Genomic DNA, 288,358 nt, shown 5'->3' on the forward strand with positions numbered 1-288,358 from the left:
ATGAGTTGCTCACATATTATGGTAGCCCTGTTTGTGCTAAATAGAGTGTAATTACACCTTTGCCATTAATATGTTTATAAGCAACTGAAAAAAGCACAAATGTCAGAGCATGTCAGAACACCTCCAGGTCCCAGAAAACACCTTAGACCCCAGAGGGTTAATTGTAGGTACTTTTCGGAATGCAATGGAAGGAGATTCAGGCATGACTTCCCTGACATGAGGATCACTTATCACAAATTCCCAATTACTTTTTATCATTTTTTAATTCTATTTGCCTCTGTGCTGTACTGTGTCACGAAATAAACCGAATTATCTGAATCTTGTGATTTACGTTTTTGTACTAATAACTCATCTCAACTAATGTTTCTTACTTTATTATATGCTTTGTTAATCACACTTTTGTTGTACCCTCTTTCCTGAAATCTTTGAGTCATATCTTGGGCCCTGATGTCAAAATCTTCTTCCTTGACGCATATTCTTTTCAACCTCTGAAACTGTCCAAAAGGAATATTATCGGTCATCCATAAAGGGGGAAAATGTCTCGGTTACTAATGTAACCCTCGTTCCCTGAAGGAGGGAACGGGAGACGTGACGTCGACGTGGCGACGTAATGGGATCACGTCAGGGAGCCCTATCAACTTCGAGTGTCTACAGAACAAACCAACGAACGTTGGCGTGCGTGAAAAGCGTCTCGCACCCCGCCCCGCAGCGAGATAGAGACGGCCATACAGCGATGGTCAGCAACCGTGGCGACGGGACGTCACGTCTCCCGTTCCCTCCTTCAGGGAACGAGGGTTACATTAGTAACCGAGTTGTTCCCTTTGAGTCGGTCACGTCCAACGTGACATCGACGTAGCGACGTAATGGGATCCCATGGAAAACGCAGCGGTTGCTGCCACATCCAGCGCCCTACGGAAGACTCTCAGACCCCCATCTGGCTGGGGCGGAAGACCTGGGTAGAGGGAGTTCACTGCTGTTCCGTGCCTTTCCGGCGGAGAGGAATGCTTCGTAAGCCATATCCTGCCCGAAGGGAGGTAATGTTGAGAATACACATATGGACTGGCCGGAGGGCAGTGCAACATATGGAATGTCACTGGGGTGGCTCCAGCCTGAGAAGGGGGAGGCAACACCAGGCAGTGACGGCAGAGCGGACTCTGCCAAGGGAAAGATACAGGCTCACCACAGGGAGCTGATCGTGGAAGAATACACATATGGGATCGCCGCAGGATCACCACATATGGAACCCAGCCTAGCACAAGTTACACAAGCATACGAGCACTAGGCCTGGTGTTAGACGCTCCGCAACGTCTGACTGCTGAAGGGGTGCGGAGGAACTCTACAGGGTTCGCCTGAGCGGGGAACTCGACTGGAGCAAAGAAGCGCACGTATCCGCTCCATGTGGAGAGGAGTGCCGCAGCAAGCCGACACTAGAGCGGGAACTTCGGTGTTACCAGCTGGATGAAGCGAGCACACAGGAAGAAACCGGCTCAACGCGTAAGCTATAAAACCTAGCGAACGTGTTAGGTGTCGCCCAGCCCGCAGCTCTACAGATGTCTGTCAGCGAGGCGCCGTGTGCCAGCGCCCACGAAGAAGCGACACCCCTAGTGGAGTGGGCTCTCAACCCGGGCAGGCAAGGCACGCCTTGGGCTTCGTAAGCTAAGGCGATGGCATCCACTATCCAGTGGGCCATTCTCTGCTTGGAGTCAGCCTTTCCCTTCTGCTGGCCTCCGTAACAGACGAAGAGCTGATCTGAGGTCCTGAGGCTTTGCGTTCTGTCCACGTCCACGGACGGGACAGAGAAAAGCCAGGGCTGGGTCTGCCTCCTCCGAAGGCATCGCTTGCAGGTTCACCACCTGGTCCCGGAAGGGAGTGGTGGGAACCTTGGGCACGTATCCGGGCCGGGGTCTCAGGATTACGTGAGAGTTAGCCGGGCCGAATTCCAGGCACGATTCGTCGACCGAAAATGCATGAAGGTCCCCTACCCTCTTGATAGAGGCCAATGCAACCAGGAGAACTGTTTTACAGGACAGAATTTTTAACTCTGCTGACTGCAAAGGCTCAAAGGGTGGTCTCTGAAGTGCCGAAAGGAACAGAGACAAATCCCAAGAGGGTATAGAGAGTGGGCGAGGAGGATTTAGTCTCCTGGCCCCCGTCAGGAACCTGACGATCAGGTCATGCTTTCCCAACGACTTACCTTCAACTGCATCGTGATGTGCGGCAATCGCGGCAACATACACTTTAAGGGTGGAGGGAGACAGCCTTCGCTCCAGCCCATCATGCAGGAAGGAAAGCACAGCTCTGATTGAACAAGTTCAGGGGTTCTCCTTGTGAGAAGAACACCAGTCAACGAACAGGTTCCACTTCAACGCATAGAGGTGCCTCGTAGAGGGAGCTCTAGCGGAAGTGATGGTGTCAACTACCGCCGGGGGTAGGTCACCTAGAACCTCCGCGTCTCGTCCAGGGACCAGACATAGAGTTTCCAGAGGTCTGGACGCGGGTGCCATAGGGTGCCCCGTCTCTGAGAGAGCAGGTCCTCTCTCAAAGGAATGGGCCAGGGAGGGAATGTCGCGAGGAGCACTAGTTCCGGGAACCAGGTCCGGTTGGGCCAATACGGCGCAACTAACAAGACCTGCTCCTCGTCCTCCCTGACCTTGCACAAGGTCTGTGCAAGAAGGCTCACTGGGGGAAACGCATACTTGCGTAGGCCCGGGGGCCAGCTGTATGCCAGAGCATCCGTGCCGAGGGTCCCCTCGGTCAGGGAATAGAACAACTGGCAGTGAGACGTGTCCGGGGCGGCAAACAGATCTACCTGTGCGGTCCTGAAGCGCCTGAAAATCAGCTGAAGCACCTGGGGATGGAGTTGCCATTCCCAGCTCGTCGGCTGCACGGTTGAGCAGGCCCGGAATATAAACAGCACGAAGCGACCTCAGATGCTTCTGACTTCAAAGGAGGAAATGGCGGGCGAGTTGTGACATGCGGCAGGAGCGTAGACCACCTTGGGGGTTGATGTACGTAACGGTCGCAGTGCTGTCCGTATGGACCAGTACATGCTTGCCTAGTAGCGGCGTTTTAAAGCGGCCCAGCGCAAGATGTACTGCTAACAACTCGAGGCAGTTGATGTGCCAATGCAGTTGAGGCCCCCCGTCCACAGACCTGAAGCTGCATGCCCGTTGTACGTGGCCCCCCAGCCGGTGGCAGAGGCATCCGTGGTTACCACAGAGTGCCTGGACACTTGTTCTAGGGGAACACCTGCCCGCAGGAACGAAGGGTACGACCACAAGCTGAGAGTTTGGCGACAGTGCAGAGTCACTTGGACCCGGCACGAGCCGCTCTGCCACGCCCACCTCGGGACTCGATCGTGGAGTCAGTGTTGGAGCGGCCTCATATGAAGCAATCCGAGCGGCGTGACCGCAGCTGCAGATGCCATATGCCCCAGGAGCCTCTGACACAGTTTCAGTGGTGCCGCTATGCTTGAGTTGAGAATGCGAACACCATGCTCGCACATGGGAGCAATGGCCGCCTCCGCGACATTCGTGAAGACACGGGGCGACAGGGTCAGCCCAAAGGGTAAGACTTTGTACTGATATGCCCGTCCCTCGAACGCAAAGCGAAGAAACGGTCTGTGTCGAGGGAGAATCGAGACATGAAAGTACGTGTCCTTCAGGTCGATCGCTGCAAACCAATCTGGGGAGGGATGCATTTAAAAATGCGTCTCTGCATAAGCATCTTGAACGGCAGCCTGTGAAGGGACCAGTTCAGGACACGCAGGTCCAAGATTGGCTGTAACCCACCGCCTTTCTTGTAGAAGCCGGTAGAAGCCGGTCTTCATGTCGGCTGGAGGGACCGGCTCAATTGCGTCCTTCGCCAGTAGGACTGCGATCTCTGCCCTGAGCACAGGGGCACTGTCCGCCAGAACACGGATGAACAGAATGCCCTGAACACAGGGGGACGCCGGGCGAACTGAATCACATAGCCGAGTCTGACAGTACGGATGAGCCAGCGAGACGGGCTGGGAAGCGTTAGCCAGGCTCCCAGACACCGCGCAAGCGGGACCAACGGCACCACAGACGTACCCGAGGTGGGGCAGCGTGGCGGAATGCAGGGACCCGACTCGGACGGCATAGCGGCCCGGAGTGGGGTCTGAATGTGTGGTGCAACACGTGCCTGCATCCATCGAGGGGCAGAGTGAGTGGGCGGAGGCGTCAGTGCGTCCGGAACACACCCACTGCTGCTCGCTGGCGATGAAGAGGGGCTTGAGGGTGACAAGGCATAGCGTCGTCGACCACCAAACGCGCCCTCTTGGGACCCATAGGTTTCAGAAATTGCTCTTTTGTTGAAAATCTGGGTACCACTGGATTCTGGCCCTCCACCGGGGGAAGGAGCGGTGCCTTCACTTCCTCCTGAAGAGCAACTTGATCCACCTCTGGGTCGCCCGTCTCAGGGTCGTTTGCACCTGCGCTTGCCTCCTGGTTTGGCAGTGGCCTGGACGGGCATGGTCGTCTTCCTGCGGCCTGCTCCACGCTGAGGCCTGGATGGTGGCTGCTGCTGCTGAGGCTTAGCGGGAGCGGAGGACGCCGCAGGAGGTCGAACTCGGCGACGAGCGGACGGAGGGTCTGCGGCCGGCGGACGGGTGGGAGCAGCAGCGGTCCGCCAGCGCAGGATGTGTTGGATGGCCTCCATCTGCTTCTGGGCAGCCGAGAACTGTTGGGCAAAGCTCTCAACCAAAGCTCTCTTCATCTCCAGAGGACTGAAGCTCCGCCTGCGATGCTGCGAAAAAAGATTAAACTTTTTTTTAAAAAAATAACTCTCTCAGTGCTGAAGCACCCAGGGATAGCCGCGGTGTAATCGGGGTACACACTCAAAGAGGAACGCCCACCGAGACCGACACATACACATACACAGACACACACAAAGTATGCTGTGAAAACAGCAGTTGTGAGCTGTAATGCTCGTGGCCACAACTGATCGCGCCGTCACACCAGCACTGGAACTGAGTATTTTCTCTCCTTTGAAGCAGTCTTCAACGTTGCAGCCGTCTTCAGAAACTCAGAGTCAAAACGAAAGCTCGGCTCCGATTCGAAAGACAATGAGTGCGTGCGCCCGCTTCCTGTTTATACCCGCACTGCGGGGCGGGGCTCGTGACGCTTTTAACGCACGCCAACGTTCATTGGCTTGTTCTGTAGACACTCGAAGTTGATAGGGCTCCCTGAAGTGATCCCATTACGTCGCCACGTCGAACGTGAGCGACTGAAAGGGAACTGTCTGCTCTTAATAAGGTTATTTCTGTCACTTTCTTCCCTATAAAAAGTGGCATACAATACCATAGCAAACACTTAAATTCTCCTTGAAACAAAGAAAAAAAGTACAAATCAACTTCTGTGTTGACATAAATCTGACATTTTTAAACCGTGCATCAAAAATTTGGCAACCAGCGTTCCATAGCTCTGAGTGAGCTCTAAGCAAACTAGGTGACAGTAAATGATGTTTTAGTTCTAGGTGACAAGACTGCAATGAACTCTGAAATACTCTGAGACATTCTGTTCCTGATAATCTGTGCAAAGGACTTTAAAAGCTGCCATCTGCCATCTCATTGTGTGAAAACTAAAATGAAGTCCCACCATTTAAGGATCCTCAATAGATGCAAATTATGGCACATTCTGGAAACTGAAACTCAGAAATAAACATCAAGGACCGTATGACTGATTGGCCCATTCTGAAGGCGAGAAGCCTGTTTGTACGCTGCATCACATTTAAACAAAGGCACAGCTTTGTTTTCATCACGATCCGTGCCTTGTATGTGCATATAACGATGTTACTTCTCCTGAACTACCTGGAATTATATGGTTCAAATAAATGCAGTCATTCTATGCCAGAAAGGGTTCTTGTTGCATTGGGATACTTCTAATCCTGTGCTCTGGGTCGCAGCCTCTGCTCAGTATTTAGTGAAATAATCAGCATGTTTCAGACTTCCACTGGACCCTGCCCCCGGACTGAAAAGGATGGAAACTTGCCCGTTTCCTCTGTGTCCCCTCATTATGCCTCAGTTCCAGATGTCATTATTCTACCTTACCTCCTGGAGTCTATGTTCTTAATCTCCCAGCGGACCGCAGTCCTGGCCAGGTTTGCGCAGGTGTCCTTCCTCGTGTGTGTTTTGTGTGTGTGTGTGTGTGTGTGTGTGTGTGTGTGTGTGTGTGTGTGTGTGTGTGTGTGTGTGTGTGTGTGTGTGTGTGTGTGTGTGTGTGTGTGTGTGTGTGTGTGTGTGTGTGTGTGCGACAGAGAAACTTTTGAAAAATAACATTCAAACCTGCACATCTGGCATTAACAAGAAAGCTCTTCTTGCACTGAATTTCATTGACTTCATAAAATAACATTTTATAAACTAAAGGTATCTAAAAACAGGTTTGTGCAACTATCTGAGGAGGTAGAATCAGAATGATGAGTGTGCGACAAACACACCTCTGGTTTGGGAGGATCCTGGGACTGTCACTGTTAGAGACACTCGCACATGATGATGAAATAATTGGTGAAAATTTGTAAGGAGTATCTCTTCAGCATGGACATCAGCGTGCTTCCTTGAGTTCACTGCTGCATCTCAATTTGCATACTATCCCTTCTAAATATATTCGAAATTCGAATTAGTGTCCCCAAATCATAGTAGGCTATGTCAAAATGAGTATTCCAAAGATACCCGGATGGTCTTTTCTGATTAGAATCCGAAGTGCAGATCCGTACACACTCTTAACATTAATGTGAGTCCGACGGTTATGTAGAGAGGTTTAGGTAAAGGGGTTTTGAGTCATTAATAATCAGTATATCTAACCATTGTGAATTTTTTTTTAAAGATACGTTTGGTCATTAACTTTTAAAGGCATCATTATGCAAATTGCAAACACAAGAGGAAAGTCACATAAAAGACCCACGACTGGCAGATCAACGTGATACTACATTTCTCTCCAAAACGGTATGAAATTAAATTGCATTGAATGTGGAGGATTTTAACTGTGACAAGATGATTGAAAGGGGAGAGTTTAAACGGGGACTGGATGCACAACTGAATGTGCGTTCACGCCATGTTGAAAATTACTGTAATTTCAAGGTTTTAACTTGTAAATAGTTGTCGTAGAGCTCGAAATTACAGCTTGTAAGATGGGGCATTTCTGAGAGCTCCTACTTGTACCACGTCACCACTGTACCACCTGAACACTGCAGATTTGATAGTGTCTCCACACATATGACGCGAACAAAACGTCATGTGTTGTCATCTCGAGCCTACAGTAATTACGACAGGCTGTGAATGGAGCATAAGTGACAGAGCTGTCTGTTAAAGATGCAATTATGATAAAAAGTAGTATGTCCCAAATCTTGCCTATTCCTGTGCTTTACACTCAAAAGTATGTAGTTTTTCTACACAAAAACAGTACATACTTATAGGGCAAAAGTAGGCGAATTGGGACGCAGCATGTGTCAAGTCAAACAACTATGTATAAATCACATATACACATATTCAAATCTAGCTTATAATGTTGCATGTGCATCAAAATATCAGTGCCAGTTGCTTTCTGCAGTTGCTTTTTATGGTCCATTAAACAAATATTAGCCTAATATTCATTCAAATTTAATTCAAGCCTGGAAATAGTTTTAATGTTTCAGTTTAAAAATTTAAGACATTCTGAAAATCCTTTTTCTATTCAACTGTTCATATAAATTGGTATACTGGTATAATTTGTATAAAAAAATAAAAAAAGCTACCATTTAAAATAGAGTAAAAGCAGCAATGTTATTGTTACAATTTAAATCTATTAGGATACAGTAACATTTAAAGGGGATCAAAACCTTTTATCAAAGATGTACATGAATTTGAACAATACCCCTTCTTGTCTTATGACAACTTTGATTAACTTTTTTGATCCACTTCAAATGTTGTCTACTGTATTTTAGAATGTAATTTATTCTGGTGTTTGTAAGCTGAATTTTCAGCATCATTATCCAGTCTTCAGTGTCACATGATCCTTCAGAAATCCTGCTATGCTGATTTGCTACTCAAGAAACATGTTGAAAACAGTTTGTGCTGATTATTATTATTTTGTGGAAACCATGATGCATTTTTCAGGATTCTTTGAAAGAACTGCATTTGAAATATTTGAAATATAAATCTTTTGTATTCCCTTTAATTTAATTCTCTTTATAAATCCCTGCATTGCTACCACTCGCTGCTCGAATCAAGTTCAAGACGCTGACACTTGCTTACAGATTCTACACCGGCTCAGCTCCCTCCTACTTTCACTCGCTCCTACGGGTCTACATCCCTACCAGAAGCCTACGATCGGCCAAGGAGCGACGGCTGGTAGTGCCAACGACAGCGAGACACAAAATTACTGTCCAGAACATTCTCATTCACGGTTCCATGCTGGTGGAACGATCTCCCCACCCTCGTCCGAAATGCAGAATCCCTGACAGCATTCAAAAGACAACTGAAAACTCATCTCTTCCGTGAGCACTTAACATAGAAAAAATAAAAAATAAAAATAAAACTTTTTCCTGAAATCTTCGCTTGTCTGGTTTATGCTACTCTGTGCAATGTTTGAACTTGGTATTCTGAGCACTTCTTGCGTTCTTTTTTTGCCTCTCCATGATGACTCGCTTGGTTTAATCCTCAAATGTAAGTCGCTTTGGATAAAAGCGTCTGCTAAATGACTAAATGTAAATGTAAATGTTTTGTAACATTATAAACTGTCAGTTATTGCTGAATAAAAGTATTAATTTCTTTCAAAAATCTCACTGACTCCAATATTTTTAATGGTTGTGCATATAGAAAAACTTGTAATACAAAAAAAATGCAATTAGAAAAATGCAAAACATAAGCATTTTTACTTGTGGGCTTATATTTTGGATTATTGCCTATACATGATTTATACCTTACTAACCTAACATTTTTGTAAGTGGTCTCTAGTGTTTTTTGTTTGTTTGAGTCTTTTCACCGTGCTGCCCCCCAAAAAAATAAAAACCTGCAATACAGTCAGGTAAATTTTTATATAAGACACCCAAACCCAAAAGTAGCAAACTAATTCAGTATGGTAAACGGGCTCAATGTCAAAAATGTCACGGCTAGCAGTAAAGTAGTCATCAAAGTCCCAATGTGAGGTAAACCAGAGTCCTTACCAGTGGCCACATTTGTGTACATGATATACGGGTTCATGACCTATAGGGAGCTGATTGACGCACACACACTGTGTAACAAGATCTATTGCTCCGAAGTATCTCTATTTACACTGAATACATACTGAGAAATATTTATTCTTGATCTGAGGGTTTAGCAGTGGCAAACACATAATACAGCATCACAATTGCTTGAAATCAAGCAAGGCATTTAAAAGTATCGCTGTAGTTCGACGAACAGATATTTTAATGGATGGATTGTCTCAGAGCAGTCGAGGAAATCCAAGGTCTTAGAGGAGTTCATCCTCAATTCAGCATGACGCATCCACAACTGTTCTGCCAGATATATTCTCCATTGTGGCCCTTTTGTGTTTAGTGTAACCTTTTATAAAAATCCTTCATTAAATACATGACAAAAGGGCCTTGGAGTGCACAGTGAGCTCATGAATACAGAACTGAATCAGCTACAGAAAACGCACTAACTGGACAAGTAATTCAGGGAACCTTTTTAAGTTGCAAACATTATTTTGTTGATTTCTGTTCACAATAATGTTGATCATTATATAAACTTAATACTGTGTGTATAATTTATACTTAGATTTCTGTGTTCATTTAATTTTTATAAAACTTAAGTTGTAGTGATTTATATTAAATTGTCTTGGTAACTTTGGAAATGGGTATGTGGATTTCTAGTTTGCACAGATAGACTGGCAGGGTTCCCACGCGTCCTGGAAAACCTGGAAAACCTGGAAAATGAAAGACCAATTTTCCAGTCCTGGAAAACACATGGAAAATGGGAAAAAAAGTAAAATGTCCTGGAAACTTTTGTGTTGTCCTGGAAAATAATTTTCCCTTCTTGTGGATGAACGCAAACGGGTTAAACATTTTACGCATGAATGTCTGTTTTCAGCTGCCTTCAAAGGGTAATATTGGGCTGAAGCGCTTGTCTGCTTTCATTTCTGCATGTAGCCAGCACAGCGCCCCACGTGACACAAACCTGCCAATATGTACGCATTTTGCGTAGCAAGTACGCAATTTGACATCTCAGTATGTAGGACTTGCCCCTGTAAACTACGGACATGTGACAACACGATGCAGCAGCGTGGTGAAGCACTTTCAGCTAATCATTGTAGAAAAGCGGAGAATAACGAGTCTACCGAACCTACAACGTAACATTCCCGTCCCTCTCCTCCTGCCCTCTGCCTGAATGTTCCCCATTCGCTGCAGTTGGGCTTAAAAAGGTAAACTGTGTGTGTGTGTGTGTAGGCCTGTCGCGATAGTCAATAAATCAATTAATCGCACGATAAAAAATGAGCTCGATAATCTTTCCGGTCGCAATAATTTCCATTTGCATGCTTGTGTGTTTTCCTCGTCTCTCTCTACCAAAGAGACTGGATGACAACTCTCGGTTTCTTAGCGTGAACTAGAGCTTAGATTCTCTGCCCGAGCCCGAACTTGACCCGACCCGCGGGCCGATATTTCCCGACACTATCCTCGGGCCGGGCCCTTGATCTAGAGACGTACGCACTCCCAACGCAATAGAGTGCGGGGCGGCACTAGATTTGATGGCCGAGTGCGGGCGCGGCCGGTAATGCACTCACTCTGTGTGTGCGGATTGCGGGAGAATAAAACGCAGGGATGCAAACAGCGCGCTTTTCGGCGCCTCACGCTTTTTTCACTTCAGTTTGGGTGACTTGGGTCTGAGACTGAGAGGGTCTTATTATAATTTCACAAAGTCATCTGAAGCCATTCCATAGCTTAATGTGAGGGACAGAAGTCTATTTACATCATTAAATTAAAGTTTACGGAAACTCGTAAGAAACTCGGAGAAAGTACAATAGAGAAAGATTGAGATGAATAACCATTTAAGCAATATCTGGTTAAATGTACAAAATATAAGGTACAATTGTAGAAAATAGCAATTCTCCAAAGCTTGGGATATATGATATATACCGGTATTTTACCCTAGTTTGTCAGAATATTTTACTTCAGATCCATTTTACTTCAGATCCATTTCATACACCAGTAGGCTAAATGGATTTTGCATTTAAACACATTTAGCTTTACAAAAGGTCTATCCATTTCAGCAATATAATTGACAAAAACGGTTACAAAGATTTGATAAATCAAAATAATTTAGAGTCAAAAACACATAACTCATCAGTTTATGCCATTATGTATACCAGATGCGTAATGTGCCTTGGTGCGGGCAGATGCAATTAATTTAGAATTCCGATAATAGTTAATATTTTCTAACGTTAGGGACTGATTGCGAATACAGCTTGACTGTGAGAGTTTGGACTTTTAAACTGATATCAGCAAGTAAAATAGCAGTGTATGAACTAAAGTAGAGAATAACTTCTGTTTTAGTAGTGTGGCATTGCAAGTAGAGGAAAGCAGGTGGCATTGTGAAAGACAACAATCTTTGCACAACTATAATACAGAAATAACGGTATAGGTACAATATCACATTTGTTTCAAAATATATCTCGATATGATAATATCGGTATATCGCCCAGCCTTAGTTGTGATAACTTGATTCGCACTGTAGCAGCTGAAAAAGTCTTGAAAATGTCCTGGAAAAGTCCTGGAAAATCATTTCAAGAAAAGAGTGGGAACCCTGACTGGATTGTGACATAAATTAAATAAAAAATGACTTAGCTGCTGTCATTGTACTCATTAAGTATAGGTTCATGATGAAAGTGTCAAAAGCTTCTATAAAGTGCTTGTGCAAGTAATACAAGTAATGACATGAAAGTAATACAAGTAATGACATGAGAGTACATTACATAACATATACGTCTTTCCTAATACAAAACAATAAAGTAGCATTACTGTTTGTTTCTAATGTTTATGAGTTATGAAAGAAAATGTAATAAATAAATCACAATAGCCCCACAATAGCCCAGCAATGAGTATGCATTGCTCCTCTACATTTCACACTAAACACACTCTAATTTAAATTTACTCTGATTTAGATTAAATGGGGGATTTAAACTGGGACCGGTTGTCTCCGTCACCAGACTATTTTAAGGACGTTTGTAATTCCTTGTGCCTGGAACAATTGATATATTCACCAACTATAGCCTAAATGGAAAGGATATGAGCAAATCATCCTTGATTGATGTTATTTTAACTAATATACCCCATGTTTTCTCTGCAATGGGAATTTTTTGTGATGATATTAGCGATCATTGTGCAATATCCTGTGTAAGAAATTTTAAGATGCTTAAGAGTCCACCCAGATTTATATTTAAACGTCAATTTAACAACAAAAAAATTGCACGATGTGTATAATAGTGATTTACAGTTCGTTTCATTTATACCTGATGTGGTTGATTCTTGGGAATATTTTAAATCTATCTTTCTGGAAATTTGTGATAAACATGCTACTTTACGTAGATTTCGGGTGAGGGGGAGAAATAATCCTTGGTTCAATGAATCCGTCTCTAATCTTAAGCAAAGAAATCTAACTTGGTCTAAAGCAAAGAAAACAATAGTGAGGAGGACTGGTCCCAATATAGGTTATTAGGTAATAAGTGTACAAAATCGATAAAAAGTCAGTATTATTTAAAACTGATACAATAATAACATGAACAATCCTTCTAAAATTTGGAAATTAATGTTAATGTAAAGATTAATTACAGACAAGGTTAATATTGTTAATATGTTTAATAGTCATTTTACTTCAGCTAGTTCGATAACAGACTCCAGTAATTCGTTGGTCATTTATGAACAGGGAACTGATGAGTCGACTAACTATAGAGAATCAGATTTATTTTCCTTAACCCCTGTATTGCCCACCCAAATTCATAAATACTCTTAAATTTAGACTGAAATCAGGTGGGATTGACAAAATTAAACCAATTTTTTAAAAAGTGTCTGCAGATATTATTGCCGAACCTATTGCATCGATTTTTAATCTGAGTTTATCCACTAATGTAATTCCGCCATCTTGGAAATCGGCTATGGTTATGCCATTACTAAAAGGAGGCGATCCTTCCGATTTGAATAATTATCGTCCCATTTCTAAACTACCGGTTTTAGAAAAAGTTTTTGAATCTATGATAAATGATCAAATGAAAGAATATCTACTTAGTCATAATATTTTAAACGCATTTCAGTCAGGATTTAGAGTGGGCTATAGTACGATAACAGTTACTAATGATTTAATCACTGCTCTCAATAAGAGACAGCACTGTGTGGCCTTATTTGTTGATTTGACAAAAGCATTTGACTTGGTGGATCGCCTTACTGTTACAGAGGCTTAAAAGTACAGGCCTCGGTTTTTCGGCCTTAAGTTGGTTTAAAAACTATTTATCGGATAGAACTCAATGTGTGGCTGTAGATAATTACATCTCATCCATGGTAACAGTCAAGACAGGGTGTCCCGCAAGGTTCTTTACTGGCACCACTTCTTTTTTTCTATTTTTAGTAATGAATTGGGGCAGGGAATACAATCTGCAAAGCTGTTAAAAATTGCTGTAAAAATACAGCCAATTTCCAACAGTAAAATACTTTTATTTCAATAAACAGTTTAATCCCATTTGTTCCTGGAAAAAACAGTCTTGAACTGTAAAAAATAGCACGGGGCATCTTCAACGAGGTCTATTTTTGAACAGAAAGCAGTCAAAGAACGCTCTTGGTTACTAACATAACCTCGGTTTTCTCTAGATGAGGGAACGAGTGTTGCGTAAGCTAGCTTACGCTACGGGGAAAACCCCTTTTCTCGAGAATACTTTTCTCGAGAATACCAAAAATTATCCTCAATTTTGCATTAATTTAAAACGCATTGCTGCACAGAGCAGACCTAGGCAATGCAGCTTGCGCGCCTATTGGTTGCTCTGCGGCAACTGCTGCAACCTATCGATTGACTGTACGTGACCTAAGCACCAATGAGGGCACGGGCACCCTTGCGCTTCACGTCCCGCCAGAATGGGCGTGGCTTATGCCTATATAAGCCGAGTCCAGATAGGATGCTCTTTGGTTCCCTTTCAAGGGAACTCGAGCTGCGTCAAACGCTGTGGGAACGCCCCTGCGTTGTGCGTCATGAAGCACGTATGGAATCAGCCCAATGGAGAGATGGAACGTCATAGGCGGGTGACGTCATCGACCAGGAAACTATAAAGCACCCCATAAACACAAGCGCAACAGCTTTCTGTGCCTTCAGTCGTGCTATATGTGAATCTGTCCCTGTGTGAATATTGTCTGTCTTTACATACTCTGCACCACACAAACAATTTATATATATATATATATATATATATATATATATATATATATTAAGAGAGATAGGGCGAACGAACAGCAGTTTGGGAAGTGTGTCCCTCCCTGCTCGCGTTATTTTACGAGTGGGGATACACACGTTCTTTGTGTTGTTTGTTTGGGAGTGCAGCATGCCCAGTCAGCTCTCGAGGGAGCTGATTGTGAGCATTGCGAGCGTCTGCCATTAAGGACGCTCCGCTCCCGCCGGACGTTCTTCGAGGAGAGCGGTTCGGTGCGCGCTCCCCGCGGTTCGGGTCCCGCTCTTGCCGAGGCAGAGCGACGACGCGTATCGTGGGGATCGCAGATGTATCTCTCAGCGGGGTTAGAGACGGGCTCTGCCTTATCTCTCCCTTCACCTGTGAGATCCAGTGCCTCAGTCCCGTGTTCGGAAGCACGCGCTGCGGTTTCTTCCGCTCGGGCTGAGGCACCAGTTATAAATGAGGGAGATGTGGAGGATTCGCCACCTTACACTCCCGAAAGTGATGAGCTAGTGGAGGTATTAACAAGAGCTGTAGAAAAACTCAGCATTGTATGGCCAGTGACTAGACAGGAGTCTGTTTCTAAATCAAAATTAGATGAGAGATTTTTACCGTCACGAGTGCAACCTTCACGACGGTGCTTGCCGTTTTTTCCCGATCTCCACACTGAGGTGTCGAAATCGTGGAAAAAAACGGTGTCATATAGAGTGTTTAGTCCCCAGACTTCAACATATTCTAATATTGTGGGGGCAAAATCATATGGTTATTCGGCTATGCCTCGCGTGGAAGAGACGCTTGCGAGTTTTCTCTCCCTCGAGGCTGCGTCATCTGTTAAGGCACCGGCATTACCCACCAAGCCTCTTAGAAATGTTTCGGTTTTTGTGGGTAAAGCGTATTCAGCGGCGGGTCAGGCTGCGTCATGTCTGCATACTATGTCTATTATGCAGGCATACCAGGCTGACCTGCTGAGGGACGTGAGTGAGAGTGAGGAGCTCAGTGCTGACGTGGTTCGCGAACTGCGTCAGGCTGCTGATTTATCCCTGCGCGCAACCAGAGAGTCAGCCAAGCTAGTGGGTCGATCTATGGCAGCTCTGGTGGCCGCAGAAAGACATCTATGGTTAAATCAGACAAATATAAAGAAAAAGAAAAAGCTTTCCTTTTAGACACTCCGCTCTCCCCCCTGGGTTTATTTGGTGATGCTGTAAATTCTGTCATCGATAAATTCCAGGAGAAGGAAAAGCAAACAACAGCTTTTAAGAAATTTCTCCCTTTAAAAATTCATGTCCCTGGGGCTGCTGAGCGGGAGCAGCCCTGGCCGTCTGCGAGCTCACCATATAGGGCGCTGAAGCAGAGTGTCGCGTCTCGTGCTCCCCCTGCTGGACAGTGGGCTCAGCCACGGCACTCTCAGCCGAAATCTCCCAGTAATAGAACTGATCTGAGGACAGTTATATTAGCTAAGAAGGCTTCGGCTAAGAAGAAGTCCTGGCACCACGGCGCGCAGGACACTGAGGGTGGTCCCCACTGAGGCGGAAAGGTGTTCACCTCTTTCTACGGTGCCCATTCTTCCTTTGTGCCCTCAGGGGCCCGTTCTGCCAACCCCGCCTTCATGCCGGGGCGCAGACGGTCCCAGCGAGCGATTTCCCGAGGAACGCTCACTCCCTCTGAGGAGGGTTTCAGAGCGGTTAGACCAGTTGTTCCCTGCCGGTGTGCCGTTACAGGGCGCTGCGTTTGCTGCTCAGGTTATACCAGAGGCCAGTCTCGAGAGACTGGTACCCTTAGTAGAATTTCTGGCAGAGTGGAAAAGCCTTCCAAAAATATCTCATTGGGTCCTGCAGACAATAGAAAGGGATTATGCTGTCCAATACAGGTGTCGTCCACCAAGATTCAGAGGGGTTCTGCCTACAGTGGTGGGCCCCGAGCAGGCTCTGGTTATGGAACAAGAGGTGAAAGCACTCCTTCAAAAGGAGGCTATAGAACGGGTTCCTCCTCCCAGTGTGGAGTCAGGCTATTACAGCCGATATTTCATCGTTCCAAAATAGGATGGGGGGTTGCGTCCAATTTTAGACCTGCGCCTATTGAATCGCTCGGTAGGGAAGCCAAAATTCAAGATGCTCTCTATCAAGCAGATCGTGTCACAAATCAGATCCGAGGACTGGTCTGTCACGATAGATCTAAGGGACGCGTACTTCCACATTTCCATCCTTCCACAACACAGGAAGTTCCTGAGATTCGCCTTCGTGGGGCGAGGTGTACCAGCACAGGGTTCTTCCGTTTGGCCTAGCTTTATCACCCCGCATTCAACGAAATGCATGGACGCAGCACTAGTGCCCCTGAGGCTTCAGGGTGTTCGTGTCCTCAATTACATCAACGATTGGTTGATTTTAGCTCAGACAGAACAGATGGCGGTTCGACATTGAGATGTCGTTCTCGTTCATATCAGGAAGTTGGGGTTGAGGCTGAACGCAAAGAAAAGTGTAATATCTCCTCAGAAGACCACTTTTCTGGGTGTCGTTTGGGTTTCGGTTTCGATGCAGGCGTGACTCGCTCCGACCCGCATCGTTTCGATTCTCTCAGCTGTGAAACAAGTAAAGCTAGGCCAGCTACTTACTGTAAAACAGTTTTAGAGACTGTCGGGTCTGATGGTTGCAGCGTCCGACGTTATACCTTGCGGCCTGTTGTACATGAGATTGCTACAGTGGTGGCTCAGGACCAAGGGATTCTACCCGAGGGGAAATCCGCTCCGCACGGTCAAAGTCACGCGGTGCTGCCTTCGTGCTCTGGTCATGTGGAAAGAAACTTGGTTCCTATTCAAAGGGCCTGTGTTGGGGGCTTTTTGTCGTCGCGTAACGCTAACGACGGATGCTTCCCTCACAGGGTGGGGGGCGGTCACGAGTGGTCGTCCAGCCCAAGGGCTGTCGCAGGACCATCATCTATCACGGCTTATAAATTGTCTAGAGATGTTGGCGGTGTTCCAGGCTCTGAAACACTTCCTAGCAGACCTGAGAGGTCATCATGTGTTAGTTCAGTCAGACAACACGTCGGTGGTCTCTTATATAAATCATCAGGGGGGCCTGCGGTTTCGCCGGCTTTACAAGTTGGCCCGTCAGATCCTCCTGTGGTCCCAAGGGAGGTTACTAATTCTGAGAGCAATGTATCTTCCTGGGTATTTGAATGTGGTAGCAGACTCCCTGTCGAGACAGGGGCCAAGGCCGTGGGATTGGAGACTCCATCCCGAGGTGGTGGAGCTCCTTTGGTTGAGTTTCGGTCGTGCCGAGGTGGGCCTATTCGCTTCCAAGGAGACCACGCATTGTCATCTGTGGTTTTCCATCAGCCATCCAGCCCCTCTGGGGTTGGACGCTATGGTGCAGCCGTGGCCGAGGTCACGTCTGTTCGCCTTTCCCCCGATTGCTCTGCTACCTGGAGTTCTGGAGAGGGTTCGCCGGGACGGGGTCAGCCTACTATTAGTAGCCCCGTTCTGGCCAGCCCGAGTATGGTCTGCGGACCTGATTTCTCTCCTGGACGGTTCTCCCTTGGAGCTCCCGGTCAGGAGGGATCTACTCTCTCAGGCGGGCGGCATGATATTTCACCCCCGCCCAGTATTGTGGGCTTGGCCTCTGAGGGGGCCCAGCTCATGAACTCTGGTCTCTCAACCGAGGTTGTTGAGACCATTCTTCACTCCAGAGCTCCTTCCACGAGGAAGCTTTATGCCTTGAAGTGGAAACTCTTCACTTCTTGGTGTGGAGAGCACCTGCAGGACCCAGTTAACTGCCCAGTGGGTGCAGTGCTGGAATTCCTGTAGGAGCGCTTCTCCACAGGGCTACCCCCCTCCACACTAAAGGTGTATGTGGCGGCACTGGCTGCTTACCACGTCCCTTACAGTGGAGTTTCTCTTGGGAGACACCCGCTTATAACTCGTTTCCTTCGTGGCACACTGAGGCTGAGGCCAGCAGTTCGTACGAGGGTGCCGGCCTGGGATCTGGCCATCTTATTAGAAGGTCTTTTCCTAGCTCCTCTTGAACCTATCGAAGAAGTTCCTGAGAAGTTTCTCACGTTTAAGACTATCTTTCTTCTTGCTATCTCCTCACTAAAGAGAATCGGAGATTTGCAGGCTCTGTCGGTTTCACCCTCGTGCCTGGAATTTTCGCCTGGCATGGTTAAGGCTTTTCTGCATCCTAGACCAGGTTACGTTCCCAAGGTCCCTACTAATGTTGTTAGACCTACAGTTCTGCAGGCCTTTTATCCTCCTCCATTTCTGTCGTCTGACCAGGAGAAACTTAATTTACTCTGCCCTGTTAGGGCGTTAGACACCTATGTCCACAGAACTGCCCTGTGGAGGAAGTCAGAACAACTATTTGTGTGCTTTGGGCCACCCAAGAAGGGGTGTCCCGCGTCTAAACAGAGAATGAGCAAGTGGGTGGTCGAGGCTATCTCACTTGCCTATGAGTCGGCTGGTCAGCCTTCACCTTTGGCTGTACGAGCCCACTCTACCAGGAGTATGGCGGCTTCTAAAGCCTTACTGTCAGGAGTTTCCCTCAGTGACGTTTGTGATGCGGCTGGATGGTCTTCACCGCATACTTTCATTAAGTTCTACGACCTAGACTTAAGTTCTACCCCTGGGGCACAGGTGCTCTCGTCTTCTGTGCGCTAGTTCTCACATGGCGGTCACTTGGTCCTATGGCGACGTGGGTATTAGCGTTCCCACAGCGTTTGACGCAGCTCGAGTTCCCTTGAAAGGGAACGTCTCGGTTACATATGTAACCCTAGTTCCCTGATAGGGAACGAGACGCTGCGTCATTCCACCATACTCCCGGCATTCCCGCTAGCGCCTCCTTCAGGCCTATCAGAAGCTGTTGCGCTTGTGTTTATGGGGTGCTTTATAGTTTCCTGGTCGATGACGTCACCCGCCTATGACGTTCCATCTCTCCATTGGGCTGATTCCATACGTGCTTCATGACGCACAACGCAGGGGCGTTCCCACAGCGTTTGACGCAGCGTCTCGTTCCCTATCAGGGAACTAGGGTTACATACGTAACCGAGACGTTTTTCACACTGAGTTACTCAGGTGAGTACCAGGAGATGGTGTTTGGTACTCACCCCATGTAACGTGGTCTTAATTAGTGGAGTCTTCCTCACTGTCCTCCTCAGTGTAGAAGCTGTCAATCATGATGTCACGTTCCCGTTTTTATAGCATATAACTAACTAAAGACCAAACTTATTTTAAAAAATCAACACTTAAATTTACATTAGCGTGAAAAAAACTAGCTAAAATGACAGAAAACATCTTTGTAAAAAATTAATTTGAAGTGTAATTTGTTTGTTTAGTTTCAATCGCGTTCATTAGACTTCATGGGGAGGATTTTGAACAACTCACTGTAGCTGTGTCAGCCGGTATGCAATTTGTCAGTCAAAAATAGTCGATCTCTGAATGCAACTTAACAGGGAGGAGAGTAAAGATGAAAAGCTCCTAAAGCTTAGTTACATATAAATTCACAGATAATTCGTTGTTTTGTCGTAAGTGAAAAACAATATTGACCTTGTATTTGAAAAAGGATCCTCGTATAAGAAACAATACTAAAATTCAGAGTCAGTTCATTCACATTCGGAGATCGACTATTTTTGACTGACAAAATGCCGGGCGGACACAGTTACAGTGAGTTGTTCAAAATCTTTCTTTTTAGTAAACTCTGTGTACACAAACAATGTTCTCAATGCTCGAGTTCATGTGTAGAGCCCCTGGTGATACTTCGAGCAAAGTTTCATGTTGTGCCAAGCCTTCTTAGTGTTTTAAAAATAGCGATTTTTGATGTTATCATATACGTGCCCCTAGCTCTCCCATTCAAAAGGCAATTTGACTGAAAACGAAAATACGGTCAAACTTTAAAATGGTGTTTCCATTCTAATTATGCTTTTAAATGAAAGTTTGCCTCAGGTAGATTAAAAAAAACACCCTAGGTTGCATTTTGGCGACAGTTAACCTTTAAGTACGCAAAGGCGCGTAGTAAGACAAGTGGTATTACGCATTCCTGATTTTTGTCGCGCATGCGTACCTGCATACCAGTTATGTGCACCCCTGACTATAGGAACAAGTGCTTATCACATAACACAGACAGGAGGGACCGAAGTCGGCCTGAAACTGTATAGCAACTGACTTATATAGCCTGTCAGTCAGGATTAGTCAGGATTAGACTGAAAATAGCTTAGCCTGCAGCGCAGGAACTTCCAGGTTGTAAAACCTTATAAATGTAGACGGAGAGGTCCAGCCTGCCGCCCTACAAATATCCTGGAGTGAAACCCCACTGGACCATGCCCATGAAGAGGCCACGCCTCTGGTCGAATGGGCTCTGATGCTTAAGGGGCATTGAAGGCCCTTAGACCTATAAAGCAGCGCGATAGCATCAACTATCCACCTGGAAAGAGTCTGTTTCGAGACGGCTAGCCCTTTGGTACGGTCATCGAACGAAACAAAGTGCTGTTCTGACTGCCTGAATGCAGCAGACCGCTCAACGTATATCCTCAACGCCCTGACCAGGCAGAGGAGATTAACGTCGCTTTCGCTGTCAGACCCGGGTAGGGCTGACAGGGAGATGACTTGTGCTCTGAACGGAGTGGAGAGCACTTTGGGGACATAGCCGTGTCTTGGTTTCAGGATGACTTTAGAGTCGTTAGGCCCAAACTCCATGCACGCCGCGCTCACAGAGAGCGCGTGTAGGTCACCCACTAGCTTGAAAGGTTCAAAGGGACCGCCCCTCATAGCAGCCAGGACCAGTGGAGAGGTCCCAGACCAGAACCATAGAGGGTCGAGGAGGGTTTAGTCTCCTAGCACCTCTAAGGAAACGGATGATAAGATCATTCCTTCCCAGTGACTGGCCATGCAAGGGTTTCAAAAACGCTGCGATGGCCGCAACATATACTTTGAGCGTGGAGGGGGACCTGCCCTCGTCCAGAAGCTCTTGTAGGAAGGAGAGCAACCAATAGACGCGCGAGCTGCATTGCCTAGGGTCTGCTCTGTGCAGCAATGCGTTTTAAATGCAAAATTAAGGATAATTTTTGGCTTCAGTATTCTCGAGAAAAGGGGTTTTCCCGTAGCGTAAGCTAGCTTACTTAACACGAGAGTACTCTCGTAACTGCCGTCATGTCTATCGGCTCGCTTTCGGGTTAAAATTTCCACGACTGCGCAACTGGATTATAGGTTGCCAGGTTGCGGTGACAAACGGGTTGAAATTGTAAATGGTCTGTGGATTGTGTGAATATAATGCATTTAATACAATCTGGCAACTGGTCCACATTAGACAAACATATTGGTCCGATTATTCATAAAGGAGTTTGGGCCATGCAAATTACGGGAGTTTCCCGGGAAAAATAACAAACCGGGAGGGGTCCGGGAGATAGGGCTAAAAAACAGGAGAAACCTGGGAAAAACAGGAGTGTTGACAGGTATGTGTTACTATGACAGCAAGTCCAGGATGAGCATTGAAGAACCAAACAATCCAATATCATGCCAAATCGCCAACAATCAAATTCAGCTAACTGAGTAAGTGACGTACGAAGAACGGGCCCCAGATCTTTTAAAAGCAGGTTTGGGATGTTTTGGCAGCTTTTTGCCTCTGTCAAGGATTTTTCATCCATTAGTTCTCAATATTTTCCTCCCTGGCCTGGTTTCTGATGTGACATGTTGGCTGTTTTTAGTTTTTTTGTTTGTTCACTTATTTCCTCAAATACTGTTAATGTATTGTTACTTCCTGTTTTAAATAAATGGCAAACAATGTGCTGTACCATAATCAATTTTTTCTTTATTTTTTCCATTGAGTAAAAAGTCTGTTTGGAATGTCTGTATACATTATGCTACATATAGGGATGTTAATACATATCGGACAATAGAGTAAATAGAAAACAGTATTTATATTCTAACTTTTTTATACTGTAGAATTACAGCTGGAACAATTGCTGCCATGCTTTGTGAAATTACAGCACAGCCGTAAAATTAAAAACTGTAGAATTACGGTAAATGGCTGGAACCACAGCTGCCAGTACTTTACTGTGAAATTACAGCATTGTTGAAGCCGTAAAATTACGGTAAATGGCTGGAACCACAGCTGCCAGTACTTTACTGTGAAATTACAGCATTGTTGAAACTGTAAATTTGCAGTAAAGGGCTGGAACCACAGCTGCCAGTATTTTACTGTAAATATACGGGTGAATTTTTTACAATGTATAATTTTATGCTGACGATACAATTATTTATTCCACTGCATCCTCTCTGTCTCAAGCTATTGAAATTCTTAAGGATTCTTTTTATACTTTTCAGCTTACTTTACTAAAACTGAAATTAGTTTTAAATGTAAATAAAAATAAAATGTGTTATTTTTACAACACAGCCGTTCTATGACCACTGTCCCGCCTATTCTGACTATTGATGACCTGCAAAGAGTACCAACTTACAAATATTTAGGAATATGGCTTGATGAGAAGTAGCCTTTGATGTTCATATTGATTACTTGGTGAAAAGACTTAAACCAAGATTGGATTTTCTTTTTCGTGAATTTTTTTTTTTTCCTTTGTAGCTATGAAGCGAATTATACAGAGTATTTTAGATTATGGTGAAGTTATTTATATGCATGCTTCTACATATTTACTGAAAAAGCTGGATGGTGTTTATCAGCTGCACTGCATTTTATAACAAATTTTTGTTAACATACTCATCAGAGCATGGAAAATCATCTTTCTCTTATTATGCTCCATGGCTATGGAATGAATTTCAAGCTACTATCTTACTAGAAACAATTCCTCCTTTGAATATATTTAAAAAATTATTTCAGTGTAAAATGAATGAATCATGTTGCTGTTTTGCTTTGGCTGTCTAAATTTCTCATGTGTGTTATATGTTTATGTGTAATTTTTAGGACGACCAACTTGGCCAGAACTCCCTGGAAGAAAAGATTTATTTTAATCTCAATGGGACCTTCCTGGAAAAATAAAGGATAATAATAATAATAAAAAACCTTTTACTATGATTTACTACATTTTTTCGGTGAAACATTTTTACACTTAAAAATATTGATTCAATTTGAATCAGTTTAACTTTAAACACGACTGACTCCAACCTGCCAATAAACAAACAGTGCACAGTTCTGAGCACATTTTATCATCCAAATTAATTATATTCGTTATCTTTAGGAATAAAGTCGTGTGTTTTATGCAAGGCAGCAGGCATTTCAATCAGCGAAAAGACAGATGTGACACTCATTTAGGTGACTCACTCACATTGCGTCCCAGTATTTGTTTTGCATTAAATAAAATTATTTAAAGCACAGTAATGATTTTATAGGTAAAATTCAACATACACACACCTGAATTACACAGAGGAAATGCTCTGCTGATAAGAGAATAGAAGAAGACAACTGTTCTGGAGACTGGAGAGAATTCAAACAGCCTGCTCACTCAACCGTTGAGTTGTCAATTTCTGAAGAATGTGTTAAACATATTAACAATATTGATTTGAATTAAGTAATTTTTGTGGTTCTTGAAACAGATCAGTTTAATCCTCCATTCTCAAATATTTTGATAAAAATGTCACAAATATATTAAGTGTATTATAAATTATTAATTGGTTAGTCAAATACTAAATTGTTTTAGTGAAAAATTTCAATATAACTGTAAATTTTAGACAAAATTAACTGTTGGATTTTTAGTCAATTATTTTGGTATGTTTAACTCAAACAATCAAGTAAATGATATTCAGAGATTTTATTAAGTTAATAAAGTTAATTACTACTGTGATGTTTACTAAGCCACTGAATTATTTTTTAGAGTGCACCTTGAATAGAGAAAACTAAAGCACCAGTATTAAATGCGATAGTGAAACATGTTGATATATTGAAAGAGGTAATTTTGGATAAGAAAAGCATGGTGCCTTTTGATTGATAAAACTCAGAGAAATACGTCCTTAAAACATGCAGTGCTCATAGAGGGATCCATTTGAAATATGGATTAGACATTACAGTAAAGAATTAAATGACAATTTAGTCTAAATAATACTACAGTTCACAAAGGACATAAACTAAAGGCTCTATTATTATATATATCGCAACTTTGTCAATATTTCCTAGGGTCATGTATGTGAATGCAAAGTTTCTAAACTTATTTTGGAAAGGCTGTACAAATTTGGTTGTAACTTTTGTAACCTTAGACTAAAATATGAAATGCATGAAATCTTTTAAAAAAAATTCAAGACTCAAAGTTTACTTGAAATTGAAGACTCCTCTTCTGAATCGTCCAAAGGAAACTCCCTAGTTTATTGCTATTTGTACTTCCGCCCTTTTTTTACTATATGTCTGGTTCTCAAGCCCTTGTGAGTGTAAATTGGGGATTTCAAACATCTTTTCAATGCTGCAACAATCTAGCAATTGAGACCCCCCCCCCCCCCAAAAAAACAAAAAAAACAACCAAAAACATCCATTGACAGATTGTTTTTACCGTGCATTATAAATAATATTAGATACTATTTACAGTTGTTATTTGCACCTCAGTGCAAAATAAAAGTCATGACCAAAAAAAAAAGCCTGTCAAATTGACCCCTAACACAATAGGAATAGATGGGAATTATTACATTTCTTACACATTTTTCCAATTTTTATTTATTTATTTTTTTGTCTCTTTTAAGCTATGAGAAGGTAGTGAAGTGAATGGATTCAATGATTAGGTAGCAAAGTTAAATAACCGTAGCAGAATGGGATTCATTGGATTTGTGATTTAAGAGGAAAGTGGAGCTCAAAGCAACTTCAGAAGATACTGTTCTATTCCTTCTTGCGTCAAATAACTGTTGGATATCAGGACTTCACTGGTTAACCCTGAAGACTCATTTATAGTTTGTACTTTCGGTTATGCAGTCAATTTAAAAAAGTACATTATAAAAGCTTGCAGATAATCACTTGTACAGCACAGAGACTGTAAAATAAAGTATTGCAACATTTGATGCAGCTAGATGATATACATTTCATTCAGACATTTCAAAAGCAGACACCTGGCATTCCTTTTAAATGCAAGAAATCCTTCTTTTAACGACTCAACGACAGCCTGTTATTTATTTTGGACATAGGCAAAGCACATAAATCAAAGCTGACTGCAGGAAAAATTAATTCCGACAGTTATTTTTTTTAAATAACTGTTAGTTGACTCATTATCTACTCCAAACTATTGAATGGTAGTCTGCCCATAAAAAAATAATTTCAAATTCAAAAGATAAATAGCAAATAGCAACTTTTTGCCAGCGGTTTCTTTTTTTTTTTGTACATTATGATATGGTTGTTTTTTTTTAATTCATTAATTAAACTATCCTTTCAGTCCTTTAGATAAGATGTGACAAAATAAATAAATAAATAATGATTTAGCTGCTGTCATTGTATAGGTTCATGTTGAAAGTTTCAAAAGCTTCAACAGCGCACTTGTGCTTTTGAGTGCAGATGAAAAGTGTTGTTTGCTAGTTTGTTTGTTTGTTCCAGGTTTACTGTTAAACTGCTCTTTTAGGTCAGTAAGTTTTTATGCTCACCAAGGCTGCATTTATTTGATCAAAAATACAGTAAATCACATATACTGTCAAATAGTAAATAGTAAAGGTTTAAAATAACTGCTTTCTATTTGAATATATATTAAAATATAATTTATTCATGTGACAGCAAAGCTGAATTTTCAGCATCATTACTCCAGACTTCATTGCGCTGGAGGCCTGCGCTGGATGACGCAGTGGCCACTGCTCTACACCACATCCTGCAACACATGGACAGCAGAGGAACATATGTCAGAATGCTGTTTCTAGATTATAGTTCGACTTTTAATACCATCCGCCCGGGGCGGCTGACAGAGAAGCTGACAGACCTCGGCGTCCCGACTCCCACCTGTAACTGGATCCTGGATTTCCTGATTGAAAGACCACAGGTGGTGAGGATGGGAAGGAGGGTGTCCGCAGAGCTCATCGTCAGCACAGGATCACCACAAGGCTGCTGCCTCAGTCCTAAACTATTCACCCTGTACACACACGATTGTGTCTCCACCCAGGACAATAACATCATTATTAAGTATGCGGATAATACCACCATTCTGGGACTCATTAAGGGGGGGGGGGACGAGTCGGGCTACAGGAGTTTGGTGAACTACATTAGTGCCTAAGGTGATGTGAATGAGCTATGCCTTAACGCAGACAAGACAAGAGAAGTAATTATGGACTTCAGGAAACCACCCCCCACCCCCCCGCAGCCCCTTATCATCTAGGGGACTGAGGTGGAAAGGGCTGACAGTTACAGATTCCTGGGACTACAAGTAACATCAGATCGGAACTGGACTGTGAACACTGCTGCCACAGTGAAAAAAGCCCAGCAGAGACTGTATTTCATCAGGCTGCTTAGAAAAGCTGGTCTGCACTGTCGCCCTCTCACCCAGGTCTACAAAGGACTGATAGAGAGCATCCTCACCACAGACATTACTGTATGGTATGGAAACACCACACAGACCGAGAGGAAGGCTCTGCCAAGAGTGATAAAGACTGCAGAGAGGATTATTAGAACAGAACTCTCTCCATGGACACAATCTACACACAGCGTTGTCAGAAAAGAGCAGAGAGAATTATCAGGGACACATTACATCCAACTCACTCCCTGCTCACACACAAAAATTGTACATATAATCTCAGGCACAGACGAGCGGACAGCATTATCACAAAAAGAACACGGTTTTATAAGAGCTTTTTCCCAGCTGCAGTGAGACTCTTGGCCAAAACAAAATGAACTACTGTCTCCAGGGCCTGTGAAATTTTGCTGTGCAATACACCTGTGCATCTTATTTATTTATTTAATCTAACGTAACTGTGCACTATAATATATTATATCATACCAGGTTGTCTCTGGGGGCCTGGGCAATATGCAATATGAAATATACTTATGCTATTTATAAATGCAAATTTACATTTTTAATGGGTTTGTGCAATTTATTTATAATGTATATGTTCTGTGTGTCTTTTTAAACTTGACTTGACTCTCTGAGTAACAACCGCACAAGAGATCCTATGTGTAAACACAAATGGCAAATAAAGTTCTTGAATCTTGAATCTTGCTGCTTAATTATTATAATTGTTTTACAACATGATACGTTTGTGATAAATACACTACCAGTCAAAAGTTTTGGATCGGTAAGATTTTTAATGTTTTTAAAAGAAGTCCCTTCTGCTCACCAAGGCTGCATTTATTTGATTAAAAATCAAACAAACAAACAAAAACAGTAATATTGTGAAATATTATGACAATTTAAAACAGCTGTTCTCTATGTGAATATATAGTAATGTGTCATTTATTCCTGTGATCAAAGCTGAATTCTCAGCATCATTACACCAGTCTTCAGTGTCACATGATCCTTCAGAAATCAATCTAATATGATGACTTGATGCTCAAGAAACATTTCTCATTATTATCAATGTTGAAAACAGTTATTTAATTTCAGGATTCTTTGATGAATAGAAAGTTCAAAAGAACAGCATTTATTTGGAATAGAAAGCTTTTGTAACATTAAACACTACCGTTCAAAAGTTTGGGGTCAGTAAGAATTTTTTTTTTTGGGAAAGAAATAAAAGAAATCAATACGTTTACTCATCAAGGATTAATTAAATTGATCAAAAGTTAAAGTAAAAACATAATTTAAGACAAAGTAAAGACATAAAAAGTTAAAATAACACATAATGTTACAAAAGATTCTATTTCAATGTAAATACTACAATACTACAATACAATGCTAAATACATGAAGTACGGCTAAACACAAACGCACAGTAGGCCCCAGACAGAACTGGAAACACTTCCCATTGTTTCTTCTTCTTCTTTTGGACCTTGAGATGTCTGATGTGTCCCTGGTAGCTTAGTCTAACAGCAGCATAACCCATAAGTGACTCCTGTTTACCTATGTCTCCTAGCTAAACCTAAATAGGTAAAACACTCCTTTCTTCCTCTTCTTTTCTGGTTTCATCCTATTGTTTTATTTTGGTTTTGCTCTATCTGTTACTCTCGTAGCACAACATGTGAGAAGAACCATCAGCATTTTTGAGTAATAGGTTATGACATGTAAGAGCCCAGTCATCAGTCGATGCTGGTTAAAGCACGTCAACTAAGATACTCAAAACTTTTTTGTTGTTGTTGTGTGTGCTCACCAACACTAAATTTTAGCTGCTCCACATAGCCATTCTCCCACACAGATAGCTCACCACCTCTGTAGAAACTTGCATTTACCTTTGCCATTTCTCTCTCGTGTTCCCACAAGTGTGCCAGTAGGCCTCAGACACCCGGCCCTGCCACCAGGACCACCTGAAGACCCGGCAGAGCAGTGTCATGGACATCCTTCAGCCTGAAGCAGGCAACGACCTGCCACGGCAGAGGAAGGAACAGTTAGGCAACAACGAAAGGCTGGAACTCCCGCAGGCCTCAAACAGGAGGTAAATGAACTAACGCTGCCAGCCACAGGACTCTACAGAGAACGAACCCTGCTTAACGGGAGAAGGCACAGGACAGATGCAGAGACCCTGACAGCGTGGAGCAACTGAAAGAGATCACCAGTTTTCAAGCGGCTCTGACAGCTGCTGAGCACCTGCCAACAGACGAGAGAGGAACTGGTTGAACTCAAAGAGAGAGACGCTGAAGCCATCGGCTTGCAGCCAGAGCTGAAGTCCCAACACTGACTCAGCGATGCTGCAACATTATAGACCAGCTCGATGTGGTCCAAATAGAACTGAAACAGTCCAACCAACTGCAAATGGACCCCACGAGAAAGATGTACCCTGCTGAATTTCGCATCAGCAGCGTAGGCTTCCCAAGCCCTGCACAAAAGGGGGGGGGGGGGGGGGGAGACAGACCCCTCTGCTTAACATGTCATCAGACAATTTCCTTAAAGCTTCTGCAGCCGTGGAAGGAAAAGGATTGATTCAGAAGAATCTTGAAACGACGCGTGTAGTGACACTCAAAGACCTCAACCGAATGGCCAGACATATCCCTGCATTTACACCAGAGCTTGCTAGACTCTATCTGATCTGGATCACATCCAGCCCAGAGTTGCGACGCTTTCTGGCTCGGCAGCCAGAAAATATCCAGTCTAACTACCAGCAGCTGGAACAAGCCATCACAACAGGATTCTCAGACTTAAGAGTCTGAATGTAGACTGGGCGCGGTCCCATACACCAACCAAGGTAACCCTGAAAGTCCCTGTGCTACTACTACAGACATCAAGCGAGCTATCTCGGAGCGTGCAACGAACCTGTGATGGAGGAAGACACCAGCTTCAAGAACCTTTTGACTCTGAACTTCAAAACCCAGAAGACACACGCAATGACCACAATGCACGACTCTGCTACAAAGTTCCTAGTCAGCATAGGACATAAAACTTTTAAAGTAGATGAAAATGTGTGCTCAAAAGGAAGCAAGAGTTTGCATTAGTAAAATTTGAATTTTACTGATTTAAAGAAAATCTTGAATGCAGGTGTAAGCCTCACGTGGCAACAGACTATGCACTGCTTTTTGAAACATACAGACATTGTGCCACCCACTGGTTGAAATATACACTGCTGCACATTAGTTTCCTTGACAATGACTTGTTACAGGAAATACAAACTCCAAATAGGGCATTCGTCACCCTAATGCCAGATAGTAAGCAAACCACCTAAGCTGGGAAAACTAGCATGACCTAGAGCCCCTTCGTAACTTCTGTTATCCTAAAAGTGCTTATTTGATCATTCCGATCCAAATGGGACATGATATGCGATACACATTTTGATCACTAGCTGCTGGCTTGTCTAAATGCAGATAAAACGATAGCTGGAATTGACATCTCTACTTAAAATAATAATAATTATTAAAAAAAAGGGTCTTAACTGGTATCGGTAATTTCAGCATTAAAGCGTAAGTCTGTTTGACAAGGGAATCTCCTCTCAGCGGCATGCAAACTGTACCGGTATTTATTAGTCTGCTTTGGTTGAAGGAATCCAAATTGCAGTATTGCTTAATCTGTTTCTGACGAAGGCATCTCAGTACAGTGTTATATACACGTAGACTTGGGTGATGCTCCCCTTTCTACAAAGTAAAGACCTTACAAATTATTGTTAGATTGATGTAATTCACCTAAATTTTGGCTGCATCTACAAGCAGAGAGCTACCTAGTGATCAAAACTGTTCACTCGCTGAAAAGTCAGTATTTATGCACGAGATGGACGTAACTATATAGGCTTAGACAAGCTTTGACTTACAGCAAATCTATTTCCTTACTCTGTAAACAAATAGAATAAGTTGCGTAAAGTAAAGAGAAGAGTTCCATGAGTAAAATTTGCAAATTCCAAACCACATTTGCATTTTACTGAATGTAACATCAAGTTCTTGAAAGACTTAAAGTATAGGCGCCCCCTTTTAACCCGTTTAAACATGCATAACTCATTTAAAATGTGCAGACATTCTTCATGGACAGTTGAATTGTTCTGACATGCACTGGTTCCCATGACAACGACTTGTCACAGGAAGTGCTAACTCGTGAAGTCATTTTGTAAACAAACCAGCCTATGTGGCTAAGCTAACTTAACCTAGCGTCCATCCAGCTTAGGCTAAGCTAAGCTAACCTAGCATCCATCCAGCTTAGGCTAAGCTACATAATAACTTCTACAGTTAGCGGTTAGCCTCATTTACTTGAAGCCTTAATTACAGCTTTTATGTATACAGCGCAAAGTATTCTAAAATACTTTCTTTAACCCCATTTAGGGTTTCTAATTTTTCTCTTTCCTTACTTTCAATTCTTCTCAGCTGAATTTCACCTTCACTAGTTTAGGCATAGTCCTTGCTGAGCGCTGTAGGCTAAATTTGCAGATGCCCTGTCAATTAAACCCAAGTTTAATTACATGTAAGCTGTGTAGCTAGAGAAGAATTCTTATAGTTATGAGAAATTTCATCAGCATGTTGACTAAACCTTTGGAGGGACACACACGGTGTGGTCTTAAACACGCAACAGCTGCGACCCACTATGGAGTGTTGGTCCAGGCAAATCTAAAGGTTAGTCACTAGTGCTATTGATTATTCTCAATTTCAGATCATTCCCCCTGTTTTGATCACTTACTTAAGTCCTTTTTATTTTTATTTTACTTCGATAATAATAGCAGTCAGCTATTCACTTGTCTATTCTGTCATGTATATGATTTATTTCCATTTCCTCTCTTGTTCACATGTGGTTCCATTTCCCATAGGGCCCAGAAAGGAACCAGAGACACCTTTATTTGTGATTTTGTTTATTTTCAACAAGTGCACTCATTTTTATGACCCTGCAACACAAGTAATTTCAACGATTACTAGGGCATAACTATAGTCCTGAGGATTGATAATAAGCATAATTTGAATAGGAAAGCTGTCCTTTTTCCTCCTATTCTTCACTTCGTCAAGCCGTAGTGAACCACCAGTTAAGTCCAGAGAAATATTTTAGTCATAAGAACCATCTTAAGTCATTTATTTCATCTCGGCTATGCCCTTTCCAGGAAATACTCTCGGAACCACACAAGTCTTAGCCTCCTAACATCCACAGCTAAGATGATAAGGATACAATACACACTTCACTAGCTAGCTACACATGAAATACCTAGCTTTATGCTACATATCTAGCGAACCCATTAAACCGTGGCTCTGAACTTTCTAGGGTCATGCATTAATCTCTCTCCACAAGTGTGCCAAAATGTTGCAGATCCTCTGCTTAACCTGACCTTAACCGGACAGGAGACCGGAAAGACTGACAAGCCATCGCGAAGAACACTGTTCCACCCATGGCTGCTGACATCCGACGGCACCAGAGCCAACGGAACTGCACCATGAGAGAAGAGGACAAACGACCCATGACCCAAGCCAGAGTTACAGCCACACCGGGGTGATCAAGATTCTCATCTCCTTACCCCACCTTATGGGTATAAAACAGAAGGTAAACAACCTCACATAATAGATCACAGCGTCCCACAAGGAGCGGACCTGTGCCCAAAGCCTTACAGACCAGCTAGAGACTGAGGTTCGAACCAGATTCAATGCAGCTGGACTGAGCATGCCCAGGACCAGCACAGAAATGTCACCATGGCAACAACCCAGGTACCAGCCAAGCCCCTTGGAGAAGCCATGGAGGACAGCACCCTCAACCTGCAAACACCACAGGAGGACCAACGGCTGTCAACGACAGCATCCTCTTTCATCCTCTTCCATACCCACAGGTGTCAATCTGAGGCTCCGCAAGGACAGCTGGACGCACATGCCTCAGAGTTACTGGATCCGCTGACACACGCAAAATTGCTCCCTGCACAGGACTCACCCGAGGAGTCCTGTAAGGTACAAGCTTCCGACTCCTTGCCCACCCCAGCTTAGGCAAGCTTGCGTCGGCACCACCATAAGGACAGAACAACACTTCAATCCTTCAGACCTCTCGTGACTGAGAGGCTAACAACCACCTTCTGACCTCCGGCCACCAGCACCAGGTCAGCTTGAAAACCTCTCTATGCTACATAGAGGCCTAACCACTTCCTGCAACCACAAGGAAACACCTGCCCCAAAACTAATGAACTTCAGAATGCCCCAACACCTGCTACCTCAACACCTGCTGCAGAGACCTGGACTTGGCTACTGTCCACATCACCAGCCGTGGAACGACCACCGCTCCAGAAGACACGAGCAACCAGAGGCCACCATGGCCTTCCAGCCTTCTATGACAAGTGTGTGTCTGATCTCTCTGCACTTCCAACTTCGCTCGTGGTTGTCCTTGAGGGGGGACAACAACGATCGAAAGGGGGGATCTGTAGGGTATGGACCAATCAGACACATACTAATTATTCATTATATACAAACGTTTATGAAACTCCTCACACAGCCCAAATAAACAAACACAAGGGCAGAAACAGTGTCATGTTACAGGGCATGATAAGGAGATTTTACGACCTCCGAGGAATGTGGCCACATGCTCAAGAGAGAGACTATGAAACAGAAACCCTCTTTAAAAAAGACTTTGCTGCATCAATCATAGACTAACTGATCTATAAATGAACATGCATAAAACTGTGAAAGAAACAGTGTAAATGGTTTACTGTCTCGTGTACTATTAGGTAAATATTATGGTATGTATCCTGGTATACAACCAATTAACGATCAATGTAACCTCACCTGTATCATGCCTCCTACCTAATTAATCCTCATTTAATGACTCACACTTTGATGTACATCACCTTCTTCTAGAATGCAGTGTGGATGTGTTATAGCTATCTGAGCATTAATGAAGGTATAATCATGCTAGGGACAAAGATCCGTAAATCAACTAAGAGCCACTTTCCCTCTCAGACATGTCACCTTTCTGATTGGTCGAGTTCAACCCTTAGGGGAGGATCTTTTCCAGGTCTTATTAGAGACAGTCCACATGTGACCTCCCGCTCTTAGTTCTTTCATCCAGCCGCAACACTGCTCTGGTGATCCTGGGGAACCCCCTCCCCCTCCACGGGGGCCCCAGGGCCCGGCAGGCCTCGATATAAACCATATATGGGCTCAGGCAGGAGAGAGAAGACTCTCTCACAAAGAACCAAGGACAATCTCAGGAGTTTTGGAACAAACACTCCAACCAACAACGACTCCAATCACCCACTCTTCCGACTTCCTCTTCTCCTGGGTGCTCGGCATGGCCTCAACAGGGCCCCAGGCCCTGACCAAACCAGTCGTGCGTTCCTGGAGAAAGAGAACTCTCAACCAACTTCCACTTGACACTGCCGGAACCATCAACGACTTAAATTTTCAACAACTTCAAGAATTGTTCCCACTACAAATGCAAGTATTCAATTCAATGAAATGTGAAAATGAAATTCTGATGGTTCTTCTCATAGACCCTCTTCCGGTTTCCAATTTCATCCTATCACTAACCTATTTATGTATTCATGTGTGTATGTTGTTTAGTTTATTTATATTCATATAAATATCTATATTTAGTTAATAAAACTTGTACATAATATGTATTTGGTTCTGTTTTGTTTGCAATACAAGTCACTTTACGATCACGGTTTTTGCTACTGGCTCAAAGTACTGTACAGGCGAAGAAATAATTATTCTTCTGTGGCCATGGAAGATACCCTTTTCTTAGAATAAATTAATAATCAAAAGAGTTTGTTGGAAGAACTGATTAATTGATTGTAATATTAATTCAGCCACATCAAGTTAATCCAATTAACTGACCCAAATATTTATAATTAATAATAACAAGATATTATTGATTATTAATATTTCCAAAAAGCTGAGTTCCTTACATAAAATAAATGCTGTTCTTTTGAACTTTCTATTCATCAAAGAATGCTGAAATAAAAATTTAAATAGCTGTTTTCAACATTGATAATAGTGATGAATGTTTTTTGAGCATCAAATCCGCATTTTAGAATAATTCCTGAAGGATCATGTGACAGTAATGATGTAAAGTAATGATGCTGAAAATTCAATTTTGCATCACAGGGATAAATTACATTTTAAAATATATTAAAACAGTTATTTTAAATTGTCATAATATTTCACAATATTACTGTTTTTTGTTGTTGTTGTTGTTTAACCAAATAAATGCAGCCTTGATGAGCAGAAGAGACTTCTCTTAAAAACATAAATAATCTTACAGATCCAAAACTTTTGACTGGTAACCTTTTATTAAAAAAGCCCCGGTGATGAAGAAACTCAATATGAAATATAGCTTCAAGCAGCCATTACCGGGGCCAAGCGCAAAGAAGACGACAAGACATGCCAACATGGCTGGGAGTTTCAGACCTACTGCAACGAGAAGCAATTAAAGTCATTTAAAGATGAATTTTGGCAAAATGGTTGAAAAATCATTTACATTAACTAAAAATATGATTTAATGGACTATCACTTTCGACCAATAGGTGGCGCAGTTACGAAATTTATGTGGTGTGGTCAGAGTGAGGTGACAATGACACATACACACTTTGTTGTCAAAATGTCAAATGTCAAGGCATTGCAAAGATAAAGCCTAAATTGTCATTTTGGCAGCATGCCTCAACTTTGATGCTGCAGTATACAAAAATGGTTTCGTCTATCGACACAAAATCCATAAATTTTAGATGCCACGATCTGGAAATGATACGATTCGATTTTGGTGAAAATTGGACAAACGGCCTAGGAGGAGTTCGAAAAAGTAGGAATTCAATGAAAATCAAGATGGTGGATAGGAAGTTCGTACTAGAGGGCTGCATTGGGATTGAGTCCCGCGGGACCCAACGCAATTCTCGCGGGAGTGGGCGTTTGAACTTTGCTGCGGGCGGGAATGGGCGGCTAAAAACAACCATGCGGGATCGGGAGGTAGCCTAGTGGAGAATGAGATGTCAATAAATGACGTGGAAAAGAACCTCAAACGAGGTATTTACAGCACAAAACGTAAGCAAGGCAAGTCTGACATTTGGAGAAGTTTCTTAATTGTTTGTGACAAAGATGGAAAGGAACTGGACTTTGTTCATTGTGACAAATGTACATAGGATATATATATTGACATTGACAATTGATGTATTATCACAGATTCCGACTTGTCAATTACAGCAATGTTTTTGAATGTTTTGTATACTGTATTTTCTTGTGGTAGGCTATATTTGTTTCCCTCGCGGGGTGTTGTTTTGCTTTGCGGCATCATATTTGCTGTGATAGGTCCACAACAGTGCGTTTTTACCTGTCATTTTCATTATTTAAATTATTGTAGAAAGATGTAGACAGTGGTACGCCTGCATTAACTTCACTGTTGTTGAGATTTTCCCAGAAAACGACGGCTCATTAATTTAAGAAAGAAGTTGAAGTGGGACCCTCAAAAGATCTGCAATCGTGTATTTGTATTTGTATGTATTTATTTAAATCTATTTATCTAAATGTATTAGAAGATGTAGAAGAATAGCTAGAAAAACAGCAAATAAATAAAAAATAAATAAATACATTTAAATAAAAAAATCAATTAAATAAAAATACATTTAGATAAATAGATTTAAATAAATACAAATACATGATTGTATTTGATCCTAAGATACGACTATCTTTTAATGATCAGTGCGTCAGATGCAGGCCAGGGAAACGAAACAAACAACCCCATGAAGCTCTTTAACAATAGCAATACATATACGTGTTTTTCTGCAGGACGGGAGAAGACACAAAATCAATGCATCTCTATTATTGTGCGGGAATAAATTCTAACCAGTTTTGCGGGTGTGGGCGGGAGTGGACATACATACTGCGGGAGCGGGCGGGAGTGTAACACATACGTTGCGGGAGCGGGCGGTAATGGTCAGAAATTCGGCGGGCGCGGACGGGAGCGGGATGAAGAAAACAGTCCCGCGTAGGTCTCTATTTCGTACACATACGCCAAACTTGGTATCTATGTTCTCGGCATGACCCAAGGAATCTATTAAGACCAGTGTCATTACAATATGCAGATTTATTCAAAAGTTATTAGCATTTTTGGAAATTTAATTATAACTTTTGACCAAAAGCCGCTGTTTGGAAATCTTTTGAGTACCTTTAATGGCACATACTGAGTTTCATAATGTTACACCAATGCATTTGTAAAGTATAGCTTTTTATATCACAATATTGCATTGAAGTCAATGGGAATTTGACGTTTTGTTGTATTATAGCACAACCAAGAGTCTGAATACCATCATTTTTTTAATGTGGCCTCAGAGTTTGAAAAATAAATTTTACCACTAGGTGCCACTGTTTCGAAACTTCTCAGGCTCCTTCATGGTATTGTACTGATGACCCATACCGAGTTTCGTAACAATTCGTTCATACGTTCAGAAAATACAGCGTTTTAGCACGTAATTCAAAATGGCCGACAGCCAAAATGGCCGATCTGGGAAAATGAGTTATCAGTCGACTCGATATGATCGACATGAATCTAACGAGACCACTTTTATGATTTTTGGACAAACCTATCAGAATTCATAAGCAAAAATAGCCATTTTCTGTATCTCCGGACCAGTAGGTGGCGCTGCGCCGAAACGCAGCATGTAGCCTCAGGTCATGCTTGTGATGACATGTACCAAGTTTGGTCTTAATACGATAAAGCGTTGCGGAGATACAGCCTTACGTCTGTTTTTGCAAGCTCTATGTAAAATCTGTTTGTGCGTTTATCAAAAACAGTTTGATGAATCACCTTGTATTAACTTTTGGTCCCCACTGCCTGAAGATGATCTGGTGCAATTTTGTTGAAAATCGGACAAACCGTCTTGGACGAATTCGAAAAAGTAGGAAAAAGAGGGATTGATTTTGAGACGCCAAATTTGCTCTGGTGACTTTTCAGACTGTCCTTTATCAGTGTGCCAAATTTCACAACTTTCCCGCAAGCGGTTCTATGGTTTGCCATAGACTCCAAGAGCGGAAGAATAAGAAGAAGAAGAACCGGAACAGATACAATAGGTGCCCGCACCTTCGGTGCTTGGCCCCTAATTATAAATAAGCTCAAAAACATTTATTATAAAACAACAACACTCTATGAACATTTGAGTATCTTGCATATACAAGATTTTGTTGGTTTTATATAATTGTTGGTTGCAGGGGGCTTTACTTAAAACCAAAATATAACGTCTACAGAGACATTTACCAGGTGTTAAAGGTCATTCATATGTGATGGACATCACCTTTGCTTGTCTATTGCATTTCTGAAATGACCTTAGAATGGACACACTAAATATGTGAAAAAAATTCCTCTGCAAAAGGCAGTGTTTAGGTGTAGATGGCACACAGAACATTTGAAAGCTGTAGCATATCAGACCTGATTTGACTTTAAAATTCATGAGTTATTGTCTATAGAGCCTTACTAGAATAAGTCGACTGCTCACAGGCACAGAATGGACAGGAATACTGAACAGAAAATCTATTATTCATAAATTCATACAAATCAATCTAAGTGAGTGACAGTTTTTGAGAAAATACATGTATGCGGCAATGACAGAACCAATATACAGCATGCAAAGTTTTTAACGCAACGAGAAAAGATTTATGAATATTTCTCCGTCTGGATATAAATTGGTATTTTTAAGATGCTACCATCAAAGCATTCAAGATGCTGATATTTGTTTATTTGTCAAGTTGCCCGAAGCATATGGACGGCTATAGGGTTAGGTTCAAAACAATTTTTTTTTTATTAATTACTTGTGTCATTCAAGGGAAACACTTGGTAACATTTTACTGTGTCCTTGTTATATGCTACATGTACTTATTGTAGTAATAACTATTATGCATAATTACATGCAACTAACCCTAAAACAAACTCTAACCCTACAGAAAGTATGTGTTAAAATTTAAATTTAGGCCTGATCTTTACACAAACTTTTGTGTGATTTCGAATGGATTAATCATATGAACTACTGTTATTGTATATTTTTTAACATCTTTGGTCCTAGTGGTATGGAAAAGAGCTGCCGAAGATCCTTCACAATTCTTCTTTTGTTGTAATGAAAAAAAATGAAGCTGTGAACAAAATTACAATGAGTAAATAATGACCCAATTTTAATTTCAGAGTAAACTATTCCTTAAGGAAGTATTATTACTATTCCAGAATATAAGTCTGTCTGAACAGTCAAAATGTAAATTCAAAAGTTTGGCGTCAATGAGATTTCTTTTAAGAAACGAATACTTTTATTCAATGATGAAATAAATTTCTTAAAAGTGACTGTAAAGACATCTATAATAACATTTCTATTTCAAAATAATGCTGTTTTGAACCTACTATTCATCAAAAAATAAAAACAAACACAAAACCAAGCGTAGCGTCAGTTCTGGCAGGTCACGGTAGTCCAGCTTGCATCAGCTGACTCTCAGCTGATCACGTCTACCTATCGGTCTTAGTCAGGTGACGTTACACTCGTGAAACTCGAAGTGCATTATGGGCGTAGCCACCATTTGTAAGGTATCAATGCTGGTGTGTTCTGTTGGGAGAATTGTGTTGTTCATGAAAAAAATTCAGTGATAAAATTGTGCTTCTTGTTGAGTGATAGGCTGCAAAAGTAAGTCTCAAAACGGAAAGGGTCACAAACTAAACAACGGGGAAAGGTTTTTTAGGTTTCCCACTTTGAAGAAAGGAAATGGACAGCATGTACTGTAGCGGACGTAACAAAGAGGCGTCGGATGGTCTGGGTTGGAGCTGTGCGACGCAAAAACATCACCTTTGCATTTGCAAACATATTTCCATTTATTTATGTTTGCTCCGGCATTTTCATAAAGGTAAGACATTTAAGTGATGTTGACAAATTTGAAGTATCTAACATTTTATCCATGAGTCGTTTTAGATGAATTCTCTGTGGCACAGATAACTCAAAACAACACATGGATGTAACAGCGATCATGTTAGAAACGGGTTAACATTACTCTTTTATTGTTTATAACACTTTAGGTCATGCCTTTTTTGTAGCATTGTATGTTTTAAAACAAACATGTTTTTGATATGTGTAACATGAACCGTGTCAACAAGGGGGGGGGGGGGGACAGCAAGTATTAAAGTGTCAAGTAATACTTTGACAAAAACCTGAGTGTGTTTGCTTAAAGTAAAACATCTAACATGCGAGGCAGCAGCTTGGGCTTATGTGGAACAATGAGAACAGATCCAAATGTCTTCTTTGGCAGGTGCATGTTGTAGCCCCACACAAGTTAGATGAAACCACACAATTGTGCAGTTTTGGTTATCACAGGCTACCATGTCGTCCTTGCTTTCTGGCCAACGGCAAATGCACCACAACTTCTCAATACTTCTCCTGGTCCTGCCCATCTTTGGTACTATTTTAGAGGTCTGTTGAGTTTCTTTCTGATTCCCTTCTGGAACAGAAATCTGTTTAAGTGGCATCTGAGTGAAGTAACCACTTACAAGTTCAGGTGACACACAAACTCAAAAAATGGCTATGCCTTTTTAAGAACATTATTCCAGAGCTGCAGGTCAGGTGCAACACAGTGCAGTCTTTTTAACTCCACAAACAAAAAAAACCCCACAGTACTCCGCATCAGCAACAAAAATTTGTGTCTGGACTTGCTTGTAGTATGGACTACCCTAGCTGAAGCTCACCACTCACAACTTCTAAACAGAAGTCTTTGTCTTCTAAACGCCGGCAACATGCAGGTATGTCTTCGCTGAGGAGCCGAGACTGAACTCAGGCGTCTGCCCAGCGATTCAGCGGAAGTGGCAGGGGGACGTAATGTCTCCGTTCCCTACTACGTTCCCTTTCGTAGTCACTCCGAGTTACGTCGGATGACGACGAATGGGGGTCCCCGTGTAATCACGCCACCTTCACAGCTGTCTTCCAGTGCCCTGCGAAAGTCTGATCCCCCTGTCATGATACTGGCACGGACGAAGGAGTCCTACTTAACACAGGAATACCAAGGTACACTGGGAAGCATATCTCAGAGGAAATATGCCGCAGCATGCCTACCCGTAGGGAGGACTTAAGAACACACATATGGCCGGAGGGCCTCATATGGAGGAACGCTGGAGTGACCAGCCCGAGGGGTGGCAACTTTCAACTCCAGGAGTGGCAAGGTGGCTTGCCAAGGGAAAGACACATGCTCAAGGAGGCTTACAGTGGAAATACACATGTGGGGGTTACTCAGGGAGGAACCATGCACACGGAGGCAACTAGCCGACGCACAGGCAATAGACACTGGCGCCAGCGTCAACAGTGCTGAAGGAACTCAGGGCTTCGGAGAGGAAGGCTCACCTGAGGAATAATCGCACGTATCCAGTCCGTGGAGTGGAATGGCGAGCAAGCGAAGACACCTGAGCGGGTCCAGTACTAGCTGACTGAAGTGAGTACATGAGAGGACACAGGCTCCACTCGGAGATTATAAAATCTGGCGAATGTGTTGGGTGTCGCCCAGCCTGCAGCTCTACAGATGTCTGCCAGCGAGGCGCAATGCGCTAGAGCCCAAGAGGAAGCCACACTCCGGGTGGAGTGGGCTGTCACACCAAGGGGGCACGGTCGGCCTTGCTGTTGGTAAGCCAAGACAAAGAGCTGGTCTGAGGTCCTGAAACACTGCGTCCTGTCTACGTAGGCACGGAGAGCGCGTACTGGACAGAGCAGTGCCAAGGCTGGGTCTGCCTCCTCCAGGGGCAGCGCTAGCAGGTGCACCACCTGGTCCCGGAAGGGAGTGGTGGGAACCTTGGGCACATATCCAGGACGGGGTCTCAGTATCACGTGAGAGTGACCGGGCCCGAATTCCAGGCACGCTTCGTCAACGGAGAATGCGTGCAGGTCCCCTACCCTCTTGATGGAGGCCAATGCAACCAGGAGCGCTGTCTTTATAGACAGGAATTTAAGCTCAACTGATTGCAGAGCTTCAAAGGGAGGCCTCTGTAAGGCATTTAACACCACAGAGAGGTCCCAAGAGGGAAAGAGAAGAGGGCGAGGAGGATTCAGTCTCCTCGCTCCTCTCAGGAACCTGACGATCAGGTCGTGCTTCCCCAGAGACTTACCTTCAACTGCTTCGTGATATGCGGCGATAGCAGCCACATACACCTTCAGGGTGGAGGGAGACAGCCTTCGCTCCAGCCTATCTTGCAGGAAGGAAAGCACGACAGTGATCGGGCATCTCCTGGGGTCTTCTCGGCGAGAAGAGCACCAGTTGACGAAGAGGTTCCACTTCGACGCATAGACATGTCTCGTGGACGATGCTCTAGCGGAAGTGATGGTAGCCCCCACCGCAGGTGGCAGGGTACTCAAACCTGGCTCGTCCTGTCCAGGAGCCACACGTGGAGCCTCCAAGATCGGGTCAAGGGTGCCAGAGGGTGCCCCGTCTCTGAGAAAGGAGATCCTTCCTCAGAGGAATTGGCCAAGGAGGTGCTGTCGCGAGGAGTATCAGTTCGGAGAACCAGGTCCGGGCGGGCCAGTACGGTGCGACCAGAATTACCTGCTCCTCGTCCTCCTTGATCTTCCACAGGGTCCGTGCGAGAAGGCTCACTGGGGGAAACGCATATTTGCGTAGGCCCCGCTGCCAGCTGTGTGCCAGTGCATCCGTGCCGAGGTTGCCCTCGGACAGGGAGTAATACAGGGCGCAATGGGATGAGTCGTGGGAGGCAAACAGGTCTATCTGTGCGTCCCCGAACTGGTCCCAGATCAGCTGGACCGACCGGGGATGGAGTCGCATTCGCCGGGAACGGGTCGAAACGGGTCGCCTGGCGTCTGTCCAGGAGCCAGCGGCAGCATGTCCGTTGCACATGGCGCCCCAGCCCGTGGAAGAGGCATCTGTGGAGACAACAACATGCCTGGAAACTCGTTCTAGGGGAAAACTGAGGTTCCTCCACGGGGTGAAGGTCTGACGGCAGGTCGGAGTTACTGGAACTCGGAGCATGCCATGATGCCATGCCCACCTCGGGACTCGATCGCGAAGCCACAGCTGAAGCGGTATCATATGAAGCAATCCGAGCGGCGTTGCCGCGGCTGCAGAAGCCATATGCCCCAGGAGCCTCTGAAACAATTTCAGTGGGACCGCACTCTTGCCATCGAACTGTCGAAGACAAGTCAGCAGTGAGTGTGCGCGCTCGCTCGTAATTGCGCGGACATAGCGACCGAGTCGATCTCCATACCGAGAAAAGAGATCCTCTGCACGGGGCAGCGTTTGCTCTTCTCCCAGTTGACCCGAAGGCCCAGACGGGCTAGGTGCCGGAGCACTAAGTCTCTGTGTTCGCAAACCTGATCTCGAGAGTGAGCCAATATTAGCCAGTCGTCGAGGTAATTCAGGATGCGAACCCCGTGTTCGCATAGGGGAACAAGGGCTGCCTCGACGACTTTCGTAAAGACGCGAGGAGACAGAGCCAACCCGAATGGGAGAACCGCGTACTGGTATGCCTGCCCCTCGAAAGCAAACCGGAGAAACGGTCTGTGTCGAGGTAAAATGGAGACATGAAAGTAGGCGTCCTTCAGGTCTATCGCTGCAAACCAATCCTGTGGCCGCACGCATTCGAAAATGCGTTTGGCCGTGAGCATCTTGAACGGCAGCCTGTGAAGGGAGTGGTTCAAGACTGCCAGATCCAGGATCGGCGGTAACCCACCGGTCTTCTTGGGGACAATGAAGTACGGGCTGTAAAACCCTGACTTCATCTCGGCTGGAGGGACAGTCTCGATTGCACCCTTCGCCAGTAGGGTAGCAACCTCCGCTCTCATGATAGGGGTATTGCCACCGACCATAGTGAAGCGAACTCCCCTGAAGCGGGGAGGAGACCGTGCGAACTGGATCGCATAGCCGAGCCTGATAGTTCGGGCGACCCAGCGGGACAGGCTGGGAGCTCTAACCAAGCTGCCAGAACTGAACCAGCGGGGTCATGCGAACCACAGACGTCCCCCGGAGGGGCAGCGAAGCGGAGTGACCGGCCCAGGCGAGGGTGGTATAGCGGCCCGGTGCGGGGGCGCGGTCATACTCTGCGTCCTGACAGAGGAGACCAGGGAAGGACCAGCGTTCCACGGGGGTCTGCGCTGCCAGGGGTCTGGCGACAGAGGGGGACAGTGGCGAAGCGGTCCGTGGACGGCACGCCGTGTCAACCGCCTCTGGGACAGAGGGGGATGGGGAAAGCACAGCAGAGTGTCGTCCGAGAACTCTGTATGCTCAGAGACGAAAGAGTCAGTTCTTTCTGAATAAGAATTCTTCCCCAGCCCTCCACCGGGGAAAGGAGTGGCCTGCTACCAACTCCTGGAAAGAACTGAGTTATATCTCTGAGCAGCCCATCTCAAAAGTGCCGCTTAACCGGCGTTTAGCGGGTGGCGGGGCTGGAGAGAGCCGTGGCATCCCCCCTACGGTCTTCCAGAGCCAGGCCCGGTGAACGGGTGGGGTTGGAACCGTGGGAGGGAGCCTTCGGCGGTGGGCAGACTGAGGGATCTGAGCGGACGGCGGGGCCGTCGGGCAGAAACCTCAATCTGCTCACGGGCGGTTGGGAACTGGTGGGCAGAAGCACTCAACCGCACCGCCGAAGAGGCCGACCTGGGAGATGGGGGTGTCGAGCAGACGGGTCCGCCCGACATCGTGCACATCAGACCAGTCAGTCTCAGACTGGTGAACATCACCTGACTCTGAGAGCGTACGGCCACTTTCGTCGCTCGGAGAGCAAGGTCAGTGGAGGCGCGCAGCTCACTGAAGAGTCTCGGGTCAGTCCCGCCCTCCTGCATGTCCATGAGCATCTGGGTCAGGTAGACCAGCAGAACGGTAATGGAATGCAGTGAGGCAGCTGCCTGTCCTGAGGCATTATAGGATTTCGCCACAGATAGTGTAGACGAAAAGAACAACAGGTTTTGGACGGGTGCTTAGGATTGCGGCGGGAAGCACTCTGAGGACATAGTAGCATGGCAACAGAGCGTTCAACCGGGGGAACCCCAGTGTACCCATGGGCAGCAGCCCCTGAGGGGAGGAAAGGCGGATGAGACCAACGAGAGGACCCGTGATTTCATCATGCACATCCTAATCTACATTTCTCCCCTCATCCCCCACTCTTGCAGAGATCACCCAAACTCACACAAGAATCTATATGGTTTTAATGTGAACAATGATCATACAGTTTTATAAATGTTTGGTATCATTTTAAATGTCTCAGTGTGACTGGTACAAATGTCTCATTCCCAAAGAAGTAAACCAAAAAGTAATACAGTTCTTAAGAGTTTAGAAATATCTTGCACACAGAAGGGTGTGAAGGGTTCAGGCAAGGTGTAACCTCTGAATGCAATTTCCATTGTTAGCACATGTTTCCATGTGAAAAGAAGTTTTTGTCTATATAATGAAATGCAGCAAAGGGCTCAGGGCCTTTCTGTACCTTAGATCAGCCCGTGAATGCTGAGAGTCGCCAAGACTCTCAGCATCATGTATTTCCTAATGTCGGGTTAACATTTCTCCTCTTTATTCCAGAGCATTTGATGTTTTGTATTGATTATCTTTGAACTGATTATGAAATTGTAATGATACATTTGCCTGACATAATAAATTGTTACATTTGATTATTCTAACTGAATTTGACATTATTTTCATTAGAGTTAAAAGGAATAGTCAAACATTCGCTCACATTTAATGATGCACGGATATCATTAAAACCTTTTTCATTTATGGAGTCAGATGAAATATGTATTGAATTTAATAAAAAATACTTTGCCGTGAGAAAAGACAACGCGCAGAGACCTTCATTGCTGGTCGGATGCCAAACTTTGGGCCGATCAAGCGCGAGTTTTCACTTGCTATGGTTTTGCAGTACTGGCCCAAGACAGACAGTTCACTGCCGTCCTTTTTTTTTATCATGTAGACTGCACAGTGAATCTGGTGCTGAGAATGGCTGTACTGGGTCTGTGAAAGTCAAGTCAAGTCAAGTCAAGTCACCTTTATTTATATAGCGCTTTTTACAATACAGATTGTATCAAAGCAGCTTCACAGTGATAACATGAAAATAATATAACAGAGTTTGTTTCTAAAAGAAAATTGCGTCAACGTCCACCTTAAGTAAGGCAGATCAATAATATTATTGAATATTAAATGTGCCCAACTAAGCAAGCCAAAAGACAAGGCAACAGTGGCAAGGAACCAAAACTCCATCAGGTGACAGAATGGAGAAAAAAACCTTGGGAGAAACCAGACTCAGTCGGAGGGCCAGTTCTCCTCTGGCCAACGAAGGAACAGTGCATGATTTATGATTCGGGCAGCATTACAAGTCAGATTGGATCGGAACATGCATCACAATAACCAGGCAAAGTTGACAGAATTGCAGCTTTTGGAGATACTTTCTGCAGTTGTGCAAGATATGATTCCCACTGCTCCTGTGTTGCAGTATTGAACCTATGTTCAATGAAAGCCTTAAAGCAGGTATGCTTGCAACCTCACCATCCAGGGGATTATTAAGACACTTTCTTTTTGCTTTTGCAGAAGTAAAGTCTATTCTGTGTCCTACCTCCGCTCTCACTTTTGTGATGTTACTTGGTATTATCCATTATGCAGGTTGGCCAGTAACTGTTGTTGTCTCTCTGCATCTGACTACTGCTTCCAACTTGAAGAGCAAAGCTGCAACATGTGAACATGTTTCGGCAATTCCCGCCATACATGTGCAGTGACCAGAAGATATAGCCCCTGATAAGTTGATGATGGCCCAGGGCTTGAGTGGTGAGTCATTCAGCCGTTGCGAGTCCAATACCTGTAGACAACAACTTTCTTTGGCTGCAAAGGTATAAAATACCAGAAGGTACTATAAGAATCTACACTATTAAATTCTACATACATTGATTTAGTTCAGTAATATGACAGACAATTTTTTTTCATGACGATGACTTATTTTATTGGAACAATGTTTCTGTTTTATTGTGTAAGGTATTGGTGTGTGTAATTAATACAATAAAGAAAAAAATGCATGAAAAGAGGGTAGTATTAAATTTTAGTACAACAATGGTACTAAAGTTTCACAGCATCCCTCCATCACCCCATCACCTCACTCTCGGTTGGTTTCTATCCCAGTAAAGGGGGGAGTACTCTGGGTTCGGGCCAAATTTCGAACTCGGAGCTCCGGTTATTAGTTTTGGCGACTGCAAACAACGAGATTTTTGTTCATTAGTCCAACATTGAGCAACGCAAGAAAACATGCAATCAACCTGAGGGAAGACGTTATCAAAAAAAAAAAATCACCATTGTAAGTTAGGCCTAATGTTAAATAGAGAATAACATTTTCCATTATAGTAACTTCGTAGGCTATTTGGCTGGACCTGGTTATTGAAACACAAAATAACCAATAAATTCTCTAGCACCAAAAGCAGGCCATATCTAAGTTCTCTTTATCTGGAAAGTATGCACTTTTCGTTTATTCATGGTTGCAACAACATTTAGGCCTAGATCAAAATTCTAAGTGCCATTGTTTAAATGCTTTTTTTTTTTTTTTTTTTGCTGTAATTTTAAAGATATTCAGTTATTTTGCTTTTAAATTTTATGCCATCTATGTACCTTCCTGAAAGAAAAGAAAAACACTTTTATGCTTATCGTTTTGAATAGAGGTTGATGATGCTGTACAGTATTATCCGTTGGTGTAGCTATATATATTGAAAATGGGTAAAATTCAACAATTTGAACATGGAGCCACATTAGGCCTATATCTATGGAATAGAAATATAAAGGGCCTTTAAAGGGGTGGTAAAACGCATTTTTTCGAAGGCTTGATTGTGTTTGTGGGGTGCACTGTAACATGTGTTCATGCTTCGTTTTAGTCATTTTAACCCCTCTGTAATCTGACTCCAAATCCCAGGTGAAAATTGACATTTTGGCCCATTTTACAAAACAGTAAATTACTCAGTATAAATATACATCCATCACATGTAATGTTTTGGATTGTTTCTTCATTTATGTTTGTCTTTCTTCAGATTTTTTTTTTTTAACAAAAACAAAAATTTGAGCCGGGAAAGTTTCTGAAATTTGGTTGATTTTGACATGAAATTACCCAAATGTGTTTGTCTGAGAACCTTTTATACATCTTTTGTACAACTGCAGATGCTGAAATGACATGCACTTTTGAATGTCCCTTATTCTGTCCCTTATTTCCCTATAAACTCTATACTCTATCAGTTGAACAATGCGTGCTGATCCAGACCACAAATAGGGTTATGTTAAGGGCGATGGCGGCGCACGCAAGTGCAGCGGCTTTGAGCTCTCTCGTTCGGTGCTTCTTAGTATGTTTAATAGGTGTTATGTGGCAATTGTATGGTGAACTTTGCCAAGCACAATGTGTATATAGTCGTATGAACCTGATCAGCATTGGTTTACGAAGTAGTGTTCCTATCACGGACTATTTTCAACAAGAAAACAACATACCGCTCGAAATATCGAGGACACCGGGATCTCCGTGGACTGTCACAGGCTCCTGCAGGCAGCGTCGTCGGCGGAAAAACAGGAAGCAGAAGCGAGGATGTCGAGCCGGCCTGCTATCGCGGCTAAAGAAGTATCCACACAAGCCCCCTCTTCCTAGTGTTTTCCTCACAAATGTAAGATCCATCGTGCATAAAATGGATGACCTGGAATTACGGATAGCAACTAACAACTTTGTCCGGGATTGCTGTGTGATGATCCTGTCCGAAACCTGGCTCCACCCTGCTATCCCCGATAATGCTGTACAGCTAGCAGGCCGCACCATACACCGACAGGACAGGAACAGCGATTCCGGTAAGAACAGAGGAGGCGGACTCTGCATCTACATTAACAATGACTGGTGTTCACAAAGCCATGTAACATATAAATATTGCTCTCCCCATCTTGAGGTATTAACTGTCATCTGCCGCCCCTTTTACTTACCTAGGGAGATAACTGTAGTAACCATCACGGCCGTTTACATCCCTCCAGATGCAAATGTAAATATAGCCCTCAGCTATCTTCATGGGTGTATAAGTAAACAGCTGCAGGCGCACCCAGATGGGGTACATATAGTAGCGGGAGATTTTAACCGGGCATGCTTAAAAACTGTCCTCCCTAAATTCACCCAATATGTGAAGTGTGCCACCAGGGAGAGCAGTACACTTGACCATGTTTATTGTAATATAAAGCATGCATACAGAGCAGTGCCCCAGCCACACGTTGGTCTGTCAGACCACCTCTCACTGCATCTCATACCTGCCTACATTCCTCACATCAGGAAAAATAAGCCCATCATCAGAGTGATTAACACCTGGTCAGAGGATGCCCTCTTCCAGCTCCAAGACTGCTTCTCAACCACGGAGTGGAGTCTATTTGAGAACCTGGAGGTGGAGGAGTATACAGAGACTGTCCTATCTTACATTACATTCTGTATTGAAAATGCAACCGTCCCTAAACAGATCAGGGTTTTCCCAAACCAGAAACCCTGGATGACAAGGGAAGTGCGGCTCCTTATTAGGGATCGCAACACAGCATTCAGATCAGGGGACAGGGCACAGTACAGCTCAGTTAGAGCTAATCTAAGGAAGGGCATTAGGGCTGCTAAGGTAACATACAAAAGGAAAATAGAGGGATACATCGTGGACAAGAACCCACGTCAAATGTGGCAGGGACTACAACACATCTCAAACTACAAGGGATACAATATCACATCTAACCCCCCTGATGTTACACTGGCAGAGGAATTAAATAGTTTCTTTGTCCGGTTTGAGGTGAATGGTCAATCAACTCCTCCCCCAGCCTTCACCAGCACCTCACTATTCCTTCAGGAACATCAGGTGAGAAGAGCACTAAGGGATGTAAACCTGAGGAAGGCGGCTGGCCCCGACGGAGTACCAGGGAAGGTACTTAGGGCCTGTGCAGACCAACTAACGGGGATTTACACCAAGATCTTCAACATCTCTCTGACCCGAGCCATAGTTCCATCTTGCTGGAAATCCGCCATCATCATCCCAGTTCCAAAAACATCAGCTTGGAAAAGCCTGAACGATTTTAGGCCCATTGCACTAACATCACTTGTAATGAAGTGCCTGGAAAGGCTGGTTGCCAAGCACATCAAGGCCTGCCTCCCTCCATCTTTAGACCCTCACCAGTTTGCCTATAGGGCAAACCGCTCCACGGAGGATGCTATCGCCATCACCCTCCACTCAACGTTGAGTCATCTCGAACACCCAGGCAGCTATGTAAGACTACTCTTCATAGATTTCAGCTCAGCCTTTAATACAATTATCCCGGACATTCTGATTAAAAAACTTTTGGGCCTACACCTCCCTCCCTCCACCTGCGCTTGGATAAAAGATTTCCTCTCAAACAGACCACAACAAGTGAGACTCGGCCATCATCTCTTCTCCCCCCTTACAATCAGCACTGGCTCCCCTCAAGGCTGCGTGTTGAGCCCACTCTTGTTCACTCTTTATACATCTGACTGCTCCCCCTCTTATCCCTCCAACCTTATCATAAAATTTGCAGACGACACCACGGTGGTCGGTCTCATCTCAGGTGGAGTTGAGACAGAGTACAGAGACGAGGTCCAACTACTGTCCACCTGGTGTTCATCAAACAATCTACTGTTGAACACAATAAAAACTAAAGAGATCATTATAGACTTCGGACGAAACAGCACAGCCCACGCCCCACTCCACCTGAATGGTGAATGCGTGGAAAGGGTCTCATCTTTTAAATTTCTGGGAGTGCACATTACCAAAGACCTCTCTTGGTCCATTAACACTAAAGCAATAACAAAAAAGGCCCAGCAGCGACTACACTTCCTGAGAATTCTCAGGAAAAACCATCTTGAACAGAAGGTGTTGGTGTCCTTTTACCGGGCAATCATTGAAAGTGTACTCACTTATTGCATCATAGCATGGTATGCGGGATGTTCGGTGGCAGACAGGAGGGCTTTGCAGAGGGTCATAGGGTCAGCCCAAAAGACCATAGGGTGCCCCCTTCCCTCCCTGGAAGAGCTGGCCAACTCCCGCTGCCTTAATCGGACTAGATCTATTCTCAAAGACACTGTCCACCCTGCACACCACCTGTTCAACTTGCTTCCCTCTGGCAGGCGCTATAGGTCAATGAGAGCACGCACTGCCAGATTAACAAAGAGTTTTTTTCCCTGGGTCATACGTTCACTGAACAAACAATAACCTTGTGAAATAAAGGAAATTCCTCCTTTCACTATCCTCCTGTAACGTCCACCCACATTACCTCTAGATATGATCTCATCTTGAACATTCTCTTTTTTAATGCTGAAACCTGCTGCTATGTCGAAATCTGCTGCTATATTATACATATGTGTGTGGGAGGGTGTGTGTTGTATGGGAGGGAGGGGAGTAAGGGATGGGGGGTGTTTGTTGCTTTCTTGTGTGTGTTTATATTTATCTATTTAAAGCACTGATCTGGAGTAGCTCTTGAAATTTCGTTGTGTTAATACACTGTACTTATGCAATGACAAATAAAGCTTGAATTGAATTGAATTGAATAAAGGACCACGATTGTCCCTTATTTTCCTTTCCAGAAGTTGGCAACCCTAATCATAAGCTGCCTGGTTTGGAGAGACCTCAGTCTGCATTGACACAGGACTCACTCTCCATTCATCTCTGAAAGTCTTTACGAAGCTAAGCTAAGTTCCTTTTTTAATGCTCATTGTTAAAAGCTATCAGGATATGGGCAACATGCTCCCTCGTGATTTGTAGAAGCACTCTCCCCTTTGATTAATTTTGATTTTTGTAAAGACAAGAACAGCTTACTAAAAAATATAAATTGTTTGTATCAATAACCGTTACGTTACAACACACAATACAGTGCCAGTTAGGAGATCGATCATTTGATTAGCTAAAGCCTGGTTCACACGGGACGATTTTAAAATTGTCGGCCGATTTTCCAAACCCCACACACGGCGATAAAAAAATCACGGGTCACAGTTTTGGTCGTACCGTGGTCATACGGAAAATCTTGCAAAACCCCTCGAGATCAAACGTGACTTCAGAGTAAACAATCATGGCGGATGATTGTAGTTTGTTTTTATCCGGAAAAAAAAACGTTATCAAAAGAAAAGGCGATGGTCAAAGGAGTGGAGACAAAGCGAGCATGGACGGATTTTGTTTCCCGGTGCTTCCTCTGCGCCTCGTCACCTAGCTTTCTGATTGGCTACACGCCACAGTCCACAGGCTGCATGCTCGTTTGTTCCTGGGGGAAACCACACACGAGGAGAAATCGGGCCAGTCCACAGGCTGCATGCTCGTTTGTTCCCGGGGGAAACCACACACGAGGAGAAATCGGGCCAAAATAATCCAACATGTTGGATATCCCCGATTTGAGATCGGAGCGGTCCCGACGTCCTTCCGAGCAGACGAGAGCGCTCTTAACACACCACACACGGCAGGAATATCTGAGCAGATTATTTTACGATAATCGGAGCATCCTTAAGATTGTCGGAAGGGTAAATCGGGGCTAAAATCTGCCTAATTATCCTGCCGTGTGAACCAGGCTTTAGCAAATCCAATTCCTCTCAGATATCACAACAATGAAACCAGGTTACAACTGGGGAAATAACAAATACAATTAGGATTATTATATTAAGTAGTCTAAACATAACTGGCGTGTGTGCATGTGATAAATCTTTCTGATATTATATTTGTTATATAGTCCATTAGCTACATGGACCTACAGTGTAATGTAATACAAGGTAGGGGTGGAAGCAGGGGCGGAGCCAGACGATGTAAACATTCGGGGCTTAGCCCAAATCTAGGGGGGTCCAGGGGGATACTCCCCCGGGGAGATTTTTTTCCCATTTACGTCAGCTAAATGCACTATTTTTCGGGCTGTTTGAGATAATAGAATGCCTAAAATACAACCCCGACAGGCTGATTATGTGTCCGACGCGAAGCAGCCTGAAGGGTTTATATTTGCTATAACAACCGCCTCGCTATACATTATCCCGCTTATTACATGCCTCCCTACCAAATAAATCAATAATTTGACACAAAATATTGATTTAAAAAGGAGTTTATTGATTTAAAAAACGGTTGTATTGCTTCCGCTAAAGAAAATAGTCCGTTCCGTCTCTGAACGCGTCCATGGCAACGCTCGGAGACGGAACGGACTATTTTCTACACCATAACAATTCCATTAATTATAGAAATACTAATACGTTTATTACATTGTTACAGGCGCATCTCAAAAATGTATTATAAATAGTGTGCTGCACCACCAGAACAAGACTGACAGATTAAATTCTCAGGAAACCTTTGCAGGCGTTTTGAGTTGATTAGCTGATTAGAGATCTTGTCAGGTCGTATAAAAAATTCTTTGTTCTAAAATTCTAATACATTTTGAGATTACTACTTCTGGAGTTTTGATTTCCATGAGCTGTAAGCCCTTATCATCAAGATTAAAACAATAAAAGGCTTGAAATATTTTACTTTTTATGTAATGAATTTAGAATATATTAAAGATTCACTTTTTTAATTAAAGTATGAGGGGAAAAAATAACGTATTAACGATATTGATGCATCTGTAACGTTACTTGTAATTGTTGTCATCAGGAGGAAATAAGTTATACTTTCTAATCTTCTTTAGCACTATATTTCTCAATTAGTCTCTCTTCTTATCCCACTAATGTGCCAAGATTAGATGTACCCTCCAAATCATCAGACAAATCATCCGCCCATCTCTATTAACAACTAATTTCTCTTAACACCTAACGATAACTCGCTAGCTAGCCAGCAGCAATACAATAACTTACGTTAACTCAAGTGTTAAGTTACAACAGCGGATTCACAAACCTGTAACACTTGTCCGCGATTCGTCTGACGCTGCTTCTGAATCTCTCTCCGGCCGGTGAGGTTTAGTTTTCTGTATAAAAAACTTTGTTATGTCCATACTAATTTATGTAAGCTCGCTACGACGCCAGTGAAACATACAAAAACCCCGCCAGCAGCCAGCCCCTGATGACAACAACGACGAATTTCTTCTTCGTTAGTTTTTATTGGCAGTTGGCCAACAAGCTGAGTGATGCGCGAATCGATGCATTACCGTCCGCATCCACGCACGGTAATGTTGTTTCATTTTTTGCCGCTCCAGTCAGAAAGACTGAGATAAAATGAAAACAAGTTGAAGTTATTTTAAAATACCTAAAAGATTCGGGGCTTTTGACAAAACATTCGGGGCTTAAGCCCAATTAGCCACCCCCCGCTCCGCCTCTGGGTGGAAGAACGGTAGGCTACATGTATTCCTATTGAACCGAATCGGTATGGGCGTCACGGTTCGGTGCACGAATTTACACGTAGAATGCACGGTATAAAAATAAATAAAACTTTAAATAGCGATAAAATTCGCTCAATTCGCGTTTGGTCTGAACAGACTGCGATGTCAAAATTGCAATGCTGAACTGTGTGTGTACGCGCGCGAGAGAGGGAGAGGGAGAGGCGCGGGCGCGATCGAACTGTGTGTGTGTGTGTGTGTGTGTGCGCGTGTGTGTGTGTGTGTGAGAGAGAGAGCAGGGGCGTCGTCAGCCGATTTTACTGGGGCTTCAGCCCCGAATGTTTTGAGTGTAGCCCCGAATGTATTTTGAAAAGTAGACTGATATGAAACCGGACAATAGCCTAACGTTATGTAAACCCCTGAAATCATAAGTTGCCTTATTTCATTGTGCTTTGGCTTTGCTGCTGTCTCTGACTGGTGATTGTTGAAATCTGTCTCACACAGACGCACCACGTGAGTGTTTTCACTTTTCAGCCTATCGTAGAATATCTCCAGGATTTTCGCGCAAATTTAAAAAAATAAATAAATAAGGCAGTCAGCACCGCCGCACAGTCCTCTGTCAGATGAGATGTTGTCAGGCTTTATTTAAGTAAAACTCAGAAAAACAAACTTTCCTGTCGTGTCAGTGTGTTCGCGGTGCGCAACTCTTCAATATCACGCGCAAATGCGGCGCGCCCTGTATCACGCAAAAGAAACTACGAGTATGTAACGTTGTGTTCTGTCGTCAATTAAGTATTGAAATAACCAAAAGGGAGATTAAAGCTGCGTCAAAACTCTATGTCGGGGTTTTTGTATTCCTTTGTAGGCTACATAAATGTTACACATTTTGGCGTAGCCCTACTAATTTTTCATTATTATTATTTTAACATTTTATCAATATTGGAAAGTCAAGTCATCAAAACTGACTTGGGTCATAAAAAATATATATATATTTTGTGACCAAAAATGTGAAAAATACATCTAGCCAGCCTAAATTATCGTTCATGGCATTCTTTTAACTATAGCAACCCAATTTGTCTAGATCTGTAATATTATTTCCTGTGTATAATGAGGTTGTCTTTGTTATAAATTATATTGTATTTTTTTATTGTGAGTGTGAAGGCTGCGCAGTCGTGTGATTTAGTCAGCTTGATTAACATTATTCCTACAATGTATTCCTATTTAACACAGATGTTCTTGGCTAATTATAGAAACTATAAGCAAAATGGATAAGTATAAATAGATTTATTCATAAAATGTATAAGTTTAAATATATATATATATATATATATATATATATATATATATATATTTATAAAATGTATAAGTATAAATATATATATTTATTTGTATGGTCCTCCTCGAATGTGTTCGAATATTTCACCAGTATCAGCCTTTTCACCGTTTGAATCAATCCGCTTGCATCATTAAGCCAGTAGGTGGCGACTAGTGACTGTCTTTATGAGTGAACAATTTAACTTTAATTGAACTGATTAGTGCCAAAAACATTGCTTAACTCAAGAAAGAAACAAGTTGCTGAAACCAATCTTTATTGCTAATATATAAATTGCTCATTTGCCCAGTAGCACCTCAATGCAGTACACGAAATCCACGGGGAGGAGTCGGATCAAGATCCAAGGGGTGGAGATGGGCAGGATTAGGGTTGGTTTTAGGGATTAGGGGTGGGTTTAGGGATTAGGGGGCGGAGATGGGTAGGTTTAGGTATATGTAAGGTGGGAGGAGTTGGATCTGGATCCGAGAAATCAAAATTTTCTCGGAGGAGCGCCCGAACCACCCTAGCTACCTCACATTTGAATGTGCATGTGTAATGTGAGCTGTTGTGGCTACAGTGCCAGGGCTGAAATTTTTTTTTTACCAATCTGCCCCCTGCAAATAGGCCTACAATATACATTATTCTCTGTATCGAATCATGTTATCTTATTATCCACCCCAGCCCCTGATGTTTCGGGCTCAGCCCCTGATGTTTTTAAAACCTAGAAACGCCCCTGAGAGAGAGAGAGAGAGAGAGAGAGAGAGGCGCGAGCGCGATCGAACAGTGGGGAAACAAAAACATACTCCGTAAACATATAATTCAAACTGCAAAGTGTTTACATATATTTGTGTAGGCCTACACTCGCAATAAAACACAACATTGTGCTTTTGTCACACTCTCTTGTCAAACTGTAACCTACAACTATCACCCAACCAAAATCGCACGCACGGACGAACACACACACACACACACACACACACACACACACACACACACACACACACACACACACACACACACACACACAAACACACACACACACACACACACAGTTGTACTTTTAAATTACACATTCTACATTGATTAAAAAAAGAAAATCAAATGTGTTTTTTAATGGTAGCCTAGTATTATTTTATACGGAAATCAATTATTTATAATTTAGATGAGAATAAAGTTAGGGTTAATTAAAATTAAGAAAAACAAATATATTGATCTGAAATATGGCAAATTAATTTTAAATTCATTCAAACATACCAAACATATCGCAAGGTCTTTGTCTTTTTATTAATTTAATTAATAAACTAATTAAATTATATAAAACTATTGTCAGTGCACTACAAATAAACTGGTTCTATGCCTTTATTAATAAAACTTATTTAAAAAATACAAGGCTTAAGACATTTATAAAAATGCCTTCTGAATTCTTGTTTTGCTTTTCACTCCATTGTAGCGAAATCGTACCGAACCGTGATGTCTGAACCGAGGTATGAACCGAACCGTGACTTCTGTGTACCGTTCCACCCCTAATACAAGGATAACCAGAGGTTTTCACATATTGACTTTTGCAGGCAAGAGTAGTTGAAGAAAGTAGCTGGAGCCTAACCATTAAGACTAAAAGTCCTTGGACACAATTATTGTACTTTGTTTTTTTCAGTGCTTGCAGTGGGAAAAGAAAGGTGCCGGTACTCTCTTGCATTGGCAAATCATGACATTTGAGATTTCTACAGTGAAAAAAAAAACTTATAACAAAACTTGTTATTTATTAACAACATAAATGTAGCCTATTAAAACAAGTCGTGCGTGTGTGCACGTGCGTGCGAAAACGGAACTCCTCCAAGTCTGCAAGTCCAAAAATACATTTAGATTATTACATTTTATTTAATTAAATGCATTTATGGTGAGATTATTATATTTTCATGTCAATCTGTGTTTTGACCACGAACCATGAGCTGTCACTTTAATTCACCGCGTGCAGCACAGCAAAAAATAGACTCGGAACGATCTCTGCACTGCTGTATACGCACAGCACCAGGAGTGCATTGACGGACCGCATGTGCGTGCTGTGTGAAAGCTCGAACCTGTTAACATGGGTGCGGAAAAAATACGCACTGCAAACGAAGTATATCAACGGGCGTGACACTGGTGCTTTTTCTGTCAGTGGTCGAGTACCGGCTACATGCGAGAAGTAGCAGTATGCAAGAAAAAGTGCAGATACGCTTCAGAGTAAAATGTAAAAGTGCCGGTACTGCGTACTGGTGAGTACCGTCCCACTTCGAGCACTGTTTTTTTTATATTTTCATTTTGCTTGTTATAATTTTACTTTTTAAAAGATGCACGGTTCCCTTTCGTTGTCACTCCGAGTTACGTCGGATGACGACGAATGGGATTTCGATTAGAAAGCCTATCAACTTCGAGTATTACAAAACGAGCCAATGGCAAAGAAATGCCATGGGTCTGCGGAATTTGCATGACCTAACTCCGCCCCACCTCGTGGGTATAAAAGGAGGACGCCGGCAACAGGTAGATATGTTTTCGCTTCGGAGCCAAGTGTATTCTTCACTCCCTAAGCTGTCTGATTGTCAGCTTCTTACGAGACGAGCAACTCTCCAGTGTTGGTGTGACGGCGATCTCCCGGCGAGTGCACACTTCCTGCCTATCTGAGCGTGGTTTGCCAGTGAGTGTGTTCTCCGCGGGCGCTTCAGCACTGAGTTTCTCTCACAAAAAGAGCTTACACGCGGCACGTCTTTTTAAAGATGCCTCGCCCGTGCACTTCTGGTTGCGGTCGGCTTGTGTCTGATTCTGATGGGCACGAGCGCTGTCTAGTGTGTTTGGGCATTAATCACGCTAGAGCAGCGCTCGTGGATGAGTCATGTTCTCTCTGTGGGAACATGACCATCACGACACTTAGATCGAGACTCAATGATTTCGCAAGAGTGAGAGTCCCCTCATCCACACCCCGATCTAGCGCCTCCTCGAGAGGCTCTACTTCGGCTGGTGGCCAGGGTGATCTGACGGTGACTGTGTGGAACAAAGCGCCGACTATTTGTCCGTGACCCACAGCACCTTCACCAGTGTTGCAACCCGCGAGCGTTCAGGGGATTCAAGCGGGACCGTCGTTTGATGTCCCGCGGGTTTTCTTTGGCGCTCCAGATGAAGACACGATGTCAATCGCAGCATCACAAGGCGGGTCTGATTCATCTGGAAGTGATGACTCGTCACAGCTGCCACCTTCTGGTGTGAATACGGCTGTGGCTCAGTCTGATCCAGAGATGACGGCCATGTTTTCCCGGGCGTCCGCGAGCATCGGTTTAGAGTGGACCCCTCCGCCCTGTCCCGAGCGCTCGCGGCTGGACGATTGGTTTTTGGGTGCAGCTGCGGCTTCCCGTCCTCAGCCTGCTCCAATACCATTCTTCCCGGAAGTCCTGGAAGACTCCCATGTCTTCCCGTGACCGCTCGCTGGTTTCATCCGCCTTTCCTCCCCTCGATGGGGCAGCTGCCCGTGGGTACACTGGGCTCCCCCCGGTTGAACGCTCTGTTACGATGCAGCTGTGTCCTCAGAGTGCTTCTTCTTGTGGCGAACCTAAGCACCCATCCAAAGCCTGTAGGTTTTCGTCTACCCTAGTGGCGAAGTCCTACAGAGCTGCGGGACAGGCGGCTGCCTCTTTGCATGCCATGGCCACTCTGCAGGTCTACCAGGCCCAGATGCTAAAGGACATGCACGAGGGTAGGACGGACCCAGGGCTCTTTGATGAGCTGCGCGCCACCACCGACCTCGCCCTCCGGGCGACGAAGGTGACCGCACGCTCCCTGGGTCTGGTGATGTCCTCAGCTGTGGTCCAGGAGAGACATCTATGGCTGAACCTGGCTGTCATGCGGGATGCTGAGCGGTCCCGTCTGCTCGACACCCCCATGTCCCAGGCCGGCCTATTCGGCGGTGCGTTGGAGGATTTTGCCCAACAGTTTTCCACCGCCCAGAAACAGACTGAGGCCATCAAACACATTCTGCCCCGACAGCCCGCTGCTGCCTCGACCCAGCCGACCGGGCAGAACCCTCAGTCTGTTCGCCGCCGAGGTTCGCCCTCCTTTGGCTCCCGCCCCTCCCGCCCGGCCCAAGCAGCAGCCTCCACCCGGGCCCGGTCGCGGAGGAAGCCGTAAAAAGGCGCCCCAGCCCTCTCCAGCCCCGCCCCCCGCTAAACACTGGGCCAAGCGGTGCTCCTGAGACGGGCTGCTCAGGGATGTTGAAATTCACTTCTCAGGAGATGGTAGCAGGACCACTCCTTCCCCCGGTGGAGGGCTGGGGGAGAATCTTTTGTTCTCCACTCGCCGCTGCTCACCCACGGGTGGGCAGCACCCTAATGTGGTTAAAGAAAGAAGTGACATTTCCATCCCTGAGCACACAGAGTTCTCGGACGACACGGTGCGCCGCCCCCGGGCCGTGTACCCTCGTCCTCCTCTGTCCCAGAGCCGGATGACAGTGTGCGCCATACCCGGACCGTGCCGCTCTCATCCTCCTCTGTCGCCAGCCCCCTGGCAGAGCAGACTCCCGTGGAACGTTCGTCCTTCCCTGGTCTCCTCTGTCAGGGCGCGGTCAATGACTGTGCCCCCACACCGGGCCGCTATGCCGTCCACGTCTGGGCCAGTCATTGCGCCTTGCTGCACCACCGGTGGGTGGTTCCCAACCTGTCCCGCTGGGTCGCGCGGACGCGATTCAGTTCGCGCGGTCTCCTCCCCGCTTCAGGGGAGTCCGCTCCACTATGGTCGGTGACAACGCCCCTATCATGAGAGCGGAGGTTGCCACCCTGCTGGCGAAGGGTGCGATCGAGACTGTCCCTCCAGCCGAAATGAGGTCCTGCTTCTACAGCCCGTACTTTATTGTCCCGAAGAAAACCGGTAAAACCGCTCCCTTCACAGGCTGCCGTTCAAGATGCTCACGGCCAAACGCATTTTCGAATGTGTGCGGCCCCAGGATTGGTTTGCAGCAATCGACCTGAAGGACGCCTACTTTCATGTCTCCATTCTTCCTCGACACAGACCGTTCCTACGGTTTGCTTTCGAGGGGCAGGCATATCAGTACGCGGTTCTCCCCTTCGTGCTAGCCCTGTCTCCTCGCGTCTTCACGAAGGTCGTCGAGGCTGCCCTTGTTCCCCTTCGGGAACACGGGGTCCGCATCCTGAACTATCTCGACGACTGGCTGATCCTAGCTCACTCTCGAGACCAGGTTTGCGAACACAGGGACCTTGTTCTCCAGCACCTAGCCCGTCTGGGCCTTTGGGTCAACTGGGAGAAGAGCAAACTTTGCCCCGTGCAGAGGATCTCTTTTCTCGGTATGGACATCGACTCGGTCGCCATGTCCGCGCAGCTTACGAGCGAGCGCGCGCAGTCACTGCTGACTTGCCTGAGACAGTTCGAGGGCAAGAGTGCGGTTCCACTGAAACTTTTTCAGAGGCTCCTGGGGCATATGGCATCTGCAGCCGCGGCGACGCCGCTCGAATTGCTTCATATGAGACCGATTCAGCTTTGGCTCCGCGACCGAGTCCCGAGGTGGGCATGGCAACGCGGCACCCTCCGAGTACCAGTTACTCCGACCTGCCGTCAGACCTTCACCCCGTGGTCGAACCTCAGTTTTCTCCAGGGTGTCCCCCTGGAACGAGCTTCACGGCATGTTGTTGTAACGACAGATGCCTACGCCACGGGCTGGGGTGCCATGTACAATGGACGTGCCGCTGCGGGGTCTTGGACAGGACCCCAGTGGCTATGGCACGTCAATTGCCTCGAGTTGCTGGCTGTACGTCTTGCTCTGCGCCGCTTCCAGGCCGTGCTCAAGAACCAACACCTACTAGTCCGTTCAGACAATACCGCCACCGTAGCGTACATCAACCATCAAGGTGGTCTGCGCTCCCGCCGTATGTCGCAACTCGCCCGCCACCTCCTCATTTGGAGTCAGAAGCATCTGAGGTCGCTTCATGCCATTTATATCCCCGGAGCCCTGAACTGTGCAGCCGACGAGCTCTCACGGCTTCAGCCCCTCCCGGGAGATTGGCGACTCCATCCCCAGTCGGTTCAGCTGATTTGGGACCAGTTCCGGGACGCTCAGATAGATCTGTTGCCTCAAACCGATTCAGCTTTGGCTCCGCGACCGAGTCCCGAGGTGGGCATGGCAACGCGGCACCCTCCGAGTACCAGTTACTCCGACCTGCCGTCAGACCTTCACCCCGTGGTCGAACCTCAGTTTTCTCCAGGGTGTCCCCCTGGAACGAGCTTCACGGCATGTTGTTGTAACGACAGATGCCTCCGCCACGGGCTGGGGTGCCATGTACAATGGACGTGCCGCTGCGGGGTCTTGGACAGGACCCCAGTGGCTATGGCACGTCAATTGCCTCGAGTTGCTGGCTGTACGTCTTGCTCTGCGCCGCTTCCAGGCCGTGCTCAAGAACCAACACCTACTAGTCCGTTCAGACAATACCGCCACCGTAGCGTACATCAACCATCAAGGTGGTCTGCGCTCCCGCCGTATGTCGCAACTCGCCCGCCACCTCCTCATTTGGAGTCAGAAGCATCTGAGGTCGCTTCATGCCATTTATATCCCCGGAGCCCTGAACTGTGCAGCCGACGAGCTCTCACGGCTTCAGCCCCTCCCGGGAGATTGGCGACTCCATCCCCAGTCGGTTCAGCTGATTTGGGACCAGTTCCGGGACGCTCAGATAGATCTGTTTGCCTCTCACGACTCGACGCATTGCGCCCTGTTCTATTCCCTGACCGAGGGCACGCTCGGCACGGATGCACTGGCGCACAGCTGGCCGAGGGGCCGCAAATATGCGTTTCCCCCAGTGAGCCTTCTTGCGCAGACCCTGCGCAAAGTCAGGGAGGACGAGGAGCAGGTCGCGCCGTACTGGCCCACCCGGACCTGGTTCTCCGAACTTGTACTCCTCGCGACAGCACCTCCTTGGCCCATTCCTCTGAGGAAGGACCTCCTTTCTCAGGGACGGGGCACCCTGTGGCACCCTCGTCCCGATCTTTGGAACCTCCACGTGTGGCTCCTGGATGGGACGAGGTAGGTTTGAGTATGCTACCACCACTGGTGGTGGCTACCATCACTTCCGCTAGAGCTTCGTCCACGAGACATCTCTATGCATTGAAGTGGAACCTCTTCGTCAACTGGTGCTCTTCTCACCGAGAAGACCCCCGGAGATGTTCGATCAGTGTCATGCTTTCCTTCCTACAAGATGGGTTGGAGCGAAGGCTGTCTCCTTCCACCCTAAAAGTCTATGTCGCCGCCATTGCCGCACAGCATGACTTTGTTGAAGGTAAGTCGTTGGGGAGGCACGACCTGATCGTCAGGTTCCTGAGAGGAGCGAGGAGACTAAATCCTCCTCGCCCTCCTCTCGTTCCCTCTTGGGACCTCTCAGTTGTTCTAACTGCCCTGCAGAGTGCTCCCTTTGAGCCTCTACAATCAGTTGAGCTTAAGGTCCTGTGAATGAAGACAGCGCTCCTGGTTGCACTGGCCTCCATCAAGAGGGCAGGGGACCTGCACGCATTCTCCGTTGACGAAGCGTGCCTGGAGTTCGGGCCGGCTTACTCTCACGTGATCCTGAGACCCCGGCCTGGATACGTGCCCAAGGTTCCTACCACTCCCTTCCGGGACCAGATGGTGAACCTGCAAGCGCTGCCCCTGGAGGAGGCAGACCCAGCCTTGACACTGCTCTGTCCAGTACGCGCTCTCCGCGCCTATGTAGATAGAACGCAGTGTTTCAGGACCTCAGACCAGCTCTTTGTCTGTTATGGTGGGAAGCTGAAGGGAAAGGCTCTCTCAAAGCAAAGGTTGTCTCACTGGATAGTGGACGCCATTGCTTTGGCATACCAGCAGCAAGGTCGACCGTGCCCCCTTAGTGTGACTGCCCACTCCACCCGGAGTGTGGCATCCTCTTGGGCTCGAGCGCATGGCGCCTCGCTAACAGACATCTGCAGAGCTGCAGGCTGGGCGACACCTAACACATTCGCCAGATTCTATAATCTCCGAGTGGAGCCAGTGTCCTCTCGTCTACTCGCTTCAACCAGCTAGTACCGGACCCGCTCAGGTGTCTTCACTTTCCCTTGGCAAGCCACCTTGCCACCCCTGGGGTTGAAATATTCCACCTGCGGCTGGACACCCCAGTGTTCTCCATATGTCTCCTTCGGGTCATATGTGTATTCTCTAAGTTCCCCCCTCTGGGTTGGCAGTAATTGCATATTTCCCCTAAACTTTGGGATATGCTCCCCAGTGTACCTTGGTATTCCTGTGCTAAATAGGAGTCCTTCGTCCGTGCCAGTCTCACGACAGGGATCTCAGATTTACGCAGGGCACTGGAAGACAGCTGAGAAGGTGGCGTGATTAGACTGGTAACCCCATTCGTTGTCATCCGACGTAACTCGGAGTGACAACGAAAGGGAACGTCTCGGTTACGTATGTAACCCTCGTCCCTGAGTAGGGAACGGAGACGTTACGTCTGCCTGCCACTTTCCGCTGTACCGCGGGGATCGCCTGAGCTCAGTCTTGGCTCCTCAGCGAAGAAACATATCTGCCTGTTGCCGGTGTCCTCCTTTTATACCCACGAGGTGGGGCGGAGTTACGTCATGCAAATTCCGCAGACCCCTGGCATTTCTTTGCCATTGGCTCGTTTTGTAATACTCAAAGTTGATAGGCTTTCTAAGCGAAACCCCATTCGTCGTCATCCGACGTAAAGTCTCCGTTCCCTACTCAGGGAACGAGGGTTACATACGTAACCGAGACGTTTAGTTATGTTTGAACACTGCACTGGGCTTATTCCTGTTGTGAATTAAAAACCTTTGTAGTGTGTAAGGGCATGATTAAACAATAATACTTTGTTTTTGTGTTTGTTTTGTTAAAGCAATTCACATATAGGGATTCCCACTGTCTGCCCCTGTCACCCTGCCAAGACCTCTTGCCACCCCTTTGCCCCCCCATGTAAAATTTTCTAGATCCGCCACTGGCTGTGGCACAGCTCTATGAAGAAATGGTAAACAGTCACTATTCAGTTGAGTCAATTCAGCGTACAGTAGATCCTCTCGGGTATTGGACACACTTGGTCTATCTAGTTTTTGGAAACACGGTGTTCTTTAAAGCTATACTGTATTACTGTATATATGTGATTTTTGTAAAGGATATCTAACCTGTATTTTATTGAAACACTGCTTGTTCTAAAGGCCATCTAGTGGCTATTGAAACATGGCTGTGTTTTAGGTTTATATCTGGTGTCATCATCACATGCTGTGCTAAGTTTATCAGGTTTTAGCAACATTGCTCAGTACTGTACGGTGGTTGCTTGCTAGTGGAAATGTTATTGAATATGTGCTTGTTACTTAGGGTTTTCGTATTATAGCGCATACTGTCTGAAGCAACATGCTGTGGCAATCAAGCGTTGTTTTAGGCTTTTCCGGTTGCATTGGAAAAAAGCTCGCTCTTTATTCTTTTTGATTATTGCAACATGCTGTGTTGAAGTTAGCACGTTTGTGGCTAAAGCCATCTAGATTATCGGTAACATACTTATGAAAAATACACAGTAGGTACATTTACCGCAGAGGTCTGTTTTTCAACACTAACAACATCATAGCTTGATGGTCCTGAGGAGTAAGGAATCATGGGAGTCGTCATCTTCACCTCCACAGCCAATGGAATCAGTACGAAAGGAGCAGAAATCATGTTAGGTAGCACACTGTATTAATAGCTTAGCTGCGCACTGCATCTGAGCTAGTGCTGCATGGTGTATGCTTCCCCTACCAACCTTTTAGCAACAGTTCCATGATTATACAACATGCTTGTTGTATCAGATTTTGCTGCCGCTATGGGTGTAAGCTTCCCCCAGTAGATCCCATACTACTGGTAAATTGGCTACAGCAACATGCTTTTTGCAATGTGTCCTTGCTTGCTCCAGTTGGGGTGAGGCTTCCCCCATTAAATTAGATCTATAGTGCTCAACATATGCCGCTAACATCAGGATGTTAATCCTGCGAATTAATCGCGATTAATCACATCCAAAATAAAACTTTGTGTTTACATAATATATGTGTGTGCACTGTGTATAATTATTCTGTATATATAAATACACACACATGCATGTATACATATAAAAAATAATATATATCAAAAATTATATTTATATATAATATAAATTATAAATAAATATATACAGTATATACATGCAAATATTTCTTAAATATATACATGCATGTGTGTGTATTTACATATATACAAAATAATTATACACAGTGCACACATATATATAATGTAAACACAAACTTTTAATTTGGATGCGATTAATCGCGATTAATCTTTTCCCAGCCCTAAAACCTACATATTTGTGCCTAAGTATCAGATTCACACTTGTTGCATTAAACCATCCAGCTGTATTAATGACATGTGTTGCTTAATTCTGTGTGAACTGGAAATTTCCACCAACATAACCTAGTATTGTGACGTATTTCCAATAAAAAGGATAATTGAAAAGGAAATCTCCATCTCTCATCTCTAGCTTACAGTCATCACTCAAAAGAAACTGGAACTGGACTCAGGATATACAACCACAAACAAGCAGCTGATTCATTTTGATATCTCAATTTACACTTCTTCATTTCAGACGGCATGTCATTCATGGCAATATGCATGTTTACTGCATAAGCATTTTGGGTATTGACAACATGCTTTTTGCTATAGCTGATGCGGGTATTGGCAACATACTCGTGTAGGTCAGCCAGGTAAGGGCAACATACTTGATGCTTAAGGCTTTCCGGTTTTGTTGGTAAGATGCTGTTGCTCAAGCTTTTCAGGTATTGGCAACATGCTTGTTGCCTTGGCTCACTCAGGTAACTGCAAAAGCATCCAGAATTGCGCTGTCAGTTGGATTTGGGGGATATTGGCATATGGTTTTGTTTTGGGGGGTTATTGCTGCTCTTATCCATGCTAGGCTGCATGGATGCGCAGGGAGTTCTTGCGCAGAACGGAACCACACAGGCAATCTAAACTGTATGCTAATTGTCAATCGTATTTGACGATAGTGGTCCTGACAAAAATATCAAGCAGTACAACTGTTTTTGAAGGATCAAGACACTGAAGACTGGAATATTGATACTGAAAAAAAAAAAAAAAAAATATATATATATATATATATATATATATATATATATATATATATATTCTATTGTATACAGGTGAAACTCGAAAAATTAGAATATTGGTAAAAGTTATAATTTTGATGATTATGGCTTATAGTTTATGAAACCCCCAAATTAAAAATCTCAGAAAATTAGAATATTACATGAGATCAATAAAAAAAAAGGAATTTAAATACAGAAATGTCTGCCCTCTGAAAAGTATAATCATGCATATGTATATAGTTATATATACTAAATATATTAGTTTCACCTTTTAATTTGAATTACTGAAATGCATGAACTGTTGCACGATATTCAAATTTTTCGAGTTTCACCTGTATATACAATTTTTATATATTAAAATTGTAATTGGGTGTATTTTTAATTTTTTTTAATTGTGACATTAGTTCACAATATTACCTTTTTATTATATTTTTGATCACATCAGTGCAGCCATTTGTTAACAAACAAGCATTCATTACTTCAATGAGCTCATTGTTTCTGCCTTTAATTATTACATTGTTAAAGTACAATATACAACTATACAAATAAATGTGAATTGAATTGAATTATTTCCCCAGAGCCTCAGTGCTCAGCTAGAAAAAAACAATTCTCAAGGGATATTCTCTGAGGGATATTTATATTTCTGATATGCCTTTGTGTGCAGACTGCAATTACTTACAAGAATAGATAACCTAACAGTTTGTAGTAGGCCACTTCAATTGGTAATGCACTATATCGGTGCTAATCAGTGATGTTAGTCTTTATTGTCTGGTACCATTCTTGTGTGAAAGAATTTGTGAGTGAATTTGCAGAAATTACACTGTAAAAAGAATCAAACCTACAACCAATTCAATCAAGGAGATAAATAAGTGAAATCATATAAAAATTAATTGACAAACTTGATCTAATTTGATTTCTAGACTAAAAGTTCGCAGAAATTTCATTACTGACAGTCTAACAAAATGGCACTCGTTCAATATTTGCTGTGAGAAAATTACACCTCATACCCTGACATTATCCACAACATGATAAACTGTGATGCACAGGTCTGATCAGCAATGGCAACATTCATCAATAATAAATATCCCACCAGGGCTGCAAGAAAAGACACAATTTGATGCATTCATTTTCACAGTGTGAGTCTCCCTTGACATCTAACGGTGATAATTTCACCTGTCATTCCCAGCCCAAAAAGTGCCAATGCAATTTACAGTATATTGTGCTTTTTTTTAAAGAAGAGAGCAAGATAATATACTTCGGTTTGTATGTTTTGGATTGCATGCACATTTTAGTAGACCTAGATATTATAAAAACCAAATTCAGTTTGGTCACTACACATAACTTACAGTCCAGCACTTAAAGTCAATTTTCCAGCTCACAAGTTAGCTCTTAAAAAACACCTCACCTGACAGCTTTCCTCAAACAAGCACTGGACCTGTTCAGAAAACTAATGAGATTAGGTTCAACTCAGTCTAGTTGCAGCAGGGACAGTGCTTTAGTAACAGGAAGAGCAGCACGACACAAATTAAGATAAACTGAAGAACATCCTCACTTGAGAATCATCAATAAATGTATTTAAAGGAACAGTCCACCCAAAAATAATTCTGTTTACTCACCTACTTCATTTACCATTATTCCACCATTATTCCTTTAATCACATGCATGGATCACAAGGTGAATAAAATCTATTTGTGCTTTTTTCAAATCAGTAACAATATGATAATATATATATCTGCAAGAGGATCTAGATTAGTTCTTTGTTTTTATTCTGCTTGATATTCCCTTTTCTACAAACAACCCCCCAACGGCACATTCCAAGCCCTTGCAATGAATGACCTAAAGCAAAACAAGCACACAAAAAAAAAAGAAAAAAATAAATAAAATACATTCTTGTACAGACAGGAGTGTTGTTTCAGTAAGGTCACATTGTTGCACAGGAAATAAGAGAAAAAAATCTGGAAGCTCAGTACGTAATTTTATCTTTTCCCCTTTATATTATTCCGTTCAGTCACTACTTTCCCGCATCTCTTAATCGACAAGCCACAGCCGTGATGAGGGCAGCACCTTTTCCGCTGCCATCTTCTGATTGGACAAGAGTGACCTCACAGTTGGGTGCCAGGTCTCTTAAGGTCTCCCGCATGATGGTGGCAAAGCTGATGAGATAAAAGAGGAGACAACAGAACATCTGAATGAGGAAATCTGAATATGGGCAAAATCTACTCTTTTGTGCATTTATTTTTTTTATTTTTTTTTCCATAGCATAGTACATTAAAAAAATCTGTACTTTTCGACTTTTAAAGTTTACAACTTTTTAAAACAATGTTTAAAAGCACAGTACATTCCTCCAGCGAGGTTTAGGCTGTTTTTGTAGTCATTTGATCGAAATCTTGACAGTATACAGTCATTGACATTTCCATCAAATTGTTAAACTACTGACATTGCACAAGGAAGAATACTGTATACACACACACACACACACACACACACACACACACATACACACACACACACAAATCAAAATTATTCAACCCCCATTGCAACCTGATGCAACTCATCAAGGACTTCATTAGGTGCGCCAAGTGTGCTTGAGCTAGAACGCATGAAATATGTGAACTGGCTAGGGTCTAATCTACATGTACACAGGGTTCTTTTTATGAACAGAGTTTTCCTCCGTCCACATGAAAACGCAAAAACACACTTTGAAGCGCTGTCAAGAGCATCCTAAACCAACAGATAGCGATATAACCCTAAACGAAAAGCCATGTTGCCCAATCAGAAGTTGTCATACTCAGTGACCTGAGTAGTATTGCATTCTTACGTCTCTGTTCCGCAATATAATGGGAGAACTGTGCATGTCTCTGCATACGTTATAAGCCCTATTAGCAGCAATATTTTGGCTACGTCCACCAGGGCATAGACTCGCCTCATGTAAACAAAGGAGATAGCATCGCATAATCTGATGTCAAACAAAGGAGATAACAGCACGCACTCCGACATCACAAGCCAAAATCTCCGGTTTCGAGGCTACACGACAACACTGCAACTGGAGTTTCTGAAAATCTTCACCCTTGCAGGAGTTTTCATACGTATTCATAAATGTTAGGTTTCAGTGATCTGATACTGCGTTTGCGTGTGGACAAACGGCCAAACCGCAAATTTTGAAAATACCCATGTTCGCGTGGACAGGGCCTAGGTTTGTTGAATGTCACGTTTGACTGCATGTTAGAAATATGACTAAGTCAAAAGAATGGTCCAAAAAGTTGAGAAGGTATCGTCGCCTTCAGTGGCGGTCTTAACAAAGAGGCATAGGTAGGCGGCTCCTTGGGGCCACCTACCAGCGGTTGTAGTAGGGGAGCCCCCGACCAACCTCAAAAAGAAAAAAGAAAAAAAGAAAAGAAAAAGCCCCTTATCATCATGAACGTGTAAGGCCGTCTAACTCGATCCAATGGTGGTATTCGAATTAGCGGTGAAGGTCTTTGCGTGTTACTGTCTTTTCTCGCGGCAAAGTATTTTTGGTTAAATGCAATACATTTTCTCATATGTATTTTCTCGTTATTTCATCTGACTCCATAAATGAAAAGACTTTAATGATATCTGTGCATCATTAAATGTGAGCGAATCTTTTACTATTCATTTAAACTCTTGAATGAAAATAATGTCAAAGTCAATTAGGATAATCAAATGTCACAATTTAATATGTCAGGTAAATGTATCATTATAATTTCATAATCAATTCAAGGATAATCAATGCAAAACACCAAATGCTCTAGAACAAAGAGGAAAAAGTTTACCGGACAAGAAATGCGTGAGGCTGATATAGAAAAAGGCCCTGAGCTCTCGCAGCGTTTCATTATATCCACCTTTTTCCTGGTTAGTGAATTTACCCATGATTCATATCGGGTTTGAACAGGAAGCCGGTTGTCCTTTTCCGGTCCAAAGCTTTATGAAGATTAGGCGCCGCTTGCTCAGAACGCCGCAGTGATGTGCTTGTTAGAAAATATGTGAAATAAGTAGGGCTGCTCCTGCCCGTGCATGACTGAAGTTGGGTTGGAAGTTATGTATTCTATAAGGGAGAGAATGCTAAACCATAATGAGCGTTTTCGTAATATTGCCTATTCTGCATCTCAACGCACGCATAAGCTTGCCACAAAAAAAACGGTAAAAGTAATGATTATGCATTAAACATTTGAATTGTTTATTAATAACTAGTGTTTTCTGTAAGTGTCGACTGCAAAAATAAATTTGATGATGCTGACTCGCCATCTTCGCAGTAGTGAACGGGCCTATAGAGAGAAATGCACACTTCATACGAATTAACCTAAGCAGAGAGCAGCCCATTTCTGCTCGTTTTTAATTATTTTGTTAAAAAGTACACATTTCAAGCTTTCTATAGATATACTTCTCAGGTATGTGAGGCAAGTCACTTATACGCAGAGTTTCGTTGATTAATAAGACGCGCTCCAGTTCACGCACTGGCGCCTCCGTGTCCAGTATATCTACTATATTTGCTTCTTATTTATTATTCCAGGCAATTTGTTGATAAAACATTGATAAAAATGAAGATACAATTTATACTAAACAAAATTCACTTTAAAGAAAGGCTTTCTACAAAACAAAACTTAATAAAATCATGTCTGAGCAATTCCAAATGTTTTCCGATATTGGGCATCTTATGATCATCTGACTCATCTCATGCGGTTCCCTTTTCATGTAATCAACATAGATGAAATAAATAAATAAAAACATTATATTGTGAAACTTAAATATAAAACGTATGTTTAGTTTTTTTAAAAACTTATATTTAAGCATCACACCACTCCGCTTTGCTCACGTGCTCTGGTGTGTAGGAGGGGTGCGATTTTCGAATAATAATTGAATAATATCCAGCGATCTTCGAATATTATTTTTGCTTGAAATGCCCATCCCTACTGGTAACGTACATCTTTTTCGTTGCATGCTTCAGTTTTAGCGCAGCTAACCAAAAACGTCTACTCTCTGGCATTGAATGTAGCTGATACGAACCGGACATAGGCATTCTCTCCTTTTTATCTTATGCTCAAAGCACCCAGTTTCTAAAACGTTTTTTATCTTCTTTGAATTGTTAAAACAACCAAAAACAGCACATGTAGAGCCTGAACTCATTCTCTCACTGCTAATACAGTACGAACCGGAAATAGGCAACCGGAGTCGTCGTCATGGCGGTGCGCATTGTTTAGAGCAGAATAAGGTGGATACCCAGACCTCATTTCAAATCTAAACATCATTCAGTCAGATTGTCAGAAGGTGTTAACTCAAAGACACACCCTCCAGTATTGGAGGGTGTGGAAGATATTTCTAAACTTCATAAGAACTTCATTACCTTTTGGTTTACTTCTTTGGGAATGAGACATTTGTACCAGTCACACAGAGACATTTCAAATAATACAAAACATGTATAAACCTTGATGATAATCATTCACATTTAACCAGTTACATTCTTGTGTGAGTTTGGATGATCTCTGCCAGGATGAAGAATGGGGGAGAGAAATGTAGATTAGGATGAGGGAGGTGAGACCTTCGTCGCAATAGTGCATGAGGGGGAGTTCAAATGTTAATTTCCTTTGTTTTCTCAGAGAGTGGCCCTCTCTTAAAGTCCTTCCAGTTTTTCCAGTCTTACAAACGCTTCAGAAGCATGGTGAATTTTATTGATATTCTTAAGAAATACGTTAAAACGTTGAAGTAGTAGTTAAAATGTCCAGTTCATGGTTATCTGTCCCTACACATACACCCCCTACTTTCACAATGAAATGGACTAGTCCGTAACGGTGCGCAAAAATGAAACAAAATTTTCCCAAGCGGCTCAAATAAAAGAAAAAAGCCGCTCATAAGTATTTGGCAACGCTGCCAATGATGACAAACTTTTTTACGGCTATTGTTGGGAATACAGACAGGAACAACAACGTCCAAACTGTTGAACATACCGCTGCTACAGCTAACTCTGAAGTGTTGCTAGGTGAGGATAACGTTAACCAAGACAATGAAGAGAACATCACGTTCTTGCCGCCCGCTCATTCATTCAGACACACACTCACTCAGACACACACACACACACACACACATGGTTTTGTTTGTAGAATGTTTGAAATGTCAATCTCAAGTGCAATGCCAATTGCAACCTCACTCACTCACTCACACATACAATTAGTCAATTATTCATCTTGGCCGTATTTGTATATGGCTGTTTGTGTTGTTTTGCTAAGTATATGACTGTTTGTGGGGGGTTACTTGTTTTGCTGGTTATATTGATATTGATTTGATTCAAAAAACAATAAACAGTGCTGGTTTTCCAGGCATTTTGGCAAAGACAGGTGTTATCTGAAACCTTATTCTCTGTTGGGCTCCATCGTGACTATTAGTTTGTGTAGTGCTACACTTTGTGTGTTCTCTGCTTTCCATCTTCATTTTGGAGTAAAGAAGTGTATGCAGGGTTTAAAGGAAATGGTTTTTTTTCTCCTATCCAACTTTTACTTCACCATAGATTAGCTTTACCTGCCTATGCACCATTCAGTCGGTACATTATTTTTTTTTGGTCACTTTTAAAAATCGGATGGGGGGGCCCCATACATACCTTCGCCTTGGGCCCCCAATTTGCTAAATCAGCCACTGGTCGCCTTTCAAAAACAAGGAACAGGATACAAAAAGATAGCAAAGACATTAGAGGTCCCTAGAGACACCATTGGAAGCATAGTTCACAAGCTCAAAGTTAAAGGAACAGTGGTTACACTACCTGGACGGGGAAGAAAAAGGAAGCTATCAATGGCTGCAACCAGATTTCTGAGAAGACCAGTTCAGAAAAATCCTTGAGTGACTGTATCACAAAGGATAGCCTTTGTGACTGTCCAAAGCCCCAGGTGCTGTAGTTCGACCATTAGTAGGAAGGCATGGCATGCCAAGATGGATTCCGGTGCAAAAAGATATTATTTATTAACAATCCAAGGGTAATCCGGGATTAAAGGGTAGTACAACTTAATAAAAATAATTTAAAAAAAAACATAGCGCCATACCCTTTGCAGATTAAATACAAAGGAAAAGGAACAGCCCCCCATCTACAGTAGGACTCACATACTGCTGTGCTCTAGTGACAGAGCAAACCACCAACCCTCCTTAATCAACGGAACACTCTGGTTAAATAAGCAATCTTCCCGCCAAACGGAAATGGGAAGAATCATTTGTGTAGGGTAGCCTTATTCTAATAATGCCCATTACATCAATGACATTAAAACAACCACTTCTTTTCCACAGCCCAAATACAATGAGTGCAGCTTTAAGCAAAGTAACTGTTACCAACATACATTAAACAGAACAAACATCACAATCCCCACATATGTTGCCCCCTGGTTATGCAAAATGGTATGACCGCTACTATTATAAGCGCGTTCCGGGATACGTGCACTACCAGAACGAGCAGGGCACAGCAGAATCAACAGGTAAGCACAAAACAATACCACAGAGCTGCATCTTTTAAATTACCAATAAACAGTCTGTAAAAACCACTAGACTCCTTGTGATTATTACACTTCAGCAAGTGCTAACAGTAAACAGTCAAAGAAATGGAACTTACATGATATTACTAAATTTATGTCTTATCAAGTTGCTAATGTCCATGGCTGAGTGTACCCGGGATGATGTAATGAACTGTAAACAAAGCGCTTAAATAATGTACTAGACATACTAATTATGACAACATTTAACACTCACTGAGGCGCACTGTAATGGCACTCTGGTGATGACGTCATCACAAAGGTTCGACCACACAGACTGCAAAAGACCTGCAGCAAGACTTATTGGCAACCGTCATTGAGTTTTCATCTTGCACAGTAAGGCGTGTACTAAACGCATGCGGTTTCCATGCCAGAACTCCAATACGTACACCACTACTCACCCAAAAGCACAAGAAAAGTGCTAAAAAATTATACAAATAAGCCACAGAAGTTTGGGAATTCTGTTCTGTAGAGCGATTAAACAAAACTGGAACTTTTCGGTCCTATGGATCAGCGGTATGTCTGGAGGAAGAAGAATGAAGCATATTCAGAACACTCTGTCTACAGTTAAGAATGATGTGGAAGGCAAAATGTATCTGGAAATCCTAGGAAAAACATCATGCTGTCAGTGAGGAAGCTGAAGCTTGGGCGTAATTTGGATCTTCCAAAAGGACAATGATCCCAAGCATACCTCAAATTCCACCAAGGCTTGGTTGCAGAAGATGTCCTGGAAGAGTCTACAGTGGCCATCAGTCACCTGACTTGAACCCCATATAAAACATCTGGTGGGATTTGAAGGCAGCGGTTGTAGCACGCAAACCCAAGAACATTACTGAACTGGAGGCTATTGCTCATGAGGGCTAAGATTCCTCAGAAAAGCTGCCAAAAGCTGGTGTCTGGTTATACATCTCATTTGCAGTAGGTCATAACAGCAAATGGGTGTTCTAATTACTAAAGATGCTTCCCATGAAGGGGTTGAATAATTTGAGACCGCAGTGTAGAAGTACTTAAAAGTTGCATTTTTAGTTGAATTTGGGGAAACACAATATTTTTTGTGTTGAGCTATCTCAATTACTTTTGTTTCATTTGTTCAGTGCAAACAGCTGAAAGTCTATAAATTGACAATAAATTACAAGTGTGTGTAAGACTGGAAAAACTGGAAGAACTGTAAGAGAGGGTTCTCTCTGAGAAAAAGTCAATTACCATTTGAACTAACTCTTGTGCACCATTCGAGACGCGAGTCTCACCCCAGAATCATTCTAATCTACATCTTTTACCTTGACCCCCCATTCTTCCCCACTTCTTTTCCCTCATGCTGAAATCATCTAAAATGTATCCAAAATATATATGGTTTTATTGTGAACAATTATCATACAGTTTTATACATGTTTGGTATCATTTGAAATGTCTCAGTGCGACTGGTACAAATGTCTCATTCCCAAAGAAGTAAACCAAAAGGTAACCTGAAAAAGTTCGTCGAGACAAACTTTAAGTTGGCTTGTGAAAGTTTGGACCAATAAGTTTGAAGAAGTTTAAATTAGTTTAAAGTTTAAATTAGTTTGAATTTTAAAGTAGTTTGAAGTTGAAATTAGTTTATATTTTAAAGTAGTTTGAAGTTTAAATTAGTTTAAAGTTTGAATTAGTTTAAAGTAGTTTAATGTATAGTAATATTGTACATGACGAGGGTCTAGAGGGTTTGAAACACTATCTCTCATCCAGACCTGAACATTTGATGCCTCCCAGTGACTTTATAGTGCAACTTACTGAGTGGACTTTAAAGAATATAACATCTTTCTCTTTCAAGACAATTTGTACAGACAGGAAAAGGGGACTGCAATGGGTGCTTGTTTTGCTCCCCATTATGCTAATCTGTTTTTAGGCTTGTGGGAGGAGCGCTATATATTCTCTCAAGATAACCCTTTTAAAGATAAAATCTTGTGGTGGAGTAGATATATTGATGATGTGATTCTGATGTTCTCAGGCTTAGAAATAGAACTTGTAGACTTTCATGTTTATGTAAACAGTCTAAATGAGAACCTTAAATGTATTCTGGACTACGACTTACACCCCATAAACTTTCTGGATCTATGGATCTCAAAGGATAATGAGGGATTCTTGCACACATCAATTTTCAGAAAGGCAACAAATCGTAATACCTTACTGCATGCAAATAGCTTTCATCCCCCATGGCTTATTGATAACATACCCTTTGGACAGATCCAGAGACTAAGGCGTATATGTGATTCAGATCAGCATATCCAAAATCAATCCATGGATATGCAGCGGCGTTTTCGTGAAAGAGGTTATCAAACACAAACTCTCATTCAAGCTCATAATAGAGCCCAATCACTTGAAAGGAAGAACCTGCTTCAGTCTAGACCCAAAAGATTGTCAACTCAGAAACCCTACTTTGTCACTCATTACAGTAAGGAGGCTGTCCAGATTAAACATTATAAAGAAAATCTGGAACATTATTGAATGTGACCCGACTCTATGGGAAATATTCACGGAACCCCCTGGGATCAGTTCTAGGAGGGCCCCCACTATTAAAGACAAGTTAGTAAGAAGTTACCTCCCTGCTCCTAAACGTGAAATTTGGCTTCGTCAACCTAAGGGAAATTTTCCTTGCGGCAATTGTAATTATTGTGAGAATATGGCTAAAACTGACACATTTATGGATGTTTCCAGTAATAAGACTTACACTGTTAACAGTTTTATAAATTGGAATACCACCCATGTTGTTTATCGATTAGAGTGTACTTGTCGCTGTTTTTATGTAGGCCTCACTAAAAGGAGACTAAGAGACAGGGTAGCTGAGTATAGGTATGCCATCCGGACTGGAAATATGAATTATCCAATGGCCAAACATTAAATAGACGCTAAACATGGAAGGGATTCGACCTTACGATTAGTGGGGATTGAGGCTATTCGCCTTGATGCCAGAGGTGAGGATATAATCAAACGCCTTAAACAAAGAGAGACATATTGGATCTATTCTTTGAGGGCCACTAGTCATCCAGGTTTTAATGAAGATTTTGACCTTTCCCCGTTTTTGTAATTGTTGTGTTTCAATGGTCATAGTGTATTGACTAGTCTTTGAATGCAATGCCTTTTTTTTCTTTTCTTTTTTTTTGTCAATGTTGTTTTAGAACCATCTTGACTATGAAATTAGAATGATGATGGGCAACTAGCCTATTCACATTTATTGGCTTTTGGTACATATTGTGTGGAGTACACTAGATGTTTGTAGTGGTGTTACTCCAATTTATCCGCTTGGAGATCTCTTATTTTGCCTTGTACTTGTATGATTTAACTTCTGGCATTAGACATGAGCCGAACTACTGCCTCTAGTGACCAAAAATTTGTGTTGCAAGTGCCAGACTGGCAGACCTGAAACCAATGCAACTATAAGTATTGCTTGATTTTGTCTGTTTGTTACCAACACCCTGATGAAGGCCAGAGGGCCGATACGCGTTGGTGTTTTTTAATGGTTTAGCCCTCAATTAAATAATAAAGGCTTTTTTTACTTTTGTAACCTACTGAGTGCCTGGACTTCAAATTTTTTATGAACATATAACCCTTCCAAGAGCACCAGAGGATACAAGGGACACCAGCAGCGCTCCAGCTTCCTTTTGTTTAGTTTAATGTATAGTTTGAAGTAATTTAAAGTTGCTAGGGTGTTTCTAGTGGGTTGCTAAGGTGTTCTGGGTGGTTGCTTGGGTGTTCTAGGGTATTTTGGGTGGTTGCTATGGTGTTGCTACGGTGTTCTTGGGTATTTTGGGTGGTTGCTAGGGTGTTCTGGGTGGTTGCTAGGCAGTTGCTAGGATGTTCTGGGTGGTTGCTATGGTGTTGCTAGGGTGTACTAGGTAATTTTGGGTTGTTGCTATGGTGTTGCTAGGGTGTTTTAAGGTATTTTGGGTGGTTGCTAGGGTGTTCTAGGTGGTTGCTAGGCAGTTGCTAGGATGTTCTGGGTGGTTGCTATGGTGTTGCTAGGGTATTCTAGGTTAGTTTGTGTGGTTGCTATGGTGTCGCTAGGGTGTTGTAAGGTATTTTGGGTGGTTGCTAGGGTGTTCTGAGTGGATGCTATGTTAGTTTGAGTTCATAAGTGTATGAATTCATGAGTTTATAAGTGTATGAGTTTATAAGTTTATGAATTCATGAGTTCATAAGTGTATGAATTCAGGAGTTTATAAGTGTACGAGTTTATGAGATTAGAGTTTGTTTAAATCAGTAAGGGTTCAGAGTTTATTCATTTATGAGTTTGAGTTTATTCATTTATGAGTTTGAGTTCATAAGTGTATGAATTCATGAGTTTATAAGTGTATGAGTTTATAAGTTTACGAATTCATGAGTTCATAAGTGTATGAATTCATGAGTTTATAAGTGTACGAGTTTATGAGTTTAGAGTTTATAAGATTAAATGAGTAAGAGTTCAGAGTTTATTAATTTATGAGTAATAAATCTAGAATAATCTAGAGTTTGAGTTCATAAGTGTATGAATTCATGAGTTTATAAGTTTACGAATTCATGAGTTCATAAGTGTATGAATTCATGAGTTTATAAGTGTACGAGTTTATGAGATTAGAGTTTGTTTAAATGAGTAAGAGTTCAGAGTTTATTCATTTATGAGTTTGAGTTTATTCATTTATGAGTTTGAGTTCATAAGTGTATGAATTCATGAGTTTATAAGTGTATGAGTTTATAAGTTTACGAATTCATGAGTTCATAAGTGTATGAATTCATGAGTTTATAATTGTATGAGTTTAGAGTTTATAAGTTTAGATGAGTAAGAGTTCAGAGTTAATTAATTTATCAGTTTGAGTTCATAAGTGTATGAATTCATGAGTTTATAAGTGTATGAGTTTATAAGTTTACGAATTCATGAGTTCATAAGTGTATGAATTCATGAGTTTATAAGTGTACGAGTTTGAGTTTAGAGTTTATAAGTTTAAATGAGTAAGAGTTCAGAGTTTATTAATTTATGAGTTTGAGTTCATAAGTGTATGAATTCATGAGTTTATAAGTGTATGAGTTTATGAGTTTATAAGTTTAAATGAGTCTAAGAGTTCAAGTTTAGAGTTTATTAATTTATTATGAGTTTAAGAGTAGATAGATAAGTGTCATAGATAGATGAGTTTATTAGTTTAAATGAGTCTCAACGGCTCATATAGTATATAGAATATAGAATATAGTATATAGAATATAGAATATAGTATATAGAACAGTTTGATATAGTCTAGGGCTTCAAGGAGTTTAGATTTGAATTTTTGGCAGTTGAGGAGTTTGAAAATCTGAACATTCCGCAATGTTAAGTCAATGGGAGTTTAAGCCAACTTAACCCTTTCGCACGTACGATCACACCGGTGTGATCAGTCTTGGCTGGTCCCTGGGGCGTACGATCACACCGGTGTGATTAGAACGGTCAGTGCATCACGTGATCAACTGCTAAATTCAAACGTGCTTTCGCGCGTTGACTGGCGCTGAGCCAGAGGCAAGCGCACTCAGTGCTGCCATATATCAAACTATTGAGTGTTTTCAACCACATAATGTTTATTTTAGGTTTCAGACACTTAAATACACATAATTACTAGCAAAATAATGATTTTGAGTTTGTAAAAAACACACTGATGTCTATGGAAGCGGCAATAATTCTTCTTCCTTTCCTTTATAATAAGAGAACACTTTTATTCATATCAGATACACGTTGTGTAAGTAGCTTTACTTTTTATCCTATTCTTCTCCCAGTTCACCGGCCACCTACTTTCATGTATTTCGTGAGAAGTGGAGGAATTGACGTGTTGTAAATCCAACAGATCCGATTCTCTGAACTGTGAAACAAACTAATATGGCGCCGCCCATTGCGCATACAGCTCAACTAACGCGATCGTTATAAAGGTGTTTAAACATCAAAACACATCCACTTGCACATATTTGACAATCGGAATATCAGTGTTTCATGCTATAGCTAATACATTTGTGTATATTTTTAATAAAAAAGGAAAAATTACATAAAAGCAGATCATCATTCATTCAGCACTGTGTTGTAGTTGCGCTGTGCCACGTGACAAGCAATGACGCGTCACCATGGAAACATTAAAGTGACAAGTTCTAAATAACGGTCGCCTTGAAAAACTCACGCTGGGGGGTCAGTTAGAATATTTTAAACTTACGTGTGAAAGGGTTAATAAAATTCTTAAGAGTTTAGAAATATCTTGCACACAGAAGGGTGTGTCTCACAGACAAATGGTCAGAAGGCGCTAACTCAATGCAAATGTACACTGTTAGCAAATGGTTCAACTTCTGTCCCTAGTAAGTCTGGGATAATGATTAAGCTGAATTTCCACTGTGAACTCATGTTTACATTTGAAATGAGGTCTGTCTATATAATGAAACGCAACTAGAGCTCAGGGCCTTTTCTGCACCTCACAGACATCCCAAGTCTCCCGGAAGTTCCGGGAGTCTCCCCAATATTGATAGCGGCTCCCTGATGCCCGCAAATTAGTTCAAATCTCCCGGAATCTAGAGCTCGCACATACTGTGCTCCAAACCGTGTAGAGCGCGCGCACGGCAGAGAGAGAGAGTGCGTGTGCGTTTGTGCCTCATGAAGCGCATGTAGCGCATGAAGTCGCCGAGACTGGATCCAAAACAAACACTGACTAGTAAAAACTGGCTTTGGTAAGTTAGCCAGTAACTCTAAGAGGAACTACAATATAGCACATTATTTAAAGGGATAGTTCTGCCTAAATTAAATCTGTTCCTTCACCTTTTGAAGCCAGGGGAGTCAGGTGTACTCGCACAGCTCTAACTAGCTGGCCTCCGTTACACTCACCCCCCCTAAACCTCACTCCCATCCGGTTCACAGCACCAATGCAACCAGTCCTACTCTACCCACTCTGGGCGAGATTTGAACCTGCGTCTCTAGCCTCAGTCGCTAGTGCACCTCTTCAGGCCAGGGGAGTGAGGTTTACTCACCCAGCTCTTACTAGTTCAAGACCTCACAAAAGGGTCAACGCCTGTGATTTATGGCTCAGCTTTAACACCTCTGCTACATTAACAAGCGTCATGAGGCACTGACAATTTTTCATTTCAGGCTACTGTGGTACAGTATAATTACATTTTTCTTGCCTTACATGAGTCAATTTTTTCCTCCCTTTACTTGTACGCCCCTCTCAAAAGCCCACATGCTACAAGTAGAATGTCAACCCATACCACTTATTTAACTAAGTAATCAGGGACAAATATTAGCGGCAAAAGAGATTCACTGTCTTGCTTTGCTCTTATCCCATCATCGTGCTGTGTGGCCACTCACTGTGGGTGGAGTTTGTAGAGCGTGCCGTCCACTCCTACTGTGATGTTGAGTTGCTCGAGGCCACGGTTCTGCCGTATCTTGTCCACCACAGCAGCCAGACCAGCTCCGCACAACTGGGCCGCCCGTCTGGACACCACGCTGCAAACTTCCTTCACAAGAATACTGTCGTCGCACGTACTGCTGGTCAAGCCCAAGTGCTGCAGGATGGAACGGACCTGCCTCAGTGCCAAACGATCGCTGTGAGAAAGAAACAGAATAATTATGTTGATTAAAAGGGACTCTTTTCTAAAAACACATTTTTCACATATTGTAAATTATTGCAGCACCTCTCTTCACAGTCTGTCTGTAACACTGTTTAGTTCTGGTCTCTATGAAATCCCTCCTGAAAAGCGAATTTTTTTCTGAATGTCGGCTGGACCAGTGTGTTGTGATAGGTCAACCGCTTTGAGCATGTTTCAGAAATGTCACACCCCTTACCATAACCACAAGTTTCTTTCAACACACTAGTAACGTAACTCAAACAGACCTCGCCCTTTTTTCAAATTTGTCTTGGAATTATTTAAATGAGGAATATTGTGACGTGAAAATTCTCAGAAGAAAACTCAAGACTGCAATCGATGCGTTTCAGGAAGTTTTAAAACAGGGCTTGTAGAGAATAACTCTCTTTGGAGTGAATTTGTGCTTTGTAACTTTGCAGACCTTTAACATGCTCAAAAAGCAATATTACACAGGTAAGAAAATTAAAAAATTAAAAATACGACCCAATAATCTATTAATTATCAATAGTCACAGAACAAATTGTATTGCATATCTCCTCCTACATGACAAGTAGCTTAATTAAATCAAGGTTAACAAACATTACGGTTGCATTTTTCCCCCCCAAATCCAAGGCACAGTGATGGAATACAAATACTACAGCGATAGATATGCAAGAATTGTCAAATCAAACCAAAATTTGCAGGCGGTCCTCACTTGGAATATTACCTTTATGATTAAGCATAAAAGATGCCTCAGGCTCATCAAATAATATTGGACATAATCAGCATGCTTACAACAGAGAAGCCCCTGGGGCTCAGAAATCAATGTTAAAAATTCATGCAGTCTGTTGCAGGACTGTTCTTACCTTTCAATCTGCGACAGGAACTTGGTCTCGAAGATTCCGCGAGTTTTCAGTCTCTCTGAAAGTTTGCCACGGAAAAGCAGACCTTTGGCAGTGAAGTCCAAGAGTACGTTTCTGACGATCTCTCCAAGATACATCCCACTGATCATCTTCTCATACCTGAAAGTGACAGAAAGAAACAGGGAAATTATTCCTTGTCCCTCAATAATGCATATTGCTGAAAATATTGGATTACTACAACTTTGCACAGGAAAGGCAATTTGTATAATTTAATACATTAACAGTCTTGTGGCTATACTTTTTAAATAGTGTCTATTTGTGTAACATACAATGAAACTACAGTGGCAGGGCAAAAAAGTAACTGACTAATCACGTGCACCTGAGACCCACGTAGCCAAGGGCGTGGTGAGCTGGTGCCTGCTTATGTCACTCAGACGTTTTTACACTATATATTGTAGAATTAAAACACTTTATACCCAAATGTCAAAAAATTTACTTGAATCAATGAACAGCATTAATAAAGCCCCAGTCTGACAGATCATTAACTAAAAAAAAGTTGTTTTAGGGTTTAGTTACCCTAGTGACTTAGTGTTACACCGTAACCAAAACATTTTAATAATAAAAAAGGGGCATTTAAGCTTGCTTCCCTATTCTAATTTAGTATAATGATATGGAGCTCAAATACAAACAAATATAAAAAATTACATATGACTAAAGCTGACATTTATTATGTGGGTCAGTACATACTAGGACAGATAATAAAAGTCAAATTAAATAATAATAATAATTTAGACCATAGGTTAACTTGAAGATGGGCTACAATGACTGAATAAAAAAATGAGGTAAATGTCCTTGAAAAAGTTAAAACATACAATTTAATGGATTAAAAACAATTAAAAGAAGAAGAAAAAACATATATACAGCAGTTGCAGGAAAAAGTATATGAACCTTTGGATTTAACATGTTTTTCTGCATGAACTGTTCATAATTGTTTTATATGATCTTCATCCAAGTCACAAGAACACAGTCTGCTTTAACAAATTTAATAATCGGGGGGGGGGTTAAACGCACAAACTGTGTAAAGATGGAAAATGCATGTGAATCACCAAGCTAAAAATGTTAACACTCTACTTCAAGCCTTTATGTATTATGCATTATGAATGTATTCAATGTATATATGTGGCATGAATAAATTACATTGTAAAATATATTCAAATAGAAAAAAGCCATTTTAAATTTCACAATATTGTTTTTACAGTATTTTTGGTCAAATAAATACAGTCTTGGTGAGCATAAGAGACTTCTTTCAGTAACATTGAAAAATAAAATCCAAAGTTTAGCTGTTCAGTACCAAAAACATCAGAGAAAACCAACATCAAACCTCATCCCAACTATAAAGTATAATGGAGCCATAATGGTTTGGGGCTACATTGCTTGCTGCCTCAGGGTCAGACAGCTAGCCATCACCAATGGAAAAATACTGAGTTTTTCAGGACATTTGGCAGGTGAATGTAAGGCCATCTGTCTGCCAAATGAATCCAAACAGACACTAAATGATGCAACAGGACAACAAACCAAAGCACATGAGTAAACCAACAACAGAATGGTATTGACAGAAGAAAATACGCCTTCTGGCGACCTGACTGAGATGCTTTGCGGTGATCTCAAGACAATATTTAGGCCACACATCTACGACTACAACTTTTATGACCAATTTATCAATCCATCCAACTTTTTCCAGAATCTTAAAGGGACAATTCACCTAAATTAATATAATTTACTCGTATTTATGTTTTTAAAAAGAAGTCTGAATTTTTTTCTTCCTTGGAACGCAAATAGTCATGTGTTTGTAAACACGGAAAAAAAGACCAAAATCATTTTCACTAAAAATCATGCCATTACTCTCATATTTCATTCCCTTTTGGTATGAATGTGCACAATTGTAAAAGTGATTTGAGGACAGTGGCAAGAATTCCTTCCTTATTGATTTTCTATCTACTGTAGCTATATGTAACATATATGTAAACTATTCCTATGATGGAGAATGCAAGTTTAGACTAGAGTCTGACTACTTCTGGGACACTGACATCTGCGATCCTCTTGAAGTTGATTTCAGCTGCGGGCAATTTAGAAGCTAAACGCTGTTTCATCATATTTAAAATAAACTCTAGCCAATGCACTAAGCTGACCTGAATCGAATGAACTAAGAGGTCCATTAGGTTTAAATCCTGCAAGCATATCCATAATGTATTTTGATTGAGTCATCTATAAATTATTAATAGCAATTTAAAAATCTATTTCATGTTGGATTGACTGGAAGCCAATGCAAAAACCTGAAGTCTGGGGTGATTAAAAAAGCAGAATTTCACATGAGCTGCACCATCCTGGGCCTCAAATCTGAAACCCCATTAGATGTGGACATTTCTCTGACTGGAAGTTGACAACATTGCATAAAGGGATCTAGTTTTGAACTCTCACCGCTGTTTCCCAGGGTAAGTGGACTGGTCATCCACAGCTCGATCAAACTCTGTGCAAACATCATCCAGCTCTCCACTGTCCCCGAACGCTCCCCACTCCATGTTCACACACATAAGGCCCTCATCTCCATCCACTAGCTCAATGTTTGACATCTCCTCCATGTAGCATGCATTAGTCCCTGTGCCTATAGGATGAAGAAAGAAACACACTTAAGTGTGCCGTACACAGATACACAATGGTGTGTTTGACTTGAAGCGGCGCTGTGCAGTTGAGAGAGAAATTGGATGTGTATCATTATATTGGATTTGTGCATTCGGTCTTAAAGTGACAGCAACCTATAAATACCTGTTGCTGTCTTAGTCATTAATGTTAATGAGACAGCAAAAAACAACTTTAACAAAGATTAATCTATATTTAATTCATACAGTGAGTACTATAGTGTTATTTTACATTTAGGCCTAATTATTACATATCTGTATCTGACTACACTACATTTAGACATTACTTTATTTATAACTTTATTATACAGTATTTATCTATGCATGTAATTAGTGTATTACTGACTGTTCACTTGCCTTTAATAATGTTTGAACTTTATTAGTAAGGCTAGTAGGTTTTGCTGTGGTATCGAAGCACTTAGTGTGCTGAAAGTAATACAATGGAAAGCAAAGCTACATTTTCAGTTAAATATACGAGTTAAATATACTTTTTGTCCCATTTAACCTTTAATAGAAAACCTGCTAAATAAAAAAACTTCTGAATATAAGCTGTTTTTCACTTCCAGCCATCGTTAACAATTATATAATCACGTATAAATTATTACATACACAATTAATAATAGTTATTAAGATTGACGCAGCTTGGAATTGGAAAAATGTTCTTGGAAAAAAAATATGAACAGAATATTGACTTGCTTAGTAATTAAGATAGCAAAAGCACACATTTGAATTAAAAGAAGTATGTTATGCTTTAAACAATAAAAAAAGAATATTTGGGCACTTTGCGATAGTCAAACCAGTAAGGGAATCCGACTTAAAGCATTTTCTAAAAATCACCTTGACGCCAGTTGTTCAAAGCTAATTGCAAAAAATCGCTCAAAAAAGTTTTGGTTCTGCAAAATGCATGATTTATATGCTACCTAGCTTTATTATTTCATTAGATTTCATTATCTAATGCGAATTTAAATTAAAACTTTGTTGTTCAAATAATTATTGAGCCAACTAGATAATCACTAAACCTTTTGAGACATTAAAGTAATCTAGAAAAAACAGGTTAATCAGGGGCACATAGGCCAAGAAATCACACCCACCGACAATGAGTCCAACTTCACATTGTGGGTCCTCGTACCCACACGTCATCATCGTCCCCACAGTGTCATTCACCACAGCAACCACATCTAAATCAAATTCCTTTGAGGAATAAAAGAGATACAGAGAGAGAGAGAGAGAGAGAGAGAGAGAGAGAGAGAGAGAGAGAGAGAGAGAGAGAGAGAGAGAGAGAGAGAGAGAGAGAGAGAAGAGAGAGAAGTATTACCAGCAAGGCAGAGCAAATCCACCATCACTGCCATTCAGGACACGACTCATCTGACTGAACATCTACTAATTACATCTTGCTATAAAAGGCAGGGTAATTGTGGCTAATAACTGCAGAAATTGCTCTCGCAGCAGTAGAGCACCAGCGGTGAGTGATAGTGCTGACCTCACTGCGATGGATGGCGTCTTTCAGCAGTGTGGCCACATCCTCTCCCTCGCAGCCTGAAGCCTTGAAGCCCTTTGTCCACTTTATCAGGATACCCTGTGAGGAAGAGATATTGGAATATAGTGGACACAGGACAACACTGTAGACAACATTTTTTTTGAAAGTTTATAAGTTTCCAACTTTTATCTGTTCATAATTTTTAAGAGTTTAAGCTCAATTTTTTGAGAGAGAGAGCGAGCGTTGTTCTAAAAAAAAAAACAGTACAACCAGACGTTAGCTAAATCTGATAAAACCTCATTTTTGAAATCTCTTCAACTTTCCATGAATAGGGTACAAATTGGTCTCCCATTATATTTTTTTAAATGTGAAAATAGGAATTAATCCCATGTTCTTTAGAGAGAGACCTATTACACTGTCTACAATTTAATATATAATTCACTTAAAATAAAGATTTTAGGCTGGCTAACATCAGAGGTCTTGAAGTCCTCTACTGCGTCAAATAACTACAGTCTCACAAAAGTCAAAATTTTATATAATATGTTGAATTTAAATAAAAATCACTGTAAAAAAAAAGGGGGGGGGGGGGGGGAGTTTTGGCGCCTATGCTCGGTGGATATGTATCGTCATCATTGTCCCACGTTCTTGTTTTGCTGGCATATGGGAGATTTCATGCACAGGGGAAGCGGTCCAAAAACCGCTCGCCCAAGTAGAAAACTTTGCTGTTGCTGCCAGATCTCGATTAATGGAAAGCGCACAGCATTTGATACAAAACTAAATAAAAAAAATAAAAAAATCATAAACTATTTTCATAGTATTTCCTTTTCTCCACAGGGAAATTGATTTATCTAAAACTTACAGTATAAACTGTTAAAGACAGACCTAGGCTACTGTTACTATCAAAATTTTGTTAATCGATAGTCTATGAGTTTGTTAAAGTCATTGCATTATTTCAACTTGTTTTTTAAAGAATACTTATATTTTAATGTACTATTCTTATATTTATAATAATTATATTTACTTATACTCGTCCTTCGGATGAGACGTTAAACCGAGGTCCTGACTCTCTGTGGTCATTAAAATTCCCAGGATGTCCTTTGGAAAAAGAGTAGGGGTGTAGCCCCGGCATCCTGGACAAATTTGCCCCTTTGCCTTTGTCCATCATGGCCTCCTAATCATCCTCGTATACTGATTGGCTGCATCACTCCTCCACCAGTAAGCTGATGTGTGGTCGGCGTTTTGGCACAATATGGCTGCCGTCGCATCATCTAGGTCAGAGGTCTTCAATCCTGCTCCTGGAGGGCCACTGTCCTGAAGAGTTTAGTTCCAACCCTAATCAAAACACACCTGAATCAGCTCATCAAGCTCTTCAGGATCGCTTGAATATACAAAGGCATGTGTGTTGAAGCTGGAACTAAACTCTGCAGGACAGTGGCCCTCCAGGAGCAGGATTGAAGACCTCTGATCTAGGTGGATGCTGCTCATTGGTGGTGGTTGAGGAGATTCCCCCTTCCATCTAAAGCGCTTTGAGTACCCAGAAAAGCGCTATATAAATGTAACGAAGAATTATTATTATTATTATATATTTTAGACTACTAATATTTATTATATTATACTTTTTTATTCTTAATTTAAAAAAAAACTTCCGACATACATTTAAATTGACACTTACCATGGTGTTTCTAATATGTCATCTCTGTTTCAAATCTGAGTCTTTTGTATGTCCTCAGCCGATAAGCCGTACAGTTTAAGGGTGAAGTTTGTAGTTTCTACGATACTAGTGGCACCCAGCAGAATTTAAAAATACAGCATATTTTGCAAATGGCCCTTTCGCAAAAGGTCCAACATATTAAAATGCCATGAGAGTACGAGAGTACCTAACACTCTGTATACTATAGAGCGAACAGGAGCGTCTCGCTTACAATAAACCTATCCAATGTATCTGCATCGGACACTTTTTTTGACATACCCGGTTAAAGAAGTCACCACTCGCCGCTGATACACACACACACACACACACACACACACACACACACACACACACACTTATATACGTAAGTTTATAAGTCTGCAATTTTTATCTGTTCATAATTTTTAAGAGTTTAAGATCCATTTTGTACCCTATTCGTGAAAATACACTTTTCAATGTTAAAATCACCAAAAATACTTAATTAAACTTAAACTTAATTTGGAAACAAAATCAGTCTATGGTTTGTCCTCATTTGGATAGCTAGATAGACAAGTATGTGTATGTGTCTACTTGCCTGGTCCAGTCGGGTCTGCTGGCAGGGAAACGAGAAGGTGAAACCAAGAGGCAGGGATGCGCCCTTCAAACCCATATACTCCAAGAAGTCAGCTATACAGTGCACAATGTGATCAAACAGCTGCAGAGAACCACACACACACACACACACACACACACACACACACACACAGACACAGGCACAGACACACACATACGTAGGTGAAGACAAAGGATCATTCATGTACAAAGTCCATTATCCATTATCCATATACTTGTCACAACAACTTTCATTCATGTCATGCCAATATGGAATTGGAAATCAAATGAGTACAAGAGAACAGGTTATGCTGCAAAGTGTCTGGATGTGACATTCTATCCTACAATACACCACTATGCAGCAGACAACAGGATAGTAGTACTCGAGTGCTGCCAGTAACCACTTTCAAATAAATTGCAAAAAGGTGAGTGTTTTTCAGGTTCTAAAAAAGGGATATCTTTATTAGGTGCATAGTACTTCTAGTGTGCTTGACTTGCAATCCAAGACATACAATATCATCATGTGTTAGTTTGTCAAGTGAGCTGCACTTTCATTTCAATTCAGCAGCTCAGTTGAGAAAAATACAAAAAGAAAACTTGCAAATGAAAGGAATCCACCATGTACCAAATTCACATCTTGAATGGGTTTTAATGATGTGGAATATGATTAGTGGGCGTACCTCCTCGCCGGTGCCCTGTGTAATGTCTTGAGGGATAGTGTAGATCTTATTATGCATCTCCACACTCCGTCGTTTTCCACTTCGAACACGAACCAAGAGCACCCTGAAGTTTGTGCCGCCCAGATCCAGTGCCAAAAAGTCACCACGCTCTGTAGGGCATGCACAAGAGATTCAGAGACCGAAATGACTCTCACACACACACATCATCTTGTTCAGACGTGCACTCACACACCAATCAGCTTTTTCAACTAGGCTCAGGAGTTTTGGAACGGTCTAATTATAGAGGTGATATGGAGTAGATATAGAGGGGTAATTGACTTGTGTCTTATCCCAGTCAGGGTCTTACATACAGTCCAGTTTATATATTATTATATATTATTTTATATGCCCTGCAGTGGTCAAAGCAGTTTTTGTCTTATATTCAGATTAGTCACAATTCTCCCTTGTCACTCCATCTCACTTGCATTTTAGCTGTATCAGCATATAAATAAACATCTCAGGAAAATGTTATGGGGTTTCAAATCAAACTATGACTTTCTGTTACAAAACAAGACATCGATTTCATATATGTCCACGTTACAGGGCACCAGGACTTAAATCACGTTTATCAGGAATTTTGGGAGACAACAAAAGTGAATAGGAAAATAAATTATATTTCAATATTCCTATGAAATAATAGATATTATTATGAAAATCTTGCCAATTACTACTCTCCTTATTATGCTTCTTTTTTCATTACATGTTGCGCCAAGTATACATAAATATGCAATAAATACAATAAAATGTGTATTATTTGTAATATTTGTGTTATATTAAATCTATTTTAAAGCTGAATTTTCATCATAATTACCCCAGCCTTCAGTGTAACATGATCCTTCAGAAATCATTCTACTATGCTGATTTAGTGTGCAAGAAACATTTATTATCATCAAGCAGAGTTATCAACTGCTGCTTAATATTTTTTTCAAAATACTTTGATGAATAGAAGTGTCAAAAGAGCAGCAATTATTTGAAATATATATTTCTTGTATTAAAAAAGAATGTCTTTACTCTCAATTCGATCAATTTAATGCATCCTTGCTTAATAAAAATATTAATTTCTCAATTTATTATCTAAAAAACAAATCTTACAAACCCCAAAAGGCTGACTTACTAATACATTCTCAAATTCATAGTTTTTACTCAAATTATAATGCTGATGAAACAATATAAAATCAGACAAATGCAACACATATGTATTTTTCAAGTAGTCTTTCAAAACCTACAGGGAGTGGTGAAGGAGACTGAAAGTGTTTCTGCTTCACTAATGTTAGCAATCATTTTGTTGATTTAAAGCAAACTATTTTAAAAAAGAGACTGATTTGAAGCAACACAGGTGAGAGGGTCCACTGGCAATCAGAAACTGTTTATGCAAACAAGAAGCAACGTGATACAGGTACTATCAATGGGAGAGAAGTTAGATCTTGAGGTCAAGTGTATGCAAGACAGGGGAGTAGTTTATGTTACCATGAACACTTTCTGTTCTATATGATTTATCTCTGCCCACATACTGTACACAGTCAGGGATAGAATTTTATGAAATTATGCATGGAAAACATTCTCAGAAATAGTTTCTGAGAATAGTTTACCCTCCAAATTCTCTTGGATTCTTTGTCAAGATGGAATGACATCTTATTTTGCATTCAATACATTCCCATTTGTGATCAAATCTTCAAAGGTGTTACTGTAATTTTTTCCACGAGCCGTCAAGCATACATTTTTGCAGCGGTTTTCTTAAACAGTTCATAGTGACAACATCGATCAATGGGGTTCAAAGAGGATAGAAAAAAACAACAATGATGAATCAAATCCACCAGAGCTTGTATGTAGTCGAATAAATGTCCAGATTAAGTAAAATAAGTAAAATGCAAAACAAATCGGTAAGTAAAATGCAAAACAAATCAATAAATAAGTAAAATGCAAAACAAATAAATAAATAAGTAAAATGCTAAACAAATCAATAAATAAGTAAAATGCTAAACAAATCAATAAGTAAAATGCAAAACAAATAAATAAGTAAAAAGCAAAACCGATCAATGAATAAGTAAAATACGAAGATAAAAAAATCAATAAATAAGTAAGATGCAAATAATTCTTTAAACTCCTAAATTCTGCTTATTAATAGTTAGAAAGGAAGAAGTTAAGTTTAGGTATTGGGTAGGATTACGGGATGTAGAATATGATCATGCAGAATTAATATGTGCTTTATAAGTACTAATATACCTAGTGAGATGCATGCTAATAAGCAACTAGTTAATAGTGAGAATTGGATCCTAAACTAAAGTGTTACGTAAAATGTAAAACAAATAAATAAATAATTAAACTGCAAACAAATAAATCAATCAAATGCAAAAAATATCAATAAATACATAAAATGTAAAACAATTAAATCAGTAAGTAAAATGCAAAACAAGTCACTCAATAAGCAAAATGCAAAACAAAAATCAATAAGTAAAATGCAAAATAAATAAAAAGGTAAATGCTAAATAAATAAATAAATAAACAACGTGCAAAAACCAATGGAATTTTGGTGTCAATAACATCAAACCATTTTGGAATCCTAGGCAACTTGCAGTACATTCTGGTCTGTTCTTCACACTTCAGAATACTTGGAATATACTGTACTGTAGTCATATGGAGCACAATAATTGTGCTTTCATTGTGTTTTATGTTCATTTTAGAGCTCGACAGATGTGCGTACTATGAATTTTTTATTGAATTGTTGAAATGTTGTTGTTTTTTTTACAATTTTGCTTTCACAAACAAATCTGGTTTTGGAACACAGGGGTGAATAAAAGATGATGACATTTTGACTTCATTTAGTTTGCAAAAATAATTAGAAAAAAATTGGTTTCTAACTCTAACCTGTTCCATCCGGTGTAGAGCGCACAAAGGTGGGCAGCATTTTAACAGTGGCTTCAAGGTGTGTATTTTTAGCCAGGCCTCGGTTCATCTCCCCTTCCATCCTTTTCTTCACCTCCAGGAGTTGATCCCGATTGAGGCGTAGGGTGTCCAGGATACGCTGCCGTTCTGCATGCTGCTTTGCCAACCGGTATGCCACGGCTGTAACCATGGCAGCCCCCTTGCCGCTGCCATCCTCTGAGCGCAAGAAACGCACGTCGCAGTCAGGCACCAATGATCGAACCATTTTATTCAGTCGACGGGCAAACCTACCGGAAAAACCACAGAGCAAAAGAGTGTGTTTGTGTATGAGAGAGAGAAAAGGGTTTAAAAGCAAAGAAGGAAGAAGAAAGGAAAGGGAAGGAAAGGTGAGAGGAAAATGTGAAAGATGCACAAGATGGGCAATAGAAGAAAATAACATTAGTTCACAATAAAATAGTCGGTTGCATGGTAGAGAGTACATTTAAAGGTTTGAAAACAACTTCTTTGAGTGGTGATGCAATGTTTGCAATTGTAGTTTGGTGATTCTTCAGTTAAATTATATATGAATTCAAAAAAAGGAATGTTAAAATATTTAACATGTCCTGGAATAAAGATCTGACCAGGGTCTTGATCAATCTTCAAGTGGATTTTGGAATAATGTGTGATGGTGTGGATTGAGATTTTTTATTTTTTTGGAGAAAAAAAGTTGGATAAGCCCTAGACTTTCAAACACAATGATCTTCATATTTAATAAGTAAGGGAGAATCCACGGCTAGCCATGCATTAAAGGATTTTAATGTACGACGTAGAGGCGAAGAACCACCCGACGCGAAGCGGGTGGTTTTCCCTATCCGATGCGGTGGGATCCTTGTGTTTTTTTTTGTCTCTGGGTTATGCGCCAGGGTTAGGTACTCTTTCCCATTCTCTTCTTGCCGGAGAACGAAAGACTCTTTTGATAGGTTACGGTTTCCTTCTCTTCCCCTCCGTGCAAAACACAGCTGTATGTCAAACCAAACTTTTCTTACAAGTCCTGTGGGTGTGAAAGGGGAAAGTGCAGGTGCATTTCTAATTTTCTCCAAGTCAGACTCAGTAATACGCGGATGATGGACGCTGGTGTCTTTTCCATTTTTCCTGTAGCGCTTTAAAACTGATTTAAAGATGGCATTGCTTGACTTGAAGTCTTTATCACTTATAATGTTGTATTTTGTAATGTGACGGTTTATACCTGCTCTGAGACACATCAATCTTGCAACACTGTATTCGCGTCCAGCGGTAGACTGAACAGAGGCATAAAACTCCAGCAATGTCTCATTTAAAAGAGAAGCAGAGTAGGTCTCGAAATCACAATTTTTCTGTCTTTGGCGCAAAAAGTCACTGAAAGTGTTAACTGCCCATTTAGTTGTCTTTTTCATATTGACCTCATCTTTGTCGTCTTCGATCTTATCTAGCTCTGTCGGTGTTCATTCTTTGTGCCGCTTTTTGTCATTCAACGTCTTCTCCAAGTCTTCTATTTCGTCTGCGCCTGGGCCCATTTCTCAAAATTGCCATATTCACCATACAAATTAATCGATATGCAAAAATCATCCATTTAGCCTACCTAATTAAACGTTTTCGATATGTGTCTCTCACTCTGTTTGCAAGTGTAAATGTGTTACTATGGTTACCAATGATTATAGTAGCAGATTAATTACGAAATTGTAATCAAACTGACTGGAACTACCTGTGCATTAAACGGTTTTACTGCACACCTTCCAGCCAATCAGAATCGAGTATTTAAACAGCCCGTGGTATAAATTTGATTAAATTAAATTTAAAATAGAAAAATTAAATGTATTATGTAAGGGTATGATAAAAAATTCTGATCAATTATAAAATGAAGAAATTCAAAAATAACATTCCGACACAAAAAAGCTTAAAGATAATATCAGTCATTTAAAACTAGATTGAGTCAGCCTAGGGGACAGAAAATTTCAGTAGCACCTCAATGCAGTACATGAGATCCACGGGGAGGAGTCGGATCAAGATCCAAGGGGTGGAGATGGGTAGGATTAGGGTTGGGTTTAGGGATTAGGGTTGGGTTTAGGGATTAGGGGTGTGTTTAGGGATCAGGGGGCGGAGTTGGCTAGGTTTAGGTGTATGTAAGGTGGGAGGGTTAGTGAGAACCATCTCGAAAATTTAGGAACATGATTTGAATTATTGAAAGACAATCCCTTGCCATTGCAGCTGCTGTATATAAAACTATGCATACATCCAGGTAAAACACTTTTTCTTACTATCAAGTAGTTACTCAATAACCACTTAAACTAGAAGCAAGACTGAAATGAAGATAGATCGCTAGAGGGATATTTAAATTGGACATGTCAGAAAAGAGTCAGAATTATGATATATGGCTCATAAATATGCATCAAATGAAACATTTTCCTCTTTTGCAGTTTACAAAATCTAACGCAGGGTTTTTCAAACTTTTAGGACACTCGTGCCCCCCGAGGGAAATTAGATAAATGATCATTGCAAATCCATTTGTTCTTCATGTCAAAAGTAGCGTAGGTGCTTTGGAGTATGTCAGAAACAGAACCAGGCATCAGTTTACTGTGTGTTGCGTCACAGCGCTCGTGTCCGGTGTAGACAGGGTATTAGTTAAAGTGAAACATTAAAAATATAAACAGCCTAATGAATTTAATTGAGGCTGAGCTTGTTTATCATTCACTTTAACCGCTTGATAATCTCTGGTATTATTGTTTTTTTCAAGCCACCCGTACAATTTTGTTTTTAGTTGTTTTTGCTCCAATTCAGTTGCGCCAAATCTGCAGTAACCATAGCCAACGATTAGCTGGGAGAATAGTCAAATTGCCCCCCTCAAGTGGATGACTAAAGATTTGCTAGTAAAATCTCACATTTACAGCTGTTTTACTCGAGTGTATGCTTCTTTATTAACAGATGCTCCACAGGTTGAAAACTAATATACAGATCTACTATACACTGGAAGTACAAGCCGCAGCATAATTAATGAAGTTGTTTTGTTTACACTCCAAGTGTAACTTTGATTGTGGATATATGTGTAGGATGTAGAAACTTCACTATTTCTTTATTTCAATCTCATTATTGTTCACTTTCCCTTTAAAGAAAGTTGTCTTGAGGCTAATTGAGCTATGTCATCTTTGCTCTACATCTACCTACACACACCGAAATAAACTACATATGACTGGCATGTGATGGCACTTGTACACAGCCAATCAACACAGATGAATCCTGAGAAAGAAGTACAGTCATCTCTGAAAGTGCCATCCACACCTTCAGAAAATGTTAGAGCATGATCCAGTTTTGTAAATGCATGTGTTAGCACCCTAGATGATGAAAGCTGGGAACCCAAGTTGGGTGTGCCAGGTTAAAATAGCACAACTGATTAACGTTGATGCTTGAAGATTGCTTTAATTTCATAAAGCATAAGTCATGTAAATGAGTGCTCTGTACAAGATCAAGGTAAAGTTCTTATCGAAAGTAGACCTAGGATAGTTCACCCAAAAAACAAAATTCTGTCATCATTTACTCATCCTCATGTCATTTTAAACCTTTATGACTTTCTTTTGCGGAACACAAAAGAATATATTTTAAAGAATGCTGACCAAACGGTTTTGGTCTGTAAATATATCTAAATAACAAATCGGATGTTATTTTTTACATGGCCATTGTAGCCTAAAAGTTTATGTGTAATAAATTCTATGTTGAATCAAATTCAATATTTATTTCTAAAGTTTTTGCAATGTCTGTTATGCTTTTCTCATTTAACACAATAATGACATTATATAAGTTCCTTTAAAATAAAATTATCAACAATAACTGAAAATTAATGAGTTATTATATTAATAAATGAAATTCCAAGAGCAATAAAGATTCATAATCACTTTTTCCAGGAACATTTCTATACGTATCATTGCACCACACCCACTAACAGATTTTCAGTAATTTTTCAGTCATACGCTTCATTTAAATAGTCGTTGAGGAATCAGAAAAAAATTGATGCATGCGTCCGCGTCTCAGCGGGTGGTTGTTAAAAGCCCCCAGATTTGCAACTCCCTGCTGCGCTTATGGCCTTGCCAAACTCTCTGACAACATTCAGGAAGAGTTCAGATTTATTGAAATGAGCTCTTGTGTAGTGACCAATGAGTTCATGAATGAACTGACGAACCGTTGTCCTGCTCTGCTCTGATCTAAAATTTTACCACAGCGATTATCCATGGCAAATTTGTAAACAATTTTTTTTCTAGGATTGTCAAACACTTAAATGAGAAATAAAGTATAAAAATCTATGTTTTTTAACAAATTCAATCTTATTTAAAGATCAGTCTAGATTAGTCTATTGCGGTCAGTCTATTTTCTTGTCAATCCATTACAACAGAGGTTTTTTGGTCTGTCAGCTTTTTCAGTCTTCAATCGGGTATGAGACAGTATGACAGCTCAATTCAGATCAGATTTTGTTCTCATTCAATCAGTCAATGCAGTTAAATCATTAATATTTCTGAATATTCATTTTCTTTTAAACCCCGACTGAGCCAGCCAAAGGCGACAGTGGCACAGAACCAAAACTACATCAGGTCACAGTAGTGGAGAAAAAAACAGGCTCGGTCAGGGGCCAGATTTCCGAAATAACAGTTGGTAAGTGTAAGAAACCCTCCCAAAAGAGAGTTGTTTCAAGTAATTGAACATAAGGCAGCAACATAACCAAATGGAGAAAAAAATGAAGGGGTTTGAATACTTTCTCAAGGCCCTGTGTATATATACATTCCTACATACAGAATCTCTCCAGATCCTTCAGATTCACAAGTTCATGTTGGTGCTTCTTCTCTTCTGTTCACCCCACTCATTTTCTATAGGGTTCAGTTTAGGGGACTGGGACGGCCATGGCAGAAGCTTCATTTTGTGCTCAGTTACCCATTTTTGTGTTGATTTAGATTTTTGTTTTGGATCGTTGTCCTGATGGAAGATCCAACCACAGCCCATTATAAGATATGTAACCGAGGCAGTCAGGTTTTGATTTTGTATCTGTTGATATTTGATAGAATCCATAATAACATGTATCTGAACAAGATGTCCAGGACCTCCAGCAAAAAAATAGGCCCACAATATATAAGATCCAGCAGTATATTTAACCGAAGACATGGGGTACTTTTAATCCCTGTTTGCACCAAACACATCTGGTGGGTTTGCTGGCTAAAAGCCCTTTGTTTGTTTTATCTGACCACAGAATCCGGTCCTTTTTGAAGTTCCAGTCGTGTCTGACAAGCGGAGAAGGAGCGAGAGAATTTTTCTTGAAATCCTCCCAAACAACATGTGGTGATGTAGGGCTTTTTTGATATATTTTAGGCTTTCTAACCCCCAAGACTCAAGCAATCTCTGCAATTCTCCATCTGTGATCCTTGGAGAGTCTTCGGCCACTCAATTTTTCCTCCTCACTGTGCATTAAGATAATATAGACACACGTCCTCTTCCTGGCAGATTCGTAACATCTTTAGTTGATTGGAACTTCTTAATCATTGTCCTGATGGTCACAATGGGGATATTCAATTCTTTAGCTATTTTCTTACAGCCACTATCTATTTTGTGATGCTCAACAATCTCTTGATGCACATCAGAACTATATTCTTTGGTTTTACTCATGTTGATGGATGAATAAGGGAATTTGGCCTTTGTGTTTCCTCATATTTAAACTCCTGTGAAACAAGAAGTCATAGCAAGACAATTTCATGTTCCTAGTCACCCTGGTGTGCTAAAGGGTGACTAAAAGGTAAATATTAATTGGAATATACTTCAGATATATTTTACTCGTAAAAAATTCTAGGGGTGCCAATAATTGTGTCCAACATGTTTTGGAGAAAAATATTTATTTCATAATGTGATTCCCCCCCACTTTCAATTCTTTTACTTCAATGATAGTTTTTTGCAAATGTTTTGAATGAAAGATCAAAAAGATAACCAATGCAGATTCATTTTTTTACAGCTATTTTTGATATTTACCAGGGGAGCCGTTAATTCTGACCGCAACTGTATGTATATATACATACATCTGCACAGTGACACTTCAAGTTAAACACACCTAATGTTTCGTTTCTGAATTAATTCACGTATTGAGCGAATCAATCGGGTGAACCAATGATTCAATGGCCCATTCAGAAAGCTTAACTTAATTCCTGAATGAATCAGCCGTGTGAACGAATCGAATGAATGACTCATTAACTTTCTCATTTAGACACGTACCGCCACTGGGAGTTTTAGTTTCTTATTTAGACTATCACTACATTAAAAAAAAACATTTCATATTTGAGGTATAGTTTGTCAAAAATGTGACAAACCCTGTTGTTTCAAGTTGGCTAGTGCAACGCACACAGACAGTGCAACTAACTGTCTTTCTCTGTCTCGCTCCTTCTCCTTTACTGTTAAACACGTTGCAAAAAATATTTTAATTACATCCTCAAGAGCTTTACTGAAACGCATTTACCAGGGGTACAACCTTACAATAATGAGCTTTTGAGTATTTTGTTGAGTTAGAATAATCTGAACAACTGAGAAGAAACAGAAAAAGGTGAAAATCTAACATCTACAATACATTTGCCATGGTATTCTTGTAAGTACAATGGCATGTAAATACAATGGTATATGAAAATGGTAATCATTTGGTAACACAACATGCGCACACAAGTACTGGACAATGGACTCACTGTGGGTGGTTTTTGTAGACCGATCCATCCACGCCAATGGTGGTGCGCAATTTCTCTAGGGCTTTGTTATCTCGGATCTGCCGTAGCACAGCCGCCAGCGTGGCAGCACAGAGATGGGCCGCACGCGTAGACACAATCTGACACACACGCTGCGTGGCCACACTGTCTTCAGGGGACGGGTCCAGTCCAAGTCCTCTCAACACCTGATCTGCACTCACCAGACCTTCGTTATTCCTGCAGAAGAGACAATGTTGATTCTGATTTATTTAAAGGTTTGAATGAATATTAACCTAAATATCCTTAGCAAACCAAATGCCTAGCATGTGAATGCAGCAAATCGAAACTACTGTGGGACAGTTCTGCACTTAAACGCTAAAGATGTAAAGAACAATAACAAAAAGCTTCTTCTTCCCGACAGCTATCATTCTAATTACATTGCAATCAAAATATAAATTAGAATAATAATACAAAACAAAATACAAATAAACAATAAACTAATTAATCCTTCCTAGCAGCAACTATTATTCTAAAAAAACAGAAACAGGGAATTAAAGACTGCTTTAATAAAATTAAAGATTATATTGAAGTGTACGATGCTTTGAGAATTAAAGATGCTTGTATAATGAACACTGTTGCAAGATTTTGAATTTTTCTTGGAACCTTTCTGGACACTGTTTAAAAGTTTCTGTTCAGTAACTGCAAGTTATTTTTTAAAGAAGGAAAGGACTTATTCAGCAAGAATGACTTAAATTGACCAAAATGAAAGTAAAAACTTTTACATCACAAATAAAATTCAAGTAAATGTTGTTCTTTTGAACTTTCTATTCATCAAAGAATCCTGAAAAAAATGTATAACTGTTTCCACAAAGTTTCTTGTAAAAGTTTCAAGAAACTGTTTCTTGAGCCCCAAATCAGCATATTAGAATGATTTCTAAAGGATCATGTGACGCATAATGCTGAAAAGTCAGCTTTGCCCTTCAGGAATAAATTTAAAATATTATTACATTTTATTTCTAAACTTTATTAATATTCCACAATATTATTGTTTTTGCTGTATTTCTGATAAATAAAAGCAGCTTTGGTGAGCATAAGAGACTTATTTTAAAAATTGAGACAAATTATACAGGAATAAAATGGATTCATAAGGTTTTGATCTAACTTGTGTTGCTGTCATTAAATCAAAAGAGTGACAAATCAAATGCTAAAGCATTGTATAATTCAACTTTTCAATCAAATTGTCATGCTGATCTTTTTTGTAGGGACAAAAAATTATTTTCACTTGTGGTCTGAGAATTTTGACCCAACAGTAGATCTTCACAGACACATGCTTCTTGGTAAGAAGAACTCAGAACTAAGTTTTTGTGAGATGTGATATTTAGCAACACATCAAGAATGTGCATCCCAGGTGTCATAATTACTTTAAGCTTTAGTTTAATTTAACTACATTATCATTATATACAATTAACAATTGTAGTTCTAAATTTCAATTAGCACATTGCCAACTTCAAACTCCAAAAAGTCTGATATCTGAAAAGGTTAATAAACATTTTTAATAAAACTACTTTTTGTTATGCAATGGAATGTAATTTATAAATAACTTATGTATTAATAACTTACCTTACAGTACAAATTTAACACTAATTTGTGCTCAGTCTGTGACTTGATGGTGGGTCTGGAAATAAGGTAATTTTGAGAAGCTAATTACTTGTGTGGGAGGTGCTATCCCAACTGAGTTCTGGAGCAGCATACAAACAACTGTCACCAATAATACTGTTTTTTAAAGTTAGTTCAATACTAAATGAAAATCCTACCCATACACCTAAAGCAAACTCTTCACACAAAGTAATACAAAATTATAATACATAAGTTATTTATAAATGACATTCCATTGCATAACAAAAAGTAGTTTAATTAAAAATGTTTAACACTTCAACACATTTACTCAGTGTGACATTATGTGAGACTGTAAAGAGCACTGCTATAAATATAAATATAAATTTACACCATGAATTATAGGCCTTGGCCTTTTTAGGCGCATTATTTGTGGAAAAATTCTGAAATTAATCGTGATTAAATATTTTATTTTTTAACCTAATATTGACAGCCTAGAATATAACAATGAAGAGTCAGCTGATGCCATTTGTAAGGAAAGTACAACCTTAAAAACAGGGGCTATATTCACAAAAAATCTTAAAGGGATAGTTCACCCAAAAATGAAAATTCTGTCAGTAATTACTCACCCTCATGTTGTTCCAACCCCGTAAGACCTTCGTTCATCTTCGGAACATGAATTAAGATATTTTTGATGAAATCTGAGAGCTGGATCACTCCTCCATACTAGTCCATAGGCTTCTTTAGGGATTGAACTTGCCGGCCTCGAAAACTTATTTAAGACATCGTTAAAATAGTCCAAGTGACTACAGTTGCTCAATCTTAAGTTTATCAAACGACGAGAACACTTTTTGTGCGCAAAAAAAACAAACATAACGACTTTATTTCAACTATTCATTTCCTTCTCTCTGGGCCTCGAGTCAGGTTACTAGTTTAACAGCGTATGATCTGTTGTTGTACGTCACACGCATCACACACATGACCAGCGTAGGCCAATAGTGAGCCTACGTGTGACGTAGCTCTACGCAATTACACTAGTTTAACTGACTAGAGGCCCAAAGAGAAGGAAATTAATAGTTGAAATTAAGTCGTTATTTATGTTTGTTTTTGCGCACAAAAAGTATTCTCGTCGCTTGATAAACTTAAGATTGAGCCACTTTAGTCACTTGGACTATTTTAACAATGTCTTTAATAGAAAAAATAGAAAAGAACCACCGCTCATCCGTCAAAAATGTCTTGTAGAGAGGTGCTGCTACATTAAATCATCAGGAATAGTAAAAATACAGCAGCCGCACACTCAAAAAACAATGTCTTTAATAACTTTTCGAGGCCGGCAAGTTTCAATCCCTCAAGAAGCCTATGGACTTTGTATGGAGGAGTGATCCAGCTCTCAGATTTAATCAAAAATATCTTAATTCGTGTTCCGAAGATGAACGAAGGTCTTACGGGGTTGGAACAACATGAGGGTGTGTAAATACTGACAGAGTTTTCATTTTTGGGTGAACTATCCCTTTAGGGATAAAAGTTCCTCCTGACGCAGACAATGGCATTACAATGATATTTCAATGAAATCGACCTTTTCAAAAGGTATCACCTGTATCGCGAAGGTGTTTTCTTAGTTTTAAACGTAGTCTTGTTTTCCTTTCTTTGTCTTATCTTTGGTGGTTCTGTATTATACATCACTATATGCATACAGTGTTTTTGAAAAGTTTTAGCAATTTAATTGATTAGGTGATAATGAATAAAATTAGCCGTGAGTGTAATACTTAATTATGTTAAACATGATGTATGCTACAGGCTACTCAACACTTGATAATGTTCTACACACACACACACACACATACTCACTCACTCACTCACTCACACACACACACACACACACACACACACAAACTGATGCATTTCATGTAACAATACATACAAAAAAGTCATCATCCAGAGAAACGAGGTCAACCCCGCCTTACTCAAGCTCCTGAAATTTGCAGACGACACCACTGTCATCGGTCTCATCCAAAACGATGATGAGTCTGCTTACAGACTGGAGGTTGAACAGCTGGCTGTCTGGTGCAGTTATAACAACCTTGAGCTGAACACGCTCAAAACAGTGGAGATGATCATGGACTTCAGGAGGAACGGCTGAATGGCAGCACTCCCCCCACTCACCATCATGAACAGCATTGTGGAAGCAGTGGAGTCATTCAGGTTCCTGGGCACTATCATCTCTCAGGACCTGAAGTGGGATAATCACATTGACCCCGTTGTGAAAAAAGCCCAGCAGAGACTGTACTTCCTTCGCCAGCTGAGGGAGTTCAACCTGCCACAGGAGCTGCTGATTCAGTTCTACTCAGCCGTCATTGAGTCTGTCTTATGCACATCCATCACTGTCTGGTTTGGTTCAGCTACCAAATCAGACATCAGGAGACTACAACGGACAGTCCGGACTGCGGAGAGGATTATTGGTGCCCCCCTGCCATCCCTCCAGGACCTGTACTCTTCCAGAGTGAGGAAGAGAGCAGGTAAAATCAACACAGACTCCACTCACCCTGGACACCACCTGTTTGAACTGTTACCGTCAAGACGGAGACTCCGATAACTGGCCACAAGAACGTCTAGGCACAGGAACAGTTTCTTCCCACAGGCCATTTCCCTCCTGAACAGTTAACACACCTCCCAAGGCATATGCCCTTAAGTGCAATACTCCCACTGTTTAGTGCAATATCCTACAACTCGGGTGATACTTATATGTAGATTTATTTATTTATAATATTCAAAACACAGTAAATATGTTCATAATCTGTAAATCTGAAAATGTCGACTATTCTGACTAAACCCAACTGTGATACTTTTATTCTCAAATATATTTATATTTCTACTTTTTATTCTTATAATTTGTAGTATTATGTTTCTTGTTGTATTTGTATTTGTATATGTCCACTGGAAGCCTCAGTACCAAAGCAAATTCCTTGTGTGTGCAAGCACACTTGGCAATAAAGCTCTTTCTGATTCTGATTCTGATTACTCATATATCAATTCAATTCAATTATTTTATTGCCATGTCAACAAGTTGATAGGAATTTGTCTTGGTACAACTCTCAGACATAAATAACCAAAAGGGCAGACATCATAAGTACACCAACAATGTACACCAACAATCCCCAGCAACAATAAGACATTAGACCAGAACCCTACAGACATTCAAAAAGACAATACCCCACTGCAAAGAAAGTGCACAGTGCATACAGTTAATAAGATGATGCTACCAGTCAGTGCAAATTCTGATATCTGATAGCCAGAGGGAAAGTGCTGTCTCTGAAACGTGATGTGGAAGTCTTAATGCTCCTATATCTTCTAACTGATGGGAGGAGATTAAAGAGATAGTGAGCAGGGTGAGAGTGGTCCGCTATGATGTTTTTAGCTTTTCTGATTATTCTAGTGGAGAAGAGTGAAGAAAGTGAAGGGAGGCTACAGCCTATGATTTTTGATGCTCTGCGTACTACTCTTTCCATCCTAGTTTTGTCCTGAGCGGTTGTATGACCAAACCAGACAAGCATGGAAAAAGTAAGGACGCTTTCAATAGTTGACCTATAAAAGTGAGTCATGGCAACTCGGCTGACTCCAAACTTTTTGAGCTGCTGCAGAAAGTGGATTCGCTGATGAGCTTTACTGATCTTAATATTAGTATTGAGCTCCCATGATAAGGATTCCTGTATTGTGGTACCAAGGAACTAGAAGGAAGTGACCCTCTCTACCTCCACCCCATTTATGGAGAGCATGGGGGGGGGACTAGGGGACCTTCTAAAATCCACTACAAGTTCCTTGGTTTTTGAGATGTTAAGTGTCAAGTTAAAGCCTTCGCACCATTTAACCAGCCCCTCCACTTCTCTACGGTAGTCAGACTCATCTCCACTAGTAATAAGACCAACTACAGAAATATCGTCAGCAAACTTAAACAACAAAACTGAACTGCTGTGTGACTGACAGAATTGTGTGTATAAAGAATACAAAAGTGGGGAAAGGACGCAGCCCTGTGGGGCGCCAGTGTTCAAAGACCTTGACTGTGAGACGTAATCACCCATTTTAACCACCTGCTTCCTATCGCATAAAAAGTTGAAAATCCATTTGCAAAGTGATGTTCTAACACCTAGCTCCTGTAAAGTGTTAATCAACTTCACAGGAACGATGGTGTTGAACACAGAGCTAAATTCCACAAAGAGGACACGTGCATATGTAGATTTAGACTCCAGATGTTGAAGAATAGAGTGCAAACAAAGTGAAACTGCGTCATCAACACTCCTATTTGCTCTATAAGCAAATTGGTGGGGGTCAAGTGAAATACTGGATAGGTGTTTACATATCAGACGCTCAAACACTTTCATAATGACAGAAGTTAAGGCCACAGGCCTATAATCATTAAGACACGAGATTCTATTTTTCTTTGGAACTGGGATGATCACAGCAGATTTAAAACAAGCAGGCACAATACCAATTTGAAGAGACCAGTTAAAGATAAAAGTGAGGACAGATGTTAATTGATCAGCACAGTGTCTTAAAGTAGCAGTCATTACGCCATCAGGCCCCGCCGCCTTCCTGATATTCTGCTGGCGGAGCACACACACACATACTCACTCACTCACTCACTCACACACACACACACACACACACACAAACTGATGCATTTCATGTAACAATACATAGATTTTATAATCAGTAATGCCCTGCAGCCTACGCCAAACACCTTTAATGTCATTTGCATGTAATTTATTTTCAAGCTTAGCTTTATAGGAAGCCTTGGATTTCAACACAGCTCGCCGAAATTCATACTTCAGTAATTTGTATTGAACCATATCACCACTCTTAAAAGCAGCCTGTTTTTTCTTACATAGCACTCTCACTTCATTATTAAACCAGGGCTTACTATTATTAAAGACATAAACAGCTCTTACAGGAATACAAACATCCTCACAGAATTGAATATAGGATGTGACAGTATCAGTAAAGATGTTAATATCCTGACCATCAGACCAAAAGTTACTCCATACCGTGGAGTCTAAGCAGTCCTGTATTGTGTCTATGGCTTGTGGGGACCATTTCCTAAAAAGTTTGACAGTTGGTTTTGCCACTTTATCTTCCTTATTCCAAAATATCGCCAGAGACTTAGTGTTGTGGTCGGACTCACCCAAAGGGGCCCTGGCCACAGCATGATATGCCTCAGGAATAGGAGAGTAGCATTGATCCAGTGTTTTATCCTTCCTAGTAGCGACCTGGATTTGGGGTTTGTATCTGGGGAGTGCTTTCCTCAAGGAGACATGGTTGAAATCTCCCAGCACAAACATAGCAGCGTCAGGATTATTGTTTTCTACCTCCGTGATATTATACACAAGTTGCTGCAGAGCCGCCGGAGCAGAGGCGTCCGGGGGAACATAAATAACCATCAGGACAACAGAAGAAAACTCACAAGGCAAGTAGAAGGGCTTACACATCACAGTAAGAGACTCCAACTCTGGAGAGCAGGTTTGTGACAAGTTTTTGCAGTCCGAACACCAGTTGCTATTGATGTAGCAGCCAACTCCACCTCCACGTAGTTTTTGTGAACACGCAGTGCGGTCTGCACGGTGAAGAGAAAAACCGGCTAGTTGTAACATGGAGTCCGGGAAACTTTCAACCAACCAAGTCTCAGACAGGCAGATAGCGGCGGCGTCCTTAAAGTCTCTCTGTGTGCGAATGAGCATAGAAAGTTCATCCGTTTTGTTCGACAGGGAGCGGACATTGGAAAGAATCAGGCTTGGTAGAGCTGGGCGGTAGATGCGACGCCTAAGCCGGACAAGAGCGCCACCCCTCACACCCCGCTTCCGAGTCTTCCAACATTGTTTAAGCCGCTCCTTATGTTGTTGGAAATCCGGCGGTAGATCGGGTAAAAAAACAGGCATGCTATCCCGAACATGAAGTAATGCATATCTGTCATACTGAACAATACCGAGGCTGGGTTCTAGGAACGTACAGAACAACACCAAACAAACAAACAAAACAGAGAGTAGTACCGAGTCGCCATTGAGCGGCGCCATCTTTCCACCCCTAAAGGACAGTATATATATATATTAAGAGTTCCTTAGTAAAACTTGCTCTTAAGAGTTTTGTGAATAGGTTTTAAGCTAAAACTCCTATGTAGAAACCCTTAGTGGTGAGATAAAATTCTTTGTGAATACAGTCCCAGGATTTAGCTCTTTTTTTTTTTTTTACTTTAACATGTTTTTAACAAGTTTTCATTTATTAACATTAACAACAATATTAGACATGAATGAACAATGAACAATACTACAGCATGTTCAAATTAAATGTTAATTTCAACATTTAGTAATACATTTTTTAAATCAAAAGTTGTTTTTGTTAACATTAGTTAATGTGCTATGAACTAACATGAACAAACAATGAAGAATTGTATTTTTATTGACCATCATCAGCAAAGATTAATAAATGCTGTAAAAAATATATTGCTCATTGTTAGATCACGTTAGCTAATGCATAAACTAATGTTAACAAAAGAGACCTTATTGTAAAGTGTAAACTTTTAAACTAACTTTATCAGATTCGGCTTACTTCTGCAGCCATTTTTGTAGAGCTAGAAACACACAAGCACAAAAAGGTACTGACTTTCTATTTTCGATGGCAGAGACAAAGGAGGTCTGGAAGTGTCCGGTGGTGAGCAGATCTGGAGTGGTGTGTCCCTGGAACAGCAGAGCGTCTTTGGCCATCTTCACCAGGATGAGTCTGACCAGCTCCCCCATGTACATTCCACTAATCATCTTCTCAAACCTGCATGAAAAAACACAAATCACGTACAGTCAGGCTGAAACATGTCATGATGCAGTGTGGCGGTATGCGACGATTATTGCCTAGAGGTTACTGATCCCATGCTGGGGGCAACCAGTGAACCCAATCACTATTATTCACATGAGTGAGACACTTAACCCCAGGATACTTCAGGGGGACCGTCCCTTAATCAGGGGTGTAGGAAATATTTTTTTTTATTTTTTTTTTATTTAACCTTTATTTATTCAGGTAAACCGTTTGAGAACCACTTCTCATTAACAAACATGACCTGGCCAAGAGGCTACAGGAATAAATAAGAACATACTGTACAGCTGTACATAGTCAAACACATAACACATAGAACAAGCAACTAAATTAAAAAAGATAGACAACAAAAGAGTGCTTAAATATGTGTGTATAAATATGGTTCATGATTGTCAGCAGGAACAAGAGTGAACTATGTAATTTTTGAGGTTTTGCTTAAAGGTGGAGATTGGGTTCAAAGATGTAAGTTTCAGGGTATTTTGTAGTATGTTCCAGTCATGTACTGATGCAAAGCGGAAGGCATTACGTCCAAAAGTAGTAGAAGTAGGGGGCGTACTAAATTTAATTAAATTACTTGATCTTTTGTGATAGGTGTTATGAGCGGCATGAAGTAGGGATGACAAATAGAGAGGTGCCTTGCCCAGAATTTTCTTAGCTTTGAAGAGAAACCAATGATGGAGCCGCCTGGTATAAAGGGAGGGCCAACCCACCAGTTTACACAGGTCACAGTGATGAGTGTGAAAGGGTGCATTAGTGGCAAAACGGATGGCTGAATGATAGATTGTGTCAAGTTTTCTTAAAGCTGTTTTTGGTGCCATTCTGTAGATAATATCGCCGTAATCCAAAATTGGCAGTACTGTCGTCTTAACGAGGGTGCATTTGGAAGCATGGGTAAAGGAGGCTTTATTACGGAAAAGAAAGGCTAGTCTAGCTTTGACTTTTGTTTGAAGGTTATTGATGTGTGTAATGAATGACAGGGATGAATCCAACCAGATACCTAGATATTTATATTCTTTGACATACTCCAGAGCCATATCGTTCATGCAGGTGATTGTAGGTGGAGTCTCTGTAACCCGTTTTCGGCTAAAAAGAATACATTTTGTCTTACTGGCGTTAATACGGAGGTGGAGACTGTCAAAGAATTGCTCTATATAGGTGAAGCTGACTTTAAGACTGGAAGCCGCAGAATTGTGAAAGGAACCAACTGAGTACAAAATGGTATCATCTGCGTAAAGATGAATCCGAGAGGTACCAACAGCTCGGGCTATATCATTGATGTAGATAGAAAAAAGGATTGGACCCAGGATGGAGCCTTGGGGCACACCTTTAGAGACAGTGAGTGGGTCTGACATTATGTTGTCAACCTTCAATTGCTGGACACGGTTGGTGAGATAATTAGCAAACCAATCACAGCTAGAGGAGGACAGACCAATACTGGAAAGCTTATGTAAGAGGATCCTGTGGTCGACAGAGTCAAAGGCCTTGGCGAGGTCTATAAAGGTGACAATACAGACCTGTTTGCTGTCTAATGCTGTAATTACATCGTCAATGACCTTTGTGGTGGCTGTTATGCACCCATGTCCCGTCCGAAAACCGGATTGCATGTCAAATAATATATGATTTTTATCCAGGAAATCATTTAACTGTTTTTGTACGAGGTTCTCCAGAACTTTGGCAAGGCATGGAAGGATGGAAATTGGGCGGTAACAATTTTAGTCAGATTCAGAACCCCCTTTAAAGAGGGGGAAAATTGTGGCTGATTTCCAATCAATAGGGAACTCAGAGAACTCTAGGGACATGTTAAATAGTCTAGTGATGGGAGCGGCAATAATACGGGATGCTGCTTTTAAGAACATGGGATCAAGACCATCAAGACCAGCAGATTTGTTTGTGTTCAACTTGGTGAGTTCATCCTGGACTTCAGAGGTGGAAAGAGGCATAAAGGAGAAGCCCTTGATGCAGTTGAGATGCAGTTGAGCATCTGCATCGGTTGTAACTGAAGTGTCCATTGATACAGGATTAGGGTTTGACATTGAAACTGTATGGGTTGCATTAATAAAGTGATGGTTTAGAAGTGAGGCCATCCGAGACTTCTCAGTAATAATAATGTCATTAAATAACATAGAAACTGGTAAATGAGGGGAAATAACTTTATTTTCCATTACCTTGACTGTTTACCAGAATGCTGAAAACTGTATTTGGGGGATTGAACATATACCAGTTCAGATCACCTTTTCTTTGAGGAAAAAAGAAAAGAAGGAGAGGGTATATTCACAGGGTACATTCTAGTGTTGATTATTCATTTTTATACAACGGGGCTACTGAATGCTGAATTGGTTCGGAAATGGTGTGCAATTATTTTCAGGGAAATGCAGGGCTAAAGTAGTTCCATGCAGGTCTTGACCACATTACAGATCTACTACTGTCAAAAACCTTGGTATAATCTTTGATTCCTCTCTTTCCTTCCTTCCACACATCTCCTCGCACTAAGTCTGCCTTCTTTCACCTTCGTAATATCGCGCACTTACGTCCATTTCTGAATATCAGCGATGCTGAGACCCTAGTTCACGCTTTCATCACTTCACGGCTTGACTACTGCAATTCTCTTTTCTATGGCTTACCCAATTCATCAGTAAATAAGATCCAGTATATTCAGAACTTCGCAGCTAGGATCCTCACATACACAAAGAAATCTCCCACATTACTCCAATTTTATGCAGACTTCATTGGCTACCTGTTCGCTTTCGTATTCAATACAAGATACTCCTTATCACATTTAAAGCACTCCATGGTCTTGTCATGGTCTGTTAATTCAACAGCCCGTCGTCAATTATTCCTTACTTAAAACTCTAGAGACATGGCCTTGAAAGTAATTAATGTAATGTAAACAGGGGTCACTTGCAACAAGAATTTAATTTAATGTTAAATAAATAATAAGTATTTTAAATAATATTTTTATAGTTTGAAATTAAAGTCACAATGAAATGTTTTTTATGGAATATTGCAATATTCATTATAAATTATGACATGTTTACTGGTGTGAGGGCGGGACAACCTGTCACTCACATGAGATGCACCAATAGCAAACCACAATGATCCAATCAATTCCTGATGACCAAAATCAATTCCTGCCTTACTTTTTTTCTTGATTGAGAAGCTGTTTCACTCGGATGTCACAAAAGGGAAGAAAGGACTATTGAAACTACGGTTTGATGCCGATATAAAAAAATGTAACTGGTTGAAAATTATTCCTGATCAATAAAGAAAAGGATTTGATTAATTTCAAATAATTATATCTGAACATGTTCTTGACAAGCAAAATGTGAGTGTTTTATCATGTTATGTGCTCAGGGGATATGGTGCACAGTCGTTGTTTTTACTTTCACTTTCTCCGCTATCCCCTCTCAGGGTGGTGCTATTGGCTGGTAATGCTGTCTGTTATCATATTAGCGTTGACACCTGAATGGGCGTCCCTCTGATAAAAGGCAGACATCAACCGGAAATGAAAGGAAGGAAAAGGGAGCCGAGTCTTTGGTCCTGTCACACTTTGTTATTGCCGTTTCTTGTTTGTTTTTTTTAGACTCGTTGGTTTGCTCCCTGTGTGTATGATTTTTGCTTTGAGCTAAATAGTTTTTTTTCCTCCTGGTGGTTTGTTTTTCTTTTGTAAATTTGTTTTTGACAACAGACCAGGGAGTAGTGAACAGGAAAGTATGTCTTCCAACTCACAACACCTAGGGAATCGCATTGTTAACACACTAGGCAAGGAGCGGGTGCCATCATTGTACTGTTTTTGCTTTACCTCAGTTAGATAGGACTAGGTTATGTAAGGGTTGAACAGAAATACTTTTTTGTTAAGTGTTTGGGGTTTTTTCTTGTTGTGTTAGGTAGTTTATTGGGAATGGGATGTAGTTGAAGTGTGTTTTTTTTTTCATTACTTTGTTTGATTTAGATCCCACTCAGATTCCTACTCCCTTTGATCGGCATTTTTATTTAAATTAATTTAGTTTAACCATATGCTTTATTGAGAGTAAATGGATCTCTTCCTTTTCTCTATTGTTACTATTCTTATGTAATTTTTGTAATAGCAAATTGAGAACTTCTACCAGGGTTAAAAGATCTTGGAATTTATTCATCTATTTTATGTTATGTGTTCCTTCATTCCCTCAGCCACTTTAGGGCATAACATTTCATTTTACACCTTTTTAAAGCATAATTTTGCTGTTTTTACTGTATTTTTTATCAAATAAATGCAGTCTTGGTGAGCATAAGTGACTTCTGTCAAAAACTTCTTAAAATAATCTTAACGACTGTTTATACAACGAAAATGTTTCGTTTATAAAAACAATTATGATTTTGCTATAAATAAACTGGAAAAATTACAGTAAGTAAATGATGACTTAATATTGTGCTTTACTGCACAGCACAAATGAAAACTACTTTTCAGTTGTTGTTTTTTTCATTGTTAAGAGTTCTTATTCATGGGAACACGAACATGTTTGCAGTACTCGATCTGGGTATAGTCTAAACATTCATGTCTCAGAGAGCAGTGGATGCGAGAGAACAATAAAAGTGACTTGCAACTCTAAAAAAACGACATACGTAACAATGAGAAATTCAAATTCTGCTGTTAAGCAGCTCTAAAAAGACAACAGTGCATGTGCAAATCTAATAAGGCAATCGATTGCCATACTCCACCACTGAGGCCATGTAGAGAGCTCAGCCACAAGCACTCTTGCATAATGGTATTTGATTAAAGTTCTGCATTTTCTGAGCTTTCAAAGTGCTGTTTCTTCACAGTGAAATGAAAGCGCACGTGGAGTCGCAGCGACTAGGGACAGGAACATTAGCTTTAAAACTCCCAAGACCCGTGACGTCTGTTTGGAAAATCAGGCTAACGTGCAGTGAATGATGTGACTCAGTTTCTAGCTGTTGCAGCAAGAACATATGGTCTACCTAAAAATGTTCACACTTGCCTTCTAAAAGCAAAAGCATACTCAAGAATGCATACCACCTGTGACTTGGTGTTGCCATGGTGACAACCTTGTAAACCGTTTCCGTAATTGCCTAGTTGTACAACCGGCTGACACAGCTGCCCTCTAGGGAAAAAGGCCTCAATGGCTTTTGGTGTCAACAAAAGAACTGTCGGGAGTGGCACTAACTGTCAGGTGCAGGACTGTCACTCACAGCTGTTTGCCGGGGTTTAGGGAGCCAGCATCAATCTCTCGGTCAAATTCAGTGCGGAGGTCATCCAGGGTGCCATCGTCGCCGAAAGCACCCCACTCCATGTTCACACACATGCGACCCTCGTCACCGTCCACCAGCTCCAAATGCCGCATCTCCTCCATGTAGCACGCGTTGGTGCCCGTCCCTGTAAAACACACGCACCTTGTTTACATTGAAGATTCCTGGAAATTTTGCATGATGTTACATATTGCATGCAAATGTCTTCTGCGTTTTAAAGAAGCAGAGTAATTTTTCCCTTCATAAAAAATGTTTTACACAAATAAATAAATAAATAATAATGTACACTACCATGAAATGAAGATTCCAGTCATATTAGTAGCCTAAAAAAAGCAGTTATGTCTTATTTTAAATGGAATTTTAAACTTCTAACAGGCAGTTTTTAAGTCCTATGGGTAAAATTTCTTGAAGAGAACTGACCCATGCTGACAAGAGGGGGTTTCATGACACTTAAAACAGGGTTCCCACCCTTCTTGACCAATGAATTTCCATGATTATCTAGTAGTTCATGATTAATGTAAGTACTTAAAAGGATTCCATAGGTAGGGCTGTAGTCAAGACCACCTTTGTCGAGTCCAAGACCAGGACTAGTCGAGTCCAAGACAAGACCAAGACCAAAGAGGTTCGAGTCCAAGACAAGAGCAAGTCCAAAAAGGTTAGAGTCCGAGTCAAGACCGAGTCCAGGAAAGGGAAAAAAAGTATTGTGCAAGACATTATCAAGACAATCATTTTGGGTTATTATTTGTTGATCTAAAAGCAAAAACAGTGTCACAACACCCAGGATTAGACATTCCCCTTGATATCATATAATCTTCTAATCTAAAGAAAACAGAATCATGACATATGGTGATACCTCATAATAGCAATGTTTCACTGTGGATCTGAAAGACGCATACTTTCACATCCAGATAGCCCCCCAGCACAGTCCGTTCTTGAGATACGCCTTCGAGGGGCAGGCTTATCAATACACAGTTCTGCGGTTCGGTCTGTCCCTAGCACCCCGTACATTTACGAAGTGCATGGACGCGGCGCTTTCTCCCCTGAGACTCCGGGGAGTGTGCGTGCTGAATTATATCTCGATGGCTGGTTCTGGCGCAATCGCGGCTCAAACCAGAGCAAATAAACGGCGCGCATATAAATGGCTTTTATGTGTGCTTACTGGGAACATAATAAAGACACCTGGACCCGGTCGAGACCAAAAGCCATATTTGGCAAGACCAGTGGCCGAGACCGAGACAAGTCCGAGTCCGAATACCAGCGAGTCCGAGACAAGTCCGAGACCATAGAAAAACGGTCTCGATTCCGGACTCGAGTCCAAGACCGGACTCGAGTACTACAGCCCTATCCATAGGCATTTACTGGTGACTTATTGAATTGAAAGTATTAGATTAATATATATATATATATATATATATATATATATATATATATATAAATATCTCCACAAAGAAAAAAAACCCTGTTTCAAATACCTTTTTCTTTCCTGAGATTTCCCCAAATATTTCTATCAATTTACATCAATTTATACCAATTTTTATATTTTCTCTTTTCACAGTGATTTATGACATATCACCGAAAATATTCTATATCGAAAACAATCGGATTGCTTTGATATCGCTACTTTATCCAACTATTTATCAAACATCCGCTACTAGCTTTAGCCCGCTAGCATCACTGGCGTGGTCTCCAACTATCACTTGTCTTATTTACACTCTTATCACTTAAGAAATTACAGTTTTTCTGTTTTAATGACGAATGTATCGGATGTGTGTCTAGCTTTGAATGCAGGTGAGGATACGTTCAAGCTGTCACGGTGCAGTTGGAGCTGGAAGCCGTGGAGAAGCAGATCCGTGACCTACTAGAGAAGCAGGCCGAGCTACGGGCTACAAAGCTACAAATCCTCACTAGACCCACTCATTGTTTTAATCATATACTAGATTTTAATTATCGCATGGAACCAATCCTACTCATATAGATATTCTACCGCAAAGTGATGATGTCAATGATCACTTATCAGTGAAAAAACCTTATAACTTGCATACTACATACTGCTGAAATTTGCCTTGTCGTGTCACGTTATGGGCAAGGAAGAACCATTCTCCCAAATTCTATTGATAGATTCACAAATAACCTGCCTGATCTGTCTCGGCTGCTCAGTGTACCCAAACACACAACTGAATTAGAGGAAATGACTAGCAGTATGTCCACCATTTTCTCTAGTACATTAGAAACTGTTGCACCGATCATCAGATAAAAAAGTTTAGAGAGAAAAGTAATGCACCATGGTACAACACACGCTATCAAGAGAGAAACTCGTAATCCGAGTTTCCGAGGTACTAGTAAACAAACTAATTTAGAGTAAACAAACTCTTTAGAATCGCGTGGAAAGATAGCACTTTCCATTATAAAAAGGCTCTAAAAGCACTAATAATAAATATCAAAACAATCCAAGATTTGTATTTAGTACAGTGGCTAGCTTAACAAATGAACAGACATTACCTTAACGAATTATTCCATTACAGTTTAGTAGTAATGGCTTTATGAATTTCTTCCCTGAGAAAATCAAAAGCATCAGAAATAGGCCTACAATTGTAAATGTACAACCTTTGACAGCGTTTTATGATTTAGCCTCAATTATCGCCCCTCAAGAACAATTGCAGTGCTTTACAACTATAAGACAGAAAGACCTAAATAAACTTATCATTGCATCTAAACAAACAACACATGTATTAGATTCAATACCCACTAAACTACTGAAAGAATTGTTATCTAAATTTAAACTTAATCTAGACAAATTTTTGTCTAGATTAAGGCCCCATCAGTGCTTAGCAGTGATCTTGGTGCTGCGTTTGACACTATAGATCATAAAATACTCTTAAATCGACAAAATTACACTGGTATTAAGGGACAGGCATTAAGGTGGTTTAGATCGTACCTATCAGACCGTTACCATTTTGACTTTTTAAACAGGGAAAAATCTAAGGTAATGTCAGTAAATGGAGTGCCGCAAGGATCTGTGTTAGGCCCTCTGCTATTTTCAATATTTGCTGCCACTTGGTAATATTTTAAGAAAACATGGAATTAGTTTCCACTATTATGCCGATGACACTCAGTTATATATTTCACCACGACCAGATTAAATATCTAAATTATCCAGCTATAGTTCTTTGTAGGGCACGAAAGTATGATCATATAACACCAATTTTATCCTCTCTACACTGGCTGCCTATATCCAGCCTCTTATAAACACTTCAGATGTGTACAATATGTATTGTGAAAGGTGCTATACAAAATTCAATTGAATTATTCAGTTCTTATCCGGAACAGAGGAAGCGTGTTTCAAATTTTTATGGACATATCATTTCATATACTCTACGGCTCCAAACATGAACCAGCAACGTGTAAGTGCACACATTTCATGCATGTCTTCTTCAAATAATATATATAAATGCAAATAAGGACACTGACACAGCGGTACATCTGAACATGAACGCGATAACACATTTGATTATTCTGATACATAGAAGACAATGATGTAGACCGAGAATTCAAAGAAGAATGGACAAATAAGTAACTATGTATTTTCTATGTCTATATTCTTTCTGTCTTTATACTAATGTGTGTCAATTGTTGTGATTGTAGTGCTCGTAAACGTAATAAAAATATCATTATAGACCATAGCTCTGTGTAGCTTGTTCAGAAAGTATAAAATGAACTCCATCAAAACTTCTTATTTTTTATTTGTGTACTGAGTTATAAGGTACAATGTACATCATTTATTTAAAAAACACATATTGGTGACGCACATGATAACTCTGATTTGCGATGTGCTAACAGCACCATCTTTAGAAGCACATTAGCCATTGACGGGTTTGGGTGTGCTTTCTCTCGCTCTTCTAACGAGCGTGCTGACTGAAGGGGATGTATCCCAAATCATTCACTGTACTCTGTGTATTTCTGCAGAAAAAATAAAGCATCCTGAGACCTCTTCCATCGACATTATCTTTATTGACGAAAACCACAAACACTGCAATACTGATTTGTTGATACTGTATTTCTAATAATAAATTACAAGAATTTATTTGATTTGTTCATGATAGTTGTTAGTAGTCTCAAGATTTTTCTGAGTTTGTAGTCATGGGGTTGTATTATTAAAATACATCAAGGTGCCCCAACAAACTGCTGTTTGTTTGTTTTTTCTTTGCACATATATTAATATTCTTTTGTCCATAAAATAAGCATGTTGTTGGTGTGTGTTTTATTGGTTGTTGTCTCCCCTCTTCCCGCCCTTTACACTCCCACTTTTCCACAGCTTTCCACACACCTATTTATTATTATTTTTTTTTTTATCTGAGCACTACCAGTGCTAAAACGGTGGCCATTTCTTTCTGCTAATATTCTAAAATGAATGCAAATGCAAACAAAGTAAGTCACGCACATCTTCTGCAATGCAATTCCTCTTTAAAATTCACTGCAGTCTGTGTGTTTTCTAAGCAACAGACCATCTCAACAGATTCCTACAAATCCTTAAATAATAAAAACACACGGTCAAAGGTGCAGGCAAGGGAATTTACTTTTACAAGGGAATTTACGAATTTACATTAGATCTTCATTAAGTTCAAATATATTAGCCTTTATCAATGGTACAATCAACAGTGCTAGTCTGGCTTTGTAGAAGATGACAAGGTAAGTCTTGTTTTATTAGCCCAGCTATCAGTAAACTTACTGTAGTCTCTCAACACTGTCTTTGAATTCAAAATAAACCCGGTGCCTTCAGATATACAAGACGTTCCCCATTTGCATGATAGTAACAGCTCTTGTTATCTTATTAATTTATATCCTAAACATTCTGAAGCTTGGAAAATGAATGACCATGACAATTTTGGACTTAAAAAAAAATGACTGGACAGATAGTCACTCCCCCAACCAAAATGTTAACACATTTGTATATTTCTAACAGATGCAACAGAATGCATTAACATTATGAACATCAGCTATGCTAATTATTTCCCATCTGCATTTCTGCTGTTATCTCGGGACGCAAGTCCCGAGGTAAATAGCGTTCGTCAGCTCCAGTTTGTATCCAGCCTCTCACGGAGACTTCAGATGCCCCAACACCTGTGATGAGATGACTTAACGCCTGTGAAGAGACAACTCAACGCCGGCGATATGTTATGCCCTAAATTAATACATGATTAACTGACTGTATTTTTCTATGTACATTTCCGAAATGCACTTTCTGTAAAGCTGCTCTGAGACAATGTGTATTGTGAAAAGCGCTATACAAATGAATTTGAATTGAATTGAATTGAATAAAAAACTTGCGCGCTCAATCGAGGCAGATACATTTTTCATCCGATAAGAAGAAATGCACATAAAATAATATGGAAAACCGTTTATATGGAATAAAATCCCTCGATTCACAACAACAAAATCAAGTGACTTTGCCTCAACAAAGGATGTGATTGGATAACTGGAGTGATTATCAAACCAATTTCATTACACAGCGTCTCAAATGTTGGTTTTATCATTCTGAAATGCTTTAGCCAAATTCTGTCATCAAAATGATTTTATATAACTCTGGCATCTGAATGGAAGAGAACATGACAGCATTAACTGTGTTCCCCTGTACGCTCTAAGACGCAAGTAATTTATGATGTAGGAAAAAAGAGCCACAGTGGCCAATTTCCTAAGAAGAGACGATTCTGTTTTCTTGAGAACATGGGATGGAAGCTCTGCTTTATTCACAAATGCTTTATGATATTCAAATTTTAAATTTGCAACTTTGAATGGAAACTAACGACTGGTACTGTGTTTTTATTAAGGCTGGACAGTAAGCCGGCACATTACTATAATATTAAAGGTTAAAATTAACCACTGATTTGTCTACAATTGCATACAATGCAGTTGTTATGATAATAATATTATAATAACTTAGTAAGTGTAGTGCATATTTCTTTTGAAAAATGATCCTCTGTAGAGTTAATTTTTTTCAGAGTTAACTATTGAGTTTATGGTCATTGAATGGCTATAAGACAACAAAAATATTTGTCAGCAGTTTTTCTTCCACCAGGGAACACCATTATCATGAAGGGGTGTACCTGGTCTGCAACAATGTTTAGGTAGGTGGCACATGTCAGATTTACCTCCACATGAATGGCTAGACCAAGGGTTTCCCAGCAGAATATTGCCGAGAGCATCAATCTCCCTCCAGCAGCTTGTCACCCCTCCATAATGTATCGTGGTGCCATCACGTCCCAAGGTAAACGGCACATATGTACACGGCAGTCTAAGTAATGTAAAAGAAAACGGGACTCATCGGACCAGGTGGCCATCTTCCACTGCTCCAAGGTCCAGTTCCGACATGTGCGTGCCTATTGTAGGTGCTTTCGAAGGTGGACAGTGGACATCATAGGCACACTGATTGGTCTGCAGCAGAGTGCGATGCAGTGTGTTGTGGTTATGGGAGGAATGTGTTGTGACTTTTGTGTGACTTGTGCCACAGTAGACCTTCTGTTGGCTCGGACCATAAGGGATAATATTTATTGCCTTCATGCATTGCTGAGCTTTGAGTGCCCAACACCCTGTCGCTGGTTTGTCCCTCCTTGGACCACTTTTGCTAAACTGCTGAACAGGGGCAACTAACAAAGCCTTGTTAAAAAAGAGATAATCTGACCCAGTCGCCTTGCCATAACAATTTCATTTTTTTTGTTGAAAATTAACAGAAATAAAATAAAATCCCACTGAGCAGCCCAGAAAAAAATCCCACTAAAACGCCTTGATCACTTATACCACCACTTCCACACTTTTCAGCTGTTCTCGCTCTTCGGCTGTATTTCCACATCACCAAGAATACATTTAGCCCACTGTAATTGTCATCTTATGTGAAAGACTGTTAAAATGATGTACAAATTAGCGAGTATAATAACTGAGGCTGTGCATGGCATACAAAGTTGTTGTGAAAGACTCAGGGAGCATCTGCTCCAGCCTCTATAATTACACATATTTGACACACTATTGGGGAAAAGGAATCAAAATAATTAGTTCGTTAAGTGAAAGTGTGAAGATTCTAATTGTCAAGATGCCGCAAAAAAAAATATTTTGTTAGGCCATAATAATAGGCCTGAAGAGGCTATAAAATGCCTGAATGTGTGCTTTAGTATTACCTCAACCAATAGCCTAAAAAAATTAAATGAAAGAACAAAATGTCCGTGTCTGAATAAAGCACCTTTCATTCACACCAAGCAGATAATTTGCCTGACAATAATTGCTGACACCCTGGCTGATATTTCCCACTGATATCAGCTAGAATATGAGTGCAAAAGTAAGACAGTCAGTGACTCACCGACAATGAGACCAATCTCACAGTGATGGTCGTCATAGCCACAGGTCATCATGGTGCCAACGGTATCATTGATCACAGCAACAATGTCAATATCAAAGTCCTGAAGAGAGAAAAAATAAAATGTTGTTTAGTATTTGAAACAAGCTGAAAATTTATAAAAGGTCAAATACAGCAATGAGTCACGTGAAGCTATGTGTTACTGCGATTTTAATGGGTTAAAGGGTGAATTTAATACGAAAATGGACTTGAAGGGTTGGCTGGTTTTCATGGCTCAGTTAACCCCTGCTGGTAGATTTTGTAACTACACCTTATGGAGGTAAAAGCAATTCTTAATAATAATAATGACATTTATAAATGTTGGTTTAAAAAAACCTGTATGCAGAAATATGTGCTCAAGAGCAATATTTACATTGTTGTTAGGTCTGCAATAGGGGTGTAACGGTTCACATTACTCACGGTTTAAGGGTCACGGTTTCAGTACGTTTCGGTATTTGCTATGTTCAGGGGGGAAAATGACTACTGTCAAATAAGAATAAAGAAAATTAAGAAGAAATAATCATACTACAAGGATTATAAATACAATGGAACAAAGATACAAATAAAATAAACTTGCTTTACAGGTTTTTCAGGTAGGTTCATATAGGTTCAGGTAGGTTTATATTTTGGACTCCATTTTAAGGGTTAAATTAAATGTTAGTATTTAAAAAGTATGTCTAATTAATTGAAATCATGAAATGTAAGCAATTTAACAACAATTTATTAAAAGTAAATTTTTTTTTTGCCTACCAACTTCTATGTTTTCTGTTTTAAGTTCCCTTGCAGTCAGTCACTCTCGGCGTTGCAGTCGGTCACTCTCGGCGTTACGTCGGAGACCGACGAATAGGAATCTCGCTAGACAGGCCAATCTACTTTGAGTGTAACTAAAATGAGCCAATGCACATTGGCATGCGATAATTGCATCAGTTGCACTGCATCGCGGCACGCGCATATAATAAGCAGAAGGTGCAAGGCATTCTTAAGCTTTTCGCTTCGGATCCGAGCGGTTGATGTCTTCTGCTCTCTACAAAACGGTGCTTCTAAGACAACGAGTCAGCTCTTCTGGTAGAAGTTCTCTCCTGATCGGTGTTGGTTTATCGGTGCTGCAGCGGGGCCGATTTTCCTCTTTGATTTTTCTGCCAGTTCAACTAAGCAAAAAGGCTGTTCAGGTTTTTCAGGTAGGTTCATATAGGTTCAGGTAGGTTTATATTTTGGACTCCATTTTAAGGGTTAAATTAAATGTTAGTATTTAAAAAGTATGTCTAATTAATTGATTAGACATACTAGGCTATGCTGTTCTGACTGCTGGTAAGAGGGCGAAAAAGGGTTGAAAGCACACGACAGGCTGCACTATTCCCTGTCTGTGTTGCTGCGGCTGTTACCCTGCGTGCTTCAGCACTGAGAGGGAGTAATTCTCTAAAAGAGCTTACATGGGTTTGAGCTTGCGTTTTTTAAAGATGACATTCAACCCAATTGTTTCTGAATGTGGTTGTTACCTGGTGCCGAGGGATGGTCACGATCAATGTGTCGTGTCTGGGCTTCAGACGCTCATGATAGCGTTCATGGAGAAGTCATGCACCCATTGCGGGAAGATGACCATTGCGGTCGAGACTCCAATACCTCCAAAGAGGTGGGGTGCCAGTGCCTCTGCCTCGATCTAATCCTTCCCAGGGAGTTACTTCAGGCAGTAACATGGGTGATTTGAGGATCACAGTGGGAGTGCTTCCTTCGGGGAACCAACCCCCAAGGAACGCTCACTCCTCGTGTGCTCCACAGCCAATAGAGCTGCCAAGGGAACGTGCTGGACCGTCTCAAGGCACTGTACCAGCCGTATCCTTTAGAGCTCTCCCCCAACGACCAAATGTCGATAGCTGCATCAGAGGGTGAGCATAGACCTCTTTGGAGATGACGATTCGGCTGCGTTGCCTACTTAGGAAACCGTAGCGTTGCCAGAGTCAGATCCAGAGATGATGGCTATGCTTTCCCAGGACGCTGAGAGGGTCGGGCTTGAGTGGAACACACCACCGTGTCCTGAGCCCTCGAGGCTGGAGTCTTGGTAGATCCTTCCCCCTTATCACCCTTGATGGTGAGGCAGCTAGGGGTTATACGTCGATTTCCCCAGTGGATCGGGCGGTTGCTATGCAACTGTGCCCTAACGCCACCTGGCGGGGAATCCTTGTCTCCCTTCCCGGGCCTGTAAGCACTCGTCCGATCTAACCGGCGAGGCTTATCAGGCCTGTGGGAAAGCTGCCTCTGCCATACAGGCTATGGCGTTGTTGTAGGTTCATCAGGCCAATGCACTGAAGGACCTGCACGAGGGTGGTCATGATCCAGAAGTTCTGCACAAACTTTGCACCGCGACGGACCTCGCGCTTCAAGCGACAAGGTTACGGTCCAAGAACAACATCTCTGGCTGTGTCTGGCCAACATGATGGAAACCGACAAAGTCAGGTTCCTTAATTCCCCGGTGTTCCAGGCCCGCCTCTTCCTCGGCTGAGAGCTCGACTGGGGCTTTGGGTAGGATGCTGGTAGGAGCTGGTATGAGCGGTATTATTCCGGAGCAATTTCCAAACATGTCTCTGTTCTATTGTCATTCTGCTCGTACGGCACTTTGCAACAGCAGAACCTTGTTTCTGCAGGGACTTTCAACCCGTTTCCTATAACAATGTATTACCTTTACATTTTGTCTTCGTTTCATGTTTCTTTGTTTGTCTTGGCCATATTCTTTTCTTGTCCAGCCTTGTTGTTTGCCGTTATCACGTCCTTGTCTAGTCCTTATTTGTTTCGTTAGTTTCTATTTGTTGTTGTTTTTTTTAGTTATAGTCTTTATTTTTGCTTTAGTTTTCCCTAGCCTTTGTTTTTTTGGATTCTCTCTTGATTTTGTTGCCATTTAGTTTATTTCTTTTTCTCTTTAATTTCCTGCAATGTTGCAGTCTTTTTTCGTATATTTGCAGTTCCAGTCATTTTTTCATAGAAATGATTTCATCTGATTTCTTCTTGTTTGCAAGTTAAAGTTATTTCTAGAAATTTATTTATTTATTTATTTATTTATTATAAATCCAGTTATATTTCTAGTTAATTTTATTTTTTCTAGTTATAGTTTTGCCATTTTTTTATCTCTTGTTGTCTTGTGTGTTGGTCCCTGTCCTGCTTCCTGTGTCCTGCCTGGTAGCTGATTCTCCTAACCTGGCAGCTAACTCTGATGCTTCGGCAGTTTCAGCGCCAAGTCTCTGGTTCCTTGAGCCACTGAATTATCTCCATTGTTGCCTTGGTGTCTGGTGCTGCCTCATCCCAGACCAGCCTGTTCTCCTGTTGTGTGTTCCTGCCTCTCCTATCTTGTGCTGTGCCTTTTGTAAATAAATATTAATTTTTATAGTTAGAAAGAAAATAACAATTTTTCCCGATATCCAAAAAACGTTTTCAGAAAAAGGTGAGGTAGATTTTTTTTTAATTGGTAGAGAACATTATCTGGTCCAACAGTTGTGATGTAATTCTTCCATTACAAAAAGCTGGTTGTACTGCTCTATATAACTAGAGCTTAAGTTAATTTTCTCCCCCTCCTTTGTTGAGCATGAAAAGTTTGGAAAGCAGGAAAGACAGTAAAGAGTGAATCATGCTGTTTGAGGTGTTGTATTTGAGGACCACTGAATTTGCCCTTTATTTTTAGTATCAGCTCCATATTTTATTTGATGGAGAACTTGTTGACATGCTTGAAACTAATCTTCTCCAGCTTTCCTTTTTAACTTAATTTATTTATTCTTGCTTGTGCCCTACTCATCTTGAGTTTTATAAGATTTTCAGTTGATGGATGTCTGAAGAAAAATCTGTCAGCTTTTTTCCTCTCTTTTATAACTTACTTACATTTATCATCAAACCATGGAAGTCATCTAGATTTTTTTTTAGAGATGTTCTTGGAACAGTATCATTTGCTACAGATATAAGCCTTTCTGTGAAATTCTGCATCGCATCTGGGCTATCCTTTTTTGTAAAATCTTTGCAAAAGTTTGCAAATCTCTCATAACAGAGAATTTGACACTAATACCAGTTTGCTTTTTTACCTGCCATCTTTGTACTATTGTTTCTTCCTCTTTTCCTTCCTACAATGATTGGAAAATGGTCACTTCCACAAAGGTCATAATGTACTTTCCATGATAGGTCCAAAAATAATTCAGGCTGACAAATTGTTAAGTAGATTGCGCAATATGTTCCTTGTCCCGGTCTCCCGGATGTAAATACGTATTTGATCCATTATTTAAAAGACATAAGGTTTGATTATCTACAAAATCTTCAATCATCTTTCCTTTTGTATTGCAATAATTACTGCCAGAAAGTACACAGAAGTTATGGCTATTAAAATCTCCCATGAGAATAAAGGAAGATGGCAGTTGAGTAACAAGCATGTGTGTCAAATTTAAATCAGGAGGAATGTAAGTGGAACAGACTGTAATGGTTTCCTGCCGTGTCAATCGAACTGCTGTCACCTGTAGATTGCTCTTAATGTGACTATTAAAGGAGAAAGCACAATCTAATGATAATTGTATCTCCTGTATACACACAACAAGATGACTAATTGCAATTAAATGCTGCAAGCCTCCAACTCCGTAAAATTAGCCCCGACACCACAACAGTTCCATTGGAGCATTTGTCCTAATTCTGCCTTTAGGACATGGGCTTCTACTATGGTGCTCATGGTCTTTCATTTCAACATCTTTAATTTGTCTTGTCTTTGAAGTTTCATCTTTTGATTGTGAAGAGCTTGCCTTTCTGTTATTGTTATTTGTCTTTTGATTCTCAGTTGTTGAACTCTGATTGCGATGAAAGTAATTTGAAAGAGTTTCGCTCTGAATTCCTGTATTCTTCGTTTTTGAGATAAGATTACTGTAGTTAACAGTTTGGGGTTTATCTGTATGCATCAGCTTTTTTGACAGCAGAGGCAAAAGTTTTATTCAAATTGAAAATAGGGGCAGCAGCCACCATTTTCTTTGCTTCGGGGTAACTAATCCTCTTTGTACATCTAACCTTCTGTATTTCCTTTTCTTTGATCCATATGGGACATTGTTTTGAGGCAGATGTTTTGAATGATCACCTGTGCAATTACAACATCTAAATGGTTTTTCACAACTCTCCTTATCGTGGCCTTCCGCAGCACAGTTAAAAGAGATGTATTTGTTGTTGCAGCCATTAGACCCGTGTCTGTACTGTTGACAATTGAAACGCAGCAAAGGGTTGGGTACAAATAGGTCAACTGGAACACTTAGATAACCAATTCAAATTCTTTCTAGCAGTATCGGCTTATTAAAAGGGATGATGTACATATTAGTTTTAATGATTCGTTCTTCTCTTTTGATTTTTATTCTTTTTACATTCATTACTCCTTGAGTCTTGAGTTCATGCATTACTTCTTCATCCACATCATCCACCTCTCTGGTACAGATTCCCTTTTCTGATACCCTTTTGAATAGCAAAAGGGGAAAGCTTGGTTATTGAAAGATCTGGAGAAGAAGCTTCAATGGTTACGTTTATGTGGCGAGGGGGGCGTGGTTCAGCGAAATCTGTAGTGGGAGAGCGAGGAAGGAGCCGATTGGTGTGTAAGTAGGTCAAGTGCAAAATTACGAACACCTGTCTCTGATTGCAGTAATTGGCGTGGGGAGACTGCATAAAAGCCGGCTGGTGTGAGAGAGGAGAGAGAGAAGGACTGGCAACTCGTCCACGGCACGCGAGCCGAGCGCTGACAAAGTGGAATGAGTGTTAGTTGATATAGAGGAAAGAGTGTTATTTTATATAGTGGAAAGAGTGTTCTCTCGACGTGAGTAGGGTTTATGTTAAAACACACACAGTGCATTTTTCTGTTCAGTTTTGACCAAATAAAAGTGTACGAGTCCCAGTCACGCCGACCCCTGTCTTCTTCCATCACATCTACACTGAACCTTCACTACAGTTTAAATGCAACCAAATAATTCTTTAGTAATCAAATTAACGGCTCAATCGGACTGAAAATCCTTCATCTAAACACCTTAAATTGAAAAGATTGGGCTCGATCTGAATGAAATTTCGATAGGATTGAAAGGGGTGGTTTTATTCCACTCAGCATCTGTGAAGTGGAGCAGGACAATGTCCCACCAGTCCTTGTTCTTTCGGATTCTGATCCACAGACGCATTTTTACTGCATGATAAAAGCAGCACGGCACAACGGTTCATATGTCATTGTCTCCAAATTATGGCTAGAAATGGATAAATATTAAGTCTGCTGTTTAAAACATATAAAGAACCAATGTTGGAGAATGGTTTTTATGCACAAACAGCAGGAAACTGCATATCTGTGCTGTGTGCGCATGTTAAAAAAACATCTGTGACATTTAAACGCGCACATCAACCCGATCACGGGTTTAGCGTACATGTAAAAACTACATTCAGATTCATCAATCAAACTGAATTCAGTCCGATTGAAAAAAGTTGTGCATGTAAACATAGCCAATGCAATGATGATACATTTTGCCAGTCATCATTGCTTAGCAAAGGAACACATTTATTTGTGCCTGACAAAAAAAAGTGAGAGTTAAATACAAATATTAATTAAGTTAGATAAACGACAAAGGGCAACGGTGTTTGTTTATAAACTGCAGCTCGGAAAATTTAACCACGTTGCGCGTTAAAATGCGTTCACATGCGCGTGCACGAAAAGAAATGCGTACTTTCCAGCAAAACATCTGTGGGGACCAGTACAATATATGGGCGTGATGGCAATCCTCATTATAGGCGCACATACTTTTAAAACAAGACAATGATTATCTAGTCTCTGAGGCAGTTTAGTTACAACTCTGCAATAAAGCAAAATGGAAAGCAATGTATTGACAATGACTATTGATTTGTAGGCTATATTGCATTTAAAATGTTGATTGGCTGGACATACTGGTCAATATGGATGCACATCCCTCAGTAAATAATAACCATCAAGTATCAAGTATTGCTTTTATCATTTAAAACACAGTGACATGCTATGGCAAGCCATTTTACCTTTTATTCATCACAGGATGCATTTTTGATATCAATAATTCAATTTGTACTATTTAAAATGTTAATTCTTTATACTAATATAAAATATGTCTATTTCTGATATCAGGAATTACATTTTCATTAGTACTAGTTAAAGGAGGGAGGGTTGTAGTGGGAGCACTGTGGTGTCAGGTGTGACTGTGTGGAAATGGCTAATGGTTTACATGGCTCATGGGTCAGGTAGGAGGGCCCCTTAACAGAATTTTGCTTAGGGCCCCACGGAGGTCATGATTGGCTCTGCCCTTAGCCAACGCCTCCTGGGGGTCTGAAAATGATTTGCTGTTCAATTATCTCAGAGTATTCCCAGGGTATGCTTTGCCCACGGGAGGTTGGAATGGCTCGATCCAATCAATCGGTAGGAGTAGGAGCCAAAGTAGGAAAAAAGTAGGAGCCAAAGTACCTTGTTGAAATAATGGAAGCAGCAGCAAACCACATTTCCCAGTGACCAGGATCTCTTCCTCCACCAACTCGGGAAGCAAGTTACTAACGGCAAACGAGTCGTCCTTTTTCTTGTTTCTTATAACAATATAGTGATGATAAGGATATATTAAACTCCGGGTCCCAACGGAGTGATGTGAAAAAAGGGTTCTGCCAAAGCATAGAGGAATGTATTAGTAATTAAAAATAACTGTAACCCTAGCAAGGGAGGCTTTATGGTTGTTCTCTCTTGCCCAAGGAGAAGACCCTAACACTACAGAGGGAAGGAGCATGCCTCTGTTCCTTCCACGGGCTACCATCATAAAGCTGGATCCCGTGCAGTAGTACAGACATTTGAAGCATCATAGAACTGTACAATAAAGACTATGGCCCTTTCCTAAATGGCACCCTAAACACTCGCCGTCTTCCTACGAGTCTGCACTTTCAGAACGTATTGCCGATTTGACTGTCAGGAAAAAGTCTCCTGCGAAGCTCGTTTAAGTGTGGACTAGGAGCACTGAGGAGCAACCTTCTGAAACCTTAAAATGACAAATGAGACACCCAACGCCCTTGTGGACTACACGATTCTGTATAAATTGAGAATCACTATTGTTTTGTTTCAAACTGAGATCATGATTCTCCCACGATTCTGAACAAACAACTAAACTAAATAACGTAATTTATTAGAGGTTCTGACAAAATTCTAATTGCTGCAGACTATTTAAAAATGTTTAATTAATCTTATTCATTTTAAAAACTTGGTTTGAATGAATGATTCAATGACTCAATGTGACCAATGCTGGCAAAATGAGTCAGAATGTGCAAGAGCTCATTACGAGCTACAGGCAAAACAAGTGAAATATGTAAATTTTAGTTGAATTTGAGGTTTTCACAAAAGTTCATTAAGCCCTCATCTAGCGATCTCAATACTCCAAATAGCAGTTAAACATCTAAATATCTATATTTGTACATTTTCTGAGAGGTGTACCTTCCTAAATCTCCTTTGTTTTAATAATCTATGAAAAAAATACAGCTTTTCTCTGCTTGCTTCTCGACGACTGGTGCTTCCCCTCAGCACAAGTTTGGTATCGTTGTAAAGTGCAGGATTCAACTTTGTGAATGTATTTGTAGCGAATTCTTGGCATGAGTCTGAAACAATAAAAATGTGATTATCAAATCCACGCTGATGTAAACAAAACCAGCTTGTTGCTAATCAGTCGCAATAATGCCTTTGGTGATTAATCAAAACATCATGCATCAACATCAAACATCAACATCAAAAGTATAATGGAAGAGTTCATCCTCTTAATAAGTAAACACGGCAGAAATTACATATTTTCAAGCTTTTAATCCAAAATTGTGTCGATATATGCCGTTTTGTAATGGATATATGGGTAATCGTGAGAGTGCTAAGTCGGTGCTTTGCCATCACCCAAACAGGATGATTGTGGACATTAATGTAGCAAATCTTGAACAATGGTTGGACATGGACACAAAATGAATCTGTCATGAACTTTGCAACTGTAGCGGTTTTGATCACTATTAACACATCCATGCAGGAAAAATCATGAATATTATGTCACAGAATTTAGGCTTTTTAATAAACTTTTTTTGCTAAATGTTGCTACATGGATTGCTACATGGGTAGCCCTTAACCAGTGACATGCTTTTCAAACTGACTGCTAAGCAGAAAAATCAGTTGGTTAATGATGTTAAATATTCTTTATCTAAATATTTTCAATAAAGTTAAATATAATTTCCCTTTAGATATGGGTTTTGACTTGGTGTGTGTCAAATTTGGTGTTATTACCAGTGATTTTAAGGTATGATTGCAGAGTGATTTTCTTTTGGAACCTTCAGAAATCTTTAATAGATTTTTCTCAAAATTGACCTTGCTGACTCTAGCGACTTCAAACAGGAGTAGCTCATTCATTGTTTGTCCAATTCCAAGAAATCGTACATAATTTTGAAGGTTTTTTAAAGGAGCATAACATTATATGATTCATGCACTTGCACAATAACAAGCACTTGTTTTTTGAAAATTTGCTCATTCTGACTCATTTAAAGTGCAATATTACTTTCAAAAGGTGATTTACTCTATTTTGTGTTAATATCCAAACTATAAAACTTATCCCAGTACTTCTGTGATCTTTTGAATTATTTTAAAACAGAAATAATCATACTGTGAGGTTGAAAAGACTGTTTGTGAAGCCATTTTACATTTACATTTATTCATTTAGCAGACACTTTTATCCAAAGCGACTTACAAATGAGAACAGTGAAACTAACAATAGGACAACAATATGCATGTGCTTTGACCCTTCCCAGTTTAATCTAACGCAGTACATTTACTTTTTTATTTTTTTATAAAGATAATAGATATAGAATAGAGGATAAAGTGTTAGTATTAATGGATCAAGTGTTGCATAAAAAGAAGCGTCTTCAGTCGTTTCTTGAAAATGGCCATGGACTCAGCAGCTCTGGTTGAGTTAGGCAGATTATTCCACCAGCAGGGAACAAAACAGAAAAAGGTCCAAGAAAGAGATTTTGTGCCTCTTTGAGATGGCACCACAAGACTGCGTTCACTTGCAGAGCGCAAGTTTCTGGATGGCACCAAGTAAATGAGTAATGAGTTTAGGTAAGAGGGAGCAGAGCCAGTGCTTGCTCTGTAGGCAGAAGTCAGTGACTTGAATTTGATGCGAGCGGCAACTGGCAACCAGTGCAGATTTTTGTGAGGAGAGGAGTGACGTGCACTCTTGTTTTATACTTATATATGACAACTGCTTTCTCTGGGTCAGCGTCAAAACAGATCTGAATGTTCCGGTGCGATTTTGTCAAAGGTTTAATAGACAAGCTATTCGCTGTCATGTAGGAATGAGATTCCGTGGGTGTTTGAATCGAGATCGCAATCTTTTAACGATTAATCGTGCAGCTCTAACGCGCACGCATTGGCCAATGTAAGTAAATGCATATGAAGTGTGCCATTTGGGACAGGGTCTATTAAACCAATGGCTTTAGCATGTAAAAGCAAGCATGACACACTGATTCATACACTTACCCCTCTCTTTTTGATGGCTTTTCTCAAAAGACCCACAACATCTCTCCCCTCCACTCCACTCGCCTTAAAACCTTTGGTCCATGACACCAGAAGACTCTGCACAGAAATAAGGGCAACCATGGAGAAATGGTATTCTTGCTGAAGAGTTCCTTATTTTAGTGCATTCTTCCTCCAAATTTTTTTCTCTCTCATCTCACCTCATCTAGTTTAGTCTGCTGGCAAGGAAATGAAAAGGTAAAGCCTAGAGGCAGCTTCTTCTCTTTGATGCCCAATTTTTCAAGGAAATTGGCCAAGCACTCAGCTATGTGATCGAAGAGCTGGAAAAGAAAAGAAAAAAGACAGATTTTAAAATTTAATTTTTAAATACATTGCTTAGCTAAGATTAAGAACCCATTACAGGCAAAAGTGGCCCACACCAAAACGTCCAAATATAGCCCAACATGTTCAATAGCAAACAAATTAGGTGCATCAAAAGTCTATGTAAAAGGAAAAAAGGGAATCTTAAGTTAGTCCAAAGGTGTCATTGTTTTCATCTCTTATGTATGACATTTTTGAAGGCTACCAAATCATAAGCACATTATAATTGTTTTGAAATTGAAAAGCTCTTTAAATTTAACTAAAGTGGAAACAAGCCTCAGAAAAGCTACCGAAAGTGAAAAGTTCCGATGTGGAAATCCAATGGGGACAGACAATCAATATGTCATGTAGTCTCCTGAGGTCATACATTCTATATTGAAATCACAACGCCATAATGCCATGGGGTGTATGTGAGGAACCAGGTGCAACTCATGATTTTCTGACAGCTGGGTTCCAACTATATATTCCACCCTCTGGTCATGCACTCTTATAAAGGACTCTTGTGGCCGAATTGCAATGATTGAAGTCCAAACAGTGAACACATCCACTGCCCAAACTAACACGTGTGTGAGGAAACATTGGTTTAGTTTTACACCAGACATGATTCAGTTCCCAGCCACCTAAGAGACACTTTTATGCTTTTTGATTCAGCACAACAGTTAGCTTATTTAGTTTTTAGCTATTATTTTTATGACAGTTTATATGATTATTATGATGAAAAGTTATTTGTAGTACCTCAAATTTCTTTTTTAGTTTTTTTTGTTTGCTTTATCAAGAATATAAAAATGACTCCATTTTGTCATGGAAAGAAGATATATTAGTAATGCATAACAGCATATTTATACAAATAAAACATAAGAAGATATAAAACAAACAGACATGTCTGTTTTATACATTTAGGTATAAAACCTAATTGAACCATATGAACTGTGTTTAAGTATTAATACTTTTTTTAACAGTGAACAAGTGTAGAAGAATGTGCATTCAAATTATTTTTTTATGATGCACATTCCTTTGGCCTTTACCTAAATTGGTAATTTCATGCAGAGAGACAGTAACACTTCAAGTGAGAACAAAAACTTTCAACACATATTACCTATTGCAAGATGAAATATGAGAAATGTTAAACCATTTAATAAATTCAGATGAATCAATTTCTACAGCTTCACAATCTGTTAACTTTGGAATTTGCAAATGAAGAAGCACCTGTTATACATGTTTCTACAATCAAATATTTGTCTAAAAGGCCATAGATATAAACACCAGATGTCGCCTTGGTTCTAAACATGCGTCAAAACCGCCGCCATCTTGGAACAGGGGTCTTGTCATAGGAAGTAGCTAGGTAACGCTGAATTCATGGATGATGCCGGACTTTTGTGCTGCGTATGGATGTTTACACAAATGAAATCTAAAAACCAGACAGCAAGGGATTACATTTCACAAGATTGTGAAATTTTGTAATTTTTTAAAAATTTCTCTGGATTCTATAATAAATACATGTCTGACCGTTGAAACTAACCAAAACAACTAGAAAATCGCATTCATGACGATTTATGGTGATTTTATTTCCATTAGACCTTTTCCTACATTGACGCTGATGAGGGGTTCCCCTGTTTCAAGATGGCGGCTCTATTGACGCATTCGTTCCAATGAACTGGCGTAGCCAAGGCGAAACATGTGTTTATATCTATGCTAAAAGACAAAGTTAAAGGGACAGTTTACCCGAAGATGAAAATTCGATCATTTAATCACCCTCAAGTTTCAAACCTGTATGAATTTCTTTCTTCAGCTGAACACAAAAAAGGATATATTTTGAAGAAAGATATATATTTTTCCTACTATGGAAGTCAATAGGGCTTATCAACTGTCTCTTATCTGAACATTCTTCAGAATATCCTTTTTGTGTTCAGCTGAAGAAAGAAATTCAAGAAAGATTTTTAAATAATCTATCCGTTTAATAATTTATAATTAAAATAATTTTTCAAACAGGTCCCGAGATAAAAACAGACGCCTTGTGCGTCATGGTTAATTTGTTAAATGTTCATGTGCAGAGTTAGAGTGAGACCCATTTACTTTGTTCTTAGGTGTTAAAAAGTTCTCATGCAAAACTTTCAGATGCATACTCTAAATTAGACTGTCTATTAGGCCTAGATATATGTGGTTGACCAGATTGTTATTTACATACAATTCGCATTTGGCAGATGCCTTTCCCTGAAGCGAATTACGTTGCATTCAAGGCACACATTTTACATTTTTATCAGTTCTTGCTTTCCCTGGGAATCAAATCCATGAACTCTGCTGTTTGAGAAACAGAAAGGTTTTGTAGAACCTTTACCAGACCACACATGTATATCATATCATATTGGTTACTTTGGAATAGGGATACTTCACCCAAAAATTTAAATTCTGTTATCATTGACACATCATTCCTGATGTTATTTTGAAATTTGACAGTTTGGGTTACCATTGACCTCCATTGTCTAGCCAAAAAAAAAAAAAAAACGTCCCGCAGAAGAAAAAAGTAAGTCATTCAGGTTTGGAACAAAATAAGGGTGATAAAATGACAAATTTTTCATATAGGTGATATACTTTATCCCTCTAAATATAATACATCTAATAATGAATCAAGATTTCTGCATCATGATTTCTGCATAAGAACTTTCACATTAGAACTTTCTGTATGAGAATTTTCAAAGACAGGTTTATAAATATGTGCTGAGGCTAGCAAAGCCTAAAATGAGATCCCGAGTAAGAAAAAACGCAAAAGAAAGATTAAAACAGGCTTGCGCACACACTCCTCACCTCTGTCCCAGTTCCCCTCATGATGTTCTCTGGAATGGCATAGATCTGATTCTCCATCTCCACCGTCTGCTTCCCATTACTGGACACTCTGACAAGCAGAACCCGGAAATTGGTTCCTCCCAAGTCCAAAGCAAGGAAGTCGCCCGTTTCTACAAACAAATTTAATGTAAATTTAACTCAAAAGAATAGATTTCGAGAATAAAGACAACATTACAAGAACAAAGGGGTCATAGTTCAAGAATAATCACATAAGAATTTTACAACATTAATATTTTACAAATAGTCTGCTAAATAGTGACAATGAAGTCAAAACATTAGAACAAACAGTATTTTGAGACTAAAATAAAATTTTTGAGAATAGAGGATAACGATTTTAAGGTGATGTTGTCACAGTCTATTTACACAAACAAGTACTGAGAAATATTAATTAACTACATGTTCTTACTATTGGGTTATGGTTTAGGGTTAGTTGCTAGTAATTATGCATAATTTACATATGCGTAATTATGCTGCCCAGGGAGCCCCACAAAATCCAGCAGTTATACTAAATAGCCCCTTGTTGTATGAATAATTCTAATATTTATATTAGTTTGTATGCCTGAGATTTAAATGAAAGTAACAAAAACATGCTATTTGGTTAAATATTTTTTCCAAATATCAGCTTCTCTTACCTCCCTAAAAATGTCTGATCTAAAGTTTTTATTAATTATTCAGTCAGAAACATCAGATGGACCCAATAAAATTGTAAGTCCCACCCCAGCTCGTTAACAGAACCAATCAGAGTTGAGACGGCAGGTGGAAGAGCAGGAGACTGACTGAAAAATGTCGGGGGAAAGAAAACATAAATCAGGGTACCAGAAACGGCATGGAAGAAGGAGATCGAGGCCGGAAGAGATGTTGTATCCCAGTCGATCAAGACGTTCTTAAAGACAGGTTGTATTGCTATGTCACTGGGAATAAGAAAACTATCGTCTACAGCCTGCAACTTTTCATTATCACCACAATCACCCGAATGATTACGTGGTCAATAACACTATTGTAAATAGATTTTAAAAATTGACACGAGTCACGACGCATTGCATTATGCACCTGACCTTTCGGCTATTTTATTACAATCAAGAAAACACGAACACACCACACTGCACTTTAATGAATACATTTATTAGCTTAATTTAATAATATATTACCAGTTCCATATTATCTTCATTAAAAAATAAGACCATAAAAGATTTTATTTATCATTTAAATATAAATGATAAATATATTTAAATATTGACTGCATTCTTGTAAATTTCTTAATGTTTACTTTTTGATTTATGAATTATAACAGACTGATGGGGAAAGAAAACAATTTGCTGTTACTTTTTGAAATTGGTTTTATTATTATTTAACAATTCTTGTTTTTTATTAGTTGTAATTTTTATATAAACATTTAACTTTTAAAATAAAGGTTTTACAACAATATCTTCTGTTATATGTAGGCCTCCATGCTCATCTATTGTACAGTATATGATATTGGTGGGGGGTGGGGGCCAACATCAATATTTTATCAGGGGGTCCCGAATCCTTTAGTTTCGACCCTTCTCACTAAAGCTAAGGTCAGTACCTGGATAAGAGACTTCCTTGGAAAACTAGATTGCTGTTGGTAGAGGTGTTAGTGAGGCCAACAGGGGGCGCTCACCCTGTTGTCTGTGTGGGTCCTAATGCCCCAGTATAGTGATGGGGACACTATACGGTCAAAAAAAGCAGGTAGATGCTGCACATTGGTGTTACTGTAGTTGAGCAGATTCCCTCCTTTCATATGTAAAGCACTTTGAGTGCCAAGAAATGTGCTATATAATGCAACGAATAATTAAAATTATTACTAGATTAAGCGTTATGACTTATTTCTCAATACTTAATTTTTTGGAAAGCACTAAAATGCCGTCACTACATATTACCTCCTTATAACTGGGTGGGCTACATTTCTGAGCACTGTGTGTGTTGGAGGAATTTCAGATTTTTGAAAGCTCACAGTTCTATTTATTAAGGATTTCACACGATAATGGCCTCTCCGGAAATAGTCCTTGCATGCTTTTCTATGCTTAACACACATTCAAGGTCTTTCAGAAAGCATTTGTTAAACTCTCAAGGTGAGGACAGACGTCTGTCAGTACAGCTGGACCTTCTGCCTCAACGTACAATGCCAGTATAACAACAGGCTGCGCCCAACCCTCACCCAACAAAACGACATGATAAGCATAGCCTAAGCAAACTAAATGTTTTGTGAGAAGGAAGTTGCTTAAATCTACAACCATGCAACAGGAAATGTATCTCTTCAAGAGAAAGCATAAAAGTTGTGCAAGCAGGAACATCTCAAACGCTGAATCATGGCATCAGAATAAAGTCTCTGAGTAAGCGGAGATGGCAAACCTCCATTTGGACACGAACCCACCTTGGTCTCATAGATCAGTATCGTTCCCTTGGTAACTCTTCCTAGCACTCTTTTGTGGCTCATACCCACATGACTACTTTTCTGTGTGCAGGCATTCTTTCCAGGAACCCGACAACAGTTATTCTTTTCACACTCTACTTGAGACATTGTCTCATCCCACGTGCAGTCAAACACTCTCAGATGCCAGTGACAGCATTGGGTTGGTGTCAGCAGTCACTGTGAAACTCAAACACATCAACAGTGACGGCTGATAATAACACACCTGGAGAGCTGTATCAATCATTTCTTCATCTTATCTCACAACAAAAATGAACCACTTCCAGGACAGAACAATATGTGATCCACAGGATACTTGCCACTAAAGACAACAATACCTCCGCCCATGACTTGACCCGCATGGAACCTGACGCCAACACATTCCCACAGGGTACAAATGCTTTTCATTCACAATATTCAATTCATTTTTTTACTCATTATAATTAGATTAAGAATTTGTAATAAAAGTTGTTGACATACAAATGCCTTAAAATGGATTTGGATACTCAAGCCACACTTACAAAACATACATGCTGTTACATTACATATCATGAATAAAATTTTAAGAAAAACATTTCACAAAAAGATCTTTGTTCAGTTTGAAATTATAACACAATCCAGTTTAGGAACTACACTGCAGTTCAAAAGTTCAGGGTTAATAAGGTTTTTCGAAAAGGATGCATTAAATTGATCAAAAGATTTTGTATTTCAAATAAATGCTGTTCTTTTGAACTTTCATCAAAGAAACATGAAAGCTGTTTCCACAAAACATATTAAGAAGTATACAGTATATTAAGATTTCAACATTGATGATAAGAAATGTTTCTTGAGCAGCAAATCAGCATATTGGAATGATTTCTGAAGGATCATGTGACACTGAAGTCTTGAGTAATAACTGTTGAAAATTCAATACATTTTTAAATATATTAAAACAGAAAACAGTTATTTTGCATTGTAATAACATTTTACAATATTACTATTTTACTGTATTACTGATTTTTAAAAATGCAACCTTGGTGAACATAAGAGAGCTCTTTCAATACTTCTATATCTTACCCAACTGAACAATATAAAAATATCTTACCCATCACCCCAAGGATTTGAAAGGTAGTGCCCACCTGTGGTTACTCTGCCAAGACACAATGTGAACTTGGGGAGAACAGACTTCATACATCTAAAAATGACCTTGAGGTCACTTAGTGAAAGGTCAAAAGATCAGTAAAGTAAGTTCTGAGGAAAGCTCTTGCATTATAGTTGTTCCTTGGTTTGATTTTTTTTACTTTTCAAATGCATTGAAATTCAATGGATTCAGCTAAATTGGGGCACTTTTTGGAAATTGGGCAAAAAGTGGCCTATTTTACCTAAATTCATTCTACTTTAGTAAGTGCGTTTGTGTTCAGATACCTTTTGTGATTGTAAAAAGCCAAACTTGAATGTCTTAGGCTATTTTGATGATGCTTTTTTCCATCTGTATAGGTCAAAATCTCATTAATCACCTGTGCCGTCCGGTGTGGAGCGGACAAAGGTGGGGAGCATCTTGACAGCTGCAGTTGGGTTAGTGTCTCTGCCCAGTCCTTTATCCATCTCCCTTCTGAACCGCCTGGAGACATCCATCAGGTTCTCATCAGACAGTCGCATGTGATACAGGTACTTATCCACCTGAGAAAACCAAATGAAGGGTGAAAATTCACTACATTTTCCCATTTTCTTTTTTGTATAGGTCTAATTTAATAAATAAATTTACTTTTACTGAACAACACCGATTTACTATTTGGTTTGATCATAATCATACCCTTTTTATTAGTAAAGTTTTTGACAAATATCACTAATTCATATTCTCATACAAATGTACAACATGGCATCGGTTATGATCATAATGGTAAACTATTATAGTACTATTATGATAACTTTGCAACATGACATATTAACTCTCCGCAAATTTTCTGCAAGCATGGAATAAGACAAACCAGGGTTCTCACAAAATGGGTAAGATTTTTATTTTAAATGATTTCATAAAGCACTCACAAAAAGGCATGAAATATTTTAGGTATGCATACTCACAGAACTGGAAATCATTATAGGTATGAGCGTATTTTCCAGGCCTGGATATCGCAACTTTAAAATTCACTTATTTATTTTTTTCACTGAATAACCAAATTACTAATATGTTTGCCAAATTTATATATGCAGTAGGCACATCCCTTCTGGACATAGCTGTAGGCACAAAATGTGAAAGACAGACTCGACTTCATAAAATCTGAGCTAAAATACAACAGCAAAAAATAGTACATTCAGCCTTACTGATTACATTTCGAACAAAGAGTACCTTTCTGTTCAAAATGTAATCACTAAGGCTGAATGTGCTGTTTTATGCTGTTGTATATTAGCTTTTAGCTTATGATTTTATAAAATCGAAAGTCTGTCTTTCACATTTTGTGCCTATGGTTCTGTTCAGAATGGAATTACTTATTAATTAATTATATATATATATATATATATAAAGGGTGCTCTAGGCCACTGTATGACACTGCTAATCACAAAGACCTGGTTTTCTTTGAAGGCCAACAGTAACTTGAGTCCATCTGTTTATTCTTACAGTCCTGATACCAGATGAAGAATCTTTTAAGAGAAAGGGAAGCTGGAATGTTCCGTACTAGATTTCACTCAAAGGTCAAATGTTGACTTCATAAGGGAAGCTCTCAAAAGCCATCATATTAGGATGAAGAAAGAGTCTCTTTAGGCAACATCCTTCCAGATTGTAAAAGAACTGCAGCTCTCTCTCCGAGGTCTGCAGCATTATGTTACAATGATTGGCAATGAAACTAGTTTTGTTCGCAATTCTAGCTCAATAATGGTTCGATTAGCTGTGATGAATTCACCCTGGTGTATAGCATGAAAAGAGCACTGTACTGAGGCGCAATTCATACAGATACCTACAAAAGCATATAGCATTCACAATCACAAATATTCCACCTCAGCAGGAGAAATGGCTTGGTAAATACTACGAACTTATGTAAGATGTGAAACTCATAAGGCTGTTTCTATAATATGACATTTGACACCACAAGGCGACAGAATCATTCACACAGCTGCCCACGGTAAGAAAAGTGCCAAGATCACATGGTTAACGAATCAACCGGTTGCCTAATACACAGGGTTCAACAGGGCTAAAGGTTCCCCACAAAAACTGTGCCTGATTCTAAAGGGCATGAATATCACAAATATATTTCTTATTGATTATTTCAAAGAACAACAAAATTACACAATTTATTTGAAAATGAATGAATAAAGAAGCTTGTTTGATTAAATATCATGTACATATAAAAGGCAAATGACTGCGGAGGCACTGATACAGTCACATGCAGTACAATCTGCATTATGGAGTCAAACTTTTGTAAGTCCAGGCTGCTCTCAAGGTCCTGTCCTGTACATACTGTATGTAACAGTACACAGTGCTATGATAAACGAGTTTATAATTATCGCGTTAAGACAGAGATAGACGCTATTATATTCTGGTTTAAACTTCAAGAGCATACACAGCATTGCAGTTGTTACGTTTGATTCATTTTTGTGAATCAACTCAAACTATCTGCTTAAAACAAATCAATTTAAAACTCTGATTCAATGATTGATGACATTTGAAGAGCAGATACATAAAAAAATATGAAATATACTTAAAAGTGCTTATTTAGTGAAAAGCATATCTTGATCATTAATTTAATAAAATGTAATGATATAAATAATTTGAATATAAAATTAATATCCATTTATCTTTAAAATAAAAAAAACTTTTTTAGGTTTTTTTATAGCCTTTTCAGTGCAAAAGAAATAAGTGACATACATCAGATATCAGAAGTGTGAGGTTTAAGCCGCATCGCCCAGATGTATTATTCAGTAGTTCACACTTTTTGTCAGAAAAAAGTCAAGTTAAAAAATAACCCAGGTTATTTCACCCTACTGTAAGTGTTTAAGAACACTGTTCAACAGGCCTACAATAATGTTGAAAGGGTAATTATTTCATGTCTTGCCCTGGGGTCATTTCTTTTGGGGCTGAACTGAGCACCTTTCCAATTACATGCCAATTTCAACACCACCAATTTCACCAGCTTTTGACTCCAATGCTCACAAGAACAGTTTAATGAGGTTCAGAATGTATTGTTAATACAGAAGAAAAGTGAACGCTTAAGAGGCCGGAAACTCTGTTCATTTGCACAAGATGTTTCAGAACTCTTGAACGCAAGACAAGTGTGTAATAACGTGAGGACATGAAAAAGGTCAGAGTGCGTGCATGCATTGAATGATTCAAAAGGAATCTGAATCCCAGTGAAATTTTTACTGCCTTCATGTACAGACAGCTCCACAAATACAACAAAGACAAGATGTTGCAACATAAATAAAGAGCTTAAACCACATTATACAAGTTCTTTTAAAGCTCAACGTTAGACAGGACTCTAATTCACATTACACCCACATTGGCCTCGGACTGCATTTCAAAACTTAAAAACAAGTGAGTTTCATTTCATTAAACCTTTTGTCAACTAAACTTTACTTTTCCTAGCTAATATTGAATGACTTTTACCAAACAGTCCCAAGAGTATTTTTTTTATGAAATTATAATTGTAATAGGATGATTCACGGTAATTTTAAACATTTCTTAATCTGGAACGCCCAAGCACTGATGTGTACATTTCTTGCTCCACCACAAGAAAATAGAAAGAATGTTACAATGATCATATCCCAGCCTTCATAAAGCCTTCTTTTTTTTTTTTGTCCGTACAATGATTGTTAATGGGTTGTAAGTGTTGTTCGAGCCCCACTTAATTTTATTGTATAGACAAAAGCAGTTAAAACATTCTTCAAATTTTTTTTGTGCTCTGCATAACTCACATCTCAGGATGTGAGATGTCAAGTATTATTTTTGATCTGTACGGACCAGGCACCATGGTTCGAAACGCACGTGATTCTCGGATTAATTGCAAACTTTAACCGTCGTAGAGCAAAAGTTTATCATTTTGCATGTAGTTTAAACATTCAAGCGATTTTAAACCGCGGTTTTCTGTTTTCTGCGTCTTAGAGAGTATCCTCGTAAACACAGTCGCTAATGGCTTACGTGAATGTGAACAATTGATAAAGGGAACGGATGTGTATCATTATATTGTATTGGATCCATGTATTCGGTCTTAAAGTGACAGCGGCTTAATATGTCTTCTGTTCATTAATCTTAATTAGCCTAAAAAACAAAATACAAAGAGAATATCACTTTGTAGCTTTAACAAAGATTCATTATATTTAATTTATACAGTGAAGACTATGCAGTGTTATTTTACATTTGATTGTTGAATTTCTGTACCTTACTGTTAGACTTACCTAAAAAACAAATCACTGTTCATTTCATTTGCATCTTTGTTCTATTGCATTTACCTATTATTGTAATTTGTTTATATTTTATATGCACTCCCCTGAAAAAAAAAAAAATCACACCAATCATTCTAAAATTATTAACTCTTTCCAAATAGAGCTATTCAAATCATCTGGTGAAATTGTTTTCATATCGCAATGTCAGTCCAATATCGTGCAGCCAGATGCAAATGCACACATGTTTGGATTGACACGAGGATGAGGAAATGACAGCCCCTCTGCCCCTCTAAAGCTGACTTGGTTTTCATTTTCATAGCAAATAAGTTAAAATACTATAAAAGATCAATTTAAAAAAAACTTGAATAAGGTTTTAAAAATTCCCTTTCGATAAAAACTCAAATGGATTCAGGGTTGTCTATTAAAAATTACTTCTAAAGTGTTTTGCGGAGTAATATAATTTCCTCTGAAAACTTAGAATCATGAAAGCCTAAAACACTTGAGATGTTAACAGTACAGGTTGCACATCAATGAAAACAACCATAGCACTCATGTTTATAATTAAGGCGAAAGTGGGGAGGGGAGGGTTAAAAAAAATTGCCGTATATGAGTGGTGCCGTGTCTGGAGAGCGTCTGTCATCAATTTCTGAGCTTTTCTCTGCATTATTCATAGGAATTACCTCTTTTAATACAATCAATGCGCCATATGACATCACATTACAGCAGATAATTCAAATGTCAAAAGACAGTTTCAGCACAGTTCGTTCACCTCTGCCTGTTCAGCTTTGTGTTGTTGTCCTTTAGACAGTCCTTAACAATACTCGCAATGCGGATCATAGTTCATAACTGGACCAGAGCAAGCATGTTTCAAGTTTTTATAGACATTTCATTCCTAGTGCTCCAAACATGAACCAGCACTGTGTATACGCACATAGGCATATTTCATCATGTCTTCTTCAATTTAAACATATGATATGTCCAAATATGGATACTGATCCCACGGTACATCTGATTATGAATGCTATGACACGATGAACTACTGATCTGATACACAGAAGACAATAATGTAGACCGAAAATTCAAAGAAGGATGGACAAAAAAGTAACTAAGCCTTCATTCTTTCTGTGTTAAACTAATGTGTGTTATTTGTTCAGAGATTACAGTGCTCATAAATGCAATGAAAATATTATAATTTTTCATATATACCAATAACTCTGGAAAGTTATAACGCTGATTTGATGATATTTCTAAGAATAATTTATCAAAACATTTGATTTATTCATCATGAAATCATGATATGTTAGTAGTCCTACTAATAAGATATTTGTGAGTTTGCGACATATTAAAATATGTTTAAGAGATAGCCTACTCTACTCTTGCATGAGGAACATAGTTTGTGTTTGATTCTGGAATGTTCTAATCGGCATTGTGTATATCATCTGATCCCAGGGACAGTTGAAAATAATAAATGCTTATATAATAATGCTAATAATAAAAAAACTTTTAACCACAGTATAGTAATTTCATGCAGTTTGTTGTTTTGTACAACGATCCCATTCATTTGGCCATTTGTTGATAACGTATAAGACAAGTCCATTTCCAACGTTGATAAGTAAAAGCTGACTTGGCAGACAACTATTCATTCAGTGCATTTTCATTCACACAGCACTAGTTAACCAAACAAAGGTGAGTCAGTTCAATAAGAATACAGTTGATAGTCTTGTTTAGAATCAAACAGTAGGCTATATAAAAAAGAGCTGTCACCTGTAATCTGCTAATGTGTGAACAAACACAAATTAAGCTTTGGCATATATCACAATTAATTTGAAGGCATAGGCTATTTAGAAGTGCATGAAATATATCTTGGTAAGAAAACATCTTGTCAATTTCGGAGTTGCTCTGACGAGTATGAGGACATCACATAAAATTAACTAAATCACAGTTCTTCTTTTTTTGTTTTAAGTGTGGCGATGTAAGTATACTTGTCAGAGGTCACTGCTTTTGTCATAATGGAATTTACTGAAGTCGCGCTCCCTGGAGGTGACACACGTGACTAGCAGGGCGCTCGAGTCTCAGGTTACCAGAGCAACACTCGCTCAGTTAAAGGTACGTCGTGGCAGGAAGCGCAACGAAAACTCGCCCAGCTAGTTTATCCAATATCATTTTTGCCTTTATTGTCATTGTTTTTTTAATATACCATTATTTCAAACTGGCAGGCATACGGTTATGTTATATACTAAAAATATAGCCTATATTATGGACACGAATATCATCTAATGTTATTATTGGTGTGGAGCAGCTCCCAACTCCCAAACTACATACTCTTCATACTTCAAAAATGCGGAAACTGAAGTTTTGCGACTGTCGCACGAAACTCATGCGGTAAGGGAAATAGGCTACACGATGTGGGGGGAATTTAGAATAGGAAATCAATAGCCCTAACGGATTATTCAATAAACTACAGGATCACAAACTCTGTTATAAGTAGGATCGTGATATTAACATTATCTTGAGTCAAGTGATGTAAAACTGACCTCGCTGTCACACACACGTGTAGTAGTAGGCTAGATGCGAAAGGATGTGCAATTAAAAACGTACAATAAATAAACCAACCAACTAACAAACGAACATTGTAGCCTAACTGACCGATAATGATCTTCACTCATCCATCGGCCTGATTAAGTCAATATACACTGTGAGATGTCGATAAGCCGGCTTTTAGAGCGAGCCAGCTACAGTATGCTACTTACTTTCTGGACGTGGTCATGATGAAGCTCAGTGAAGTAGTATGCCAGTAAATGAGAGGCGATCATCGTCTTCTGTCAGCTTGGGGTGTCTTAAACTTCTTAAGTGTGTTGAATGTGATCTGAACTGATTGTAAGTCACTTTGGGTGCGAGCTCATGTTCTTCAAATTTCTGAAACTCTTTCTTGGACTTGCGCTATCCGGTACAATGATGATGCAAAGTGATGTCACTATTAATTCCACCCACTTCACACTAGTAATTTGAGTAGTTTTACGTCACTGAGAATCATGCTGCTGATTGGCCGCAAAGAAGGCGTGTCAAACTTCACAGACTCCGCGACCCCCCCCATCCCCCCCACCCCCCCCCCCCACCCCCATTTTTTTGCAGTTTGATCAAGTCATGCAAAAATTGCAATTTACTTAAAGATCATTTGTCAGTGAAAGCTCAGGTTAAACCGTAATGGGATGATGTTTTTATGTATTTAAGAATAAAGGAGTCTAGGTTTCAGCACGAGTGCTCTTCATCTGAATTAGTTAGTTTTGTCTGTAGGCCTATATGACACAACCTAGAACTAGATGTGCAACTTGACACGTCTCCTTGTATGACATAATACAGCAATCGTTTCATTATGACTTCTTTATTAGCAACAGTGTCTTGACTTCAAACTTTGCAATTTGTCCCCCTACACATTTGGGAGTCTAAAAGATTTTTTCCATATAGCTCAGACGTGATATGAACTAGAGTTCAGAAGGTCAGAAATCACTGAAAATGTGTAAAAAAAAAAAGAAAGAAATTGTTTTATTAAAAACCACGTGACCATATTTTACAAAAAAAGCAGTCATGGTATTTTTTGGCAGATTCTAATTAGAATATTTCTAAAGGAAATAATAAATTCTAATTCTTTGACAACATTATCCTGTATAATATAATATGAGATAATATAATATAAGCAACAAGAGTGTTGTACAAAAGATAGTATTTCAAGTGATTAGTGTTGTCAGTACTACTCCTTTCACTAAAGCTCACTTTTGAAATACCTGCAACACCACTTTGCCTGCCAATTTGGGTTAGTACGATTATGAATTCACAGAATGTCTTTGGAGAGAGCTGGTCCTGTTATCAGATAAGCATGAATTGAGTTCCTGACATCCCACAGGCACATTACTGTAAGAGAGCAGCTGATCAGATTCCAAACCCACGTTTGTGCCTCAGTTGTTCTCAAAATCATAACTGTGAGGACAGTCTTTTGCATGAACAATTGTGAGCACATGCACCTTTTGAGCTGTTTTCCATTTTTGACCCGCATAGGCAATGCAATGCAAGTTTATTTATATAGCACATTTCATACACAATGGTAATTCAAAGTGCTTTACATAGAAGAAATTAAAATAATCAAAAGAAATCAGAATAATTAAAATATAAAATAAAATACAGTACAAACAGTCGGACGAACAGTGGTACAGAGCTCATTCAGTAAATGCACAGCTAAACAGATGTGCATATAATAAATGTTGTTTTTTGTTGTATTTTTATTTAGTAATTTCTTCTCGATGGTATTGTCACACTGCTAAAAATGTTGTGATGGAAACAAAACTGTTCATATATATAGGCTGTATATTTAGATAAATATATATATAGGCCTATATATATATAAGCTGTAAACTGGGGTAAAGGTATCTTTACTATGAAAGTCTTCTGTGGCGAATGTTTTCATAACACTTCTTCTTCTTGTTTACATATAAAAAATTAAACATATTAACAGCTAAAAACAGAAAATAAAAATCAATTTGAAGTCTTTCACAATTGTATTAGGCATTCAAAAAGTACATAAGCCCATTATAGTAGTGAATTATGGAGATAATTACTGATTACTGTCCAGCAGACTGAGTTAGAGACATTGTTTGCTTCTTTTTTTATTTCATTTTATTATGTTCAAAACCAAATGTGATAAGAAGTGTGATAAGAGTTCTTTGTTATGGGGAACAACAGCATATAATATACACTGAATCAAATTCTTTACAGAAAGGTTATGTCAGACAGATGAACGACCGATGTATGTTGTAAGATCGATGGACAACTTTATCCACTCTCAATCTGGTGATTCTGTGATGCATCAGGTTATCATTCATAGCCTAGGTGTGGTTTTATGCTTTTAACACATTGTTGTAAAGTGCTTTGAGCATCCAGAAAAGCGCTATATAAATGTAACAAATTATAACAAGGAAGTAATGAAGATGAACAGGATGTTTACATTGGATTATTTTCATACTTAACCAAGATGTTTAGTTATTTATAGAATTTTGCTAGGAATATTTTGTGGATTGTGATTAATTCACAGTTTTATACATCTTCTCTCTGAAAAAGGATAATGTTTTAAAAGGTATACGATTAAGTAATGCAAACAAATGACTCACCAGTATGATGCATTTCAACTTAACTGGTTCATAAAGGATGATTTCTTACAAAAGAAAGAAGGTGATAAACAGTATGTGTTCAGTACATTGCCACTCGCTCAGACAGAAGGCTAATGAGCGTATTTGTACTGTAAGTGTTTAATTATTCTCAGTGAATTATGTTTATGACCAGTAACACTTATGTTGCACAGTTTCACTGAGTCAAGAAGTGGGGATGGATCTGAAGTAGTATCTACTGAAAGGGACGAAATGCAATAACAACAGAAATATGAATGATGATGCAATGTTTATGCAAATGCAATCTGCTGCAGTGCATTCATGCTTGTATTTTGGTATGCTACAAAATGTGACCTGACAGACATGAACAGCTTTCAGAGGTTTCCTACATTGTTGTTGCTGTTGTTCAATGTAAATTGAAACACTGTTGTTGAAAGTTTGAAACAAAGGAGAAGCTAAAATGAGTACGACGGAATCGAATTCGTACGAATGACCTACCCCTGACCCCGCCCCTAAACCTAACTGCCACTGGGATTTAGACAAACCATACGAATTCGTGCGAGTGAGGTCGTACGAATTCATACGAATCAGTCACATTTTACTCTCTCGTACGAATTGGTCATGAGATAGCGTTGGAACTTCCCCACATGGCAATTATCAGGGCTTGGATTAAGAATTCAGAGGCCCCTGGGCACAATGGCCCTCATTTATCATTCTTGCGTAGAAACGGGCGTATATGTTGGCGTAAGATTATGCTTACACTCCTCTCACCGCCTGATTTATGAAGCTGTGCGTACCTTTGAAATCCAGGTGTACGCAATACCTGCCCTTGATAAATGCCGCGGCTGAAAACGATCGTCATTAGAATAACATGCCCCTATATATTCAAGTCTCCGCTTCCCCCACACCCTCATTTTACGCCATGGACACACGGAAGACGGCAAAAAAGAGAAACTTCTCCGACGTGGAGATCGATACCATCACCAGGGAAGTGGAAAGAAATAAAATTGTTTTATTTGGGAGCTTAAAGAGTGGGATTAAAGGCGCCCACAAAAACAAAATATGGACCCAAATTACGAGTTCTGTCAATAGTGTGGGGGTTGAGAAGCGCACTCCAGCAGAGGTAAGAATGTTTTATTGCTTAATATAGACCAATAGTGATCAAGTTATGCATGAGTTTTCTTGTTTATCGTAGGTAAAAAAAAGTGGTCGGATATAAAGATCGCCACAAAGTGGCGCGGATCCAAGCCTCCAGCTGACACCGAAAGAGGAGCGGGTGGCAGCCCTCATCGGAACTGTGTCTTTAGAAGGTATCACCGGTGGTGGAGATACCGACGACATTCATGGTAAGAAAACTTAAATTTCATAAACCAATAAAAAAAACACATAAGTCCATAGTTAACTCATTTTATTTAAATTTTGCTCTATTGTTTTGCAGATGATAGCACTGCAGGCCCCAGCACCCTCGAGACATCTCCCCCTCAGCCCATCCAGGAGCCTGAGCCTATCCTTGCGCCCCACCCAGAGCCTGAGCAGGTGTAAGCGGGGGAAGCCGAGGACCATCCACCAGCCTCCCGTGCGCTACGGCCAAGGGTCCTGACGGATGAGGTCCGGAAAAACAGACAGAAATTTGTAGACTACTGGTCGAAATTAACCATTCATTGGTGTCAATAAATACGACATTAAAGCAAATAAATGAAAACTTAAAAAAATAAACCAATGAAATCAAAGTCTGTGTTATTTTAACTTACAATTAAAACCGCCGAACAAGGTCCCGTCTGAGCTGAACAGCTCCTAAAGCTGGTGGTGCTTCCCACTGCTCCACTGGCACTTCTGGGTCTGGGGCCAGCACGTCAAATGGCACACGGTTTATCTCAGCCATGTTGTGCAAGACGGCACATGCCAAAATGATGTTGCACACCTTCTTTGGCGAATAGAGCAACGTGCCCCCCGCGTGTGCCAGGCAGAGCCATCTATCTTTTAGGAGCCCCACGCAGCGCTCCACAGTGGCTCGTGTTCGTGCGTGCGTGTGGTGGAAGTTGCGCTCCTGATGCGTCATGGGGTTTGGCACAGGGGTGATCAAAATGTCCAAAAGAGGATAACCCCTGTCACCTAAAGGGGAAAAGAGAGGTGAGGAAACGAATATATTTAGCAAAATAAATTTACTCTTAGTGCTCACCTAAAAGATAACCATGACCCCTCAATGCACCCTCCTGCAGCCGTCTGCGCATGCTGCTGTGCTCAAAAATGAAGGCATCGTGGGTGCCTTCAGGCCATCCTGCCACAACATTTAATAGGCGGAGTCTGGCATCACAAATAATTTGCATATTGACTGAATGATAATTTTTGCGGTTGATGTATGCGTAATCATTAACCGATGGCGGTTTCAGACGCACATGGGTACAGTCAATTGCACCTATGACATTTGGAATCCCAGTAATCTCATAAAACCCCCTTTTAATTATTGTTTGCTGGGCATTGTCGTATGGGAATTGGATGTAGTGTGGGATGAGAGTCCTGATGGCAGCCAGCACGGATGACAGCATGCGGCTCATGGTGGGTTGGGATATGCCAGACCTGTCAGCAATCTCCTGTTGAAAGGTTCCAGTGGCCAAGAACCCCAGTGTGGAGAGAACCTGGACTGGGACAGGTAAGGCCCTTGACCGCCGGGTCTCACGTTGAAGGTAGGGCTCCAGGTTATTGCACAGCTACAGGAGAAGATGCCTTGGAAGACGGAATCTGCTCATCAGCCATTCATCTGATTCATTCAGAAAATTTCGCCTATCCTGAAATACTCTTTCCCTTCTCAAGGGCGCATATGCGTCTTCTAAAAGCGCCAGGTCAGCCATCATTGATACGGTGTACGGTGGAAATCCAGTTTAAATAGCTGTTTGGATGAGCAGATGACCTCTCACAATGCATTATTTTACAGCACGTGTTTTGAAATAATTAGCATTTAATTTCATATCACGTCACATGTATTGGGGTGTACAATAGTGATGATGTGATGTGGAGTACCATTCATTCACATTAATAATTGCATGACAATTTGTAATATTCTTATTATTATTCTTATGATTTTTATTAATGACGCTTATTGTTATTTAGAAGAAGATTGTCGTTGTTATTATTATTTGTATTATTATTATTATTATTATTTAAAAGAAGAAGAATTTCTTTTTTATTATTTTGTCAGTCTGAATTATTTTTTGGTCATTGAAAGCCTTTCATTACTGAACCCAGTCCGTGCGCACCAACTAACCCTGAAACGTCAGGTAAAGCGCACAGGCTCGCAACTGAAGGAATACATATGCCTACAAATCAAATGCTTTGGTAAAGTCACACAAATTAAACATTGAAGTCCATGTTGCACAAAAATAAACACTGAAGTTTATAATTACTTTGTTTTTGTTGTTGTTTTTTTACAGTGGGTCATAATATATCATATCTTTTAGTTTTTTAAGTGCGTTTTGTGGAGTTAGGTTTTTCCGCGCATTTCCGCACTAACTCAAAACGTGCGTACACCAACTCCTGAGCTGTCGTAGGATTTGAGCGTGCCGTACGCCAAAGTCCATATTGATAAATCTCAAAGTCACCGTGGTTTTGGGTGTAGGCCAGGTGTACGCTGGAAATTTGGTGTACGCACTTTTGATAAATGAGGGCCATTGTCTAGCCATTGTTCAAAAGTATATTTTACATTACACTATGGTAATAGGAAAATTACACTACTTTTGTCCTAATTTCTTCACTTGCAAGATATAAACCCTTGAGCTTTTATTTTGGAGAAAACACCAGATCACCATGCTGATGAACCTGGGTCGAAAAGCTACCAAAAGCTTTCAAAAGCTACTTTTATGCACCTTAAGCCCTACAACCTAGACCACTGTAGCGATTTAGGGGTGGGCGTCCTTTTGCTAAAAGACAGGCACTTAGTGCAGAAATACGCTCCGTTATCGGAAATGTAAATAAATAAGTTTTTTTTTCTTCCCCTCGCTTGGGCCCAAGTGCGCATGGGCCCCTGGGCCCATGCCCATAATGCCCATAGGGTAATCCGGGCTTGATCCCAGTCGTACCATTCAATCAATTTGTTTTTAACAAATTATCAGGATATCAACATTACTGCCAGCAGAAACTGTACGTTCAATCACATCAGTCTTTTGGAAAGGATTCAGGGTGAAATTACTTTTCATGCAGATTCAATAGATATGACTCTGCACTGCCATCTAGCGGTGAAGACTGAAAAGCACTTAATCTACATCGGTGTAGGGTGGAGTTTGTCGCACAGGTGCTATTAGTTAGAATTAGATTTTTAATGAGTCATTTGACCAACTTCTAGACCAATAGATTCTACAGTATGATCAATTAAAATGCTTTTTTTTTCTCTCCAAACATATCATTTGCTTTACCTATGTTATTTTAGATTATAGGCCTGCTTAACAATTTTCTCATTTAGTATTTTAAAGACAATACTCGAATGTCAGGTGAAATGACCGGCAGGAAGTTCAGGGCCATAGTGGGTCTCATGAAAGTCCCAGAGCGCGAGCTTATGGGCGATATTTTGTTGTGCGAGAGCGCTGAACCTTCACTTCCCGTTCACGTGAATATTGGTAAATTTGTCCGTTTGGACGACGGCCAGTACCTCGATACGGAGGACCGAGATAAAGCTGTTAAGAGACGACAGCTTGCAAACGCAAAGGAGCGGCTGCGGGTGAGTGTTTGCAAAGTTCACGACAGCAAGCAGAATTTGTTTCCAGCATTTGTACATTGCTGCCCTCTTTTGGCGAGTGAAGCGCTGCAGGTTTACATTAGTGCATTAGTCCTGTAGTTACGGTGCTATTTTACTTGATGCCATTCTGTGATAAACTTAATTTGAAACATTTCTCGAATAAATCGGCAGACTTGCTAAAAGTAAAAGTTTTGCCCTTTTTGATAAATGTTTCCCTTTACAGCTTGACTGAAAAATAGCATATGTTCAAATATTCCTTCACAAGTCTCATTTCATCTTGCTCTTCACTGACTCTCTTTCCATGGTAATGGCTCCAAGTACACTAACTTTTGATAAAACTTTAGGGTGGCAAGCACAACTAAAATACTTGGAATATGTGTAAAAATGGCTGAATGGTTTTTACAATAAATATTGTAGTGTTTTTTTTTATTATTTGTGATGGATTGTCATCGTTTTAAGACTAGTATTGCTCCTATGGGGGAAATGGTGCAGTAAAATCATAGGAGCAAGTTTCCCGTTTTAATATTAAGTGAACTGTAACAAAAGAGAAAACAAACGAATTTTGTGTCAATCAAAGTTCATGTGCTAACCATGCAGATATCCTTTTGTTAACCTCGTTGTTGTTTTTTATGGCTTTACAGGAAGATTGCAGTTCCTTTTTTTTAAAAAATCTCTAATTGACTTGCACCTGAAATATTTGCTATTCAAAATATCAGGGCCAGTGATGGTGTAGCCTAATAAAGGCCTTCCTGCTTGATTGGCATTTCAGTAAATGCATTTCTATTTTAATAAATAGGCCTGCAGCTTTGACAGAAATAAGTGTTCAAATGGCAGGTCTTAAAGTTCCCCTGTGGTGAAAATCAAGCTTTTAATGTTGTTTGTCTATGTTTAAGACGAACCATGTACAAATGCATAAGTCAACTCCATTGCTGAGTGTATTCTCCTTAAAACTGCAGTGAACCAAAGACAGTCTGAAAAACACGTTTTGTAATCGCTGGTGTTTCTGACGTCACAAACTACCTTGTAACTTGTAAGCAATCGTGTGATCGTCAACGAGCTGTTGTGAGTGGGTGGAGGTGGGTTCAATTTGCATGTTCATAGAACCGCATATAATAAATGAGGCAAGGGTGTAGTTCCATTCCAGCTATTTTAAGGCATGAATTTTCCAAGATTTTTTTTTTTTTTTTTTTTTTTTTTTTTTTAAATATGTCATTTGGTGATCAAAGATTATTTTTAAGGGATAAACTTACAGGGGGACTTTAAGACTACTTAATGACCATGAACTTTTTAAGTTGTAATGCAAAATTGTTTCCTTTGTTAAGCCTGCTTTCTCTGAATGGAAGCTCTCAGGATTCCAAATATACAATTTTCAATTATGGAAATTTTCAAAAATGTATAGCCTAATTGGAGAGACCAGCTAGCTGACTTTCTCAGAGTTGATCTAATGCATTGTGACGCGTTCACTTTAATTAGTCCATGATGGCCGTTCACTATGATGCGTGGCTAAGGCATTTCTGTGTAATCAAGTCATTCTATTTTGTAAAAGCAGCATGTAGTAGAAATGTGAGTGAGTCAGTATGGGTTTGGGATGGGAGGGTGAGTAAATTATGGAATTTTCACTATTGGGTAACTTCCTTTAAAAACCAAAATACTGGTCTTGATCTTGATCTATTCTATTCATCAGGGCTGCGTTTCCCAAAAGCATTGTGAGACCAGTTTGTTCCTCAGTTCTATTTTCGTCTTATTTCTTTGGTTCAGTCAAAGATGTTGTGAAGTTTGGCCTGTTAATGGTCATCTGCTGCTCCACTCAGGTGAGGAGCCTGAACAGCATGTTCTCGTACCTTCGCCGTATTGTGCCAGTGATGCCGCGAGATCGAAAGCCCAGTAAAGTGGACATGCTGAAGGCTGCAACGGAGTACATCCGGCTCCTCTCAGCTGTCCTCAATCACACCTCTTCCACTGTGAGTCAAACCCCTCGCCATTCCCTTTTGTCCTAGAAGATATTACAAGAGCATTCATATACAGTATGAGTGCAAAGTACTTGATGCCGCTTGTGTGTGTGTGTGTCAGGGAAATGGGAATGCAAATGTTTTCCTGGACACTGGAATCAACTACTCGAGCATGGAGAGTGACTGTTCTGATCTCTGGAGCATGGAGGATGTGAGTTCACTGACAAATTTTTCCAGTTCTAGAAGTGTGTAAAATGTGTTAAGTATATGCTTTCAATAAGATGTCACACTAACATTCAAAAGTCTTAATGTTTTTGTTCCCCTCTCTCTCTTGGCCACCAAGGCTGTGTATGTTGGATCAAAAATACTGTAAATCTGTAATATTCAGTGTTGGGGAGTAGCTAACTACAAGTAGCAACGCTACTAAACTACATTTTCAGTAGCTTGGCGGTTGCTTAGTTTCTTTTAAAGCAGTGTAGCTTTTCCAGTGAGTAGAAAACTACTTTTTCCAGCAAGCTATGAATATGCAAAGGATGTACAGTTGAGAGTAGCCTACACCTGAATTGACTAAGGTTTACACTTTTGTGTGTAATTTATGCAAGCCAAAGATTAATAACGCTGTCTGTGCATTTACAGGTGAATCATAGCCTTTTTTAATTAATTGTCCTGCTTTATTGCAAACTATCAAATGTCTATTTCTGATTTTATGATGACCTTAATCTGTCCTGCCACAGTTTTATAACTAACTTTAAAAGATCACTGACGTTGTGTTTGGCGCCATTGCTTTGGCAAAGCATCTGTCAATCGAAAAGAAACTCCAAACGTTCTTCCTTAACAATTATTCAGTTGTTTGTAATGTACATTGTCACTATAAAAAGTAGTTTTACTTTTTCAAAAGAATAGCTTGACTGTATCTTAACTACTTTTGTAGCTTGTCAAACTACAGTTTCAGAGTATCCCCCAACACTGGTAATATTGTAAAATAAAATGTTATTATAGTTTTCTAGTTAAATGTATTGGAGAAGAAATTTTTATTTTAAATCTTTATTTTAAGCATCATTAATCCAGTATTCAGTCTCATGATCCTTCAGAAATCATTATAATTTGCTGCTCAAGAACATTTATTAAATCTCTCTGCATGCTATCACTATATGGTTCGCCTCGATCTCCTCCTCAGGCCCTGGAGTTGAATCCCTTTCTATCTGAGGGCGTGAGCTTGTCTGCCCCACTGGTCACCATGGCGACAGGAGCGGATGATGACATTGATCTCAACAACATGACAGTGCAGTGTGTCGTACCAATGTACATTGTTCAGGTCGGCTCAGAACAATCGGTGGTAACGAGTACACTCTCATCTTAGTGCCGCCTTTTGGTGCCTTGAATCACTCACATTGTTCTACATGTGACTTCAAGATCTTCACTTCATGCTATTTGTGCCCTTTATCACTAATATTACTAAAATATTTGAAATGTCAGCCAAGATGAGTTGGATGGTTGACTGATGCTGAGCTCTCATGAGACTTTATTTTGTTGGATTATTTATTTTCTCATAAATGTAAACTCCATTAATTATGGGAGGAAAATCTCTATAAAGTTTATTTTGAGTCTTTTCTGCTGCTTTATGGTTTACAAATATGAATAAATTGAAAATGCTAATTAATGCGTTAATCATTTTTACAATTTTTCAACATCAAGGTTAAAAGGCATATGTCAGGATGATAAAATAAGTCTTTGCATGTTGAATTTATATAAAACATTTCTGCAAAAAAGTGCTGTAAAATCAAGTCTACACACTTTAGTTTTAAGTTATTTTTTAACTGTTTTCCATTAAAAGTGCTGTTTCAGCTTTGTAATGAGCTGGGGATAAGGGTTTTTATGACTTAACATTTTGCATAATTACACATCTATACTTTTATTGCCCATTTTGTTTTTAAAGGGGGGGGGGGGGGGGGGGGGGAATCATGAATCCTCTAGGCTTTATGCAGAACGTCACATGAACAAATGGGAAAGGGGTCTCATTGCATCCACTTTTCGGAGAAAGTGTTAATTGCAGCACAAACTGATAGCGATCGGCTAACCTAGCTAGTTATTTTTGTTTTATTCGATTTAAAATCCCCCTGAGGTCAATTGTATCCCTTAACACTTTCATGCATGAATCATGCATGAATTTTTCTTCAATGTGTTTTTATTGCTCTTAGGCATGAAAAACAAGATTTGACTTTTTTTTTTTTTTTTTTTTTACATATTTTTCAAATAGATTTTCAGATGTCCACTTGAGTGGACAAAATGCGTTTATGGTTTAAACTTAAGAGATACTGTATTAAACATAATAAAGTAATAACACTGCAATATTGTGTGTTTTTAACAAACCAATAAAATTGTATACAATCATGTGAGAACTATAAAATATATACCAAAAATACAAAAGCGAAATATTGCAAAGGCAATTGAACTTCATACAAGTTGAACATTGCGTATCTTTGATATCAGAACATGAGGATGTAATTCCATCAGAAATCTCTACAGCCTGTCAAGGTACTACGGTGGAAACCATTCAGATGCTCCCTCCAGTGTATCAGAGTATGCCAATATACCCTTATTAGCTGATAATTCCGATTATGTTCAAGATGGACACATTTCTAACATAGCCCTCCTCTGAGAAAACCTAATATTCAGGTGTTTTCGATCTCCTCTGAAATGAGCAGTGTTGAGGGAGACGTATTACATGTAACATGCATAACGCAATCAGATTACTTTTTTGATGTTACTAGTAAAGTAATGCATTTCAATAAAAATACTGATTACACAATACACAATAAAAGTGCATTATGTAATCAGATTTTTTTAATGTTACGAGTAATGCATTATGTAATCAAATTACTTTTTGATGTTACAAGTAAAGAAACGCATTACAAGTACGTGCATTACAAAATCAGATTACTTTTTGATCTAAAAAGTAATGCATTTTACATTACATTTACATTAGTTACATTTATTTACAGTCAAAAAACAAGTTACTGCATATGAAGTATTTTCAAAAACAACATTCACAGTAAAAGTACTTTTTGAATTGTAGCTGAAATATAGCCATTGATGCATGAGGTCCACTATAGTGGACAGATGATTAATCAGAATTTTTTCCCAATCTAAAATCAAAACTTGGAAAATTGAACTGCGATATGACTCTCAGTATGAATATTGCTTGATGCTACAATATTTTTTTTGTCGACACACAACGGCTTGCAACCTGGTGGCAATGTATAGGATGATGCACCAGGATCCACTGTAGAGATTGGTGTGCAATTATGCCATCAAAACCAGTGCAAATTCAAGAAAATGATTTTTTAATAGCTATCCACTGTAGTGACCTCTATGCATGAAAGGGTTAACTCATCTTTGATCACAAAAATGACATATTTAAAAGTTTTTTTTCTTGAAAAGTTCTTCATGCCTTAAAAAGCTTAAATGTGGTTCTGTGAATATGCAAATTAGCTCTGCCTCCACTCACTCACACCAGCTCAGAGATCCACTTGTTAAGTGTTGACTGCATGCATTTGTGGATTTTGAAACATTTCTATCAAAGAAAGACATGCAGACAAATCCACACAAGTGGACTCCACCCATCGTCTACTTAAGCCAATCAGATAACGGCCACAATCCACTGACACATTGGATGTGAATACATTTATTTGTGAATTTAATTCATATTTGTGAATCTCAATATATTTATTTGGAATAATGTAACAATTCTAACCCCATATTAGTGAGAGGAAGAAAAAAATGTTAGAAATCAATATACATATGCAATGGACGGGGGGAGGAGAATACCCTGGAACTCAATGGCTACTGTTAACTGTCTGGTAACCAACATTCTTCAAAATGTCATCTTTTTTGTTGATCAGAAGAAAAAAAAACTCCTACAGGTTTGAAACAACATGAGAGTGAGTAAATGATGACAGAATTTTATTTTTTGGGTGAATTATCCCTTTAATATAAAAAAACACCAGCAGGTGGAGCCAGTGGCCGCGTCTTTAATCCACAGCTGCATCATTTAGCAGGGAAAGACATCCAGAATAAATCATATGTGATCCCGACAAATCCACGATATTCAATGCTCTGCGGTGGGAAAAAAAAACCTTCCTGCTCTTTTCGTTTTATATAGGCTACGTGTGCTAGTTTTTTTCCACTTGAGGCGAACAAACTCCAGGTTCTCGTAAAAAATACGAGCAGGATCTGTATGTAGACCGTGAGGAGGTCATGAATCTGGCAGGCGTGGTCGTGGGCTGGTCCAGCCTGCAATAAACGTCAAAAACAGAAGAGATGCGGATCTTTGGGAAAACACAGACCCAAAACAATATCATTCATAGGCCTACTGGAAAACTAGACTAATTCTCGATTGCTTGGTGCACGCGCCTATTTTGACTCATTGTATTGTAGATTCATAGGGTGACTGTGTGCGTAAAGGACAAAGAGGAGATGATGTTGTAAGGTAAGCATCTCTTGCCTCGTTTAATTTCTCTATATTAGTCAATGGTTGAGAATCCTGGGATTTAATAAATAGTGGTTTAATTTGTGTATGGAGGAATTTTGGACCCCACGCATCCATCACATTCATGGTGACCGTGATGCTGGACTGCCATGATATTGTATGATTGCACGAATATATTACAAGTTACATTATAACATCATAAGCAGGAACAGCATAAAGAACAGTATAGAGGTTAAACACTTGGCACTAAAGAAAATTAAACCAGAATGTGTTAAGACTATAGTTTAAAGACGGTTGTTTGTGATGCAATCTAAATATTAAGTAAACGATATTGTATTTTATTAATCAGAGGCCTTGGAGCTTTGTTTTCATTTAAGCGTTAGTGATTGTAAGTGGTTTCAGCTTTCAGGCGCCATAATATTTGGGAGTTAACTCGAAATCTGTTTTCTTAACTCGGTCATCTTTTTTCCTTTTTCTTTTTTTAAGTATTGGAGTAATTCAAGCACGCTTATGTCGTTTGTGCTGACTTTTGATATGAGATTTTGTGTTCTGTAACATGTCATGCTTCCTTCAAAATTGTTTAATTTTCCCAGTGGGCTCTTGTACCGATGCCCGGAGGCCGAGCCTCGCGCTGCTGGTGCTGATGATGCAGCGGGGCTCGTGTTGTTGCTAGGCAGCCGCGTACAGGCCCTGCCGCGCGAGCACCGGCTACTGCACAAAACAATCGACATAGCACGGTTCATAATGCTTTATAAATTAATGAATACATAAATGCCTTTTTGACAAGAAAGCAGCGTTTTTAGTATCATTCCTTTTAACATTTAAAATGGTGCTTTTGTCACCAGCTGATGCACTTCTACCCCTTCTCATAGCAGTTCAAACAGGGTGTTGTTTTGCTGTAGAAGCAGTGGGCGTGACACGTGAGTCTTTCCAATATGAGCCCTAGAGAGAAAGAGGGTGGCACAAGCCCTCTCTGCTCAATCTACAGCCATCCTAAAATCCTTATACGTTTGACAAATAGACAAGATGATGTGACCCTTTTTTATTAGGGTCGGCTGACTACTTTTCCTTTTAAACATCTTTTTTGTGCATCAAGAACGAATGGATATTATCATAATGTATTCATTGAATTTGCTGTTTCCATGAGGTTTAGCTGCAGGGGGGGAATGAATGATTTAAATTATGTGGGGTGGGGTGGGGTGGGTGTGTGTCTTGGCATAGATCTTAGATCTTAGACTATCCTTATTTTCCACTACAGATTTGAACTAAATTAAAGCTAATCTGGTAATGCTTTACAATAAGTTTTTATTAGTTAACATGAACTAATAATGAACTGCACTTTTACAGCATTAATTAATCTTTGTTAATGTTAATTTTGACATTTACTAATACATTATTAAAATCAAAAGTTTGATGTGTAACATTACTTAATGCACTGTGCAGTTACATGAACAACCAACGAACCGCTGTATTTATGTTAACTAATGTTAACAAAGATTAACAAACTCCGTAACAAATGTATTGCTCATGGTTAGTTCGTTATAGTTATTACATCAACTATTGTTAACAAATTCAACCTTGTAAAGTGTCACCGATAATCTTTAATTTACAGGTTAAAAAAAAATATATATATATATGTATTTTTTTTTTTTTTGGTCAGCCGAACTCATTTAACCTAAAATATTTACTTAAAGTACCCCCTACTGTTTTAGGTTAATTGAAATAATTCAACCAGCCATGTTCATGGTTCTCTAATTTCAGTTAATAGTCACATGACATGCAGGTAAACAAAATATTTAATCTTTGTTAGTTTTTTTTTAATTTAAATAATATAATCTTGCATCTTTATTATTTAGCTAATTAATTAGCTTCTCATCAAGTCTCAACCCCCTGCAGACCCCCAGGTTGGGATACCCATGGGCTAAAATTGTATATTTAAATATAAAAATAAATAAACGTAATGTAACATGCACTTTAATGTTGACTGTCTGTCTTTATCTCTCTTTTGTATTTTTTTGTGGTTACATTAAAGTAAATAAATGTGTATTATTAGTGTAATTTTAGATGTCCATGTTGCCACATTAAAAAATTAAATTCATCATGAACAATTTTGACAAATTTGTACACAATCTTGTTCAAACATGGGGAAAAAGGCCATTCACTGTGTGGAATTGGAAACGGAGTCAGAGAGTAGACAACTCCCATTTTAAAACTCCAAACATGGCTAATCACGCATAGAAATTGCTTTTCTTCTTTCCTGAAAATGTTCCAATTCATTGTTGGTTTTAAAAAGCATGCTTTTTTGTGCATGGGTCACCGATTTCTCAGTGCATTATACACCATGCGATTGATTCACACATTAACTACATTATAAGATTCTTTTCAAATCAATCCAGCATCACTTTAACCATTATACACTCTCTCTCTCTCTCTCTCTCTCTCTCTCTCTCTCTCTCTCTCTCTCTCTCTCTCTCTCTCTCTCTCTCTCTCTCTCTCTCTCTCTCTCTCTCTCTCTCTCTCTCTCTCTCTCTCTCTCTCTCTCTCTCACACACACTTCCTACAAGCATTATGATCACTCAGTGGGGAAGAAAACCCTCATCCGGTCAGGAAAGCTCTGTTTCAGACCGATCAATAAGTAACAGACACATGTACTTGTCTTTCATCCCTCCTCAGATTGACATCAAAATCCTGCTGTAGCAGAAGCCAAAGTTCTTCAAGTTTTTGAAATTGGCTGTTATAGCAGCGGGACCTGATTAATTTGGATCCACTCAAGTAGAAAACTGTGCTTGAAACTGATCCAGGGACAGGACGGCACCAGTTTGGATCCAAACAGGCCCCACTCATTATACAGTCTCCCCAGAGAGAGGGCCTCTCAGTAGGGGTCCCAGAGCACCTGAGCCCCTGACAGACTACCAAACACAAAGATGTTGTGACTGCTATGCATTAACTCAGAGACTTTAGAGAAGTCAGTGTTGTATTTTGGAAATGCAAAAAAAATCCAAATGACATTTATAATAGATGATTAAAACATAAGTTTATTATATTACTGTTCTTTTATTCAGCAAGGATACATTAATTTGAACAAAAGTGATATTTATAATTACAAAATATTTCTATTTAAAATAAACTCTATTCATTTGAACTTTCGATTCATTAAGAATAACAAAGCAGCACAACTCTCTGAAGGTCATGTGACACTGAAGACTGGAGTAATGATGCAGAAAAAATTACATATACTGGTTTTACCACACCCTTTACACACACACACACACGACATGATAGCATCATGCAGTAAGTTGCTGCAGATTTCTCGGCTGCACATCCATGATGGGAATCTCCCATTCCAGCACATCCCAAAGGTGCTTTATTGGATTGAGATCTGGTGACTGTGGAGGCCATTTGAGAATAGGGAACTCATTCAAGAAATCAGTTTGAGATGATTTGAGCTTTGTGACATTGAGTTGTTCTGCTGAAAGTAGCCATCAGAAGATGGGTTCAGTGTGGTCATAAAGAGATGGACATGATCAGCAACAATACTGAGGTAGACTGTCGCGTTTAAACGATGCTCAGTTGGTACTAAGAGGCCAAGAAAACATCCCATCACACCATTACACCACCAGCAGCCTGAACCCTTGGGTCCATGCTTTCATATTGTGAACGCCAAATTCTGACCCTACCATCTGAATGTTGAGAATCATCAGAACATGAGCGTTTTTCCAATCTTCTATTGTCCAATTGTGGTGAGCCTTTGTGAATTATAGCCTCAGTTTGTCACTGCTGTATCTTCTGCTGCTGTAGCTTTTCTGCTTCAAGGTTCGACATGTTGTGCGTTCAGAGATGCTCTTCTGCAAACATCAGTTGTAATCAGTCTGGCCATTCTCCTCTGGCATCAACAAGGCATCTGCTATAAAATTTTCTAAATTTGCTATGTGCTTTATAGTAATATTTAGTTGAGGTGATGTTTCCGGTCCACTGCCATTATTTTATTGTGCAGGCTGAAAGAGCATTTATTTACAGTATGTGAATAGGAGTACAATGTTGAGGAAGAAATAAAAGATATTCAGGATCTAGGTCTTAGATTATGTGCCATCAATCATCTGTCATCAATCATCTGTTATGCATCCTGGAACAGTGATTTTCTAAATGTAATTTCTTAAATAGACCTTCCTCGACTAAACAAGCAAACTAATCGATCACATTTACTAATGCACATAAAGAACTACATCTTGCTGTCAGCACTACTTCCGCTGTGTAGGTGTGTGTGTGTGTGTGTGTGTGTGTGTGTGTATGACAGTTAGTGCGGCCCCCACATGACTTTGGGTGTGGTGTGCAGAAATACTTATCTAGTATTTGCAGGACTGCCTGTGTGCTTTTGCATGCGTGTCTATTATTAATATACATGTGCACATCACTATTATGTCCTCATGCACATATATGTAAAATAACTCTTCCATGATGTCTATGATGGGGATCTTTCCTTACCATAACTCCAGATTATAACTGAATTATTCATACATTGTTTTTTTGTTTGTTTTTTGTTCAATCCCCCCATCTAGCAATCTCGCCTGGCCCTGCTTTGCCTATCCTTTCCCTTTTCTCTGTTTTCTGTCTATCCTTCTCTATTCCACACTGGGGAAAAGAAGATGAGTAGGTCTCCCACCCCTAAAGGGACTCCGGTCCAGCATAGTCCTGTAGACGGGGAATGTCTGGAAGGAGAACTGGTCCAGTCTCCCCAGCAGTCAACGCCATCCAGCGGCCTTAAGAAACGTGTTTCCAGTCTCCTGCAAAGCCCTGTGAGTAAATGAAGTGTGCACTAATGAGTGAAGCTCATATATTTGCATTTGAGACATGACACAGATTTGTGTTTATAGCCTTATGGGTTTAAAGAGCTGATTGTTTACTTTTTCAGCAGCTTTGATTCCAGAAGCATTTTTCCCATTGATTTTCTCCATAGGGATTCAAGAAAGAGTTTAAAACAACCACAGCTGAAATGAATCACAAAATTACATTTGATTCAGAGAGAAGTGTGTAAAATCTGAACAAAAATATTATATTAAAGCAGATTACTTCATTACATATATAGAAATAATGAATATTGTTAATATTTTAATATTTCTACCATTTCAATGACACTATAAAAATACAATAATGAGTGTATTAATAAAATATTATTATGACTATTATTATATTAATATTATTATTATTTAAAGAAACCTGCTCTGTTTTCCTCAAATTTAATATATTTCCATTGCAACATTTGAGTCAGTAAATAGTAAAACTGTTGACTTACATTAATTGATTATAAGTAAGTGCTACCGGTATCTTTGTTTTAAAGACTTTAAACATTATCACCATCATTTCTCTGTGGAAAAGAATGAATGGCATTTTTACTTCTAGAATCCTGCTTTTGCACTCTAACTGGAGTGATATGATAATGACAACGAGTGAGGTTGTAAAAGTGAACAGGCATTCAAAGTGGCTGCTATAAGCTGTCAAAATGCTCACTGAAACAGGATATCTCTCATTCGCAGAGGACCCACAGCGGTTTGCCTGCTTTTATTCGCCTGTTCTGTCCACCCTTTATTGTCCTGCCTCCCAATCCCTATGTCCTCTCTCCCCTTCCCCCTCATTAGGTTCCCAAAGATATGATTATCTCCACAGCTCAGATATAATCTGCCCTGAATCACCACTGACAGCTCCAGCTGGAGAGAGAGAGAGAGAGAGAGAGAGAGAGAGAGAGAGAGAGAGAGAGAGAGAGAGAGAGAGAGAGAGAGAGAGAGAGAGAGAGAGAGAGAGAGAGAGCACAAGGGAGGAGAAAGCATAGATAGTGCAGGGAGTTTTGTGTTGGTGCAAAACAGTAAAAAAAAAAACTCTCAGAATGGTGGGAACGTGTTGAATGAAGGTCAGAACTGAAGAGCTCAACGTTCCATATGAGGATGATTAATTCAGTCTCTGTTGTGGATTGTACTGGAACCTGTAACTCAAATATTCTTCCTGCTGTTTGTTTCCGTACGTTTATAAATGTATTGTTTTATTTGTGCTTTATGTCTGTTATACTGTGTTTGTGTGTGGCTTTATGTTTAAAGCAGAGACAGCAATGTTTAATGCTTAATTTAAAACTTTTAAAGAAATGTTCTGATTCTTGTATAATGATACAGTGCTTACAAGTTAAAACCATATTGGTATTCCTCAAACTTTTCTAGTTAGTTTATTATAAACTTTATTATAAACTCCTGACATTCAGTACTAAACATGTACAATTAATTTAGCCAAAACCGTTTAAAGCCTAAACAATTCAAACTTTGTTTTGAAGATTTTTTCATCTGTTTATTGTAAACTTCACACTTTTTAAGAACTTTAAACATTAAAAAGTATCAGTATTAGACTTCTATTGATTCAGCATATAATGTTCAGCATTCAAAAAGTAATGCTTAATAGTGATTGCTATAGTGAAGTTATAATATATATATATATATATATATATATATATATATATATATATATATATATATATATATATATAACTTCACTATAACAATCACTATTATATTATATATATACATATATATATACACTCTGTAGAAAAAAAAATGTTACATTATGTTTTCATTATCATGTAGAAAAAAGAAAAGGCTCTAATGCAGCATTTATTTTATGTAGAACCAAAACCTAAAAGCTAAACATGTGAAACTTTAAAACTGTTCTTTTGCTAGATTGCAAGCACTGATACTGGAAATATGGTTACAGTATACAGTAAGTTTTTTTACATTAATTATGGAATATACACTACCATACAAATGTCTGAGGTCAGGTTTTTTTTTTAAGAAATTAATACTCTTCGTTTCTTAAAGAAGAGAAGACTTTAACATTGTAAATGTAAATTGTAAATATTTCAAAGGAACGCTGTGCTTTTAAACATTCTATTCATCAAAGATTCCTGGAAAAAAATAAAAATGTTATCATTGTTTCCACAAACGTATTAAGCAGCACAGCAGTTTTCAACATTGATAATAACAAGAAATGTTTCTTGAGCTTCAAATCAGCATATTAGAATGATTTCTGAAGGATCATGTGACACTGAAGACTGGAGTAATGATGCTGAAAATATATTTAAAAATGCTCAAATATAAGCAGTTTAATAGAAATATTTTACTGTACTTTTGATCTTTTGAACAGTAGTGTACTTTTCCATGATATATATATATATATATATATATATATATATATATATATATATATTTAATTCATGTATCATTGCATTTCAGTGGACCATTTAAGTGAAATGCAAAAGAACAAAAAAAAGGTTACCAGTTACATTCTGCAATGAGAACACTTTTCCTGTAACATACTTATACATTTTCACCTAAAACGCTAAAAAAAAGAAGAAAAAAATCAAGGATATTGTTTATTTATCAACCACCAATGTGCACAATGTGCATTTTCCTTTATTTGTGTGTCCAAGTGCATTGTGTTGTTAAATGACTGAATCTTATTTGTGCGTGTTAGTCCTTTAGAGAGGAGCTGGATGCGTTGATTCAGGAGCAGATGAAGAAAGAAGGAAGTTCCTCCAATCTGTGGGCTCTCAGACAGATCGTAGACTTCATGACCACTCACGGATCTCCGGCCGCACTGCCCGTCGCTCAATCCAGTACGTACTCTTAACACATGCCATCATTTACATATACTCTTAAAAATAAAGGTTCTTTATTGGCTTTGATGGTTCCATGAAGAACCTTTAACATCTCTGGAAACTTTCAAATGCACAAAAGGTTCTTTAGTGGAAAAAGATTATTTAGATGCACTATTAATCGTTAAAAGATTGCAATCTCAATTCAAACACCCACACAATCTTATTCCTAAATGACAAAACTTCGGCTATGTCTGATAGATTTTTGACAAGTCTGATCACAGTGAACATTCATATCTGAGTTAGTACTGCTACTGAGAGAGTCGAGAGAGCAGTTGTCATGTATAGGTATAAAACAGCTTTCAACCACACAGTATGATTATTCTATTACAAATAATTCAAATTACCACAGAAGTACTGGGATAAAAGTTTATAGTTTGGATATAAACACTGATGTCTACGGTAGAGATCCAAATAATCACCTTTTAAAAGCAACTTGACGCTTAAAAAAAAAAAGACTATCAATTACATTATTACAAAAGTAGGTGGTGACAAATGTTTTGTCATTGAAAACATTCAAGGCTATTTGTTGATTCATCCAGTAAATAAACAATTGAAGTCTTTACGAGTGAGTCATTGAATCATTCATTGAAACTGATTTTAAAAAATAATTATTTAAATTATTTACATATTTTCACAGTCTGCAGCAATTAACATTTTGTCAGAACCTCTTGTAATATGACATTTTATTGTTTAGATTTCTATTCAGAATCGTGATCTCTATTTTAAACAAAAAAATGTGATTCTTAGTTTATCTAGAATCGTGCAGCTTTATATTATTAAAATGTAAGAAAAAAAATTACTTTTAAGAACTGTGCACTGAAAGTTTCTTTAAAAAATATATATATATATGTATAAAAGAAAAAAAGGTTCCAAAAATGGTTCTTCTATGACATTGCTGCAGAAAAACATTTTTGGAACCTTTTTTCAAGAACCTTTATTTTTACCTTTATTCTTTTAAGAAGCATGAGTCAAGAATGATTTACAAATGATTCACTTGTGTTTCATAAAAATATGATATTTATGATTTACGAATGATTCACTTGTGTTTCATAAGTATATGATACAATAATATTTCATTTTATCTTTTTAATGTATTGTTGTCATATATATATATATATATATATATAAATAGAAAACGGTATTAGTTTTATATATCGTTCAGAGTTTCAGTTTTATTCAGTGTTCATGCGCATATCACATAACATTATTCTTTTATTCAGATACTTTCAAATTAGAGGAGTTTTAGTTTCAAACTTAATTTATTTGTGAGAAAGTGAGAACATTTGTGTGAATTCAGTTGAATTCAGTCAAACTGAACTGTTCACAGTCTCATGATAAAAAGGCTGTGTCACCAATTAAACTGTAGTACTAAGTAGTGCTGCTCTTTTTACTTTCACTGACACCAGTTGTGCTGTTTCTTTTGTTCCTCATGCCTGTGCAGCCGTTACCATGGTGACCCCCATTAACGATGTGCAGGGATGGGAGCCGAGCTCCATGGTGAAGGGGGAGAGACTGATGCGCTGCAAACTGGCTAGTGTTCACCGACTGGTGGATCTGTACGGCTGGGCCCAGCTGGCCAACACGTGCCTCACAGTAAGAAAACACAACCCATAAACACTTCTGTCAGTATACCCAAGAATCCTGAGAAGTGCTCCCTGCGCAACTTTTAACTTAGAGCGTGATTGATTAAACAGGCTCTAATGAAGGTTGAAATGTGATTTATGTGATTAAATTAAAACGTGCCCTATACTGTTGGGATTCTTATGCTCACCAAGGCTGCATTTATATATATATAAAAAAAATTGTATTGCAATAAAAACTGTTTCTTATTTTAATGTTCAAATGTAATTTATTCATGTTGAATTTTCAGCAGACATTACTGTCACATGATCCCTCAGAAATCATTCTAACATGCTGATTTGCTGCTCAGGAAACACTTCTTATTATAACCAATGTTGAAAAAAAATTTATTTTGAGTAGAAAGTTCAAAAGTGCAGCATTTATTTAAAATACAATTATTTTGTAACATTAGAAATGTCTTTACTGTCACTTATGATCCATTTAATGTATCCCTTCTGTATAAAAGTTTACTTCTTTTTTTTAAATCTTAATGAACTTAACATTTTGAACAGTATTGTATGAGTCTGCTTATTAACTGTTATATAACTCATGCTTATGATATATTAAAAAAAAGTAAGTTCACGTATAGTGACTTTAAATAATTGCGCACAGCTGCCAGTCTATCACTTCTGGGGCACATTAAGCTGATTAAAAATACTGAATAATTTTTGCTGCATTTACATTAGCATACTTATTCATTTCTCCTTCGCTCAGTCTATATGGATTTGTTTTAAAAATAGGAAGTGGTTTTGTGATCAAGTCTGGTAACAAGGTTTCTAGTTTGATCTTCGCAAGAGTTGTGAAAATCAAGACTCTTAAAGGGATAGTTCACTCAAAATGTTTTAATTCTGTCATTGCTTTCCCTCATGTCATTTTAAACCCTTAGGACTTATTTTCTTTCATGGAACACAAAAAGAGATATTAAGAAGAATGTTGAAGGTATTTTAATTCCCAAAAAGTTATCCAAATGTGAATAAAACATAACATGGCTGCACCATAAATTTCGGACTTGTACGCTACAGTCTGACACGGACAGAAATATAAGTCACTATCTCTGAAAATCGTATGAAAAGCTGTACAGGTTTGGTAGGACATGAGGATGAGTAAATGTCAGATTTTTTTCATTTACGGGTGAACTATCCCTTTAACCTCAGGTTGCTCCAGGGAGATTGTTCCTGTAATTGTACTATAAGTTGCTCTGGATAAAAGTATCTCTTTCTCTCTGCAGATGCGTGTTAGTAAAGAACAGGAACATTTCCTCGTGTTGCCGAATGGTCTGGCCTGCGGGGAGGTGACTGCGTCCAGTCTGGTGAGAGACTGTCCACACACACACACACACACACACACACACACACACACACACACACACACACCAAACAAGTTCCTCTTGTGTCCTGCAAGATGTCTCCTGATGATACCGTTTCACTGTGCTAAAGCGTTCAAATGAAGGTCACTGGAAACATCACAGTTGGAGATTGTGTGTATTATTTGCTTATACAAACTAAAAGATTCAGTCTGTTCAGCATTTTTCTGGGGATATTTTGTACATTGTTGCAAAAAAGAAGGTATTAGAAATTGTTTCTCATGAAAAAATTCTCGTGTCCATGAATGTGCACAATTTGTATCATAAATTGTGACTTGGAATGGATAAAATAAGAAAAAAATGCAGTTCAAAGTTTTGGTCAACTAAAAGGATAATGTAGTAATTAATATATTTTATTTATTATATTTCATTATATTCATTTAAATTTATTTTTATATCTAAATATAAATCTATATTTAAAAATACATTTATATTTATACATAATAGAACAGTAGTAAATTATGCACACGTCCTGATTTTGCAGAGTCAGATGTATTCCTGGGTCAACATATTTTGTTGATCCCGGAACAACATTCCTGTTCCCGAAAATTGAATCCTAACAATATTCCTACCCCTAAACATAACCATACCCTTAAGTTATCAGAGAGAAATGATAGGTGAATGACACTGATGTTGTAAGACTAAACTTGACATAAACTGTGTCCCTCAAATATGATTGGTTGATTAGAATGTTGTTCCAGGATCAACAGAGATGTTTATCCAGGAACATGATAAAATCAGGTTCTGCACATTATGAATTATCTCATTTTAATGAGATATATAATGAGGTAATGAGGGTATCTCATTTTTAAGAAAGGCCTTTCATAATGCCAACCAGTATGTTGATTCATTAAATGATAGAAGTAATATGATCAGATTCAGGATGGTCCAAATGAATCACATTGAATCACCTGTTTTTTTTAAGGATTTTTTTTGAACGCTTGATCAAACCTTGTGCTCTCTGTGATGTCCAGGTGAAGGTGAACGTTCTGGGGGAGGTGGTGGAGAAAGGCAGCACTACTCTGGGAGTGGATCTGTCTGCGTTCAGTCTTCACTCTGCTATCTACTCTGCCCGACCGGACGTCCGGTGTCTGCTGCACCTCCACACTCCTGCCACAGCTGCGGTACGACACACACTGGCCTGAGAACAGTCCACAGTGCTGAAACAGGAACTTACAGTGGAGGAGAAGGGCATTGTTTTCTAGAGTTTCTTGAGCCACTCATAAAAAAGAATGTAATTTATGCAAATATATTTAATATTTGTACAACATATTAATCTAAAACTAAATACTAGTTTGTTTTTACCAATTGTTTCATATTTAAATGCCATAAATTAATTTGTTTGTTTGTTTGTTTGTTTGTTTATGTTGTTTTGTTAATTTTATCCATCTATTTGTCTATCTATCTATCTATCTATCTATCTATCTATCTATCTATCTATCTATCTATCTATCTATCTATCTATCTGTCTGTCTGTCTGTCTATCTATCTATCCATCATTCTATCTGTCTGTCTATCTATCTATCTATCTATCTATCTATCTATCTATCTATCTATCTATCTATCTATCCATCATTATATCTATCTGTCTGTCTATCTATCATTCTATATATCGTTCTATATATCTATCTATCTATCTATCTATCTATCTATCTATCTATCTATCTATCTATCTATCTATCTATCATTCTATCTATCTGTCTATCTATCTATCATTCTATCTGTCTATCTATCTATCTATCTATCTATCTATCTATCTATCTATCTATCATTCTATCTATCATTCTATCTATCATTCTATCTATCTGTCTGTCTATCTATCATTCTATCTATCTGTCTATCCATCTATCATTCTATCTATCGTTCTATCTATCTATCTATCTATCATTCTATCTATCATTCTATCTATCTGTCTGTCTATCTATCTATCTATCTCTGTCTATCTGTCTATCTATCTATCTATCTATCATTCTATCTATCGTTCTATCTATCATTCTATCTATCTATCTGTCTATCTATCTATCTCTGTCTGTCTGTCTGTCTGTCTGTCTGTCTATCTATCTATCTATCTATCATTCTATCTATCATTCTATCTATCTATCTATCTCTGTCTATCTATCTATCTATCATTCTATCTATCTATCTATCTGTCTATCTATCCATATCTGTCTGACATTTTTATATATTCTGAGGTCCTGCCTTCCACTAACCATGAAAATACTTATTCCATATTAAAATTAACTATTATCACTCTATTATTTTAGAAGCATTGTCTCAGTTGTCTCAAATTACCTACAAACCTGAGAGCTGACAGCTGTTGGAGATACTTCATACTGCATTCTCTCATTTATCTTAATGGGTGGATTTTATTATTCTAGCAACAATCATCCCCTATAACCGCTATTAATCTTTCATGTAGGTATCAGCCATGAAGTGTGGCCTGCTACCGCTATCCCATGAGGCTTTGCTGGTGGGTGAGGTAGCTTATTATGACTATAATGGAGTAATGGAGGACGAAGAGGACAGAGTGGAACTCCAGAAGAGCCTTGGCCCTACATGCAAGGTTAGATCCTCGATTACAGAGACTTCCCTCAGAGCATGATGTTGTGAGGCCCGTAAGGTCGAAAAGGGGTTGATGAAATGTTGTTATTGTACAGGTGTTGGTGTTGAGGAACCATGGAATCGTGGCCCTGGGAGAGTCAGTGGAGGAGGCATTTTACACAATCTATCACATCCAGACCGCCTGTCAAACACAGGTAGGCAACAACAACAAAAGTTACAGCCCTTCCCATGGTGGAAAACATGGAAGAGTGATAGTGGGACAGTATGAGTGAAGAGAGAGAGAATGCTATAGTGTTCAGAGACTGAGAGAACCAGTGAAAGGGTGTGTGCAAGAGAACACACAGAAAAGTCATATTTGTAGTATATATATGCATATTGCTATAAATTAAATATTTATATTATAATATACATATTTATTAGTAAATATACACTAAAAGTTAGGGGTTGGTAAGATTTTTTAAATGTTTTAAAAAGAAGCGTTATGTTTCAAGGCTGGATTTGTTTGATCAAAAGTACTGTAAAAACAGTGAAAATATTATTACAATTTAAAAGATGTTTTCTATTTTGATTATATTTTAAAACATAATTTATTCCTGTGATGGCACAGCTGAATTCTCAGCATCATTACTCCAGTTTTCAGTGCCAAAATTATCCTTCAGAAATCAGTTTAATGCTGATTTGGTGCTCAAAACACGTGCTGCTTAATATTTTTGTGGAAACCGTTGTACATTTTATTTTCCGTATTGTTTGATTAATAGAAAGATCAAAAGAACAGCATTTATTTGAAATAGAAATCTTTTGTAAAATTGCTGATGTCTTTTCTGCTCATTTTAATCAATTTCTTTTCTTTTTTTAAATCATAGTGACCACAAACTTTTTACTGTAGTGTAAATATTTATAGTAAATATACATTTTTATAGTTTTTGCTTTGCAATATATTTCATCACCAACATATAATGCTCTGTGAGAGATTTATGTGCAGTAAAAATGCCCATGTATTGCGCCATTCACAAGGAATGTGTATTTGCGGTTAAAAACGTGGGTCACTCGAGCAAGAGACATATTTTAACTTCTTTTAGTTTTTAGAATGCCACGTCATGCACCAATGAAAGCAATCTGCGCAGTATCAAATGATTTTGAAATCATTGCAGGAATGACTGGAAAGGTCATGGAAAAGTCTTTTAAATGTATTAGTCAAAACTGTGGGACCCATGACAGAAAGACAATAAAACGGATTGTGAAAACTGAAAGAAGTGCACGGGTTGAGAATAGTTGTATTGTTAGCTGGAGTGTAATGTTCAGAATGCTGTTTGTCCACACTGAGTCATGCTGCAGTGTTGCGCTGTCCTGGCAGGTGGCAGCACTGTGCAGCGCTGGAGGGGAACAAAACCTAATCATGCTGGACCGCAACATTCACAGGCCTGTCGTCACAGGCACTGTGGGTTGGGCTGGATCCACCTTCGGCCCCATGCACAAGAGCAGGCTGGGAGAACATGAGTTTGAAGCATTGATGAGGACGCTGGACAATCTGGTTAGTTGATTCCAATTTAAAGTGCTATTATGTTAAGGTTCCCAATTTTGTTTGGCTGGTCTCCTACAACAGGTTTACATGCATCCAAGGTCAAAAAAACCTTTTAATTTTCTCATAATATGCATTGCAGCATCACCCCTTTTCACACAGTATCTGAAACGGTTTAATAAAGGATTCAGTCTCACGAAACCCCTCCTTTCCGAGAGCATACTCTGCTCTGATTGGTCACTGTAGCGAGGGACTTTTGTGCGATTGCTAATGAGCAACACCTGTGAAGCACACCGGTCTCGCATCTCTCACATCCCTCGGCCGTCGCTCGCCACAGTCACATTTTTTGGGAGATACTTTGTAGACCTTTTATACTCACAAACAACTTTATTACACTACAACATGAAAGGTAATGTCTGAAAAATCATTATAGGGCACTTTATTTGCATGATTGTGTTTACATACAATATTGCCAAAGCATTAAAGGGTTAGTTCGCCCATTTAAGACATGAAGTTGTATGGAATCCTTACCAGCACTATAGTGCACTGCATACACACTGACCCACTCTGTAGTCACCTCCCTGGTCAGAGTTTTGGCCGCTGGAAGTTTTTCAAGAAAGTACTCCCGGTTACTTTCCGGGGCCTCAAACTGTGCGTTTTTACGAGAAAAAAATATTTGCGTTTCAAAGCTTGATTAATTTACCACACAAAAAACACGCCAGACAAATCGGCTCGGTCATTGGCTGTGCTGCGGCAACTTGCTCGAACCAATGACGGGGCGACTCTGAATGCGCGACCAATGAGCGCGCTTCGCGCCTGCGCGCGTCAGAGCCCGCCAAGATGGGCGTGGCCAAGAGCTATATATTGGGCGCCCCGTCATGAGAGTTCTTTAGATTTAATCTCCTTCAGCGAACACCTTCTTCGCTGGATCCTCCGGATTATTGAAGCTTCGCCGTCGAAAAGCATACCAGCGGGATTTGCCGCCTTCTAACGCGATCCTACTGAGCCATCCGGCGTACTGCTCACGCAAGTATTTACATCTGTTCGCTCTGCGACACTTGTAAAAGAGCAAATTTTCCAAGGCGTTGTTTCAAATGCCTTCCTGCGCGTCGTGCAGAGACCTTCTCCCGGACGGGGATCGTCACATCATCTGCGCTCGCTGCCTGGGCCGGGACCATGCAGAAGCTGCTTTGACCAAGGGCGGATGCCCCGAATGTGACGACCTGGGTCTCTCCGCACTGCGGGCTCGCCTCGCCGCTTTCGCTGTGAGCGAGCCCATCGCCGCCATCCCTCTGTTCGAGCCGCGCACTAAGAAAAAGCGCCGCTCACAGAGGCTTCCTGAACCTGAGCTCAGTGACGTCACGCCGAGCCAGTCTCCGCGTGCTTCACCGCCGCTCTTGCCTTCCCCACCGCCGGTTCAGTTCACCCAGCCGGACCCACACCCCTCTAGCAGAGCGGTGGGCCTTGTGACTTTCGGCGCGTCCGAGGACGACGGGGGAATGGATGACAGCTTGTCAATCGACGCTGCATCGGACGACTGGCCGGGCTCAACTCTCGACCCCGCCCCGTCGACGCTAGCTAGCGCGAGCGGGGGCTCCACCATGGATAGCGAGATTATCCGCGTTCTCTCTAAGGCCGTGGAAGACCTCGGGCTCGATTGGTCTTCTCCCGAAGAACCAACCCGGAGCCGACTGGATGAGTGGTTTCTGCAGGGGCGCCAGCAGGCCCCTCGGCAAAGGCCTTCTCCCTTCTTCCCGGAAGTTCACGACGAACTCACCAAGTCGTGGAAAGCCCCCCACTCTGCGCGCCTAAAGCCTTCTTTTTCTTCCTCGCTCTCCTCTGTGGACGGCGCGAAGGAAAGAGGCTACGAGGGAACACCGCCCCTCAAGGAGGCCGTGGCCAATCATCTCTGCCCGCCCTCCACCACCGGATGGAAAGCCAAAGCTTCCCACCCCTCGAAGCCCTGCCGCACTACTTCAGCTCTCGCCGGTCGCGCTTACGCCGCCGCCGGCCAAGCTGCATCAGCGCTTCACTCTATGGCGGTACTTCAAGTGTTCCAAGCCAAGCTTCTCCGCTCTATGGACGAGTCTGGCCCCGAACCCGAAGCCTTTAAGGACCTACGCAGCGCGACTGACATAGCCCTGCGAGCCACGAAGGCCACCGCCCAGTCTATCGGCCGTGCCATGGCTAATTTGACTGTTCTCGAGCGCCATCTGTGGTTGACTCTGACTGAGATGAAGGACGCGGATAAGGCGCCATTTCTCGACGCGCCTATCTCCACCAGCGGGCTGTTTGGACCGGCAGTTAAGGGTTTCGCCGAACGCTTCACTGAGGCCCAGAATGCTTCACAAGCTATGCGGCATTTCCTGCCCAAGCGCTCCAGCTCATCGCAGAGCAGACAGAGGCCGCCGCAGCCGCAGCGGGCAAGAACAGCCCCCACCGCCTCTCAGCCCGCGCCTCAGGCTGACGCTCGACGCCGCTCGCGCTCTCACAACCGCAAGCCGCCTTCTGAGCGACGGGGTCCTCGGCCCAAGATTGTGCTGAACCCCGAGCCTCGAAAGCCGTCCTAGCCACAAGAATGAAAAGAGAGAGTGCGTGTCTCGCAAAAGCCGGACCACTCTCTCTGCAAAAGCTCAAGCATTACCCAGTCCCCTTACAGGCGGCTGGATATGTTCATACAGCAGTCAATGGGCCAGTCACAGAGCTCGCTCACCTGCAAACAAACGCCGTTTTTACGGCGACGCACAGAAAACACAAAAAGAGTCTTTTTCTGCCTGTGTCACTAAGGGTTCACATGTCCACAAGGTGTGCATTCCCAGATACTGTCAAAACAGTGCCAAATTCATTCCCAGCTCAAGCTGCGCACCCCATGAATGTAGATCACGTGCCTACGGTCATGTACGCACCACTACACACAAGCACTGTTCACACAGTTATAAATTCATCCCCAGTAAAAGCGGGAAACATTATAAAAGTGACGCGTGTGCCTACCACTGTTTATGCACCCCCACTTATAAACACTGTCCTTACAGTGTCAAACACAACCCCAGCCCAGGCTGCGAGTTTTACAGACACAGCGCGCGCTGCTGTAATCACACACGCGCCCATTCACTCAGCTGCTCAGCGCGCGCCCGCGCCTCTGAGAGCTATGAGCTCAGGCGATTCGCTGGCCGGGTCCCTGCGTCACAGCGGCCCGCCCCTAGCCTGTATTCAGCCCATATCTGTACACGCAGCGGCATGGGAAAATATTCCAGATATGCCGAAATGGGTATTGAATATAGTAAAGCACGGATACTCGCTCCAGTTCGCTCGCAGACCACCACGTTTTACGACTGTGGTCGAGACGAAAGTGAGAAAAGAGTGCTCACATGTTCTACGCACCGAGGTGCGCAAACTAATAGAAAAGGGCGCTGTGGAAACTGTTCCCCCCTCTCTGAGCGAGGCAGGTTTTTACAGCCGCTATTTTCTCGTCCCGAAAAAGGATGGCGGTCTCCGCCCCATCCTAGATCTCAGACACCTGAACAAAGCACTAATGATTCGCTCGTTCAGAATGTTAACAACCAAGCATATCCTCGCACAAGTACGCCCAGGAGATTGGTTTCTCTCAGTGGATCTGAAAGATGCTTACTTTCACATTCCAATAGCGCCTCATCACAGGCCGTTTCTGAGATTCGCTTTCGAGGGACAGTCGTACCAGTACACAGTACTTCCGTTCGGCCTGTCCCTGGCTCCCCGTACATTCACGAAATGTATGGATGCAGCACTTTCCCCCCTAAGGCGAAGGGGAGTGCGAATACTGAATTATCTCGACGATTGGCTGATTCTAGCACAATCAGAGAGTCAGTTAATAACACACAGATCTTGGATTATCAGCCATTTAGAATGCCTGGGTCTAAGAATCAATTTTGCAAAAAGCATACTATCTCCCAGCCAGAGGATTTCTTTCCTGGGAATAGTTCTAGACTCGATGCAAATGACAGCGCGTCTCTCATCAGAGCGCGCGCTCACCATCCGGCGCCTTGCAACATCATTCAGGGCGGGCGCGCTCGCCCCCGTCAAGCGGTTTCAGAGGATGCTCGGTCTCATGGCCTCAGCATCGGCCGTACTCCAGCTAGGATTGTTGCATATGCGCCCTCTCCAACGCTGGCTCAAGAGCCGCGTCCCTACTCACGCGTGGCGTTCGGGCCACCTTTTAATCAGAGCGAACCACGGCTGTATAAAAGCCCTGACGCACTGGAAAGCCGCCGACTGGTACCAGTCAGGCGTGAGTCTGGGTGAGAACACAAGGAGAAAGATGATAACGACAGATGCCTCCAAAATAGGTTGGGGGGCCCTTTACGAGGGCAGGCCTGTCTCTGGCTTTTGGTCAAACCCGGAGAAGCGCCTACACATAAACTGTCTGGAAATGAAAGCGGTCGCTTTGGCTCTCAGAGCCCTGCTCCCACAGCTGAGAAACGAACACGTCTTGGTCCGAACGGACAACATGACGGTAGTATCGTACATAAATCGCCAGGGTGGACTCAGGTCGAGCTCCATGCATTCAATGGCCAGGAGACTCATTTTATGGTCCCAGCACAACTTGCGCTCGCTGAGAGCAGCGCATGTGCCAGGTGCCCTGAACCAGGGGGCGGACATGCTATCCAGAGACAAAATTCTCCCAGGAGAATGGGCTCTCAACCCGCTGACGATTCACTGGTTATGGAAAACCTTTGGCAAAGCGGAGATCGACCTCTTCGCCTCCAAGGAGAACGCGCACTGCCCTCTTTTCTTCACGAAAAGCATGGATGCGCTCGCCCAGAGCTGGCCGAGCCGTCCCTTATATGCCTTTCCCCCGATCGCGATGCTACCGCAGGTCATCAGTCGGGTCAGAGAGGAGAAAGACGCAGTGCTGCTGATAGCCCCACTCTGGAAGAACCAAACATGGTTTCCAGATCTGATGCAAATGCAATCTGCACCACGGCCGATTCCACTGAGGCCAGACCTCCTCAGTCAGGCCAACGGGATGATATTTCATCCCCGCCCCGATCTGTGGGCCCTTCATGCATGGCCCCTCAACGGGTTCCCAGGAACCTCACGAGCGGAGCACTAAAAACCATCGCTGAGGCGCGGGCGCCCTCCACGAGACGCTTATATGCCCAGAAATGGAAAGTGTTCAGTGTCTGGTGTAATGCCAAGGGCCTGAACCCTGAAACATGCGAGATTACGAACGTACTCGCTTTTCTACAAGGGCTTCTGGAGGCGGGCCGCGCCCCCTCCACGCTCAAAGTATATGTGGCGGCCATCACAGCATCACACGACCCTGTAATGGAACGTCCATTGGGAAGAAACGACCTAATTATTCGTTTCCTAAGGGGCGCTAGGAGGATGAACCCTTCACGCCCCCCCTCAGTGCCGATCTGGGACCTAGCTACTGTCCTAGACGCTCTTAAAGGGCCTCCGTTCGAACCACTCCGAACCGTGCACCTTAAACAGCTCTCGCTCAAGACTGCGCTCTTGCTGGCACTCGCCTCGGTCAAGAGAGTGGGCGACCTGCACGCGCTTTCGACAAGCGCTGCCTGCCTAGAATTCGGACCTAACGACTGCAGGGTCGTCCTTAGACCGAAACATGGGTATATTCCTAAAGTGCTCACCACTCCCTTCAGAGCACAGGTTATCTCCCTAACTGCGCTATCGTCCCCAGCAGACGAACACGACGCTAATCTACTCTGCCCCGTTAGGGCTCTCAGAGTGTATTTGGAGCGTTCTGCCCTATTCAGACAGACAGAACAACTGTTTGTATGCTTTGGCGGCCGTACGAAAGGTTCCGCCGTTTTCAAAGCAGAGAATCTCTCACTGGATAGTTGAAGCTATAGCGCTGGCTTATGAAGCTAAGGGACTTCAATGCCCCTGGGGAGTCAAAGCACACTCCACCAGGAGTGTGGCTTCTTCCTGGGCATGGTCGAGCGGGATACCGATCGAGGATATTTGTGCGGCGGCAGGCTGGGCCTCACCGTCCACATTTATCAGGTTCTACAACCTACAGGTCCCGACACTGCATTCCAATGTACTATCAGCATGATGCTAGTTGAACTACGAGTTCGTATCTAGATTATGTATGTGCTTGTGTCACACTGAGCGCCTTCTAGCCGCTCTGTATTCTTTCCCACATATAAAGCTCGCCTCTGCCGGCTAGTTGGATGATAACTTTGCTTTTTTAGCTCAGGCACCTGCCTCTGGCTATCATAAGGCGAAGTTCAGCACGCACGGCGTTTTGCATGGTGTTCCCATAGCGTAAGCTACTTACGCAATAGGAGAGACCTCTCGAAAGGGAACGACTCGGTTACTAACGTAACCTCGGTTCCCTGAGAGGAGGGAACGAGTATTGCGTAAGCTGCCGTGCTTGTGCTTGGTTAGTTCGCTTCAGTCGTTTTTAACCTAAAGAACTCTCATGACGGGGCGCCCAATATATAGCTCTTGGCCACGCCCATCTTGGCGGGCTCTGACGCGCGCGGGCGCGAAGCGCGCTCATTGGTCGCGCATTCAGAGTCGCCCTGTCATTGGTTCGAGCAAGTTGCCGCAGCACAGCCAATGACCGAGCTGCCTTCGTTCATTGCTGTCAGCTGTGCAGCTGCAATGCGTTTTACATAAAGACTTCAATATTCTCGAGAAAAGGAGTTTTCCCATAGCGTAAGCTACTTACGCAATACTCGTTCCCTCCTCTCAGGGAACCGAGGTTACGTTAGTAACCGAGTCGTTTTCCTGTTTCGGATATAGCTACGAGACAGCTTTGGCTGGTTGCCATCGGCTACTCTGCGGGAGCTAAAATATCCAGAATCAATGATTATCGTGTGTGCAGTGCTCACTTCAGCGAAGACGATTACATCCCCAACCAGGGAGGAAAAAGAAAAAAACAGATTTTAAAGAGTTTTGCTGTACCAGTACCACGGGTAAGCTCTATTTACTAATTTTATGATCCCATGGAACGTGCGCACTGTTGACGTTGACAGCAGCGCGGATTGATAGAAATGGAAAGAAAATAGTGCCTATTAAAACTGAGGTATGAAATTTGTTTGGCGTGTTTTTTGTGTGGTAAATTAATCAAGCTTTGAAACGCAAATAATTTTTTCACATAAAAACACACAGTTTTGAGACCACGGAAAGTAACCGGGAGTACTTTCTTGAAAAACTTCCAGCGGCCAGAACTCTGACCAGGGAGGTGACTACAGAGTGGGTCAGTGTGTATGCACTATAGTGCTGGTAAGGATTGCATACAACTTCATGTCTTAATTGGGCTAAGTAACCCTTTAACAAGAAACAAGTAATAAGAAAAAGAAAAATACAACATAGCAAGAAACAATAGAAAAGTATTTGAAAAAGGTGCTTAGTTATTAATAAAAATAAGATAAAGAAATAATAAATGTATATAATATAATTTACACATTTATGAAGACATTGTGAAGAAAAAAATACTGGGATTGCATGTACGTGGATGGTAAAGTCTAAATGTATCGAAAACAATGTAGACATTTCAGACCAGAGCAATTTACCCAATTCAAATTGTATTGCTAGTAGACTTGACTTTAGAACATTTGATCATCATTTTATAGGGTTACCGTACAGGATACGCCTACCGTTTCCCAGTGCTGTTGGAGCGCACCAGAACCAGGAGAGAGGTGGAGGTACCTGCCACCGTCACGTCATTTTCTTTTCATGATGATGGGGTTCAACCCCACCCTCGTCTCAATCCACACACCCAGAGACAACAGCAGAAGACTAGATGGCTGAACACCCCAAATATCTATCAGAAAGTCAACCAGGACCAGGCCAGCCCAGGACATCGGACTACGGTGAGAGAGATAGCTTGTGTAAACTTAATATAATTTGAGTATCCAAAATGTCTATTCTAATAATGCGATTTGAGCTTAATTATTAGCACTGACCGCCAAGTTGTGACTAATACTTTAGACAAATAATGCTAATAACTCATGCAACATATCTCAAATTGTGTGACCTAAGGTGACCAGATTTCTGATATTGAAAGTGGGGACATTTCCTAGTATAGTCAAAATATGTTGGAAATCTAACTTATCTATGAATTAAAAAAAATGGGGATTTAAAAAAAAAAAAAATTTACTAATACAATATTTTGTTTTTTAATTGTTGTCGGTTCCTGATACTATTATTAAAATAATTATTATTTTGAGGTTAGCAGGTCAAACAAAACATTACTGGTTTTAATAAAATTAATAAAAAATTATACTATGAAAAATTGCAAATGGTAACCATTTCAAATGTAGAAAATCAGTATTATATACTGTATATGTATATGTGTATATATATATATATATATATATATATATATATATATATATATGTCTTTACAAAAACACATACTATGTTCTCATATTTTTCTTTTTGCAATTATAGTATATACAAATAAAACTGTATTTTATTGTATGGATTTTCTAAATGTATTAATACATTAATAATAATTGTTCATCATAATACAAATTTTCACAAGCTGAATATACTGTAAACAGTAATTACAGCTTTTTAAACATTTCAAATATTATTTTGGTAACACTCTAGTTTATAGTCCAATTCTCACTATTAACTAGTTGCTTATTAGCATGCATATTATAGGATATTGGCTGTTTATTAGTACTTATAAAGCCCATATTAATGCCTTATTCTGCATGACCACATTCCTTAATCCAACCCAATACCTAAAGTCAACAACTACCTTACTAACTATTAATAAGCAGTAATTTTGAGTTTGAGGCAAACGCATTGTTAATAGTTAGTGAGAATTGGACCCTAGTGTGGCCGTTATTTTATGTTTGTGCTTTTGGATCTTTACTATCCCTAATTAGGCTTGTTATTTTGCATTATAGGCTCATTTTGAGCACAAAGTATGTGCTTTCTGAAACTGTAATTTATTTATCCATATAGGGGTGTACTATCACCCATTTGGTAGTTAAAATATGTGTGTGGGAACTACTGCATTGTGACTATACTTTTTCAGGAATGTTTAAAATTATGTTTAAAATAATCCTGCACCCTGTTCAGGGCCCTGTTATATAGTACATAGGCCTACTAACTATTTGTGTCGTAATTCTGTTTGTATGTTACTACCTTTGAAACCTTAAATGGTGTCTCTTTTGATAACTGATGATCATAGTGATCTGCTCTCGTCCATGTTAAGTTCTTCATTGCTAAAGTATCAGCATATGAAAGAGTAGCCTAATCAGTGTAGCTTGCAGTGTATTGTAGAAATCAGAGTAGCTTTTCTATTGAAAATGAATTGACAATTTGAATGACTAAGCCAGAGACTGTGTTGCAGTTCAGAAAATAGTCAGAGTGTGAGTCATAGAATATTATTGGTAGAATAATGGTGTATTCGTTACATCACTGTGATAGGACTACAGTTTGGCTGTCTCTTCTACCACCATGTTCCACCACCCACCTCCCTTTCTGCTTCTCTGCAATGCAGGGGAGATATGTTATTGTCATAAATCTCACTGCAGGGCTTGCACTGCCCTCTGCTGGTTCCTTTTGGACCTGCTACATATTTCCCTTGCGTCTTTCCCTTAAACTGTCTTCCTCGGTTAGCATTTTAACATAGGCTGGATGTCTCAGGAATGATTAACATACTTTTGTTCAAGCAGCTGAATTTTTTCAATTTCTACTGTATTGAATTTTTTTTTTTTTTTTTAGTGGCAGAAGGCAGAGGAAATCGCACAGGCCAGTGGACAGGCCATTAAAATTGAGAATCCAAACCAGTTTGTCCCTCTATTCACCAACCCAAAGGAGGTGCTTGAGACTAGAAATAAGGTACAGTAAAAAAAAAAATTGTCATTGGGTTTAAACGCCTGTATTGAAACTGCAGATTTTATTGATTTGATGTCAAAACTGAAATCAGGACAAATTGTGCATCTTTTCTAAGATCTTGTTCTCTTATGCTCACCAAGGCTGCATTTATTTTATTTAAAACAGTGAAAACAGTATTTTTTTTATATAATTTGAAATGTAAGTTTTCTATTTTAATACATGTTTAAATGTAATTCATGTGGTGATAGCTGAATTTTCAGCATCATTATTCCAGTCTTCAGTCTCACATGATCCTTCATGTTGAAAGCAGCTTAATATTTTGCAGAAATTGTGATACGTTTTTCAGGATTCTTTGGTGAATAGAAAGTAACAGCATTTGTTTGAAATACTTTTTTGTTTTTGTAATAATGTAACCATTCAAACTTTTGAACAGAAGTGTTATTCAAATTTAGCTGTAAGCTGCAATACTAGCATGTGGCTAGCTGGGCAGAAAGATAGTATAAATAGAAAAATGATGATGACGTAGATTTCTGAGTGAAGTGTGCTAGTATTTAGTATACAAGAAAAAATGCATATTTTATCATAATCAGTTACTATCATTAGATATTCTGCATGACCGTCAACTGCCAACAGAACTGAGATTTCAAATTATGGCAGAGAGTTACAGTCTCACCAACAGTGCGAGACAGAGTTTATAGTGGCAGAAGTTCTGCAAAATGTAGTTTCAGTTTTTTACCATCAGGACCAAGATGGCTGTGAAGGGAGGAGGGAATAGTCACAGGGAGAGGAGAATATTCGGCAGAGAAAGGATAGCGAGAGAAGAAATGGACAATGATTGGTCAGACAGAGTTCACTTAATAGAAAGTTCAAAAGAACAGCATTTATTTGAAATGGAACCGTCCAAACTTTTGAATATTTAACTTTAGTAATTATGGCAAAATAATTCAATTATAGCTATTATTGTAGTACATTACCATAAATAATATTTAAATTAATAGGAAGATGTTGTACCCCGAAATCATTGCATTAATTAAATGCTTAAAAGAAAGCCAAACATTGAAGTATCATTGAAGGATTATAACTAGATTTATGCAAGGAAAAGAGCAGCAAATACGTTATAAGAAGATAAATAACCTTTAATATTATACTAACTTATAATATACTAATAACTAATAATATACTAACCTAAATCATGATATTATTAAGAAAGTTTATGATAAAATAAACTAAGGATAGATGTTTAGTTGTCGGTAGTTGTTTTAGTTTAGGTGACATTCATTTTGGAGCCAAAATTAAAAAATGATGCAGAAGCAAGACTACAATAGCCTAAATATGCACACAAAGAGAATGTCAAGTACGTCCAAGCTGTCTTAATCCAGCTATGTCTACATAAACACAAAATACACTGGAAAGCTTAGGGTGATGGATTTTATTTTATTATTTGTATTTCAGATCAGGGAGCAGAATCGTCAGGACATGAAAACAGCTGGACCTCGGTCTCAAGTGTTAGCCAGTGTCACAGACAACAGTCCACCGGTAAGATCACTGAGTTTCATTCAGTTCATATATATATACTCAAAACAAGATAATATATACTCATACACTCTCTTTCTCTTGAAAATGTGAACATTCTTAAAGCGCCCCTATTATGTTATTTTAAAGGTTCCTAATCTCCTACAATTGGTTTACATGAATCCAAAGTCAAAAAAAAATTACATTTTTGTTTCATTTTTGTTGTTAATTGCTGCATCAACTCTTTTCTCACAGTATCTGAAACGGTTCAATAAATGATTAATTCTCTCTAAACCCCTCCTTTCCGAGAGCTTCCTTTGCTCTGATTGGTCAGATGGCCCAGTCTGTTATGATAGGTCTACCACTTGCAACGTGTCAGAAATGAGACTGCCATTACCAAATCTGAATTTTAGCTCGGGAGGCTTCCTCAGCACTTGATACGCAGTGATACGAACAGTAGCGATGACGTTGGTTTAACTGTATCAATTCCAGCCTGAGTCCTCATCCTTTGGAAGTGCATGTGATGTGGATTTGCTTTCACAGCACAGAGAACAGCGTCTTCTCTACATGTCGACACTAGACTCTTCCAGGCCTCAGCTACAACTACTGTGTGTGTTTTTTGTTTTTTTTTACTATCTAGGTTCGTGCATGAAGTAATGCTGCCTTCATTTGCTATCTGTTTTATTGTAAATATTTGTTTCCTTGTTGGAAATTGGAAATGAACCCTCTCTAGTCATATTTACAACTGAGACACTCTAAGATCATTTTTATACCCAAATATCCGACTTTAAACATGGTGGAGTGGAGAACAATTGTTGCTGACTGGTATTCTGTATTCAATTTTTCCACAAAAGCTACTGTACATCACATTGTTAAAAGTAGTGCATATTTACATAGTTTTTAATTTTTAATAACCATTTTTTAATTTTTTAATAACCATTTGAAGCATATTGTAAGTTTTGTACAGAGTGAAAGCACCAAAATTCCAAAATCATCAGGAGATAGTGCCAGTGCTGTGATTCAGTGAACGTTTATATGGTCCTCAATGAATGGGACGCCACATTTGATTCAAAATTCAATATCTTCAATACATTATGGCTTTAATAAGATTTTAAGAGAAATATGAAACTTGGTGTCCTCCATTATCCTTATTCTGTCTGACAACAAAGCACTTGAACATACCAAGCACGTAATCACGACTTCAGTGGGAAGAAGGAAATGTCCAATGGCATGTGAAGACAGCATTAGACTGATATTGCAGTCATTTATTTACACTGCATTCATTTCAGGCAGTTCAGAATCGGTTCTTTTTGGGGGAGACAATAACTCCAATTATAGTGTACATTGATCTTTGAAACTTTGTGCAAACACAGCTATATTAAACACTACATGAAAGTTAATATCTGAAAAAGCATAACAGGGCCACTTTAAAATGAGATTAATCTAATAAGGGAAAATGCGCAGGATTATTAACATTTGTTTTCAGAGAATTTATCTTAAAGTAGAAAAACTATTTGACATGAGAAAAATCTAATTCAATTATAAATCTAACAAATATAGTGGATGTTTAGACATTTGTTACTAGAAAACAAGAGAAAAACTTTTTATTATTTATACATTTTTAGTGTAGCACTGTAGTGCAACAATAGATAGATAGATATATAGATAGATAGTCAGCTACCTTAGGTAACATGAACAATGAATGAAGAGTACTTCTTCAGCATTTATTAATTAATATTAATATTAATTTCAACATTTACTAATACGTTATTAAAATCAAATGTTGTATTTGTTAACATTTGTTAATGCACTGTGAACTAACAAACAAAAAATGAACAGCTACATTTTTATTAAAAAAGATTAATAAATACTATAACAAATGTATTGCTCATTGTTAGTTAATACATTAACTAATGTCAACTAATGAACCTTATTGTAAAGTGTTACCAAATTGTTTAAGGCAGTTCTGTTTTATAAAATAAGATATTTTAATCCTACCCTGTAAATATCAGGAGTAATGACTAATGAATATTTTTATTGCTCAAAATCCGTTTCTAAAGACTTTTGCTTGAGTGTGTGCATGTGTTCATAATGTGAGCATGATTGTTCTGCTTCCAGTCTCCAGAGACTGTCGAGCCCCCAGCCATCCCTGAACCAGACACTCCAAATCCCTTCAATGAGCTGACGGATCAGGAGCTGGAGGAATACCGCAAGGAGGTGCAGCGCAAACAACACGGCCAGCAGGACGGTACGAGCTGACAGTGTCTTAACTAGACTTAGACTGTGTAGTTATATAACCCATTGATTTCTGACCCAAGTATTGATGTTTTATTGATTTTCTCACTGGATTAAGGAAGGGAATTCAATAAACACCTCCTGTCTTATACAGTACACATCCTTAGACAAATATTGACTTGATGTCACTGCTACTGAATACCAAAGTTTTGCTTTTTATTTTATTATCCACTTTTAAGAATGAACGTTTGGAGCAATAGATATTTTAATTCAGGAAATACATAATGCATGTATTTAATACTTTGAAGTGTGCCTTGAAAACAAAATTAATTAAAATTGTTGAATTTCAGTATCTTTCCAGAAACTGCTAACTTGAGGTTTTGTGTCCCGACATCATTTCTTCATGGTTCAGCACCTGAGCACTGATCTTTTTGCACTGTGTCCTGTCTGACAACCTTCCCACACACACTTAAATCCAAGAACGCCTTTACAGTAACTACCATTGTTGGGGAAGTTACTTGCCAGGCTAAAAACTACCCATGACTTAAAGTAGTTAAACTATTGTTTAGATGGATAAGCAGGTTTCATCACTAAGTAAAATCTACACTACTGTTCAAAAGTTTGGGGTCAGTAAACTTTTTTTGTTTGTTTATGTTTTCCAAAGAAGTCCCACCAAAGCTGAGTTTATTTGATCAAAAAACAGTAGAAACTGTAATATTGTGAAATATTATTACAATATAACATCAGCATCATTACTCCAGTCTTCAGTGTCACATGATCCTTTAGAAATCATTCTAATATGCTGATTTGGTGCTCAAGAAACGATTATCTATCCATCCATCCATCCACCCATCGTTCTATCTATTGTTTTATCTATCTATCGTTCTATCTATCTTTCCTAAATTCATTGATATAAAGAACAGCATTTATTTAAAATATGAATGTTATGTAACATTATAAATGTATTTTACTTTTCAATTTGATGCATCCTTGCTGAATAAAAATATTAATTTACTGTATTCCCAAACATTTGAAGGGTACTGCATATATATCTTTTTTTTTTCTTTTTTTTTTTCTAGCAGTATTTTTTCTGGTACAAAAAATGATAGGAATCTTAATCAAACACAATTTTATTAAACACATATTTACACTGGATAGAACTAATGAAATAAAATAAAATACAGGCATATATATATATATATATATATATATATATATATATATATATATATATATATATATATATATAATTTTGAATTGAAATGACATGCAAGGACTCAAATGGAAAAATGAACTTGTTACCAGAAAAGCTACATTATTTTGAAATCAGCTGAACTATTGTCACACTGCTACATTCTTTTTATTAATTTAGCAACAATGCTATTTTTAATAAATGACTCCTCAACACTGATTATTACTCACTGTACACCTCCTCCTTATCTCCCTCTATTTCTCCCCTCTACCCTGATGTTATGTAAAAGGTGTGGAGGAGGTGGTGAATGACACGGGGACTTCCCCGACTACCTCCCCCAAAAAGAGCCCAGTGTCAGGTGAGACCCGGTGGTGCTTCCCCTCACACCTGTGCATGTGAACATGACACTGCCGAAACACCTGCTATGTTCACACATGCTGGTCTGTGTGTTGCATCATCACAACCCCTGTTACCAAAAGCTAAAAAAAAAATTGGTCATTTTTTTTGGTAACACTTTACAATAAGGTACCATTAGTTAATGTTATTTAATGCATTAACTAGCATTAATGAGCAATGCATTTTTTACCGTATTTATTCATCTTTGTTTGTTAGTTAAAAAATGTAACTTTTCATTGTTAGTTCATGTAAGCTGAGGTCCATTAAATAATGTTAACAGAGACAACACTTTTATTTTTAATAATGTATTGGTAAATTTTGAAATTAACAAAATTAACTTAGATTAATAGATGTACTAATGTTAAACAATGGAACCTTATTGTAAAGTGTTAGTTTTTTCTCTACAGCTCCTTCTCAAAAAATGTGCATATTGTGATGAAGTTCATTATTTTCCATAATGTAATGATAAAAATTAAACTTTCATATATTTTAGATTAATTGCACACCAACTGAAATATTTCAGGTCTTTTATTGTTTTAATTCTGATGATTTTGGCATAAAGCTCATGAAAACCCAAAATTCCTATCTCAAAAAATTAGCATATCATGAAAATGGTCTCTAAACGAGCTATTAACCTAATCATCTGAATCAACTAATTAACTCTAAACTGTTTCATTACTCAAAACCGCAATCATGGGTAAGACTGCCGACCTGACTGCTGTCCAGAAGGCCATCATTGACACCCTCAAGCAAGAGGGTAAGACACAAAGAAATTTCTGAACAAATAGGCTGTTCCCAGAGTGTTGTATCAAGGCACCTCTGTGGGAAGTCTGTGGGAAGGAAAAAGTGTGGCAAAAAACGCTGCACAACGAGAAGAGGTGACCGGACCCTGAGGAAGATTGTGGAGAAGGACCGATTCCAGACCTTGGGGGACCTGCGGAATCAGTGGACTGAGTCTGGAGTAGAAACATCCAGAGCCACCGTGCACAGGCGTGTGCAGGAAATGGGCTACAGGTGCCGCATTCCCCAGGTCAAGCCACTTTTGTACCAGAAACAGCGGCAGAAGCGCCTGACCTGGGCTACAGAGAAGCAGCACTGGACTGTTGCTCAGTTGTCCAAAGTACTTTTTTCTGATGAAAAATAATTTTGCTTGTCATTCGGAAATCAAGGTGCCAGAGTCTGGAGGAAGACTGGGGAGAAGGAAATGCCAAAATGCCTGAAGTCCAGTGTCAAGTACCCACAGTCAGTGATGGTCTGGGGTGCCATGTCAGCTGCTGGTGTTGGTCCACTGTGTTTTATCAAGGGCAGGGTCAATGCAGCTAGCTATCAGGAGATTTTGGAGCACTTCATGCTTCCATCTGCTGAAAAGCTTTATGGAGATGAAGATTTCATTTTTCAGCACGACCTGGCACCTGCTCACAGTGCCAAAACCACTGCATGGTTTACTGACCATGGTATTACTGTGCTCAATTGGCCTGCCAACTCTCCTGACCTGAACCCCATAGAGAATCTGTGGGATATTGTGAAGAGAAAGTTGAGAGACGCAAGACCCAACACTCTGGATGAGCTTAAGGCCGCTATCAAAGCATCCTGGGCCTCCATAACACCTCAGGAGTGCCAAAGGCTGATTGCCTCCATGCCACGCCGCATTGAAGCAGTCATTTCTGCAAAAGGATTCCAGACCAAGTATTGACTATTGTGTGCATAACTGAACATAATTATTTGAAGGTTGACTTTTTTTGTATTAAAAACACTTATTTTATTGGTCGGATGAAATATGCTAATTTTTTTAGATAAGAATTTTGGGGTTTTCATGAGCTGTATGCCAAAATCATCAGTATTAAAACAATAAAAGACCTGAAATATTTCAGTTGGTGTGCAATGAATCTAAAATATATGAAAGTTTAATTTTTATCATTACATTATGGAAAATAATGAACTTTATCACAATATGCTAATTTTTTGAGAAGGACCTGTATATGCGCTCAAGTAATGCAGATTTATTTTAGAATCTGGTATCAATACATATAATGACCTTAAAGGTATAGTTTACCCAAAAAATTACTATTCTGTCATGTGTCTTGATTTGTTAACATTAGTTTAACGAACTAACAATAAACAATACTTATAGAGCATTTATTAATGTCAGCATTGACTATTTTTTAGATCAAATGTATCTGTTAAAATTAGCTAATGCAATGTGAACTAACATGCACATTTTCATTAACTAACATCTATCTATCTATAAATTACAGGAGTGTGCGTGCGCGCGTGTGTCTGTTATTCGCATATCTCTCGAACCGTTAGTTGGATGGATTTCAAACTTGACACAATTTTGCTACGGGCACGAGGAAGTGCAGTGCCAAGTTTGACGTTGTTTAGATTAGAAATGCAAAATGTATCGGTAAATATCGGTAAAAGAAGCACACATTGGCTTTTGGCGCTCTAGCCACACTGCACACTGAGCACAGCACAGGACCAGAGACAGAGAGGGTCGTTTTCTCAGAGTTCACTGTGTAGCCTGCTCCCTGATCCGTCGCGCTTATTCATTTGTGGATGTTAACTGAATCTGTAAGTCAGCTACATTGTTTACTTCTGAATATTATATTTTATTTTGGTGCACTTAAAGGGACTATGTGTAGCTTTCTAGGTATTTTATTTTTCTAAAATCAATATTTTTATTCATAAATATGTCCTCAATGGTGTACAAATACCTCTGCCAATTATCTAACTTATCCTCGTAAACGTCATAGCTTGTTGGTACATAACAGCTACCGTAGATGCAACACGCATTTGAAAAACCTAGGCGCTGGAGAGCACAATTTGTTTGAATGCAAAGTATATTTTCTCTACTAGATGGGAGAAATTCCTACACAATGTCCCTTTAACAAAGTCGCTACTGTGTAATAGTAGCCTATGCTATTCACCAACTAAACGTGTCCTATTTAATGCGTTCACAGTCTCTTTCGCGGCCATCATCTGTGTTACCCTTTTCACAAACTGTTTGCTCAAGCGTAGCGTTTTCTCGGAATTCACTGTAGCCTCCTCCCTGAATCGTGTAGTTTAATTTTCCATAGTGTAGGCATCTATATCATTATGTTAGTATCAGTATTTGCTTTCTACCATGCACAAATAAAAATGTCACTGGACTTTTGCTGTGTAATTGTAACAATGAGCACTCAAACACACCAAACCAACAATTACTAAAAACACACACAAAAACTGATTTTGCACGGGCACTTTGCACTAGTTAACAAAAGTTTATAAATGCTGTAATTGTTCATTGTTAGTTAATGCATTCATGTTAAAGTTGGCATGAAACAGAAGTTGCGATTGTCTTTTCTTCCCTATAGTGATGTATATTTGAGTGAAAAAGCAGGACCTTATTTTGTCCATTGGGTATTGATTAGATGATTGTGGTTTGCTACTGGTCGACATCGATATCAGAGAAGAGAAGAGTTTTGCAAGGGAGGGGAAGTTATTTTGATTGAAGATTATGAGATTATTTTTTTTTTTTTAAATAATGTGCACGGATAAATACTTTTTAATAAATTCAGCAATATTCCACACAAAAAAATAAGAATAGTTGATTTTGGATTTCGTTGTGACGAACAAATTACCTAACTGTAAAGTGTTACCCATTTACTGTTATATTACATGAATATTTTTTGGAGAATCTAAAAATGATACTGACAGAAGTTTCCTTTTTGGGTGAACGATGCCCTTAACTCTTAATGTACAGTAACATGGGATGTCTGTTTTCAAGTCTGTGTCAGTGTTTTCATTTCAATTGTCATAATTTTTTATTTTTATGTGTGACATTTTCAGCTCTGCACTGTAGCCTCCATCTGTCTTCACACCTTGTCTGTCTGTCTCTGTCCCTCTATTATAATTTGTAGGACAATCGTTTGGTACTGAGATCTTGTCTCACTAGTGAGTATATAGAAAGACATTGCACACAACTTGAACGAGCATGTTGGCCAAAAACTGTAGCTGCTTCTCTGCCATGGGTTAACCCCTAAACAACTGCTTAACTGCTTTGTTTTTGTTTTCTTGTCTTTATTATTTTTACTGTGCTATTTCTTTTTCCATTTTGATTTCAATTGCATTCACATGCAGATGGGAAAACCACAGACGCCGTGCAGAACGATAAAGGCGATGAGAAGAAACAGCAGGAGGAGCTAGAAAAACAAATGAAGGCTCTGTCCACCACTGACACTTCCGACAACACACCCTCGGCCCCGCTCAACAAGCCTGCAGGAAACACCCCAGAGGGGTCCCCTTCCAAATCTCCTTCAAAGAAAAAAAAGAAGTTCAAGGCCCCCTGTTTCCTAAAGAAAAGCAAGAAACAGAAAGAGAAAGCAGAATCTTGAACTCAGACACGCTCTCAAAGTGTTCTTCACTAATACTTACACGCAAACACATCTTCACATCCACTGTGTATCCATTTACTGATCTTTACATGCCATACGAGTTTCTGATTATGGTTTTGTGACTTGAAACATGTTTCCACTCTGTCCATGCCGATGCAAATTTTCACAATGCTTCACTAATGCACATTGAATATGATCCTTCCCCTTGCTTTAAAATGAATTGCACTTAGTACTTGCATAGAAAAAAAAAAGAATGTGGCATTGAGTATGCATTGATTGTTCATGTCTATCGATTCTGATTGTTGCTCATTATCATGTTTATATAATTACATGTGGCATTACTGTTGACTAAAATCTTTTTTAACCACTAACATCTTTCATCTCACTTTATGAATAGCAGGGATAAACTAATTGAAAATGTTTAATTCACTGGAAATCATGATCGCAGTGGCTTGCAAACAATTCATGTCAAAATGCCAAAATAAGCAAGATTATGGCTTGTTGCTGCAAAGAAAATTCAACACTAAATGCACGACTTTATTCCACTTGTTTTTTTAATTGTTATTATTTAGTATCTTTATTTTGTATGTATGTGCGCCGGAGATGACTTTGCAGTTGTAATTATTTTTATGATCAGCCACTGTTATTTAAATGCATTTGTGTGTATATTAGTCGGTTTATAAACTTAATTCCATGTCAATATTAGAATGTAAAATGCTAGGATCGGATGTACCATTCATTAAAGATCACATCCATGTGAAGTTGTTGTAGTCTGTCTTTGGGGTGGATCTCAAAACAATAGCCTACTTAATTGTGTCTGAGAAAATCAAAGGTGACATTTCTTCATCATTTACAAACCCATATGTTGTTCCAAACCTGTAGGCCTATGAGTTAAAGGGTTAGTTCACCTAGAAATTCAAATTCTTTCATCATTTGCTAATTGTTTTGTTCCAAACCTGTATGAGTTTCTGCTGAACACAAAATAATATATTTTAAAGAATGTTGGTAACCAGACAGTTGACGGTAGCCATTGACTTCCAATTTCCATATTATTATTTTTTCCTACTATGGAAGTTAAGGGCTACCATCAACTGTCTGGTTACCAACATTCTTCAAAATATTTTCTTTTTAGTTCAACAAAAACTCATACAGGTTTGGAACAACACAATGAGCATATGATGAAAGGATTTGAATTTCTAGGTGAACTAACCCTTTAACTTTAAAGAGGTTGCTTTCAAGTACAAATATGTTGCAACCAGTTCATATTTGATGTTAATGTATTTCCGAAGTATTTACCTGAAAATCAAATACATAATGATTTTATTTTCATTTGACATTGCAACTATTTTCACTAAGGGGCGTAATGTGTGATAGGAACTATTTTTACGGAACCGTGGATGCCTTCCGGATTGCTTTTTGTGGCGCACTGTTGATGGCGACCAGCACCAGACGATTCTGGAATCTGCAAGTTTGTGAAAGCGCTGTTTGAAAGAAAGGAGTTTGCTTCATATTAATCTAATAATGGTGAGAAGCAGGAGCCGAACACCACCACCAGCACCAGCACGACGAGGTTAGAATTCAGTTATTGCTTTAAATATATGGATGGTAACTTAACGTGTGACTGGCTACTTTTGTTAACGTCGCATCTGGCGCACATTAAATTACACCAAAAAAACCCCACAGATCAGATTATACTTGTGTTTATAATTATACCGATTATTCTTGCTCATCAAGCTCCTTCTACGAGTTAATTTTCTTCAGCACAGTGTAATACAGATAACTATTTTGCAAGTGGAAGTATTAAACTAGCATTATAACATTTCATTGGTTGCTTAACTGTATCTTTTTAGGTCACATTGATTTAACATCTTGTTATTACTTATAAAAGATTGATTTCACAAACAATGCAACAAATTCTTATAAAAAAATATTCATTTTTAAGATGTCAGTGGCATCTAAAAACAAATTGTTCACACTGTTATAGCATTACAATTATTTTGTATCAATTTTAATTCGTTTTAATGGGAAAAATTATGAAAAGAATAGTATTTAACACACTAAAACAGTAGATTATAAATATTTTTAATGGAAAAAATGAAAATAATCTTTAACATTATTGATCACATTAAAACAATAGATTAAAACATTTAAAATCTGGGGGGGGGGGGGGTAATATGAGAAAAATTTAAAATAATCTGGTTAGTGTGGTAATGAGATTGTTACATGCACATTGGATATTATTTTTATTATGGTAATTATTCAGTTTTGCTTTTTTAAACACTGGTTGACCTCATCCTAATGCTAAAAGGGTTAGTTCACCCAAAAATGAAAATTCTGTTAGAATTTACACACCCTCATGTTGTTCCAACCCCGTAAGACATTCGTTCATCTTCGGAACATGAATTAAGATATTTTTGATGAAATCTGAGAGCTGGATCACTCCTCCATACTAGTCCATAGGCTTCTTAAGGGATTGAAACTTGCCAGCCCCGAAAAGTCATTAAAGACATCGTTAAAATAGTCCAAGTGACTACAGTGGCTCAATCTTAAGTTTATCAAGCGACGAGAATACTTTTTGTGCAAAAAAAATAACCACTTTATTTCAACTATTCATTTCCTTCTCTGTGGGACTCGAGTCAGTTCACTAGTGTAATAGCGTAAACTTCTGATGTTGTTCGTCACATCCATCACCCACATGACCAGCGTCGGCCAATAGTGAGCCTACGTGTGACGTAGCTCTACGCAATCATACTAAGTTAACTGACTAGAGGCCAACAGAGAAGGAAATGAATAGTTGAAATAAAGTCGTTATTTATGTTTGTTTTTGCGCACAAAAAATATTCTCGTCGCTTGATAAACTTAAGATTGAGCCACAGTAGTCACTTATATAGGTTTGAACTATAATATTTGCGCAAAACTTCCACCAACTTCTGAATAGAAAAAAACCTGCAGATGCATGTGCTACGATACTGTTGTGGTCCGCTTTAAGCAGTCCCTCTAGAACATGTGTGGGTTACATTTGTGTTCGCAATGCCACTGTCTAATAACAGATGTAAAAAAACAACGATAGAAAAAAACAGTTTTGTAAAAATTATTTCACACTCCACATTTAGAGGGGCTACAAGGGGGTCCAAGCTTGTTGTCCCCCCCAAAGTGGGTGTGAATCTGTTCAGAGACATTCTATGACGTTGCGCCGGTTGTGAGTATTACAGTTAAGATTTTGAAGAACCAGATGAAGGGTACAATGGACTTTTCAGGGAGCTGGCAAATTTAAATATTCAAACATAAAGGTTATTAATTTTGTTCCAACCTTTTGTTGGTAACGGCTTTGTGGTTTCTCATTCCAGAGAGACGGCGTTCGCGCTCGTCTTCACGAGATCGTGAGAGGAGGCGCAGGGATCGCGAGAGGTCCCGGGACAGAGACAGACGAAGGTCGCGCTCACGCTCCCCCCAAAGGCGCAGATCCAGGTGAGCTTGTGGCATCAGACAGTCGCTGTACACACATTTGATTAGTGAAGAACATAACAGGCCTGTGAATCTGGTAAGATAAAAAGTGGAGCTCTGGGCTCAATGTTTAGTTTTTGATAACCCCTCCTCCAGCTGTGTGCCTGTCTTGTTTATGTAGGTCTCCACGGCGACACCGCTCCTCCTCTCTGTCTCCAGTGCGGCAGAAGGACAGACGGGACGATGACAGGAAGGAAGTTAAAGACAAGCCAGCAAAGGTCCATCAGATATCAGGTGGAGCACTTTATTTTATCCTACATTAAAATTACTGCAGTGAAGTTAGCACCACCCAGATTCCCTTGACAAAAAAACAATATGATTATTGACTTTTGAATTATTATAGAAAACAAGCTCTGTGACCAACAAAAGTTTATTCTTACATGTTTAGCCACTCATTAGCAACCACCTTTTTCAAGATGTAAAAGCTTTAAAGGGTTAGTCATTCTGTCATTAATTACTCGCCCTCGTGTCATTCCAAACCCATTAGACTTTCGTTCATCTTCGGAACACAAATGAAGATCTTTTTGATGAACTCCGCTAGCTTTCTGTCCCTTCATTGACAGGTACGCAAAAGCTCAAAAAGTTCATCAAGAGATTGTAAAACTAATCCATATGAATTCAATTTTCTGAAGAGACACAATCACTTTCTATGATGAACAGATTTAATTTAGGCTTTTATTCACATTCATCAACTCTCACATTTGTGGTAAGCGGAAGCTCAAGCATATTGAGCTTTTGTTTGTTTGCTGATCAATGTTTAAATGAGAATAAAAGCCTAAATTAAATTTTATGTAGTAGAATAAAAGTAAAATATCTTAAGCTTGTGTACATCACAGACCTTATTTCTGGTATTTAACCAAAAACCCATTAACTTCAGAATGATGGAACCGGAAGTGCTCAAATGCATACTCAGGGGAAATATTTCCCCCTCAGGTCAGCTACACATTCCCTGTATTGTGCTTGATTCATCAGTTCACGTTATTCCAAAGAAAAAGTAGTCTTACATAATCATTCATCAAATGTTATTACTTGCTTTGCCTCAGAAATAACTGAGCCACCTAAACCATGCAAAACATTTTTGATTTTGTTAATCAACAAATCTTTCCAATAGTTCAACCACAGTAATGTAGTTCCCAATTATGTAATAAAAGTCATGGCATTAATAGCGAATAACCAAGGCTGCAAAAAATTCGGTAAAAATTGTAATATTGTAAAATAATATTACAATTTAAAATAGTCATTTTCTATTTGAATATATTTTAAAATGTAATTTATTCCTGTGATGCAAAGCTGAATTTTCAGCATTATTATTCCAGTCTTCAATGTCACATGATCCTTCAGAAATCATTCTAATATGCTGATTTTCTGCTTAAGAAACATTTCTTCTCAACAATATTGAAGCCAGTTGTGCTGCTTAATATTTTTTTGTGGATACTGTGATGCATTATTCTTCAGTGAATAGAAAGTTCAAAAGAACAGCATTTATTTCAAATAGAAACCTTTTGTAACATAATAAATGCCTATCCTTGCTGAATAAAAGTAAAAAACGATCTGAATCCAGACTGAATGATAGTGTTCGTTCTTTAGGATACTCTCATGCTTGAGCATGACCTTCAGCCTACACTTCTCAGTCAGAAACCCTCCTCAAAAGGGTCAAAATACAGAAGTAAAATGGGTTGTGATCTTGAATATCTTTTCATTCTGATATCATGATGCTGAGAACAAACTGAATGTACCCATGCATGGCACTTATAAGTTGATGTCCTTTCTCATCTGATTGCTCGTGCAGCTGAGGACATGCAGGGAAAGACTGAAGAGGAAATAGAGATGATGAAACTGATGGGCTTTGGATCCTTTGACAGCACAAAGGTGAGGTCACTTGCTTTACTGCTAAATCATGTTAGAATCCATCCTACAAAAATTACCAAACGATATGTTCTTTGCACTTTGTAATAATATGTCAAGTATTTTGTATTGTTGTCAATCACATAAAGTTTAGTATGTTAGTATGCATTGGCCACTGTCTTGGCCTTTGGTCATCATGGGTAAAAGTACATACAGTTCCACAAAGCGGCTTGCAGCTTTTTTTTTAAATGGCTAAGCTAATCATCCAAATAACCACAAGATGGCACAGCTAGACAGAGTACATGCTAAAAATATTCCTGTTGGAAACCAAATTAACTTGAAGATAAAATCCTAAATATTTTGTGCTGTAATATTCTTCCCTATTTTTTATTAATGCAGTTATTTTTACATCATTTAAGAAATAATGTGTGGTGTATGATTGTCATTTTTAATCAACAGGGCAAAAAGAAGGAAGGAAATGTTGCTTCGTTTGCAATTAACGTGTCACAGAAGAGAAAATACAGGTGTGTGTATTTACAGTATTTGTTTTCTGAGATTAAATTGTTAATCTGCCTGAACCCCAGATCCTCCACCTGATGATATGAGTTCTGTGATTTGTAATTCCTGGCTTTATTTTGTAATTGTATCCTTTTTTTATTTGTATAAACGGCATTTGTGTTAAGAAAATTAACTTAAGTTAATATCCCAGCAACAGCACTGTATTTGGCCAATCACCTCTGCAGGTACTGCACAACTAAATGACAAACATTCTCATTGGTGGGCAGTGATGTAATGTTTTGGTGCAGGAAGGCGATCAATGATGTAATCATATTTCTCTTGCAGGCAATACATGAACAGGAAAGGTGGTTTCAACAGACCCTTGGATTTCATTGCTTGATGGAGTCGTCAGGAACCATGTTTTAACGACTTTGTCTTTTTGATGAAACGTATATATTTCTTTTTCTTCCCTAAGTTTATGTAAATATGTGTTCCAGCGGTTTTTCCATATGTTTTGTTTTTCAGTCGATAGCTGTGATGTAAGTGTAGTTTAGTTTGTTGTAGCTAATTTTAAAAAGGATTTTGATATTGTGGATACATTTCCTTGAATATCTTATTTAGCCAAAACATTGCAGTACTAAATAAATGGGAACTCTTGATGAATGTTGTTGTCCATTATTTTGTTATTCTGCAATTATAGCATAATTGTGTTTATTGAAAAATATTTGACAATCAAGTTGGCTGTCTCATATTTGAATGGTGTTTAATTAGTCTAAAAACAACCGGAGAAATAAAGAAATATAAATAATTCCATTGTTATATGTTTAAAACGTACGAATTATGTGAAGTCATTTTAACTATCAGCATGTACAAGGGAGGTGTGTCTGTTATGAGTTCCGGAACATTTTAAAGGCATCCAATCACAGGCGACAGTGCAGTGGCTGTCCAGCCAATCACAGCATAACAACAATACATGATTTGCATAATAATCCATTTTGGCTCAGGAGCAAATGACAAAATACTACGGCACAGGTTGTACCTTCGCTCCAAAATGGCGCTACAGTGATGCTTAGTTGGACCATTATCTTGCGGAATCGCATTACAGCAGTCATATATTCACGCTTTATAATGCACCTCAGCCATTGGCCCTCTCTAGACACGAGCAGTTAGATTGACTGCCAACGCATTCAATGAGATGGTCGCTTCCTGTATCGTCCATCCAATAGTATCGCTTGTTCTCCAGAGCTCCTGACAGGCATACACAGTACATGACAGCAGCTAGCAAACATCTCATCTGCTTGGCTGAACGACGTTATGGTTTCGCTAGCTGTGTGTTTTTGTCCTATTTTTGATTAATTTTCCTCAGTTGCACACAACCACAGCTTAGCATGTGCAACTAGAGCTGTTTAATAAGTAGCCAGATCGTCTGTCACGCTTGAAATATCGAAACCAGCGATTGCTTGGACTTTTCGAGGCTGTGTACTTTATTTTAAAGCTTTTCAACACATTTCTTTTTCAACGATCAATCGAGATTTTTTCCTTTTTTATTATACAACATAATATTACCTACCACCTCGCTGGACAGACATATCAAAATTGACTTCTTCTTTTTTTACAACAACAACAAGGATTTGGGGTTCGAACGCTGTTTTTTTTCCACCCAGCACCAAAGCTCAAAGATTATTAACAAAAAATATTATCACCAGCTGCGCAAATACACTTTTTCTTTTTTAGTCTATTTATACAATCTGGCAACCAGTACCCTCATCAGATCGAGCTGTCAATCCAGTATTTTTTCCAGACTCAACGATTGTCTCTAGTTAGCAGTGTTTGCTGTCAGTTTCAGAGCCTAAAAATTGACCAAGTGCTGAACAAAAGCTCTTATCTTTTTGACAGCTCATCTATAAAAGTCTTTAGACCTTCCTGAGTGTCACCACTTACATGCTTTCAGGAAGAGTTGCCAGATTTTGCAAACCTGGAAGGTTTTTTTGGTTGTTGTTGTTGTTCGTGTCGTGTTCTCACAATTTTAACATTTAATGTCCAATATATCGTTTAATATGAACAGGACTAGTTAATTTAGTTATTTTTTGGCAGCTGAGGGACATTTTTATTCGTTTTTTTATCATCCAGCTATTTGGAAACCAGTGTGTTTATTTGTGTTAGATTTTTCTTTCTCTTAATTTTTTTTCGCACATTTTATCAACAAGCCCCATATCTAAAAATTTTCCTCGCTGCCTTGTACAAAAATATTTTGTAAATTCGTCTGACTGGATTTTTTTTTACCCTAAACGCTGGAGGAAGAGAAACCGTGAAGGAACGAAAGGCTGCTGCTTGTTTTTTTTCCCCTCGTTTATTTCTGACCCGGATTGTCGGTTTATTTTCGTTGTTTATTGCTTAAAATGACGGCTATTGAGAAACTGCAGATGTTGATCGAAGCAGCTGAATATCTTGATCGAAGAGAAAGAGGTAAAGTGACGAAATACGATATATATACATATATATATATATATATATATATATATATATATATATATATATAATATATATATATATACATATATGTATGTATGTATATGTATGTATGTATACATGCATGCACGCACACACACACATATAATCATATTTTGGCATGCAAATTAATCCTGACACTGTTACTAAGGTGCTTGTTTGCTAAACAGAGAAAAATGGTGCTTCGACCTATTTATTAGAAATGAATGCATGATATGCAGACGTTTTTTTTTTTCGTTGTTGTGATATTTGGGGAAGATCAAAACATCGAGAAGTGTCCACTTCAGCTGTCTGAGACTGTGTGCTGGTCAGTCATCACCATATACTTGTCTTTCACAGGGGACACTAATGTGTTGTTACCACTCTCTAGGGATAAAACCCAAGCGTATGACATATTTATATATTTTTAATGGTGCTTGATGACATATTTGTGTGTATATGTGGAAGTGAAATGCATTTTTCAAGCACTGCTGTTGGTTTACAGTGGAGGGTTTCCTGTGCATCCCCCTTCCCCCTATCTGTTGTGGTTCGGCTGGCTACTGGGTTTACTCCAGTTCAGATGACATCATTGACCCAAAAGCAAGACATTTGTCTAGAAATGGTCCCATTGTGTTTTATATAATAACCGCTTTTCTCACAGGAACAAAAAGAAATTGTCAATATTTGTAATCAATCGCTTTGATTTTCAGGTAGTTAATGTGCTTTGTGGTCTAATGAGCTTCTAAATGTCTCTGTTTGAATTTGCAGAAGCAGAGCATGGCTATGCCTCCATGTTACCCTTCACCAGCAACAAAGAGAGGGATGGCTTGAAACGAAAAATCAAAAGCAAGAAAAATTGCAGCAGCAGGTACTTCCACCTAGTTTTTACGAAAACAAATATGATTTCATTAGCATCAAGACGGATCTATTAGTGTGCACTGTATGTACAGTGTGATTGGTTCTTGTGTTTTTCTCCCTCCGTATCCCTCATGAACATGATTCACACACATCACTCGTGAGCGATTTCTAAATTAGACATATCTGCGCCGTGTGAGTATGTGTGACACAAACACACCCACTGATTCATCTCCGTGCAGATGCAGTCAGAACACGCCGTCCCACGTTCAACATGGAGAGAGACGTACACTCACATGCTGCTCGATTCTCTCCCTGTGACTCTCACCACCCACGTCACACAGTCACAATTTACTCACTCACTACTCAACACCTCAGATTTCATCAGCATCATCCGATTAGGGGGCCTGGAACTGTCCGTCGCCTGTCAGTGGGTGAAGTCAGTTGCCTTAAATTGTTTTCAAAGTAGAGCTGATTTTACTTGTCTACCACCTATTATCAGGCAATGCTGTTTTTTATGTTTACATCAGTAGTGAACCATTCTTTAAACTCATGATTGTTATTTTTATGTTTGTTGGTATTGAATTTGGCAGTAATTGCTCATCAGCATGAGGTTAAACTAAAATTACATTTAAAAAGTCATCAAAAGATAGACCAATAGCAGACAAGGTCACAATGAATGCTTTAAAGTCAGCATGAAATGAAATTCACCCCATTTTCTAAATCTGATCAAACAGAACTGTTTAATCAAAATGTCATAACTGGAGCTTCTCTCTGGTGACCCTCTTAGTCCACTTAAACCCGACAGGCTTGCCTTCATCTTCCTCCACATTTGAGTGCAACGCCCACATCTCAAAGTCCAATCAACAGATAATCCGAAAAAAAGACCTGTCACTACTTCCATTTCATGGGAGAAACTTGTAAGGAGAGCATCATCAGTATTTCAGCTTTATGCCTACTTTAACTCTATTCTCATTATGATCTGAGCCGTGAATCTTAATCTCCACGTTCTAGAACATGTTCCGCTACACTATGTTCTAAACTGGTGCAACTTGATAAGGTGGCAAGCGATAAATCTTTCATATCAATGCAGGTTTTTGTTGTAACCAGCTGCAACCATGACAGGAGTTTTTGTTTGGTTTCTATCGAGTGCATTCGTTTTTGGTGGCCTTGTTTCTGGTAGTATTTTTTCCATAGGGATTTAAAAAAAAAAATTTGTTATAAGCCATGAACCAAACCAAACAACTACAAGCTGAATCATACCATTGCAAGGATTGAACTTGAAGCAAAAAATGTATCTGAAAATCAGACAAAAACTAAAAGACTGTGTACTTAACAGCTTTAATGAGTGAATGAACTACAATCCCATGAAGCATTGCAAATGAAACCATAGAATTAAAAACGATGGTGAAATGTAAATTTATCGATTAAAAGAAGTTGAAAATTTAAATAATATATAAAAACTATATATTTTTATTGTAAAATATTCACATATATATATTTATATATGGTGCTCAAGACACATTTATAAATGTTGAAAACAGTTGGCTGCTTAATGTTTTTGTGTAAACAGTGCTAAAAAATCTGAATTCTTTGGTGAATAAAGTTTTCTTTAAAGTTTTTAGTGTGATTCACTGATATGTGGAGATTTTCTTTGCAGAATCATGGGTAATGTAGTTTTTCACCAGGAATTCTGCTGTTAAACACAAATTATTTCAAAAAAGAAAGTAAATAATGCAGGTTGATGGCTTTAACAAAAGCACATACCATTGTTAAACAAGCTTGTTGGTTACAGTAGGTCTGCTTTTAAAGGTTTATATTTTGTTCAAAATCATTTCCACTATATGGAAAATTAACGGGATTTTTACTTACAGAACCTCACTGTTGCACTCTCTTTCAGTGGTGCTGCATTGATTAGCCCCGCCCACAGTGAAATGTCATTGATTCATATACACAACTGTATATTAAACATCAAATATGTTCTTATTGGCTAGGATGCAGTGTTCCTCTGAATCTGATTGGTCTGACAGCAGGGCTCTAGGGATAGATCAACTTTATTCTTACACTAAGGGGAGATCTTAAAACTGTAGCTGATTGACAGCACATGTTGCTGTCATACTCTGCATACTGATTCACAGACACAAGGTCCCTCTTAAGCAGTTCAGCAGAGGGTCATAAAACTGCTGCTTCTGAATCATGGAGATGAACCATTTTAGGAATATGGCCTTGGATAAAAATCTAGTTATTGTGTGACCCTGCTGAAAACAGTCCCCAACTCTAATCTGTGTCTGGATGTTTATGTGGTTTGTAACTGGATATTATAAGGCCTAACAAGGGTAGCACTGGGTTTGTAGCTATTTATTTACAGCCTTATGGTGCGTAGAGATGAAGTCGTTGTATAAATGTTGGTTTAGTTTATAAAGAAATCGTAGGAGCTGTCTTTTTAATGTAACAGGTCTCATTTAAAGAATGCTGCAGGTTTTATTATAAATAATTCATCGGTGCATATCTTCTTTTTTTTTTTTATTCACATGGCCTCGTAATCTTTAATCAAAAACGATAACTTTCCCTCCAAACAACAACTGTTCTCTTCATGACGTGCGTCTCTGCGGAGGGTGGGACTAAATATCCCAACTGACTTCCATTTTAGTTAATAAATCTAGTCCAATAAATTCCCAAGGATGAAATCAAGTTCCGGCCAACATTTTTTCTCATCCCAGATGCTGTTTCACTCGAATATACGTCACAACAGGGAAGAAAAGACTATTGCAACTTTCATTTCATGCTGACTTTAACCATGTATACAAAATATGGCCAGGTTTTGTGGCCTGTATTTTGATGTACTTGTCATCATTAAGAGGGATGACAAAAAGGATTATTGCTAATATTCACCACAACACTTTTTGTTTCTATTAGTATCAAAGCTGTAGTCCTGTTCCACTCTTTGTTTGGCACAGCAGTTTAAACAGAATATGGTACCAAGATGTGTTCTTCTCCATTAAATGCTATAGACAGGACAAGATTTGAAAGTGAAATTACATGTTGCAATATGTTATTTGCATATAGCTATGCGTGTTAAATTTTTACATTTTCTTTTAAAGTGCCGCGATTATGCTATATTAAAGGTTCTTAATTTTGTTTTGGAGGTCTCCTACAACAGGTTTACATGCATCAAGAGTCAAAAAAACACTTTCATTTTCTCATACATTGCACATCACATTTTTCAACGATTCTGATACAACTCGGCTGAAGATTCCGTCTCTCTAAATCCTTCCTTTCCGTTAGCCTACTCTGTTCTGATTGGCCAGATGGCCCAGTCTGTTGTGATTGGTCCACTGTTTACAGTGGAAGCTAATGGGCGTCCATTACATTACTTAAATTTGTAACATTAAAGTTTGCCAAACAAATCCTGCTCCATCCTTTATATTTAATAGTAATCTTCAAAATGGTAATAACGACAGTCAATCTGCATTAATAGACACAGTTTTAGGTAATAGTGGCCCAAAGCTGCTTAGCAGAAGTATTTCAGTAAGACAGTAATAACATGAGTTAGCCAGTTAGCTGGAAAATTACACAATATAAAAAATAAAACTACGTATTTTGAACACCCAGTATAAAATATATACATCAATAATTATTCATACTTACAGGTTGTGATTCTGAGGAGTAAGCTGGTCCAAATAAACTGGGTACTGACCGATCTTTCAAGAGCGAATCCTCCGTTGGAACTCCAAGATTTGAGAAGCAGTCGTCAGTATAATGACGTTTGAGGGCTGGTCAAGTTGTTCGCGGGCAGACAACGTACTACATAGACGGGCATAATGCAAACGTATTGTCTAAAGACGTAGAACCGTAACGCAGTGGGATTTGAATTACGGATGACTCGTTTTGGCGGTTCTTTCTTTTTGGAGACAATAACTTTATTTATCGTGCACTTTCAACTTAACAACTTTGCAGAACACTTACATTCATAAACAGCTATATTTTAAACTGCATGAAAGGGAATATTAGGGGCACTTTAAGAATAGCAGGTGGTGGAAAGCAAGTGGGTGCAAAATGATCGTAATCTGGCTGCTGTGAACTTAAGCATACATTAAAAAATTAGTATAGCAAGAAGTTTTAGTGCACCAAATGCATCAGAAATCATCTGCACAGCCTCAGAATATGCAAGTAACCTACATTCACTACACCAGAACTGGTGTTAATGCATCATGCATGAATCGCTTTTGCTCTAGAGCACAGCCGGTGTTTCTGCGCTGAATAAACTCCTCACATCTCTCCAACTGCAAGCCTGACTCATTAGATGGCTCTCCCATCCATTCACCGCTTGAAGGATGGAAAGCCATTCAGTCGCTTGAGCTTTGTGTGCATTCGATGACAGAGCTCCTGAAAAGCGTCTCTGGAATGCCATTTACGTTTGAGTGTGTGTTGTGTAAAACCTTTATTATGTAGGTCAGGTGGATCTCCTACATAGTGGATCTCCCTTGCAAACCTGCCTTCACCTCCAGCTTTCCGTGGTTGCGTTTCCTGATGTATCGTGGGGGAAGGGTGGCAGTGTGTGTCCCTGATCTGTGTACGTGTGAGAGTGGTGGGCTAGTGCCTCCTCTCCCCTCCCCCTCCCCTCTTCTCTTCTCCACGATCCAGGCAACCAAACCTGCTTGAACACCCCCATTATATATATGACAGAGCTCCTCCTACCTCTCGCTTACATTCAGATGGTATGTGGGCTAATGCACATAGCAGCAGCCCTGGGTTCTCCTCTTGTTCCTGTATTAATGTGTGCACTAGTTCCATATTTCAAGTCATTTTTGTATTCACTAGGCACTCTTTGCAGTGCAAATGTAGTGTTATGCCTTTAGGCCATCACATGGTGAACTGGATGTATATGCAGCTAATCGGACCAGATATGTTGTAAGAAACTGCTTGGCCTTTCATGTGTTGGAACAGGTGGTCTGGCAAGTACAGTAGCAACGAGGGGAGTCAACTTGGCGTTACACAGTGATACGGGCTGTCACTAGTATCTGTCGATCCCCCTCACCGACCCCCCAAAATCCACCTCCCAAGCGAGATGCCAGCCCAGCAGATCAGCTGATCTCTTTGCATGGGTGCGCTAAAGTTAGGAAGCTTGTTTATAAATTCAACCAACCAGTCTCATAACGTCCAGAAAGTGTAATTATGTACCGTAGTCAGGGTAGATGCAGTGTTATTTTCCGTATATCCTTCACAGCTTTGTCAATTTAAATATGGTGTCTACCCAGACAAAGGTCATAAACAATAAATGTGATAAGTGTTTTGAAATTGTCTTTAATTCCTGGCACACATTGTACAATATTGGGCTGTCCCAGTTGAAAGATGTCCAATCGTGGTGATTTCTGTGGTCGTGGCTCCTAAACGGTGGTTCTACGTCGTACAGAGAGAGAGGTTAAAAGACGACAGTTTACACTGTCTTGCAACCAAAGATCGTCTGCGATAATTCTCACAGTGTCAGAAATTGAACATGATCATCTCACAGTGTGTTTGCTGCCACGACCTACCTATGACTAGCCAATAAAAATGCAACATGAAATGGCGTATTGATCAACGCGACATGGCGTTAAAACTACTTGCCTCAAGCTCCATTTGCAAAATTGGCATGACAAGTTGGCCTCTTTTCCCTAGCCCTGACCGCATCCATATTCAGCACACAGCATGCGATTCATCTTGCTCTATTTGTTTATCACTAGCACATTCTGATGACATTTTATACTTCTGTACTAACTTGGATCATAGCCTACGATTCAATAGATGTCATCATCGTACAGTCTACATACACTGTACGACATGGATCTAATAAACTTGGGTACTACATGTAATTTGTAATGATCTGATAGGATTGCTGAAATTGCACAGTCTGTAGCAGGCATAAGGGGGTACAGTTATTGTGAGACTTTGACATGAGATGTCTTCTGTTCCTACATTGGAGGTATTTTTAGAGTGAGGGTTACTGTAGAAGGGGTCATAAGGTCAGTTTGAAGGATGGATGAATGAGAGAGAGATGATACGATCATTCTAAGCTCCCTTTTCGAGTCCAAGTACTTTTTGCAGGTTCTGGCGTTTGCAGTGAATGTAAGCTCTTGGAGAGGTTGCAAGGTCCACCTTCTACCAGTTCCAGTCCACTAATTTGATTTGGCAAAAGTGTTGAGTTGCTGATGTATAGAAATCCTGCCTTAAAATTTCCTGGGAAGGTTAGGTAACACTTTAGTTTAGGATCCAATTCTCACTATTGCAAGTTTTTTTTGGGGGGGGGGGGGGTTTGCAGGAATTTCTTACATATATCTATTTTTTTTTTTCACTACTGTTCTTAAACTTTGGGGTCGGTAGGATTTTTTTATATTGATTTTTTAAGAAATTGCAATTTTTATTCAGTAAGGGCACATTAAAAAAATGTATTCACCAAGGGCACATTAAAATTTATTAAAAGTGACTGACGAAATTTACAAGTTACAATGAAACAAGACTATTTCAAATAAAGGCTGTTCTTTTGATTTTTCTATTCATCAAATAATCCTGATGATGATAAGAAGTGTCACCTGAGCACCAGATTAGTATGGCTGCTGGCAATTCAGCTTTCATCACAGAAATAAGTAAAATTTTAAAATATATTCAAATAGAAAAGTCATTTTATATTGTAACAATATTTCACAATATAAATGTTAACAGCATTTTTGCTCAAATAATTGCAGCTTTGATGAGCATAAGTGACTACTTTCAGAAAATAAAATAAAAATCTTACCGATATCGAACTTTTGAACAAAAGTGTATTTTTCTCTTTTCCACTTCCCAACGAAGAAGGAAGCTTTTTAGCAAGACAACCGTAAATTGAAAAGCAAGAGATCTGCATCTATTTGAAGTAAAGCTTAATTGGTGTGTATTGTCATTCTTATGGTGCCATTGAGAATAATGGGAAATGTGTCATGTTTTCAACTATATGTAATATAGTATATGTATGTTTAGTCAACATTCACATTTTGAATGGAAAACAAGCTCCCAATGGCAGCTATGGTGTTGTGGTGGAAATCATTTGCACTAATCTCTTGAATTTGACCATTTTGTCATGACTTTTAAGGCAGCAAAAGCAAGATATTGGACTTGTCTATTGAGCTCTTGTTTTTTCCTCATCTTTCTCTTCTCTGCTTTGCCTCTTTCACTTCTCTGTTGATGTAGACATGGCCTCTGTGAAGCGAGCCTTCATTCACATGGTGTGTGAGGACTCTACCCCCCACTGCCGTCTTGTGTCTCAGGCTTGTGTTTCTAGTTACTGTTGCTAAGTGGGGCCAAGAGCCTCTATGTATTTTGCAAACGTAGCAGGAGAGAGAGACACACACACAGAGGACAGAGTACATTTGCGATCAGCTATTAGCATTTTGGCAACTCCTGCATCCACTAAACAAGCCCAGGGTCCCTTAAAATCTTGGAGTTTGTTCCTATATAGCCTTTACACCATGTACACACACACACACACACACACACACACACACACACACACACACACAGACACCAGTTCACCTTTGTACTGAACATTCAAATCAGCAGTGAGCACAGAACACTCACTGTGTGCCTTTCAAACCTAAGAACATGGAGGTGATGTTGGAGCCGTAGCCTGTCGATTAGTTCAGAGTCCCCAAATATGAGGGGAGTTATTTTATTTTTATTTAAAAAAAAACATTTATATATTTTATGAAAATATGTCATATCATGGAGACAACACAATCCCATGCAATAATTGGCTTCTAAATTGTCCTTTTGTTAAATGACATTGACAATTTGTAAATTGTTTAAAAAAAAGAATGTGCAATTTTTTTTTCTTTGATAGTTGACAGTGTATATAATATTTATATTATTATATACTTAAATATTTGATTAAATGTTTTAATTTAAAAAAAATTTTAAAACTAATTTCAAATTTTCTTTAATTTTCTGTTTCAAATCCTCTCTCTCACTGCCTTGTTAAAGTAAAGTCTGAATATAAACATATTATAACAATTTTCTATAGAAAACTGCTGATATGATTCTAGGGTGTTGTGGGTGGTTGCCAGGGCATTACTTCATGGTTGCTGGGGTGTTTTGTGTAGTTGCTAGGTGGTTCACATTGAATGATCCTTCCCTCAAGTCTCTATATCATTCCAGTCTGTTGGATTCTTTCACTCATTTTATAGTCCACCAAGCAAAAATTGTGAGTCTGATCATTTAGAAACCTTTACAAACTGCATGATTTGAGGTATCATTCATGTCCGTAGCACAAACAATGTGGGGCAAGTTTCTTTCTAAAGTTTAATACTAGTGTTAGGGGTTTCAAGTATTCAAAAAAGTCAATTTAGCTCATAAGTTTGATTCCCAGTGAATGCGCCATGAACTGATAAAATGCAATGCAATGCAATGCAAGTCGCTTTAGTTAAAAACGTCTGCCAAATGCACAAGTGTAAATGTTAATAAAAAAGACCAAGCACAGTGATTCCTAACATCTCCCTCTTTCTGTCTCTGCAGGTCTACACACAATGAGATGGAGAAGAACAGGTATGTCCATATAACCTTCATGTTATTGTCACAGTTGTTAGTTCTTATCTGTAAACTTGCAGGATTATACCTCATTACATCCTTACTGATTAGATTAAGATTAAACCTCTGTAATTGAAAGCTAAATGACCAGGAAATGTGACCGAATGGCTCATTTCAGTCTTTTTGGAGCCGTTTCTTTTCACGTGTGTCCACTAGCACCCATATATTGCTCAGAGATTTTCATTAAGGTCAGTCAATCAGCTGATATATCCATTCAGCTTTGACCCTAGAGATAAACCCTCAATAAATGGGTGATCTAAATTTTTGAACGCGAAAGATCTCGCTAATGAACCAGGCTTAACATCTCCAGCGTGATGTGGTTTGGGTAACACATGCGCACCGAGCTCTGAGCTCAGCTTGCCAAACGCCTTGAATAATACATGCCGTCAGGCTTAGCAATGAGCAAAACCAGGGTGTCTGGACTTTGACTTTACACTCCTAACAATGCACACAGCTTAAGTCACACTCCCCTCCTATTCATGCCTAGGAAAGTGTGTCTCTTTCTGCATACATCAGATCAGACCAAAGCTCTGAGGTCACAGTGCTGCAGACAACTGATCCGCTATTCATTTCTGAAGAGCGGCTTTCATCTACTGTTTAGAAATCCATAGAAGGAAAACGAGGCTCCCCACGTCTCTGCTTTTGTTTCACACTGGCTCAAAATGGAGTATGGGCTGATATTCATAAAGCAATTCAAGTGGGAGTGCATTTGTGATGCAGATTTATATAAATGGTCAGCATGTCTGATGTGAAAGCAGCACAGCTGTGTTGTGATAATTCATGTGTCCATGAACCTCTCGGATTAAAAAAATATATAACAAGGGTAGGACTTCAGCCGAGCAGTTAGTGCATGTTATTTTTCGACATTAAGCCCTGGCACTTGTGCGGAAAATACACGTTCTGGCTTTCTGGATTTCATTCCTACTTCTCTCTTACTTTTATTTTATTTTATAATGATTTTCTCCCATCTAAGTACTAACCAGGCCCAACCCTGCAAGATCGGACGAGATCAGGGTGGTTCGGCCGTAAGCTATTATGATTTTCTTTTCTTTTTTTTCTTTATTTCATGTATGTGTGAATTTATTACTATGAATTAATTTGTCATTACATCAAATCCAGTTTGTGATGCTGTAAATAAGCCGAATTAAATTACTTGGATGTTTAGATATGTTGTCTACAAGAGTAACTAGAAGTAAAACTTATAAATGAAGACCACAATGTAAACTGTAAAAATAAAAAAAATAAGAACCTGTGGTTTCCAAAAATTAACCATAAAAAATACAGTTGCAACATTTTAAGTTTTACAGATGTATCTTACATTTACAGTAAAAAACTTGTTCATTGACTAATATAATATTAATTGATAAACCTATTGACGTTCTAATATCTGTTTTGTACCTTTGTAATACACTAACAACCACCAAAAACAGGTGGAGATGAGAAAGTCAAATGATGAATCAAACCTCATCACAAGCAGCTTTCCTACAAGCTGAGAAGCTAAATAATAATATAGAGAAGGTGCAAAGTGTTATTCACACGAACACTAAACACCATCATGGTAAAATGACATTTAAAAAATGAAATAAACATCTATTCAACAACATTAGATGTAACATAAAACCCTAAGAAGAAACAGTTATTTCAATTAAAATACATCAAATGGGAAGTGAAACATTCAATTTAATGGTATTTTACCGTAATGTAAATAAATGTATGGTAAGATCTATTTCAGTTATTTACCGTATATAGTACGGAATCTTTCACCCTAGCATTTTTACAGTTTTTTACCATTAAAATCACTATAATTTTTTACAGTGTATGAATATTTCTGGACAGCTTATGTTGTAACATAGTCAGTTCGACACCCAAGTCAGTACTGTGATTGGTTAGCAGATATACATTACTGTTCAAAATTAATACATTGTGACAGTAAAGACATAATGTTACAAAAGATTTTTGTTTCAAATAAATGCTGTTCTTTTGGTCTTCATCAAAAAATCCTGGGGAAAAAACGTATCATGGTTTCCTCAAGCATAATAAAAGTATTTCTGAAGGATCATGTAATGGCTCCTGAAAATTCAGCTTTTTAATCTCAGGAAAAAAATACATTTTTGAATATATTCAAATACAAAAGTTTCACAGTACAACTGTTTTTACTGTATTATTGATCAAAATATTGGTGAGCATAAAAGAACGCATAAAAAAATCTTACTGACCCCAATTTTTGGACCACTATTGTACCAGATCCATTTCATGGGTTAGTGATATACAATATATGATTTCCCTGACTATGAACTTTAATCCTTCTTAATTGAAAATCAAATTTTTTTTATGTTTCTTATTGTCTACCAATCTCTAAATGTCTGTGAAAAATTGAGCAAAAGTGAAGTTTTATTTGCATCTGGCTCATAGTTTAGCATAGTGGCATTTTAATTTAAAAAAAAGCTGTTGTGAAAGTTAAAATCTCACCTGAAATGCCCCCTGTCTTATAAAATGTCACACACCTGTATCATGTTAAATTGTTACAGTTGTCCCAGTGACCTCAATATCACACATGGCATGCATTTTCACCCTGCACCAGTTATGGGCTAAATGTCATACACACTCACCCTACAGGCAGAGCGAAAGACTGTTTTTTATTGTTTAACAGTGCAGGGTTGCCTAAGAGAATATTCAAACAACTGCTGTTAACATTGTTCTTTGGAGCCAATGTCAACAGGAGCCACAATAGAAGACACACACCATCTCAAACATAAGCACAGGTTAAATTTGCCTGCGAGGCAGTGTGTTTGTTCTCAAGATGGACATTGCATATTTGTCTTGAGAGAGAGTCTGTAACCTGAGCTCCAGGCCACCACACATGCATTGGCATGTACCGTTCTCTAGTGGGGTTAATGCTATTACTGAGAGGTCAGAAGTCAAAGGCCGGGAGAGGATGGTGATTTATGCTAAAAGTCATATGGCTCGAATAGTTAGAGGCTGACCTGTTTAAAGGATCATGGTAGAACAGATATATGGTGTCCCACAGAACTGGGGTGGTCTTTTTTGTATAGGGAGACAGTATGCTGTGACTGTGGACTAGGAATATCCGGTTCCATATACAATAACGTTTAAAAGAGTGGGGTCACTAAGATTCTAAAAAAATGTGTATGCTCACCAATGCAGAATTTATTTGATCAAAAAAGCAGCAAAACATCAATATAGCTGAATTTCCAGCATCAGTGTCACATGACCCTTCAGAAGTAGACTGATTTAGTGCTCAAGAAACATTTATAATTGTTACCAATGTTGAAAACAGTTTTAGAAAACACTTAATATTTTTGTGAAATTTTCCAGGATTCTTTGATTAACAGAAAGTTCAAAGTTTAATGCTTCCTTGCTAAATAAAAGTATTGATTTCTTAAAAAATATATATATCTATATCTTATATATAAAAAATATATCTATATATCTTAATGACCCTAAAATTTGAAACAGTAGTATACGAAGAGAGAAAACGGTTGAGAAAGAGAAACAAATCTACACGCATTGTGAGTGACCCTGTGACAGCAACACCCATTGTGTGTAAATGGCGGAGGGCACACGAAGTCTGTATTAGCTTAACAAACACCAGGCCACATAGGTTATGTCACCACTTTGGTGGCAAATTCTGAAGTTACGTAATAGTATTCCCGACCTTCGGACAAATTAACCTCGCACTGTATGAAAGCGATGAGCAGTGGTGCAAACATTACCCTTTGTCTGGGTGTGTTCTCCAGCGCATGTTTATGTGTTGCTGGAGAGGCAGGTGTACACACAGCCTGTCTTTTGGCATTATGATATTGCTCTTATTTACCCTGAGTTAGCACATTCGTTTTAATAAATTTGCATTAAACTGGCCTTGAACTGCAGCAGAAGCATTTAAGAGAAACACAATTGGCCACAATTTCATAATGTTTTTAACAGATTTTTTTTTTTTATTCAAATAATTTTTTTTATTTAGTTTTGACATTTATTTTATTTTTGTAAATTATAAAAAGTAAGTTATTTAGTTATTATTCATTATAATTAATAGTACATTATTTTAGGAAATATTATAAATATGAATAAATATCGTTTTTTGCAGCAACAGTTGCGATATCACGCTTTTTTCACTTTCACATATTATCATGTATGTTATTGTTTATTTCTGTATGGCTGGAATTATAATTTTTTTGTAGGTTATGAATCTTGTTGTATTTTAGTTTTTTTTTCACAGTAATTTGTTTGTGACCACACAATTTGCGTGATCTTTTCAACATTTGCATATGGCAAAATGACACCTTTCATTTTACATCCTCATTTTCTATATTTAAATGATTACATGCTTAACTACAGTAGCTTAGAAAGAGCTGCCCACAGCCAACACGTACACACTTATCTGTTGGCAGAACACGCATTGCTAACATGCAGACGTTCATATGCAGCCGCTGAGCAGCAGCAGTAAAATAGTTGGGTTGTGACCCACGCCTCCATACAAATACAGCAGGAAAGCAAAGCAGTCTGCAGTTTCTGGCAGGTTGCATAACAGGTCATGTGGCCGCCGGCACCTATCATCACCACACCCCAGCAACTGTGAATCCCTTTGGCACGCACAAAAGAGGAAGTTAGAGAAACGTTGGGAGGAATGAACTTAATGATTCTTATTTAAATAACAGGTTTATTTGTTAGATTCGTACCATTAAATGTGAATGACAGAATAATAATGTATTGATGTTATATATTAATTGGCTTATTTACTGGCATCTTAGGCATTTCACATTATTAAAGAGGACCTATTATGACCTTTTTCAGTCTTAACTGGGGTTTTTTCTTCTTGAATAGGTTTTCGTGCTTCTATGTTCAAAAAACACATACATTTTCACATATTTTACAGCGTTGCAGCACATCTCTTCCTAGTCTGTCAGTAACGCTCTATGAAGCCCCTCCTTCAGAATAGCACAATTTGCTCTGATTGGTCGGCTGAACAAGTGTGTTTTGATTGGTCAAGCGTTGCAGAAATGTCACGTTCCTCACCGCGAGTTTGAACACGCTATAAGCGCAACTCAACCAGGCCTCGCAACCACCACCCCACCACCCTTTTCTTTGTCCACATGCCCTGGGCAGGAATTATTTAAATTAAGAATATTGTGACGTGAACATTCCTGGAAGAAAACTCATGACTGCAATGCAAATCGAGACGTTTCAGGGAGTTCAGAAATAGTGCTTTCTGATACAGAGAATAACTCCCTTTGTAGTGAACCTTGTGCTTTGCAGACCTTTTTGATACTTAAACAGCAACATTACACACTAAAGAAAGTTGAAAATGTAAGAATTTTACATTTTCCATTATGTGATAAACAAACTGAAAGGTGTTAACTTTGCAGATCGCAGTCGAATTCTTCCTATTTTTATGATTCATGTTGCTACTGCTTATTGAAATTATTGTAGTTGCACTGCTTTTATGACTAACTCTCTTTCTCTCTTTTCCTCACGTCAACCACCCAGGAGGGCACATTTAAGACTGTGTTTGGAACGCTTGAAATCCCTTGTGCCCTTAGGACCAGACTCAAACAGGCACACAACCCTCAGCCTACTTATGAGGGCTAAGGAACACATCAAGGTATGTGCCAACATCCCCTTGGCAGTTCATATTGTTTGGTGGAATGAAAGCAAAAGACAATTCTCAGAAGACCAAAATGCAATGATCTGATATTAAAGCAGCAAGTCAAAAGAGGCCGTTACTGAGATTTTACCACAGTTAAGTGGTGTTGTTGTTAGGCACGACCCTGAAGTGCTTAAAGCGTCCTGTGAGCTTAAACCCCCAAAGCTTAACAGGGTTTTCCTGGGTCAAAAAGGGTCTTTGGTGGTGGCGGAGGAACACAGTCAACCACACACACAGTGCGAAGTAGCCTTCCCTACCCATGTGAACTGTGAGCACAGTACTGGCAATAAATCCAAAATAAATGCAAAGAAACAGTTTGTAATATTAACTTAACCTATTTATTCATGAAATAATAAATACTCACTATGACAGATCATCAAACAAAGTGCTTAGAACTCATTTATATTTAAAAATCTGTACATTTATATGAAAAAAAATCACTAAGTGACTGATTTGAAAAGTTAGTAATAAAATGACCCACATAATAACACATTACATAGAAAAAGTGGCAGATGTGCGGTATTTGACATACAGTATCATTTTGTCCCATCCATTGCTATGGTTATCGCTGTCAATTAGATACAATTGTGCATTTAAATACGGTTGTCAATGCAGAAACTTTGCAATGCTCATTGTTAATGTTAATGCGTTTACTAATGTTACCCTTACTGTAAAGTGTTACCAAAAATTCTTACACACAAAGTAGGTTAGTTCATTACTTTATGTTTCTTAGAAGTCTGATGCAGAGCCATTCAAAACTTTTGAGTCGCTAAGGTTTTTAATTGTTTTTTGAAGAAAGTCTATTATGCAATCTTTTGTAATATAAATGTCTTTAATGTCACTTTTGATCACTTTAATTGCTTCAACTTCTGAACAAAATTATTATCTTACTGAGCTCAAACGTTTGAATGGTAGTGTAAATACAGAATTGAACTGATGCGCAGTCACACGTGTATGTAAATCAGCTATTTTATAATGGCAGTATTATCTGTTTTACAATAAGACTTGAGCACATCTGTCTTTGCAGAGGTTAGAAGATGGCGAGCGGAAGGCCCAGCACGCTATAGACCAGCTGCAAAGAGAACAAAGGCACCTGCGCAGACGCCTGGAGCAGCTGGGTGTGGAGCGCACACGCATGGACAGCATGGGCTCCACCATCTCTTCCGACAAATCCGACTCCGACCAAGGTATATACTCACAGTTATGGTCAACAAGAGTCTTTAAGTCTTAAGCCTTGTTCACACTGTCAGTCCAAATCCAATTTTTTTCATATCCGATTGCAATCCGATTATATTTAGCGAGTGTGAACGGCAAAAAAATCACATGAAATCCAATTTCAAGCTACATTCATATGTGGTTTGAAATCCAACTCTAATCTAATTTCTTGAACTCTGTATCAGTCTGACCGCTCTGATCGGGTTTCACATAGCTAGCCTGCATTTCACTTTCTCACGCATATAAATTGTCAATGTGTCAGATGTCGTTGCAGAACAGGGTTCTGTTGCAGGGTTGTGTTGCATTATTGTTGATGTGCAGGTCGCACAGAAAATTATAATATAATGGAGAAATCTCGTGGTCCAGTGATGAGGTGTTTTCACTTCTTTTACTGTGTGACAGAGACGGTAGCGCAAAGTAAAGCTGTGCATGCCAGCCTCCTACATTTCTTCATTAGATGCAGCAGTCCAGCGCTGCAGCTTCACATCGTCATATTGTTAGGCAACATTTCAAACCAGTCAAACACATCCATACCAACTTAACCAGTGGTTAAAGTGGGATTTGGCAGGTGGGGGAACCCACAAATTTTGTGTAAGTGCAACAGGGAAAATTACTCACCATGGGACAACAAATTGGGTATCGTGGTATAGCAATACTTTTTGGGACAAGAGAGTCACTGTGGCATCAAGTATAACAATACTTATTTACTTAATATTTTAATGGTTTTATTTTGGTTAATCTACTCTATGATGATGATAAAATTGCTGTATGGAACACAACCTTCTTTTTCACAATGTAAATTTAAACATAAAAAAAAGGAAGTCCAAAATTGACTAAAATTTAAGATATCGAAATGGCTGAAGACAACTATAACAGAAATAAATCAATCACAATTATGGAAATTTGACATTAGACTACTTCACCTTCGACTTTTAACTCCACTGCAACATCCACTAGCTCTGGCTACAAGAACAGCAACGGCCACATTACCACCCCCTCACAGACACGGGCATTGAAATGTGAGGTAGTAAAGGGGGGTTCGGGCAGAGAAAATTTGGATTTCTCTGACATACATATGTGCAATTTAGGACTATTGAAGGCCAAAACATTTATTAAGAAATAGCTTTAAAACCTGTCATTAGATTATTTGTCAATAGCTGCTCTCTCTTCCTCTTCGTCTCTCTTTTTCTCTCAGTCTCCTTATCCTATCCTATTTCTTTCCCTCCTAAAACTGAACTTTGACTGATAGTCTTTTCATTTTCGTCTGTGTCAGTGAAGAAAGTAAACATAGGCTCAACTGATGAGTTTTATGAATAATTTTCTTAGATAAGTTAATTTACTCAAGGCTACCAGATCAGCATTGCCAATAGGAACGTTCTACAAGCTTTGGAATTTGAAAAGTGATTTTAAATAATACAAATTATAGGCTACGTTTAACGCAGTTAGTGGAATTGGCAGACGTTCCCTTAGACATGCGTTGTGGAAACGCGTCAAAGCATTCTCAGGTATAAATAAGCAGCATTAATGCACGGTGATTTTGAACGAATATTTAATGTCGATAATGGTTACATAATGTTAAAACTAATCCTGCTATTGATATCTTTGTAAGACTGCCGACCCTATAGAACAGTGGCAAGGGAAAACAATGTCCAGCGAAATATCGAACATTAAACTAACTTTACCGCGCTCAACCACCATGAGTGCATTTCACGCATTTATAATCACTCGCGTTCAGCGGGGAGGAAGGGAGGTTGGTCGGCCAGTCGGTCCATCTCGGGACCAGCGAGATTCGTTGAGATTAATGAATCTATTTATTCTAATTCTAATTATCTAATTATTCTCTAATCTAATTATTATCTAATCTAATTATTTATCTGAGGTGCCGGAAAGCAGTTCCGGACCGTTCCGGCCCACTTTAACCCCTGAACTTAACGTAATTGCCATAGAAAACATAAACCAACACAGATATTCTGTAAAACGAAAGAGCATCACGGGACACACAAATTGGATCTGAACAGTTGCAATGCACAATGTGGATAATTTAGATCAGAATCCAATTGGATACACAAATCATCAGAATTGGGCTGACTGTGAACATAGTCTTAGAGTCATCAAACATCTGAGAGCTTTCTGTCCCTCCATTGACAGCTACTCAACTACCTCTTTGACGCTTCAAAATGTTCATAAAGAGATTTTAAAACTAATCCATGAATTGACCGGTTTAGTACAAATTTTCTGAAGAGACACGATCGCTTTATATGATGAACAGATTTATTTATTTTTTCCATTTTTGATTGAACTAAGCCTTTAAAACCCAGAAATAAGACTGTAATTTAAGGCATTTTAATATTTTTTCCTCATAATTTCATTCTTTGTAGTGGTCAACCAGTATGGGATTTTCAGTGGCCAGAGCCAATAATCTCAAAATGGCAAAATACTAAATGATCTGGTTGCTATATCTGCATTTTTTATGACAGATGTGGGCGCACCTTATGTTACCTGTGCATGATGAAAAAAGTTGCAATTGTAAACCATTACAGTATGTCACATGTTTCACCTGCCATATTCTGAAATATAAGGCAAGGTGAGTTTATTTCATAGTCAATGGTAATTCGAAGTACTTTACATAAATATTTTAAGAAACTCTCATTACTAATGCAATAAATGTCCAATAAACGTTGGCGTAAAGCACTTAATGACAATTTCCGATTTTCTGTGACCTAATCTAAAGTAAAATGTTTTAAAAGGAAATAATAAAAGAGAAGAAAAAATAAATAAATTAGATGATACAGAGCAATCAGTAGGACGCAGCACAGTGCATTCAGTTTGTATTTAAATGCAAATCTAAGTTAAATGTGAAATATTAGGTTTAATAACAAAGCAAACAGATGAGAAAATTGCCTACAGACTACACAGAAAGTCAAACAAATGTGGATGGATGGTGAATGTAAAGCTATAGAACAAACAAGGGAACTGTTTGCTTTTGCAACATGTCGAAACTTGTTCTGATCATTTAATACACATTAAAAAGAAGCTGAGAAGTAGAAATTGTATTCCTTTAATCATTTAATCATTCTTGCCTTTATGCATGTCACATTGTTATACATGCATTATTTACCTTGAACACAACAGGGTCAAATAGGTAAGATCCATTCGAGGCTTCTAAGAACGCTTTTAAAAAAATACCCAGAAGCTCTTTCTATTTAAAAGGTTTTTTAGTGGTAATGCTTCTACCTAGAACCTGTTGTCATCTACAGATTTTACACTCCCATACACAGTCACACACAAGATTGAAGTTCGATGATCACATAGAAAGCTCACATGGTTTTTCACAGAATTCAGAAAAATAATAATCTTGGGGAGTTTATTTTGTATATGCTGTGGGCTGTCCTACAAACAGATGGCGCATAGATCGACTGTGGCACGCAGCACCACGATGAATGCTTTAACACCTAAATTGGAGTGTTGCCATGGAGATAATGGGCCAGATTGACTAAACGTAGCACACTTCAAAATGCACATGAAAATGCTATAACCTTAATAACGATCGATTGAAAACAAGTCTTGAACGAAATTACAGCTCAGAACATGCAGTTTTTACGTAATTATAATTTATGCATGCATTTTTGCATGTGAATAGAAAACTAGAGCGCTCCCTTTATGTTAGTGTGCACTATTGACTGCTTCATTGATTATAGCGTGATCAATCTTGTTTGTCTTGTCAAACCACTTGCTTGAAGTGTAGACACTATCAGACATCTGTGTTAACATCATCCATCAAATCTTTGTGGTTTCTGTTATTGTCTGAGGAAAATGTCTTACCTTTACATTTAGCCTAAAGCTGCATAACAACAATTGTGATAATCCATTAAGCTATTGATCATTTGAATAAAAAGACACATTTTAATTTCTATATTTTACTGAAAAAACAAATAAATTACTAAATTATTAATAATAATAAAGAAAACAACAGGTAATTGCTTCTATTAAGTGTGTATAATATAATAAATGTTGATAAAAAAAATTCTATATTTATAATATAATATATAAAACTTTAATATGAAATGATCTTGTGCTTGGATTGAAACACCTTTGTAAGTGATTTTTATTTTCACAAAAATGCATTTTTTCCCAATATTGTGTAGTGGAATTCACCATCTGTGCATTCACTGTTCATTCAGTATACTGTATATATTACATGCTAGTTACATCAGTTTTATTAGGGCTTTCGATTAAAATATCTAATCACAATTAATCTCATAATTTGTCGTAGTTTTTTTTAGAATTTCATAATTTTTCGATTTCACTCTATAAATATAAATAATATAAATTGTATTATAATATATAATGATAATAAAAAAATGTCAAATAAAATGATCTTTTGTTTGGATTTCAACACCTTTGGAAATGCCCTTTTCCCCACTATTGTATAGTAAAGTCACTTATAGCACATCCCGGTGCATGGTGCATAGACCCGACTTATTGTTAAATTGTGTAGATTTTCATTATTGATTGTTATCGATTTTGTTGTTGTTGTTGCTGCCATTTGGGAGACACTTTTGCAATTATTTTGAATTCTACATTTATTTTGAAGTTTTACATAATGAAGATCACTTACAAATTACCCATTCATGATTCTTCACATGAAACCAAACAAAAAATGTACTCTCCATGCCTGCAGTCCCCCTAGTCCACTCCAGACCACTGATACTTTCAAAAAAAATTGCAATCGAAACAAATGACTTGATTATTATTTTGATCAAATAAATCTTTAAATGCAGTTTTATTAGGGCTGTTGATTACAATATCTAACCACAATTTTTTGGTTTCACTCTGTGATGCACTACAGACATAGGAAGGATAAAGAAGGAATATCTCCCAAAGAATCCTAAGAATTGTTTTCCTGTGTTTGCTTTGCAGAAGAGGTGGACGTTGACGTGGAAGGAACAGACTATCTGCTGGGAGACCTGGAGTGGAGCACCAGCAGCGTAAGCGACTCGGACGAGCGGGGGAGCTTGCGCAGCAGCTGCAGTGATGAAGGCTATTCCAGTGCCAGTCTCCGTCGCCTCGCGAACCCTCAGGAGAAGAGCCCAGAGCTGGGCTGCAGTCTATAAGAGCACAGATCACCCCGGTTCCTCAGCCACTCATCTCCAACCACTTCAACCTGAACCTCCAATCACCTTCAGCCAGGTCCTCCTCTAATGCTTGAACGGTGTTGTCTCCTTTGTGACCGAAACAACGAAAAGGTCTTTCCCTTGCTCTGACAAATCCAGTCTAGGTGTGCGTGTGCGAGTCAAGAGGAGGAAACACAGAGAAAGTATTGGAATTTGGATTTGCCGCCCAACAAACAGACCTCATGTATGCAGCACTAACTGGGAGAAAAGGCCGACCCTTCTTCACCAAGCCGCACCAATCAGATCTTCCCACCCATTTGCCTTTGCTCCCACCCCACCATCCTAGAGAGAGGCACAGGATTTGGGACATTGCCATTCCCGAAAGACCCTCAAAAGACCCTTAAAGACCTCATAGCCAGATGAAGAATGTGTACCATACCACACCCACTGCCTAGTCACTGTCGCACTCTGGGACAACGCACCCAGGTTGTCTTACGTTCTTTCAATCAAAAAACTGAACCGTCCAGACACAGGGCTGGGTCATCTGACCAGTTAGCTAACCAAGCAGAGCATGGTATTTTGCACTTAGATGACAATGTCCGAAGGAGTGGCCTTTTTACACTCGTCTGAAACCAGCTTTGCCTCGTCCCACGTAATAGCCAAGGACCGGATTTGGGAAAGCTGCGAGATCAGAGCAAAAAGGGTTACTTCTACCGTACAGGCAAAGATCGCTTCGTGTCAAGAGATGTGCTGTCATGTCGTTTTGTTTTCTAAAACGTCTCTCCGAAGGGACTGCAGCTACTTTAGTGATGAATCAGGCGTAGTGTGTTAGCTAGTCTTAAACAAAAAATATCTACCTGCACTGTCTAATAACCCGACACTCCCGTCACTGCACGGGCAGAGATCACTGACGTGTTGTTGTTGTTTCCTCTTTTTGTTTTTACCCAGCAAGCACTCATAATACTCATGCTGTGCGAAATCATCAGGGCGGTAGCAATACACCCCTCAACTGGACTTACCGATGGATTCCTGACATCCCAAATGAGAGAATCTCTATTCGTTGTGGTTTTTTAAGCATATGCTATACTTTAAAAGTCCCCCCTGACCTGCCATCTTGAATTTTATTACTACAACCAAGGGGCGAAACGACTGAAGCGTTTGCAGCATGAGATTCTTCGAAGGGTTTGTGGGTTGGGTTTATGAAACTGGGGTGGGAAGGGGGTTGACGTCTGGATCTCAGGTATCTCTTCCTCTCTCTCTAAGGACAGTGGCGTGTTTTTTTTGTGTGTGATGCATCTTCTTCATGTTTGTCCGTTTTCTTTTCTCTCGACTGTTTAGCCCAAGAAGTGCAAGGGCAACTCTAGAAGCACATTCCATGGTTGAGCAGAGCTTCGCGTTATTGCATGGACTGCAGACACTTATACAAAGGTCTGAGGCTTCAGATTACCTACTGTATGAGCGATGGACCCTTTCTGCTCCTGCACCATCAGGCTTGTGTGTGTGTGTGTGTGTGTGTGTGTGTGTGTGTGTGTGTGTGTGTGTGTGTGTGTGTGTGTTCGATGACTGCAGCACTGCATTGCAGTTTCACTCCTGCTACCCAGCTATTACCATTTCAGCTAAAAGTAGTCATGTGTATATAGTTCAGATAAAAAGAGAGATATCTACCCTATATGTACGTATATGGATAAAGTATTTATATTTGATCTACATGATATGTTAAAACATAAGACTATAAATATATATATGAGAGAATATATTTAAGTAGTGATTGCCTTAGTTGCTTCGGTTCTCCTTATCGTTAGTTTCAATGTGTAGTTGATTTGCACTATATATAGATACGTATAAATATATACCTATTTTACACATCCTAAATTCTAACTCTGTCCTCCCAGAGCCAAAAAAAAACCTTTTTTTTCCTGCACAAAAATGAAAATGTTTTGATTTAAAAAAAAAAAACATAAAAAGTTATATAAACTACATTAAAAAAATATATATATATGATTGGGACGTATTTGTTAGTTTGTTGGTGGCATTGCAATTGTGGAAAGTGGGTAATCATTAGCCTGTTATTATTGTGCCTGATCGGACTTGGGAGAAGCGTTTTCTTATAACACTAGTGAGTAAAGTGGGTTCTGTAGGGAGCCTAGTGAAGGATCTGTATGTTTTGAATGTACTGAAGTCTACTGTTGCATCACAAAGTGAGATCTTGAATTTTAAAAATATATCATTTTTTAGACAGATGCACCAAAAACAGAATTTAAACAAATCGTATCATTAAAAATCTTAAATGAAATCCCCCCAAAAAAAGGAATAAAAATAAAAAGTATAAAACTTGTGTGAGTTGTAGCCATGAGAGCATTAGAGCACCGTGTATTTTGGAAGGGGGGAAGGTGGTGTTTACTGTATATATACATGTTTGCTAGTTTGTGACGTCACTGTCCACAGACAGAGAGAAAGGGTTTGATTTAGATTTTTTTTTCTCCTTGAGAGGGCAAGGGGTTTTGGGCTTATGCCTTTTGTATTGATATGCTTGTTTTTATTTGTTACAAGTGTTTAAAAAAGTGCAAACAAAAAGTGAACTTCTCAAGATTGTGTCTTGTTAAAATTTGGTGTCTTGAAGTTTCTCACGACCCACTCCCAACAAAGTAGGCTCTGCTTTCTGTGTAGTTCAATCTTTTTTCCCCGACTTTCTGAGTCGTACTCCTCTCATACGCCGTCTTCTGTGAACACCAGTGGCGGGACATAGCTAATGTGTTGCACTTATGAATGTTACATGAAAGACTATATGGTGCTGTACACTCACACAGGTGTGAATTCCCGCTTTAACACAAACCCTTGCTTTGTCCCGGTGCTGCGCTTGTCACAGTCAATGATGTCACCGTGGGGGGTAGATGTACTACTTTTGATTTGTATATATTGGTTATGTACCGTACGTAGAGTACGAAACGGCTAAAGCCTTAAGACATACAAATGTATGAAAACAATAGATGTTATCAGAAACTGATTGCTGGAATGAACCCATCGCCAGTCATTCCCACATATCGTGACTGCGTCTCAGGTGTTTCGCACCTTTCCAAATATACATAGACACAAACATGTGTGCACACACACATCCTTGAACATATACTGCCTCTTGTAAGCTAAACGAAAGAGGTTTTATGTCTGTTTTACATCCAATCAAAAATGGCCATTTCTATGCTGTTACTTTTTAAGAATTGGGCTACTTTGATGTTGACTGCTTAATATGTGGTTAAAAGGAATGAACTTCAAATAAAATTAAAACTGAAAATGTAGAAAGCTTGTTTCTGTACACTATCTTAAAAATGTATCTTTTGTGGTTTTGATTGATTCGGTGGCAATAATGGTCTTGGAGGTCTGTAATACTTTGAGAAAATTATCCTTTAGCATTCCTATTCATTTCAATGAATGTCAATTAATTGAATTAAACACACCCCTCCCTTCATTGCTCCGCCCCCAAATGCACGAACACGCAATGCAAGAGCGGATGTCTATTTATCATAGCTGAAGCGAAGCAAAATAAAGAATGGTGCACATATATACAAGCAAGAATTGGTTGTTAGTCTCCAGCAGCACATCAGCTCCAGACAAACATGCTCCAAACCAGTTATACAAACCCGCAACGGATTCTAAAGATTTCATTGGTCGTGTCAGTCACAGTTCTGATTGCCTACAAAATGCTGAAACAAATAGTAATATTACTGCTTGTTGAAGTTGTATCTATCCATGATTTTTATTTACTGAATCCATGAATTTTGAAGCAAGACACACCAACAAATCCTGATTTTCTACTTGCATTTGCTAGTCGACGGTGGCAGGTTATTAAAAAAAAAAATAAGTCACTGCCTTCAATTTTTAAGTACAATCAACTTGGATGTTTAAGTCATTTCAACTTAAATTACATTAAATTGACAAAAAAAATTGTTGAATCTTGAATTTTGAAATAAAATATGACTTTCAGCAATGTAAAAACGGATTGCCATAAGTTATTGATCTTATCATTTTAGTACAATGTGTGGGGTGTGTGTTTTGGGGGGGGGGGGGGGTCATTCTAAGATGTTGGAAAAAAATTAGTACACTATCAGTGCACTATCATATAAATGACATCAAAGCAAACATGCATGGACTAAAAGGCACAAATCTATTGTGATATTTATGGGGTCTTTAAGGATTTGACAAGTGGGCCAAAGGCCCATTCACACACCACAGACAATAAAAATAACTGACGATAAAGATAGTTCTAAAAAATTGTTCTAAATATAAAAGAATAGCGGTCCACACCACAACCATTACACAGAGAACAGATATAGTTGGAATCACTTTCAGAACGATTTTCTCCAGCTAAATCAGAATCCATTCCGCTTTAAAGAGCTCGAGCATTCAAAGAAAGGAAACCTGCAGTGCGTGCTTCTCATGAACAGCGCATTATCGTTTGTTGGTGTGGACGCTAATATAGTTATGGTTATCTTTATAGTTATTGTGCTTGGTGTGTAAATGGCCTTTAAGACTTTTGTAAGAATTAAATGTGCCAGTTATGTGAATAAGTGGCTATTTTGCTCTCTGGCCACAAAGATCTTCTAATATGCTGTGGAGTCCCTGAATATGGCCAGATAATATCTCAGCTGCCATTCAATAACTACATCAGAGAGGGGAACGGAGGATGGAAGCATGGTGGGGGAAGGGTAGGTGTCGTTTTTAGACAGCAGTGGAAGCGATAGACCAGACTAAGAAGAAAGAGAGATGAGTGCTATCAGGGTTTGGACAGGCTAGTTGGATTATGGCTGCAAAGCTATAATGCTTAAAGGTCACCATAATGGACCCGTTTCCCTCCCCTTCTTAAGCACTCTTAGTGTTTTCTGAGCAAAGTAAAAATAGCACTATTGTGTTTTAAAGAAATAGTGCGCGCAGAGAGAGAAGGCGTCTGGAAAAGCTTGGTTTTCCTCATCTTTAGTGAAAAGCTGTTCATTTAGCCACAGTGTTGAACTGTCACTAAAGATGATGTGACGAATGTCCATCTGTCATTTTGTCCTTTAATGAAAAGGAAAATTCTTAATGGATATTGTTTTCTAGTAAAATTATGTGTCTATAATTTTCTTCAAATTTGTAAATTTACTAGTGCTGTCAAATTGATTCATCTTGATTAATCACATCTAACATAAAAGTTTTTGTTTATACTGTATATAGTGTGTGTGTGTGTGTCTTTGTGTGTGTGTGTGTGTGTGTGTGTGTGTGTGTGTGTGTGTGTGTGTGTGTGTGTGTGTGTGTGTGTGTGTCTTTGTGTGTGTCTTTGTGTGTGTGTGTGTGTGTGTGTGTGTGTGTGTGTGTGTGTGTGTGTGTGTGTGTGTGTGTGTAATGCGCACACACACATATGTAATATATATGTATATGAGTATAATAATATACACACATATATAAACAAAAACTTTTATGTTAGATGCAATCAATCGTGATTAATCGATTTGACAGCACTAAAATTTACCAAAGTAAAATTGCATTAGATAAAATTCATTTTGAGGGTATGTTTGTGACATATAGTGTATAAAACTGTATTTTTATTTTAAAATTGTGTACTTTTTCAACTGTTTATACAGTATATTTCTGTATTTAGTCGAGGTTTAAGCTTAAAACGTGACATGCTTTGGATAAACGCATCTGCTAAATTATTAAATATAAGACAGAAATGTTTGCTTAGTTATCTTGTTTTATGCATGGTTTACTGGAAAACAAGTCAAGGATATTGATTTCGGTTTTAATTTAGTTAATTATTTGTAGTGCACTTACTGTAGTCTAGAATAGAAAGTGCAACGGTAGTACAGAGGATTAGCAGCAATTTGTGGCTCAATATTTTTGACAGGAACTTTGCATTAAGTGCTGCTGTGTCTGGGTGGGTTTGCGTGTGTGTGTGTGGGGGTCAGAGTCTGTTTGACCTCTCGCTAGACCCTCAGCTGTCAGATTAAACAAATCCGGCAGCTTATCCAGAAGCCAACCGCAGCGACCTTCGCTTCACACACACTGCAGCTCATCGCTGTCCTGGTTAACACATGCCCGAATGTGACTTTTTCTGAGGGATTCAACTCCCACTGTTTCTCAGTAGATCTCAGTAGTAGGCCTACACTATTATTTTTGAATATTATATTATATATTGTTTAACATTTTTATTTTATTTATTATTTTAGTAGTCTAAATGAAAAACATAGCCATCTTTTTGTGCATTAGAATTCAACTAATGTGCTGAAACGTGTGTGCATATGTTTTTTTTTAAATGGTTTAGGTCCTAAACCATTTTAAAAAAAACATATGCACACACGTTTCAGCACATTAGTTGAATTCTAATGCACAAAAAGATGGCTATGTTTTTCATTTAGACTACTGAAATAAACTTTAGGATATGCTAATGCATCCAAATATATAAATAGTATATCTATAATAATTTAGAGTATAGACATATGTCTATCTACCTATCTATACTGTATATATATATATATATATATATATATATATATATATATATATATATATATATATTTAATGTATATACACACACTCACGGTTAAACATTTGGAATAATTATATTTTTTTATGTTTTTTTAACTTTTCTGGTCACCGAGGTTGAATTTATTTGGCGAATAATATAGTAAAAACTGTAATATTGTGAAATTACTGCAAAAGAAAAATGTTATTTTAAATGTTAAAAAAATGCTTCACAATATTACTGTTTTACTGTATTATCAACTAAATTCAGCCTGGGTGAGCAGAAGAGCATTTATAAATGTATAGCGTTACTTTATAAATGTGCTATTGTGAAAAATGTTTAGTAAAAGCAGAAATTAATCTTAACCTACATTAAAAAATAATCAACGCTTTAAACTTAATATTCAATAGTAGTTCATGATTGCAGATGAATGTGCTCAGGTGCGACGTTACATCATTTAAATGTGAGGTCGCATCACCTGAGCTCTTTGATGTTCAAAGAGGCGAGTAACAGTATCACCGTCACTATCAGCCAAAGTGACAGATGATGGTGAACTGTTGTACGGTCAGTGAGAGTGGGCAGTGCTCCTCCTTCCTCCACACAGGCCCGTGAGCTGACAGATGGAGAGCAGAGAGCTGGATGTGGGCTGTGATCTCATGGGAGCAGAACGTAGGGAGAGCGAGAGAGAGAGTCCATAGGACTGGCAACAAGAGAGAGAGAGATCACATGATAACAGTCCACGGAGCGCAGCGAGAAGATAAGTGAACACACTGCTTTACTGCTGCTCAAGCACACACACACACACGCACACACATTTGACCAATTAGCTGTAGGCTACTGAATGTGTGAAACCCACGAAAGCAACACATGTCAAGTTTCCAAACATCAGATAGATAGATAGATAGATAGATAGATAGATAGATAGATAGATAGATAGATAGATAGATAGATAGATAGATAGATAGATAGATAGATAGATTTTTATAAATCAACCACTAGAGGGCGTTATATACTCATGAAATCAGACGGTTCTGCTGATCTCTGCTCAACATCAATGCAAATGCTCCTCGTGTCATTTTCCGAGACAAATGTCAAAAACACATATATTGTATTCTGTTAAACTTATAACTGTGACATTACGATGCAAAATAAAATAAAAAACGAACTAACTTTAAGCTAGTTGCCAATGCAAAATTTCTCATTTTCATTTGGTTTAACTTTGTGTACTAAAATTAGTAAAACTAAAGCTGAAATAAAAATATAAAAGCTATATAGACATATTAAAAAGAGAAAATAACTAATAAGTAACAACAAATTTACTAAAACTTTAACTAAAATAAAATGAAAACAGACGATACTAAAACACCACCAACAATAGTCACCTGAATTTAATGTAGGCCTAAGGCAGAAGGGCTTTAAAGTGTTAGACGACAATCACCTTCTTTATTTTCTTCAAAGTCTGTTCTACAATAATCTATTTAGAAACGCTGGTTGTAGCCTATTTCTCCTCTATATTAATCTTTAATAGGATTTACACAGGGAATTCCCTCCCTGGACACAAAGTCTCTGTTTTAGTCTCGACTTCTGATAACACAGTGATCTAGTCGACTCTTTAACTAAAACATTTTAGGATGAGCTATGTTTGTCTCTGTGCTTATTCACAGTGGGATGGGGTTTCACATAATAGATACCAAACAACAGGCAGTTCAAGACATACAGAAAAATTCCATTCCATCAGATCAGATCATATTTTGTGACAAATAAATAATGCGTAAATAAACTCTTGGAAAACAAATATATGGTATCATAATGTCACAGAGGTACTTTAAACACAATGCGATGTGTGTATTTGACATTTGTCTCTGAAAATCTCGCGGTGTCTGGAGCTCATTCGCGATCTGTAGATCTATCTATCTATCTATCTGGTCAATTTGCTTACATACTATTTTCAACCTAACAAAATCAAAAAACGAATGAGACAGTAATTTGCTTAACAGTCACTCACACATTCTCGCAAAACATCTTATCAACGCGGCCATGCAATTTTTATCAATGAAATAGCTTTACCTCTGAAGAGCTAGGCTATTATCTTTCTCAGCAAGTAGTTCAAAGCAAATAAACTCGCCGCTTCACTATTAACACTCATCCTTCCTATCCATCGTATTTTGTAACACATCTTTCCCTCGCGGGTCAGAATGACCCGAAGCTGTTTTTTTGTTTTTTGTCCAGAAAGCTTATTTTATTTCATTTTGATGATATTTTTCTATTTTTCTAATGCATTTTTTTTTTATCAATAAATAATAAATAAATAGTAATTTAAGCACATTCCTCACATTCTTTCATCCTTTCAATTCAGCTCAAAATTTCTTACATTGTGTGTTTTTTCCGACCTTTTGTGGGAAAAATAATAATATAACATGATATTTCATGACTCTTGCCACTAGATGGCCTTATAGCTCTATTAGTATGGGGTTAGAATTCGGTCACAATTCTGCCCGCGCAAGATCCTTAAACAATAAAAGAGCCTTACAATATGCCATAATTCCAGCCTATCAGAGATGAGGCTGCTAAATTCTGATTGGCTGGCTTGAAAACCAATCACAAGACTCCCTGCATCACCGACTGTGGAAGAGGAAAATGCATGGTAGAAGATGTTTATGTTTCATTTGTTTTATGGATTGAACACGTCAATTTAAGTTCAAGTAACCAAGAACATTCACAAAAAAAGAAAGACATGTGTGTAATAATTCAAACATATATAACTGTAAGTGAAAATCTTGGGTGTGTGACCCACAAGACTTCTACTTTATAATTACTCGCATAATTAGTTTTTTTTTTCTTTTTTGCAGTGAGGGGAACAAGCCTGCATCCCAATGTGCACACTATACATCCTAAAATAGTATATAAGAAAATACAGTATATATTTTTTAGTATGATTTTAGTTGTTTTTACCTACATCTCTGCTGTGAATGTTTTTGTTTAAATAATTCCAAGGATATGAAATAGATTGATTATTATTTTAACGTTATTACATTGCATTTCTACGTTTATTTGATGGCTTTTTTTATTCTGATGTGAGTGATGTACCGTTTTTACACACTTATTTCATTAAAAGGGGAAAAGTCTGTCCATCTTCATTTCTGAAAATGTGTAACATTTGAGACCCGCTCGGTCACATGTTCATATTTCACTAATGTTAATTACATAACTTGCAGTTCAGAAAGAAGTTAGAACTACCACTTGAGGTGTAGCAAACACTGGGACATGCCATTATGTACAGTAATAGTACGATTTGATTTTGATTAAAAATAAGCTAAAAAAAAATTAGCTTAAAAATAAGTAATAACTGTGGTCGTCGAGTGGTAGATTTTGAACTTAAATTGAAGTGTTCAAGCCATTAAACAAATTAAACAAAAACATCTTCAACCATGTATTTTTCCTCTTCCACAGTCAGTGATGCTGGGAGTCTTGTGATTGGTTGTCAAGCTAGCCATTCAGAATTCAGCAGCCTCATCTCTGATTGGCTGGAATTATGACATATTGTAGCTGGGTTGTGTTGAGCAAGCGAGCCCTCTGTGCTTAGAGAGCGCTTATGGCTGGTATGAAAGGAGCAAGAAAGTGAAATTTTGCACATGCGAAAGAGAACGTCTGCGCACATCCAAATACTTATTTTAAATGCAAAATTGATTTTCGTTTGCTCAAAATATTTTCTTATCTGCGAGACTAACATTTCTCCGCAAAACTCAGTTCACGCGCGTGCGAAATGCCCTTTTGCGTGTTCAAAATGTGATCTTGTGCGGACAGAATTGTGACCGAAATCTAATCCCATAAATTTTGAGCAGATGAGCTGTTCCGCTGGGTCCTAAAGTCAGTAGTCATTATACACATGTAGACACTATAATATATTTTTTTGGTAAAATTTTAGCATTTTAGGTTTTTCTATGTGTACTGAGGAATTCCTCGCATTCCATTCATTCCAAGGGTGTCAAATCTACCCGCGAGGGAAGGATTTGTTACTTTTTTAAATTTCAACAACAAAACTCTTAGAATCCATTGAAAAAAATGTGTAGCCTATTTGTGGTTCAAATGCGACAAAAGGCCAAGGGTTTTGGACCTCTCTGATGAAAACTCAAAGGTACAATATGTAATATTTTTGTAAAAAAATCACTTGCACAGTGTGATATATATCCTGCAGCTGTGTACTTACAATGTCCCAAAAGTTCTCAAAGATGTTTAATTTCAGAGAAATTCCAATTTTAAATGATGGCCTGTCCCTGGTCATTGTCGCCTGTCAATGACATCTGCGATATCCCTGATTTCTTCTTGTACTGCCATAGTAACCATGGCGAAAGACGTGGACAACTGCGTTAGCTACGGCTAGAGGTACGCTCACGCTGTTGTTTTTTCGTTCAAACATCATGGATCATGGCAAGCAGACTTTGGGACAAAAGGAGAAATAAAACGAGGATCAATATCGGCGTGACGTTTTCGAGAGCTCCATGTCCCTGACTAACTTCGACTTGACAGAGACGCCGCTCTTGCTTTAGTAGACAGGTGTAGGCTACATAAAACGAATCAATGTTATAGCTCAACATGATGAAATGTTAGAATTGGCATGAAGACAAGTTCCATAATTCTGCTTAGGGTCATCAGCCTATGTCTTTGTTATTGTGTTATTGTAAGAGGTTAGCGACCCCTAGCGGTGAAAAAAAACTACATATTGTAGCTTCAATTTATAAAAAGAAATGTTAAATGACAAATTTAAAATGACCCGATAATGGAGAAACGCGGCACAGACTGAGGTCATGCACACTCACTCTTTCCCTCAGGCCCGTAAATGCACTTTTCTGTGAATATAAAATCGAACTGGAGATCGCTAAACTTAGCCTAAGCTTACCAGGTTTTTTAGAAAGCCAGCACTGTGCCAGGTTGAGTAGAATAAGTAGCCTAAAACACTTATGTTTCAGTATTGCGCAAGTGTGAAGCTCTGATTGGGGGATTGTATCTATTGATATCAGGCAACCCCAGTTACATTTCTCTGCTGGTCAGATTAAACCTTGTAGCCTATGGCCTGAGTTAAATTGCGGTAAACGACCTCACCTTAATTTTTTATTTGCTACGCTATTTAACAGTTTCCCATTTCATCTGAATATCAACATTTGTGAGATTTAGTAAGTTTTGGGTTTATTTTGTGTCTCTGGAAAATAGTTAGGCTATCTATGACATTTTAGCCTATTATGTTGAATATCAAAGTTTTTGTGTTAAAGCTTAGGCTTAACTAAAATAATTATGGGTCGATGCCCAAGTGGCATGTTGTTGTTGTTGTTATTTTTTAATTTCATAATTATTGTAATTAATGGGGTTATTATTCAGCATTTCCATGAATTAGATGTACATTTCAGACATCTTCACTTTCATTAAAACATATAGTTGAGTGAAATACATTTGCATTCATAGTGTTGGTATTATGACATTTCTTCAATCAAAAGAGTGAGGTAAGATGGCCTCTGAATAATTTTACATTATGTTCTATATAAACTGTTGGGGATTGCCCCACTGAATGCCGGTTCTTTAATGTTCTTAACCGCTTCATTACTCTGATCAGGGAGTAGGAGTCATCATATCTTTTCCACCTTTTATTTATGTGCAGGCAGGGGAATGTACCAAGCTTCCTCTGACTTGATAACTTCTTCAGGTTGGAGCTTAGTACCATAGCCTGCCTTATTGAGCTTATTAATCTCACCAGACCACAGCTTTCTCTGGGTCTCTCTGAAGTTTCCTCTCAGTGCTCCTCAGACTAGACATAACTGATTGAGTCGTGCTTTTGAGTTTTGGGGCACCAGGTCAGCGGAGCAGTGGGATGGCATAACGTTGAACTTCTTCAACTTTAATCCTCTGCGTTCAGCATTCAAGAAGTTTAATTGCCTTGATCGAACCACCAGTTTCTAATTTCGATAAGGCCAGACATCAAGTTGCCATAACTTCTCAAAATTACGACAGAGCAAGTCATTGGGACAAGCAGTTGACACGAAAAGACACTGCTGCACTGAGTTGTGGCTTGGTGTGCCCTCCTTGGCTCCTTGTAGGGCCCACCCCAGAGCTGTGTGCACTGCAACCGACCACCTTTAGGTCCTTGGCGGACTGGCCTATCCGCTGTGAGAAGATTGACATTGTCTGATCCAATCAGTACCAGTGGACACCACCTTATGGAATGACTGTAACGGAAGCTCTCTGAGGTGAACGTACCGTTTCCGTTAAGTCTCTGCACTGGATATGATTGCTCTACCAGGTCCAGACCCGAAGAAGTGAAGGCCCCAAGTATCTGGAAGTGCCTCTTTGGTTCACTTTTTGGATAGATTTCCAGGTTAACTTCCTTGGACCCGGAAAGGTGAGTGATGTCGGATCTTACTGTGAGAGACAACAAGAATCAAATCTCCCTATAAACAGGGGGTTTAAATCTTAATGCTTTGAAAACTCAATAAACGAATACTTGCAAATATAGCTCTCTTGTGTTGTCGAGAAGCGTGTGTGTGTGTCCTGTGAGCTGTGCGCGTTCTCTCGGAGTCTCGGTCCTTCGGAGCTGCGCGCGTTCACGTGAAAGGTAGTCTGTTGCAGGTAAGTTTGCCAGATAATTCAGGCTAAGTTCATTTCACTTGTCGGTGGAAATGAACAAAGGAGAATCCGAAAATGGAAAATAAAACTTAAAGAAAGAAACAAACAAAAGAAAACGAAGACGAAGAGAAGGCTTGAAGCCTTGAAGAGAGTTGAAGAGAGTTTTGAAGAGAGTAGTTGAAGAAGTTTTTTTAGAGAGTGAAAAAACCGCTGGTCAATGACTTTAAAGGGCGTCCAAATTCCCTCCCTCAAGGATGAACTGACCAATCGACTTGGATTTCTGTGAGCGCGAAAATTTGTTCTTTTGTCTTGTCAGACGCTCCTTTGCATACTTTATGACAGTGACAGAAACGTGTTCAATGTTACTCCATAGATGATAAAACATAGTAAAATACATTTTATCACAATCTACTATATAGATTTAGCTGAGGCAAACCGAAAGGATTACAATGATAGTGTGTGTGTGTGTGTGTGTGTGTGTGTGTGTGTGTGTGTGTGTGTGTGTGTGTGTGTGTGTGTGTGTGTGTGTGTGTGTGTGTGTGTGTGTGTGTGTGTGTGTGTGTGTGTGTGTGTGTGTGTGTGTGTGTGTGTGTGTGTGTGTGTGTGCGAAGAGATCTCTCACTCTCTTCGGAGAGCCGATTAAGATCTCTTTGAAGCTCGGACCTAGGTTTGGGGGAATGTGTGGACTGTTCTGGTATTGCTCTGATGGCCCATACAAAGTGTTGAAAAGACCATCTTCCCCAGACTTTCTGGCGCTTAAGCTGGTCGGTTATCACACAAACAACAATTTGACAAGCTTTTCTGAGACTCAGAATGGTTCAGTCATGTGAGACTGTCCAGATACGCTACAGTACATACAGTAGCCTGTTTGCCGACATGTGACACCGTGTCATGTGAGTGTATAGGCGGAGGGCTTGATGAACTAGAAGGTGTCAGAGAAGACTGTTGTGATGATGTAATAGCCTGCTCTGGTTCATTGTCCTCATTTCCCTCTTCTTCCTTCAAGAATGATTTGATGTGTTCCATCATCTCGTTTTGGCGGTGCTTACGTTTCTTAAGCCGATCTAGTTTCCTGAGTAGATCGTCCATTTCGAATGTCTCCTCTTTCTCCCTCTCATTCGTGGATTCCATGAGTTTCGACAATGAGTCCATACGCAATATGTCCACTTGACTCGGACTGGACGTGACTCGATGTCCACCTTGGCTGGAGGCTGCATCTCCTTGACTAGTAGTATACACTGCGGCTGCTGCTCCTCTCTGCTCTGACTCCCTCTGAACAGGACTCGAGAAAAGGGCAGGTCGGTGATGTAGGTCAAGGATGTAATCCTCAAGACGCTTGGGGGTCTGACGTCGACGTGACTGCCTTGTTTGAGTTCATATTCTGTCATATTCTAACATTTCATCATGTTGAGCTATATACCATTGATTTGTTTTATGTACATTTGCTCACCTGTCTAATAAAGCAAGAGCAGCGTCTCTGTCAAGTCGAAGTTAGTCGCAGACATGGCATCTCGAAAAACGGCAAGGCAATATTGATCCTCGTTTTATTTCTCCTTTTGTCCCAAATTCAAAATAAGTGTGGTCCACTTCTGTGGACCTGCTGCGGAATTGATACAGAAGCAGTAGTAGATACTTGTATCACGTATGTGATGATGCATCGTCGTAACAATGGATCAAAAACGGCCCTATATCTATCTATCTATCTATCTATCTATCTATCTATCATCTATCTATCTATCTATCTATCTATCTATCTATCTATCTATCTATCTATCTATCATCTATCTATCTATCTATCATCTATCTATCTATCTGTCTATCTATCTATCTATCTGTCTGTCTGTCTTTTTGTCCATTTGTGTGTGTGTGTGTGTGTGTGTGTGTGTGTGTGTGTGTGTGTGTGTGTGTGTGTGCGCGCGCATGGGTGGGTGGGTGGATGCGTGCGTGTGTGTGTGTGTGTGTGTGTGTGTGTGTGTGTGTGTGTGTGTGTGTGTGTGTGTGTGTGTGTGTGGGTCAATACGTTCCACTTTGGGCCAATTTCTGATTCACTGCAGTGGTCTAGAGCCTGTCATCCTTAAACAGAGAAAATGCTCATTCTCAGGTCTTTTTCGTGTCTCTTTCACTCACTAAAATTGAAACATCAGCCTCAGAAACTGCTGAGAGAAGACAGCGAGACCTGCGGCATGTCTAAAGGGGTTTGCTGGTGTGATCACGCTAAACCCGTCCTGAGGTGTGGCTCCTGCCTTTGGTCTCAACCCGCCACTGTGTGGTGCAACAGTCCTGCATTCGAAACAAAGACCCAAACCCCCCACACACACACCGCTCCCCGACAGCCAATACTGATGACTCATCAGAAAAAAAAGTGTGATGAGATGCAGCTTCCTAAAGAATACTGACTTTAACAGGACTCCTATGCATTTTGTTAGCATGTCTTCTGTAACCTATTTTAGATGCTCTATATTTTTTAGATGAATGCAAACTGCCGGCTGATTTTGAGTCTGCACAGGATTCTGTATCGTGGAGGGTCATTGGGGTAAGACCTCCATGTCTCATTCAGTATTCAGACACTGCAGAGGCACAGACTGCCACCCGCATTACAACACACACACAGAGTCAGACACTCCCTCTCACTGCAACATCCTTCAATCCCATTCCCATGCAGCACCTGCTTACACACATGACATGAAATACAGTTATTTCTTGATTTTTTTTTTTTTTTGCATTGCCATATTAAGTTTTCAAAAATTATTTTTAATGGCCCTAAAACGTAGCTACTTAATTTTCTTTATCTCTCTCTCTCTCTCTCTCTCTCTCTCTATATATATATATATATATATATATATATATATATATATATATATATAAATCAGTTTGACTGCACCACATTAATGTTTCCGCATTACTTCTGTACTGAATTTAGCAAAGAATATTATAAAGATCCTTATTATGACATAAAATAAAGTAACAATTTCAGCAACACTGCAAATGAACTCAAGGCAATATTTCGGTTCCTCTGAACCTTCTGGAAATCCAGAAATTAGTGCCTCGAATTCCCTATTGTGGATCTTACATTTCAAGTGCTTGAAAGCTTAATTTATGAACGACTGACTGCCTTTATTGCAGGAACTTTCAGGCTCAGTTTTGGATTTTTAAAAGGTATTCAGTGATTCTCCAGAGGTCATCCGAGGATGTACACCCATGTGTAGTTTTTTAATTTGTACATCTTTTGACCTTTATTTATCCTCAGTTCTCTGCATGATGACAATCTCCATCGCGTGAAAAGGGATGAGTGGCCACAAATGCAAAGGCAGGGAATGAATGAGCTCTCTCCTGGGACTCTGTCTTTTTGCTCAGGGTTGCAGGTTTCCCCCTCCACCACCGCCCCTGCGTCAGATGATGCTCGCGGTCTGTGCCTATAAAAGATGCCGGTGTGACACCCCGACCGGCACTCTCCATCTCTCTTTCTCGGTCCTCCCACATCCACACGCTTCACTCACTCGGTCTGTGATCTTGAGCATTTCAGCATGAGTTATTCCGGCGACATGTACACGAGCAGCTCATACAGGAAGATTTTTGGAGATGCGCCACGGCGCGTCCCCGTGGGCAGCAGCCCGTCCCGGGTGACGGTGAGCTACCGCTCCGTTCCCCAGCAGCAGCACCATCGCTCCTACGGCTCTCCATCCCCCATGATCAAATCCTCAAGTTACCGGACCAAACTCGGATCTGGACGCGGTGTTGGCTACCAGACCGACACCGTGGACCTGACGCAGACCACCGCCGTCACCAACGAGCTGAAGATCATCCGCACCAACGAGAAGGAGCAGCTGCAGGGCCTGAACGACCGCTTCGTGACGTTCATCGAGAAGGTGCACAACCTCGAGCAGCACAACAAAGTTCTGGAGGCGGAGGTCGCGCTTCTGCGCCAGCGCCACAACGAGCCGTCGCGCCTGCACGACCTCTACGAGCAGGAGATCCGCGAGCTGCGCGGCCGTGTCGAGGAGATGACGCACGAGAAGAGCCAGATGCACCTGGATTGCGTGCAGATGAACGAGGCGCTGGAGCGCGTCAAGGAGAAGCTGGATGAGGAGACCCGGCTGCGGGAGGAGGCCGAGAACAGCCTGAAGGGATACCGCAAGGACGTGGATGACGCCACGCTGTCCCGCCTGGAGCTGGAGAAGAAAGTTGAGTCCCTGCTGGATGAGATCGCGTTCCTCAGGAAAGTGCACGAGGAGGAACTGCAGGAGTTACAGGCGTCAATTCAGGCCACTCAGGTATGAAAAACTTATGAAAAATATATATTTTTGTATCTGTTTGCTGGTTTTAGAGGGGTTTGAGCAGTTTTTAGAGATCATGGGAGATAATCTTTTAACTGCTAAGATCAGCTTGGCCATGCTGGAGACCAGCCTGTGATGGGTTGTTTTTTGGTGGCTAATGAGAAATGTGAGCTACTTTTGTGAGCTACATAACATTTAATAGTTGCAAATGCATTTGGTTAACTTCCAGTCAAATAAAACAAGTTGTGGTTAAGCCAAATTTCTCATATGCTCTGGGTTTGTAAATTGCTACATAATATACCTAAAATGCTTTATCAGGAAACAAACATGTCCATCAATATTTAAATAAATTATATTTGATTTGCATACAACCAATTTAGCATGAGTGAATTAACCTGACTACATAGCTTTACATCAATTAAAGTCATTTTAAAGGTCTTATCAGGTAGAGATATCTTTACAAGATATAAACTAAATTGAGAAGATCAGATTAAGCAGATAAAGCCTAGAAATACCATGTATCCATTAATGCTTTGAAATACTATGTTTATTAATAACTCATTGTGTGGGCATGCGTATCATGACTGTGCAGTGTCATTGAGTGCAGTGTGTGTCTGGAGAATTTACAGCACTGCAGCTCAGACTGAGAATCTGACGCTGCACTGCACCAGGACCTCAGTCAAAATGTGCATTAATAATTCTCCTTCTCTCATGCAACTTTACATTTACAAACAGAATGTTTACTCAGGCAAAGACAAGGAGAAGCCCTGGAGAGAGAGAAATGTATTTGAAAGTTGAGAGAAGGTTGTTGTTGATGGGATGTTTAAATTTCCTAACCTCCTGGCAATGAGGAGATGGTGCAGTAGCGCAGGATTTTAGGTGTGGCTGCAGAGTGGGTGCAGCGGGACCCCTGCAGCGCGGCGTCCTTGAGAGGGACTGCATCACTTTAGAAATACTGCTTCTCAAAGTATTTCGACACTACAGAAGATTACATTTCCTTCAGTGTTTTATTTAATAACCCGAGTATCAGCAATTGAATGTAACTGATGTAAGCTGATGCTCATCATGCATGGATTGCATGTCCCTGTGTTGGTGATGCATTGGATGAAATGCATCCTCATGAAAGCGTTCAGGCAGTGTCATCTTTCCTTGAGCATTAAAACCCCTGAGTCTGTGCTCCACCCCGCAGCCTCAAAGGGCCTCAACCTTTATTAACACAAATTACACTCAAACACTGATTAAACATGCCGTGGCAATGTAAACATGCCAATATGCATTTCAACTGCATTTCTGATAACTTCAATACTGGATGCACAGTGGTTTATTGATTACATTCACTGTAAAACTGTTTATTTATTCACTGACAAATTTAATTTTTGCTCATATTTGTAACAAAAAATATATTTCAAATTATCTATAGCTATTTATACTCCTTTTGGCTCAAGCTAAATGCCTGTTTAGGGGAATGAATTATTTATTAGAAATCAATTATGAATCAGCAACTAAATTACACTTCCTCCAATCAATTTTACAGACTAAATGCTATTTATGGCTATCTTTAACTACTATTCAAATGTTTATGCTCACCAAGGCTGCATTTATTTAATCAAAAATACAATAAAATTAGTAATGTGAAATAGCATTACAATTTAAAATAGCTGTTTTCAATTATGATATTTTCAAAAATGTAATCCTGTGATGGCAAAGCTGAATTTTCAGCATCATAACTCCAGTCCTCATCACATGATCCTTCAGAAATCATTCTAATATGCTGACTTGCTGCTCAAGAAACATTTCCTATTATTAACAATGTTAAAAACAGTTGTGCTGCTTAATGTGGAAACCTGACTTTTTTTCAGGATGCTGTGATGAATGAAAAGTTCAAAAGAACACGATTTATTATGTTTTATAATTTATTTTTAACTTTTCAATGGGTTAATATTAGATTATAGTTGTATTAAACTTATTAACAATTATTTCTTGACTGTTTTCCATGCCTAGGTGTCTGTTGAGATGGACGTCAGTAAGCCTGACCTTGCTGTGGCCCTGAAGGACATCCGTGCCCAGTACGAGACTCTGTCTTCCCGGAACCAGCAGCAAGCAGAGGAATGGTACCGCTCCAAGTTCGTCACCGTGACAGAGGCGGCGGCGCGAAACAACGATGCTCTGAAGCAGACCAAAGATGAGCTGTCCGAGTACCGTCGACAGCTGCAGTCCCGCACCCTGGAGATCGAGTCCCTGAAAGCCCATAATGAGTCCTTAGAGAGACAGCTGGCTGAGATGGAGGACAGCCACAACAACGAGATCGGCGAGATGCAGGTCAGTGCATTTCAGTCAATGCTTTTTACATTCGAAATAATACATATACAATACAGTAGAGCCACTATAGTACAACTGCTCCTATTTCATTTCCTTTAGAAACTATTATAAATTCTACTATGAACATAAGACTTTGAGTGAGTTTACATTTAAATGTACTCATTTAGCAGACAACTTTATCCAAAGCAGCACACAAAATCATTTTGTAAAGAAAAAAGCTAAAATCACTCATGAACAAAACCTGATGATCAAGTAATCCAGCGTGATTTTAGAATGATCCAAAGAGCATCCAAAGAACAACTGTCTACAAAGGAAGGAGTCATATGATGAACGCCACAATTTTGCTTATTTGGTTAGTGACTTATTTGAAGAGTTTCTAGGTTTAAATTTTAAAAAGGTTTTCAGTGTGCTTCCAAACGTTTTGGAGCCCACTGTATTTAAAGGCATTTTCTAATGTATATTTTGCTAGTTGTGGGAATCTTTAAGCACCTCTGGAAATCATGATCCGATTCTAAAATGATTCTTGATTTATACATTTTTTCTTATTAATGAATGAGTTTACCGACATTAAATATCAAATTTATTTGTGCATTTTATTAAATTACAAGTAAATTACAAATTAATAATAAATCAAATAAGACTAAATATAGCAACAAATACAAGCAAATATAATGTAATGAAGGGAGACAGAGAAGCCCATTACAAACAATAATCAGTATCTGAGAGTTTTCCAGTCAAGTTGCAGTGATGGATTTTTGTCTTTTTTATTACTGCTGATGACATCATACATCCTAGTGGCAGGTCTAGGTTGTATTCATTTGAACATATCAGATGTTTTGTCCAATCCTCAAGATAAGATCGATTTTAATTTTTCCAGAAGAAATGCATACCCAGCTAACAAAAATAAATTCTAAGAACATTTTTCTAACATCCCCATTAAGTTATGAAAACATTAATACTGAATGTTCCCTGAACACTCAAAATGTCCAAAAATGTTCTTGGTTATATGAATGTTATCATTTTAATTTTGCAAACATTAAAGGAATGTTACTTTTAATGTTCTCTGAACATTCTGAAACAGTCAAACGTCCAACTAAAATATTTCTGAAAAAATTGTTCCATGAGCCATGTATAAACAACATTTTGAGAACATTATTAAAGACCAGATTACTTTGATCGAACATAGTTTTAACGTTACTGGAAGAATGTTTGTTCATAACTTTCAGAGAACCTTGCCAGAACGTTAGTTGCGTAAGATTTCGTGTCAGAAAAGTTTTTGGAGACATAAATGTCTTGTTTGTGGTGACAGGACACCATTCAGGAGCTGGAATCTGCTCTTCGGAGCACAAAAGGTGAGATGTCCCGCCACCTGCGGGAATACCAGGACCTGCTGAATGTCAAGATGGCACTGGACATTGAGATCGCAGCCTACAGGTGAGACTCAGAACTATTTTAATTTGATATCATTAGTTGATACCTTTATGAATGTTCCATCCTTTTCCATATATGGTCGTTCCCAACAGGAAACTGCTGGAAGGTGAGGAATGCCGTCTGAGCTCTGTGAGCGGAGCCATGTTGCAGTCCGCCTACTCCTATCCATCGAGCCGCACTTATGCCCTGAGCTCCTACAGGAGGAGTGTAGCCAAACCTGAGGCAGAGGAAGAGGAAGAGGAGGTGGAGGAGGAGGAGGAGGAGAACGAAGAAGAAGCAGAGGAGGAGGAGGGAGCAGAGGAAGGAGAGGAGGCAGAGGAAGGAGACGAACAGAAAGATGGAGGCGATGAGGAGGAGGAAGAGGAGGATAAGAAGGAAAAGGAGGATGAGAAGAAGGAAAAGGAAGACAAGAAGATTCCAAAGGAGAACGAGAAGGAGAAAGAGAAAGAAAAGGAGAAAGAGAAGGAAAAGGAGAAGAAGAGCGATAGCAAGAGTGAAAAGGGGGACAGTAACAAAGGCGAAAAGGCCGCTGCTGTTAAGAGCAATTAAAGCTGCGTATCATCACTGCTTCCTCCACATCCGTCTGGACACATCCCTCCATTTCCCTCTGCCACACACAAACACACCTCATCTTCTCATCTTCACTTTCATTTCACTAGTTATGGCTGATTTCACCTGCTGATGCATCAGGATATCTGCGCCAAAGCATCGAGTCGGTAACAAAAGCATTCAAACGGATGTTTTCTGTATAGCACTCAAGAGATTCAGCAAGGGCAAGGTCTATGCAGAGAGTATATGGAGTAGTTCACCCAAAAATCACTTATCATTTCTTAGTTTCCATTTTTCATACAACAGAAGTGGATGCTGAGTAAACTTTCAAGCTTTCCAAAAAGCACCGTAAAAATGTCATAAAGATTGTCCATGCGATTCTGTATTCCAAGTCTTCAAAAGTCATATGGTTTATGTGACAGAAATCCTAAAACTTTGAAATCGTGAGGTCGTGTTAGGATAGGTCATGTAATAACAGTAGTTTTTATTTAACACAAGTGCAAATGAGTTTTGTGACCTCATATGGACCACTATTAGGCACCATTCACTCAGCATATGTTTTTGCATCATATTGTTTTATGTAAACATGCACTAGATGGACGTGTTGGACCTCATGCATGACGCAGTGCTCAAGTTAAAAGAAGTTTAAGTTTGACAAAACACCTCTTTATTTCTTTTCCCCCTGCATCATGCGTTTTTAAATGCAAAAACACATTCTGTGTGAATGGCCCCATTCTGTGTACCTTTTTTGGTAGTATAAATCACTATGCACTTCTTTTGTATGGAAAAGAGGAACTGTTAGGCCCTGTCCCAAAAGGAGCGCTTCATATGCACTTTCTGTCTTGTGGACTTACAATGGCTGCTGCATGAGACCGTAGGGTGTCCCATTTGTCATTGGTTTCAGAAGGGTGTTCGCAAGTCTTTTTGAGATACTTTGTGGTTGAAATGCGCTTTCGATGCGCACTGAGGCGAGCTCCACAGCAGACTTCTTCCCGCCAGTCAAAGTTGCATTACTTCACGAAAGGGTGGACTTTTAGGAAGACCACAAGTGTTTAAGGTGCCTTTTGGGACAGGGCCTTAGTCTAAGCTACAACAAAATTAAATTTAGTCTAAGCCAGGGGTGTCTAAACTCTGTCCTGGAGAGTTTAGCTCCAACTTACTTCAACTTACCTGCCTGGAAGTTTCTAGTGTGCCTAGTAAGACCTTGGTTAGCTGGTTCAGATGTGTTTAATTTGGGTTAGAGCTGAACTCTGCAGGACAATGGCCCTCCAGGAGCAGGATTGGACACCCCTGGTCTAAGCTATTCTTTGTTGTCGCACTAAAGACAACAATACGGAAAGATTAAATGATGAAAAAATGTTCATTTTCGTGTCAAGACGGCAACTTAAGTGAAGGCCAGACAGCAAAGACCCCATTCACACCTGGTGTTCACGTGCCATTAGTAGTGCAGGACAGCACAAAGGAAGATGATGCCATGCAAGGCAAAATGAACTGGTTCCAACCTCTCGGTGCTATTTGATTTAAAAAATAAGTGAGTTTGGACTTTGTAAGAGGTAATTATTCACAGAGCAACAGCATATCCATTATATAGAGCTTCACTCGAGTCCTGAATGTATGTCACGAGCAAAGCACAGGAACAGGCCACATCTCCTATTTTTTCCAGCAATATTAGGGCATCTATACCCACATGAACGAAATTGTCCAAGCTCATTTCATTAAGTTCACTCGTAGGTTAAAGAATGTTCATTCACATTCTCATGCAAAGCATGCATCATTTTTTTAACTTTAATGTATGCATTCAGCCATCCGTTCATGGTTTCCTCAATTGCAATGGTCACAGCACGGCAAATGTGGCGGCATGGAGTTCATCAAGTTAGGTGGGATTAAAGATCAAATATTTATGGATTTCTTGGGGAGGGTTTCAAGGTTTAGATTTTGGAGACAAGAGTGCAACTGTTGTGTGGGAAAATCCTTCTGCAATTTAGATTCTGACGCTTTAGACGACGACTGCTGCTAAATATCCCTCTATTCCTTATTGTGTTCAAAAATAACCTCCTCTTGATTGCTTCATTCGTGATGGAGCAGATCTCACTGTTTCTGAAGTAAATCTTCCTCCGTCTTATTTTCTCTTTCTCCATGTCTTTCTTCCACTTTCTCTTTCTAATCTTTGGCATGTCTTCCTTCTGAAACTAGATGAGGTTCCTGTCTTTAGCTCTTTCCTTTAGTGTTTATGCTCACAAATAGGTGAACTTCATGAACAAATGTCCAGGTCTCCCCTGAAATCAAAAGTGAAAATGAAGACTACTTTGAGGACGATTAAGATTCGTTGCGCCCCCTCCCAACAGGGAATGTTCTCAGAACTTTGGCTAAAACTCTGGCAAGGAAAGAATGAGCAAATATTCTTTCAGTAACATTAGTAGAAGGTTCGGTTAGCACGAAAACATTATTTATACATTGTTCATAAAACTTTTTTCTGAAACGGTTTAGCTAGACGGTCTTCTAATGTTTTTGAAATGTTTCAGAACTTTCAGAGAACATTCAAAAGTATCGTTCCCATAATGTTTGCACGTTTTGAAAGTAAAGAGAACTTTAAGAAATAACGTTTTCATAACCTAATAGAAACGTTAGAAAAATGTTTTTAGAACATATATTTGTTAGCTGGGTTCTCATTACCATAATGCGTCTGTATGTTTTACTTATTATTCAGATTTTTACAGTGTTACAGTAAAAATACTTCTCTATTACAATAAAAATGTTGTAATACAATTATTTTATTTCAATTAATTAATGGAGCCTTTTTCATGTTTCCAGGGTTCTCAGATACAGAAGTCGGATAGTTGGGTAAACTTCTAGGGTAGGTGACAATAATTATAATTTTTGTATTTCCATTTGCTACAATAGCAAAAGAAACAATCTGTGATAGAGTTTCCACAACTTTCCAAAAGGTGGAAAAAATAAAGAGAGACTGATTAGGTAAGAAAGATGTCCAATTTGCTGTCACTCCCTCAGCCGTTGAATTATAATATGTTTTTGTATATTTGTTGTGGGGTTGATTTGTTTTTGCGTACAAGAGCTTTCAGGAATCAGTGTAAACGTGACGGTTCCGGCTCTCTTTGCACCCTGCAGAAGACAAGCTGGCCATAGAGAGGGCAGAGGGGTCACAGACAGTCACACAGTCATAGAGAAGAGCTATTAACCGTCACATTAGTACTCCGGATAAACAGCCACTACAAGCACCCATTCAGACAGCTATATCAACCACCTCCAATGACCCTTCACAATGCAGGCCACCTTGATAAATAATTAGGACGCCGATTCTGTGACATTATGGTGTCTCGTTTTATCAATTTAGATTTATTTAAAGCTGTGAAGAAAGCATCGGGATTGTTTCTAAAATGCGATCTGATCTTCATCTGTCACAATAAATAACCTTATGAAACAAACAGCACTCAATCATTTTTGCTAAATCTTTATTTAACAAATGATTACAAATTCAACATCATGGATGGAAAAATAACTAATGAATCCAGTATTTTGGCTTCTTCCTTTCACATTTGAAAAATCTTTTGGTTAATGCATCTTAAATGGGTGTTTTGTACATAAACCTTTGTGCAAATAAAGAGTTAATGTCTGCCCATTGAATACTGTTGTAGTAATAGTGTTTTCCTGGTAGTATTTAGCAAAATTGGGTATTTGATTCAATGTGTCCCTTTGACAAAGACTGACTGGAGATGCACCCTCATTATCCTTGATTTTAACTATTTCCATCAATGGTCTTGATTTTTTATACAGTTTGATCAATAAATATATGGCGAGTAAAAAAAAGACAACTACAGTGTTGCCCAGATACGGCCCACCTCTGGTAGGCGTGGAATCTCCACGTGTGGTCGGATCTGGGCCGACACTATGTTGCTGTCTGGGATGTGTTGTTTGTTAAAGAAGCCTGCGCCCGATGAGAATGATAACACTTCCGGAAAAATACCACTCCAAAGAGTCCTTAAATGTTAAATTGTATAAATAAATCTGGATTATATTATAATCCAAAAGAGTAGAAGAGGAAAGAGCCAAGAGCAAAATTTCCAATAAATGTAATAAAACAGTTGTCGCAATTATTCATGAAATGAATAAATCAAGAGGAGTTTCAATTTGCATGGCTTGATTCACTTGGAGCTTGACAATATGAGGGGGTGGGATAGATTTGCTTGATGTGTGTAAAAATGTACGTAAATGCCTTAATCATGAATCTAAACTGCTTAAAAGAGTCCTCACGTTTTGTGCATCTCGACAACACTGTTTCAGAGATGGTTCAGGAGTGCTGACACTTTAACTGTATGGCTGCTAACTGATACAGTGATGTTCCCCTAAAGCCAAATAAAGCCATTTATCAACCAAACGTACCATGTGACCTCTTTGTCTCATGTTATATCAAGCAAACACAACACACACACTACAGTTGTTTTATTTAAGGACTTCATTTACTGATACATAAACATACTGTTAAAACTAAAGGTTCCAAGAGGATTTTTTTTTCACAGTGATGCAATAGAAGAACCATTTTGGGTTCCACAAAGAACCTTGCAGAGAACCATTCTTTTCTTCTTAATGCAAAGAAAATGTTCATTATTTAAATAACCTTTTTCTAAAATAAAGAACATTTTGTGTAATGGGAAGGTTCCGTGGATGTTAAAAGGTTCTTCATGGAACCATCAATGCCAAAAAAGAAACTTTATTTATAAGAGTGTTAATCATTCAGTATGGCTATACCATGATTTACTAATAATACATGCTTTGGTAAAAACATAATCAGAGTTTCATGGAGGGCAGTTAGCATGACTGAAAAAGGCTTTAGTCTGACCGAAATGCATAGTTTTATTACTGCATGTCATCTGAGGGAGACTAGACAGAGCGTATAAATTATGCATAACAAATAACCATTCTGCTGACGGCACATTTCCTGTTCTCCGATAGACGAATCCAGAACAACTCCAAAATGTAATACTCTCAGCTCTTTGGGAATCAATCACATTTAAATCTAAACCATTGGGTAATTCTCATTCTTTACTGTATGAGATTTACCTCTGAGAAAGACTTGAATGGTTTTTGTACTTCACATACAGTATATGTGTACAAACAGCATATACTATAACATATTTTTTGCTTTATATTGATCAAAAGTGACAATGAAGACATTTGTAATATTTTTTAAAGATTTCTTCCAACTAAATGCTGTTCTTTTGAACTTTCCATTCATCAAATCCTGAAAAAAATGCCATTAAAATTGTAAGCAGCACAATGCTTTCTACATTAATAATAATAAGAAATGTTTCTTGAGCAGCAATCATCATATTAGTTTTTTTCTGTATTTTGTATCAAATAAATGCAGCCTTGGTGAGTAAAATAGACTTTGTTCTAAAACATTACAAAATCTTACTGACCCCAACAATTTTTAATGGAAGTGTAAATAGGAATATAAATTCATTATCATTATTTTGTGATAATTATTGACAGACTGCACATTATTTGTGTCTCGCTATATGGCTATTTTCCACACACACACAAAAAACCCAAAATAAATATTGATTTGTTTAAAAGATTACTTAATTCATGAAACAACTAAAACTAGCTTTGGAAATCATTTGTCTGGCATAACTCATAAATACAGTTCAGTAGTCTACAAACATATTTTACCACAGAAAGATGTAGGCCTATTTTATAATTTTAAGCCAATCACAGACTCAAATGTAAAGTCCTGAAATATTTAATCAGCTAAATGATAAAAAGACAGCAGATTATTCTCAGAAGTGATTAAGTGCCAGCCCAGAAATCTCAAAAAAATGAACAGAGAATATTAATGGTTAATGATTACACTGTCAGCTATAGAGCAGAATTATAATATAGATATTTATTCATAGCTGATGTAATGCCAGCACAAACTAACTATAATACAAGGGAACAACATGAGACCTTTTTTTAATAATTAAAAAATACACTTTTATATGGGCCTTTTTTTAACTTAAAAAAAAAATTAGACATTTATTTTATTTAATTAACCCCTTCTTTCAAATGGATCATATTTTAATACATAAAAATGCCCTATTTCTGTCAGTGCAATGGTACTGTTCAGGAGTGCAATGATTCTGGACATAATTAAATGTTTAGAGTTAAAACAATATTTTGACTACTAGTTTAAAAAAAAACTCGAAGAAGGGCTAAAAGCCTGCAGTACTGAATTATATTTGTGGGATTGGCAACTTTTTCATTAATATTATTGTCTCTCGTCCTCAGCCCCCTCCCTCCATTACTCTCTCTATTGCTATATATAGGTTTCTGCATTGCAGATGTACCATAAAGCAAAGCCTGCAATCGTGTGTGAGATCTTGTTTTAATTCCCAGGTTAAAGCTGTTCGATCTCTGTCACTCTCCCTCACACACACACACACACACACACACACACTCGTTAACTGCATAACGGATACAGCATGACAAAGCAGAACATTGAGGTGTTAAACACGCAGAAACATGGTGCTTGGTCGTTACAAATCTGACAAAGCAACAATCACCTTGCTGCAGTTGTCTAGGACATTTGAAACCAACGCTTTTGCATTTAACATGAATTTTTTTAGGTTTGTGAATCTACAACAGCTTCCTTTAGACTATTTTGACACCTGGCTAAAGGGTTAATGTAGACTAATTAAATTAGGCATAAATCAGTGCTTATGCACCAGCCAGTTTACTAGAACATGAGTTTGACCCAAGTAGACTATAGCCTAAACATAGGCTATTCAGTGTTGAACAGAAAACCCAGGCAAACACTATATTTGGAGAAATTACAGTTAAAGGCGCCACTGCATTTCTGAGAAGAAAGAAAAACTCACGCTGGGGGTTTAAATTAGATAGAATATTTTAAGCTAACGTGCGAAAGGGTTAAACTTAACTGACACAAAAACGTGCATATTATTATGACAGACACTATCAATTCAAACTTACCTGCAGCAAATAACAATTCTTATTCCGATACGCCTGTGAACTGCACACACGAGTGACTGTCATCAAAAACGTTGTTTATTGTTTTATGAATGCTTATAAGACGAATACGGTAAAGAGAATTATCATTTTAGAATTTAAACAAATATATCCTCCCACACGCAAACAGCATACTTAAGCTCAGGAAGAAAATAGGCTATTCGTGAAAATGTGGTATTTACCGCCACCTAACGTACGACATTAACTACCCAATGACAGAAAAAAATATGTTGGGGGGAAAAATGAAAAATAAATGCTGGGCTCTTTGATTCGATGATCTGTGACATCAAATTACTCTTATAAAATGAGGTTTAAAATTAATACGTTTAACTATATGATCCTCGTATGCAGAAGATTTATAACAGCCATCTGGAACTTTTACTGGGGGGATAAATATTTAATACAATTTTACAAAAATAAATATTAAATACATTTGATTTTTCAGGAAATAAATAACATAAATAGATGCTTTACATCTATTACGATACTGATCACCACACAATATTATAAGTGCAGTTAGCAACTCTTTAGTAGATTGATAAAAACCCTTTAACCATATTCGATAATTATTAAAATTTCATAAGATGTACGCAAGTTGGTCAAGAACTTAAGCACTCTTACGTTAAACTAATTGCATTTTGTAAATAACATGCAATTGGCTGTCCAAAAACTTTACACTCAGTTTGCACCTAAGTATATTATTTCTGCAATAAATCCTATTTTTAAACTATGCTAAAGTGTACTTTCTCAAGGTTGCGTCATTCATTTTATGTAAATAACACATTATTTCTGTATTAACTCTGATTAAAAATAATTGGTATCACTATGTCAAAAAAACATGGCAGATAAAATAAAAACAAACATTTTGGTTTTGTATAAAATGTTTTTATCACTTCCATTTTTCCAGTATAAAACAGCTCCATATCTCTGGCCAATTCAACGAACAATTCGACAGTCACAGCAGGAAAGATCACACTTCCTGTTCGTCACTTTAAAATACCTGACATTTGGGTTGGGGTGGAGGGGGGGCTTATATGCCATTCAAATTTTGGCGATATAACATTAACACAAAACTCTAACAAATCACTTGTGGTTAGCTAGTATAACATTAATATTAACTTAAAAAAGAAAAGAAAAATAGAACTGATGAACACAAGCCGATCTGGTCACACATCCCAAATGCAAGTCCTCGAGTCCATGTCAGCACAGCGACCCAAAAGGGAACTACGCAGTCTTCTGCTGGCCCTTCTTACCGATCAGAGACTTATGGATGTGTGGAATCACACCTGCGAGAAGACACCAAACACGCAAGAGATTCGCATCCTCATCTGTCAACACATCAGTATGTATGCAACATACACAACATGATTAAACTCCAACTTACCACCACCAGCAATAGTTGCCTTGATGAGAGAATCCAACTCCTCATCTCCACGAATGGCCAGCTGTAGATGGCGAGGAGTGATACGCTTCACCTTCAGATCTTTTGAAGCATTTCCTGCCAACTCCAAAACCTACAACAAGAATTAAACCTGATTAAAGGAGAACTCCGGCGCAGAATGAAACTGGGGTGTAATAACACATTGGTACCGAGTCGACTGTTCTCCTGGATTTGTTTTCATGATAATCGAGTGTAAAGAGTTTTAGCTCTAAAAACTGTTTAGCTTATAACGCTAGTATATGGGGCATATAATAAGTAAAAAGAGATTGCTAGTTAGTACCACTAACAAGGCTCAAAATAGCCCCACACTAACACGGTAGCTTAATGAGGGTCTCTACATACAAACCAAAGCACTGACAACTTTGTAAGTGTACAGTTTAATAATAATATACTTTATAAAGACAGTAGCATCGCGTATACAGGCAGGAGCCATCTTTGGGAAACAGCCTAGACCAGTCGAACCACTAACGCCGTGCTAAGTGAGCTGAACTGTGAGATTCCAAGTCACAGTTCAGCCCGTAGCACGGCGTTCGTGGTTCGACTGGTCGAGGCTGTTTCCCAAAGATGGCTCCGCGATGGTACTGTCTTTATACATATGCACATATTTGATTTGCAACATGGAGGTCAATGGCAGAGTCTTACTTCAGCTGTGAGATACTCAAGGATGGCTGCGCTGTACACGGCTGCTGTTGCTCCCACACGACCGTGGCTTGTAGTGCGGGTCTTCAAGTGCCTGTGGATACGACCCACTGGGAACTACAAATTTCAGATATGCATTCCTTAGAAAGTTGTATCTGACTTTTATTTGACTCGTAATATTGTGACCCAACAAATTCCACATCTACGCCCATTTCACTGAAGGCTATTTAACAAATGGATCATTTATTTTGGGAAGAGAAAACCAGCATCTCCAGCAGAGCAAATACAAAAAGAGAGGCTTACCTGAAGCCCAGCCCTTTGCGAGCGAGACACTGCTTTTGCCTTGGCCTTGCCACTGTCTTTACCTGCCTTTCCTCCTGCCTACAAAACAATATATAGACTCAGATCCAGCGCATACAAACATCTTCAAGTTTGCACAAACTAAACTAGCAGCATAATCAATAATAGTATGAAAACACAATTATTGGAGGGTTAGGTTAATTGTACTCCATTATATGAGCTGTGCAAATTAAATATTATGTTAAGAGGTTATTGTATATTGTATTGTAAGGTATGCATTATCAATGCATTACTCGTTCAAATGATTAATTACCGGTATAATATAACAAGAAGGGCTATTAAAAAAACGCAGGTTTGGGGAAAATACTCCACTTTTCTTGGCAATTTGCACCGTTTCCCCTCCAGAGGGTATGAGTAAAACATATCCATTGGGAATTGGATCCTACTCTTCCTTCACATGAATTAAAGTTAACCTAAAAACTTAAAGCAATGCCATCTGCCACTTCACTGAATGCCAATGAGTCCTATTTTAACAGCCTGTTAAAGCAGGTAAATCTCCCGCTCATATGACTGCCACCCTAAACTGACAAAATAGGTTGCCGGTATTTATGACATAAACCTGCACATACAAAAAATGCATTTACACAATTCCTAGGAGTTGGCGGTCTTTGGAGAACTAAACAATAAATGAAGAGTTTATAAACTGATTAGCGCGAGCTCTCCACAGCCGCTGACGGATTAGCTTAGCTTTAACTGTTAATGTTAACGTTACTGCTTGGAGAAATTCCACAACAGCTGCGACGTAGATCAACAAAACATTTAAAACACATAAGATAGTTATGTTCAAGAAGCTGATCATTTGCATTGGGACAAGAAACGTCGTGATAAATTAAATAAAAATTACAAAAAGACTATTAGCACGCGCTACTCTCGCGGGCTAAGAGCGCTGAATCCAACCTGCGTTAGCTTGGAGCTAGCCGTATAATATTTAAACAGACGACAAATTAGCTATATAACGAGCGGATGGACATTTCGAGTTAAAGAAAATGGTTATACGGACCAAGATAGAAGAATTACATACCATTTCAGCGAAGTATTATTTGGGATCCAATGAGGTTTGGCTAAAATCTATTTCGCCTCTTGACTGAGGAACAATAAACTCCGTTCAGCAGAGAACGCTCGAGGCATACCGAGAAGTGGAAGTAGCCAATCAGAATATCCGTTGTTCGTTCGAATTTCGGGAAGGCCAATGAGATTTCAGCATGTATTTGCTTCTACCATCCCCCATCGATGAATGATGTTCATAGAGGGTAATACGTAGGCGGGACTTTAATAGTGACAACTGCATGAAATTTATTCGATTAACAGAAAACATTAAACCTCTATATTTAGAAGTCGTAAATGATCATCGGGCATTACAAATACTTATGATTTCATGTTAATAACAAGGCTTAAGATAAATTCTAAAACCAAATAGAAATTATAATCAAACTTTATTATACTGCACAAACAAACTATTTTTAATAACTTTTTTCTTTCTTATTAATCTCATATTCAATTTAAATCGTAACTGTCACATAAAGCGAAATCAAGTATTAAAACATTTTCTGTTGACAATAATCAATTTTTTGTCCTTTTTATAAATATCAATATAGTAAAATGTCAAAATGAGACTTTGACTTTGATGAATAAAGAAAGGGAGTTCTAAAACTCTATATTTGATTTAACATTTTTATACATATTGTTGTACTTATGGATTATTACTTTCACGTATATACACTAAGTCAGGGGTTTTGAAACTTGTTGATGTCAAGGAGGACCCTCATGACCCCCTTTCCGAGACACCCTTACTCGTGAGAAAATATGAACGTGATTAGTATATTTGTATGCATAAAAACAGACGATAAAAACGTAAAAAATGCGAGAAGGGGCACAGAAGTCTGGTAAGCATGAAATGATAAAAAAAGACGTTGTACGGTAAATAATTAATTGTGTTCATTCTGTCATTGTATTAAGGCCAAAACAAATGAAAAAAATATCAGTAAAACATTTACTTTGCTTCAGGTTGGCAGTGCGGTAGTCTTTTTTTCTGACTGTAAACCTCAGGGTATTTCCAGTTTTTTTTTATCCGTCTCTGAATTAAATGCAATTGTCTTATTATTTATAAATTACATTATTTTAAAATATATCAACGAGATATATGTAATGTTAAACTTTTTGTGATAACTTTATTTAGAAGTTCTTATTTGTATATTTAAAGGGCTAGAACATTGTGAATACCGCTGTAGTGAGCGACTGTATGATGATTCTGTATGTACAGTGCGAATGTTATCTACAATAAAGTGCTTATTTTTTGTACGTTATCGACACCACTGTACGCCAATCGCCCATAGTACTGTCAAAACAATAAGGTGGGACTTACTTTTTGACAGGCAGTCCAAGTGAGCCAAAGAGAATGGGGATGTGGTATTTACTCGCATAACGGACAGGTCGCGGTCCAATTGGAGAAGCGAATTTATGACTGACATGTTATATGTCCAATCACAAGATGTTCCTGAGACAGTGACGTTCCAGAGCTATCGGCCAGTCACACAACGTTCTACTGCCTCTGAACGGGTCAGAAGGCGGGACCTGACGACATACGGGTGGGAAAAAATAACGCAGCTCTGGGTGATGGTGAAGATGGCGGATGGGGATAGTGGGAGTGAGCGCGGTGGAAGCAGCGGCGGCGGCGGCGGTGGTAGCGGAGGAGGAGGTGGTGGTGTTAGTGGAGGTGGTGGAGGAGGAGGGGGTGGAGGCAGCGGATTCCAGCCTTTCCAGAGGGATCAAGAGACCCAGGAGCTGGCGTCCAAACGCCTTGACATCCAAAATAAGCGCTTCTACCTGGACGTGAAGCAGAACTCGAAGGGCAGGTTCATCAAGATCGCCGAGGTCGGCGCTGGTGGTTCCAAAAGTCGCTTGACACTTTCCATGTCAGTCGCGGCGGAGTTTCGGGACTACCTGGGGGATTTCATTGAGCACTACGCCCAGCTCGGACCCAGCACCCCGGAGCAGATCGCCCAGTCCTCCAGCGGCGAGGACGGCGGGCCTAGGCGGGCCTTGAAGAGCGAGTTCCTAGTGAGAGAGAATCGCAAATACTACCTCGATTTGAAGGAGAACCAGCGAGGGAGGTTCCTCCGGATCCGTCAGACCGTCAACCGCGGGCCTGGTGGTTTTGGCGGCGGAGGAGGTGTGCCCGGGGGTGGCATGCAATCCGGGCAAACCATTGCCCTTCCTGCTCAGGGTCTCATCGAGTTTCGCGACGCCCTGGCCAAGCTGATCGACGATTACGGCGGGGATGATGAGGAGCTGCTCGGCGGCAGCGGCGGCGCCGGGGGTTACGGGGAGCTTCCCGAGGGCACGTCAATCACGGTAGACTCCAAGAGGTTCTTCTTTGATGTGGGCTCCAACAAGTACGGGGTGTTTCTGCGGGTGAGCGAGGTGAAGCCCAGTTACAGAAACTCTATCACAATACCCTTCAAAGCGTGGAGCAAGTTCGGCGGAGCTTTCAGCCGCTACGCCGAGGAGATGAAGGAGATCCAGGAGCGACACCGAGATAAAGTGTACGAGCGGAGAGGGGGAGAGGAGTCGGAGGGCGACGACATCGATGACGACTGACAGTGACCCGGACGGGTGTTCCCTTGCTGGGGCAACAACCTCACACTGAGCGAGAACCGCGCGCTGGAGTGGAAAGAATTACCGTGCATGAAACGAAGAACATAAAGCTCTATGGCGAATAAAGATGTTTGACTGAGAAACACACTGTCATGTATATGTAAGAGAATCCTGTTTAAAGCAGTATAGACGATGTTTGGCTAGATAAATGGATATTTCAGCTGGCTGCTCTATAGGTCTTGTCATTTTGAAAGTTCTCCCTTTTACAATAAGATCACCACCCTCACCCTCACCCAGAGACTGAGTTAACAATAGAGTCAACCGGGACGTTTAGTGTTAGTGTATCCAAATATGATAAATATCTCTACTATAGGTGTTTTTGGTGTTGTACCATATGATGGAGAGCAAACCAGCATCATCTGAATGACGTGGTGTGAATCTTAGTTAGCTCATTCGAAAAGTGTTCTCTGCAAGTGTATGTGTGTGTGTGTGTGTGTGTGTGTGTGTATGTATGTATATATATATATATATATATATATATATATATATATATATATATATATAATAAGACTCAGATCAAACAGTGTAAAATTTGGAGACCTTTAAAGAGTTCAATTTGTGGGCACACAATACAGTTCAAGCAACAATGTACAAACAGTTCAAATGGTGCTATAAAACCATGCTCCGCCAACCTGCTCTGACTATTGAGGTTCATGCGGGCTGGTGAGTTTTATTTTGTTTTCCTCCTGTTTCTTGTCAGGGTAGAGCAAATCACTCTGATTGTATGTACTCAATTCGGAAGTGCATTAGTGCTGATGCCACTACATTACTAATGATACTGAGCTTGATTTGGCACTTTTAAAGGGAATGAGTTTTTGAATTAAATATGGAGAGCTTCGGTGACAAAACTGGAAAGGAAATCAAACGTAGAACAACACCCATCTGGGTTTAAATAGATTTATTTTTAAAAAAAATATACAATATACAGAAATATATATATATATACAGAAATATATTTATACATAGACATATAGAATCAATAATAAATGCTTCCTGAAAAAGCTATTTAAACAAATAAAACTCGGATGCAATTATAAATAGGGGGATATTTCTTACTGGTTTTCCATACATTTCATATAGTCCTTATGGTTGGAAGAGCATATAAAAAAATTTGTTTACAAACTAGACTTGATGATGTTCTCTGTTTAGTTTGTATTCCTTTTCTCAACAACCCAAATGACAAAACAACACTCTTTTTTTTCTTCTTAACGTTCTCTTCCTCGTACTAAGTTGTTTTTAGGTGTTACATTTCTGAGTCTTACTGCAACTTGTCAGCTTCTCCTCTAGAACTGTCAAAATATGTGTGCCTGTTTGCGACTTCCCTCTTTTATCCTTTTTTTCTTTCTTACTGCTGTGTGGGTGTTATACATTTTTAGTTTTAACGAGAGAGAAAGGAGTGATGTTCAATTTTCAGGCCTTCTTTAACCACATAAATTACCCATACACACCACCTGGGAGCCATAGTGATTTTTTTATTATTACTAATTTCAATATCCATATAAGTTTTGACCTCATTCTTGTCTGTACTGTGTTATGTGATAAAGGCAGCTGTTCAGTCAAGTGTGTACTGCTGTAATTCTCCACAAACTTCCTTTGAACAATAAAAATTATCTTTGCTGAGAACATGAGTGTTTGTGTTTCCTCTGATTTAATGTTTCATTCTTTCACAATCCTTGCAGACTGAATTTTACTAACAAGATTTTCTGCACCACAAACATCACCAACTGGAATTGCAAAAATAATGATTATTTTTTAAGCTATCCCAGTTTACTTCAGCTTATAATAAAAACAAAATAAAATGCAGTAGATCATAATCATCCATCCAGGTGTCTGCAAACTCCCAAAACAATCATATTTATACTTTACAAAATGTAAGTCTTTTGTAATGGTTAGTCTGTAGCCTGTATTGCTTATATTCATGCATTTTAGCTGTCTTTCTATTTCACATTATAATTTCTAGTGATGAATGCATTGATGAGAATGTGCCCTAAAAAGCTGACTTCATGCATACTGAGGTCTGATTTTAATAGGACTGCTCTTTCACAGAGCCTTGCTCTTATGTGTGTGAAACAGAATCTTGCAAACTCTCCGTTTGTTCCACTTCACAGATTCAGTTTGGCCTCAAGGACATTGCAAGCAATTTTTGCAGAAAGGTTTTTGCTTAGGATGGTGCAGTTGAAGACAACCCTGAAACCGCCTCTCATGGTGTTGACTAGGGCAAGAATCACTAATACTATTTCTCATACATAGAGATTTAAACATCCTGCATTGTTTGTCTTCTGAATGTTACTTTAAATCATGTTGAGGACAGCTGTGCTATGACAATAAAATGGGCAACTTTTTTGACTTAAAGGGATAGTTAAAAAATGTGTATTCTGACGTTACTCACCCTCATGTCATTCAAAACACGTAAGACTTTCGTTCATCTTCGCAACACATATGAAGATATTTTTGATTAAATCTGAGAGCTTTCTGTCCTTTCATTGACAGTCACGCAACTAAAACTTTGATGCTTCAAAAAGTTCATAAAGAGATCATAAAACAAATCCATGAATTGAGCGATTTAGTTCAAATATTCCGAAGAGACTCGATCGCTTTATAACATGAACAGATTTAATTTAAGCTTTTATCCACATGCACTACACAAAATTGATCAGCGAACATAAACAGAAGCTCAACCGAACCTGCATGACGCTCGAGAACAAACCTCATTGGTTCTTGTGGATACTCAAACGTGAAGCGTCAAAGTGGTAGTTTGGTAGCTGTCAACGGAGGGGCGGAAATAGCTCAAAGTCCACCCAAAAATAAAGATTGTGTCATCATTTACTCTCCTTAATGTAGTTCCAAACCTGTATGATTTTCTTTCTTCTGCAAATCATAAAATACAATATTTTGAAGATTGTTGGTAACGGTCGGTTCCCATTGACTTCCATTGTATTTTTTGTCCATATAATGGAAGTCAACTGAACTTATCTTTTAAGTTTCACAGTCATATGGGTTTGGAACAACATGAGGGCGAGTAAACCTCTTAGCAATGCCCTAGCAACCACTTGTTTTCTTTTCTATTTGCAATACATTTACATATGTGTTCTTGACACTTTCAGAAGTGTTCATATCATAAATGTTGAGGTTACCAGATCATATAGCGCCATGAAGAAAATCAAAGAGCAAGTTACAGAGATGCATGCCTCTGTGGATTTGGAAAGCAAGTCGAATGTTGCAACAAGCTTTGCCAGAAAATTACTTGCTTTGGAATTTATTAGCAGTGTTTTAATGAAATGTGGTCATTTTGGCTACAAAAAAGTATACATTCTTGTCTATGACAGAAAAGGAGTTGTATTTTAACCATACATTTAAAATAGTAAATAGCCCAGTCATGTGCACAAGGCTGGTTTGTTCAGAATTGCATATAATATCAGTACATTTATGAAGAATTTCATTAGAATATCATCAAAAAGTTGATTTCAGTAATTCCATTCAAAAAGTGAAATTTGTATATTATACATTATACATTCATTACACACAGACTGATATATTTCAAGTGTTCATTCCTTTTAATTGTGATGATTAAAACTGACAACTAATGAAAATCCCAAATTCAGTATCTCCGAAAATTAGAATATTACTTAAGACCAATACAAAAAAAGGATTTTTAGAAATGTTGGCCAACTGATAAGTATGAACATGAAAAGTATGAGCATGTACAGCACTCAATACTTAGTTGGGGCTCCTTTTGCCTGAATTACTGCAGCAATGCGGCGTGGCATGGAGTCGATCAGTCTGTGGCACTGCTCAAGTGTTATGAGAGCCCAGGTTGCTCTGATAGTGGCCTTCAGCTCTTCTGCATTGTTGGGTCTGGCGTATCGCATCTTCCTCTTCACAGTACACCATAGATTTTCTATAGGGTTAAGGTCAGGCGAGTTTGCTGGCCAATTAAGAACAGGGATACCATGGTCCTTAAAACCAGGCACTGGTAGCTTTGGCACTGTGTGCAGGTGTCAAGTCCTGTTGGAAAATGAAATCTGCATCTCCATAAAGTTGGTCAGCAGTAGGCACCATGAAGTGCTCTAAAACTTCCTGGTAGACGGTTGCGTTGACCTTGGACCTCAGAAAACACAGTGGACCAACACCAGCAGAAGACATAGCACGCCAAACCATCACTGACTGTGGAAACTTTACAATGGACTTCAAGCAATGTGGATTCTATGCCTCTCCTCTCTTCCTCCAGACTCTGGGACCTTGATTTCCAAAGGAAATGTAAAATTTACTTCCATCAGAGAACATAACTTTGGACCACTCAGCAGCAGTCCAGTCCTTTTTTGTCTTTAGCCCAGGTGAGACGCTTCTGAAGCTGTGTCTTGTTCAAGAGTGGCTTGACACAAGGAATGCGACAGCTGAAACCCATGTCTTGCATACGTCTGTGCGTGGTGGCTCTTGAAGCACTGACTCCAGCTGCAGTCCACTCTTTGTGAATCTCCCCCACATTTTTGAATGGGTTTTGTTTCACAATCCTCTCCAGGGTACGGTTATCCCTATTGCTTGTACACTTTTTTCTACCACATCTTTTCCTTCCCTTCACCTCTCTGTTAATGTGCTTGAACACAGAACTCTGTGCACAGCCAGCCTCTTTAGCAATGACCTTTTGTGTCTTGCCCTCCTTGTGCAAGATGTCAATGGTCGTTTTTTGGACAGCTGTCTAGTCAGCAGTCTTCCCCATGATTGTGTAGTCTACAGAACTAGACTGAGAGACCATTTAAAGGCCTTTGCAGGTGTTTTGAGTTAATTAGCTGATTAGAATGTGGCACCAGGTGTCTTCAATATTGAACCTTTTCACAATATTCTAATATTCTGAGATACTGATTTTGGGGTTTTCATTAGTTTTCAGTTATAATCATCAAAATTAAAAGGAATGAACACTTGAAATATATCAGTCTGTGTGTAATGAATGAATATAATATCCAAATGTCACTTTTTGAATGGAATTATTGAAATAAATCAACTTTTTGATGATATTCTAATTATATGACCACCACCTGTATATAATATGCTTCAGGTCAACTGGCAAGAAGAGTATATTTAACATCTCATGCTTTCTAAGAACAAGAAACTAAGCTCCGTCCTGCTCAAACACACCTTACATGAAGTTTTAAGTAATCCTGAAGGCCTTCATCAGCTGGTTCATGTGGATGTGTTTAGTTAAAGTTGGAGCTAAACTTTGTGAAACTGAGTTTGGCACTACTTCACAAATTTTTTTTTCAAATACCCCATTAATCTCACATGCAATTGTTAAATAAAGGCTCTAATAAAGACAAAACACAGAAAGATGAAGTTAAACAGAACTCTTGAATTAGTGTAAAAACTTTCTAAAGAACATCTATATGGAATGCATTAGATACATCCTTCCTGATGTTATTTATCGTAAAAAAACAAACAGTAAAAGATTGTAAAAATGCGACTGTAAAAACCTGTTAATTGGTTAACAGTATGTTTACAATTCAGTGAAAAAGCGGATATCTGTTTCTGTTAACAACATTGAAGAAACTTGTGCAACTCGTCTGCTTGCATGTGCTAATGACAAACAGTTATCACTTTTCAATCCCACAACGTCCTATTGCATCAATACTGAGATAAACCCAGTGACCCATATCTGACGTGATTTCATAACTCTCACACACACACACACACACACACACACACACACACACACACACACACACACACACACACACACACACACACACACACACACACACACACACACACACACCCCCCCCTAAGCTTCACTGATGACAGTTCAAGGGTATGCATTGGCACGCCTGGCAGAGCGTCCCTGATTTAGGAGATTATTTCACATCCTCTGCCATTCTGAGATGAGGATAAGATGCAAACAGCTGTCAGCCAGACTGTCATTCATTCGGATTGCGCTGAGAGCTTCATGAACAGTAACTCTCAATCCACTAATCCAGGCAGATATCCATTCACCTTGCCGTGTTTGTATGCCAGGCAGAGCAGACGTGGTTAATACTAGTTCCACTTCCTTGTCTGCACAGTTTCACCACTGAATAATCAGCAATGTTCTATGTGCGCAAAATAATAGTATACATAGAACCACATACTTCTGTACATATTTATACAAGTGTCAAATATATAAATATATATGCCCCAGAGCCAGTGTTATTTTGAATTAGAATTTATTTTTATATTTAATTATAATAAAAGTTTTAGTAATTTTGTTGTGTGTTTGTGTCATTTTTTATATATATATATATATATATATATATATATATATATATATATATATATATATATATATATATATATATTATACATACTGAGTTTGGCAGATGGCCTCTAAGTACTGGAACTTAGTCCTAAATGAGATTAGAGACATTAGTACATTTACTTGTTTTAAATATAAAGTAAAATGATGGCTAAAATACAATCATGTACCCATTAATCATAAACTCCAAAAACTCTTTTTTTGTCATATCCTAATATTGTATTGTTGTGTTTATTAATATAGCATTTTATTTTGTTCTGTTGTTCTGTTTTATTGTGTTTTTTAAGAATGAGAAACTTTGTTGTCTGAGAGGCTACTTGCGTGATGACGTTTTATGGTATATTTATATGGTTTGTTGGATTGTTAATTGTATGCTACCTTTTCCTGCCCAGGGACTACAGATGAAATTTAGCTTGTATATTTCTGGTATGGTGAGTGCCATACACTGTCCCTGTTAAAAAATAAAATAAAATAAATAAATAAAATTATATATATATATATATATATATATATGTTCTAAAATAAGTTCTAAAAGTTCTAAAATAATCAAAACTTAATAAACTAAAACTTTATACATTGAATATATATATATATATTCAATGTATAAAGTTTTAGTTTATTAAGTTTTGATTATTTTAGAACTTCAACTTAAAATTAAAGTGAAAAATGTTGCCTGGCAGCTAGCGGAAATAATAAAGGTTAAGTTTGTAAAAAAAACATTTTTTAAAGTTTTTTTGGCTTTTGTTAATGATAAGAGCTCCTTAAAACAACAACAAATAATGTGTGTTTTTGCACACTTGGTGAAGAAAGCTGTTCTCTTCTATTCTATATTCTCCATCCATTAAAGATCGAAACTGGTTTATTGTTCTAAGGGTGACGGGTGGCTGGAGCCCAACCCAGCACCCTGAATGGATGGCCATTCTATTCTATTCTATAAGCGATGTACCACAATACTCACAGTACCGCCATGTTTCAAGGACATTTTTGTTTATTATTGTTAATGTGTTTTGTCACATTTGATCTAACAACATGGAACATTTCTTTAACTGCAAGTTTTCATGTATAAGTTATGTAGGATAAAAGCATCTGTCAAAAGTACTACCTACACATAGTCAGAACAGCGAACAGGGATGGAGATTTGGAAGCAAGTAATACACCAGTGATGAGGAGGAGCTTAAGCAGGAGGGCATCAGAGAGATGTGACTGCAGGGTTTCCAGGGCTATATTTAGCTTTTGTGTTGCCATGTTCTGATATATGTGGCGAAACAAGCTAAAACGCATTTCATTGACTTTAAATTGTACCATATCATTCAGCCAATATTTGAGATTTGTGAAAGTGCAGATGATAGGCTTTTTCATTTTCTTATTGTCATTCATGCATAACACAAAGGCACTAGAAAATATACATTTATTTGGTAGTAAAACAGCGCATTAATAGAGTGCAATGTCAGTTGAACACCATAAAGAGGATGATATGCTTAATTTTTAAATATGCATTTTTGCATTATATTTGGATAAACTATTTAGTAAATGCATAATACAGAATTTAGCTGTGCTTAGATTTCGTCAAAGAACATTTCAGCAAGGTCATCATCAGTCAGTTCATTTGTGATTTCTGTTTTTTTTCTTTTTGCCTCATGGAGTTAATCAATATAAACATATAATCATCTCTCTCTCTCTTGAGAATTCTGAGAATGTGAATTTTAAAGTAAAAATACAGTATATTAATAAAAAAGAAATACATTAGAAGATATAAATATGATATATTTACTATAGTAAACAAACTGAGTCTGCAGTTTAACCACTTCACCACAAGTTGTCGCTCTTGACTGAGATTTTACTGTCTGTACAAATTACATACTATGTTTGAACTATCATGTCTAGTGTGTGACTTTTATAAGGTTATTTTGTCATCCGGTAGTTCCTTCCATTCCACTATGTAAGCAAAGCTGCAACTATAATAAATGCATGAAGTAAATGCATCATCTGGGTAACTGAAGAACTTATTCTTGATAGAATTGTCTGTGTACAAACAAACTATTCACACTATTGATCCTATAAAATGGCATAGAATAGTGCATACACTAAATGTTAAAACTGCTTAAATGCTTTTGGAAAAAGTCTCTAAATGTCACTAACACTGCATTTATTTGTGATATATGTTTCTTGAGCCACAAAAAAAATGCATATTAGAATGATCATATTTGAATAAAAGAATAAATTAAATCTGTTTATCATATAAAAAAGTGATCGAGTCTCTTCAGAAAATTTGGAATAAACCGCTCAGTTCATATGGATTAGTTTTACGATCTCTTTATGAACTTTATGAAGCGTCAAAGTGGTAGCTGCGTATAGCTGTCAAAGGAGGGACAGAAGATTTCATCTAAACAAGAAGGTCTGAATTCCATTAGTGAGTATATTTCAGCGAGGAAGGCATTTGATTTAATGCAGGAAATGACGTTAAAGGGTTAAGTTATTATGTATTGTCGTTTAATGGCTTATTAAAACGGATAATGTTTGGTAAGCCATGTAATTATCTTTAAAAATAACTAAACATACTTGTATTGTGCCGAACTATACAGTGCCTGTTGTGTTTTTATAGTAAGAATGCAATTGATTTTATACCAAAAACTGCATGTCAGTAACATTTATAGGTCACGACAAAAAGGCAAACATGCAAAGAAATGGACAAATCTGAGCAGGGTCCTTTTGTCAGTGAACACTTAAAAGCATTTAGCTTTTGAGCGCCTTAATCTTCGTGGTTTTCCTGAAAAATAGGGAGAGATTCCTTTTAGTAATTTTTTTAATTCTCTTTTTTTAACCCCACATAGCCTACTCTGTATCATATTTGATACGCAAATGTCTACGGCCTCTAAATTATCAACATGATCAAAACTTTGTAGAAAAAATTCTTCTGTTTGATAGTTTATACTTTTTTAGAAAATAAAAAGATAAATATCCACCTTCAGGTCATAGTACATTCTTTTTGCTGTGAAATCTTTACTAATTTTTATTAAATAAATGTAAGAATACACTTTATATTGTTAGTAATATTTCAAGATGGACACTAACTGAAGCAATACTTGATTTACTTGATTATGCAATCACAAAAAATTTTTTTGTTTGAGAAAATGCAATAAAAAAAATTCTAATTCTTACATGATTATCAAAAATGTGCGTATCAAATGAGGTACATCATGCTTCTAAGGAAAGCCTTACACGTTTTGCCTTCACAATAAAACTACAGAGCTTTAATAATAAAACTAAGCATTTAAAATATAATTAAATAAACATTTAATTATATATCCTAGTACAATATTCCTCTTCAATTAAATTAATATTTAATTATAAAGCATTTAAATGCTTTACTGTTATAGAGCTCTCATTGATTTACGTTACAAGCTATCAGAATTTCATCTTACTTTTTGGCCATACGATATCAGCAGCAACATCAAATTGCATATTTTTGCTCAGCTTGGGCCTCTGAATAAAATGTAGATGTTTTTTTCTCCTCGTCTAGTATGAGCTTCCTCACTATTTCATCTGTCATAAAGGCCTGATGTAGGATACTCAACAAAAAACAAAAACTATAACTATAACTTCTAACTATAACTATAACTTCACATGTCAGGCTTTACAGGGATACAGTCAGCATAAAAAGCAAGTAAATGCAATTAGGGAGATTCTATATACTGGTATGAACTAAAGCTCACTATTTCTACGGCTTGTTTACATACAGTATGCTCAAAAGTGTGTTAAATTAAAGTCAGTCAATAGGCGAATTATGAATTATATATTTATAGTATATGTTACCAACTTTAAAAACATATCTGGATATCTGAAACTAAATACAGTGATGAAGGGAATATAGTGATAAAGGGAATATACAGTTGTGGTCATAATTAATGGCACCCCTGGTAAATATGACCAAAAATGGCTGTAAAAAAATAAATCAGCATTGTTTATCCTTTTGATCTTTCATTCAAAAAATTTACACAAATCTAACCTTTCATTGAAGTAAAAGAAGTGAAAGTGTGGGGGGGGGGGGGGGGGGGGGGGGGGGGGGTCACATTATGAAATAAATGTTTTTCTCCAAAACACGTTGACCACAATTATTGGAACCCTTTTATTAAATACTTTTTGCAACCTTTTTTTAAGATAACAGCTCTGAGTTTTCTCCTATAATGCCCGATGAGTTTGGAGAGATCAGAGACCATTCCTCCATACAGAATCTCTCCAGATCCTGTAGATTCCCGGATCCATGTTGGTGCTTCTCCTCTTCAGTTCACTCAGTTCATCAGGTCAGGGAACTGGGACGGTCAAGATCCAACCACAGCCCATTATAAGATTTCTAGCAGAAGCCATCAGGTTTTGATTTTTTATCTGTTGATATTTGATAGAATCCACAATGCCATGTATCTGAACAATATGCCCACAACAATAAAGATCCAATGGTGTATTACATTGTACACATGGGTACTTTTTATCCTTGTGTGCACCAAACCAATCTAGCGTGTTTGCTGCCGAAAAGCTCTTTTATTGTTCCATCTGACCACAGAACCCTGTGCCGTTCAAAGTGCCAGTCGTGTCCGACAACTGAATTTGCGGGAGGTTGTTTTTGGGCGAGCAAGGAGGATTTTTCTTGAAACCCTCCCAAACGACATGTAATAATCTCTGCGATTCTCCATCTGTGATCTTGGAGAGCCGGCCACTCAATCTTTCCTCCTCACCGTGCATTGTAACTTCTTAGTTATTGTCCTGAAGGTCAAAATGGGGATTTTTCAATTCTTTAGCTTTTTTCTTACAGCCACTATCTATTTTGTGATTCTCAACAATCTTTTGATGCTCATCAGAGCTATATTTTCTTTTGTTTTACTCATTGTGATGGGTGATTAAGGGAATTTGGCCTTTGTGTTTCCTCATATTTAAACTCCTGTGAAACAAGAAGTCATAGCAAGACAATTTCCTATTCCTAGTCACCCTGGTATGCTAAAAAAAACATACTTATTAATGGGAATATACTTCAGAGATATTTTACTCGTACAAAATTCCAGGGGTGCCAATAACTGTGTCCAATGTGTTTTGGAGAAACCCCCCCCCCCCCCCCCCTAAATTATTTGAATTCAATGAAAGGTTAGATTTTTGCAATTTTTTTTAATGAAAGATAAAAAGGACAAACAATGCTGATTTATTTGTACAGCCATTTTTTTTATATTTACCAGGGGTGCCATTCATTCTGACCACAGCTGTATATAAAAGTGAAGCCTACACATAAGAATAGTTACCTTTTTTGTACGGAGTTGTCTTGTTGAGTTTGTTTGGAATACAACACCTCTTTAACTTTGACGTATGGTTGAACCTGATAGAATGCAGAATATCATTACTCCTGTTTAACAGATACTAGTACAATATTCCTCATGCAAAAATTTCACAAAAATACCTTTCAATGCTAAAATGCGGCATTTCAACTGGTTTAATGGTCACTTTATTTTTATTGTCTTCAAAAAACAGGAACATGCTGGGTTCAGCCACTGATTTCAAGCTCCGCCAGACTTTACTTCCAGCCTCAACCCATTGAAATAAGTTGTTTTCATTAAAGGTCGCTTCCGTGACCTCCTGTTGTAAGGGATATTTCTGTGTATGTGAGAGCCAGCAGACTTTGTTAAAAATTTCAGATCTTATCAAATCAAAAATGAGATAATAAAAGCACAAGAAACTATTTGACACCATGTCTAACAATATTCAAAAAAGAACTTAGCAATTCCTTTAATTCAGTGTGCGTGATCTTACCTTAAATTTGACATCTTTACCATCAGTAAATGGGAAAATGGCCTTATCTCCCAACTTAAAACAAAACGCCATGCATTTTATGGTTCCATACAAAATTTCATACACCTGGACTGAAGAAGAAAAAGATAAATCATATTTATAGCATTATATTAAGTCAAACACTTTTATTAATAAGCAACACTGTTTATAATAACTTTCACTGATAACATCCACATAAATTACACTTCACATAAAGTAAATAATATAACAAGCTAAATTGTAAAGAAAAAAAAAGAATAATTAACTGTGAAGGTATATAAATATTTCTTCCCATCCCATAAAGGCAACATTTCTCATTTTTATTTAGTTTAACTTGATGTACTTCTTAATTATTGCCGTGATGGCCTAAAATAACTAAAACTGAAAACCTAAAATCTAAATTAATAAAAAACTATATTGTCATGTTTCAAAAAATATAAAAATTGACAAGCACACATCAAAAATTACTAAAAGTTTACCAAAAATGTATATATATATATATATATACAAACACACACGTATATACACACACACACATATATACACACACACACACACATATATATAGAGTATATAGAATAGAATAGAATAGAATAGAATAGAATAGAATAGAATAGAATAGAATAGAATAGAATAGAATAGAATAGAATAGAATAGAATAAATCTTTATTGTCCACCGGAGTGGAAATTTTTCTTTGGCTCACCGCAACATACAAAACAAATAAACATACAAATAATGTCTCAGACATAATGAAGAAACATTTCTAGATAAATAAAAAACACATCTTATTAAGAATAAATTTACTTATACATTAAAATAGCAGCTCATTTGTTGTTGTTACTTTGTTTGGTTAAGGCTACTAATGGCATTTGGAATGAAAGATTTTTTTAAATAACTTTTAGCCAGAGGCAGTCTAAAGGGCCCCCCCCCTTTAGACTGCCTCTGGCTAAAAGTTATTTAAAAAAATCTTTCATGTGAGTACTATCTGCAGTGATTTTTCTAGCCTTATTCCTCATTCGGTCAATGTATATTTTATATATATAATAACACTGCTGTATACTGTATCTTCACAATCAAGGGTGAAAGAGATGACAGTGATATTGTTCTATATGGAATCACAATATTAGCTTGAATATTTATTTACACATTTACTGTACTTGTGTGATCTATTCTATTCTACACTATTACTATTAAGTTGCCATGCATTGTCGAATCAAAAGATTTTTTTTGTTCTTTCGTGTCCTTTTTTTGTCCATTCGTTTCTAATTTTTTGACTCCAACCAAACAATTTTTTAGTTTTAAATTAACAAATTAAAAATGTACAGTAAAAAACAAGTAAAGCAAATAAACATGAAATCAAAGTACTGTGGCCATCACACTATGTGAAAAAACGACAGACGATCAATCACTGTGATTCTACAGACGAACAAAATTATCATCACATTTACAGAATAAATGATAAACTGATCATAAATAATAATAATAATAATAATAAATTCGTTACAAAAATCTAGCATTTCAAGATTAAAGTCGAAATATTTCGAGAATAACGTCAAAATTACGAGAGTAAAGTCTTCCATAGAAGTTCTTATTTATTGATTTTTTTTTTGTAAAGAAATGCGCTCGTGAAGTCGGACTGCCTCTGACATGGATCTAAATATAATAGTAGCTTTTTACTTTTATCTGGGCTTTCAACAAAAGGAAATTCTACAGGTGCTAATCAAACAACATGGCATTAACATTTGTTTTAGGACGCCTATAGACGAGCACGAAGACTCCCGATAGGCACCACAATCCTGGTCCAAACTTTATGCGGCACGTTGACTCGAAGCCCACGCGTCTTCGTGCTCGTGTAGGCAACGCCATCTGGGTCGACAACACTTAACAGACAGTAACCGTACGATCTCCATACGATCACTGTACGGTCTGAAAAGTGTTTTCGCCTATAAAGTCTATTCCGGCGCAGTATTGTAACGTCCCTAAACAAATGGTAATACCTTGTTGTTAGGTTAGCACTACTACACTATAGTGTATGCTAACGTTAGCTATGTTTATTTCAGCAGCTATTCAGATATCATTTTATCCTTACCGTTAGGGAAAGTGTTGAACATCTTCTGGTCAGGTATGACAAATATTTTAACTTAAGTTTATATGCCAAAAGTTATAAGCCATAGTAAAGCTAAAATTACTTTAATGGTTAATAATAGAAATTTCAGCACTCCTTGAACAGACAGCGACTTAAGCGCACAAACCAATCTAGCGTTAGGCGTAGGCCTAACGTTAACTTAGCTACTTGTTGCACATTAAAAAGAGAGAAACACAGAGAAAAAAAAATATAACTGCATGCTCGCACACCTGTTTATTCTTTTCTTTGATTTGTCTGCTATTTAGTGTCATTCGTTTCTTTGCTCCTCTGGATTTGTTGATGTTTCCTGGACTGATTCCGGTTACCGACCTTTATCGACGGCTTTCGACACTCCCCTGTCTGCCGTGTAACGTTACAGAACCCAGTTTGGTTCATGAAATGTTCTGATCTGCCTTTTCTTTTTATGTCTTATTTATTATACTTAAAAGAAAATTGTATATTCGTGCATTTAGTTTTTTCACAAATGTATGACTTTTGGAAGTGCAATTTGATTACCATATGCAGTTTTAATAAAGTTGAATTAACCTTCTGTCATTTTTACTCTTCAAAGTGTACACTTGCAGGTGTTGATTATAATTAATTTACTGTTTGGTCCATTAAATAATAATAAAAGGTAAACAATGTTTAAAAAATAATGTATTATCTAGCATCTGACTATACAAATTAACCTCAAAATATAACATGTTAGCTAAATGGGGAAATCTATTGCATTAAAAAAAATGTTGTCAGAGAGTAGTCTCTCGGTTGCTGAATGTCGCACAACAACGTTGCTACAGTCCTGTCGCGTCTTACGTTGTTACAATGTTGTGAGCACGTAAACATCGACGTTGCATTGTAGAAATGCGACATGCCACAGACGTTGCCACAACGTAAATGTGTTTGCTGGGCACTCATTTATTTATTCATTTAGGAGTTATCACTGAGACTAGTTCTGGATAAGCAAAGAATTCTATGAAGCATTCATGGGGAAGAGCAGAGACTCAGTCTTTACCTAGGCCTTCACGGGGACCCTGCAGACTCTCCGTGACCAGCCGAAGATCAGCTGGACTGGGCCTGCGCCTGACCTCGACGCGCACACACTTTCCACCGATGACACACAGTAGCGCTGGGTAGTTTTCGCAGATTTCCATTTTGGAAAGCATCTTTCTGGACACTGATAAACAAACATCATAGACAAACAGGTAATAACAGCCAAAGACCAAAAAGGAAAGTTACAAAATTTAAAAAAAGACGTAGCTGCTAATAGGGGAGAGCAGGGTTGGTTGGCACACTTTTCACTCTCTGTCATATTTCTCAGTCATGCTGTATGTTAAAATAGACTAACCAGTAACAACTGAAAGGTTAAGATCTCAGCTACTCAACAGATACATTTAATGTTCACAAATGATTCCTAAAAATGTTTTATTCATCATTAAAGGGATGGTGTGCACTTGTTCCAACCAGCCCCAGTATGGGGGTTAGTTGGCACAGATGCTATAGTTACAAAGAATGAGGTGACAAATATAAAGAACTTGACCATTTAATTCAAACCAGATGCAGAATAACATTCAACAGAATTTCTGCCCATTTTTAACCAAACCAAAAACAAATACAGTTTGTATAGTATACCGGTGCTGGTCAAATAATTAGAATATCATCAAAAAGTTGATTTATTTCAGTAATTCCATTCAAAAAGTGAAATTTGGATATTATATTCATTCATTACACACAGACTAATATATTTAAAGTGTTCATTCCTTTTAATGTTGATGATTACAACTAATGAAAACCCCAAAATCAGTATCTCAGAAAATTGGAATTACATTTTATATTATCTCTATCCATCATAGTTCTAAAATGTATTTAGTGGGGAGAAGGTTTTTTTGTTTTAACACAGTAAAATAGAAAAGTTATCCTCACCTCAACAGTTAGTGACAGTTCGATGATTTTAGTAAATGTGTGTTGTTGTTAGGTCAAGAGGGCAGTCATTTTAATGTCAGATTTTTGCAAATATTTTTGTGGCAGCGCCCTCTAGTGTACTAGAATTGAACTGTGTGCCAACCAACCCTTCACAGAACCAGCCGAGAAGCCCCCCTCTCCCCTATCAAGTGTTTTATGTTGCACTTTACTGAACAGACTATCACAGTCACTGTACACAACAAACATTAAACTAGAAATATTATTAGCCTATTAAAGTTAACGCAACATATTTTCGTCGTAATCAAATTTAGTTAAGCATAGCGCAAAAACAATTTCACCCGTTCACCGGGAAACTTTGATTTTGCACGCAAAGCATTGAAATTGTTTTTCCTCCTACCACCTCATATTTGTTCCATCTCAAAAGTTTTGATAAAGCGAAGGCAAACCTCCCATCTCATTTTCCCATCACTGGTTGCTTTTGTAAAAAAAAACGACATATTAAACGAAAATGTTCATTAAACAGATCTGTTTAATGAACTATAACATTATCTGTTATCTATAACATTCAAAAATTGTCTGATAAACAATATCTGCATTCTAGCAAAGAGTTTAGACAATACGGGACTTTGATTATAGTCTAGAACGGTTGCAAAGCAGGGTAGCAAGTTCACTTCATGACGCGCGTTCAAATTGGCGTGAATGCTTCTCGTTTATTATCGGAACTATCTGTTTAATAGGCTACAGAGACCCTAAGGGGCATGGTGATTTTAAAAATTCATTTGTTTTCTTAGCGACGCAACGCAACGTTTCTCGAGGGAACGCAAAGGCATTTAGCCTACATATAATTTTCCTCCTATCTCGTTTTTTCCCCCTTCACCATTTTCCCTTTAGTGGCTCCGTATGCTATAGCTCGTATTATCAACAGATCAAAATGCAACGGAAGGTAATAATGACTGAAGGTTGTTTGTCTGTGTTTTAATAGCCTATAGCCTATGTACAAATTTTTTTTAACGTTAAATCAATGTACGACAACCTACTTCTTGTATCTATTTTGCAGCACTCTTTACACATGATAAAATGCATGAATTTACCTCAGCTGTTTTTCGGATAAATATAATTTCTCGTCCTCGCGGTTCTGGACAAAATGACCGTCTGCATAACAGTGATGTCGTGAGCACTTATAAGGAAACACTGTGTTTAAAATCCAGCACGTTTGACGCCCTCTTACCTAATCATTACTGGATCTGTTGTGAGAAGAACGCCCCCGGTGTTGTGCCGAATTTTGACTCCCTGCCAAATTATTACCCCCCTCGTTGAAATCAGTATCTGATTGCCTAATCCTAACCCCTCCCCCACAACTAATCCTAAACCTACCATACTAGGGGGGTAATAATTTGGCGGGGGTCAGAATTCGGCACCACACCGGCCCTCCTGCAACATTATACGGGAAGGATTTGCAACCACCCCCAGTAGCCTATTATAAAATCTATCTACAACTTGACTCCCTTGCAGCACCGTTTATGAAACTATTTTTAAACAAATGTGAGACACCCAAATTATGTTTTCAAGACCCTCACATTTCCCCTTGACCATGAAGGAGAGGACCTCATGGTGCTGTGTTAAGCATGTTTTTATCACAAAAATATTTTTTTTGCATGTCAAAGTAAATTTCCTTGCTGTCAACTTAATCAACTGTTATGCCAAAGCAAACTGATTCAGGTAGAAAAACCTATATCATACATGTTGATGAACTACCAACATATAAAATCATGTGATAATGCTAGCTGAAGATTAGCCTGAATTGCTAAGAGAAATCGTTTTTTTTTCCCTAAAATGTGGCAGTGGGGTAAAGTGTGACAAATGCTGTGGGGTAAAGTGAGACATGAGGCACAAGTTAAGTTTAGTCTTAAACATATTTTAATGTAATATTACATTGCATATGTTTTATTTTTAATGTCATAAACTTTGTAAAAAAGCCATCATGCCAAGGCAATACACCAGGAAGACAACCTGGGGCAAAACACCAGGGGCCTCATTTATAAACGTTGCGTAGGTTTTGCGTCAGAAGTGGCGTACGGATGAAACATAGGACGTGCGTACGCACAGAAATATTCGGATTTATAAAACCGTGCGCACGCACATCCTACGCATTTTTTCCTTAATAAATCCCAATCAATTCTAAATGTAGCGCAGCTTTTGCGGCTTCATGTCACGCCCATAGTTGCCGATAAATAGTCCGTGAAACGCCCACAAGTTAATATTCATAGATTGTGAAATTATGGCAAACATAGAGAGGAAATCAAAAAAACGTAACTTCACTCAATGTGAAGTAGAAGTTATCGTTGGCGAGGTGGAAAAGAGGAGAAAAATGTTGTTTGGAGGGCACAGTGTGGGCATTACTAACGCCAAAAAGGCACTTGAGTGGCAAAAGGTTGCAGACGCTGTAAATGCTGTAGCCTCACAACCTCGGACTGTGGCCGAAATAAAAAAGAAATGGTCAGACATCAAAGTCGAGGCAAAAAAGCGTCTAGCGCTCCATCGCCAGCGTGTGTCTGCCACGGGTGGGGGAAAGGGGACACCGGAGCAGACCCCTCTTGATGAGAGACTGTCGGCAATTATTGGGGAATCCCTATTAAGTGCAGTGGTGACTGAGGCGGAGGGGGACACTGACGCGCCAGATGCACCGGATGACACAGGTAAGTGAAATAAGTCTAATGAATGCAGTCAAGTCACATGTATGTAGGGCTACACGATTACAATTTATTCATATAGAACAATCTTTATTTCAGTCGCTGGGTGTTCTAGCTGGGCCAGTGCCAGTGGTTCAGAGGCTGCAGCTGAGCAGCCGTCTGTGCCCAGCGTCTCCACGGCACGCGGCTCTCAACCCTCCAGCAGCGGGCGTGTCCTCACCGATGTAGTCCTTGAAATGCAGAGGGAAGTCATTAACTCAGTCAGAGAGGTGGCAAAGGAGTTGGGTGAAATCAAGACTGTCCTAACTGGAATAAACAGCACAATGAGGGAATTCTTGAATAAATAATATATTTTTTCCACACCTTTTGTTGTTCTTTACAAGCGACGCATCACTTCCAAACGCTGGCGCACAGCAGCAGCATTTGGCTCAAATGCCTGGGGATGGGGGTCAGGGTCGGGGCCAACACAGCAATCGGCGTCAGGGGGTAGAGGCACGTTTTTAAGCTGTGCCACATTATGTAGCACAGCACATGCCAGCACGATTTTGGACACCTTTTCAGGAGTGTACAATAACCTCCCTCCAGTGCAGTCGAGGCAGCGCCATCTGCCCTTAAACAGGCCGATGGTGCGCTCCACTATAGCGCGAGCTCGGCTGTGGCACATGTTGTAGTGCCTTTCCTCTGCATTATGTGGATTGAGGAAAGGTGTAAGCAGCCACTGTTTGAGGGGATATCCACTGTCCCCTGCAAGGATAGTGAAAAAGGGTTAAGACTTTGAAGTACAGTAAAATGTCTAGTAATCAAACGTAGCCTACCTAGAAGCCAGCCATCACGCACAGCACCAGCCTCGAGTCTGCGCCCAACACTGCTGTGTCTTAAAATGAATGAGTCATGGGTTGACCCAGGCCACCGAGCTACTACGTTAGTGAGCAACATGTCTGCATCACAAATAATTTGGACATTGATCGAATGGAAATGCTTTCGATTAATGAAAGCATTTTCATTCACATTCGGTGCCCTTATGGCAACATGAGTGCAGTAAATAGCACCGATAACGTTTGGGAAACCGTACATAGCTGCAAATTGAGCTTTCTTGTTTGCCTGTTCACCCGCCGTGTATGGAAACTTTATGCACCCATGGGACAAAGCTATTATGCCTTTTAAAACGTCTGGCATTATCCGGCTAAGGGTCGGCTGAGATATGCCTGACCTGTCAGCCAATTCCCTCTGAAAAGTGCCAGTCGCCAGGAATCCTAGTGTTGTTAGGACTTGAAGTGGGACTGGCACGGCATGGTTCCTCCGAGTGCTCCTCTGTAACGCAGGGGCCAAAAGACCGCAGAGGTCCAACAGGACAGGTCGAGGAAGTCGGAACCGGCTCATGAGCCACTCGTCCTCATTTGCCAGCAAATCTTCTTGCTGTCTGAAGATGCGTTCACTCCGAATCCTTCCATTTGCCACATCTTCTAAGAGCGCAAGATCAGCCATTGTGCGTCATTACGCATTGTGATGGGGCATTTTATTTCCATCCATTTAATTGCATCTGACAAGCTACAGATGTTGGTTATAATCTACTTGGAAATGGGAATTAGTTCAGCGCAAATGTAATTTCTTGCAGCTTTCTGAATGGTTGAGACATAGGCTACGTCATACGTTATTTTATCAAAAATAAAACAAACTAAAGGCATATGCATGAATACCATGATTCCGTAGCTGATGAAGACATTTTTAGTATGAAAACAACTTTCCCCAGAGGACAAATAATACAACTATTTATCTATCTGTCTATAAATCTATCTAGGCTATATATCTCCCTAATTATATATCTATCTGACTGACTATCTAATTGCATCTATATCTGCTCCGCCAGACGGACACATTGGCGAGAATATCAGTTTTGTACATTATTTCGTTCTGTTTACCATCTTATTTATGAGGATGAATTGTATAACATGCCAATATTATTGCAGAACATATTTGACTTTTCTTTTTGGAAATATTAATTTGCATTTCTGTTTCAGATCGATCAAACGGGTGTTCGTGTAGGCTGTTGATTGTAAGACTTGCTTTGTGAAGTCTTCGTGTTATTTATGAGAGGCAGTATTGCCATTTATTTTACACAACGGTCTACAGTTTCACACACTTTCACGTGTTTCTTCCATCTGCCGACGGTGTCGCCATTTCTCATTTCACCGGTTTTTGTGCGTACGCCTGGGTCAGAGCTTGCGTGAAGGACCGCACATTTTCCCGTCAAGTTTGCTTTTTATAAATACCAATTATTGCGTAGAGAGCGGCGTACGCCTTCTTTTGTGCGTACGCAACGTTTATAAATGAGGCCCCAGGTAATTGTATTGGCAGATAATTCACTCGCTGATGGATGTGCCTCGCCAGCTGACTCAGATGTGCCATGTGTTTCCAGCCGACTTGGATATGTGTCTCCTCGTGAAATCCTACCAGTTCCCAAATGTCCCCCCAGAACACAAACCAAACGAAAGCGTGTGAAGACAGCCATCCTAACTGATACTTCTGAGAAGCAGGCAATTGAAAAGGCTTATAAAGAGAGACAAAAGACACTGGCAGGGAAAAAGCAAAATAGCAAAGAAAAGGGAAAACTGAAAAAGAAAGAAACCAAAAAGAAAATCATAGTTAGCAGCTCTGATGAGAGTGATGTCCCTGTCCCAATTGATTATGTGTCTGATGAAGAGAGCTCTGAGGATGAGGGAAAGGATCCAGGAAACAGATCTGGCTGTGGATGACTTTGTCATAGTAAACTTTGCAACCAAACACAGGAGCGTCTGTTATAATGACATGGTTGAGAAAGTTGAGGATGACGAAATACTGGCACAATTTCTCTGAAGAATCCAGGGAAACATGAAAGAGTGGGAGAGACCCACGTTTGCTATACTGGAAAATGATGTGGCACATGTTCCTAATAGTGATGTGGTGAAGACGCTCCCTTAACCTAAAAGGCCTGAAGGAACCACATGGAGAGAGCAACTCCTCATCTTTCCCTGTAACCTTCAGGGCTGGAATGTAAAGTATGCCTATAGTTGTAGAGTATGACAGTAAGCTGATGTTCTAATCCAGGTGGGTCCAGTCCTGTGTTCTGAGTCCCAGGCTGTTCTAGCTGGTTCTGATTGTCCTTTGCTCTGACCCCCAGACACTTGCTGGCTATAAGGGTCCTGTGTTCTGACCCCCAGACTGTGTTCTAATCTTACTGGTTCTATCTGTCATTTGAATGTTAGTTAAAACATTTTGAATTATATTATGTTGTATTTGATTTTGTTCAGAGTTACTTTCAAGTGTTAAGAAAAAAATTTGCTTAATTGACCAATCCCCATGATTCTGTTACTAGTCCGACATTAGTTCAGGAACGTGTGGTTGTCAAGCTAGCTGTCAGGATTCTAACTGTTACAACATGTGTTGTTATAGTTTCAGAGTGGAAAAAGTAAGTGGATCAGTTTACCCCCAGCTGGTTCACTTTACCCCCTTGATTTCTCTGGTCTGTCTCAGTTTACCCCTTAGCTGGGGTAAACACAAGACCACTTTTTAAAAAACAATCACATTTTCACTGCCTTGTCCTGAATACAATTTCCATTGCTAGGAAAAATCCTGAATTAACGGGAAATGTGCACATTTTACTGATATATAATTTTAGCTCGGTTAAAGGGGAGCAAATGTAAAAAAATGTCTCACTTTACCCCACTCTCCCTTTGTAGGCATGTAGGACAATTAATTAAAATTAATTAATTGAGGTATAGGCAATACTTTTACAAGTGACATAAGTGTTCAAATAGGCTACTTCAGGCTGATTTCCAACCTTGCATGAAATACTATGTTATTTAGTTAGTGTACTTACCTTACGGTTATTTGTAACAATAAATAGGAAAGTAGATATATGCTAGTTTGTGTAACTTGCAATGCAATTTGTTTATTTAACTTTAACGCTCAAAAAGAACGTATTTCTTTCTAAAGAGACTAAAAAGGGATATGTTTAATATGTTACACTTTGGGTTAAATATAACTATAGCTTGCAAAAAGGATAATAGAGGTGGGTGGGATGTTGATATAATAATGGAAGCTTCCTGTTTCAGCTGTTGAGCTTTAGATAAAGTTTTACTGTATCTGACCAAAGTGACACGATGATGAAATGTACTTTTACAGACCTTAGACCTTATCACATTGAATCTGTAAATTCTTAGCATTTCTGCATGAATGTTTACTTTTCATTTCCAACACGTTTTGACCTGCTTTTTTTTTTTTAAAGAATTCAATGGGGTTTGTAAGTGTTGCTTAAGGACTTGGATGAAAAATTATGAGCCTTTGGTTTAGGATCAAGATTAGAATTAACAAGTGAAAGAGAACAAGCAGGGCTCTAACCCAAACAGGGCAGAAGGAACAGGCAAACAATTTAAAACAGCCGGGGAAGCTGCAGTAATAAAGATTAGTCTGAAAGGAAATTGGTGGGAAACAGACTGCAATCATTTGTGACATACTGTAATTAAACCTGGGCTACTTTTTTTCCACAAATAGTTTCACAAAATAAGACAATATTCCAAAGCCCACTCTGCTTAATTATGGTATTCAGTAGTCTGAGGATGGCCTATGGAAGCTTGTTTCCGCCATGGAATAAAACATGTAAAAGGTTATTGCACTGTAAGTAATTTACTGTAAAATTTACAATAAATTTTTTTTTTACAATAACCAAAATTGCCAGTAAGACTGTAAAAATGTACACGAGTACTGTAAGAGCCATATTTCATATTTCAAAATGTATATTTTTATTATGTCAATTTGATACAATCATTATTTATGTTAATTAGTAATTTCCTGTTGAATATACTTCTTTGCTTTATATTTGTTCTTTCCGCGCATGTGCAGTAACGTCCATTTTGTAGCACATGTAAAAAAAAGTTTGAAGCTCATGCAATAAGTGCAGATGCTCGTTGGGAGAACACAAAGCTTTTGACCGTATATTATAGCATAAATTGCCTTATAAATATAGTATCTCTTCAAACAAGTTGTTGAGAAGACATCGCTGCACAAGAGGATTATGCTGCATGTAAGACACGTGATTCTTTGTTGATTTGAAAGAATAAACAGTGATAAACGAACTATATGGATTTCGAGTGTGAGAACAAGGCAAGAAGATACGCGTCAAAACTTGTGGAATAGATAAGACATTCACATGTCCCGTACATGCAAGTCAAAAGCTTTGTTCATTGTGTTTACAGGGCTCTCAAGCCGAGACACGCATTTCAACCCGTTCACACGCTCACACGCCACACCTTGTATTTCTCACGCTGAGGAGTAAGGGAACTTGTCCCGCTATACAATTAATGGACGAGACGCAGGCAAACGGAGGGAAGTTCTCTGCCGAGTTCATAGCATCTGTCTCGAGTTATACAGAGTTAAATGCTAGCTACCAGCCAATCAGAAATTAGAATTAGTTGTTTCCGGGTAAATTATGTGTTCCCGCTGCAAGCACGTTCGTTACTAGACAACACGCGCACACACGGAGTGGAAGTTGAAAGAGCACGATCTGATGAATGCGGTTTGCGGACATCTTCATTTATTTTTATTTATTTTTGCATTTTGATTTTACGATTCCTGGACGATATCTCTTGCCTGTGATCAAAGACAGTGAGAGCTGATGTTGAGGAGTATAGCCAAATTCGTGCTAAATTATTTTTTGATGCATTCAAAAACTCTCCAACTGCTTTCAAAGGGGTCATCGGATGCAAAATACACTTTTATATGGTATTTGCAAATAAATGTGTCTTTGCAGTGTGTGGACACAATCACCATGCAATGAAAAAAATCCATTCACTTTTTTTTAATCCTCAAAAAGCCATAAAGTTGTTGCTCATTATCATTTAAAGAGACATGCACCGAAAAGGGTCACTGTGAACAGAGCTGTTTTTGAAGAGGTAAAAAGGGTGTTGTTTTACACAACCATTGAGAAATGTTAACCAAAGTATGTTACAAACTTTACATGAAGACCCAAAAGAATCATACCAACTTGTGGAAAATGGGCATCCGATGACCCCTGTAAAGGTGACCGGTTTGGGTCTTGACATACATGCTCAGGGCAAGTTGTTATGACACAATGTTATGTACATTGAGTACTGATGTTCAGTTGGCTTGTTTGGGGTCAAATTTATTTTTATTTTTCAATAAATTTGTATTTTTTAAATATAACTATTTATTTTATTTGGATGAATTTGTCTTTTTATCAGATTTAACAATTGATATAATTTCCATTTGTGCTGGTCAATTATGAACAATAGGCAAAATTTAACTGCTAGCAAAAATTGAAGCGAATTTGGTTGGGTCGAGGGACCGCTGCTGCAAATATTTGGGTGGCTCCTCCCCTAAATCTCACTCTAAACTTTTGATAAAACTTGAGAGCCCTGTGTTTACAAGTGCGCACTTCAATGCACGTTAATGGAAGACCGTGCTTGAGACGTCTGAAGGACTCGCTTCGCTTGTTGTGGCCAAATAGTGCTGTGCAGGATATTGGAGTTATAAATTAATGAAGATCGATCATAGTTCCGCATGCAAGAAGTGTTAGTTGTGTAACTTTGATTGTAAGTAAGATTGCACGTCTTGAAGTGTTACAAATGGCGGACAAAAACAACGACGACGACGAAGATGTTGTTACGCGGTCTGAACGCAAGAGGGCGCTAACGGACAAGGGTTTGGAAGAGAAGCTTCACAACCAGATAAACGCCAGACGAGGCAAGTTGAGACAATTAACTGCAAAATCAAATGAGATTGAATTGCTTATGGAGAACATTTCCAATTTGAATGATGTTGAAAACAAGCCATTTAAATTCTATAAACGGATGTTTGAAGAATTTATTGAAAGTAATGCAACAGTGTTGTTGTATTTGAAAGATGAAGAGCATGATGCTGATCAGGATTTCTGGTTTCAGCCTAAATTATTATGCTGCAAAAAGTTCATGGAGAAAGTGAAGTCATGGATTGAGGAAACTAAACAGTGCATTAAGATGTCTCAAATCTGTGATAATGAAGTCTCGCCAATGGACAGTGTGTCAATGGTGTCATCCAGGACGGTCACGTCTAATAAGTCAGGAAGTGGTACAGCATCTTTTTCTAAAAAATCATCAATATCAACAGCATCATCAGCTCGGCTTAAGGAACAAGCTAACAGAGCAGCTTTGTTAGCTAAAGCAGCCGCTTTAAAAGAAAGGCAGGAGTTGGAAATGAAAGAAGCAAAGTTAAAGGCTGAAATGGAAAAGTGGGAAATAGAAACGGCTCTTGCAATGTCTAATGCTAAAATTAGAACAACTACAGTATGCAGATCAAAATGTGGACATCCAAGCAGCCGATGTAGTCATTCCAAAACAGGAGCATTATGAATATGATGAATACAGTGTAAGATCAAGGCATGGTAAAATGCTATCACGTCCTGAAGCAGTTCACTCAAGTATACCTGCAAGTGTCAGACCTAAGAAAACAAACACTGCAAAGGAATGGTCAACACCAGTCAATGAAACATTGTGTGGTAACACTGATACATCAGAATTTCAAATAGTGATGCAACGCCAGACAGACATCACAGCAATGCTTGTGAAGAATCAACAGATGTCTTGTTTACCTCAACGTGAGGTTACTTTGTTTCATGGAGATCCACTTGAGTTCAGATCTTTTATGAAGGCGTTTGAACATGCTGTTGACTCCAGAGTTGACAGTAATGCCGACAAGTTGTACTTTCTGGAGCAGTACACTAGAGGTGAGCCCAGAGACATTGTCAAAAGCTGCCAGCACATGCCAAATGATCGTGGTTATGCAAAAGCAATGAGACTCTTGCATGAGAAGTTTGGAAATGAGTTGAAAATTGCGACAGCCTTAATGCAAAAGGCATTCAAATGGCCTGAAATAAAGTCAGAGGATGGAAAATCTTTAAGTGCATTTTCATTGTTCCTGGTTACTTGTCGCAATGTAATGGAGGACATTGAATACATGGATGAGTTGGATAATCCTACCAACATGAGGATTATTATCTCAAAATTGCCCTAAAAGGTGCGTGAAAGATGGAGAGCCCATGCTTACGAGTATGAGGAGCACAATAGAATAAGAGCCAAGTTCATTCAGTTGGTTGAGATGGTTGATCGCCAAGCAAAAGTAATATAAAACCCACTTTTTGGAGATCTGGATGCTTTGGCAGGTGACAAAAAACACACCAACAAGTCTTTTCAAGGAGCTAAGCTGAAAAGAGAAGGAAAAGGAAGTAGTAGTTTTGCAACTGACTTAAAACAGGTTGGCGAAACTCAAAAAGACTTGACAATGATGAAAAGTAACAGTGCGGCAGTAATAAGTGCTTACACTAAACCTTGTGCATTCTGTGAGAAAAGCCATACATTGGAGCAATGTTATCAGTTTGGTGCTAAGCCATATAAAGACAAATTTGACTTTTTAAGAAAGAATGGATTTTGCTTTGGATGCTTAGTCAAAGGACACTTAAGCAAAGATTGTAACAGAAGAAGCACATGTCAGCTGTGCTCAAAGAGACATCCTAGTATGTTACACTTAACCACACAAGACAAGATTCCTGAGAAGGAAATGGTAAAAGTTGATAGTACTGAAGTTAACACTTTACCCACCACAATGAGTCACTAGACAAGTGCCTGCACTGGGGCCGGAGACGACTGTGTTCTTGCAATAGTACCTGTCAAGATAAAGTCAAAAAAAGGTGATAAGTGCGTGGAAGTGTATGCCTTTGTGGACCCAGGCAGCTCTGCCACTTTTTGTACTGAGGCACTAGCAAGACAGTTGAGTGTCCAAGGCAGAAAGATTGACATGATGCTAAGCACCATGAACTCAAGCAAACGAGTGGAAAGTTACATGATCACTGACTTGGAAGTGAGTGGATTGGAAGAGACCAACTTCATTGAACTTTCCAATGTGTTTACACAAAAGAGCATACCAGTTTCAATGTAAAACGTTCCACAACAACACGAAGTTGACAAATGGTCGAACCTTAGTGAAGTGAAGTTGCCTCACATTGATGCTGGAGTGGAGATCCTCATAGGAAACAAGGAGTTCAAGCTTCTGGAACCATGGAGAGTAATAAATAGTAAGCACAATGGGCCATATGCAGTTAAGACTGCCCTTGGATGGATTTTGAATGGACCTCTTAGAGAACCTGAAGACAGCATGCATGGCTATACACAAACAAGCGTTGCAGTCAACAGAATTTCCCTGGAGAGTGTGGAACAAATGCTGATACAACAATACAATCATGATTTTCCCGAAAGAAATTGCGATGACAAAGCCGAATTATCACAGATAGATCACCAGTTTTTGAAGTCTGTATCTAATTCAGTGCAATTTTCTAATGGTCACTATTACATTGACCTTCCAATCAAGAAAACGGTTGTCCAAATGCCTAACAATCGAAGTGCAGCTGTCCAGCGAGTGTTAAATATCATAAGGAAATTCCAAAAAAATCACTCCTTTCATGAAGAGTACAAAAACTTCATGACTGGCATGCTGAGCAAAGGTTACGCAGTCAAGGTGCCTTCATCACACTTAAGTCATCAAGATGGTCAAGTCTGGTATATACCTCACCATGGGGTGTACCATCCTCAGAAGAAGCTTAGGGTGGTGTTTGACTGTGCTGCAAGTTTCCAGGGAGTGTCTTTAAATAGTGAGCTATTACAGGGTCCAGACATGACAAATTCACTCATTGGAGTGCTCACCCGCTTCAGACAAGAGTCAGTTGCCATGACGGCAGATGTCGAAGCTATGTATTACCAGGTGAGAGTTCCTGAAAAAGACAGTGACATGCTCCGCTTCTTATGGTGGCCAGATGGAGATGTAGATCAAACCTTGGAAGAGTACAAGATGGTTGTCCATCTCTTTGGAGCAAGATCATCTCCAAGTGTAGCTAATTTCGCTCTTAGGCAAGGCAAGGCAAGTTTATTTATATAGCACATTTCATACACAATGGTAATTCAAAGTGCTTTACATAGAAGAAATTAAAATAATCAAAATAAATCAGAATAATTTCTTTTAGGAAGACAGCAGAAGCAGTCCACACAGTATTTAAGAACTTTTATGTAGACGACTGCTTAAAGTCTGTTTCAAGTCATGTTGAAGCAATTGCCTTGTACAATGATCTCACAAAACTTTGTACGAGCGGAGGATTTCATCTTACAAAGTGGGCAAGCAACAGTCGTGTATGGTTAGCCTCTGTTCCTGAAGGTGAGAGAGTTGAAGATGTAAGAGACTTGGATTTGAGCCGGGATGCACTTCCTGCTGAGAGAGCATTAGGGGTGTTATGGTGTGTCAATTCAGATGTGTTCAAATTCAAAATCAGTTTCAAAGAAAGACCTGTAACAAGAAGAGGAATCCTGTCAGTTACAAGTTCCATCTATGACCCCTTGGGCTTTCTCGCGCCTGTCATATTGCCATCAAAGATTCTAATGCAGCAGTTGTGCAAAAAAAAAGCTTGCATGGGACAACAACATTCCAGAACAGTGGGCAGAAAAGTGGATTGCCTGGGTACGAGGGCTAAATCAATTGACTGACTTCAGTGTGCAAAGATGTATAAAACCTGTTGACTATGGAGTTTCAACTTCCGCACAACTACATCACTTCTCAGATGCTAGCGAAGTGGGATATGGAGTTGTGTCATACCTCAGATTGTTAAACACTGATGGACTCGCACATTGTGCCTTCATGATGGGGAGGTCACGCGTGGCGCCGTTGAAGCAGACCACCATTCCACGTATGTAGTTGACTGCTGCAATTGTTGCTGTTAACACAGACAAAATGCTGAAAGATGAACTGGAACTAGAATTGCTTGAATCTGTATTTTGGACTGATAGTACCACTGTTTTGAGATATATTGACAATGAAGTTTTGCGTTTCAAAACGTTTGTGGCCAACAGGATTGCCGTTATAAGGGAGTCGACCAGACCACAGTAGTGGAGGTACATCAACACCTCAATGAACCCGGCTGATTGTGCATCCAGGGGACTTACTTGTGAAAAGTTCATGAAAAACATGAGTTGGATCCACTGTCCTTCTTTTCTCAAAGACCCAGAGAATAAGTGGCCTGAAACAAATCATGACCTAGCAACAAAAGTGGATGACAGTGAGGTTAAACACTTAGTTTCAGTGAATCTTGTGTGTGCAGTGGATGGCACAGATGCTGTGAACAATTTGATCAATTATTACTCTGATTGGTACAAATTAAAGAGAGCTGTGGCATGGATCCTTCGTTTCAAGGAGATAATTATACAGCGCAGCAATCAAAAAACAGCCAAAGACAAAGAAGTTCAGAGTTGTGAGACAAAATACACAGCAGAAAACCGCAAAGCTCTAACAATACAAGACTTAACAAGGGCTGAAAATGAAATCTTCAAATTCAGTCAAAGTCAAGTATTCAAAGAAGAAATTTCTTCATCGCAAAAAGGTAATTCATCTGTTAAAAGGAACAGTTGCCTGTCTAAACTGGATCCAATACTTCAGGATGGATTGCTGAGAGTTGGAGGTCGTCTTGGTAGATCTGCAATGCCTGAGCATGTGAAGCATCCTATCATTATACCCAAACATTCACATGTCACAACTTTAATCTTAAGAGACATTCATGAGAGAATTGGACATTGTGGAAGGAACTATATTCTTTCAAAGTTGCGACAAAAATTCTGGCTTCCTTCTGCAAACTCCATTGTCAGAAAGTTTCTCTCCAGATGTGTGACATGTAGAAAGGGCAGGTGTCAATCATGAGAAGTGACAACGGTACTAATTTCATTGGTGCTGAGACTGAACTGCGTAAGGCCATTCAACAATGGAATCAATCAAAAATCGAAAGCACTCTCATGCAGAAAGGAATACAATGGATATTCAACCCACCTTCTGGATCTCATTTCGGTGGAGTGTGGGAAAGACAGATAAGGTCTGTTAGAAAAATCTTGAGATCTGTACTGAAAGAACAAACACTTAATGATGAGAGCTTGCATAAATTCCTGTGTGAAGTGGAAGCAATAATAAATGACAGACCACTTACCATTACAACCGATGATCCAACAGATCTTGAACCCTTGACACCTAATCACCTGTTATTAATGAAAAGGAAACCAGCCGTACCGCCTGGACTTTTCCAAAAACAAGATGTATATGCACGGCGCAAGTGGAAGCAAGTTCAGTATCTTGCTGACCTATTCTGGAAGCGATGGGTGCGTGAATATTTGCCCTTACTCCAGGAGCGTCAAAAATGGAATCAAGTAAAGAAAAATCTTGCAGTTGGCGATGTCGTCCTGATAATAGATGACTCTTCACCAAGAAATTCATGGGTCTTTGGAAGAATTATGAAAGTGTTTCCAGATAACAAAGGACTGGTAAGACGTGTGTTGGTTAAAACTAAGACCAATACATTGGAAAGGCCTGTTGATAAGTGGTGCCTTATCTGTGAAATGGACTGTTAAATGCTCTTCAACATCAAGGACAGTTTCTATGCCACACAAAGAAATTGATAGTTCAAAATTGATAATGAGCACTTCATGTTTCTAAAGTGATGTATAATATAAATAT

The 288,358-nt window shown here is 39.3% G+C and overlaps 9 protein-coding genes across 19 annotated transcripts; 6 read left to right on the top strand and 3 right to left on the bottom strand.

Annotated features, from left to right (window-relative positions):
• Positions 1 to 66,980: 66,980 nt before the first annotated feature.
• hk2 (hexokinase 2) lies at positions 66,981 to 144,810 on the bottom strand. Its single transcript, XM_077241593.1, has 18 exons — positions 144,562 to 144,810; positions 137,953 to 138,115; positions 133,987 to 134,135; positions 131,025 to 131,144; positions 130,828 to 130,923; positions 120,264 to 120,363; positions 112,862 to 113,045; positions 107,474 to 107,635; positions 99,215 to 99,448; positions 92,484 to 92,788; positions 89,580 to 89,728; positions 88,883 to 89,002; positions 86,622 to 86,717; positions 86,233 to 86,332; positions 84,924 to 85,107; positions 82,449 to 82,604; positions 81,326 to 81,562; positions 66,981 to 68,649 (listed from the first exon to the last, which is right to left on the bottom strand). Exons 1-18 carry the CDS (start codon positions 144,622 to 144,624, stop codon positions 68,508 to 68,510), a joined length of 2,760 nt encoding a protein of 919 aa, XP_077097708.1. The 5' UTR covers positions 144,625 to 144,810; the 3' UTR covers positions 66,981 to 68,507.
• A 6,500-nt stretch (positions 144,811 to 151,310) lies between these two features.
• On the top strand, positions 151,311 to 155,298 carry figla (folliculogenesis specific bHLH transcription factor). The gene is made up of 4 exons (XM_077241603.1): positions 151,311 to 151,675; positions 153,505 to 153,654; positions 153,764 to 153,853; positions 154,820 to 155,298. Exons 1-4 carry the CDS (start codon positions 151,442 to 151,444, stop codon positions 155,000 to 155,002), a joined length of 657 nt encoding a protein of 218 aa, XP_077097718.1. The 5' UTR covers positions 151,311 to 151,441; the 3' UTR covers positions 155,003 to 155,298.
• A 2,352-nt stretch (positions 155,299 to 157,650) lies between these two features.
• add2 (adducin 2 (beta)) lies at positions 157,651 to 193,164 on the top strand. Of its 6 annotated transcripts, XM_077241600.1 has the most exons (16): positions 157,697 to 158,131; positions 162,688 to 162,924; positions 165,638 to 165,779; positions 167,263 to 167,414; positions 168,670 to 168,750; positions 169,779 to 169,928; positions 171,224 to 171,367; positions 171,462 to 171,560; positions 172,721 to 172,897; positions 180,472 to 180,711; positions 182,582 to 182,698; positions 184,148 to 184,231; positions 186,326 to 186,455; positions 187,924 to 187,992; positions 191,930 to 191,963; positions 192,150 to 193,164. In XM_077241600.1, coding segments are annotated over exons 2-16 (1,770 nt in total). In that variant the 5' UTR covers positions 157,697 to 158,131; positions 162,688 to 162,774; the 3' UTR covers positions 192,151 to 193,164. The 6 variants fall into 6 exon arrangements, with proteins under 6 accessions (XP_077097710.1, XP_077097715.1, XP_077097711.1 ...); XM_077241595.1 differs by lacking the exon at positions 191,930 to 191,963 and having other exon boundaries at positions 157,651 to 158,131; XM_077241596.1 differs by lacking the exons at positions 187,924 to 187,992; positions 191,930 to 191,963 and having other exon boundaries at positions 157,705 to 158,131.
• A 646-nt stretch (positions 193,165 to 193,810) lies between these two features.
• Positions 193,811 to 198,913, top strand: snrnp27 (small nuclear ribonucleoprotein 27 (U4/U6.U5)). Of its 2 annotated transcripts, none has more exons than XM_077241605.1 (6): positions 193,811 to 193,973; positions 195,751 to 195,871; positions 196,029 to 196,141; positions 197,697 to 197,776; positions 198,212 to 198,276; positions 198,462 to 198,525. In XM_077241605.1, the coding sequence occupies exons 1-6, from the start codon at positions 193,925 to 193,927 to the stop codon at positions 198,508 to 198,510; spliced, it is 477 nt and encodes a 158-aa protein (XP_077097720.1). In that variant the 5' UTR covers positions 193,811 to 193,924; the 3' UTR covers positions 198,511 to 198,525. The 2 variants fall into 2 exon arrangements, with proteins under 2 accessions (XP_077097720.1, XP_077097719.1); XM_077241604.1 differs by lacking the exon at positions 198,462 to 198,525 and adding an exon at positions 198,596 to 198,913 and having other exon boundaries at positions 193,813 to 193,973.
• A 578-nt stretch (positions 198,914 to 199,491) lies between these two features.
• Positions 199,492 to 225,475, top strand: mxd1 (MAX dimerization protein 1). Of its 2 annotated transcripts, none has more exons than XM_077241601.1 (6): positions 199,492 to 200,716; positions 201,506 to 201,605; positions 210,116 to 210,145; positions 215,693 to 215,807; positions 216,877 to 217,036; positions 221,985 to 225,475. In XM_077241601.1, exons 1-6 carry the CDS (start codon positions 200,650 to 200,652, stop codon positions 222,176 to 222,178), a joined length of 666 nt encoding a protein of 221 aa, XP_077097716.1. In that variant the 5' UTR covers positions 199,492 to 200,649; the 3' UTR covers positions 222,179 to 225,475. The 2 variants fall into 2 exon arrangements, with proteins under 2 accessions (XP_077097716.1, XP_077097717.1); XM_077241602.1 differs by having other exon boundaries at positions 199,523 to 200,716; positions 221,988 to 225,475.
• Positions 225,476 to 238,743: 13,268 nt separating this feature from the next.
• Positions 238,744 to 248,246, top strand: neff1 (neuronal intermediate filament family member 1). Its single transcript, XM_077241578.1, has 4 exons — positions 238,744 to 239,551; positions 241,556 to 241,873; positions 243,183 to 243,307; positions 243,397 to 248,246. Exons 1-4 carry the CDS (start codon positions 238,805 to 238,807, stop codon positions 243,851 to 243,853), a joined length of 1,647 nt encoding a protein of 548 aa, XP_077097693.1. The 5' UTR covers positions 238,744 to 238,804; the 3' UTR covers positions 243,854 to 248,246.
• A 3,493-nt stretch (positions 248,247 to 251,739) lies between these two features.
• Positions 251,740 to 254,463, bottom strand: h2az2a (H2A.Z variant histone 2a). Its single transcript, XM_077241584.1, has 5 exons — positions 254,338 to 254,463; positions 253,260 to 253,337; positions 252,960 to 253,073; positions 252,261 to 252,390; positions 251,740 to 252,162 (listed from the first exon to the last, which is right to left on the bottom strand). The coding sequence occupies exons 1-5, from the start codon at positions 254,338 to 254,340 to the stop codon at positions 252,101 to 252,103; spliced, it is 387 nt and encodes a 128-aa protein (XP_077097699.1). The 5' UTR covers positions 254,341 to 254,463; the 3' UTR covers positions 251,740 to 252,100.
• A 1,431-nt stretch (positions 254,464 to 255,894) lies between these two features.
• purba (purine-rich element binding protein Ba) lies at positions 255,895 to 257,134 on the top strand. The gene has a single exon (XM_077241579.1). It carries the CDS (start codon positions 255,930 to 255,932, stop codon positions 256,911 to 256,913), a length of 984 nt encoding a protein of 327 aa, XP_077097694.1. The 5' UTR covers positions 255,895 to 255,929; the 3' UTR covers positions 256,914 to 257,134.
• A 7,086-nt stretch (positions 257,135 to 264,220) lies between these two features.
• LOC143749113 (uncharacterized) lies at positions 264,221 to 274,549 on the bottom strand. Of its 4 annotated transcripts, none has more exons than XM_077241580.1 (6): positions 274,333 to 274,549; positions 272,197 to 272,358; positions 269,041 to 269,150; positions 268,691 to 268,884; positions 268,536 to 268,609; positions 264,221 to 266,017 (listed from the first exon to the last, which is right to left on the bottom strand). In XM_077241580.1, exons 2-6 carry the CDS (start codon positions 272,345 to 272,347, stop codon positions 265,974 to 265,976), a joined length of 573 nt encoding a protein of 190 aa, XP_077097695.1. In that variant the 5' UTR covers positions 272,348 to 272,358; positions 274,333 to 274,549; the 3' UTR covers positions 264,221 to 265,973. The 4 variants fall into 4 exon arrangements, with proteins under 4 accessions (XP_077097695.1, XP_077097698.1, XP_077097696.1 ...); XM_077241583.1 differs by having other exon boundaries at positions 268,691 to 268,866; positions 274,333 to 274,396; XM_077241581.1 differs by having other exon boundaries at positions 274,196 to 274,355.
• Positions 274,550 to 288,358: the final 13,809 nt, after the last annotated feature.

Source organism: Siphateles boraxobius, unplaced genomic scaffold (genome assembly GCF_051911475.1).
Source record: "Siphateles boraxobius isolate OS27281-9 unplaced genomic scaffold, OSU_SipBor_1 24, whole genome shotgun sequence".
Lineage (NCBI taxonomy): Eukaryota > Metazoa > Chordata > Actinopteri > Cypriniformes > Leuciscidae > Siphateles > Siphateles boraxobius.

Bases quoted from the DNA above. Each gene is read 5' to 3' on its own strand.
- hk2 (XM_077241593.1), bottom strand. From the start codon at position 144,624: ATGATCGCCTCTCATTTACTGGCATACTACTTCACTGAGCTTCATCAT. The intron at 113,046-120,263 runs GTGAGTCACTGA...TGTGTTTTACAG, and splicing joins TGAGATTGGTCTCATTGTCG to GGACGGGCACCAACGCGTGC. The intron at 107,636-112,861 runs GTGAGTGACAGT...TTTTTCATGCAG, and splicing joins CTAAACCCCGGCAAACAGCT to GTTTGAGAAGATGATTAGTG.
- h2az2a (XM_077241584.1), bottom strand. The intron at 253,074-253,259 runs GTAAGCCTCTCT...TGAAATTTGTAG, and splicing joins CGCAAAGGGCTGGGCTTCAG to TTCCCAGTGGGTCGTATCCA. The intron at 252,391-252,959 runs GTAAGACTCTGC...TTCTTGTTGTAG, and splicing joins TTGAGTATCTCACAGCTGAA to GTTTTGGAGTTGGCAGGAAA.
- purba (XM_077241579.1), top strand. From the start codon at position 255,930: ATGGTGAAGATGGCGGATGGGGATAGTGGGAGTGAGCGCGGTGGAAGC.
- neff1 (XM_077241578.1), top strand. From the start codon at position 238,805: ATGAGTTATTCCGGCGACATGTACACGAGCAGCTCATACAGGAAGATT. The intron at 241,874-243,182 runs GTCAGTGCATTT...TTGTGGTGACAG, and splicing joins ACGAGATCGGCGAGATGCAG to GACACCATTCAGGAGCTGGA. The intron at 243,308-243,396 runs GTGAGACTCAGA...CGTTCCCAACAG, and splicing joins ATTGAGATCGCAGCCTACAG to GAAACTGCTGGAAGGTGAGG.
- figla (XM_077241603.1), top strand. From the start codon at position 151,442: ATGTCAGGTGAAATGACCGGCAGGAAGTTCAGGGCCATAGTGGGTCTC. The intron at 153,655-153,763 runs GTGAGTCAAACC...TGTGTGTGTCAG, and splicing joins TCAATCACACCTCTTCCACT to GGAAATGGGAATGCAAATGT. The intron at 153,854-154,819 runs GTGAGTTCACTG...TCTCCTCCTCAG, and splicing joins ATCTCTGGAGCATGGAGGAT to GCCCTGGAGTTGAATCCCTT.
- snrnp27 (XM_077241604.1), top strand. From the start codon at position 193,925: ATGGTGAGAAGCAGGAGCCGAACACCACCACCAGCACCAGCACGACGA. The intron at 195,872-196,028 runs GTGAGCTTGTGG...TTGTTTATGTAG, and splicing joins CCCCAAAGGCGCAGATCCAG to GTCTCCACGGCGACACCGCT. The intron at 196,142-197,696 runs GTGGAGCACTTT...TTGCTCGTGCAG, and splicing joins AAAGGTCCATCAGATATCAG to CTGAGGACATGCAGGGAAAG.
- add2 (XM_077241595.1), top strand. From the start codon at position 162,775: ATGAGTAGGTCTCCCACCCCTAAAGGGACTCCGGTCCAGCATAGTCCT. The intron at 167,415-168,669 runs GTAAGAAAACAC...TTCTCTCTGCAG, and splicing joins TGGCCAACACGTGCCTCACA to ATGCGTGTTAGTAAAGAACA. The intron at 184,232-186,325 runs GTAAGATCACTG...TTCTGCTTCCAG, and splicing joins TCACAGACAACAGTCCACCG to TCTCCAGAGACTGTCGAGCC.
- LOC143749113 (XM_077241580.1), bottom strand. From the start codon at position 272,347: ATGCTTTCCAAAATGGAAATCTGCGAAAACTACCCAGCGCTACTGTGT. The intron at 268,885-269,040 runs GTAAGATCACGC...TCACATACACAG, and splicing joins GTAAAGATGTCAAATTTAAG to AAATATCCCTTACAACAGGA. The intron at 266,018-268,535 runs GTAACTATTCTT...CCTATTTTTCAG, and splicing joins GACAACTCCGTACAAAAAAG to GAAAACCACGAAGATTAAGG.
- mxd1 (XM_077241601.1), top strand. From the start codon at position 200,650: ATGACGGCTATTGAGAAACTGCAGATGTTGATCGAAGCAGCTGAATAT. The intron at 201,606-210,115 runs GTACTTCCACCT...CTGTCTCTGCAG, and splicing joins AAGAAAAATTGCAGCAGCAG to GTCTACACACAATGAGATGG. The intron at 210,146-215,692 runs GTATGTCCATAT...TCAACCACCCAG, and splicing joins AATGAGATGGAGAAGAACAG to GAGGGCACATTTAAGACTGT.